This window comes from Macaca nemestrina, chromosome 8, assembly GCF_043159975.1.
Source record: "Macaca nemestrina isolate mMacNem1 chromosome 8, mMacNem.hap1, whole genome shotgun sequence".
NCBI classification, from domain to species: Eukaryota; Metazoa; Chordata; class Mammalia; order Primates; family Cercopithecidae; genus Macaca; species Macaca nemestrina.
The window spans coordinates 34173912-34462269 of NC_092132.1; the positions used below are offsets into that span (position 1 = coordinate 34173912).

A 288358-nucleotide genomic window follows, 5' to 3' on the forward strand; every position below is an offset into this window, starting at 1 on the left:
TATATATAACATGTTATTGAGCTGAAAGAGTTAATATTGCTAGCTATTAATTATCCTGAATTTAGTTTAGTTTCAATGGAATTGATATAAAAATTGCAACAGAGTTTTCCTTTGTAATGATTGAATAGTATTACGTAAAATTTATATGAAGGCTAGACATGGTGGCTGATGCCTGTAATTTCAGCACTTTGGGAGGCTAAGACAGGAGTATCACCTGAGTCCAGGAGTTCCAAACTAGCTTGGGCGACATAGTGAGACCTCATCTCTACAAACAAACAAACAAACAAACAAACAAATAAGTTAGCTGAGTGTGATGGTGTGTGACTGTAGTCTCAGCTACTCAGAAGGCTGAGGTGAGAGGATTACTTGAGTCTGGGAGGCTGAGATTGCAGTGAGCCGAGATCTCGCCACTAAACTTCAGCCTGAGTGAGAGTGAGATCCTGTCTCAAAAAATATTATTAATGATAATAATATGCAAAGTTAGATCTATATAACAACCAAAATAATCTCAAAATAGAAGTATGAAATAAAAAGGCATATACTAGCAAGTCCAAGACTTACTCTAGATGTAATTTTATATGTTACATATTTATTTTTTGAAAAATCTGATTTTAGTTAGCCCAATTGAAAAATGCTAACGACATAAGAATTTTATAAAAGGTTCATTGATTATTTGATCTAATATTTCAAACTTAGTTCTAAGAAATGTTGTCTCTATACTGTCAATTCTTCTTGTTGGAAAATGAAGTGACTTCTGTAGATTTCTATTGCTATATAACAAAACCGTTATAACGTTTTTCTTTTTTTTTTTTTTTTTTTTTTTTTTGAGACGGAGTCTCGCTCTGTAGCCCAGGCTGGAGTGCAGTGGCCGCATCTCAGCTCACTGCAAGCTCCGCCTCCCGGGTTCACGCCATTCTCCGGCCTCAGCCTCCCGAGTAGCTGGGACTACAGGCGCCTGCCACCTCGCCCGGCTAGTTTTTTGTATTTCTTAGTAGAGACGGGGTTTCACCGTGTTAGCCAGGATGGTCTCGATCTCCTGACCTCGTGATCCGCCCGTCTCGGCCTCCCAAAGTGCTGGGACGTTTTTCTTTAAAACATCTACAAAAACCATATATGGTACTGTCAAGAAAATGTAGGGTTTTAAAAACGACTAGTTAGGCTACTTTAAAGTTTTAAGAAAATGTTCACAACCCATTAGTTGAAGATATGCAAACTGAATTGCAAAGTGCATGAAGAGTTGTCTCCATCCTTGGCTGCATTCTCTAACTAAGCTCAAAGGATGTGGGTATTTCTGCTGGGTGGTTCTGCTGACCCGAGCTAGACTTGGTTGATCCCGATGATATTTTTCAAGCATTTGCAATCATAATTTGGGATAATTTTGGCAGATAAAATTGTGATGCTAGCTTGTATAGTATGTCCTCGACATAGATAACTCTACTTTCAGCAGACTAGCCCACTAGGTTCTCATGGCAGAAGCTGGAATTAAGAAAAAGAGGTTAAGGGTACAATGTCTTTGAAGTTTTTATTCAGTGCAGCACATTATTTCTTCTGATTAAGTCCATTGCATAAAACAAGAAACACTGAAAAGGTCTTAGGCACAGAGAGGGGCTAAGAATTAAGGCCACTTTTTCAATCAATATTCAACAAAATTTTATTATAATTTATATTGATGGCTGATAAAAACAGAGATTGGACCATCAACTGCATATACAGTATAATTACCACTAACGAAAAATCAGACGCTTCTTTTTGAAAAACTTAATAAGTTCCAGCTTGTTTATTGAAGCTCACATTTTTGCTTTCACACTAATGTGCTGCAATGATAATAACAAATGAATTTATTACATCCTCACATTGCTTTATAACCATTGTCCAAAATTGTTTTCTTGATAATTTATGTTCTTCATGACTTCTCTCCGTAAGAATTGATTAGGGGTCACTTTTAACATCTTTCTGTCCTTTGGTTATCTTTTCAGTCATAATAATAAAAAAGCTCTAGATGAGGTCTTGTTTGTCGTTATGGTAAAAAACATACCTAGTACAATAAGTCCTCTAAAATCTTACATTTTCACAATGCTACTAAGAATCTCCGTCCAGATGGCCTTGCAATGACATTTCAACTAGGTTCCAAACTTTTATTTATTCATTAATGAACTACTAATTACCCTTTTTCCTATATTCCCAAATATATTAGATTCTGGAGAAATAAAAATTACTGATACATTGGACTTGTCCTTAAGTAATTTTCCATATCTTGGAGAGATTTGTTTATGAATTGGTAAGTACCATTTAGCCCTATGATAGAAATGCACACACTGCACAAGGGAATAAGTGAAAAAAATCTACCACTAGTATTTCTGTTTAACTCACGGTATTGATTCAACAACTCTATAATTAAGAATTAGCACAAATAAGATCCGGCCACTGCACTCCAGCCTGGGCGACAGAGCAAGACTCCGTCTCAAAAAAAAAAAAAAAGAAAAGAATTAGCATAAATGTATAATTATAACTATTGATACAGTAATTTCAAGTGACTTTTTAAATAATTATAGACAAAATTATTAAGACTTAAATCTATTTATTTTGTGTTGGTCCCTAAGTCCGTACTTTTCCTTCACGTTATTTCCTATTGCACTTTGCTACAAGTTGTTCTGTGAAGGCCAAAAAGCACATAGTAAAGATTACAAATTTCAGATGATAAAAGGGCTAGGAATATCATCAAAATAAAGTCACACTTTTTAATAACAGGCTAAAATGCCCTAAACCTATTATCAATAGCTATTATGTGTGAGACTGTATTTGAAAATTGTATGTGTTTTATGTGTCTACAACTTTATAAAGTTATAATACATAATATGACAGAATTTTATTAAAAGATATGAAACTCTCTTAGTTGGCAATGTAGAAAATCACATTCTATCTGCATGAATTATCCAGATAATTGCAGTTGCAAAGATAGTTACTCAGGTGTAGATGCTATCCAAAACTTTGCAGTTCACTCCACTTGATTTCCATTAGGAAGTAATAGTGTTACTAAAACGTATCCTATGACTTTTTACTATGAAATTCTCAAGCAACTACCTTATTCTGTAAAGATAAAGTTATTCAAGCTCAAATTATTAACTTACCAAAATAAAAAGGTATTTTCTTTTTAAATTTAACCTTAATTTTGGAATTTGAACAGAAATCAGTTTGTGAATTTTGATGCTTTTTTACATGTATGAAAATTATGAACTTTTTGTAATGTTTTCACCAAATAACTTGATATCTAGGAATAAATTTTAAGAAATCATTTATGCATTTAACAATTTCTATTCATAGATATTCATTATGGTGCTACTTATAGTAAATAATGAAAAGACATAAATAACAAATATTAGGAGACTGATTAAATCACTTATGCAAAAGATGAATATTATGCAGTCTTTATAGTTATTTTACTGTCATGGGACAAAAAATATTTTCAACATATGTTGCTGTTGCTATATTAAAGAGCAAGTAAAGACCATATGCATTATGAATCCAAATATTTTAAAAAGAAAAAGGAGAAAGAGAGGTAGAGAGAAAGGTATGGGGCATGGAGAAAAACTGTTGACCAGGTTGGTCTCAAACTCCTGGCCTCAAGCATTCTTCCCACCTCAGGCTCCCAAAGCGTTGGAATTTTAGGTGTGATACATTGCATCTGGCCGCTGTATGGTTTTAAATTAGTATTTGTGTACTGAGTTTGAACAAGAAACATGTAGGATACATTCAACTCCTTCATTACACTTCCAGTATCCCTGAATTCTACAGTATATAAAATGTCATCATTAGTATACATGGTTTTAAAAATAAAACTTTAAGAATTAAATTGATAAACCATAACTTTTGACCAAAAGAAGTTATGATTCCTAATCACGTGCAGACACTAATAGAATTGAAACTATATTAAAATTCTAAGAAATGTTCAATGATCTTATTGTAAAGCATCAACTGATATTGAAATGTTGATTATAAAAAATGTTAATAATGTGTCTTAAATTATCCAGGAAACAATTTACAGAGAAAACAAATTTTAAAAAATTACATATATGCAGATAACTTGGATATAATGGTTACAATATGAGAGGAAAGGATATTTTAAAAGAAAGAGGGAGTCAACATATTTAAACACAAAAAGTAAAGTAAGATTACAATTGACACTGGTTACTGATAATTTAACAAAAGTAACATCAATAAGGTGATAAGCAAAAAGTAATTTTTAAAGGGAACTGAAGAGACACTTAAAGAAGAAAAATAGGCAATTTGAGAATAAATGGCTCATTGTGGTACTTTCCTGTGTAAAGATGCTCAATTATAGTGAGAAGACAGAATTTGGCCCAAATTGAGCAGAAAAATAGAGGCTTGGAATTCAAACTAAGAGACTCTTATTTTATTTTCTAGATATTGTTGATAACTATTATAGATAGGATTTTAATTTTAATATTAAATTTTGGCAAAACAAAAACTTAAAAGTAATTTTGGGGCACAAAATAAGGGATGTTGAAATATCTATGGTCCTTAGAAGCTATATTTATTGTCATTTCCATATAAATGAAGTCGATTTTATTAATCAGATTATAGATATCATATAAAATGTGAATCTTTACTGATTTTTTACCAAAACATAATTTTTGTATTAAACAGCCATTCTGGATATGTTTCCTATTCCAACATTTATTTTTGTAAATTTAGGCTTTCTGTATTTAAAAGTTATGTTATTAAGTTTTTCTGCATTTATAATTATTAAACTTTCTAGAAGTTTAATGCTAGATATTATTCCTGATACCTATGTATTTATACCCTGTACCTAAACCCTCTTTATTCCTCCTCCTAGCTCATGTTGTAGCATGTATCAATAATTCATATTTTTTTGTTTGAAAAATGTTCCATTGTATAGCTATACTACATTTGCTTATCATATTTTAATATCTGTTCATCAGTTGATAGACATTTTCTACTTCCTTGTATTATGTGTAATGCTGCTATAAACACTTATGTATACATTTTTGTGTGAACATATATTTCCAGTAAGCTTGAGTGGAATTGCTGGATCATAATGACACCTCAATGCTTAACATTTTGAGACACTGTCAAACTCTTCTCCATAGTAGCAGTGCCATTTTACATTCCTACTAGCAATCTATGGGTATTCCAAATTCATATCCTCTCTAACTTTTGTTTTTATTCATCTTTTTTATTACAGCTATCTTAGTGGGTGTGAAGTTTGTGGTTTAGATTTGCATTTCCCTAATGATTAATGATGGCAAGAATTCCTTTATGCATTTATTGGCCAATTGCATATGATCTTTTGAAAAATATCTATTCAAATCATTCGTGCATTGATAATTGAGTTATTTGTTTTTATATTAGTGAATTGTAAGAGTATTGAGTTTAGTTTTTAATATGGAATCATGTGTCTATATATATATACTCTTCTATATGTATACTCTTCTACATGTATACTCTTCTGTACAGTAAATCCTTATCAGATATACAATTTACAAATATTTTCTCAAATTTTGAAGATTGTCTTTTATTTTATTGATACGATATTTTAATGCACAAGTTTTAATTTTAGTAAAGCACAATATATGTATTTTTTTCTTTGGTTGCTTGTGCTTTTGGTGTCATATCTAAGCAACAGCTGCTTAATGCAAAATCTTGAATATTTGCACCTAAGCTTTCATCTTAGAGTTGTATGGTTTTAGTTCTATGTTGCATGAACTAAGATCTTAGTTTAATTGTATGTTTTTTGATCCTTTTAGTTGATTTTTGTATCTATGTAGAGTCCAAAATTATTTTATTGCATATGGATATCCAGTTGTTCCAGCAAAGTTATTTAGTTAATGCTTTCTTGTATCTATGTCAAAAATTAATTGAACTTAGCTGTATAACTTTATTTTTGAAAGCTCAATTCTATTTTATTTGTCTATGTGTCTATTCTTGTGCCAGCACTACACTTGCTTGTTTATCCTAGTGATATGGACAGGAGGCAGGGAAATCCTAGGTAGAAGAGGGTGATTCCCCAGCAAAGTCCCCACCCTCAAGTCTGGAAACTCGTGGCCCTAAATGGAAACCATCATTCCTGTTTGTGTGTCCAAATATTGCCTTTTCCAAGACCACTCTGTCCTGCCATGCCCCTAGCCTGTGACCATATAAACCTCAAGCTCCACAAGCAGACAAACAGAAGAGTGGCAGAGCAACAGAGTGGCAGACGAGAGAAGAGAAGGAACATGTGAACGTTGAAACGGTTCAGCTGGGGATGGTCAGAGAGGAGATGGGCCATGGGGCAGCCAAACTCCAGAGGAAGACCAGAGGAAGATCATCTTCCCACTGTACCCCCTTTTCAGCTCCCCATCCAACCTGCTGATAGCCACCTCCATTACTGAATAAAATTCAGGCACTCACCATCCTTCTAGTCTGTGTGACCTGATTCTTCTAGAATGCCAAACAAGGACATAGGTGCCAAGAGGGCTGAGTGTAAAAGGCTGTCACCCTAACTCTCCACTAAGCTGGTTTAACACTTAGCCATCTGCGGATAGCAACTGCTAAAAGATCATTAATTGTAACACAACCCTAGGCATTGCCATGACTCTGGACCCCAAAAGCACTCACCCTGGCTCCTGCACCTGTCTGTCTGCCTGCTCTCCCTCCCATAAGGGGTTTGAGTGTATGGTGGCCAAGTAAACAAGCCACACCCCTCTCACAAGTCCCACAAGGAAGTCAGGGAACTATCTTGTTTCAGTGGTTTTTAGTAAGCTTTGAAATTGGGAATTGCAAGTGATCCACCTTTGATCTTTTTAAATATCTCTTGGCTATTCTACATATTTACATTTCCACATGAATTTTAGGATTAGTTTATCCATTTCGATGGAAATGCAGTTGAAATTTTGATAGGGATTGCATTAAATTTGTAGATTAGGAGGTATTACCATCTGAAAAAACCAAATGTTTGAATCCACAAATATAAATATCTTTCAATTTATAAATCTTCTTCATTTCAGAAATTGTTTTACACTTTTCTGATTTGAAGATTTTTACTACTTAGTCAAATAAATTTCTAACTTTTATTCTTTTGCTGCTATTATAAATGGAATTGGTTCTTTAATTTCAATTTTGGATTGTTTATTACTAGTATATAGGAACAAAACCAATTTTCATAGATCCTCATGTATTTTAATTGCCTTGATTGGTAACACAAACTTCACATATAGTTCAAAGACAAACTTAAAACAATCCCTCAATTGATACATTCTCTTACAACTCATTTTTACTGATATTTCCCATCATTAAATGCTCAAGAATATCCATCTTTATAACTATGATCTATTAATTGAATCTGTGATGTCATCTATATTCTATATGTTATTCACATTGACTTTGTAACCTCAAGAAACCTTTCAACTCTCTTCGCGTATTTTTACTCATAGCAATATTATTCACAATAGCCAAGAGGTAGAAACAATGCAATGTACATCCATGAATGAATGAAAAAAGAAATTATGGTATATACAGTTGATTCTTGAAAACATGGGTTTAAACTGTGCAGGTACAAATACACTTAAATTTTTTCCAATGAAAATATTGGAGAATTTCGGGGATGTTTGAGAAAAATCACCAATGAACCAAGCGGCCTAGAAATATAAAAAACAATTTAAGAAAAAGGCATTTCATGTATGTATAAAATATATGTAGATATTCCTTGTCTATTTTATCATTTACTACCCTAAAAATATACAAATCTACTATAAGAAGTTAAAATTTATCAAAACTTACATGAACACAGACCAGATATGGTGTCATTCACACTGGAGAGACATGTAAACAGATGTAATGATGCAATATTAAATCGATACTGCATTAAATTTGCTGTAGTACATACTGGATGACTGTAATAATTTTGTAGCCACCTCCTGTTGCTATTGCAGTGAGCTTAAGTGTTGCAAGTATCCACTTAAGATGCCAAATGTATTTCACTAAAAATATAAAATGCTAATTATTTTCACATGAGCAGTTTGTCTCTCCAGTAAATGGTGTATCACAGTAAAAAGTGATCTCTTTTCACTTTTTTTTCTTTTTGTGAGACTGTCTCGTTTTGTCACCAAGGCTGGAGTTCAGTGGCATGATTGCAGTCACTGCAACCTCCACCTACTGAACTCAGGTGATTCTCCCATCTCAGCCTCTTGAGTAGCTAAAACTACAGGTATGCTCCACTATGCAGAGCTAATTTTTGTAATTTTTGTGGAAACAGGGTTTCACCATGTTGTAAAGTCTGGTCTCAAACCCCTGGGCTTACATAATCCACCCACTTTGGCCTCCTGAACTGCTGGGATTACAGGCACGAGCCACCATGACTGGCTTCTTGTGTATTTTTAATCACTGTAAAGGTTTTCATTACTATAAACAAATAACACCAAGGGACCTATATGAAGCACCCCTAGTGATGCTGAAAGTGCTTCCAAAAAGCAGAAAAAAAAGTCATGTCATTATAATAAAAGCTGAATTATTTAATAAGTACCTTAGATTGACTCTGCAGCTGTGGATGCCCACCATATCAAGATAAATAAATATAGCATAAGGACCGATGTGAAAAAAAAAACAAACAGAAACACTTGTGACGCCATCACTGCAGCGTGTGAAAACCTTGCGCATTTTATGAAATAACGTTTTACTTCATATTAAAAATGCAGCTTTTATTTGGGCACAGAGTTTCTATTAATATAAGGCATATTTATAGACATGAACATGATTTGAAATACAGCAAAGTCATTACATGGCAATGTAAAGCAATAGAAGCTGAAGTATTTAATGCCAGGAAATTATGGCTTGATGATTTCAGAAAAAGATTTTGCTTATAAAATACCATGGTAACAGGAGAAGCAATTTTTGCACACCAAAAGGTAGCAGATGAGTTCCCGGGTGCCACTAAGAAAAATAATTGAGAACAAAAAATATCTACAATGAAGGTGCTCTATTTTGAAGAGAAAACAATGCCACGAAGAAGATTTAATAGTAAGGAAGGTAAGCAAGGGCCAGGATTCAGGGCAGAAATAAATAAGCTCGTTCTACAGTTTTGTGCAGGTATAGTGGGGTTTATGAGTGAACTTCTTTTAATTACAAAGCTGTTAACCCATGGGACATGAAGGGAAAAGATAAACATCAGCTGCCAGTCTTTTGATTGTACAACAAGGAAACCTAGACAATGAGAGCACTTTTTCTGGATTGGTTCCATAGATGGGTTGTCCACCATGTCAGGAAATACCTTGCCAGTAAGGGACAATCTTTTAAAATCCTTTTGATATTGGAAAATGCCCCTGGCCCTCATAACTAGTATAAAAAATCCCTTCATAGAAATTCATATGCCATTTTACATGACAAGTGTATGTATTTTTAAAACATCAGTAATTTGATTTCACAATGTAAGCAATTTCACAATATAAACAAATGCAGTGTATTTTTAACACATCTGTAATTTGATTTCACAATATAAGAAAATTTGCCGTACATCACTGTATATTACAGTGCATTATGTAGCAAAGTTTTGTTTATAATTGTAGATGCTTATGTTTGCATGTATGTATATATGTACCTATGTATGTATATTTATCCATGGTATAAAATTGAGGTATTGTTGGCCAGATTATCAGACAGAAGCATACAAAGCCCTCCGAAGATGGTACACATGTGGCCTTTTTTTTTTTTTTTTTTTTTTGAGACGGAGTTTCGCTCTGTTGCCCGGGCTGGAGTGCAGTGGTGCGATCTCTGCTCACTGCAAGCTCCGCCTCCCGGGTTCACGCCATTCTCCTGCCTCAGCCTCCAGAGTAGCTGGGACTACAGGCGCCCGCCACCACGCCGGGCTAGTTTTTTGTATTTTTTTAGTGGAGACGGGGTTTCACCATGTTAGCCAGGATGGTCTCGATCTCCTGACCTCGTGATCCGCCCGTCTCAGCCTCCCAAAGTGCTGGAATTACAGGGGTGAGCCACCACGCCTGGCCTGTGTTAAACTTAAAACAAATCCCTATTATTTTATGGACATTATCCAAGTCATTGAGATTCAATAGCCATTTGAAAAACTGAGACAAAGATTCATATAGAATCCCCAAAACAGGAAATAATTATACCCTTCTGAGTGTGAGGGGAGACCAAAAAACTCGCGCATGTCTTAGCTCCAGCTGCGTTAATAAAATATCATAAATTGGGTGGCTCAAACAAGAGACGTTGTACACCGTTCTGTAAGTTGAAAGTCCTAGATAAGCATGCCAGTGTCCGAGATCTCTGATGCATCTTCTTCTAAGAACACAAATCATATTAGAGTCCTATTCTCCGACCTCATTTACCCTTACTTATTTCTTTATATGTCCTATCTCCAAATAAGATCACATTGAAGATTAGGCTTCAACATAATAATTTTAGGGGGAAACAACTTAGTCCAGAGTAGTACAGATGCTTCTAAACTTGTCAAATAGATTCTCAAAGACATATTTTTAGACCTGCATATTTCCAGCCTTCATTGTCTGTTTTTAGCAATGCTTGAATATTAATTAATGAAAATGTTTATTTATTGTTAATTTAAAATTCTAATTTTATAACTTCATTGTCAAAAAAAAAAAAAAAAAAAAAGACTCTGGCAACACTTACCCCACATAGTTGCATAGCAATGATCAGACAAAACTGAGTCATCTATTCATTTTTGGAAGGATATTGACTCTACTCTAGGACTCACTATTCTCTAGATCTGAGGGTAAGTTTGAATTAGCTTTTATCATTTGTTAGCACTGTGTTACTTTTAGTTGGAATTAACAAATAAAAAAATGTTCATTTAAATAAAACAATGCCTGATAGAAACAATCTAATATTTACTTAAAATAGCTTATTATATGCTGGGCGTGTGGCTCACACCTGGAGATCACTTGAGGTCAGGAGTTCAAGACCAGCCTGGCCAACATGGCGAAACCCTGTCTCTACTAAAAATATAAAAATTAGCCGGGTGTGGTGTCGCGTCTGTAATCCCACCTACTCGGGAGACTGAGGCAGGAGGAGTGTACGAACCCAGGAAGCGAGTTTGCAGTGAGCTGAGATCGCACCGCTGCACTCCAGCCTGGGCCACAGAGGAAGACTCCATCTCAAAAAAAAAAAGAAAAAAAAAAAGGCGTATTATATATCAAGACTTCCCAAATGTAGAGCAATGTACTCCTTGAACAATGAGAAAAATCTTTGCTCATATTTTTTGTTGTTTACATATTTATTTGGCATCCTTGAATATATTTTTCTTTTATGATTATAAAGGAAATAAAATCTTCAATAATAATGCATAATTCATTGATTTCATAGAGAGTACATAAATATATATCTTATACAAACTAGTATAAAAGACAATTACTATTGCTGTATTTAGATTTATCTCATAAAACCAGACTTTCCACATGTATCTTCAAAATTCGTTTGTTCATTATCAATTAAGCCAACTTGTCCAAATTATTTCATTTTTATGACTACTCACTTGAGGTATAATAAGATTTAACTCTATAATAATACAGCTTGAACTGTAATCCTTTGCCAATTACTTATTTGTGTTTGATAATCTCTGCAAAGTAAATAGTTACCATATTATATTTTCAAGAAATGAATGTAGCTGTATATCAAAACCAAGTTTTCTCAGTACAAGTTGTATTATGTTTTCCCTACAAAATAATTTACTTTTCTTTTATTTTGAGACGGAGTCTCGCTCTGTCGCCCAGGTTGGAGTGCAGTGGCGTGATCTCGGCTCACTGCAAGCTCTGCCTCCCGGGTTCACGCCATTCTCCTGCCTCAGCCTCCGAGTAGCTGGGACTACAGGCGCCCGCCACCACGCCCGGCTAGTTTTTTGTATTTTTAGTAGAGACGGGGTTTCACCATGTTAGCCAGGGATGGTCTCAATCTCCTGACTTCGTGATCCACCCGCCTCAGCCTCCCAAAGTGCTGGGATTACAGGCTTGAGCCACCGCGCCCGGCCAATAATTTACTTTTCTTATTTTTTAATGTGTAAACTTTTAATTGTGTCATTTATAATGTAATAGTGCAAGCATCCTAGAACCCGGATTCGAGGTCATTTGAAAAGTAACGTATTTACATATGTGCGTAGAAAATCCCTGGCTAAGGCAGGATCAATTCATAATTCATCATTGCTCTCTTTCTGTTTTCCTCTGATGATTCCTATCACTTCCAAATGTTGGCTTTATCATTAGTTTGGTATCTAGATGATTGGAGATATGCCCACATCAAATACAATGTGCAAAAATGGAAAAAAATGATCAAGTTATTCAGTAAAGTGAAGAAGTTTTACCCCATATTACGCCCAGGTGATATTTTCCCCTGTCTGATTAGCTGACTTAGGTTACAATCACATTCTTCAACCATTCAGCATTATGGACTTTGAGAGCTCAATAATGCGTTTGACTAATCAGAATTTGTAATTAGAGCTGAGAGTGGGATCAATGTCCCTCACGTCATTGAAATGATATACAGATCACTTAGAAAGGAAGAAGCAGGGAATTTATATTTTAAAGAAAACCAGTAAAAGTGTCTTTCACATTTGACTTCTGGTGTGAGAAAATGGTTACAGGATTAAATTGACTAGATCGCCAAATGAGATGGAGACATATATTCTTAATAAAACATCTATAAACACTTGTGTTTGGTCTGTGTATGTATGGGTTTGTTAAAATCTGTGGGTAACATACTCCAAAAAGTAGAAATCTGAGTAAGATATAAATTGCTACTTATTGAAAAATAAACGTAAATTAGAACAAATTACATACACACACCTAGACACACATTTGTTTTTAATTTCTTTATGATGAAAAAGGAGAGAATGTTTTTATGTTTTAATATAGCTGTGAACACAAGGAATTTACTTGATAATTTGAGGGGAATTTTATTATTAAACTGCTGGGGAAGGCAGGAAATTTCAGGCATTTTACTATTGTTTATATTGTTTACTTAGGCTATGTAATCATCTTGTACTTTGGTGACATTCCTTGGGAACAAAAGAATAAGTCAAAATGAGGAGTAATACTCTGTGTCCTTTTAGCACAGTGCAATTAGTATCAAAGTAAAATACCAACATCATTGTTTGTTTTTGAGATAAACTTAAGTGAGAAAAGTTCATAGTGGATGACAGTAAAATTAGTCTATTTGAGTCAAGCTATGTGGTAGTAACCAATAAATTCTGAAATCAGTGTTTACGGACCAGAAAGGTTAATTTATAAATCACAGAAAATCTGCTGTAGTTCAGAGGAGTCAATCTTCAATACAGTGACAATACAGAGTTTTCCATGTTCTACTCTTCTTATGCTGCTGTCAGCTCTACATGTGAAATACGAAAGGCAGAGAGAAGAGGCAAAATAACAGCCTCCGCTGGACACATATCACCTCAATCCAACCCAAATGCATAAAAGACTGTGATATATAAGATAATGTATGTATAGGCAATGTGTACTAACTACTCTGCAACAGGAGCTTTGGCTGAGTGTGTGTGGAGTCAGTGTTAGAGGGTAAAAGAAGAAGGGAAGAACAACAAAGAGGCAGTGATAGATTTTATAACTGTACCCCAATATCCATGTCTCATCTCTTGAGTAATTATTCTTTCATGCTTGGCTACACATCACTTTGACCCATAGAATGATATTAGAAGAGATGTTTTCTTGTTGAACAAGAGACTCAAGAGCCCTGCAATATTTCATTCCTGCCAATATGAGTGGATATGCTCCAGATAGCGTCTGCTTAATCAACACTACAGGGGACAAGAAAGGTCAATGGAGTGACCCATTGGACTTTCTTTTTATGGCCTCAGGTTTTTCAAGATTGTCTCAGCAACCTCACAGACACTCACTTTCTTCATTGCTCAAGTAAATGCTAGCTTTCTCATATGAAATTCCAGAGGTGATACCTGAAATGTACTAGGTTTATGGTCAAAGATCTGATGAAGGGAATCGAAACTAAGTGAAGCTGTAATAGACTCCATTTTGTTCCATCTCCCACTGAGGCTGAAGGACCAAGAGATTACAGCAGGATTCTAGCCAAGGTCTATGCTAAAATCCACTTGATTCACCTATGTACTTTCTGTTTGAGGTTAAGCTGTTAATTTTACATCTTTGTGGTGGTTTTCTCAGGTACCAAATTGGAAACATAATATCATCTAATTCAAGGATTTTCTTTTTGTTAGCTTATTTATGAATAATGCTATTTAAATTGATGCCTTAACAAAGTTGAATATTCTTGACATAGAACTGACTACATACACTGTCAAAAAATAATCATTTGATGAATTTAAAATGTAAAATATAGGATGATTAGAAATATCACATGTATTTACAGGAACAATATTTTCATATCTTTATAAGATAATAATTACAAAGGTGGCCTAATTTTTCATAACTGGAGGACACTTGTCCTATTATATAGGTCCTTTTTCTCAGTCTTACATTTGTTTCCCTTTTAATATAATAATTTTTACCTTCAAAACAGCAATGTGGGAAGAAGAAAAAAGTGTAAACATCAAAAATTTCCAATTAGGAGCATCTGGTTGCCAGCACATGTATACCTAAGAGTTTGGTGCTTTAATGTCTCAGTGGTTTTTAGATGCCCATTTCCATTCACATGTACCAATTCCAATGACTTGACCAAGTTTAAAAGTCTCTTCAAAACATATAATGTTAGTGGCTTAATGTAAAAAGGAAAAACTAATATAATCCCAGTTGTGCCTTGAAAGCTCATTTATACATAGAGAGCAGTTTTGAGATTTATTGCTTCTTTAGACTCAGTGTAAAGGAATCACAAAATACATTTTCACAAGGACAACTAAACAAGTTGGTTTATGGCATAATAAAATAAGGGAAATTACTGAGTGTTTTGGGGGCAACAAATGACAGTGATCTCACTCTGTTACCTCAGAGGTTTAAAATGGTAGAGGAATCTTGGTGTGCAGGCTATAATTGTTAATGGCAAAATGCTCAATGGAGACATGAAAGAGCAAAAATGATGCTCTGAGGACCAACAATGATTCAGAAGACACTCTAGGTAGCAGGCTCAGGGTAGTAATTCGATTTGAATTATGTTTCTCATACCAATCAGAAAGAAAACATGAATTATTTGGAAAGCTAACCAAAAACATACTTGTTATTAAGTAATCTTCATCAGTATTGCTGCTCTAAAAAGTATTTACTTAAAAAAATAAAAAGTTCTGTTCAATATTTTTACAATATCAATTTAATTTGAAATTCCATTAATGGTGCATTAAAAACTGAGTCAAATTGGATTGTTTGTAACCCATAGGATACATGCTTAAAGGAATGGATACTTTATTCTCCATGATGTGCTTATTTTACATTTTATGCGTGTATCAAAACATCATACATACTCCATAAATATATGTATTTATTATACACCCACAAAACTTTTTTAAATAATGAAAAATGTTAAAAAATGAGTCAATTTCAAAAGTAGATTACTCTCATTCTGTTTTCTTAAAAAAAAAACTTTGAATAGTTTTGAAATATATTCATTTTAAACTTAAAAAAATTAGTTTTATATAAGCATATTATTTAATGTTAACCAGATACATACAACATGAGGGTAATGAATATCTTAGAAATACAGAGTGACATCTCAGAAATCCGAAATTATTCTAAAATTGTTCTCAATTTTTCAACTTGCAAATCATTTTTGCACTTTGTTGCTCAGTTAAATGTATATATTTTTGCTAGCTAAGTAATACGGATTCAAATACTCAGTGAAATTTGTGTTTTATAGACAATAATTCTGAATCTTTAATTGAGTCAGAGCTGATGATTAATGACTATATCGCACAATGGATCCATTGAAATCTTTTCAGTGTACTTAAAAATTGTTCATGTATTTGAGCGACTATTTGCATAAACAGACTGGACAACTCAGATATTTAACAAACTCATGAAAGTCGCTTCTGATTAAAAACAAATAAATAAAAACCTTAGATATTTGTAAGTAGGTTTGCCAAACTTTTTTTTTTTTTACAGACAATAGAGGATACAGCCACATCATTAGAGGCACAATTTCTTTCTAAAGTAGTAATATTTATTTGTTGATTATTAATGACTATATAAACTAAAAATTTAAAATTTCTTTGGAAGTGACAGCAAATCAGATTAGTATGTGTTCATATGAGAGAAAATAGTAAATTCCGTCAAAAAACACTTTAAAAAGTTACCACAAATATATAGAAAATATTCCTATAATATTAATGTAATATCTTCCTATACTATAGAGGCAAGAACAACAGTTTCAGAGTACAGAAAATTTTATCATAGACATAATGTACCTAAAGAAAATTCAATTTCTCAGTAGATAGCTTTTGTGTTTTTTCTATTCATCAAGTAAGCATTGAAGTCTTTATCTTTTAAAGACAGTATTTGAATGAAGACTTCTGAACTCAAGAATTACTTACAGCATTTCTAATTTATTGTCCAACCTTTTTCCAGCCACAGTCCACATGTTTTAATGCCACGGTGTTTTATATCATAGAACAGTGAATATGGTGCATAAAACAGAATAAAATATCTTAATATCTTAGGTTTTTTATAACAAATTATCTTCTGTTTTGTTTGATAATGATAAATCATTCACTTTAGAAATGTCAGCCGTCAATAGTTGATTAAATTATTAACAAAAATAAGTAATAATAATATTTACACGTTAGACTTTCTATTTAATTTTCTTAAAAAGGCATATTTGTAGTTTTTTCTTAGTTACACAAGAGTCACTGCATGTGTTCTGCAGTTAAATAAACAAATCAACTAACTAACATCTTTGTATTTACATGTTGACCTATTTGCCCCAGAAAATGTCATTACCCACATAATATCACTAAGATACACTGCTGAGCTGCATTATTGAGAAATTAGACCATAAAATAAAAACATTAATTAAAATTAAAAGCCCTATAAACAAAATATACTTAGCAAAATGAAGGGAAGTAACTGAAAAATACAAAGAAAAGGATACTGCTAAAAAACATGGATATTTTATATGCTCACAAATTTTGAAATAACAAACCTGTCTCCTTCTTCAGCCTAGCTGAATAGTGCTGACAGAATATCCCAGGAAGCCTTGTAGTCGGGAGTCACAGGCAGTCGTAGACAGATTGGGGATTTAGAGGGCAAAGGAGATGCTCTAAGTGAAAGCACCAATTTATCAACCTCTGACAATACTGAATCTGAGAGAAATAGCAGGAAAGTGGGCAAATAGCAAATGACAATGAAAGAAGAAGTAGAAAACACGTTTATCTTTTGTTTCAACCAAGTTAACTGATAAAGAGGGAAGATTCTTAAGATATTTTTAAACTTTGAGTGAATTGTATACTATACTATTGGATTTCACTCAAATGTATTTATGGCTATGAAACAAACTCAATAAATCTCATATATAACTCCATGTAATTTTTCCTTAATGCAATGCATTTTATTTTTAAATCATTCAATAATGATTATATTATTGACTTTAATGTCAAATAGTCTTATAAAATATTACTAAGACTCTTAAATACCTATTAAATTGAAAAATGTGCATCAAATTTATGTAAGTATAAAAGGTAAACATTTGTATCTGTTTAACATTATAGAAACAAAGCAACAAACAGACATTATTTTACACTGATCAGTCATATTTTATTTTATTTTATTTATTTATTTATTCATTTATTTATTTATTAACTTTGAGACAAATTCTCGCTCTGTTGCCCCGGCTGGAATCCAGTAGCACAATCTCGGCTCACTGCAACATCTACCTCCCAGGTTCAAGCGATCCTCCTGCCTCAGTCTCCCGAGTAGTTGGGATTACAGGCCTGCAGCACCACACCTGGCTAACTTTTGTATTTTTAGTAGAGACAGGATTTAGCCATGTTGGCCAGGCTGGTCTCGAAATGCTGATCTTAAATGACCTGCCAGACCCGGCGTCCCAAAGTGCTGGGATTACAGGAGTGAGCCACCTCTCCTGGCCTATATTTTAATCAAGTAATTTCAAAGTCACGCTACAAACTTATGCCAAATAGATGAAGCTTTACTGTGAAAATATTAGTTGTTGGCATATACGTGTTAAATACTAGTTGATTTTAGAGATGTCACATAATTTACAGGCCAAGTTTTTTCCATACAATTACACTAAAGGTTCTTTCAAGTTCTAAGCATATTTTGTTCATAGATATTGTGTGGTAAAGATCCAGAAATATCCAGGAATTTTCCCAGGAATTTATTTATCTCTTCTAGGTTTTCTAGTTTATGTGTGTAAAGATGTTCCTAGTATCCTTGAATGATCTTTTGAATTTTAGTTTAATGTCAGTTGTAGTATCTCTTGTTTTGTTTCTCAATAAGGTTATTTGAATTTTCTCTCTTCTTGGTTAATGTTGCTAACAGTCTATCAGTGTTATTTATCTTTGCAAGAAAACAACTTTTTGGTTCATTTATCTTTTGTACTATTTTTTGTTGTTGTTGTTTCAATTTCATTTATTTCAGCTCTGATCTTGGTTACTTCCTTTCTTTTGCTGAGTTTGGGTTTGGTTTGTTCTTGTTTCTCTATTTCCTTGAGGTGTGACATTAGATTATCTGTTTGTGTTCTTTTAGATATTTTGATTTAGGCTTTTAGGGCTATGAACTTTGCTCTTAGCACCACCTTAGCTGTATCCCAGAGGTTTTGATAGGTTGAGTCATTATCATCATTCAGTTCAAAGAATTTTTTAATTTCCATCTTGATTTTGTTTTTGATCCAATGTTCATTCAAGAGCAGGTTATTTAATATCCATGTATTTTCATGGTTTTGAGTGTTCCTTTTGAAGTTGGTTTCCAACTTTATTCCACTGTGGTCTGAGAGAGTGCTTGATATAATTTCAATTTTCTTAAATTTATTGAGGATCTTTTTATGGCCTAACATACGGTCTATCTTGGAGAAAGTTCCATGTGCTTTTGAAAAGAATGTGTACTCTGCGATTGTTGGATGAAATGTTCTGTATATATCTGTAAAGTCCATTTGTTCCGAGGCATAGTTTAAATCTATTGTTTCTTTGCTGGCTTTCTGTCTTGATGGCCTGTCTAGTGCTGTCAGTGGAGTATTGAAGTATCCTACTATTATTGTGTTGAATATTGCCAAAATTAATCTACAAATTCAAGGTAATTCCTGTCAAAATATTGGAATTAGAAAAAAAGTTTTAAAATTAATATAGAAGCAAAAAAAGAGCCTGCATAGCCAAAGCAAGAATAAGCAGAAAGAACAAATCTGGAGTCATCACACTACCTGATTTCAAACTATACTCTAAAGCCATAGTCACCAAAACAGCGTAGTACTGGTGTAAAAAAATAGTCACATAGACCAATGGAACAGAATAGAGAAGTCTCTGCCCCCACCAGATTCAGGCAAGGGTCCCCATCCTCTTTGATTTCTCTCTTTTCCACTAAAAGAATATAGTGGAGACCATAATTAAGCAGGACAATGACTCAAATTATGGGCTTAAGTGAGAGATTAGAAAAAAGTCATATTTTATCTGTATCAAGTGTAAATATACTTCTTCTTCTTCTTCTTTCTTTTTTTAGGAGACCAGGTTTTACTCCATCATCCAGGCTGGAGTGCAGTGATGCAATCACAGCTCATTGCAGCCCAGGTTCCTCTTGAACTCCTGGGCTCAAGTGATCCACTCACCTCACCCTCTCAAAGTGCTGGGATTATATGTGTTGGCCACCACACTAGGTCTAAATTTACTTTTTAATGCATAAAAGCAAACTGCACGCTTCCTGCCAAACTGGCCTATTATGGCCAGTTTGGGAGGAAGTCAAGGTTTAAGCTGTGTTAAAATTTTCCCTTTCAATACTGTGATGATCATCCATGTAATGCATCTATTTGCTCACAGATGGTCTTCACCTTAAAGTCCAGAAGCTTGAAGTTTCATAAACTCAATTCCTTCATCTAAAGTACATTTACTAGTTTTATTGTCTAATATCAAAATACCCTGAAGAGGAGTTATATCCCCCTGGTAGTAGAATGTAAACTCTACAAGTATAGGATTTTTTGGTCTGCTTTGCTCTTTTTCTTTAGTGAATGGTCTATATTTCACCATTATGTATTCATGAAAGTCCATCATATACTTGTTGATTTGTATTTTTTTTAATTTGAAAAGCAAAGATTTGTAAAGTATTTTGCAAATATGTTCAAAGTTAGCACTTTGTATATGACTATTTTTCATTTTGAATTTCTATGTTCACAGATACTTTCTGGTTTCTCCCTTTTCTCCCTTAGATGTCATGTTTAGGTTATTATCCTAATCATATAACCACATAAAAAATACTTTGTTATTTTTGTAATTTATAATCAGAGTATTTGATGTTTTTTGAATTTATGATTATATGTAAGATGAACCACAGACCTACCTTTTTTTCCAAATGATCAGCTAGGATTTCTATCATATTTTATTGGTTCTCCTCTAAATTAAAATGCCATTTTACAGAATAAGTATATTTTATTGGATCGCCACTATTATGAAATGTCATTTTATAAAATAGATTATGATTTCTATAGAAAATCATAATCTTTTCCATTCTTTCTGTCTATTCTTTTTTATTATTATTATACTTTAAGTTCTAGGGTACATGTGCACAACATGCAGATTTGTTACATATGTGTACATGTGCCATGTTGGTGTGCTGCACCCATTAACCCGTCATTTACATTAAGTACATCTCCTAATGCTATCCCTCCCCCCTCCCCCGACCACAAGACAGGCCCAGGTGTGTGATGTTCCCCACCCTGTGTCCTAGTGTTCTCATTGTTCAATTCCCACCTATGAGTGAGAACATGCGTTGTTTGGTTTTCTGTCCTTGTGATAGTTTGCTCAGAATGATGGTTTCTAGCTTCATCCATGTCTCTACAAAGGACATGAACTCATCCTTTTTATGGCTGTGTAGTATTCCATGGTGTATATGTGCCACATTTTCTTAATCCAGTCTATCATTGATGGACATTTGGGTTGGTTCCAAGGCTTTGCTATTGTGAATAGTGTTATTCTTAACCAATGTTGCATTATTTCATGTATTGTAAGCCATTCCCACCCAACCTAAAATGAGTGTTAAAATGTCAATCACATCTGTGTTTGTTACAATAGTATTTAATGAGGGTGGTGGAGAGGTTAAAATTCATTGTTTCCATATCCAGCACTTTAATGCTTATGTACATTTTGTTAATTAAAAAAAAAAAAACCCTGATAACACATTTCTCATATTAAGTTTGTACAAGACTTCTTGTAAACTTGAGAGAAGATAGTGACCTTGTCCCTCAAGAGATTAAGTAGAATTATAGTAGACCCAGAATAAATGAGATATATGATTTCCCTGGTCTAGGCAAAAACAATGCTCTGTCTTCATACTACTTCCAGATTAGCTATCTATTAAAAGGACATGTCAAAAATACAATTAAAGTGAATGTATTTTATCGAAGGGCTTTTTCTTTCTATGTCTTTGATTATACATAATGGTTGATGGAGTGTTTCTAAGAGGTCAGATGTGGCCTCACAATAAGGAAAAAAAAAAATTACCATGATTCCCTTTAATGAATGAAGCATTGAGTTTTAAGAGTAGATGTCTAGCTCACATTAAATTTGTTTTATTAACTTAATGCCATGCAATGGCCTTGAACTGTGGTTTATGAAGCAGGCTCTGAAAGCTCCTTGCAGTACAATGCACTGGAGAACTTGTTAAAATGTTGGAATTCTGAGTATCTCTTCAGATCACTGCAATCATAAGGCTCAAGAAAACTGCATTATTAAAAAGTTTTTCAAATGAATCCTATGGATATTAATATTTAGTGTAGGCTAATCTAGCAAATATGCAATTCCACTATTTTCTAAAGTAAGTCTATTATATTCTTAATTTTAAACCACCTCTCTGAGGAAAAAAATACAAACACTAAATTAGTTACACATTTAATTCATTTGTTAAAATAAATATAAGGATCATTTTAGATAATTTGAAATCCACTGTGCAAAGGAATTAAAATACAACCTGATGATGAGAGAAGGTATGTTATTAAGATAAACATTTGCCTATGGAGCACACTAAAAGGTTAATACTGACAAGTAAATTATGTCTCACTTTTTTTGTCTACATTCCAACTCTTGCCATATTTTCTGTTTTCCCATACTGACTTATAGCAAGAGATGATAGCAGCTGCATTCCTCTTGCCTCAGGATTTAAAACATATCAAGCTTTCCAACTGATGTAATCAATTCTAACTCCTTGTAGGAACTTTGAGCTTTATAAACAATCCTTCCTGAAGGGGGAATTGACAGACCAAGTAATTTTCAATAAACTGTCTACCATGAAAGGCCTTCCACATATTTCATGCTACTGCTTTAAACAAGTGGACATAAAAATTACTGTTCTTGCTTCACAATCCATCTGCCTTAGCTGAATTGGCAAGTCCTTACTTCAGAACACATTCCGAAAACAAAACCAAGCATGCCTTATTTCATTTCCGTGAGAGAATATATTTCCTAGGGCCCTAGTACATAAACTTACCTCTTCATTCCCGCTCCCTGCCATCTCCATGCCTCTCCTCTGGAAGAACAGCATGTCCAAGCTGAGAAGTAATAGAATGAAAGAGCTCATGCTCTCCCTATTTTGGCCTGAATGACCATAATTGTAAATTCCACTGTATTTCAGATGAAAACTATTAGTCGTCTTCAAATTAGAATAGTTTCTCTACTTTCATTTGTCATTAATGACTTGACATTTTTACAGAATTCCGTTTTTTTCATTTTGTAGAACCACATCTATTTGGGTTTGTCTTATGCCTCTGTTCCAATAGTATTTCCTTAGATTTGAATAAAGCGACATTATGAAATGTTACTTCTAAGATGAGGTTACAGAAAAATAGTGGTTTCTAACTTAGGTCCTTCTCTAATTTCCTAACTTGCTTTCTATGCAGACAGCTAGTTGACACGCTATCATCTAAACTATGGAAAGTCCCATATGGCAAGGAACTCACATTTCCAGGCAATGGCCAATGAGAACCTGAGGGATGTCAACAACTATTTGAGTGGACTGGAAGCTGATTTTGCCCACGTTGAGCTTTGATCTAACAAAAGCTTGGGCCAACATCTTGAATGAAACCTTTCAAGACACCCTGAGTCAGTGACACCCAGATAAGTTATACTCAGATTCCTAACTCTCAGAAAATCTGGAGACTAAAAAATATTTGTTGTATTATGCCTCTAAGTCTTGGGGTAGTTTGCTACATAGCATTGCATAACTACTTCAAATGCCTTCTCTTTATTTTCCCATATGTAAGACCTTGATTTTGAGGACCTGCTGACCAGAAAATGATAGTCTGGGCCTCAGAGAACTTAGAGTTATCACTTTATCCTATATTATAGATATTAGGATAATGTTATACTTTTCTTCATTCATCCAAGTAGCCTAAGAGGGTGGTTATCAAACTACAGTACAGAGTTTAGCAGTATTAGATAACTAAGTGTCACTACAGATTTTATGAAGTTCTGGTCAATTGTATCTAAGCTATAATACAATAATTTAAATCTAGGTATTTTTAAATATCCTACAATGTTTCTGTATATAGACAGGTTGGAAGTGCAATACTGTATACTTTATATTATTAATGTAATAAATATACTAATGAAAACATTACAATGTACTCTTCCTGGAACATAACTATTATAAAGTCAAATGCATTATATGATAGTGTCTTAATATAACTTTTCATTTAAAACAAAGGCCATAAAAAGTAAACTCAGCCTCAATGTAATGCCTAAGTTTGTAGAAAATATTGCCAGTCTACCAATCAATAAAGTAATATAAACTGTGCACCTGTCAGGTTCTTCATTTGATCCCATAAAATCCCTCTCTCCCCCCAAAAAATCATCGTGTTAGATATTTTATATTAAATTGGGATTTGGAGAAATAAATTTCATCCCAGGTTCTAAACAGAAAATTGCAAAAGTAGGATTTGCACCAGGGCACATCCAACCCCAAATGTACTACCTCTTGTGAACTAGAAAGTGCTGTGCTCAGTTGGATTAGGTATATGGTGACATTGTACACATATCACTGAGTGAAGGAACTCAGATTTCTATTTTGTTGATTGTGTTTGGGGCAGAACATCCTGAGCATATTCATTATGAATCTACTTTTTGTGTACTTGGGGAGCTACTGAACTTTCCCTTTTCAGGAAGTCATATTACCTCTTAGCCTAACGTCATCTATTATTTCAAAATAAGAAAGAGAAGGCAAAGAAAAAATGTAATGTTCAAATAAGAACTTAAAATATTCTCAACAATTACCATTTGTTCATTTATCTACATATTTGAGGAGCTTATATTTTATGACGACAATGAAATGATATGGCAACAATCATAATGTCCAACTCAGATTTCCTGCTGTTAGGAGCAATATTGACAAAAAGCCTCCATTACTGTGTGATGAATCTACCATCATGTCAACGCTGAGGTACACTCCCCACAGACTCCTTGAAACTGGTAACTGAGAGCAGGATGCACTAATACAGACCCATACGTACAAACGCGAGATAGCTTTGATGGGAGATTTGGCAACATGACACTTGTTCAGCCTGGCTGAGTGTTTCTTAGATCCCTGCTAAAATCTGAGGGCCTTTCTACTGGATTTCCCAATCTTCACAGAATTAAGATACACACTATTGTATGAAGGCTCTTTTAATCTCTTCTGACATGCTCCTTTTATTTCTGTTAGAAGAAATTTTCTCACTAAATCTTTTGTTGGTCCAGTTCAGAAGCTTCTCAGAAAGCAGTGATGAAAAAAAAAAAAAAAAAAAAAAAAAGTCCTGGTGAAGAGTGCCACTGAAGTATAGCGATTCAGGCATTAGAAAGATAATATTGGGAAATACACCAACACAGATGGTGATCACAGGCATCACAGGGTTCACATGTAGGTAAGGGCTCAATGTGAGCCCCAGAGGGGCTCTTTTGAGGTTTACCAAGAGGCATTTTTCCTCTTATAGATGCAACTAGTCAGCAGACAGGAGACTTGATGTGAAAGATTGGCAGAAGTTCAGAGATAATGCTTAGTTAAGGTAAGTCTGTTACAGAAAAATCATGACCTGAGTGTGAAAAATCTGGATTCTCTAAGCATGCGATGGAGGGCGATTGGATGGACGCCCCTAAAGATGTTGGTTCAGAGCTTCTAGAGGTGTCCTTCCCTTCCCCAATATGATATAGCACTTTTGCAACAGCCACATTCAGTAATTGCTCCTATCTCTTCTCTTGACTGCCAGGACAAGAAGTAGGGTTAAATTCCAACATGCAGAGGGCCTGCCAAGAGAGGAAAAAGTCTAGATGCTGAAGGTATGACACTAATTAGATAGCAAATTCTGGAGGGACCAGATCAATGTCCTTGAGATTATATTAATAGCTTTAGAATGCTTAATCAAGGGGACCAGAATGTAAGAGTGGATAATCAAAAATCTATTGATTTGGCATTTTCTTGGGATATTGGATTTAACACCCTTTCAAAGACTCTAAGCAGTGGACAAACATGCTGCCAGCATGGCTTTTTGAGGCCTAAAATGTAAATGACCACTGCCTAGTGAAGTGAAGATGGCTGTGTTACTCCAAAAGTTAAGGAGAAATAAAAAGTCTGAGGAAAGAGGTCATGTGGAAATGCAAATTATAGGAGACATTAGAAAACTCACGAGAGGATTATGTGCCACAGAGGGCCCGGACGACACACCAGTCACCAAAGGCATCAGGAAACTGTGAATGAGAATGGCACCAGCATAACTGACAGCAGAAAAGACTGCCACAGAGATGGCATCATTATTACCCAAGAGAATGTTGGGCCCTCAAAGAAGAGGGCAAAGGATAGCACTTAGCTGGCAGAAGCCAAGAGATAGCAATGATCATAACAAGGGCGTGGAGACTCTCGGGATGAACATGAAGTCAGGAGGAATTACAATGGCAGGCAGCAACAAAAAAACAGTTGATTTATGCAAATTGAAATGGACTCCCACCCAAACAGAGATAATACATAAAAAACAGTATTGCATACCAGGCAGCAACATAAAAACTGTTGATTTATGCAAATTGAAATGGACTCCCACCCAAACGGAGATAATACATAAAAAACAGTATTGCATACCAGGCAGCATGATAGATTAGTATCACTAGAAGAGATATAAATGTCTAAAGAATGTAGAGGCTATTGTCCTTGGTATATCTATAATTAATTAGTGTGGTCCTTTCAGGAGATAGATAATACCTGGATAATAATTATAGATGACCACAACCTTGACTAAGTGGTATCCTGATCACAGCCACAGGGCTGGACGTCATCTATGCGACAACAGATAAATAAGACCCCATATACAACATATGCAGCCATTGATATGGTGAATGTATTCTCTTCCATTCAAAGAGAAAATAACATAAGGAACAGTTTGTAGTCATGTGAGACAGCTGCCAATATTCATTTACAATTTTGCCTCAAAGCTATGCTAACATTCTCACCCTCTGCATTATATACTCCAAGATACAGCGCAGACAGTCCTGTTACCCACTGCAGTTGCCAGTGTGTCTCTTCTTCAGCTCACATAGTTAGGGTAGGAGTAGGGGAACCATATAAACAGCTGGAGGAGGAAGAAATTCCCTGAGCTTGGATTATGTTTGACTTAGCCAGAGATTGGCTACAAACTAAAAAATCACCAGTGATTTCATAATAGCCACTTTCAAACTTTCACTTGAAAGACAGGGGAGAGGGTAACTATTTTGAATGAGAGGAACTATGAGTAGTCAAACTGGTATTCCCATTAATTAAGATGAAAGTGGTCAAGGGAATAATATGTATGTTTCTTAGTACTGATTAATGTCCTAGACTTTTGATCAGGATCTTGAAAGGAAAAAGACTTGAATATCTGAGTAAAGGAGATCTTGATGGAAAGAAGCACAGGGACAGATATATAGCAATGGCAATGAAGAGTTAAGATTATTGTATCACACATCAACACCCACCAAGAAGCATTCATCAATAAGAAAGCAGTGAATAATCAAGTATGCACATAAGTTGGCCAGTTGATATTAGTTACTTTATTATCAGCTACTCTGAAATGTGCTCTATGGACACATAAAGTGAGCGTCCACAACGGCAGTGACAGAGGCTGTGTATAGGTCCAGTAGCATGAATTTGCATTTTCAAAGACCAGTTTTACTACTATTGCCTATGAATGTCCAACTTCACAGCAGATGTAGTGAGAGAATGAGCCTATGACCTTGGGATCTATTATTAGTACCACATACCTCACCTTTCAGAAATAGACAGCTTCATAGAATGCTACCATTTCTTTCTAGAAACACAACTGAGGTTTCATCTCAGAGGCAATCCTCTCCAAACACAGTGTGCTATTTTTCCAGACGCAATATCTATTAAATCAGAGCTTCATATGTGAGTATGGGAAGTCACAATGTTACTTCTTACTATCACTGCAAATGAACCACTGGAATTGTGGAGAGTGGTGTCCCTGCAACTCAGGGGTCTGTGGATTTGGAAGTTTTATTCCCCATAGGGGATGCTCACTTGCCAGGAGATTAGCAAGGCTCTCACTGAATTTCAAACTGTAACTGCTGTTGAGTCACTTGGGAACCCTTATATATACAGACTAGCAGATAAGGAGTCACCATACTGATGGGTATGAATGACCCTTGTGAGATATGGCAAGGTTTCTCTTCAAACAGCCTGCTCAGCTTCTTATTCTCCAATTCCAAGTAACCTCCACTTTCTTCTCCTTTTTCTTCTTTCTAATTTTAATACATACCTAGAATACCACAGCCCAAGTCCACATCCCTTTCCTTATTTGAAAATAGACTGACTCTCTAGTCCTCTGTAGATAACCCTTTCCCCATCTCCCCTCTCTTCCACCACTCACCCACCTTATCTAAAAAAGTTTAAATGTTTAGCCAATCGAGTCTAATTTAAATTGTGTGGTCCAACCCCAGCCAATGGGAAAAGGATACAGGGAGAAAACACAAGGTGAAAATAAGCTTCTACTCTCCTTTGTTCAGTGTGTCCTCGTGACAACCAGCCCTACAAAAAAACACCCTTCTGCAGAAAAGTAAATTTACTTTACTAAAAAATCCTTTGTTTAAATACTCATCTTTATTTACAACTCCAGACTTAATTTCCAACAACCCTGATCAGCAGAAGGGAGATTTGGTTTTAAACAGCAGAGTAGAAATACATGTAATATCCAGGTGAACTACCCTGGTATCTGCTGGTATTCATCTCCCCAATTAAAACTTAGTGGATACTTGCACCAATCCCAGATTAAAAAGAGAATAATGAGCAGGGTTTGAATTCTTTAGGAATGAAGTTATGAGTCATGCCATTTGTTAGGTCACCAAGATTGCAGAATTGACAATGAAAGGTGAAGAGAATTTAAAATTTAAAATAGAGCAGGAAGAGGATGAGTATTACTTGTGACACTGAAATCAAGTGGAATGGCAGGTAACTCTGTAGTTCCCCCCACTCACCTCTCACTTATGAGTTTTGTCTCAGGGAGGGAGGCTAACAGAGATCATAGAGGAACTGCTTTCCAAACCTGTGAGGAGAAAGAGGCCTGTGCAATACGAGGTATGAACTGTGATAAACATAAAATACACTACTCAACCTCCTCCTCAGGAAACCTAATTGACCGTTGGTGTCAGCTGCTGCTCTCTGAAACTAGCCGTCCATTTGCACAAGACCAGGTGTCCCATGGGATGCTCCCAGCTAATAACTAAATGCAGCAAGGATACAGTTGCCAGTTTCTTTCTGCAAGACGAAGAACTCTTCTGTCCAAGGACTTTGGCTCAAAGACTCCTCACTGGCCTGACTGAATCTTTCCTAGAACCACATACTGCGGTCTGAGACTCTTTCTACCCACACACTGTGCTTCCTCTGATACCTGCACACTGGTCAAGTCTGTATCACAATCTGAAATATTTTCCAGCCTCCTCTGCCCAATCCCACTTTCTTTCACAGGTATTTCTCCCAGTAAATCTCTTCCATGTCTAATCTTGTCTTGGCATCTGCTTCCCCAAACTACACAGATGAAAGTCTTACTCTAATGATATCATATATACTGTCATAATTTCAATTTTAGCCACTATCTATGATACATATATAATAGCAGTTTTTGAGGGGATTTTAATTTACCAACAATTAGGAAATACCTTTGGGACTTTTTTTCTGTGTGCTTGTTTGCACTACTGTAAACCGATATTTTGTTAAGAATAGATGCATAATGATAAAAAACATATTTTTATATTCTTATTTCTTGATTGTATTTCTCAAAGTGCTTTTAATATATTGTTCTTTGTTGTTTAGTTCATCTGAGTTCCATTAATTTTCATCATTTAATTTTACATATTGAATTAAACATTGTGTTCATTTATTAACCTCAATGTCAAAAGTCTATGATATTTTATTTCAGCATAACTTGTTTTACATGATCCAAATATTGTTAGAGAAAAAAATATTATTACCTCAGAAGATGAGAAAAAAATGATGTGTTTGTTGTATGTGGATGAATGTGTTTTAGATTTTAGTATTGTTCTCCAAACTTGGCCCTTTAAAATCTGTCTTTTCAATGTCTCATGTCTCTGCATTATTCATTGCTCTTTGTATTGCTGGTGGTATTATGATTACTTAAATCAGTTTAGATAAAATTGACAGAATTTAAAAAACCTGCCAAATCAACAGTTAGAATGTTTAGTAATGGAATTTGACTCAGTAATATTTATAATTATAGGCTCAAATACTTCTAGGCATTTCTCTATCACTTTTCTTTTTACTTTTCTGAATGTTTTATTTTTTTCCTCATTGAGCACTGCCTTTAATCCCATGCTGACAAAATATTGAAGTGCATGTTTTAATATTTTTTCCAATTAAGATTTCTGAAGAATCAAGTTTTTAAAATTGCAGAAATATGCTCTGATTTTTTTTTTTTCTTATGTCAAGTATTCTCTCTTAGATCAGGAACCTGCAGCTAGTGGGACCATAATGTAACATAAAAGATTTTTCTGGAACCACAGAGTAAAAGTGGAAAGAGGACCTAGTAGAAGGGACTATTTCATGAGGAAAAGAAAAAGATGTTTGCCAAAAAAACAAAACTAAAAGGAAAAAAATATCCACTCTATTCTAAAATTGATGCCATTATTACAGACTTTATGATATAACAGAGAGATGTTCAAACATGAGTTTTAGTATCAGTGTGAATCTAAATTAGAAAAATTGAGTTAAAATTAACTGTTAAATATGAGAGCAAATTCCGAGATGGTTTGATCAGGAAAGTTTGTACTCAATAGCAATACGTAAAACCTTTAGATGATAGCAATATGTATAAACCTTTATTTTGTTTGAAAGAAGAGCAGAATAATAGCATTATTATGAGTCAAGCCCATCAGTCATTCTGATTATTATGTCAGAAATCATTCTGAGCTCCAAAATATTCCTCAAATACAGTTTGCAGTATTTGATTGGTACCTAAAATTGATTAGTATCTAAAAATAGAAAGTTCATATGCAATGTAACAACTTTTAATAGTCAGTCTATCACATTAATCCTGCTTTTCTCTGTTATTTTTATACCTTGTCTTTGTCATGTCACTCATCATATAGTCTTGTACTTACTTGTTTAATATCTGCCACTATCACTTGACAGTGAGTTTCTTAAAGTTAGAGACTTTATATTTATATCCTTCATAGTCTATAAAATGCCTAGTGTAGTGTATGTTCTGGAAAAAGTCTTTTTTAGCAAAAAAAAAAAAAAAGAAAGAAAGAAAAAAAAGGACTATCCAAAACAGGAAATTTGTTACCACACATCCAGGATTTATCATTATAAAAAGACTATAATTTGAAAATAAGGAAAACAATCTATCTGAAGTTATGTTAGGTCCAAAACAGAATAATTTTACAAAAGAAGCATCTTTTACAAATAAAAAAATCAGACCTACTCATTGTTGGATCATTGAACTATTGACCACAACTAAGGTCATGTGTCATTTAAGGACTAGAGAACAGATAAGCATTTAGATGAAATTCAGGAGGTTGCAACTTCAATGCTTTTAGATATACAAGATCAGACTATTTCACGGTTTTTTTAAATAACAAATGCAAATCCTTTGTACCATAACAAAACCAGATTACACATTGTGATACTGAAATAGTTAAATTTGTCTCTCTAAACTATATAAGGCATAGTATTTCAGTTGTAAGTATGTTTTAAATATAAAATAAGGAAAGCTTAGAGTAACAGCAGGTAAAGATACAAAATAGATAGGATAGTTCAGGTTTTTTTAAATACCTGATTTTTAAAAATACAAACGAAATCAGATAACAGGTAAGACAAAAAATGGGAAGACTTCAGATGGTTTTCATTTTGTCTATACTTGTTACTAATGGAGATAACCAGATAGGAAAATGTGTTTAACAATTTAAGCTAAAACTTTACTATAAAAAAAAAAAAGTGAAATACAGAATAGTGTAAAAGAACAGTGATATTTTTGCAAAAATTATAAAAGTAAAATGCAAGAAGAAATAATGGGACTAATATACAAAGTATGAGCTGTCTTTCAATATCTCACTTTTATAATAGTAGCCATAATTTCATGATAAATGGTCATGATAAAATGTACTGTAGAGTTAAAATGTTTACCCCCACAAGATATGGAAGTCTTAAGGTATCAGGTGATAGTAAATTACTTCTTTCTAGTCACTGTGTTCAGTAATAATCTATTTAGTGTGTCATGTGTTTAGAACACACAAGCTAATGTCAAATCATAAAATAAGTATCACATAGTTTTATTAATAATTGTAATATATTTATGCTATATTTCCTAATCAGCAAGACTGGTCCAATAAGTTGCTCACTAAGAATAAGTTAAATACTTTGGAAACTAACTCTCTCAGGCTGCTAAGCACCATTTATCATGTTAAAATTGTGATTTACTAAATGGCAGAAGTTAACCTAAATGAAACAAATGCAGTTCTGCCATTTTTTGTTTTGTTTTGTTTTGTTTTGTTTTGTTTTGAGGCGGTCTCACTCTGTCGCCCAGGCTGGAGTGTGACCGGATCTCGGCTCACTGCAAGCTGCATCTCCCAGGTTCACGCCATTCTCCTGCCTCAGTCTCACAAGTAGCTGGGACTACAGGCGCCCGCCACCACGCTTGGTACTAATTTTTTGTGTTTTTTAGTAGAAATGGGGTTTCACCATGTTAGCCAGGATGGTCTCGATCTCCTGACCTTGTGATCCCCCTGCCTGGGCCTCCCAAAGCGCAATTTTTGATTAATGTATTTTGTTGTGGCCTCTGCAGTTTACACTCTATATTATGCCTGATCTGAGTAATGCTCTTACAAAAGTTTAAGTAGAATACACTTCTTTGGATTGTTTCACCTAATATTATACTATTATGGCCAAGACCATAGGCTGTTGACCTCTGGGTGTTGGGTGCTTCCATTGGGTGGCTTCTAAAGACACATCAAGGGAAGTAATTAGAACTATGTGCATGAAAAAATTAATAGATGAGAAATGTCTGAGTGCCAATACATGTTTATTCTAAGAAGCCTTTCATGCAATTGGTGGGGATCAAGTCCACATCACATTTTTACAAATTTTACAATTACAAATTGCAATTATAATTACAAACTTCACATCAGAGTATACAACACGTATAATTAGAAGTCATGCTTATTTTGTCTTTTTCCTTAGTCATCACCATCAAGACACAATCATGTTCATTTCTTGTGACTCATGACTGTGCCGAGGAGATAATTAGAAAAAAAAAAAAAAAAATCCAAAGGAAAGTAACTATATGAGATTTTTCAAATATTGGTTATGATTTGAAGATATCTATACTGTTCTTGAGTTTTCCTAAGGGAATGCTGATGTTCCTAGTATTATTCCCAACAAAGTAAAAAGAAATAAAAATAGATTTGCATATGCCCTTATTTTTAATAAAATATAGATTTTTATTCCATCCGGAAACACTTTTTAGTTATTTACTTGGTGAAGAAATATGAAAGCAAAGACGTGTGCCAAAAATAGATAAAATTCATTACGGCAATTTTATTCTATGACTTCTTATGCCTTTGCAGAACTGAGACCTATCTTTCAATATTTCTGAAAGTTGAAATAAATGATCACAGATTCTTATGTGTCATAATACCAACAGTGGACATTTTGATTGGTTGCTTAAAATTATTTGTTATGAAAATAAATAGCAAGTAGCAACAGTGAAAATGTCATAATCATAATATAAGATGTTAATTTGTAAGACTGAAATTATTTAAATTTCAATAAATGTTTTGAACAACTTACAAATATAGTTAATATGACAGACCATAGTTTGGAAAATGAGTAAAAAACAATATTTTGAGGCAGTAATATAAATAAATGTGTAAAGTATTGATTCTGAGAAATCTGAAATATGCTTTAGAAAGGTTTTGAAATCTTCTTACCATCAACATTTCTGTATCTTTTGAAATAACAGTTCTGTCTCTCTGCCATAAATAATTTACTTAGTTCTTTCTCCTAAATTTCTAAATTCTAATAACAAAATTCTTAATTATGTCTAAAACCAAAACTATCTCTTTGCATTACTGAAATGTCATGACCAACGGTCATTTGGGAATAAAAGAATTAACAGCTGGTCTGTAACTTTTTTTCTTCATTGAAGTACCTGGGAATAAATAGTGTAATCAAATTGCCTTCAAAAGATACTAATTGAATCTCTTGATAGCATTTATTACCAGAATGTTTTCCTATTTATGGAATGTTTTTAGCAAAATATACCTGGTCTGTCTAGGTTACTTATGACCAACACACCTGAAATTTATGGATGTTTGTGGTATGACACTCTGGAAAATGTTTGAGTTAGAGATGGAATTGTCAGATGAACAAATATTGGTATTTCACGGTTGTGCTGATTATAAATTTATTGCCTCTCAACCACAAATTAATCTTTTTAGACTGCTCTGGGAACACAGATTTGGATCCTTTTAAATATTTATTTTTCCTGTACCAGCTGGCAGAACATTTTGTCAGCAGAGGGCACTGTAAGAGAAAAAGAGCTTTGTTCTGTACTTTGGATATATTGGCTTTGTAGGTTCTGGTAGCGTTCATAGCTTCTGTAGCGCCTTACTCTCTCAGCTTAAGTCAGGCAGCAATACCTTGATAGCCAGCAGATTCCTTGACACATCCCATCTCCAGAGCAGTTTTGAAGAAGAGTGGCATTTTCCCAGTGTCCACCTCCTGCAGTGTGTGGCAATCAAGTGGCACTTCACAGCACCTCTCAAACCACAGGCATTTCCACAGTATCTGGACCCTGCCATACACATTGGACAGCAGAACCATGTAGTAAACAGTCCAGTATCCCAGATGGTGGATTTCTGGCAAGTTCCAGAGACCATATTTCCAGCAAGTTCTGCTGGCATGACACCTCACAACTTCTCTGTCATCCAGTGAGCAACAGCTGTGCCATCTTCTACGAAGTTGAGAACTCAACAACTGCGTGATTTTCTCTCTTCATTGAACCCAGAATGATACGATAATCTAACTAGCTCCGTTTCTAAAAGTGATGCCCTTATTATATCATGTAGAAGCATAAATGTTAAATTTGGATGAGTGTCTTATAAAAAAGATCTGTGGGATGGGCTGGCAGTCTCAGGCTCTTCCACGCCGTGTCTGTGTCTTTCAATTACCTATAACCTTTTAGTTTGATTCTGAGCAAAGTATATGATTTTTGTGTCTAATTTCACAACTCACTCTCTTGTATTATCTCTGTATACGTGAAAAGAAAACACAAATCATCACAAAAATTACATTGCTGACTCTCAAAAATAAGACAAAGGGACAAACATTCACCATAAATCTGTATTACAAAAGCACTGTTGGAAAAGTACTAGTATGTTCTAAATAAAATATATTAAATGGCTTCATTAAAGAAAAAAGATAAAGTTGCCAAATGTAGATTTTTTGGAATATAAGTGTCCTATATCTTCATTTAGTTCTATAGAATCCTTTAGATTTGGCTATCATTAAAAAAATTATTCTCAACTCTGGGTACCGTGCTAACATCTATTCTCCATTTTCCATAACACAAGTATCTTTCAAAAATACACTATTTTATTATAAACTCTATATTTTTAGCACTCTTAAGGCAATGAAAGTGAGAGTAGATAACCTAAGGATTGGGTGAAAACAGATTTAGTAATAAAATAGTTTGACTGACAACATGGTTTGGGCCATGTAATACCCACATGTCATGGGAGGGACCCAATGGGAAGCAACTGAATCATGGAGGTGGATCCCCCCGACCCCTTGCTGTTCTTGTGATAGTGAATGAGTTCTCTTGAGATTGATGGTTTTATAAGGAGCTTCCCCCTTCACTTGGCTCTCATTCCATCTCCTGCCTTCCTGTGAAAAAGTGCCTTCCGCCATGAATGTAAGTTTCCTGAGGCCGCCCCAGCCATGCTGAACTGTGAGTCAATTAAACCTCTTCTCTTAATAAATTGCCCAGTCTTGGGTATTTCTTCATAGCAGCATAAGAATGGACTACTACACTTGTTTATGTATTTAATAAAAATTAAGAAATAAGACATATGCTCAAAATCAAGGATTGTGTATTTTTAAATATTTCTTCTTTTTTTTCACAAATAAGACACAAAAAACTACTAATTGTGTTGCTGTGAAGATTCAATGAAATAATGAATGTGAACATTATCTTTTATTATTATTATTATTCAGGCTATGACAACGAATCTACAAAACAACCATTTCTAAAATTATGATGACTTATTACAGGAAGGTTTAGTTATTGTTCACAATACATGACTATAACTAGGCAACTCTATCACTTTTCCTTACCCCAGGACTCAGACAGAATGAGCAGCCACCAGACTAAATGTTAGCGTTCTGCTGGTAGAGTGAGAGAGATCTCTGGATAATCTTACATTGACAATTAAATGCTTCAATTTGGAACTGGAACTTGTTCTAACAACTCATTGGGTAGGACTTACTATATATCCACCCCGCTAAAAGAGAGCCAGAAAATTACATCAGGGTTCTGAATATACAAAAAAAGGAGAACTACTTATAAAGTTAGAGTAACTGTTGGCAAAAGAATTTGAGAATTTGAGAAAACTTTGGCTCCATTTTGAATTCAAAACACAATAAACCTTTTCACTGAAAGACACCTCAAGTCCAAAATCATATATGATATACAATAGGTCCTATAACAGTTAGACCTGATCCAGACATTTATACAGTGAAAAAAAGTATCTGTCCCTTAAATACTTGATACATACACCACATTAAATGCTACCATTTGACAAGAAAGAGAGAGAGTAGAAAACATAGATCTCACTGGCTTATAGCTAAACAGAAATTCTGCTGTGCAGTTATTATGGGGACCCTTCACTGTGGATGGGGAATGTTTCTTGATTAGGACAGGTTATTTTCCTAAAGAGTGAGGGATTCCAAAATGATATTCCTGCATGAACTTTGTCTCTGCCTCCTAAGATTTTTTTCCATGCTTCATTGTTGCTTGGTCAAATTTCAAGTGGGCATTAGAGGATGTATTTGCTTATGGGGCAGTTTTCTTTTGCCAACAGTTACTTATACCCACAGGTTTTTGTTTTTTTGTTTGTTTTGTTTTTTGAGAACATTTTGGTTATTAGATTTGCTATATTTTTTTTGACGTTTTTGCTTGTATGATGGTCTCTTGTATTTTGCCTTTTTGTTGTTAATTTTTGTTTTAATTTCCATTTTAATTTTAGACTCCAGTGGTACATATGCAGGTTTGTTACAAGAGCACATTGTGTGATGCTAAGGTTTGGCTTTTATTGACCCTGTCAGCCAGCTAGTGAACATAATACCCAATGGGAGGTTTTTCAATCCTTACCCCTCTTCCTCCCTGCCCCTGTACTTCCCTCTCTCCCTATTTTTGAAGTCCTCAGCGTCTATTGTTCCCCCTTTATGTGCATGTGAACCCAATGTTTAGAGCCCACTTGTAATTGAAAATATGCCATATTTTGTTTTTGTTCCCACATTAATTCACTTAGAATAACAGCCTCCAGCAGCATTCATGTTTCTGCAAAGCACTTCCTTCTCTTTATTGTTATGTAGTATTCCATGTGTTTATGTACCATACTTCCTTTATCCATTCTACCACCGATGGCACATAAGTTAATCCCATGTCTTTTCTATTGTGAATAGTGCTGCAGTGAACATCGAGTGCATGTATCCTTTTGGTAGAATTATTTATTTTCCTTTGTGTATGGGATTTCTGGATCTATTTGTAGCTCTATTTTTAGTTATTTGGAAAATCTTCAGACTGCTTTGGAGATTTGCATTCCATCAACAGTGTATAAGCATTACCTTTTCTCCATAGTCTGCAAACATCTGTAATTTTTTGACTTTTTAATCATAGCCATTCTGATTGGTTTGAGATTGTATCTCATTGTCGTTTTGATTTCTATCTCTCTGAGGATTAGTGATGTTGAGCATTTTTTAATGTTTTTGACCACTTGCATGTCTTGGTTTTGAGAAGTGTCTGTTCATGTTTTTATCCACTTTTCAATGGGGCTGTTTGTTTCTTGTTGATTCATCTAAGTTCCTTATAGATACTGTATATTAGTCCTTTGTTGGATGCATAGTTTAAAAATATTTTTTCATTCTTTGGGTAGTATATTATTTTGATAGTTTCCTTTGCTGTGCATTAGTTCTTTAGTTTAATTGAGTCCCATTTATCTATTTTTTATTTTGGTCATCTCACCAGAAGTTTATTAAAAGACTTGAGAAAAGATTGTGAGCAGTGTCAACCATGGATATTATGTCTGCTCTTATTCTTTATCTCAGTGCTTTATTCTTCCTAATTATAAATCCTCACCCAGAATATTATTTCTCACATTTTATTGCAGATTTTATAAAACCTATAGACAATAATTAATCAGGTCTGTGATGTACATTTAAACCCAGTCCACATGGATATTGATCCCTCCTGTAAATCCTTAATATTTCATAGTACATGCAGTTGTTCATCAGACATAGCACATTTTAGTCAAGACATCCCCTCATCAACATAAATATCCCCTACCAGGTTTTGGTCTCTTAATCTACCAAACTCTGAGAAATCATCATCCCATGCTGGAGTGCTACCCTCCTCGCTCCGGGCCCATGATACTTGGGGGTGACTATACTGAAACTATACCTGGCATCCAGTTCTTACTTCAGGGCCATAAAACTAAGATCGCCCACACATTCCCCTTAAATAAGACATCTTGATGGGCTAATGACTACCACCATATTAGCCAGTCATTTGAGCACTGTCATGCATTTGGTATTTTTAACTTTTGGGAGTAATATCACTCAGCATCGCAGAAGACCTGGTCCCTGCCGAATCCACTGTAGACAGACTCGGATGAAGTCCATAGTTTACATCTCGACTGATATGAGCAACTAAAGAGAAGGCAGTCGAGGTGTAACTACAGCTGAATGGTTCTCTGTTTTCATGCTAAGCGTGCTTCAATATTTTTTATCTGCTTCTTCTTACACATTGGCCAAGGTTTATACTATGGATCATTTACATTTCTAGAAACCTGAAATATCGGCATTATTCTCCTGCTCACAGACTATGGCAACAGCATTCATAGGCTAGTGCTCCCAGGAGGCCAGATATCACTCTGAGGCACTACAGTAATTACAAATCTACTATCAGCCATTCCGTATATTGGAACTGACCTTTTGCAATGATGATGTGATAAAAATCCATCATCAACATAATGCAAAGTAACTGAAAACCTTGAGACACTTTTTGACAAAACATATGTTAACTTCTCGTTGGCAATTAGTGGTGATTCATACATAATTGAGTGAAAATTAAATAAATGTGCCATTTTTAAGTGTAAAATAATTGCTGTCACTTAAAGCATGTATGCAAAACTCATAATTTTCTAATATATGTTGACATAGGTTCTAAGGCTTTAATAAAGGTTTTTATCAGGGAAAATACGTACTGGAAAATTATCTGTCTCTGAGAAAAATATGCAGTTATGCAACAAAACTAATATTCTACTCACAGGTAGCAAAAGTCAATATTGCTAAGGCCTTGCTCTGGGTAAACATTAGACAGGGTGAAAAGTAACATGAGCTTAATCTTGTTATAGATCAGCATGGACTGAATGCTTATGACCTCACAAATTCAAGTGTTGAAATTCTAACCCTAAAGATGATGGAATTAAGAAGGGGCCTTTAGCATATAGGATTAGTGCCCTTATGGAAGAGACTCCATAGAGATCTCTTACCCGTTCCATCAAGTGAAGTTATAGCAAAAAGATGGTTACCCAGGAAGAGGGCCATCGTAAAACACTGCTTCTGCCAGCACCTTGACATTGGACCTCCTAGCCTCCAAAACTGTGAGGAATAATTTTTTGATTGTTTGTATTCTACTGAAGCTATGAAATTTTGCTGTTGTAGTCCAAACAGTCTAGCACAAGGTCCCAAAGAATATGAGTATAAACATATATATGCATATATGACATATGTATGTGAGTATACACACACAGATTTCTGAAAAATTCACTCTTTAATATATAATTCTACATTTCTATTTTATTGTGTATGCTAAGATAGAATGAACCACATGAGTTGCTTCATTTAAATTCTTGTTCATTTTCCAGTTTGCACTTATACCATGTCCTTTTTTTGATTTCTAATATATATCTCTTCTCAAGACTGGAGAAGTACACCCAAATCCATCTTTCTACAGAAGTTTCCTGGAGAAATAATCTAAATAAATTGTAGTCATTCCTTCATATGTTTGGGCTCAACGTCAATGGATTTAACCACAATAGATCAAAAATATTTTTAAAAGTTGTATCCGCACTGGCTCTGTAGACTTTTATTTCTTGTCATTATTCCCTAAAGAATACAGTGTAATAAGTATTTGCATGAAATTTACATTACATTAGGTATTATAAGTAATCTAGAGATGATTTAAAGTCTGTGGGAAGATATGTGTAGGTTATATGTAAATACTACAACATTTAATGTAAGGGACTTGAGCATCACTGAATTTTGGTATCCATAGTGGAGTTAGTCCTAGAGCCAATCACCAACAGATACCAAGGGATGACTGTACTTCAGTGAAAGGGAATAAGTAACAAAAATAATCATTTAAAGAGACTACTCCATTAAAGAGACCACTCTTTTATTTGTTCTCTCCAAAAAATTGTTCCAAGATAAATCATATGTAAATTATTGTCATTTCTAGTCTTTATAAATAATAGAGTGAAATGAGGGGAAAAATAATTTATATTACCTACATTAATAATGCTTTGTTTGGGGTTTATGCAACTTGGGGATGGTTGAGCCAAAAGAAAAATAATAATAATGACAATGATAATAATAAACAAGTAGAAGAAAAGGAGAAAAATAACTGATTTGCTTAGTTCCAGATTACACTGAAAGTTTTAATTTTGAAAAATATGTTTTATGATGAAGAAAAACAAGAAGAAAAATGATAAAAAGAGACAAGAGAAAAATAATTGGATTGCTTAGTTCTAGATTACATTGAACATTTTTCTTTTTGAAAAATATATTTTATATCTAGTTATAATATTACTATACTGTTGAACTAAAAAGAAAATAGAACATTCTTGGTAAGCTCTTGTTGAGTTATAGTTTTAGGAATATTCAAGTATTCACCTGCCTACTTGTCTTTTTTTTTTGGATGTCTTACAGGAAAAACACAGTATGACCCAACTAAAACTCTTTATACTATTTCCCAATACCTGCTCTTAGTCAAATAAATACATCAATACTTCCTGTATTTGTAAATGTTACCAATTTATATGCTATTATAAGGCCAAAACTTAGGAGTCACAGTTAAAACTTCATCTCATTCTCTTGAAATGTTAACATAGAACAGGTGAGGTAAAAGTAGAAGGCTAGACACTCTTGCACTGACCCCTCCCTTTTTACATCAGTGTAGATTCTTAGTAAATTGTAGGGAATTAAAATTCCCCAAAGGGTACATTTCTTCTGTACAATATTTATTCAGGCTATATAATTGAAGTAGAATTCCTTTATACCAGAGTGTGAAGACAAATTGCATGCGAACCAGAAGAAAAACCCCAAATACCCTGTAGAAAAGGAAGTTACCTACTAAATTTCATTTCATTCAGATTTTTCTGAGTGAAATTAAGTGTCTATCTTAGGTCCATACTTGTCCCCAGAAGGACCACCCATACAAAGCTACAGCCATAACAAAAAAAAAAAAAAAAAAAAAAAAAAGAAAAAAAAAAGAAAAAAGAAAAGAAAGAAAGAAGAAGAAAGAACATTATACAGTATAATAGATGGAGGGTTGTGTAAATAAACAGATAAAAAATGTTAAAAATCATCAAAAGGATCTTTAACTTGTTTAACTGGACAAAAAGAACTGGATAGTGCAAAGATCTCTGCAGGTCATATGTCTGAAAGGGCTTACCAGAATTTGCAGGACGTACTCATGTAGGCCTATTATTCAGGCAAAGAAAAGGGACAGCACAAGATTGACTGTCCTGCATGTCCCTCTTTTAACCCAGTAAGGTCAGTGCAAAAAATGCATGTCAGATTTGCAAGTCAAATTTGTTAAACCCGTTGGGCCAGTTGCAAACCACTGTTAAATATACTGACCCTGAGGGTCCTTCATCAAGTTTCAGACTTAAAGGGCACATTGTAAATCCACTGTTCTCATACTGGCCCAGGTTTAAAGAAAGTATTTTATTTTATTTATTTATTTATTTATTTTATTTTTTATTTTTTTTTTTTGAGACGGAGTCTCGCTCTGTCACCCACGCTGGAGTGCAGTGGCCGGATCTCAGCTCACTGCAAGCTCCGCCTCCCGGGTTCACGCCATTCTCCTGCCTCAGCCTCCCGAGTAGCTGGGACTACAGGCGCCCGCCACCTCGCCCGGCTAGTTTTTCGTATTTTTTAGTAGAGACAGGGTTTCACCGTGTTAACCAGGATGGTCTCGATCTCCCGACCTCGTGATCCGCCCGTCTCGGCCTCCCAAAGTGCTGGGATTACAGGCTTGAGCCACCGCGCCCGGCCTAAAGAAAGTATTTTAAGTCCATCTGTAAATCAACTCTATCTCCTGAAACAGCTTAGTAAATTTCTTAATATTAAGTGACTGCATATTTATATCAAACATTATTTTTACTGAACATAAATGAATTACTTTGTTTTAACATGTGTCTATAGTGGGGTTTTTATTTGCTTGTTTTTTTAGCAGCCTGGAAATCGTCCAGTAAAGATGTACAAATTATAACTTCAATAATTTATGCAATATTAATTGGGTTAACACTGATACACAGGGATTCCAGATTTTCAAAAAAAAAAAAAAAAAAAAAAGCTTAGATTCAATAGTTTTATTTTGTATTAAATGGTGATACATATCTGTATATACACATATATATATGTATGTAGCTACATCTATATATAATTGCAAGAAATAAGGTTAATTGTTCTTTTTATTTTTATTTTTTAACTGGGAAATTTATTTTAGGTGTATGTGGATGTGATTGTGTGTGTGTGTTCATCTAGTAGTGAGTTACTTTTCATTATAATTTTCTTTTTATTTTATTTTTTAATTTATTTAGATTTTGTTAGAACAGGTTGGAGCTCAGGTCAAAATTGAGCAGAAAATAAAGAGTGCTCATCTATCCTCTACTGCCATGCATGCACAGCTTACCCCACTATCGACATAGCCCAGAATGGTATATTTGTTACAATTGATGACCCAACATTGACTGGACATTGTCACCCAAAGTCCACAATTTACATTAAGGGTCATTCTTGGTGTGCATACTATGAGTTTTGACCAATGTATTATATTTTTATATTATTATAATATCATCCAGAAAAGTTTGACTGCCCTAAAAATCTTCTGTGATTCGTATATTTATCCCTTTCTTTCCTCTAATTCTGGGCAAAAATTAATCTTTTTACTATCTTCAAAGTTTTGCCATTTTCAGAATGTCATATACTACTAGAGCTGAATCATATGGTACATACCATTTCCAACTGGCTTCTGACACTTAGTAATATGCATGTGTTTCCTCCATGCCCTTTCATGGTTGATAGGTCATCTCTTTTTAGCAGTGACTAATATTTCATTGTCTGGATATACTAGTTTATTTTACTCAGTCACTATTGAAGAACATCTTTATTATTTCCAAATATTGGCAACTATGAATATGCTGCTATAAATAGCTTTGTGCATGTTTTCATGTAGGCCTCCGCTTTCAATTCATTTGGCTAAATACCAAGGAGCATGATTGCTGGATTATATGCTAAGAGTTTGTTTAGTTTTTTTAGAAAGAGTCAAACTGTCTTCCAAAGTAGCTGTACAATTTTGCTTTACACCAACAATAAATGAAAGCCATTATGGTATGCTTCTCCTTGAGTTAGAGCTGGTGCTGTTAGGAACATCAGTGACAACATTCCCATAATCACAGCTTAAAATATACCCCAATTGCCTGGAAATCATTTCTTTTCTTTTCTTTCTTTTTAATTTTTTTTTCTTGGCTGATAAAAGATAATGGAGGTTATAATTTGAGCATCCAAGAAAACTCATATGGAATTAAAAATGTAGACGGGAGAATATTATATTTTGATCTACTTCCTAGATCATTCAGATGCTGGTATTCTAAACCATGTGAGTAATTTTCTTCTCAAATTGTAGAAAAATTGGTATCTTAAATCGACTTCATAGATTAATATTCTCTGTTAAAACCGCTTTTAACAGAGACAGAGTTAATGTGGGAGAAATTCCTAGAGAAATGACTAATGAGAAAGATTTTGAGTAGCCAATTTTTTGCACTGTTTATGATGCATTACATAGTTTGGACAGAGACAAATTTCCTGCTTACTATTTTTTTCTTTAGGAAACTAGTTTCTTAAATCCATAAAAATTCTAGTAGAGATTAATGCAATTTAAAATGAGATTGATTGAATAGCAGAAAGAGTTAAACTCCAAGAATCTACTATATCCAGGTCAAAAGCTTCGACAGACTATCAATTTAGACAGTAAAAATTTCTGGGAAAGAAGCCAAGTGAGATAGCACCAAGATAAAGAGTCGTAAATCTGAAGAATGAAGTTCTGTCTGCTTCTAAAGGACCACCTTATTTATCCTGCTCTTTTTAAATTTAAAGATATTTGCCTTACAAAATCTGAGGCAGATGGTGGGGACTTATCAAGAGTTAAAGGCAACAAGCATTCATTTTTGCCTCCAAGTTCATTAAGACATCAGAAATATTTAGAAGCTAATGCCAGAGTTCAGCTGTATGCCAGAGTTCAGGTATTTAGGATGCTGTATGCCAGAGTTCAGGTATTTAGGATGAGATAAAGTTTGTTTTCATTCTTTTTTCATAGTGGGATTACCTTAAAAGAAAATACTATTATAATTTCGGAGGAAATAAATAAACATAAATCTGAGTTTGCAAAGTTGAAGTAACTGGAAATGTCATCATGGTTCCCTGGGTATGTTTTTAGAATTAGTTTATTCTGCTCCTGCAAAAATACCATTCTTGACTAAATAGAGCAAAGGAATACAGGCTACTGATTACTGGGCATTTACAATGAGACAGCTCAGAGATGTTAACCTTCACCAAAATTCTAGCATTCGAGATACAACATTGGTAGTAGGGTTAGTGAGTGAAACTAAAACAATGATACAGATTTTGAGGAAGGAGTGATCTAATCCCCTATTTCTAATATAATTATTTATCTGATGCCTGTGAATTACCTCTGGGCATCAAAAAATAAATCATGTTGTATCTTCTGTTGATATAAGGACACCTGATATAATTTTATTTTGAAATATCTCTCTGCATTTCAATTTGTTTGGTAGAAAGTCAATGATCTGGGGGATGCATCAACTTCAAAACAAGTTCATGTTGACTGCCAGTATAGATTCTTTCACATTACCTTGAAAAAGCAAATAAAAGTCATATTTCCTTTTTGGTTACCAGAATATATAACTTTATCAACATTTCCATAATCTGAAAAAATAGACTATAAACAAATGAACTTTGAAGTTGGGCTTCTTTGGGAAGTGGAATCGGAGACAGAGATTTATATACAAGAGATTAAACAGGAATTGCTCTTTTGATAAACATTGTTGAAGACTGAAGAAAGCAGAATTGGCAGAACAATAATTTGAACTAAGATTCAGTTACTACAGAGGTCTTGGCTGGTCAAACTCAGAGCTCTGGCACGGGGATAACCCTACAGACTTGTCTTGTATTGAAGCCAGGAAACTTACCTTTACATTCGTTCCCTTGGCCAGACATTGAACACTGGCTTCTTGGGTAAGAGAATATAAGTTTAGGCAAGAAAACTTTTTTAGATGAGAGCCATTCTTAAGGAGGGGCTCAGGAGATAGATGTGAGCTGCCAACACTGCAAAAACCTGAAAGAAGTGAATGATTTATTCTGGTAGCAGGGGACTTCTAGGAAGCCCTAAGAGCGTAGACCACTCTTGCGTGCCTTAGAGCTGCTTGTTCATATAATGTGATAAGAAAACACATTTTCAGTAATTTTAGCCAGCAACTCTTCCTGGAATAATTATAAACTGATATTTATGGGTATGCCTAAAAGTTCCCATTGCTATACCTTGTTGATATTATATTCCTGCAGTTATATGCTCATAATAAACCTGATACTTATGTTATCTCTAATATACTACCAAGTCTAGATTTGTCTTGTGTTTGATTTATGATTCTTGTGGTTTCAGGGATTTACCTTACAGCTTGACTAAGAATTTTATCTCTGAGTGGTCTTAACTCCTGATCAATAAGCACTTCTCAGATGACATTAGTGAACTTTACCACTTACTTTCATTATTTGGCAAAGAATAGATGCACAAGTGAGTCACTTGGGTGCCTGAATATGTAATATTAGTTGTACTATCTCTTGATCATTTAAGTTCACTGTCTCTAAAAGGAAAGTGACTTGTTTCCTTGTCAGTGGTTCTCCTGCAATGAGGAGCATGAAGTGAATGAGTGACAGCCATAGATTCAAGTTGAATTGGACTCTTGTTATTTCCCCAATAGAAGCATTTTCCTTCTGAGAACCAAGGCTCCAAAACAGAACCTACAGTTGTGTAGACAGGAAAGGCAAAATCTCCAGATGGGTTTCTGGAGAATGCTAAAAAGTGACACTACTACTTATGTACCTTGGATTGCATTTTACTTATTAAGGACACAGGGCTTCATAATTATCACTGATGTAGAGTGTATACTTTATCTTGGCACGTAGTGTCCATCAGCACAAGGCATCATATCCAAATGGCACTTCAACTTCACCTTGGACAGGCCATTTCTTTGCCCTATCAAGCCAGCACGTTCTGTGTACTGAATGGTGCAGTAATATGATTGGACTCTTGAATCTTAGATCATGAGTTGCAAAATTCTTGATATAAAATTGGTATCTTAATCCAATTCGGTATTATTCAGAATCCTGTGTTGGTGAATGAAACACTCTGTAACCCTTAAATATTGTGTGGCCAAGACATTATGTGCAGGAATGTCAATACCATACTTTATATGTGTTGATTCTAGACAAGATAAATTGCCACACCTTTTGGTATTGTAGGATCTAATGCAATGTCTCTTTGTCACAACAAAGTGGCTAGTTAATCCCCTTAAACTACAGTGACATGTCAAGAGTTCATAATTCGTCCCTGTGGGTTGCAGTTACAGTAGCTAAATTGCCCTTCACACTTTATGTTCACCACAACAGTTCTTTTTACATGTCTCCTACTCATGGTCTCCTAGTCTGTCATTTCAGACCTAGATCAACCAGCCCAGTCAAGCCATTCATATTGGGGTGTGTGTGTGTGTGTGTGTGTGTGTGTGTGTGTCATACTTTTCTCAGGCTTACTCTCTTTTCTCACAGAGTGAAGGTCCAGAGTTAATGTGAAAACTAACCATCAGGAAGATTTTCCCTCTCCGCCTTTCAAGGGCACATAAAGGAGGTCTCTAGTATATTCCAAATGCATTTTCAGCTTGCCCTGACATACGAAGTGAAATCACATACCATATCAAGACAATCTATCTGTAAAAACAAGCATGGTCTTTCTACTCTATCTGCTGGTTATATTGGAACCACCCTAAAGGGACACAGTGTGAGCTCATGGAGAGGCATGGTAGAAGCATGGTAGGAAATACAGGGGCTGACTACCTGCTCAAATAATTTACTTCCATCCTCCAATATTGCTTGTGAACTGAGTTTACCACATTTACTTCACCATGAAATCCTGCCTACTCAGCCAGTTTTATGAATTAGTGAGTGCAACGGAACTTACCTCATGGTTGGCATTTCTGGCTACCAGGCAACTTGGTGTTTTATGGACAGGCACTTCATCTCTACCTGGATTCACTATCATGCCAGGAACGGCTTTTCAAATGGTATTTTCCTCTGTGGATGGCATAATTTTATCAATGATCTATCAGGCTGCCTTATGATTCTCCCATGGGGGCTTGCTATAAATTCTACACAGTGTCTTTCTGTAATACTAACAAGTCTGGAACCATAGGGTCTGCCAAATCCTACAGTACGAAAATAGGATGGACTTGCATTACATTTCAGACCTTCTTCATCATCCTTTTCTGCTCTGATACTCACCAAGAGCTGTTAGTCTTTTGTGTCACATATTATATGAGTTAAAACATCATTACCAATTGTGAAACATGGTAATTCCATAAACCTAAGGGCCTACCAAATATTCTGTGTGTTTGTTTTTCTCTCTTATTGTGGAAAGTGTAAGTTACAATAATTTCCCTATTACCTTAAAGGAGCCATTCCAGTATATCCATACCCTAAACCAATGGAAGCCTAATATTTCCTACTAATGATGAATGCCCCTGAATGTACGTAAGCTTTATTTCAACCCTCTGTAATGCATGTATCTTACCAAAACTTTTAACCTACTGGCCAATTCTTGCAAATTGGGAGAATTAATGTAATACAGTTGATACAGAAGATCAATGTCATAGTCTCTGTTTTTCTTCAGACCATATTATGGCAGAGAAAAGAAGAGTTGGGCAAGACTAGAAATGTATGTTGTTCAGGATCCCATCTATATGCAAATTGTTTGGTTTTAGTTGTTGTTATTTAAGGTCTTCTGAGAAGCACATACAAAGATGTAATTAGACAATAAAGAGATTTAATGGGCAGGAGAAGGTAGGCAGAACATTCTAACCTTGCAATAGGATTTATAACTATAAAAACAACAGGAAATAAAGAAGAATTGATTTGGGAGAGTCGCAGACTGCAGTGAAGCTCTGAGAAGTTCTTGACCAAGTAAACAAGAAGCCGCAGAGGAAAAAATGCCCATTAGTGGAGTACTACATTGGGCTAGAAACAACCCAACTTGATTCCCTAGTCATGCTCTTCTTTGTCTATGAGAAATCTGAAGAGAATGCAGCCTTGTCATGAGACTGCTGGAAATCCAAATGTGTGGCAGATGGAGGATTGTTACCATCTACACTGCTCACAATAGGTTCTCTCAAAAGTACATCTGAGTAGCACAACTCCATGGCTGTCAAAACCTGACTCTGATCAGGTTTTAACACCTATATTTATAATTTTCTTCTGAAAGAAAGCATCTCTTTTCTAGATCAGGCATTAGAATTAATTATAGCAATAACAACATCACTTTCCCTTATCCCAATCTCTCGGAGGCAATGAAATTAGGGCAGTTGTCAACTGCACTTTCGGGTTTGTGCCACAGAAGAGGAGCCCTCAAGTGACAAATCTAGGATCTTATAAGGAGCTGCTGTACAGCTGCCACCCTCCCCTCCTGAGGAAAGAAGAGAAACCTTATTTTCCTAATGTAAACAAATCTCAAATAAAAGTCCCTAGGTTTTTGCCTTCCTTCATGGCTTGAGGTTTTATTCCTCTTCAAAGTGTAAACACATAGATAAATTTATACATCTCTAAGAAGTATTTTATTCTTGAATTTCTGTTCAACAATCCATTATCCTAGATTGCCTGTATTTTTTGCTCTGAAAGTCATGAACATTCAGAAGGATAAAAACATTTTTTGTTACAATTTCATACTTCTTGTACAGCACAAATACACTTAACATATGCACAGGCAGGAAGCAGCTCCTCTCTGGCTCCTACGGGCCTCTCTTTCTCAGTTCAAATTTAGAAGAGGGAGGTTAGTGACATGCAGGCCCAGCTACGTAGTTGTTTTCAAAGCCAAGCTTGGCTCCCATCACCTTCTTCCTCTATTATTTATTCTAAATTCTCATGCTCAGCTATCATCTTTGCAGGTTTTGGTTTCTTATGTGGTAACTCAAATTCTCATTCCTGAGTGATGTGAGTTCTTCGCAACTATCCTCTTCTGAGGCCAGAACTGCTGCATAAATACATTTATGGTTAGAATTAGAAAATAAAACACTATGGTTTACTAAAGTGAATCATGTGGGTTACACACCTATTCCTTCCTTCCCTAATTGTGTAAAATCATCTGTTTCCTGCTGATCAGAAGAAATCACCCTTGTCAAGATCATGAGTTCTTTACTTATCTTCTGGTCCCTATACACAAAATATCTAAAGTACTTATATGGCAAGCACCTAAAAAGCTAAAATGTGTAGTTTAATGTGATGCTTGCTGTATCATGAGAAAGTGCTCTTATGTAGTCTAAAATTCTCCTTAATTCATTATTACATCCCACCACCCTTGATTCAGCACCTTCAGAATCCAATCACACACATACCATCCCGTCTCCTTCTAGTAATTGTTGGCCAAGATCTGCAATTCATTTATGATGCCTTCTGTAACATTAATAAAAATGTCTATTCTTTTCCATACCAGATAATATTGTGAATTAATGCTTATAGTAGGCTAAATAATGGCCACCCCAAAATATTAAGTCCTAATCCTTGAGACATAAAAATGCTAAGTCCTAATGCTTGTGACAAAAAAATGTTATGAGGTAAAAGGGTCGTTCAGATGTGTTAAGAATCTTGAGAAGGGAAGATTATCCTGAATTACTAGGGTGAGCCCCAAATACAATTTCATGCACCCCTGTAAGAGGGAGGGAGAGGGAGTTTTAACATGACAGAAGAGGGGAAGGCAAAGTAAAGATAGAGGCAGAAATTGGAATGATAAAACCACAAGCCAAGAAATGCCAGTAATGACCAGAAATCCTGACAGCACTTTGATTTGGGATCACTGATACTGACTTCAGACTTTTAGCCTCCATAACTATAAGATAATACATTTCTGTTTCTTTAAGTCACCAATTGTGCTAACTAGTTAAAGCAACCACTGGAAACTAATACAATGCTAATCATTAAGACTGCACTCAGGAAGAGATGTAAGGTTAGATGATGAGGGGAGCACATTTTTTCAACAAGGAAGATAACTATGCATTTTTTCAATAGCTGAGTTTTCTGCTTTAGCACAGAGGACTGGGACATTATGCAGGTACAGAGGTGCCATGAGAGTCTGAGATTTGTTGACTTCTGAATACATTGACAAAGACAACTCTATATGAAGTCTCAGAGCCCCAATCCTTTCTATGAGGTCTCTGACCTCAGTGTCACATATTGCTAGCATTGAGAATACAGCCTTCTCTGTAACTAAGACTTAGCCATGATCCTGAGCTTTTCCTATGTTCCAGCTGTAGGAAATGAGTCTCTTTACATGCTGCCAAGGAGGCCATCTGGCTTTCACACTTGGGTTTTAATTGGAGATTAATCATCCCTAGACGTTCTAAAGCATTGAAGAAACTCAGCAGCACCTGCTGGATTTTATAGAGTTAGTATTACTAATTCATATGAAACTCTCAAAATCCTGAGCCATTGGACTTGCTAGTATATTCCTTTGCATTGGTATTTCTTCTCAGTTAAATGTCAATGGAAGGTTAATAATTATACCACTACCACAAGCCATACTAATGGGCTATTAGTCATCCAACTACCACTAACGACAGGTTCTTCACAGCCAACCAACTAGCAAGCCATCCAACCCCAAACTCCCATTTTAGAGTTGGCTACTTTGGTTGACTCCTGGCTTCAAATGTTTAGGGTCAGGTTTCCTAGGAAAACAACTCTGACACACAGATTTACATAAAAACTCTTTTTTGCTTATTTTTTGGTCTTTGTTTTGTTTGGCCGGGAAAGAAGGGGTTTTCTTTGTCATCCTGGTCCTTAATAGTTTAGCCAAGGCTCCTCTCAGCTGCTCTCCTGCCCTGCCCTGTCCTCTACAGCCCTCTCTTGGAAGGACTCCCCTGCCCACCAGTGGAGGATGCCAATGTGACATGAAGGCTGCTGGGAAATGTAGTCCATGGTCCTAAAGGGCCCACTCTGAGTCCCAGGAACCCCTCTTCTAGCTGCAGGATGGGCTCAAACCTTTTAAGCCTAGAATTTACAACAGTTTGGGGGCCTTTCTCTCTTGGTTCTGCAATTAGCCCTATCCAGAACACTTTGCAAAGCTTAAGAAGAGCCCAGGGCTATTCACAACTTCCCCTTCCTCTAAGGCCTCCATCACAGTGAGGTAACAGAATTGTGATTTTGACATCATAGACAATTCAGTTCCTTGCACTGGGGGAAAGGGAGAGTATCATGATTACAGTTGGATCACCTAAGGCAGAGAGGGAAGGAACCAACAGGTATATGAAGAAGACTGTATTTCCTCCTCAGGAAGAAAAAAATCACTTATAAGTAAGTCTCCACCACTGTCTCTCACTTCAACCAATGTTTCAAGTCCTTTTTAAAAGCCCTGAATTTAGACGTTAGAAGGTGAAGAGATTGGGGAACAACTAGACGGTTACTGGTTGTTACGTAAATTTGAATCTCAGCTAGCATTAAAGATGGTTCAAAGAAATTGGCAAAATAATGGAAAAAGAAGAGATTTTAAATAATGCCTTCATGCTGTGATTTCTTTGTAGGGCAGAATTTTAGATTTTTAATGTATTGGAAAGTAGTATTAATGCAATTAATTGTCATGGTTATATTTAGTAACAAAGTTCCCCAGAAACATCTGTTTTCTCTACATATTTTGTATTCTGCTTAAGCCTAGATAGATATTTTGAACCCAGAAAATTTGAGACAGGTTTCAGTTAATTTATAAAGTTTATTTTGCCAAGTTTGAGGATGCACACCCATGACACAGCCTCAGGAGGTTCTAATGACATGCGCCCAAGGTGGTCAGAGCACAGCTTGGTTTTACACATTTTAGGCAGACATAAAACATCAATCAATATATGTAAAATGAACATTGGTTCAGTCCAGATGAAAGGGGCTGGACACATTCCTCAGCCCCGGGCTCAAAACTCCCTGAGCCTAGCACAAACACATCCCATCCTCCCATCCCACCACCATATATCTCTCAAACTCCCTGAGCCCAGTACAAACACCACCTGGAAAGTCTCTGATAAGGAGACAGCCGTTCAAGGTTACTGAAAGCGCAGGAGCCAAAAGAATTTCTTTGTTCCCCTACAACTTTCGGGCTATAAAAAGCAAATGCTCACATTGTTCGGGGCCCTCTTGTATACTGTGTAAAGGAGGGACCAGGTTCGAACTTGTAGTAAAGATCCTTGCCGCTTGGCTTTGACTCTGGACTCTGGTGGTCTTCTTTGGGGAACAAACAGTCTGGGCATAACATCTGGGGGCCCGTCCGGGATTCCCCAAGCCCACCAGACCCCTGGTCAACGGATCTGCTGAGATCGATCTACTGATAGGTGAGCTGGCTCGTCTCCGTTTGTCTGTCTGTGTCTGTGTGTCTGTTCTGAATCTGAATCTGTGACTCACGAGGTCTGAAACTGAGGCTGGCACAGTCCTGGCGGACGCGCTATAGGACGGCCAGTGGAGACCGGTGGGAGACGTCCCCTGGCTCTCTTCTGATTTAAATTGCGATCTGAGTTGCTGGGAGCGTGTTCGCAATCCGGGCAACAGCTGAATCTGACCCCGGTCCCCGGGTGCGCGCTTGCAGTCTGAATCTGACCCCGGTCCCCGGGTGCGCGCTTGCAGTCTGAATCTGACCCCGGTCCCCGGGTGCGCGCTTGCAGTCTGAATCTGACCCCGGTCCCCGGGTGCGCGCTTGCAGTCTGAATCTGACCCCGGTCCCCGGGCTCCCGGCTTCCGGCGCCGCGCTCCCGGCCCGGTCCCCGGGCTCCCGGGCTTCCGGCGCCGCGCTCCCGGCCCGGTCCCCGGGCTCCCGGCTTCCGGCGCCGCGCTCCCGGCTAGCTATCAGTAATAAGTCAGATCAGATTTCCTCTATTGGGATTCTAACCCACATTCCTTTACAGGAAAAGACTACAAATCGTTACAGGATGGGCAATACCCAGAGTACTCCTCTATCTCTCCTTACAAATAATTTCAAAGAAGTTAGAGCAAGGGGCCATGATCTTGGTATGGAAATCAGGAAAGGAAAGCTAATTACTCTGTGTCGCTCCGAGTGGCCTGCCTTTGATGTGGGGTGGCCACCCGAAGGGACCTTCCGACTTGCTGTCATCACTAGGGTAAAATCCAAGATTTTCCTACCTGGACATGCGGGCTACTTAGATCAAATCCCATACATCCTCATATGGCAGGACCTTGTTGAAAACCCGCCTCCTTGGCTGTCCCCTTTCCAATTAGCCTCTGAACCCTCTAAGGCACTGGTTGCTCGACCACTAAAAACCAAGCAACCAACTGCCCCCTCCCATCCTGTTCTACCTGATAGCGGGGACCCACTGTTCACAGAACCCCCTCCATACCCCTCCGGGCCCCAGGTCCCAGCCCCTCGGGCTGAGTCGCGGGAGAGAGCAGGCGGAGAGGAGGCGGCCGCCACTCACGGGCCTGCTGAAAGGGAAAGTAACTTTGAGGGGCCGGCGGGGCGGACGCGAGGGCGCACTTCGCGGACTAGCCCCCCCAAGCCGCCTGACTCCACGGTGGCTTTACCCCTCCGGGAAATAGGACCCCCAGATGACACAGGAATCCCCAGGCTCCAGTACTGGCCATTCTCCACCAGTGATCTGTATAACTGGAAGACTCAGAGTGCTCGGTTTTCAGACAAACCCAAAGATTTATTGTCTTTACTGGATAGTGTCATGTTCACCCACCAGCCCACTTGGGACGATTGTCAGCAGCTCCTCCGAATCTTGTTTACCACGGAAGAGCGAGAGATAGTACAGGTAGAAGCTAGGAAGCTAGTCCCGGGGGACGACGGTCAACCGACTGCCAACCCCGACCTCATAAACACGACTTTTCCTCTGACCAGGCCGGCGTGGGACTACAACACGGCAGAAGGTAGGGGACGGCTACGCCTTTATCGCCAGACTCTAATGGCAGGTCTCCGGGCAGCTGCTCGCAAGCCCACTAATTTGGCTAAAGTATATTCTATTCTGCAAGAAAAGACAGAGAGCCCAGCCACCTACTTAGAAAGATTAATGGAAGCTTTTAGACAGTACACCCCCATAGATCCAGAGGCTCCAGGAAGTCAGGCAGCTATTGTAATGTCATTCGTAAATCAGGCAGCCCCAGATATTAAAAGAAAACTCCAGAAATTAGAAGACTTGGAAGGAAAGCGGATTCAGGACCTCCTTCAGATAGCCCAGCGGGTTTACAATAACAGAGATACTCCAGAAGAAAGGCAATTTAAGGCCACTGAAAAAATGACCAAGGTCCTGGCAGCAGTAGTACAGAAAGAGCATCTACAGCCAGAGTACACCCAACCCAGGCGGCCCCCCAGGCATGATAATCTGAAAAAAGACCAATGTGCCTACTGCAAGGAGGCTGGCCACTGGGTAAGAGACTGCCCCAAAAAGAAACAACGAGGACAGGGACCCCCTAGGTCTACACCCGTACTAGTCACTCAAGATGAAGACTAGGGAAGACGGGGTTCGGATCCCCTCCCCGAACCTAGGGTAACTTTGCAAGTGGAGGGGTCCCCAGTCCAGTTCTTGGTCGATACGGGAGCACAGCACTCAGTCTTAGTTAAAACTAATGGAAAATTATCCTCCAAGTCCTCGTGGGTACAAGGGGCCACAGGAGTTAAGAAATACCCATGGACAACACAAAGAACAGTAAACCTCGGAGCCAAGAATGTAACCCATTCTTTCCTGGTTATCCCTGAGAGCCCCTGTCCCCTATTAGGGAGAGACCTGCTAACTAAAATGGGAGCACAGATCCATTTCCTCCCTGAGGGGCCCATCGTGACCAACTCCCACAATCAACCCGTGTCCGTCCTAACTATAACCCTAGAAGATGAGTACCGGCTCCACCAGGAGCAACCGGCCCCTGACCAGGACATAGCAACCTGGCTCCAGCAATATCCAGAAGCTTGGGCGGAAACGGGGGGCTTAGGACTAGCAAAACACCGTCCTGCTTTATTTGTTGAACTTAAACCTGGGGCAGACCCCGTGCGGGTACGCCAATACCCGATGCCCCTAGAGGCCAAGAAAGGAATTGCCCCGCATATCCGCCAGCTCCTTGACCAAGGAATCCTCTGCTCATGTCACTCACCCTGGAATACACCATTGTTGCCGGTACGAAAACCTAATAGTGGAGAATACAGACCTGTACAAGACTTAAGAGAAATCAATAAGAGGGTTGTAGACATATATCCAACTGTGCCTAACCCATATACCCTCCTAAGCACTCTAAACCCTAAACATCAATGGTACACTGTTTTAGATTTAAAAGATGCTTTCTTCAGTTTGCCTTTAGCCCCTCAGAGCCAAAAGCTCTTCGCCTTCGAGTGGAATGACCCTGATAGAGGCATAAGTGGCCAACTGACATGGACCAGACTGCCTCAAGGATTCAAAAACTCTCCTACCCTGTTCGATGAGGCCCTCCATGAAGACCTGGGTGAGTACCGACGCAAACACCCTGAAATAACCTTACTACAGTATGTTGATGACCTCCTGATTGCTGCTGAGACCCAAGAAGCTTGCATCCAAGGGACCAAAGGTCTCTTACAAGCTCTGGGAAATCTAGGATACCGAGCCTCAGCAAAGAAAGCTCAAATCTGTAAATCAGAGGTAACATACCTAGGATACCTGCTTAAAGAAGGGCAGCGCTGGTTAACAGATGCCCGAAAACAAACTGTTCTGCAGATCCCCAGGCCGCAATCCACCCGACAAGTGAGGGAATTCCTGGGGTCAGCGGGGTTTTGCAGACTATGGATACTTGGGTTCGCAGAACTGGCTAAACCCTTATATCAGGCAACACGGGGGCAGCAGCCATTTAAGTGGACAGACGAAGCCGAGTCGGCTTTCCAACAGATTAAAACTGCCCTACTCTCCGCGCCTGCACTGGGACTACCTGATGTTACCAAGCCCTTCCACTTATACGTAGATGAAAATAAAGGTATCGCCAAGGCAGTAATAACTCAAAACTTAGGCCCCTGGCGGAGGCCAGTTGCCTACCTGTCAAAGAAGTTAGACCCAGTGGCTGCCGGGTGGCCCCCTTGTCTCCGAATAATTGCAGCCACGGCTCTGATGATGCAGGATGCTGATAAGCTTGTCATGGGGCAAGAATTGCGGGTCGTTACCCCACATGCCATCGAAGGTGTACTCAAACAGCCACCTAATCGATGGATGAGTATCGCCCGACTCACCCACTGCCAAGGACTACTACTAAATCCTCTCAGGATAACTTTCCTGCCCCCAACGACCTTAAACCCTGCCTCGCTGCTGCCCAACCCGGACCTGGATGCCCCACTCCACGACTGCACCGAGATACTAGCTCAGGTGCACGGAGTTCGAGAAGACCTGCAGGATCGCCCACTTCCTGACGCCGACCTCGTCTGGTTCACTGATGGGAGCAGCTTCATGCATCAGGGCCAGAGGTACGCTGGAGCGGCAGTGACTTCAGAGACTAAGGTAATCTGGGCGGAACCCCTGCCCCCGGGGACATCGGCCCAGAAGGCCGAATTGATAGCGCTCACCCAAGCTCTTACCTTAGGGGCAGGGAAAAAGCTGACGGTATATACAGACAGCCGATATGCTTTTGCAACAGCGCATATACATGGGGCCATTTACAGGGAGCGGGGGTTACTGACGGCTGAAGGAAAAGAAATAAAAAACAAGCAAGAAATCCTAGCCCTGCTAACAGCCCTATGGAGGCCAGAAAAGTTAGCCATTGTGCATTGCCCAGGGCATCAGAAACTAACTACTCCAACTGCTCAAGGCAACTTTCTGGCGGACCAAACTGAAAGAAAGATGGCGAAGGCTCCCAGCCAACTCCTTGCACTCCAGCTCCCTGACCCGGGCCCCCGGGACTTGCCATATTTCCCTGATTATTCAGAACAAGATCTCCAGTGGATTGACAAGCTTCCCCTGAAACAGATCCAGAATGGGTGGTGGACTGATACTAATGACCAAACTATCCTACCAAAAAAATTAGGACAACAAGTGTTAGAACACATCCACCGAACCACCCACCTGGGTGCTCGGCGGATGATAGACCTGAGCAGATGCTCTAAGCTCAAATTCAGACATACAGCCGAGATGGCCAGCAACATCGTGACAAGTTGCAAAGTCTGCCAGCTTAACAACGCCTACCCCCAATCCCAGGCTGCAACGGGAACAAGGCTCAGGGGAACCAGGCCCGGTATCTACTGGGAAGTAGATTTTACTGAGATAAAGCCAGGAAAATACGGGTATCGGTACTTACTTGTCTTTGTAGATACTTTTTCAGGGTGGACTGAAGCATTCCCCACCAAGAAAGAGACTGCTCAGGTTGTAGCAAAGAAAATCCTGGAAGATATCCTCCCCAGGTATGGCTTCCCCGTCCAGATAGGGTCAGATAATGGGCCGGCCTTCGTCGCTAAGGTAAGTCAGGATTTGGCTTCCATCCTTGGGGCAAATTGGAAACTACATTGCGCTTACAGGCCCCAGAGTTCAGGACAGGTAGAGAGAATGAATCGGACCTTAAAAGAGACCTTAACTAAATTGACTATGGAGACTGGCGCTAATTAGGTGGTCCTTCTCCCCTACGCTCTGTTCCGGGCCCGTAACACCCCTTACAGACTGGGCCTTACTCCTTATGAAATTATGTATGGCAGACCCCCACCCTTAGTTCCCGGCCTAAAAGATGATCTGCTCAAGTCCGAAACAGAAAATGTCTCTGAACTCTTGTTTTCCCTACAAGCCTTGCAGAAAATTCATCAAGAAATCTGGCCCAAGCTGAAGGAACTATATGAGACCGGTCCCCCGCCGACACCCCATCCGTACCAGCCGGGAGACTGGGTCCTGGTCAAGCGACACCGACAAGAGACCCTAGAACCCAGGTGGAAAGGACCACTCCAGGTACTCCTAACCACACCCACCGCCCTGAAGGTAGAAGGCATCGCATCGTGGATCCACTACACCCACATCAAGCCAGTGGACCCAACCTCCGATCTTCTGGGACCAATCACGGCGGCGGCTGAAGCACCGGACACGTGGACTGTGGACAGAGCTAGGAACAACCCCTTAAAACTCACCCTGCGCCGGCAGCATAGCTCACTGCAAACATGCAGTTAGGTAGTCTAACCCTAACGTTAGTCGCCCTAGTGGCCGCTGGAGAAATCACAAAACCAGCTCATAATCCCTTTGTCTGGAAATTCTGGCTTTATGAAAACCGAACCCACCCTGGGCAACCTCATAAGCCCGGAAAATTATTGGCCAGTGCTGATTGCCCTTCCTCAGGGTGCAACAGCCCAATTCTACTAAATTTTACTGGTTTTCAAATAGCCAAACCTATGACACCAATAATATGCTTTGAGTTTGATCAGACTAAATACAATTGTAAACACTATTGGTGGCACCAAAATGCTGGCTGTCCTTATAACTATTGTAACATCCACAGACCCCGTTATTGGGGAGAGAAAAAACAGTTAGACCCTAAATGGCCCTTCTATCGTAAACGGGATAGAGACTTTCCATATACATGGATAGTTAGAGACCCCTGGAACTCCCGCTGGACCACACCTCAACATGGGGCTGTATACTACTCCCCCTCCTCCACATGGCCTAGCAGTCACCTCTATCTGTGGCGAGGCCTAGTGCAAGTACTGCCCCTGGTCCACGGGAATATCCAACGACAGGAAAACAGACTAACACAAGACTTACGTCCTTTCTCCTGGTTAAAGTTATTACAAGAAGGACTAGAACTTGCTAACCTTACAGGACTTCATAGCCTGTCTGGCTGCTTCCTGTGCGCCACTCTAGGGCGTCCACCGCTAACAGCTGTCTCTCTGCCATGGGGACCCTCTACCTTTGCCCAAGCTAACAACCTCCGAAACCACTCGTATGCTCCTATCCTGAACGTGCCCCTATACCTAAACCCCAGTCAGGAGAAGTTTCCCTACTGTTTCTCAGGAACCAATTCCAGCCTCTGCAGCATCACTGCAACGCGCCCTAATATCACCTTAAGGGCTCCATTAGGCATATTCTTCTGGTGTAATGGAACCTTATCTAAGAACCTACCTAGTCCTTCTGTTAATAACCTACTGTGTCTCCCTGTCACATTAGTTCCCCGGTTGACTCTACTAACTGCTGGCGAGTTCCTAGGGTATACCGGTAACTGGACTAGTGCTGTTATTCCCCAGACCCTAGACCAAGACCTGCACGAGCCATATTTCTCCCCCTCATTGCAGGAATCTCCCTCACCGCATCCTTCATTGCGGCCGGACTGGCGGGGGGAGCCCTAGGTCACACCCTCATAGAAAGTAACAAGTTATACCAACAATTTGCCGTTGCTATGGAGGAGTCGGCTGAGTCCCTTGCCTCCCTTCAGCGGCAGCTCACGTCCCTAGCTCAGGTAACCTTGCAAAACCGGAGGGCCCTAGACCTACTCACTGCAGAAAAAGGTGGTACATGTATATTTCTAAAAGAAGACTGTTGTTTCTACATAAATGAATCAGGACTTGTAGAGGACCGGGTCCAACAGTTATGCAAGTTAAGCACTGAAGTAAAAACACGGCAGTTTGCTTCAGCTGCAGACCAATGGTGGAATTCCTCTATGTTTTCTCTGTTAGCCCCCTTCCTTGAACCCCTGCTAAGTCTACTATTTCTGCTTACCGTAGGACCTTGTGTTGTTAACAGAATTTTACAATTTGTTAGGGAGAGATTTGACACCATACAACTCATGGTCCTCAGAGCCCAATACCAACCTGTAAATGCTGAAACAGAATCAGACTTATAAGACCCAAGATTGGCTCTAAAGATACCTGAAAAGAAGGGGGGAATGAAAGGAGCTGGACACATTCCTCAGCCCCGGGCTCAAAACTCCCTGAGCCTAGCACAAACACATCCCATCCTCCCATCCCACCACCATATATCTCTCAAACTCCCTGAGCCCAGTACAAACACCACCTGGAAAGTCTCCGATAAGGAGACAGCCGTTCAAGGTTACTGAAAGCGCAGGAGCCAAAAGAATTTCTTTGTTCCCCTACAACTTTCGGGCTATAAAAAGCAAATGCTCACATTGTTCGGGGCCCTCTTGTATACTGTGTAAAGGAGGGACCAGGTTCGAACTTGTAGTAAAGATCCTTGCCGCTTGGCTTTGACTCTGGACTCTGGTGGTCTTCTTTGGGGAACAAACAGTCTGGGCATAACACAGAAAGGTGGGAAAACTCAAAGCAGGGAGGGGATTTCCAGGTCACAGGTAGGTGAGAGACAAACAGTTGCATTTTTCTGAGTTTCTGATTAGTCTTTCTAAAGGAGGCAATCAGATAGGCATTTATCTCAGGGAGCAGAGGGATGACTTTGAAAAGAATGGGAGGCAGGTTTGCCCCAAGTAGTTCCCAGCTTGAATTTTCTTTCTGGCTTAATGATTTTGTGGTCCAAGAAAATTTCAATGGTCAATTGAGACAAACAGATCTGAGATATTTCCACTGATTACGACAGGGTGGCAGGTTTACGGATAACATTCATTAGGTTTCTGAACTTTCTGAGCAGACTTGGTGACACTGCCAGCTCTAGCAGCCTTCTTGTTCACACTTTGATGATGTTACTGAACCCTGATTTGAATGCTTGCTGTTCAAAAGAGAGATATGTGAGGCTGAGGCAGGAGAATCGCTTGAACCCGGGCGGAAGAGGTTGCAGTGAGCCGAGATACCGCCACTGCACTCTAGCCTAGCCTGAGCGGCAGCGGCAGAGACTCCATCTCAAAAAAACAGAAAACAGAAAACAAAAAACCCTTAGTCTGTAATAAAGTGTGCCTCTGACCTAACTCTGCCAGAAGCCCTCTTCAAGGGCGACCTTTCGTGATTCTTTCCTCTTTAATTCTTACATTTACCATGAGATTAAAATATATATATATATATATATTTTGGAATATCTTTAACTTATGAAGTGACAGAGCACTACACTGAAAACGACCAAACTTTGATGAGACGCAATATCGTTATGATGTTAGTTCTCCCTGAAATGACTGGTAGTTCCAATGCTTCGTTATATAATCCAAGAAGGCTTGTAATAAAAATTAACAAGCAGTTCTAAAGTTCATATAAGAATATAATAACTTAAAAAAATCAAATCAGGTTGAAAATGAATAATAAGTTGCAAGATACTTTAAAAAACTATACAGTCTTAAAGGAATTTTCTTTGTAATCATTGGTAGGAAATTTTCTTAGGGAGACTGAAGGAGCAACCATAAAATAAAGAAATTGATAAGTTGAAATTAATCAAAATTTGAAACATTTGCCCATCAAAACACCCCATAAAATAAAAAATCAATTACATATGGTAGATATACTGCTTGAGAATTTTAGATTAAACAATTAAATAGTAGATTCTTAAATTACATTTTTAGCTACAAAATAAAACCATGCTCAGCTTTTGTTTTAAAACATATTCTAATTTATATTCAATCGATAAAATAATTATTTCCATGTAAGATTAATACTGATGTGACATTAAGGGTTAACTGTAAATGAAGGTTAAGTGATCTCTAAGTAATTTTGAGAATGAAAACTTGTGGGGAAAAGAAAGAGAGATACACTCCATTTTGTTCTATATTTGAGATGCTGTTAATCTGTGACCCTACCCCCAACCTTGTCCTTGCAAGAGACATGTGCTGTGGTGACTCAAGGTTTAAAGGATTTTGGGCTGTGCAGGGTGCGCTTTGTTAAACAAGTGCCTGAAGGCAGTATGCTTGTGAAAAGTCGTCACCATTCTCTTAATCTCAAGTACCCAGGGACAAATACACTGCCAAAGTTCACAGGGACCTCTGCCTAGGAAAGCTAGGTATTGTCCAAGGTTTCTCCCCATGTGGTAGTCTGAAATATGGCCTCGTGGGAAGGGAAAGACCTGATCGTCCCCCAGCCTGACACCCGTGAAGGGTCTGTGCTGAGGAGGACTAGTAAAAGAGGCAAGAAGTCCTCTTGGCAGTTGAGATAGAGAAAAGCATCTGTCTCCTGCCCGTCCCTGGGCAATGGAACATCTCGGTGTAAAACCCAATTGTATGTTCCATTTACTAAGATGGGAGAAAACCGCCTTAGGGCTGAAGGTGGGACTTGCTAGCTCAATGCTGCTCTTTGTGCACTAAAAAGGTTTATGGAGATGTTTGTTTATGAATATGAAGGCACAGCACTTTTCCTTAAACTCATTCATGTCACAGAGATCTTTATTCATATGTCTTACTGCTGACCTTCTCCCTACCATGCTCCTATTATCCTGCCACTTCCCTTTTTCTGAGATGGTAAAGATAATGATCAATAAATACTGAGGGAACTCAGAGACTGGTGCTGGAGCGGGTCCTCTGTATGCTGAGCGCCGGTCCCCAGGGCCCACTTTTTCTTTACACTTTGTGTCTCATTTCTTTTCCCAAGTTTCTCCTTCCACCTAACGAGAAACGCCCACAGGTGTGGAGGGGCAGGCCACCCCTTCAAAAACTCTTTGAGGCTGAGATCTAGTCTATTATTAAAATAAAATGTGAGAAATTAAGAGATACAATTGTTTATAATAATAATATTACAATTTATTTAAAGTTAGCCTGATCCCTTTTTCCCAATATATGTAATTGGTAACTAAATATTATGAAGCACTATGCACCCTTTATCCTTAAGTCATTTTTATTCTTTAATCACAGAACACTGAAAATGATGACAATTCATATATTCATAGAATAGCTTCAGGTTACAATAAAAGTATTAGATGTACTTTCACCATTTCCACATTATTTTCTAAAATTATTTTAGTATTATCTGAGGAAATTGCCTTAATAATTTCTAAAAAGAAGAAAACATATACATCTCAAAACTCACTTATTATTCAAGGGCTTCTAATAAAAGCTGTAGAAGCCTTGCTTTCAAAGGCAATTTTTACTCTCACAACAATTTTCAATTTATACTTCAAAATGGGTCAAAAATAAATGAGCTATTAAAGACTACTGGGTTAAGCATCACTGCTCTTATCATTTGCAAATTGATGTATCTTTATATCAATCAAAATAAAGTGATTCAACAATAATATTCATCTAATGTTTAGCTGTTGTTAGAAAGTACATTATTCTGTACAAATACTCAAGGATAGAATCCCATGGTAAATGTAAGAATTAAAGAAAGAGGAAAGAATCACGAAAGGTGGCCCTTGAAGAGGGCATCTGGCAGAATTAGATCAGAGGCACACTTAGTTACAGACTAAGAGTTTTTTTTTCTTTTTTTTTTTGAGATGGAGTCTCTGTCGCCCAGGCTAGGCTAGAGTGCAGTGGCGGTATCTCGGCTCACTGCAACCTCTGCCTCCCCGGTTCAAGCGACTCTCCTGCCTCAGCCTCCAGAGTAGCTGGGGTTACAGGCACACACCACCATGTCCAGCTAATTTTTTTTTTTTTTTTTTTTTTTTTGGATTTTTAGTAGAGATAGGGTTTCACCATGTTGGTCAGGCTCGTCTCAAACTCCTGACCTCGTGATCCTCCTGCCTCGGCCTCCCAAAGTGCTGGGATTACAGGCGTGAGCCACCGCGCCCGGCCTCAGACTAAGAGTTTGTAAGTATTCAAGGTGATAATGTTTATCAGAGGCTTGGACTGCTTCTATGTCTTTTTGTTGTGCTTTTCTGGGAGGGAGAGTTGTGTGTCTGTTCCCATACATCTTTCTGCAGCTGCAGACATACACCCTGAGTCTGCTTTTAGATTTCCTATCTTAGTGCACCTGAAGGGAAAGGAATGTGCTTATTAAGGCCCACTGTTTTACTGGGGCTCATTGTATGAGAGTGGAGTTTGGCAGTTACCCAAAAGACTTTTCCCCCACCTCCCTCTGTGCCTGAGCTGTCTTGTCTGTATTTTATTGTCTGCTCTTTGTGGCTGCTTGTAGTTAGAAGAGAAGCTTCTACATGATTTCCTGGAAATGCGTGAGACTAGAAAGGGAGCTGGAACTTAAAGTGGCGGTGTTTGTCCAAGATGATGGTGCTCCTCCTCTGTTATAAGGACCACTTTTATAATTTTTCAGTTTTTATTGCTAGGTTATAAAAAGAAATTTATTATTATATACTAGATTTTACTAAAAAACATTTATTAGAATCCTTAGCATTTTCTTAACACAGACATATTATACACACATAAAAGAGTTTTTGCTTATTTCTCTATCTGTATCCTTTCTAGCTCTTAGATTATGCCACCATTTGTTCTTTCTAGCGCAATACTGAATATAAATATTAAGATGGGCCAGGCGCAGGGCCTCACACCTGTAATCTCAGCACTTTGGGAGGTTGAGGCAGGAAGATCACTTGACCCCAGGAGTTCAATAACAGAATGGGCAACATAGTGAGACCCTGTCTCCACACACAAAATGAAAGTAGCTGAGGTAAGAAGATTACTTAAGCCTGGAAGGTAGAGGCTGCTGTGAGCCATGATTGAGCTATGACACTCCAGCCTGGGTCAGAGACCCTGAAAAAAAAAAAAAGAGAGAGAGAGAGAGAAAAGAAAAGAAAAGAAAAGAGAAAAGGGAAAGGAGAGAGGGATGGAGGGAGGAAGGAAAGTGAAAGAAAGAAAGAAGGAAAGAAACAGAAAAGTAAAAAGAAACGAAATGAAACAGAAAGAAAAGAAAAGGAAAAGAAAGGAAGGAAGGGAAGGAGGGAAAAGTTAAAAGTTAAGATAACATACTCTTAATCTCCAAATTAAAAGGAGCCATCTAATATTTTAACAATAATAATCTTAGTTGTAGATTATACACAATCTATTCTAACCTTAGAGTTAATTTCTATTCCTATTTTATGAAATTTTTTTTTTAAATTATAAATTGGTTTTGGATTTTGTCAATACATTTCCTGAATATGTTGAGATAATTCTTAAAATTTTTTTGTTGATAATGTGCAAGACTACTTTGTTTGATTTAAAATATTAAAACAAACTTCCATAATTGGGATAAACCCGTGCCTTAGTGTGTTAAAATTTTTATATGCTTTTACAATTTGATTAAGAAATTCATATTTTATTTTTGAGTGACTTAAATGAGATAAATAAAATACAATTCACCTTTATTTCCTGAAAGAAGTTTATAAAATTACTATGTTTTCATTATTAAAAGTTTGACAAAATATACCAATGAAGCCACCAGGTCCTTGAGACTTTTTGCAAAATGTTTTAAAAGTATAATTCTTCTAAAGTGATGTAGGGCCCTTTAGTGTTTTAAATTCCTTTTGTATCATGTTTGCTAAACTGAGTTTTCAAGAAATTTGTTCATGTCATGTAAATAATTTATTAATGTAAACAGTTTTCTTCATATTGTTCGCTAGTTTAAAGTCTTTACAATGTCTAATGGTACCTCCATCATTTCTAATGATTATTTATTTTTTCATTTTTTATCTTGATCAACTCTGTTAGGAATTTATCAAAATAACTAATATGTTCTATCTGTAAGCTTAAATTTATGTTTCCAACTTTGTTAATGTCTACCTTCATTTTTAGTATTCCCTTTGTTCTACTTTCAATTTGTGTGGATTGGCTTTCTAACTTCTCAATATGGTATATTACATAATCAATATACAATTGTTTGTCAGTATTATGATTTTTAGTTATAGAATTTTCATTTTAATAGATTCTATTTCTATAGAGTCTTGTTCAACCAACAGGATGACACTGTTCTTCATGTCTGTATTTATATTTATAATGGTAGCATCAAAGTCCTTGTCCTCTATTTCCAACATACGGGTCAACCCTTGATGTGTTCCTACTTATTGCAGTTTTTCCCATATACTACGTGTATACACACACACACACACACATACAAATGTATGTATACACACATACATACACACACACACAATCTCCTTGAACAGATTCAGGAGTATCCACCAGTAATTTAGTTGCCTGACAAAATTGCCTTCATAAGTTTCAATTAAATAATCTAATTGCTTCATGAGAGTTCTTCGCTCTGGCAGAGCTTTAGCTTCAGAAATGCGTAACCTTTGATTCTCTATGCATCAACAATGACTTGCTGCTAGGCTTCCCAGAGGCCTCAATGAATGGTCTTCCCAGAGGCCAAGCTTTTGGCCAAGGACTTTAGGAGAATCCCTTCACAGTTTTCTGGGTGGGGGTTCTCCTCTGTATAATTTTACCATTCCCAAAACCTGCCTAACAAATTTGCGAACTGAGAAGCTCTGATCTTCCCATGTATGCACCTCGGCTCAGCTTGGGATCTGCTTTCCTGATTAGGAATACATTCAAAGGTAAAACCTTGGGTGAATGTGGAGCTCACTTATGGATCCAGCCTCTTTGACTTTGCTGTTTGTTATCCAGCACCAGAAAACAGTTTACTTATAAATGTGTACAGTTTTGCAGTTGTTTAAAATGAGAAGTTCACCTTAGCTATGGGTTGAGGAACCCATATTTTTAACACAACATGACACAATAGAAAAGCAAATATTGTGAATTCAGAAAAGCTACTGAATCAAGCTTCTGCCTAAAACATACAGAAACTAATTTCACACACACACACAGATACACAAACACGTGCATTCATAGAAAATTATGAAGGTCTAATTTTAACCAAAATTATCTTGAGAACAAGAGGATTAGGAATGCTACTAACACTGTATAGTCACACCAAAAATCTGCTAAAAATATCATAACCTTAACTTGTTATTCAAAATGATTAAGAAACATTAAGATATTTATAGGACATATGAAAATACAATATGTGAAAGCTACAAATATCTGAAATGGGTGGCAGGAATGCAGAAATAATTAGTTTTTTTAAGTATTTAGAAATTAAGATTAAACAAATAAGAACTCAGGAGTGAATTACAAAAATAATAATGCATTAAGAAGCATAAAAGTTAAAAAGAAAAGAAAAAGCAAAATATAAAAGCAATATAAGTTTTTCACCACAAAGTAATGAATATTAAATGTAGACAATAAAACTCTGAGTTAATAGAAATTTCTGAAGCAGTAAATCAGGCAAGGGAGCAGAACATATACTAAAATGTATTGTTCAGAAAAATTTTATTGAATTAAAAAAAGAAAACTACATAATGTTCCAGAATGATCAATATGTATTCCAGTAAAACTGCTAGACTTCAAGAAAAAGAATCAGTTCTTTGAGAATCTAGACAAAAACAAAAAAAAAAAAAAAAAAAAAAAAGCATGAGGTATTTATATAGCGTAAATTTATGGCAAAAATATATATCAGAAATAACATATTTTAAATTCTCAAAGAAAGACAATGGGGCCCTAAACTTTAGCCATTACTGAGAAATGGAATATTTAAGTTCCAAGAGTTCATAACTATTCCTTCAGTAAGAAAAAGAACAACTGAGTCTAATGTTGCCTTTCACTTGTGATAAACATTCTTTGGATGTAAATAACATTATGAAGAATAAGCTTCTTCTCTGAAGTAGTCAGAGAGCACAGATTGCTCATGATTATAGGCCAGATACAAGGACAAGAAAGTTGTAATATTCAAACTTCATCTTTAATTAACTATTTTATTTATTTATTTATTTATTTGGAGACAGAGTCTCGCTCTTGCCCAGGTTGGAGTTCAGTGGCATGACCTCAGCTCACTGCAACCTCTACCTCCTGGGTTCAAGTGATTCTCCTGCCTCAGCCTCCCAAGCAGCTGTGATTACAGGCACGAGCCACCACGTTCAGCTGATTTTTCAATTTTTAGTAGAGACGAGGTTTCACCATGTTGGCCAGGCTGGTCCCGAACTCCTGATCTCAAGTGATCCCCCGCCTCGGCCTCCCAAAGTGCTGCCATTACAGGTTTGAACCAATGTGCCCAGACTAAGTAACATTTTAATCAAAAGGTTGTATGAGCATCCCACAAATGAACAAGTCGTTGAATTAGAACCCTAAACTACAGATTAGCCATGGCCCATGACAATCACTGAAGGTTAACTGCATCAGGAGAAACAATGTTTAGAAGCAAAGAGAATACCATTTGTGGATCAAGGATGGAAGCCTGGAAGTGTATGGAGTTGTTTTCTGTTCTTTCTCCCTGGTCCACTTAAGGTTATCACAAGAATAGAGAAACTGAAGAATCATACACATGCATCCTACTCTTTGACTAAAATAAATTCCAGAAATCAATCAGGTAATTTTTTTTTTTTTTTTCCCCACCAGAAAAATGGTTTTGCCTTGAACTTACTTCCAGGGGACATGGAGAAGTTGTTGGACTATTTGGAAGACCCGTGATAGTCACGTAAATAAATATTATTATTTCCATTATAAAGATAAGGAAATTGAAGTCCAAAGTAAAGGAGCCATTAGTTAAGATCACACAAATATTAAGTGATGAAGAAATAATCCACCTTATGCAGTCTGACCCAATGAATTATATACAAAAACACCATACTATACTACCTCTCTTTGCACTACACAGAATATACTATTGAATTTATGTTGTTATATTTATAGATACTATCTTGATTTTATGCAACATACTCTTGCCTACTTTCTAGTTGAAGTATTTCTTCAAGAAAACCTTACATTATGTACATTCCAAATGTAGAAGCACATCTGGCAGCGCTTACACCACTGTCCTATTCTTAGGTTCACACAAAAACTGCAGTGAACTTCTCAGATCATTCAGTTTAGAACTGATGCTAAATGAGTGATGAAAGCCTCATGGATGCTTTGATTGCCTAAATTCCTTGGCTATTCACTGGGAAATAGTAAGAATTACATATTAACGTTCAACATGAGGGAACCAATTACTTTATGTTGTAATATGGCTTAATATGTACTTACAAAAAGATGCATTGACTCAAATAGCAATCTCATCAGCTGACCAGGTTACTCATGTAATAGACACAGGTGAGTTATATTGACAATACGGAAGTAACTCCATTTGTAACACTGGTAATTCTAAGAAACATCACTGCTAGCTGTAGAAAATGTGACTCTGTGTATTTAATTAGCAATATTAGAATTACCTGACATTACACTGTGTCAATTCTAAACTCTTCAGTGAGAAGAAAGACTAAGAGGGTAAAGTAGAACAATTTGTTCATAACTTTACCTTGTGGCGTTACATAGTCTATACGTTTGTAATGTATGCATGTAGTGTTAACAAGATGTGTTTGTGTGCAAGCAAGGGCAAGTGATGTTGACTTCTCACCTCTGTAAGCCAAACAATATAGGGAAAAAACTTTAAAGATACCAGTTAAAATTAAATATCAGAGGCCGGGCGCGGTGGCTCAAGCCTGTAATCCCAGCACTTTGGGAGGCCGAGACGGGCGGATCACGAGGTCAGGAGATCGAGACCATCCTGGCTAACACGGTGAAACCCCGTCTCTATTAAGAAATACAAAAAAACTAGCCGGGCGAGGTGGCGGGCGCCTGTAGTCCCAGCTACTCGGGAGGCTGAGGCCGGAGAATGGCGTAAACCCGGGAGGCGGAGCTTGCAGTGAGCTGAGATCCGGCCACTGCACTCCAGCCTGGGTGACAGAGCGAGACTCCGTCTCAAAAAAAAAAAAAAAAAAAAAAAAAAAATTAAATATCAGGTCTCACATGCTGAGGAAGAAAATATTTTGTACATATTATAAATGAGACTTTCAGAGTTAAAAAGCATGAATACTTTTTTTCTTACCACACAGTTATAAGTGACTGAGTAAATATCTGAGTCCAACTTATTTCTAAAGCCCACATGCTTAATACTGTGTAGTTTTACATTTTTTCAGAAGACAATAATAATACATCAGCTGAGTGAGTATAAGCCAATATATGTACTTCTTAAATAAAAGTCAATATTTACTGTAGTATTTTCTTAAGGCTGCCATAAGAAAGTATCAAAAATGGATGGCTTAATGTAACGCATGTATTTTTTCACAGTTCTGGAATCTAAAAGTCTGAAATCAAGGTGTTGGCAGGGTGAGTTCTTTATGAGGACTTTGAGGGAGAATCTGTTCATTGCCTGTCTCCTAGTTTCTAGTGTGTGCCTGCAATCCTTGATTTTCCTTGACTTGCAGGTGCATCACTCCAGTCTCTGCCTTTGTCTTCATGCGGTGCCCTTCCTATCTCTGTCTTCTTCTTATAAGGATGCAAGTCATACTGGATTAAGGTCCCAGCCTTCTTTAGCAGGACCAAATCTTAAATTAACTAATTTCATCTGTAATTATATTATTTCCAAATAAGATCACATTTTGGGGTACTGGGTCATGACTGCAACAAATCTTTTGGAGGGACACGATTTAACCCAGAATATCTACTACATGCTGAGATGCTCTATGTAAATTAACATATTCAGAATGTGTTATTCATGACCCAAGGAGAAACCATATACGTTTTGAATCTTTCTTCCAATTGAGAGCTAAACAGCAACCTTGACTTCATAAGCAAGTGTAAGATTATTTTTACAAAATAACTCAAAATGCAAGAGTTGTAAAAATATTATGCAACAGAACAGTATAACAACTATACCGACTGGAGAGTGAAAAGCAAAAAGTACAAATAGCAATATAAATAAATACTTCATATCTTCTGAAAGACAGAAGATATGAAAAAAATTTCAGATATCTCTGAAACATAAGTCCAGTGATGTGCAATAATTAATAGACTTGTGAACTCAATTAATTATGTGTTTCTAGAGGAAGAACAAGAAAGTGCATTTTAGCAAGAATTCAGATAGATTCCAAGGATATCAGTAAAAGCAGAGGGGTATGCAGAAATTTGTTGTGGAGGTTATAAATTAAAGGGCAGTGATTATGCAGTTGTAGGCTCAATGTTTGATATTCATTATTTTTATCATTAATAATTAATTTCAAAAATTAATGTTATTTTGCCAAAAAATAGCATATTATAATTATATGTCAGCCCACATTGTTGAAGATTACATTCATTATTGTATTAGCAAAAATGCTTTATAGCATTGAATTAATCAAAACATTAAATTTAAAACTTCATATAAAAGAAATTCATACTTCATATAAAAGAAGTATGGAGCTAAGTATTCCAGGGTTGAGCATCTATGGAGCTCTCTATACCATACTTCACTATTCTTGTTTATGGTTTTTAAGTCGATTGTTTTATTTTGACTTCTGGAACTCCAGCTATGACAATGTTAGGCTAGTATAAAAAACAAAGGGAGGCCCCAGCTGTACGTAGCTGCCTGGGTTATCTTGCGCCTTGGTAATTATGACACTGCTGAGTCAACAGCAGCCAATAGCTGTTAGACATTCTGAGCCTCATTTACGCCAGCTCTGCATTGACTATACCAGGATGCCAGAATAGTGGAAAGGAGAAAGAAAGGGAAGAGGGCAAGCCCTTCCCTAAAGATTCAGCCACATTGAAATGGCACTGTCAGTCTCACCCAACACTTGCTCTTATCATTCACTACCAAGAACTTCTACCTAATGGGACAAAAAAGAGGTTGCAAGTAAACATATTACTCACCCAAACTTTGTAAGGAATATTGTGCCCAGATTGAAAAAGAGCTTGTGTTTCTTAGGAGTAAAGGTAAGATGGATATTGTATTCTCTATTGGAGAACCCAAATATGAAACAGCTTGCTAGTGTCAGAAGTATTGAACTCAATCTTCAGATTTTCAATTATGTAGACAGGGTGAATTAAGTTCAAAAAGGTTATTTTGCAGAGGTCATCCCAATACTTAATGCAACTATAAGAATGTAAATCCAGGTCTCCTGGACACCAATTCATGCTTGATTTGAATATAATATGCCCCTTTGAATGTAATTTTTTCTAGACAAGGACAAAAATTATATTTACAGCTTAAATACAAAAGAATTACTTCCAAATGTTTAGTTTTTCCAGTCATCTTTAAAAATGAAATGTAAAACATGGATATAAGTGTTCAAATCATAAATGCTAAATTTCAATAAATTATTTAAAAATTAACAATTTAATAATCACACACCAGTTTTAAAAATTACTGATACTGGTATTGCTCCTGTCCTGCCACCTCTGAGTCAGTAATTTCTTCACTCAAAGGCAAGTAACAGCTTGATTTTTAACCCCATAAAAGTTTGCCTAGCTTTGTATTCTAGATTTATAAAATCATATATTTGTATGCATTATGTTTCTAAAATTTAACTTAATATGTCAACATAACTAGTTTATTTTTTTTAATACAGTATCCTTTTGTGCAGACTTTTAATATTCTATTGATGATATATTTGAGTCACTTCTGTGTTCTGAATACTGCCTCTATTCTAAATACTGCCTCTATGAATATTCTTGCACATGGGCTTGAAGCATATATACAGTAAGTCCTTAACATTGTTGATAGGTTCTTGGAAATGGTGACTGTAAGCAAAATGATGTATAACTAAATCAATTTTACTGTAGGCTAAGTGACAAAAACAAGAGTTAATTTCCCATATCATAGTTCTGATCACAAAAACATTACCCAACTTCCAAATAAAGACCTGAAAGACTTCTATCATTGAACATTAAAATAAATATGAGCTATATATACACTTAAGAAAGATTAATAAAAACAGGTAAGATAATAACTCACAATTTTTAGTGAATCAGTGAGTGATGGTGGTCATCGTGGTGAGTTAAATCAAGGAATAAGTGGTTGCAAAGCAAAAATTGTAAGGAGCACCTTCTACAGCCATGCAGGTCAAAAGCAATCACAAATATGGCAGGCTTGCTGAGAGCTTTCCTCCCACATCATTTATTGCTGTGCATTTGTCTAATCATCATATACTTTACAGATGTTTATTTTAGGACAATTTGTGTTTGGCATCCACTCACTTTCTAATCTTATTCCCCAGTGCAGGGGCACAGGTGACCACAGCCTATCCTGGCAGCTCAGGGCCCAAGGGAAGAACCCACCTTACGCAGGACGGTATTTCATTGCAAGACACACTCACACACACTCCCACCCTCATTCAGACTGCAACCATATAGACATGCCGAGGAACCTAACATGCACATCTTTAGGGTGCGGGAGTAAACAAGGAGACCTGGAGAAAACCCAGGCAGACATGGGGAGAACTTGCAAACACCGCAGGCAGTGGCTCCAGACAGGAATCATTTTTTTTTTTTTCTCATCAACATTATATGAAAATAACAAAATGATGTTGAATTAAATGACATTATTCAAGGAACTGTGCATTTCCATTTGCTAAGAGAGAAATTGCTGGGTTATATTTTGTGTATTTAACTTCACTGAACTCTCCAAAGAGTTTGCAATCATTTTACTTCCATCATCAGCTATTGGGAATCCTATTTGTTCCATATTTTTTTACCATTACACAATGTTGTGATTGTTTAGATAGATAAGAGAGAGAGAGAGAGATGATTGATAGATAGATAGATAGATAGATAGATAGATAGATAGATAGATGATAGATAGTAGATAGATGATAGATAAGATAGATAGATGATAGATAAGACAGATGGATAATTGATTATAGAGATAGATAGATAGATAGATAGATAGATAGATAGATAGATAGATAGATAGATAGATAGATATTACTCACGTAATAGACACAGGTGAGTTATATCTGAGCAAAGGCTTTTCCTCAGTGAGGAGCAAATTTCATTCTTATGGTTTCATTTAGAATTTCTTTGACTCCCTGTCTCTATGATGCATAAAATATTCAGGAAGTTGGAGTATTCTTTCTGAGAACAGCAGCCATTACGTGTGCAGTCCAGCGCTGGACGCTGGCACGGCTCCATCTGAGACAATGGAAGATTTGGTATCTTGTGCACTCTGCTCTTTCTCCACTTGTAAGTTCTCCTCTACACCTCCCCAAAAGAAAACGACTGTGTTTTACAATTCTCGTATTAGTGCTATACGGCACTAATAACCTGTGTGTCCCCGACTATTTGCAAATAATTATAATAAAACAAGTGAATAGTGCACAAATATAACCTTTTTAAGTAAGTAGTTTAAAATATATTCAAAGAGAGAAAAAATCTAGACACTTTGAGGGATTTTTTTTTTTTTAATGATTTCTCCAAGAAGCAATTTTCAATCACTGAAAGACACGTCTTTTTGAAAAAGCAATAGCATATAAAATAAAATGTAGGGACAACCTGAGGTAATCTCTCTGAAGCCCCATAACAGTTTTAAGAAACTCTTCAGGCACAAACAAAAAAATCTCATTAATATCACTAGCTTATTTGGAAAGAAGACAAAAAGACTCAAAAATGGAATGGCTACAATTCTTCAGAAGCATCCATCTAGAAAAACTCTCATATTCATACATTCATGCTAATGTAATTCTTTTGTAAGCACAATATGGTGTCTGTGTATGTGTGTGTGTGTGTGTGTGTATACATGTTTATATCTTAGAATACCCTTTTAATAATGTAGAATAGAAAATAGGAGTGCTTTTTAATTTAAAAAGTTTAAATCTGATTCAGAATTTAAACTCACTATAATTTTTAGACAAAATATAATTTGACTGCGCTATATATAATATATCTCTGGAACTAAAATTGTAATTTTTATAATTTCTATTTATAAATGTTTCCTGTGTAGTTTTCAGTTTAACCTCAGAAGGAAAAGAAGAGGAATCATTATTTTTTGGAAATAAACTTCTCATATTTGTAATTTATACTAATAATAATTGAGATTGTGCCTTAAACTCCAACTTAGTTTGCTGAGCATAATAATTGCATCACTGTAGTGAATTGAAAAGTAAACAAATAAACCAGTTTCCGATTTTCTGCCTGGATTTCAAACCTCCTCTGCAGATAGTAAATAAAAACAGTATCATTGAGCCCTTGCTACTCCAAGTATACTCCATGCACAGCGGTCACCAGCATCAGCTGTGGGTATTTTTCAGAAGGGAAGAATTTCAGAAGCCTGCCTGGTACCGCTCAGCCTTGACTGTAACAAAACCCCCAGTTGATCAATTTCTAATTGAAGTTTGAGAACTCTTGCTGCAGACCTATAATTGTTGAACTTGGCTGCATTTTAAAATCACCTGAGAGAATAATAAAAATGCTGATGCCTGGATTTCATACCCAGGTATTCTAATTTAATTAATACGACTGTGGCTTGGACTTTGGGTTTTTGAAGGTACATTATATATTCCAATGTAGTGCTACTCTTCTAGGCTCTTCACAGAATGGTTAATCTCATGTAATTCTAAACGCAATCTGCAATGAAGACATTATTGCTTCCACTTTGTATTTGAAAAGTGAGGGCACAAAAAAACCTTAACATTTTGAAGTTTAAAGATCATAAGGCTGGGCACGGTGGCTCATGCCTGTAATCCCTGCACTTTGGTAGGCCAAGGAGGGTGGATCGCTTGAGGTCAGGAGTTCGATACCACCCTGACCAACATGGTGAAACCCTGTCTCCACTAAAATACAAAAATTAGCTGGGTGTGATGGTGGGCACCTGTAATCTTATATACTCGGGAGGCTGAGGCAGGAGAATTGCTTGAACCTAGGAGATTAGGAGGTTGCAGTGAGCCAAGATCACATCACTGCACCCCAGAGTGGGTGACAGAGAGAGACTCTGTCTCAAAATAAATAAATAAATAAATATGAAAATAAAGATCATAATGCAGAGCTGGTATTCAAATTATACCCTCATTTTTTCTGTAAAAGTCATATTGTCTTCGGCACATGATCATAGGTGTGAAATTTCGGGAGCATATACACTGAACGACACTAAATATATATATGTATAAATATATTTTATATATACATATAACATCTAAAATGAAAAGTTCTGACCTAGTCTTTTCATCATGGAATTATTAAGACTGAGAAGTTTACTAGCCAATTTCAATTAAAATCTGGCTTTATTCTTTAAACTTTTTTTGCTATAAAATATCACAAAGACTACCACCAATGTTGACGTAGGGGAAGTAGTGATTTAACTAATCGCTACATGTCTAAGTGTATAGTATTTGTTTGTTTAGTTTTATGTTTATGTAAAAAATGGCTTATTCCAAAAGATACATGCAAATTAGAATGGATGCATGCAAATTAGTAAAATTCAAATTCTCAAATTGGATACCCATATTGAAATAACAAAGGGAGATTTGGTTAGGAATAAAACATACTTTAAAGTCATATTAATTGCTTGCTTAAGTATACATGCTCATTGTTACATTCGAGCAGCAATTATAAAAATTGAAATTTAAAGAGTTTCAGGAGCCATACTTTTCATTAGGCAAAAGAAAATAATTTTCATTAGGAAAAAATAGATAATTCAAAAATTTCAAAGAAAAAATAGATAATTAAAAATGAGAGATTTTATTCAAAACGCTTTTGCATAAAGAAAATGAACAAATTTAACATACGAAAAACACTAGCTGGATGTTTTCGTTGTTTAAATTTTTTAAAGCTTTTTAAACAACCGAATGTAAAGTAAAGGTGAGGAAATCTTACTCTAGAATTTTAAATTATGTTTTAGCAGCAGACTATTTTTATGAAAATATCACATGTAGTTGTAAAATAATTGAAAAAGACAATAGCTATCATTTGATTAAGCAAATATATGGCACATAATTTCTAAGTTTTATTTTTCATATAGTTTGTAATAATTTCATTAGATATTATTGTCATTATATTTTATAGTTGAGGAAGGTATAGAGGAGATTGAGTTTAACTGAAAACTTGTTAAAAGTACAGCTATTAGACTGAGCAGCCAGAAGTGTAATCTTGACCTACTCATTTTTCCTCATTTTTATCAATAAACACTTTCATTAAATCTTAGACCTTACAAACCTGCTTCAGAATATGGTATGTAGATCAGGGGTCAGTCAACAAAATGGGCCAAACCCAGCTTGCCGCATGTTCTTATAAATAAAGTTCTACTGGGCCAGAGTCATACTCCTTTGTTTCTGATGTCTGCGGCTGCTTTCACACTACAATTGTTGACTTTAGTAGTGGTAACAGAAATGATAGACATAGCAAAAGACCTTCTCTTTCATAGAAACAAAAATGTTTACTATATGGCCATTTACTAAAAAAGTGTGCCCACCTATGGCGTGAAACAATATTTTCTGAAATGTAAGTTTGGAATATTAAAATTATAATCAATATGCATTGGAAAAAGTTTCTTATTGTCTAATATTTTTGGGAAAATGATAGATAAAATAAACTAAATTATTTTTCTTGTATGATTCCTCAGCATTTTAAATATATTAATATGCTTTTGATACTTAAATTGAGATTATATAGTATAGCTTTAATACAATTTTTTTTGTTGTTGTTGTTTGTTTTTTGTTTTTTGAGACGGAGTCTCGCTCTGTCGCCCAGGCTGGAGTGAAGTGGCGCGATCTCGGCTCACTGCAAGCTCCGCCTCCTGGGTTTACGCCATTCTCCTGCCTCAGCCTCCTGAGTAGCTGGGACTACAGGCGCCCGCCACCGCGCCCGGCTAATTTTTTGTATTTTTTTTTAGTAGAGACGGGGTTTCACCGTGGTCTCGATCTCCTGACCTTGTGATCCGCCCGCCTCGGCCTCCCAAAGTGCTGGGATTACAGGCGTGAGCCACCGCGCCCGGCCTTAATACAATTTTTAAAACTCTAGGATGTATATACATTCTTTTAGAACTACTTTGTGAGTGGTAGGAGTACAGCAGAGAACCATCTGGTAAGCACTGCAGTATGAAATTATAGTTTAATTTCTCCTTTCAATTAATATACCTTCTAATTATACATTTTACTTTAAGAATAAAATTAGATATAATTATTCCATGTTTGTATAATAATTATTTCCAAACATTTTTTAAAAATCAAATAAATAATAATTAGCTGAAAAGTTAGGAAATTATTGCTTTTTATATTTATTTCAAAATGATTGACTGTCTCAATCTATTTCTTTTACCTAATTACTTTTGAACACATCAACACTTTTCATAAAATCTTTTTAGAAAATACAAAAATGGTTTCATTGAGTATTTTCTTATTTTGTTGCTGCAAAAGCACAAACAAGTTAAAGGAATAATACAGAGAATGTCATTAAAATTCCATTGTCGTTCTCAGCCCCTCTGGTAGCTACAGTCAGTTTAGGAGTTTATTTCATAGTAATGAAAAGTAGAGTTGGAGGACATAATTTTAGTGTAATACTCCAAGAAACATTTGTTTCTCTGTTTAGATGCTGATAGCTTTTGGTAGCAGCAGGTTTGAGGTTACACTCTCTGGAAAAATATCATAAAAGGATTGCTATTGTAGTCTCTCATATAAATTCAAACATGTGTGCTTTGACAGCGTCCAGATCATTGGTATAATCAACATCAAAGAAGCCGGTAAGGATGGTGGGTTATTATAGAATTCCACACACACTGCCTTGGTAGCATTTCCAATGGCAAAGTTTACTTGAGAAAAAATATTTTAAAATATTGATTGCAAAGTTAAATTGGTCATTTGTGTCCACATACCATTTAATCATGTTGACTATACGAAGAGTTTAGCAATGAAAACAATTAAAAGGTCTGTATTTTAAAATCAATATATTTGAACCAAATAAATATGAAAAAGGGAATAAAAATATTTAAAAACTAATAGTAGTTAAAATATAAATAGCCATCTACTTGAAAGTTTATCCCAAGCCATATTTCTTCAACATTTTGTAACATTTATTTAGATTTTAAGTATATTGGTAAAAATGTTAGTGCCTTTAATATATTTGTTTATGTACTATGTACTATGGCCCATCATATGTGAGATCTCTTTAAATAGGGTTAATGATATTTAGTACTACTTTTAGGAATTTGATAGAAAATATTTAAGGCAGCAGTTATTATATATATACATCAAGAAATCTGCCTTTCTCATAGCAGAAAAACTACCATTGAGTACTATCCTCATTACCTGGGTGGCAGGATCTATATCCAAACCTCAGCATCATGCAATATACTCATGTAACAAACCTGCACATGTACATCCTGTATCTAAAATAAAAGTTGAAATTACAAAATAATAATAAAAGCTAAAAATGTTACAAACTCTTATCACAATATCTATAAAGGGTCAAAATAATTTTTAAAACTTTAACCAAAATTTGTTTTATTAAATATATTGTTGTTTTATACTCCTGAGAGAGAAATGAGAATCCTACTATCAACCTTTTGTAGTAAATAAGAATAGGAACTTTTAAAAAATTCAGATTAAAACCTCAACTAATTTAGTTTGTGTGATTAATTGGACTCCTTTCTTTTCTGACTTTGGTGTAATACCAGGACATGTTTGATTTAAAAAAAAGATAAAAATGAAATCATATGGGATAAGAAAAATGCACGGGCAAGTATATTCTGCTGTGCAATATGACAAAGTGAAAGAAACTGACCCACCCCGGGTAGCCTATGTGAGTCAGAAGTAATTGAATGGAGTTGGCATTAACAAATAAAAGTAAAACAAATAAGTGTCAGTTATTCAATGTTCCAACTCCTCAGAAATGCCTTTGCTATTGACTTCTGTATCCAGGCCACATCTGTCCTCAGGAGCATTGCAATAACCAGTTTGGTTGTAACGACAACTTTTCGTTAGTCAAAACATTCCACAGTAGCCAGGGTATTTTCACTCTGGATTTGAAGCAAGGAAAGAAGTAGCTTGAAAAGAGACACACTGATTTAGACATTTTGCAGTGATAGCAATATGCTGTCTCAAAAACAATAAGGGGAAAATAATAAATAGATTTTATTGATTATAAAAGTCACTGTACTCACAATTTTCTACTGTAAATCGTGAATGAATATTAAAAGGAACTCAAATTTGACAGTCTCAAAAGATACATCAAGCAAATTATATCTGATTGTCTTAAGAGTAAATCCTTGAAAGTCAAGATATCTGGCCTTTTAATATAAGAATGCTCATTTTTATTCTCCTAAATTCTGTGGATTCAAGCACCATAAGGCCTGTTAGCTGATTTTGATCAAAAACCTAAAAGACAACATGGATAAAGTTTTACATATCTCTTGTCTAAAGAGGGAAAATGGGAAGTATATCATATACAGAAAGTCTGTTTAGTGATGGTCAATGTGTTCAATATAGACAAACACAATACTTTGCCCTATCTTATGGAAATCTGATTTTTTACCCTTGTGAACGTTTTATCAAGTGTACATTCTAATTATTGATTTTATAGTCATTGCTTAACTAAAAAATATTATTTGTTTCATATTTATAATTAGCACTGTTAAAAAATAAAAAGAGTGATTTAGAGTGTGTCTGTACAAAACTGAGTTGTGTGACATTGACAGGACTACAGTCCGAATTAACTTAATATACGTTTGTGTATATTTGTTTGCATTTTTTCTCATTTATTGTTCTTCTGTTGCATATTAAGTGATTTTTAATATAATTTGTACAACAGAGGAGTGGAAGTATTTAGTCATTTTGGAGTAAAGCATATAAAATATTCAAGGCTTTATAATCCTAAACGATTACACATGTTTGAAAAAAACATATGCTTCACTGGTTATCTAATTTCATTTCACTATTAAAAGGAAAAACACACTATCAGCATTTTAAATTTAAGATTATTACACATATTCAAAAAATCATTTATTGAAGATGGATGTGCATGTGAAATAGTTAAGCACAAGAGAAAAAAACAAAATTACAGATAGCCTTATGTTGTCAAAAACTGTTGAGAACAAATTTTATTAAAATAACTACAAAACTAATGTAACAAAAGATAAAAAAAAGATGATTTAATATAAATGTATGGTAACAAAATAACTGTCTAACCTTCCCTGGTTAAGGTAGAGAGGTATTTACAGAGCAGGAAATAGTGGAAAGGAAATAATTATTATTGTTCTTTCTTATAATTATAATGCTGCCATTTAGTAATAGGAAACAAGACCATTTGGGGAGTCTAAGGATAAAACATGTGCCAAACTACAGTTTAAGAAAGAGCACTGGGGCTGGGCGTGGTGACTCATGCCTGTAATCCCAGCACTTTGGGAGGCTGACGCAGGTGGATCAGGAGGTCAGGAGTTTGAGACCAGCCTGACCAACATGATGAAACCCCATTATGAAGTCTTTGCCCATTATAAGTCATGCTGCTATAAAGACACATGCACATGTATGTTTATTGAGGCACTATTCACAATAGCAAAGACTTGGAATCAACCCAAATGTCCATCAGTGACAGATTGGATTAAGAAAATGTGGCACATATACACCATGGAATACTATGCAGCCATAAAAAAGGATGAGTTCGTGTCCTTTGTAGGGACATGGATGTAGCTGGAAACCATCATTCTCAGCAAACTATTGCAAGAACAGAAAACCAAATACTGCATGTTCTCACTCATAGGTGGGAATTGAACAATGAGATCACTGGCTAACCCCAGTCCAGCATCACACACTGGGGAGCATCACACACTGTGGGGAGGGGGTGGGGGGAGGGATAGCATTTGGAGATATACCTAATGTAAATGACGAGTTAATGGGTGCAGCACACCAACATGGCACATGCATACATATGTAACAAATTTTCACATTATGCACATGTACCCTAGAACTTAAAGTATAATTTAAAAAAAAAAATAGTAAACTGGGGCCAGGCACAGTGGCTCACGCCTGTAATCCCAGCACTTTGGGAGGCTGAGGTAGGCAGATCATGAGGTCAAGAGATCAAGACTATCCTGGCCAACATGGTGAAACCCCATCTCTACTAAAACTACAAAAATTAGGTGGGTGTGGTGGCAGGCCCCCATAATCCCAGCTACTTGGGAGGCTGAGGCAGGAGAATCGCTTGAACCCGGGAGGTGGAGGCTGCAGTGAGCCGAGACTGTGCCACTGCACTCCAGCCTGGCAACAGAGCAAGATTCTGTCTCAAAAAAAAAAAAAAAAAAAATAGTAAACAGAAGGTGAAAAAATTAGTAAAAATAATGCTTTGAAAACACATGCAACTAGTAGTTTGTTCTTCTGAATAATATCTAAAGATATCAAAGTAAATGGATCACTTAGAGATCACGAAAACGACTTTATCTCATGTAAGATGGAAGATATCTAATCAAGCTCAATAAAATAAAGTTGCTCTGGTCTTATGTCTTAGTATTTTTATGAGGGTATTATTATTAAAAAATATAAATGTGAAAGAAATAAAATATATTTGACTTCATTGTCTTCCAAAGCCTGGGAATCTTTATTATCACTCATTCCACTTCTTAAAAGAAAATGAGTATCACTTACAGCCACTTTTAATTTATTAATTCACTGATGTATTCATTGACTTATCCATTCATTATTTTTAATGAAAGCTTTATGAGAGCAGAAGTTTTTGAAGGTCTCTACATCTGTTTATCTTATCTAACATCTATCAACGTATCTTAATATTTTTTTAACTGCTGATTATTAGTATATTGAACAATACATAAAACATTGTTAAATTAATGAAAAAATAAACAAGTGTCTTAGAAACCAAAAGGTTACGGACAATTAGAAACTGATTGAGAATCCAGAAAAATCTGAAAAACTAATTAGTCAAAGAGTTAAGATAAAGTAAAAGCCAATAAGTAGAATGATTTGTTTGATAAGAGTTCCAAAAGTTACTGGCTACAGAAGCACAATGTACCCCAAAAGCCAGAGCTGCCAAGTGAGGATTTGCATCTCTTTCAAACAGGGATTGGTTGAAAGATCTTTGGGGAGTTGTAAAACATTTAGATTCCCTTTTATGCACCATATACCATGTAACTGACCCACTTGTTCCATGGCAGAAGATGGGAGTTGAAACAGGGAGAGAGTGCTTTTCGCTGTGTGGAGATGTTTGTACACCCAAGAGAGGAAAAAAAAATGGAAATATAAAAATAAAAGAAAAGAAATCCTGAATCCCTAGCAATTATTACCTCAATTTACCTTCTCCTTTTATAGTTCCAGAATGCTGAAAGTCAATCTTGGAGACTCTAAGTAGAAGTCTGAACATATCTCACTAGGGAGTTGATCAAAATAAGAAAAAAAGAACTATCAATAAAAAGAATTTCAGTAACTCAGTGACTCCCAAAGAAAAGTGCTTTGCTGTTTTATCACCAAATTTGTGAGCATCACAAGTCAATACATATCAGCCATAGAGAGAGAGCTTCCCACCATTTTTTTTTTATTTTTTAAAATATTGTTTTAATTACGTGAGAAAAGAGGAATCAGCAGAAACAAAGCCTCCAGATGAAAGTGGAAAAACTTAAAGACATAAAAATTACCAAAAAAATTACACATGAAACAATAATTGGTACTTTCTAAAAATGCTAATACATAGTGAGATGTTTATAAAGATACATATATGTATTTATTTAATATAATATACATAATATAATATATGTATTATTCTATGTTTTATGTATAATAGCAGAAATAAAAAGTCATAAACAACATTGGAAGGTAAAGTTGATTAAATATCAAAGAAAGTAATAAATATCAAAGAAAGTAATAAACTCAATAAACAGAGAGCTGTATTATGATAAAAAGAGATAAAGTTAGTTAAACTATAGGACAATTTCTGAATGTAGAAGAGAAGACAGTAAAATAGACTAGAGGAATAAATAAAATATTTTAAATGAATAGTTCAATAAAATTTCCCAAGATTGAAAAGTAATAATGTTCATAATGGAAAGTCTCACCCAGCAAGATGAATTCCCAGCAAGATGAATAAAGATGCACACCAACATTTGTCATAATGAATTATCAGAGCACCAGATGTATACAAAGGGTCTAGAGAGAAATGAACTGAAAATCAACAAATAAGAAAAATAGTATCCTCTACACAGAAAAAGTAAAAATGGCATTGGGCATCTTGATAGTAATGTTAGAAGACAGAAGCAATGTGAGCAAAGTCTTCAAAATTATGAAAAAAGAATTATGTCCTGCCTAGAATTCCTACTTTCAGCCAAACTCTAAATATCTAAAACAAGAGTAGAATAAAAATATAATGAGATATACATCATTGTAATAAATTGTTTTTCCATCTATTTATGTGGCAAATCCACTGGGAGATGTGTTGCATACCCAACGTGCTGTAGTACACTAAGAAAAAAGACACAAATCTCAAGAAATAAACACTTCCGTTTTTTCCACACCCTTGTCAACACTTACGTGTTGTGTTTTTGAAAATTGCTATTGTAAGGGGAATGAGGTGATAGCATATAGTGGTTTTGATTTGCATTTCCCTGATAATTAGTGATGTCACGCACCTTTTCATCTTGTCACAGAGGGAAAGTTGGTAACTATATGAAATGATGGTTATGTTAATTTGTTTCAGTATTGTAAGAATTATCTTATCTGTATATAGATATATAGAAAGCCATAGATATATATGTATGTATACATATACATATATGGATATATATAAATGTGTGTATGTACGTATCTCATAACATCATGTTGTGTGCTTAAATATAAACAAATTTGTTTAAAAATTAATAATAGAAGCACTCATAATCTTAAAAAATAACCAAAATATCTGAGATCCAGGAAACATTTTCGAAAGAGGTTTAGAGAATTCTATGCATGAGGATTAAGGGAAGTGCCAGGATGCCTGTTGTGTGAAGCCACTGTGAGCAAGCACTCCAAACTGGGAAGGGAAAAAAACATTACTGTGGAGGGCAGAGGTCAGTGTGGTAGAGAAAGGACTACGGATGATGACGTCATAAGGTGCTCAATTCATGTGGAATGGAGATTCAGATCTACAGCAAGTAATTGCAAAGAATCTGTGAAAGGTTCATATAAAAATAAATCTAAGGAAAGCAAGTAGGCACATATTAACTCTAGAAAACCATAAAGCTAAGCAAAAGTTAGCCTAGATGTGTACAATTTAGTCTTATTTTCTTTTGTCTATATCTGGTAATTTTTATCTAATTTTTATTTTAAAAATAGCTGTTTCTTTTAGCTGTTCCTTTTGCCATATTCAGCATTTTAAATTTAAGGTATAATTATCAATTCATCTTATTACTTATTTGTTTCAAAATGCAGTTTAATGTTTCTTGAGATATTCTTTGTGCCTCCATATATCAAGTTTGGAAAACATTCTATAGATGATATATGCACATTATATTGTTAAGTTTATCAATTAAAATATAATGGACATAATGTTGACATATTTGAGATTTTTGTGTTTTTATATATGCATGCTATTATGATTGTATACTATTATAGATAATTAAAATAAAATGTCTTAGCCACCTATTAAATAAGCCTTATGTATTTTAATAATTTAGAATTTACATGTTTATATTGTGCCTACTGTATCTCTCAATGATAGTAGTAATAGAAGAAACACTAGTACTCATTTCAAGAAATAATTTAAAAATTTATGTTGGAAATTGATCTATGTAATAAGCTCATTTAATGCTCAAAACAATAAGCATTATAATTTTCCCCCTTTGATATAAAGATGAAGAAACAAACATAAAGTTTAAGTTACTTTATTAAAGTTTTACAGATAAGTGTCAGACAAGAATCCTAACCCAAGTAATCTCCTTCTACAGTTCATGTCTTTAAGCACATTTTATTTTTGCTTAAAAAGTACAGTTTAGCACTCTAGATTGACCAGTTTATTTGTACTTATGTTATGGAATTCACTTTCTACTGTATTATAAAAAATTACTAATTACAGTACAAGATTATCCCAAAAGTAGTACCACTAAATTGTTTTAATTTTATTAATATTGATTGTTTTTAAATTTAGAATATAATACTGTTAAGCAAAGTATATATTTTTGACCTTCACATACAAAAGCCTGTATAAATATAGCCTATATAAATATTATACGCAGATATAAAAACTGTGTTTATGTTTAATAGTACAGCTTTATTGAAATATAACTTACAAACAGTATATTCTCACTCAGTGTGGTTGACAGATTTTTAAATACTTGTCTTTAAGTAAAAGAAGACATAAAAAGAAACCAATCTGAGTATTTACCATAGGCTAACTGATGTAGGCAAGACTTAAATTCCTAAGGCATATTTCTGGTCACAAAGCATCATCATACTTCTAAATAAAGACCGAAACATTACTAATATCAAACATTGAAATATGAGCTACACATGTATTTAAGAAAGATTAATAAAAACAAGACAATTGCTGGGCGCTGTGGTTCATGCCTGTAATCCCAGCAATTTGGGAGGCCCAGGCGGGTGGATCACGAGGTCAGGAGATCAAGGCTATCCTGGCCAACATGGTGAAACCCCGTCTCTGCTAAAAATAAAAAAAATTAGCTGGGCATGGTGGTGGGCGCCTGTAGTCCCAGCTACTTGGGAGACTGATTCAGAGAATCACTTGAAACCCGAGAGGTGGAGGTTGCAATGAGCGAAGATTGTGCCACTGCACTCCAGCCCGGAGACAGAGTGAGACTCCGTCTCAAAAAAAAAAAAAAAGACAATTATGTACTCAATTATTCCAGTTCAGGGTCAAGCGTGGCCAGAGCCTACCTCTGCAGCTTAGGGTACAATGTGGGAACCCATTCTAACAGAATGCCATTCCACCTCAGGGTGCACACACACACACACACACACACACATACACACACTCACCATACTGGGACTATTTAGACTTGCCAATTAACCTAATGTGCACATCTTAAGATGTGGGAGGAAACTGGAGTTCTCAAAGAAAATCCACAAAAACACGGGAGAACGTGTAAAGTCCACACAGAGGCCCCACTGAAAATCAATTATGTTGTTAGAGGACCTGCGGTATATCTACTCATTCAAAATGCACAATTCAGTGTTTTTTAGTATATCCACGGATATGTGCAACTATCACCACAATCAATTCTGTGACATCTTCATTGTCTTACACAGAGACTCTGTGCGTATTAGCAGAGACATCCTTCTTCCCCAAACCCCTCTGGCCCTAGGCAACCACCATTCTATTTTCTGTCTCTATAAATTTGCATATTTTGCACATTTCATGTAAACGTAATCATACAGTAGGTGGTCTTTGTGACTGGCTTCTTTCACTTAGCATGATGTTTTCAATGTTCATCTAGGTAGCAGAATGTATCAGTTCTTTATTTCAATTGCTGAATAATTTTTCATTGTATGGATACACCACACTTTATTTATATATTCATCACTTAATGAATATTTGAGTTATTGCCACTTTTTCTTATTATAAATAATACTGCTATAAATATCCTTGAACGTGTTTTTGTGTGAACATATGCTTTCATTTCTCTTGTGTTGATACTAAGGAGTGGAATTGGTGGATCATAAGGTAATTCAATGTTTTAAATTGTGAGAAAATTTAAGACTCTTTTTCCAAAGTTCTGTACCATTTTGCATTCCTCACTGCACTTTATGAAGGTTCCAACATTTAAACATCTTTTAAAATGCTTATTTTCCATCTTTTAAAAGAATAATTATTCTTCTCTTTTGAGATAAGGTTCTACCCAAGGTAGTGTGTGCAGTGGTGTAATCCTAGCTCACTGCAACCTTAAACTTGAGGGCTCAAGCGAGTTTCCCACCTCAGCCTCCCAAGTAGCTAGGACTACAGGCAGGTGCATGCCATTATGCCAGGCTAATTTTTTTTGTGTTCAGTATAGTTCTTTTTTAGATACAAGATCTCACTATGTTGCTCAGGGAGGTCTCAGACTCGTGTTCTCAAGTGATCCTCCCACCTCAGCCTCCCAAAGTGCTGGGATTACAGGCATGAACAACTGCTCCTGGCCAATGACAATCATTCTATTGGCTGCAATAGATGCTGACACCATATTTGTATAGCATTCTGGACTATAAGCCAATTAAACCTCTCTGCATTATAAATTATCCAGCCTCATGTATTTCTTTATAGCAATGCAAGAATGGCCTAACACATCAGCAGTACTGTGGATCCTCACTGCTGTGTTTTAAACCTTTATATTCAAATACAATATCTTTAAATTGAAGCCTTACAAAATTTTCTAACTAGGTAACTACTAGTAGCTTGTATACATAAGGGTAAAGCTAAAGTTGTGTAAGTGTTTATTTGATAGTAATGATATTTCATATGTATGTATGTATGTATGTATGTATGCATTTATTTTATTTGTTTTTGAGATGGAGTCTTTCTCTGTTGCCCAGGCAGGAGCAGAGTGGTGTGATCTCGGCTCACTGCAACCTCCATCTCCCAGGTTCAAGTGATTCTCCTGCCTCAGCCTCCTGAGTAGCTGGGACTACAGGCGCATGCCACCAAGCCTGGCTAATTTTTGTATTTTTAATACAGACCAGTTTTCACCATGTTGGCCAGGCTGGTCTCGAGCTCCGGACCTCAAGTCATCCACTCGCCCTGGCCTCCTAAACTGCTCAGATAACAGGCATGAGCCGCCACGCACGGCCCACATTTATGTGATAGTATTTGTTTTTTAATATTTGGTGTCACTTTTCTTACAATTACTTAGTAAAAAAATAACTAGCTCAGTATTATAAATGTACCATATATAAATTTGAAAGCAGTAAAATAGAGGCTGAAAGGTCTTTGAATATAAATGGCAGTGTAAATATACGGAATACAATAATGAAGAGTAAAGAATGTGAAATGACATAATAATCAGATGGAGAGAAGAGTTTTATAGCTAGGCCATAACAGAGTTAATCTTCACTTTCTGATTTCACTGTTTCACAAGATATAACTATTATTTTCTTTTTAAAATATAGCCTAAAATCAATGGAAAACAATCAGTGAAAATAACACAGAATGATCGCTAACCAGTTCTATTAGACCCCCTTGATACAAATTATTTAAAGTCAAATTGAATACACATCAGATATGATTAACTCTTGCAGAAACAAAAAAATCAATCACCTCTGATTATTTTGTCATTGAACAGCCACCTATTTAAAGAAACATTTTTATGTTTACCCCATCTAAACAGTTTACTTCTTGAAATATGCATTATCTTAGTAGAGTATAGTAAGCACATAAAGCCACATAAAGCCGCTTATAGTAAGCACCCAATATGCATTAGTTCATTATGTGTTGAAGTTTGGAAAATACGAAACATTGGCAAATAAGTATACAATCATCCATTGATAGGCATGATTTTGGAGATATAGAAGGAAATGATATTCTATGGGGCAAGTAGTATTCCTCAGTGAGAATGAGAAATGGCCAGAAGGAAATGAAATAATCACCTGGCTTCATCATTACCTTTTCATCATTATCCAGCCCTATGCTTATTGAGGTGGCACACCTTAATAAGGTTAAGCATATAGTTAAGCATATAGTCTTCAGAATTACAGAATCTGAGATAAAATTTTCACTCTGCCAGCTTCTCACTTTATGATCTTAACCTACAAAAGCCTCTCTTTATTTCTCTGTTAAATGAGTATAAAAATACTAACAGGAGTGCTTACAAAATTAAACATTTATAATGTTTGACATAAGGAGATAGTGAAATATAAACATTATCATTTTTCTGTCTACATACCATGTTATACTTTTATACATGTTATTGTAGCATTAATATTAATTTGTATATTTCATAATTCATTTTCTCAGCATTTTCTAGATAGCTAAGTGCCTCATTACATAGCAACATCTCAAAACTAGACGAGTGGCATTTACATGTTAACATATATCCAAATTATTTTGAGGAACCATTAAAGCATAGATTTCTACTCTACTCTCAAGTTTATGATTCAGTAGGTCTGGGTGGGACCTGTATATTTTATTTTCAAAAATTTCTAGGTGATACTGATTCGGCTCATCCAGGACCCACACTTTGAGAATCACTGCTCTCAGTAATAGAATAAATTAATTGCTATATTTAACATATTAACTTCCTGAGTCTAAAGTTGAATAGTATCTCCTTTTATCATATGCATCTAGATTTGTGTCTATCCTCAAATGTGAAAAGCTGGTTCAGACTTCCTCTAGCTTTTTTCTTTACCCTGACTTTAGAACCATCTCTGGAAGTTTTGAAGGTCACTATCTCTATTTCATTACAGTATCTGTTTGAGATCATCCTCAACATATTATGTACCCTGCGAGTGAAAGTAGCCAACTTTTTTTTTGGTCACTTTGTCGTCAGGCTGGAGTGCAGTGGCACTATCTCGGCTCATTGCAACCTCTACTTCCTGGAGTCAACAATTCTCGTGCCTCAGCCTCCCAAGTAGCTGGGATTACAGGCGCCCACCTCCACACCCAGCTAATTTTATTATTATTATTATTATTATTATTATTTGTATTTTTAGTAGAGACAGGGTTTCACCATCTTGGCCAGGATCGTCTTCATTTCTTGACCTCGTGATCTGCCCGCCTCCACCTCCCAAAGTGCTGGGACTACAGGCGTGAGCCACAGCTACTGGCCAGCCTACAATTTTATAGTACTTACCATATGCCAAGAACTCTTCTGGACACTTTACATGAGTCACTAATGTAAGTCTCAAATGATCCAATGTGGTAAACACCAATATTGTCATTATTGTTTTGCATATGTGGTAACAGACAACATTTATTAGATTAATTGCCTAAGTTCACATAGTTCATAAAATGGCAAATAAATCTGAACTCAGCCAATCAATTTCCAGGGCACATTTTTTTTAGTTATATTATAAAATATGTCAATTTATAATGTTGATCTAAATTATTTTATGCCATCTACTCTTGCATATTTGGTTTACTTAGTTAAAACAACAATTGGATTAGGAAATGATACAAGGGCTAATCTATTTGAAACATACCTAGCAACTCTTTATAATATAGATTCCCTTTTTTTCAGCAACTTCTTTTTGAAGAGTTGCAATTTATTTGTTATATATGTGTGTAAATTTTTATGTTTGTATTTATTTGCCAGAACATTCCAAAGCCTAGCAGATTTAAAATATATTGTTAAAGGCTGAAAGAATACGGTGATATTTTTATTGTAATTATAATTAGTAAATTTTAAAAATTATTATGCCAAAAATATGTATTGCATATCTCAAAATGGCACCTAGTAAATATCCCCACTTTTATATCCAGAAAAATAGGAAAAAGCAAAGAGGGACAGATATTAACTTTATTTACTACTAAGCCTAATGTGGAGGTTACAAGTATGCTATCAACCAAATAATTCTACTAACTGAAGCTCTGAATTAAGCAGATTTAGTAATCATGATATTACTGAAAAAGGGCATTTCTCATCATATTCAAGCTCAGAGCTCACGCTTTGGACAAACTATGCCTAAGGAAAAGAAGGGCATTACAGTGTTAAGCATTGCTTTTTAATCATTTTCAAATTTTACTTTGTGAAATTAGTTAAAGGGGGTTGAAATTAGAAGAAAACATGGGGGAAAGGCTTTTTTTTTTTTTTTTTTTTTGAGACTGAGTCTCGCTCTGTCACCCAGGCTGGAGTATACCATGGTGCAATCACGGCTCATTGCAGCTTGAAGCTCCTGGGCCTAAGCAATACTCCTACCTCAGCCTCTCCAATACCTGGGACCACAGGCACAAGCCACCACACCTGACTATGCTTTATTTTTATTTTATTTTAGTTTTTAAACATTTTGTAGAGATGGGGTCTCCCTGTGTTGCCCAGGTTGATCACGAACTCCTGGGGTCAAGCAATCCTTTAGCCTCAGCCTCCTAAATTGTTGGGATTACACGCGTGAGCCACCTTGCCCAACTGTGAAAAACTTATGGACATTGGTCTGGGCAATGATTTATTAGATGTGACATCAAAAGGATAGGTCACGAAAGCAGAAATAAGTAGGACTACATCAACCTAAATAGCTGCTGCACAGGAAAGGAAACAACCAGCAAAGTGAAAAAGACAATCCAAGGAATCGGAAAGAATATCTGCAAACTATATGTCTAATAAGGGGTTAATTTCCAAAATAAAGAATCATACAATTAATTAATAACTTGATTAAAAATGGGCAAAAGACTTGAATGGACATTTCTTAAGAGAAGAGATACAAATAGCCAACAGGTATATGAAAAAATGCTCACCATAATTAACTATCGAGAAAATGCAAATTAAAACTAAAATGAGATTCACCTCACACCTAGAATGGCTATCAGAAAAAGAAAGGATTGTAAGTTTTGGTGAGGATGTGGAGAAGAGAATGCTTGCACACTGTTGGTGGGAATGTAAACCAGTGCAGTCATTATGGAAAACAGTGTGGAGGTTTCCCAAAAAATTAGAAATAAAATTACCATATGACCACACAATCCCACCACTGGTATATATTCAAAATAATCATTATGGGAGATAGATATCTGCACTCCCATATTTATTGCAGCATTATTGAGAGTAGCCAAGATATGAAATCAAACTAAGTGTTCATCAATGGATGAATAAAAAAAAGTGCATGCATACACGCACCCACACACACATTTTAGCCATAAAGAAAGAGAAATCCTATTATTTGTGACAACATGGATCAACCTAAAGGACATTATGTTAAATGAAATAAACCAGTCAGAGAAAGACAAATACTGCATGATCTCACTTAAATTGGATCTTAAAAATTTTGATTACAGAAGCAGAGAGTAGAATGGTGGTTACCAGAGACTGGGGTAGTTGGAGGAGGTTGAGTTGGGGAGACCTTGGTCAAAAGATACAAAATTTCAGTTAGACAGGAGGAAGAATTTCAAGAGATTTACTGTACAACATGGTGTCTATAGTAAATAACAATGTATTATTGTAGTATTATGATGTAACTCCCATAACCCTTGTTACAGTCTTTTGTTGTAATGTTGGGTGTGTTAGGCCTCAGGGATAGGCCTCAGGAAACAGGATCTCTCTGACCTTCTCCTGACCTTTCACTTTCTTGAAGGCAGGACTCCTGCCTTTTTATTCTGGGTCTTAAATATCTCCCCACAGAGGGTCCCAACCTATACCCTGGGGGAAGAATTGCTGACATTATGAAGCTTCCATAAAAATTCAGGAGGACTGGGTTCGAGGAGCTTCTGGATCTCTGAACACAGGGAAGTTCCTGGAGAGTGCTGCCCAGGGAGGCCATGGAAGCTCCATGCCCCTTCCCCTATACCTCTTCCTACACACCTCTTTGTATGTATCCTTTGCAATAGCCCTTATAGTAAGTCAGTAAATGTATAAATATTTCCCTGAATTATGTGAGCTGCTCCAGCAAATTAATGGAAACCAGAAAAGGGGTCATGGTGTTGGCAGTGGAAGAGATGGGAGTCACCCGCGGCATATCTGTGTGGGTCTGCGGCAATTTCAGCCTCTGCTTTTTCAGAAGAAAGAATTCGCTGAGGGGCATAAAGCAGAAAAGAGACCTAAGCAAATTCTAGAGGAGGAGTGGAAGTTTATTTAAAAGCTTTAGAACAGGAAAGAAAGGAAAGAATCCTTGGAAGAGATCCATGGGCACCTAAAGGTCAAAGAGAGAAAAGAAGGGCCTTTACCTTGGTCCTGGGACTTGGTAAGCTCACCTCTTTCTCATGAGTCGTCCATTAGGGCGGGCTTTCTGCATGTGCAGTGCCCTCCTTACCCTTGTGAATTGAGCACGAACGGTTTGTTTAGGAAGTTGTATGCATTTCCGTCTGAGGCTTTCTTCCTTTTTCCAGTGGAGTACACCTGGAAGATCATAGTTTGCCATTTTTTTCTCTTAAGGTGTATGCCGGCAAGTTGCTTCTCCCTGGGACTTGCCTTTAATTAACACTAATCTTAACAGGTGTGGACCATCAGGAACTGGCCTATTCCTCACACCAGCTGCCAATTTATCCCTTTTAGAGAGTCAGTGCAATAATTACCGAACCATCACCCAAGGTTCCTAGTGGGGTGGCAGGGAGCCCTCTCCCGCTCCATTCATGCCAGTCTCGCTACCTGTAATAATGGGAACCCCAGCTTGAAGCCAGTCAGTCAGATGTTGCAGAGGCCTGGGGTTGCAATTTGCTGTCTGAGGGTGTCGGGCAATTTTAGGGACGGAGCCCCCAACATGTGGGCTCTGTCACTCTCTCCAGGTAGACTGTGTCAGAACTGAATTGGAGGACACCCAGCTGGTCTCCACTGCTCGGTGCATGGGAAAACCCCACACATATTTGGCCACAGAAGTCTTCCTGTGTGTTGATGATTATTGTTGTGGTGACAAAGCAGAGGCAAACCATGGTTAGAAAGAGTTTTTCTCGATGTACTTATATTGTTGAAATGCAAAATAAGAGAATGTTAATTGTTCTCACCATAAAAATGAAACTATGTGAGGTAATGCATATATGAATTGGCTAGCTTTAGTCATTCCACAATATATATACTCTTCCAAACATGTTGAACATGATACATATAATTTTATTAGTCAATTTAAAAATAAAAATAAAAAATAAGCAATTACTTAGACATTTCTCTAAAGAAAATATACAAATGGCCAGCAGGTATATGAAAAGATGTTCAACATAATCAATTATCAGATAAATTCAATCAAAACTAAAATGAGATATCACCTCATACCTCTTAGAAAGGCAATTATAAAAAATAATGATAATAACCTCAAAGATTTCAAGTGTTAGCACAAAATGAAAAAATTGGAATCCACGGTGGGAAAGTGGAAATTCCCACTGCTGGTTGGATGTAAAATTTACAGCAAATATAAAAACAGAATGGAGATTCCTGAAAATTTTAAAATAGAACTGCCATATAATCCAGCAATGCCACTTCAAGGTGTATGTTCAAAATAATTGAAATCAGAATTTTGAAGTAATATATGCACTTCTATTTTTGTTGGCAGCAGTATTTATACTAGTCAAGACATGCAAACTTTCCAACTGTCCATCACAAACAAAAGAATCAAAAAATGTGATAACAATGGAATATTATTCAGTCTTAAAGATGGTGAAAATTCTTATATTTTCAACAACATGGGTGAACCTTCAGGGTATTATGTTAAGTGAAATGAACCAGTCACGGAAGGACATATACTACATTATTCTACTCATATGAGATATCCAAAATGGTCAAACTCATCAGAAAATAAAATAGTAGTTGCTAGTTCTTGGGGCTGGAGCAAATAGGGACTTGTTATTCATTAAGTATAAAGTTTTAGTTATGGTTAATGAATGATTTCTAGAGATCTGCTATACAAATATTGTCTGTAGCTAATAACAGCATTGTGCATTTCACAATTTGTGAAGATAGTGTATCTCATATTGAGAGAGATATACTTAACATGTATACCTCATGCATATGTTAATTAGCTAGCTTTAGTCACTCCACAATGTATATACACTTCCAAACATCATGTTGTACATGATACATGTAATTGTATAAATTGATTAATAACATGCACACACACCTGCATGCACACACACACATACACACAAAGACACAAGGAAATTTTGGGAGGCATTGTCTATTCCCTTGATTGTGGTGTCAGCATGCATCCACTCATCAAGTAGTACAGATTAACTATGTGCAGATCTTTTTCTGTCAATTACACTTCAATAACGCTGCTAAAAAAAAGATGAGAATGCTTACTACTTGGAAAGATCCATTAAGAAGACAGACTAAGTAATGTTTCTATGATTATTCTATAGCTGTTTTCTTCATAACCCATTGGGCTTAATTATTAGGACCATGATCTACCAAAAATTAGGTCATCCCCTTTGTTATAAGTGATTAAAAGTTTTTCACACAAGTTTTCCTGAGACAACTACTCTCAAACCAACCCCTTCTCCTTTGAGACCACTGGAAAATGGTTAATATTTTGTTGTCTGAGGCTCTGAAATAGATCTGAATAATATTCTAATTAACTTTTATGCCAAACCTACTTTGCTCCAAGGCTAACAATCTATTTTCTACTTAATTATCCATCCCAAATTAGGTTTGGGCAGATTATACAACATAGCCTATCAGGAGGTATTCTATGAGTTTAAATATTTCATTAAGAAATCTAATAATAAAATTCATAAAGGCATTTAATAAAAAAACAACATTATAGACATATTATAAATTTGAATATAAGCCCCCGAGTGGTATTAACTTTCCAGGGAAATATCAAAGTTCAAAGATTAAATCCTCCCACTCGTTAAATTTCAAAGGAATTCAAGTTTGAACTAAAAATATCCTGCCTTTGTGTGCTGAAAATCCAAAGGAATTAAAACCTGCCCCAATATTAAATTACTTTTTATTTTAGCCAAATGGTTCTCCAAGTGTAGGTGGTGTTAGAACTCTGTCAGTAGCTCAAGAATGAGGTTTCTTTCACTGGAATTACTGCAGTTTCTGAGACACAAAGGTTGAATTAGCTTAATGCCAAGTCTTCAGGTATCACATATTTTTATTTTACAGGGAAAAAATATTATGGAACTTACAAGCACCAAGGTTAAAAACACTGCAAGAGAATGAAAATCTAGGCAAAACTATTTTACCATGCTAAATTTATCAGTGATGCCCAAGATGATAGTAAAAATTTAGTGATATTTGAGTAAGTGCCAATGCAGATTTTAGATTTCAACTACATATGTTTATCAACCAGTTAACGACTATTGTCTAATACCAACAATGTACGAGTTTGAATTCAACTAGGAGTAATATCCTAGATAGACTTTTTGTTTATCTTTATGTGTTTTCTATATCTGGGCTGAAAATGTGCTTAAAACTTTAGGGTTCACGAGGACTGCCTCCTAGGAGTGGCTTTCAGTGAATGTTCACATGTTTTTAAGTTGCAAACAGCATTTAGGAGAAATCTGAACTGAAGCTGGTATTTATAAATCTGCATTTTAAGCCCTTATGACCTACAGAGGACCAGTAACTAGTTCTAATACCAGTATGTAGAACTAGTTTACTACTAATACTGCCTTCTCCTTAGGGTACTACCTTTCTTCTCTTTAGATTTTCACATTTTTATAGGTAAGCTTACATGTTTATGTATTTAAATGTTGGCAGCTTGAAATTAACCATTTTCCCCCTACACATGATCCCATAGACAAGTTATATGAACTTAAGGTTAATGCTTTAATATGTCCTTATCTATTTGTGTCTAAAAGAATTTAGAGAAGTAGATCTAATTTCATCTACCTAACCTCACACTAATAATTTTTTGACAGTGATCTGTAATTCACTCAGAACTCATCAGTTAAGTAGTTTAAAAGGCCAAAAGGGCTATATTATTGCAAAACTAAAATCTTTGCTTCAGCCATGCCTACTTAAAAATATGTGTACCTGTGTAGAGAGATCTAGCAGCTTGCATTTTGAAGTTGCATGTCTCTGCAAAAGGCTGTGCAGTCTAGTATTTTGGTGAAGTTTATGCAGCTAATATTTGCTACCTTGACACTCCTATAGCAGTCTACTGAATTTATCTACAAATTTTCCATGCCTGGTCATGCAGTCCTGCATTCTCAGTGACTCACCAGTGGATAATCCCACTACAAACAGGAGTCAAAATGCCATGTGGTTTCTTCTTTGGTCAGAGCAGTTTAAAATCATCTAACTGCTGAAACAACCTGTCCAGTCACACATTAGCCAGTACAAATGGACAAGTTTGAAATGCTTTCTCCATATATTAAAATCTTAGATCTCTGTACCCTGAATCATCACAAGACTTTTGGCATGTTATTTTGGTCTGAAATTATATTCCTGGCTTTACTTATTTCCATTTCTAATCAATGTCCAATTGTTGAGGACTTTGTAGCAACCCAAATACAATCCCCTCCTTAAGCAAGGTAAGAAAAAAGAAATACCTGATGATGGTATCAATATTGCTCTTATTGCGAATAATAGCTTAATCATTCATGTTGTTTTGCAGATCAAAACAGGTCCGCTAACAGAACTCAAGATTGAAAAGGGTTTATCCACCTAGACACACAGAGGCAATGTGGTGGAAAGTATGTCTTTATAGTAGAGAAGTGTCTGTTCTGTGGAGGACAAGGGAAAACCGTCTTTCAAAAGAGACACAGACATAGCTTAGCTCAAGATACCCAGTTTATTTTCTTGACTTTATACAAAAAGCAAACAATACCACCTTCTCTTAAACAGATTGAGTAAGGGAAAGCTTTCCCTTAGGATCAATAGGGGATTTAGGCGGCAGTACAGGTCAGGTGTGTTGCTTGTACTTTAGTAAAATGATGAAAATCATATCCTTCTAAAACCTTATAAACTAGAATGTGCTACAACTTTAGATTTCGATACTATTTAATGCAAAGGCAATTATTAACTACATCAATTTTCTACATTTTAAAAGAAAATTTCTTAAACCATAGGCTAATTTATTTCATTAACTATGTTTATAAATCAATGCAAGTATTTTAAAACAGTCAAGATTGTATATTTAGTTCTACAAGTGGATCCAAACATAGATACACTGATGAGTTTAATTTCTAGGATGTGGATGGGGGCTTGGAGAAATAATTATTATTGTTCACAACTTAAGTATAAATAATAAATAAACACAATTTGATGAAGAATGGCTAACTCCACCTTGGAAGAAATTCTTAGTTGTTTACCAGCATTTCAAAGCCTAAGTATTTTTTATTGATATTTATGAAATCTTAAAAATGAATAGAAACCATTTTTCTTTTTGTTTATGTTGGTAAAATAAATATATTATTCTGTTTTAAAGGTATAACTTAACTATGTGACAAAATGATATGTTAAGTCTGCCTAAATACTAGAAAAGTTCATTTGTGTGGTTGGCCATTGGAACCAAATGGAACTTCAGAAATCATCCAACCCAGTCTTCTGAACTGTCGTATGAGTTAAGTCTCACAGCAAAGTATGTGGCAATATTTCGATAATACTCTGTTCTTCTGACTTCTGTTTCACTATCTTTTGTCTGTATCAAATTGCCTCTCCCTTTTGAACTACTATTGCTGTATACAAGATAGTTTCAATTAGCTCTGGACAAATCACATTTAATGATTTGTTTGTGCATACTGATATTCTCAAATAGACTCAGTCTAGGAACAATCCTGGAGTCCTTATGAGTATTAGGAGTTTGGCTGACAGCAAACACTATCCCACAGTTCAGTTACAGAAAATGCATTGAGTCTTGTTTTCTCTAAATGATGCAGCTCAGGAAATAGTGATAGCCTGAGTTAATTAAGGATTGAGTATTAACGTTAGCTTCAGTGTAGATATACTTATTGCTTTCAGTGGAAAAAAATCTGCAATTAATTCATTTATTGACATAACATAATAGTTTAGGAAACAAGATGTCATACTGTTAGAATAATTCTCATTTAAGATAGTATATAAAATTGAAGGTTAATGATGTGGCAACAAATAAAGTAAGCCAGACAAGTCCCAGATTATCATACAAACATGCAGAAGAGTGTGTACCATAACAGCTCTGGTCTAGATAAGGTCAATATTCTTCTTTCTATTATTTCTATTTTCAGAATTAGAGGCTGATAACTCTCTGCTTCATTACTCTCAAAATTACAATATTAGGAAGGAAACCTGATTTCTAAGACACATTTTTATTAAATACATCTACAATAAAATATGAATTCTTTTTCACTGGAGTAATACATCAAAACTTCAAGAACCAAAATGTATAAACATGTGGCATTATGTAACTGCCACTTTGTTAATTTATTCAAGCAACAATTATTTACTGAGTAATGCATCTATCAATGTCCACAAACAAGACAAACAAGACAACAAGGAAACAAGAAACATTCTAGGTATTTTACACTGAAGTATTTTATACAGAGAATTGTATAGTTGACACAAGAGCTGAGACGACAAATAAGAGATGATGAAGTAACGTAAAGAACAGCAACTGGGAGGACAAGTATCACACAGAGTAGGGCAGATATAGGGAAAAATCCATTTGCGAAGGCACTAGAGAATTAAGAATACCATGATGATTAGTCTTCCAACAGTGCCTGCCTTGGTTGAAACCACATGGTAACCATTGAGTAGAAGAACCTAGGAGATACAGTTTTCAGAACAGCAAAGTATGAACTGGAATACAAATCATGCAAACAGGCACATGTGCCAACTATGTACCAAGCATTCTTCTGGGAGGCAGGAATTCAGAAATAAACAAAACTGACCCAAATCCTTGTTCTCAGGGAGGTTTATAGGTGGGTTTATAGGTAATACTTAATATCTACGTTGCTCATAATTTCTACAAATAATCCAATATAATTTAAATACACCAGTCCAGTAAGCCTCATAAAATATCTATAGGAGAGTATTATTATTGTTCTCATTTAGATAAGAAATAAAAAGGCCAAGAGGTTAAATACCTGAGATCCCAATGCTTGCAGTGCCATAGCCAAGATTTAAGCCAAACATTCTGGCTCAGAGTACATTCTCTTTAATCCTGTTCCATCCTACATTTTTATATCTTATACTTTCTATCTTTTCTTTATACCATAAATAATGATAATTACAATTATAACATTTAGAACTTTTTAAAGTTTTAAAATGTTTACATACAGATATCTAAAATTTTGAATAGCAAGTATAAATTTGTCCACTATTGCAAAAAATATAAACACATTTCCCTTGCTTCTTGAACACAATAAAAGCATACTAATATTTTTTGAGATGAAACTTTATAACTTCTAGGTAATATTTCCATACCTCAGTTTTTAAGGTTTTCAGTTGGTGAGACAGAGAATCAGAATCAGAAAACAATGTTGTAATTAAATTTCACATAGAGGTAGGGAACAGCATAAGGGCAGTGGGTACTTCTGAATATAACAAGAATTTAGCCTACTTTACAATCTTCTCATGGCCACACAAAATCACAGAAAGAGACTAAACATACTAGTACGGTTTTCTAAATAAATGAATATATTATCTCTAATACTTGCTACCAAGTAAGAGAAGAATTATTTCTGAGTCTAGTCTGTGGTTTCCTATATAAATGTGAAAGCATTTTTATGGGAAGTAGGTTTTACCTCTTTCCCCCTTATGTTTTCAGCAGATCGGAGGCAGCATTTGTAGAAATGTCGTTTATTGTACTTTACTTCATATAGAACAGTAAAACCCAAATGTCTCCTCATCAGGGCTGAGGCACTATGATCGTAGTTCTTGTCCTCCGTCCATAGTTCTTCTTATTTTTATATTTTCCCATTTTTATTTATTGTTTTTAAGAAAGCCAGAATAACTGTGCCATGCCTCAAGTAGGTGGGACATTTGGCTTAAAATTATATCGTTTCAGGTCATAATGACTATGTGGTCTTTGATTTTTTTTAACTTCAAAACAATTCACATAGCTTAAAACAATTGAAATGTGAACTGATGACTTTGGGGAATCCTTGCTGCCCTTTGTAAAAGATGGATGCAATAAACATTTCTGCCTAGTGCATAGAATACTGACGTCATATAATTATGGCCATGCTAGGCAACAGCCCTTTAGTCAGAACACTATTAGAAAAACCACACCCTGTTCTAGAAGGAATTGATTCTGCATGAATTATAGGATACAATGGGAGGCTTGGGTTTGCAATTTGAACTCTTTTCTTCCTATTTCTATTTCTTGGCTAACAGGTTTACCTTTAAATATTATACATATCCAAAATTATTTCTTGTTCTAATTTCACACTAAGTATAAAAATTAAATTTCTTAAAATATTGAATTCCTAATTATACACCTACAGATTGTTACATAAAAGCCATTTTTTAAAGTTTATTCATCTGTTAGTGAAACTCTTCTTTTGTTAATATTAGGAGAAAGCTGAAGAGTAAAAAAGGAGAAAGAGGATATGTCATGATCGTCTTAAGCAACTAAATGAAAACGTAGTTGTATACAAAGCAGTATATAACTACAAAAGCCTTTTAGTTCAAGAGCTAGTTTAACTTTATAGTAACTATTCCATTGAAAATCTCTGGTCTGTGGTTTCTGTCTCCTGATTGGATCTTGACAGATCCAAACATAAATGCTGAAACCAATAAAATAATTTGGTCTAATGTTATATGTTTTACTAATGTTTTCACATGTTAAACAGGCTAATACATTTTGAAAACAATCTTAATTCCATTATATTAAGAACATAACTATAACAAGAATTAGTTTATCAGAAAAAAAATTAAAAAATTAAACAATATTGTAATGTGATACTCTAATAGCTACTATTGAAATAGTAAATTTTATTGAAGGTAATGTTTAATATTTAACAGTGCAGCTATTAACTATCTTCTCAGTCTATCAGGCCATTGATAATATCAAATAGAATCTGATTCAGGTCATTTTATATATTGTCATCACAGGAAGTTAATATTATGTTAGTGATGAATGTAGCTATTATAGGTGACTAATGGCATTTGTGATTATAAGATCAGATATCAATTATGTTAACTTGAGGTATCATAAGTGGATGATAATTATGATAGTGAATAAAAGAGTTATGAGTTATTGGTAGTTATGAGTTATTGGGTAAATTATAACTATAATGAGTTTTAAATATTGGGTTTGAAATTTCATTTATGTCATTAGATCAATGAGAAATAATATTAGAGACTCTGTAATTGAATAAGGTCATAAGACTTCTCCAACCAAAGCATTTCAACAGAACAGCATACGACTTTAAAGGAGATTTTCACAGCCAGGTACAGGAGCCTGAGGTGGGAAGACTGCTTGAGGTCAGAGTTCAAGGCTTCAGTGTGCTGTAAATAGGCCCTGCACTCAAACATGGGCAACACAACAAGACCCTTTCTCTAATATTTATATATATACACACACATACACACACACACACACACACACATATATATATATATATATATATAAAATGAAAAATACTTTCTTCCACAGACAGACCTAAGCAGGTTTTAATATAATCTTTGGGATCAGGTAATCCTAAAATCATGAAGACAGAGAAAAGATGTTCCCCCAAACCATGTAATTCATATAATATCAGGACATTCTCTAAAGGCAGAATTTTAGTATGTCAAACTGGATAGCAGACTATCACATCTGAAATGAGTGTTTGAATATGCAAAAATGGAGAAAAGATGACTCCTTGAACTTTATTCTCATAAGTCTTTAATAATCAGTCCTCAATCTGGGGGTCGGGGAACAGTTGTACTAACCCCTTGTAAGAACAAGAGTATAACCTTACTTTTTTTTTTCTTTTCCTTTTAGTGAAATTTCCCTAATATCCCCTGGCAAAATAATTGAAATGTTTCCTCTTGCTATGATCTTAACCTGTATATATTAGGATCTAATTTATACTCTTGTTCAAATATGTTATATTGCTTGAAATAAGTTTCTATGACTATTTTCTTTGCAACAACCTAAAACTACGAACACAAATTTTTCTACAATAAGAATGATATTAAATTTCTGAAGAACAAGGGAGGCGGGTAGTTAGGAATAGCTGGTAAAAGAGAGAAAAAACAATTTCCATCTGCAAAATAAAATAACATTGCTGAAAAATATGTGCACATGGATAAGTAATTGGACCAAACACATAGTGGACATAAAAGCTATTAAAACATTGTTTAATTATCTGTATAACTATTTGACTGAAAATCCTGCACCTGAGAGAAAACATCACAATCAATCATGTATTTTTGTGAAAGTCATTTAACTGACATTTATATGGTACCTACTCTCTGCTAGTTATTAAATATTTAAGTGCCTGAATCTTCACAACATTATTATTCAACAATTATTGCTACCACTTTACAGATGGAAAACTCAACAAATATATGATAAATAATAGTATAACACATATCATATACACACATATGTATATATTCATTGTATACATTTGTAATTACTTAGTTTTTTCTAAATACACATTTGATTGCAAACTTTTTGCAATGAAAATAGTAAATCCAGTTGAATAGAAAAGGGAATTTTCAACAATCTTAGATTAACTTGCATAGCAAGCCAATAAAAACCTATTTGCTTGAGGTTAATGTTAAAGGGAAAGAAGAATCCTGAGCATCAGGGAAAGGAAGAATTATATTTTTCATGTCTATTGAAAAATATGCAAACTTATTTAAATAAGACAGAAAACGGGCATTTTACAGCAAGCACCCATTATTTGTGTCCACCATGGTAGGCATCCTGTCTATGATTTAGAATTTTTCCACATTATGAGACAGGCTTTTCTAAGGTGAAAATTTAAGAATTAACATTTTCAGATTCTTTTGCTGCTAATATGCATATATGTTACCTAAGTGCTTCCAGTTTGAAACAAACCCATTAGGGGTTGAATTAAAGCATGAGGCTTTAATTCACAAATGGGCAACATGAGGATGTAGTTGCATGTTCTAGCAACGGTTTGCTATCTTTTTTTGGTGGCAGATGTGGTATAACATATTAATCATTTCACTATAGTGTGAAATATAAGTTGTTCCTCAAAGTTTGACATATGTATATATAAATGTTTTGGCATATAATTTGGTTAATAATTTTAAATCTTTCATAAGATAGATTCTCAGTGATTAATAACTATGGATATTGGCTCTTTAAATATTTTCATAAATATCTTATTAACTGATGCAACTCTAACCAGCTCTGAATCTATCTTGAACATTAACCTTCAAAGGCACTGAATATTATATTTTAAAATGTCAATTTGATGGGTGAAAATGTTGCTATATTAAATGTTATTTATTTCTGCATTTGTCTTTCATTGACTATATATTCATAGTTTATAATCCATGTGTCTTTTATGTTTTCTGATGATGTTCTTTAAGTAGTTTGTTAATGATGATCTTTTTGGTCTTTTAGATTTGTAAGTTATAAATATATCATGCTAAATATATATATTTACTGTATTTTAAAAATGTGTAAGTGTACAATAAATTACTATTGACACTAGGTACAATGTGGTGGAACAGACATCTAGAACCTATTCGTAAGTGAAACTTCATACCTGTTGATTAGTATCTCCATTTTCCTCTTTTCTTAGCCCTGGACATCCACCATTCCACTCTTTGATCCCATGGTTTTTATTAGTTTAAAAGAATTAAGTAATTTATATAAGTGAAATCATGCAGCATTTATCTTTCTGTAACTGGCTGATTTCTGTTAGCATAATGTTCTTAAGATTTATCCAAGCTGTTGCATACTACAGAATATTCTTCTTTTTTAAGGCCAAATAGGATTCCATTCTATGTATATTCCAATTGTATTCCATTGCATGTATATTTTCTTCATTCATTTACCTGTGGATGAATGTACCGTATTTTCTTTACCTGTTTATCTGTGAATAGACATTTAGGTTGTTTCCACATCTTGGCTGTTGTGCATAGTGCTACAATAAATATAGGGGTACAGATATCTCTTCAAGATACTGATGTTATTTCCTTCAGAAATATGCCCAGAAGTGAGATTGCTGGATCATATGATAATTATATATATTTTAATTTGTTTGCAGAACCTTCATCCTGTTTTCCATAATAGCTGTAACAACTTAACATTCTTGCCAATAGTGTGTAAGCGTTACCTTTTCTCCATATCCTTGCCAATACTTCATTTTTTTTTTTTTTTTTTTTTTGAGACAAGTCTCTCTCTATCGCCCAGGCTGCAGTGCAGTGGCGCAATCTCAGTTCACTGCAAGCTCTGCCTCCCAGGTTCACGTGATTCTCCTGCCTCAGCCTCCTGAGCATCTGGAACTACATGCGCCAGCAACCACGCCCGGCTAATTTTTTTTTTTTTTTTTTTTTTTTTTTGGTATTTTTAGTAGAGACGGGGTTTCACCGTGTTAGCCAGGATCGTCACGATTTCCTGACCTCATGATCCACCCGCCTAGGCCTCCCAAAGTTCTGGGATTACAGGCGTGAGCCACCGCACCCGGCCACCAATACTTCCTGTCTTTTATTTTCTCGATAATAGCCATCCTGACAGGCGTAAAGGGAGATTTCATTGTGATTTTGATTTGCATTCCCATAATATAATGACATTGAACATTTTTTCACATACCTATTGTCCATTTGTACGTTTCTTTAGAGAAATGTCTACTCAAGTCCTTAGCCAATTTTTAAATTAGTGTATTTGATTTTTTGCTGTTGAGTTGTTAAGAGTTCCTTTTAAAAGTTAGTAGAATCAGTGAACCTTATTTTTGTTTTAAAAACCGAGGCGACTTATTAGATGTCTTGGTTTTAACCTTCAAATTTCACCAGTTAGAATGCTTAAACAAAAACTCGCCAAGATTGCTACTTCCAACAAGACACAAATTTGCCAGAAAAGTGGAGTGCAGCAGAACTTTATGGTTCGTAAGCCTTTTAAATATAGGCCAAAGAATAGTATGTCAGTGTGCATTTTCTCTTTGTCAGAGTTATAAATGCCCAATTCTTTGCCCTTCTTTTTTCCTGTGACAAACAGGAAAGCCCATTTTCTGAGTCTGCTCATGTAAAGACAATACTGAGCATAAATGTTACAGTGTCTGGAGAGTAAATGATTGAAAGCATTTTGCACATTTTCAGAAAACTTCTAGGTTTGTATGGTGATTCTGCTTAGAACACTTAAAGTCGATGTATGAATACAATCTCTTCTATGCGCGAGAGAATGTAGGGAATACAGGGAAAGGATCATCTAAATTTTGCATGACAATCAGGAAAGAGCCAATGTGAAACTGATGGTATAGGGACAAAACGATGTAAACAAATAAGCAGCAATATTGAATAAACATGGCATATTATATGATTGATTATTTATAAGAAGTGAATGAAATGGCCTTGTTGCTAAGTATCTAAAAGAACAGATATTCAAGCAAAGATTCCGTATACTCTATTTATTTATTTATGTTTTGAGACGGAGTCTCGCTCTGTTGCCCAGGCAGCAGTGCAGTGGCGCGATCTCAGCTCACTGCAAGCTCCGCCTCCCGGGTTCACGCCATTCTCCTGCCTCAGCCTCCCGAGTAGCTGGGACTACAGGCGCCCGCCACCACGCCCGGCTAATGTTTCTTTGTATTTTTAGTAGAGATGGGGTTTCACCGTGTTAGCCAGGATGGTCTCCATCTCCTGACTTTGTGATCCACCCGCCTCGGCCTCCCAAAGTGCTGGGATTACAGGCGTGAGTCACCTCACCCGGCCAGATTCCATGTAAAGACTTGTGAATTGAGTCTTATTTACTTGTCTGCTGAGATAACATGATCTGTAGAAAGATAAAATAGAGCTAATAATTGTAATTTTGAAAGTCACTCACAATAGAGATTTTAAAATGTCTTATATATTCCCTCTTAGAACCAAACATCCAAAAGTGTATTTTAATTGAAAAATATTTATATTATATATCTACATTTGTCTATCTATATCTTCATATATTTAGTTTTTCTATGAAACCAAAAAATTGAAAACCTAACAATATAACAGATTACTGATTTCACTTCTTCTGAATTTTTATTTCTACACCAAAGATATATACAAAAGATCAATAAATCTTTTTTTTTTTTGAGACAGAGTCTCACCCAGTCATCCAGACTGGAGTGCAATGGCACGATCTCGGCTGACTGCAACCTCCACTTCCCAGGTTCAAGAGATTCTCCTGACTCAGCCTCCCGAGTAGCTGGGATTACAGGTCACACCCGGCTAATTTTTTGGATGGGGTTTCACCATGTTGGCCAGGCTGGTCTGGAACTCCTGACCTCCTGATCCGCCCACCTCAGCCTCCCAAAGTGCTAGGATTACAGGTGTGAGCCACCACGCCTGGCCAATAAATATATTTTTTAAAAGTTTAACAATAAATATACTTCTTCTAAATTATTAGTCATAACATTCACTTGACATCTAATTAATATTTTACCTTATTTTTTGTCAATTGGAAAATATTCTGAGTAGATGCTCTATGAAAATTACCATGTGAATATAGATAAAAGTTATTTCCTATTTTACTTCTTCTTTACGTGCATCTTATCTCTTAAGAAGATTACTTTCTCCATCAACATATGTGCTGTGTTTTCATTTTCCCCATAAAGCCAAAAGCAACTACTATAATCACAATATGTACTTAATAGTTTAATTAATTACTATTATCAGTGTTTATTAGTATTAAGTAATTGTATCATTATAGACAAAGAAGTTGCAGAGTTTGATATACAAACATTGGTATGTATGAGATTGAAGCATCTTCTTGTGAGGTAACAGGATTTCAGCAAGGCAAAATGGAACAGATGCATTTTTTTAAACTCTTCATTACTCTATAATTTACTGGTGGTAATTTTATTGCAATTTGGAATTTATAGGCTAGCAATCTAATTGATCAACTAGAAGACGCTTAAAGTATAATAAAACTTGCAACGCTGTTATTTATTTCCATAATGAGTGAATTAGTGGTTATTTAGTTTTTAACATACTTTCATATTTTGTTTTATTGTCTGAGAAATCAGGTTAGAAAATTTAACCTCCCAGAATTTGTTTTGAAACTGTAATAAAATTATACCATAGTATCGAATAGTCTATAAAGTTTTCAATATGCTGTTAAATTTCAGTTTTATGATTAAAATATGTTTATAAATTGTTTTGGTCACGTGTTCCTACTTAATCAGCATAAAAGTTAGTGGCTGAAAACAAGCATCAACAAAGAATTTCCCATTGCCTGTGACCTCTTTTGTATGACCTGCTAACTATTGATGTTTTCCACATTTTTAAAAGGTTGTAAAAACAGGTGCCATATATGAATCACAACTTCTAAAATATTTAGTCTGTAACTTTTTCTTAAAAATGGTTGCTAACATCTGGCTTAAACCAAACCACCAGTTCATTATAGGGTTTACCTGGCTGTTTTCTGATCTTTTATCTGATCTCTTATGCGATTGGACTCAGGTGGTAGTTGGGCCTATGGCTAGAGGTGGTTGTTTGTAACCTTATACTTTTCATGTGGCTTTTTTCTCTGTTTGGTAGTTTCCTGAAGGACTCCAAGAGTAAAAAAGAGGGAGTTGCCTTAATGCTTTATTTATACGTGGACTAGAAATTTAGAATGGTACTTCCTCTGCAGTCCATTTATTTGTCAAATGTATCACGACTCTGCTGGAGGGATTTAAGTTCCATATTTTGATGGAGAAAAGTAATTATTTACAAACTAGGAAGGGCAGAAGTTTGGGGGACATCCAACTCTCTGGCCACAATAGTTTATTTCTTTCCTTGTGTCAATTATAGCCATTCCATTTTTAGACACCGTCCTGCCAAAGTATCATTCTTTTACATTATCAGCTTGAATTCTAGAATTGCCTTATCTTTTGTGAATAAAGTTTCTTTGGTGTGGAATCTCTAGTTCATCTACTTAGATATTGTCCCTTTTGATCTGAGAACCTTTAAAAACAGACAAATTTTCAGTACCCCATTCACTAAATATATAATAGTGAACAAGGACAAAGAATGTGTAGTTGGCTCACATTCAAATAGAGTTAAAGTGGTAGGAAGAGAGTAATAAGCAGCTCATAACATTTTTTTCACACATTTTTAAATTATACTTTAAGTTCTAGGATACATGTGCAGAATGTGCAGGTTTGTTACATAGGTATACACGTGCCATGGTGGTTTGCTGCACCCATCAATCCATCATCTTCATTAGGTATTTCTCCTAATGCTATCCCTCCCCTAGTCCCCCGTCCCCCAACAGGCCCCCGTTTGTATGTGATGTTCCCCTTTCTGTGTCCATGTGTTCTCATTGTTTGACTCCCACTTATGAGTGAGAACATGCGGTGTTTGGTTTTCTGCTCCTGTGTTAGTTTGCTGAGAATGATGGTTTCCAGCTTCATCCATGCCTTTGCAAAGGACATGAACTCATCATTTTTGTGGCTGCATGGTATTCCATGTTGTATATGTGCTACATTTTCTTTACCGAGTCTATCACTGATGGGCATTTGAGTTGGTTCCAAGTTTTTCTATTGTGAATTGTGCTGCAATAAACATACGTTTGCATGTGTCTTTATAGTAGAATAATTTACAATCCTTTGGGTATACACCCAGTAATGGGATTGCTGAGTCAAATGATATTTCTGTTTCTAGATCATTGAGGAATTGCCACACTGTCTTCTACAATGGTTGAACTAATTTACACTCCCACCAACAGTATAAAAGTGTTTCTATTTCTCCATATCCTCTCCAGCATCTGTTGTTTCCTGACTTTTTAATGATTGCCATTCTAACTGGTGTGAAATGGTATCTCATTATAGTTTTGATTTACATTTCTCTAATGACAAGTGATGATAAGCTTTTTCTCATATGTTTGTTGGCTGCATAACTGTCCTCTTTTGAGAAGTGTCTGTTCCTATCCTTTGCACACTTTTTGATGGTGTGGTTTGTTTTTTTCTTTTAAATTTGTTTAAGTTCCTTGTAGATTCTGGATATTAGCCCTTTGTCAGATGGATAGATTCCAAAATTTTTCTTCCATCCTGTAGGTTGCCTGTTCACTCTGATGGTAGTTTCTTTTGCTGTGCAGAAGCTCTTTAGTTTCACTAGACCCCATCTGTCAATTTTGGCTTTTGTTACCATTGCTTTTGGTGTTTTAGTCATGAAGTCTGCCCATGCCTATGTCCTGAATGGTATTGCCTAGGTTTTCTTCTAGGATTTTTATGGTTTTAGATTTTACACTTAAGTCTTTAGCCCATCTTGAGTTAATTTTTGTGTAAGATGTAAGGAAGGGGTCCAGTTTTGGTTTTCTACATATGGCTAGCCAGTTTTCCCAACACCATTTATTAAGTGTTTATTTTTTTGTCAGGTTTGTCAAAGATTAAATAGTTGTAGATGTGTGGCATTATTTCTGAGGCCTCTGTTCTGTTCCATTGGTCTATATATCTGTTTTGGTGCCAGTACCATCCTGTTTTGGTTACTGTAGACTTGTAATAGTTTGACGTCTGGTGGTGTTATGCCTCCAGCTTTGTTCTTTTGGCTTAGAATTGTCTTGGCTATATGGGCTCTTTTTTGATTTCATATGAAATTTAATTTTAACATAGTTTTTTCTAATTCTGTGAAGAAAGTCAATGGTGACTTGATGGGAATAGCATTTAATCTATAAATTACTTTGGGCAGTATGGCCATTTTCATGATAGTGATTCTTCCTATTAATGAGAATGAAATATTTTTCCATTTGTTTGTGTCCTCTCTTATCTCCTTGAGCAGAGGTTTGGAGTTCTCCTTGAAGAGGTCCCTCACATGCCTTGTAAGTTGGATTACTAGGTATTTTATTCTCTTTGTAGTAATTGTGAATGGGAATTTACCCATGATTTGGCTCTCTGATTGTCTGTTATTGGTGTATAGGAATGCTTGTGATGTTTTGCCCATTGATTTTGTATCCTGAGACTGCTGAATTTGCTTATCAGCTTAAGGAGATTTGGGGCTGAGACAATCATGTCATCTGCAAACAGAAACAATTTGACTTCTCTTCCTATTTGAATACGCTTTATTTCTTTCTCTTGCCTGATTGCCCTGGCCAGAAATTCCAATACTATGTTGAGTAGGAGTGGTGAGAGAGGACCACCTTGTCCTGTGCCAGTTTTCAAAGGGAATGCCTCCAGTTTTTGTCCATTCAGTATGATATTGGCTGTGGGTTTGTCATAAATAGCTCTTATTATTTTGAGATATGTTCCAGTTTAGAGAAGAACATAAAGGACCTGATAAAACAACAGTTTTTAAAATATCCAACTGGGTACCTACATGTGGTTCCTGGATTAGACCTTCTAGTTTCAATGAAGTGGCTCCCCATAGATCTTGGCTCCATCCTCAGGAATTTTCATTTGCCCTCTGACTTAACCTCAGTTTTCTATAAGAAATGGCTCATGCTTTTAAAATTTTGAAGTCCCATGTGATCTCTTTTCATTATAAACTGTCTCCTTTTGTTTCAGTTCAATATGCTATAATTCCTTCAATAAGCTTTGTAGGTTTTTAAAATTTATCATATTATAATAAAACTCATTAGACAAGAAAACACATAAAAACAAAAAATAGCACTCGCATTCCCTTCAGAAGTAAGAGCTTCTGTACCTTAGACCTCACATCCAAGGCTACTGAGGTAAAATTTTTCTTAAAATTTTCAGAAATTCTATTGTTTGACCTGGCGTTCTTTTTGTCTAGCTGAAAATTTCTAAAGGTGACAAATTGAAGTTTTTTGAGCCTTAACAAAGGCATGTACAGCTGATCCCTGATCTGAAATTTACACAGAGATCAGTTTATACTGGCAATGGACAAGATTTGACCTTTGCTCTGAGGCTATTTCCTGCTTTGAAAGCTTTTTTTGTGTTCCACAGAGACTGAGAATAAGGCAAAGTTTTATTTTTGAAGACAGAAAAGTATTGCATTTTTGTATTTTCTCTAATTTATCTTGAAAAATTGAGCACTTACTTTTTAGCCCTTCTGGCTACTCTTGTACTTTATCATCAACTGATATACAAATTTGATATTTATATTTTAAAAAGTTCATACTCTCAAAACTTTTTCTGGTACTATCTTTAGACAGATCAACAAGTTGGGGTAACCTTTTCAATTTTTCATAATCCTTTTATTGATTATTTTATTAATTATATTGCTTTTATAGAACTTGTATCTCTTTCTTTCCAGCTCAAATAATAACTTCCAAAGTTCCATTCATGCCTAACAATCTTCTCAAGGCATTTCCAGCTTCCATCTCCCATGATGTCCCAAAGTGTATAATATGTATGTGAAGCTTTTTTCAAAAGCAACATTCCACTTAACATTAAAAAATCTATTTCACTTCAATATTTTTGAATAAAAGATAACTTCCAAATTTGGTGATTTACACAATAGGCATTTTATTCTGTAAGCTGGCAGAAGCAGAGTGGTTAGGTTGCTTAATAGATTTAGCTTGAAGTCTCTTAAGTGAGTCAAGTCACATGACTGTTGGGCCTACCAGCTGGGTCTGGATATCTGGTGCCTGTGTATTTCTCCATGTGGCCTCTCTGTATGTTGTGTCTCAGCTTTCAAGACCTTAACAAGTGGTTTCTCTCTCTAGCGGAATAACTTACACTCTTACTTGGAATCATAGTTTTCCATGACAGGGAGAGTAGACTGCCAAATCTTAACGACAGTGCTCAGTAGCCCAAGACTGCACTCTGTCCACATTCCACTGATCAAAGCAGTCACAGGCTCAGCTCAGATTCAAAGAGCATCTCCACTCTTGACTGTAGGTAGTGCATGCCACATAGAGAGTAGTAGATAGGTTTCACACTATCTTTGGAAACTAATGTGTGTGTGTGTGTGTGTGGGTGTATTCTTTTATCATTTAAACTAAAGTTGTTCAAAACCAGGCTTGTAAACGTTTTCTTATTTTTCTTTCCATTTTAAGGAAGAAAGCATGCAGGTTTACCCATTCCCTGCCGCCCCAAAAATGAAATGGCTACTAGAGATGAAGCAAGATGCTGTATAAACTAGAATGTTGTTTGTCAGTTTGCAAAGTTTATCACTTTCAGGAAATCACTTTTATTAATCTAGTTGGAACACCAAATTGGCATTTTATGATTGTGACAACACTGGAGTTTGTAGCAGAATTTGGAATATATTTTATCTCTGATTTACGAGAGGGGCATGGACTGGATGAAATGACAGAATAAGATTGCCTTGAAGAGATGAAACTCAATCTCTGGAAAAGAAGCCAGATCACTCACTATTACTAGTAATATAAAAATTGCAGAGCTGGCATTTGGAGGATGTAGAGTCTCAGAATAATCCACATCTTTCTATGTGTAGCCTAAGACCCTGATCCCTCACCTTGACAGTCACACACATTTGACATTGAATGTGTCCAGTATATGGTCATGTGCTGCCTAACAATGTTTCAGTCAATGAAGGACCACATATACAATGGTGGAACCATAAGGTTATACTATAGTATCTTTTTATTTTCTATGTTTAGGTAAGTTTAGAGATACAAATACTTGTATTACATTGTATTACAACTGTTTGCCGTATTCAGTACAATAACATGATGTACAGGCTTGTAGCCTAAGAGCAACAGGCCATACTATACAGCTTAAGTGTGTGGTAGGCTATTCCATCTAGGCTTGAAAGTACACTCTGATGTAGACTGTGTAAATACACTCTGATATTTGTACAACGATGAAATCACCTAATGACACATTTCTCAGACAATATCGCCATTGTTGAGAAACACATGCCCCTATTACTAAATTTTTAATGTTGAATAAATGGAGCAATATGTAATCATAATTAATTATAAATGATAACTAAGATTGTTATAAATTGGTAAACTGTTCAATTTAGAAAAAAAATCTAGCAGTAAAATTTAACGTTCACTTACTCTTTCTTACTGATATTAAATACTATTTTGTTGCTCTTTAAAAAGTTATATTTGCATTATTTTGTGAAAGCTTTGAAAAAGAGTAAACAAACTGTTGAAAGAGCTCTTATTTCTTTTCTATGCCTCTTAAAAGAAAGAAGTTCAAGTTTTCCTAAGGTATTGTTATGGCTAACACATTTTTAGCCATGATAACATCTCACATACAAATGTTACTCGCATAATATTGTCATATTATGTATTATTACTCAAATGCTGGTTTCAATAGAAAGCGTATTACATGTTCTCAGAATTTGAGTTGATTCCCAGAATTAGAAATTCAATGCAACCACATATGAAAATTATGCATGATAACTGCCAACTTCAGTTTATTGTAACATCTTTTGAAACTTGCTGAATTATTGAGTCAAATACTCTCTTCAGCATCTCCTCTCTATGGTGAAAATGCCTGTATAATAATTTTATATGTAGGCAATATTTCATATATATTACTATTTTTAAGCTAAAAATATGTGAATTTTAGAAATTTAGCAAAATATGTATTTTAATGTAATTTCCACTTGGGTAATTATCTTGTAAATAGTTTGCATGCTTTTCAGTTCTTCTCCTTTACCATGGCTGCATATCTGTATGGGTCCTAGTAGAGATGGAAACTCACTCATTAGAATTCCTGCAATCTGTTAGTGTTATTCTTATTGTGCGAAATTTACAGTCTTTGCGTGGAGTTGATCCCTGAATAAGTGAAATCTCTTTAGATCAGGCCAGATACACTTTAGAAAAGTAATTATTCTGTACTTTCCAAGTAACTACATCAGATTGAATAGATATATTGAGCTTTAGAGACATATTTTTCTGAACTCTAATGTGCAATAGTGCAGCCTAATAGTAAATCTTGGAATATCATACCAGAAAATAGGCTTCTGAGCAACTAAAAGGCAAATGGCAACTTTTGCACTCAAAGAAGATGAACAGATTGTGAATAATTTAAGGAAAGACTTAAAATATTCCAAACCTACTATTCCGGAATAGTAGGAATAAGTCACAACACATCGTGAATTGATGGTGGGAAGTGGGGCTGGTGTGAACGTGTACACCAAAGTTCAAAGAGTTTTATAGTTAACAAAGCAAATTTAACCCAGATAGCTGCCTAAATCATTAAAATTATGGAATGAATTACATAACTCCTTAGTCTTATGGAAGGTCATAATACATAAATGTATTAGCCGTAATAATGGAAGGTCAGTGTATTTCCCAATATGATAACAAATACCCATAGCTTATGATTTCATGTTTCTTTCTGGTTTCAAATCCTATTGCTGCTAAATGTTCTCTTTTACCTGCTGCTGCCATGTCATGTTTCCCTGCCCAGCATTAACTCAAGTATGGAACACAGAAATGTTCCTTTGGTGTGCCTGATAAACCAATTAAACAATATGGTTGTATTTAGATAGCAGAAGATGCTCAAGATTTATGGAGAACACGGCTAACATTGCAATACAAATGGCAGATAAGGTAGAGCTAAATGTTTGACATTTTAGTTTCCTTTGTTTAGATAACTTGAATAATCCTACTATATTCCACTATGATGTTTTACACCAATTATGATATGCTTCATATCTATCCCTTTTATATCTTCTCCAAACACAGGATATTTCTAAACAATTTAGATAGATTAAACGGAGAGAGAGAGCCTCAGAAATGGGTAAAAGCCTGAGAACTCCCTTACTCGCAGGGGGATGGGCATCCCTGGGGAAAGAGTTGTGGTTGCATTCTTTGTTGAAATAAAGATCAATTGCTTTTACCTTTCTAACATGTTAAAATGTTGAATATAATTGAATTGAGAACATATATGTAAAATGATGCTAAAAATTTACCATGATCCAACAACTGATATTTAACAACTGTTTTTAGCGTATTTCCTCTTAATCATTTGATATTTAATGTATGACTACACATCCAGAGGTAATCTCATCAGACATTACGCCATGTTTCTGTGTAGTGATTTTCATGTGCAGATTTGACACTGTTGAGGGCAAGGTTTATATATTAATGTAGAAAGTATTCATTAATAGTATTTATTGGATCTAAATGCAAGATAATTTAAAAGGGAAGATGAAACATGTTTGCTCACAATGGATGTTTTATTAGTATTCATACTTATCAAATAAAATCCAATAATTCAGGTGATTAATTACCAGGTTTAGAATTAATGAATAATCAATGATATTTCATGGTATTAAATAGCACTTATATTGTACATTTTGTTGATTTAAAAGTAGGTTTTTAATATTGATGCTCCCTAAATGCAACTATATTAATTATTTTTGTCTGGTGTTATAGTAAAAACATATTTGTTGTTTGTTTTTCAAGTGATCAGATGCATGAAAATATGTCATCTGCACTGTATGAATAAGAAAATGGCTCAAGAAAGACATGCCTTTTTGCAGGGAAAATAGGTCAACAAACTCTCGACAAAGAACAGAAGGGAACTCCTTCAACTGAAAAACATCTATAAAGAGCTACAACCAGTATCATATTCAATGATGAATATCTACATGATTTTTCCTTACAATCAGGAATATGGCAAGAATCTCTCTGTTACTCAACGTAGTACATGAAATTCTAGCCAGTGCAATTGAGCAAACCAGCAAGATAAAGAGGTAAAGGACCTCTGGTTTAAAAATGTTTTATTCACAGGTAGTATGAACCTGTATCTGGAATATCTTAAGGATTTCATGAAACAATTTATGAAAACTAATAAGCTCATCAATGACTCTGAGTAAAGATCAATATATAAAAATCAAATGTATTTCTACATACTAGAAATAATCAAAACATGAAATTAACAAAGCAAGCATATATGTATAGCACTAAAAAAAAAACCTGCTTACAAATACATTTACTGAAAAAAATGCAAAAGTATATACAGAAAACTACAAAACTTTCCTGGGGGAAATCTGAACAGATTTAATTAATGGAGAACATTATGTTCATGCATTTGAAAGAGCATTATTTTTAAGATGGCAATTCCTGATCTGTTGATTTAATGCATTCTCTATTGAAGTCTGAATAGAATTTTTTCACAAAATGACAAACCAGTTGTAAAATATATATGAAAAAATAAGACACAGAAAAGTACAAAGTCTTTGTTAAAAAGTTAGAGAACTTACATTACCTGATTTCAACAGTTAATATATAAAGGAATAGTATCAGCAGAAAACTCAGAGTAAGTAGCTCCTGAGGCCCATCTCTCTACAAAAAACTACTAATAAAAGAAAATACAAGCAGAGAGTGTCAGAATCAACTCATTGGCACTCTGGAAAACAGTCAGAGCTTCACAGGAACCAACTAAATGTTAACCACAGAAAAACCACCTTAAAAATGTGCAGAACTTGGTAGTATTGTTACCTGTTCTTGTGCCACCTCAATTCCCTGCCTACCAGCGGTCTTGAAGGTGGCAGCTCATGTTCTCACTGAGACCCTGGTCCCTGGCTCCAGAGGGAACAAAGCAGACCTTCTATGTCAAGAATTGTGTTTGTCTCTTTTAACCTGTCTGAAGACATCCTGAGGAATGGAGACAAGGTGTTTGCTTTGTTTCAACTAAACTGAAACTCTCTCAGGAAGAAAAGGAGTTATGCAGAGGGCAGGCCTTCAAAACCATGAAAGGTAAATGGACAGTCCCTCTACCATCTGGGACAGACAATTACAGTGAGGCAAACAACATGTGGAAACCTGAAAGGAGGCTCAAGTTACCCTCTTGGCCCTCTTCCAAGTGTCCTTTAGTTACATCTTGCTCTAAAAGTTGTCCTAAATTTCACTCCTGCTCTACAACTGGCCTCAGTGTCTTACCCTGCCTTACGCTCCTTGGCTGAAGTCTTTCTTTCAATGAGGCAAAAATCAAGTTGGTGCAGACCTGTATGAATTCATCACTGCTAACATTGCCTTCACATTTCTAAGAGGCTCGGTAATAATTAAGCTTCATTTTGTGTGTGGCAGCAGGGACCAGATACAACAAACTTGTTCTTTGCCTTGAACAGGATAACTTCACATGCTCATGCCACTGTAACCTTTGAAATTTCTCTGGGATGAGAGGCCACTGAATCTTTCTGGGATTTATTTCCCACCTTTTGACACACAAATGTCTGTTCAAATGTGTAGTTTTCTACTTCCTGATCACTAACAATTAGCATATCATCGATTTAATGAACCAGTGTGATGTCTCATGGAAGGGAAAGGGGATCAAGGTCCCCGCTGACTAAATTATAACATAGCTTATCTAAGAAGCTAAGATACTTCTGAAATGATAGTGAAGGTATTTTGCTCTCCTTGCCAGCTGAAAGTAAACTGCTTTGGTGGTCTTCATTAACAGGTACAGAACAAACAGCTGTCAACCTGAAAGAATCCAAAGGGTCAGAATCCAGTTTTGAATAGTTTATTCAAAGGAAAATCTAGGAATAGCCATCCAGAGAACAGACTCCAAAGAAATGGAATCAATTCTCAGACATTTAAAGTTATAGTCTTGCTTATATCGGCAGGAAATCAAGTTTAGTAGGATTATAACATTTTATTCAAGGCTGGTTTATGAGTTACAATGATTTAATTAGTTATAGTTTGCTTTCTTTTTCATACAGCTTGTTTTTATTTCCATTTCAATTTAAAAGAGTATATTTAACATTCCATCTTAATATATGGCAATAGTCATGAATTGTTTTTTGTGTGAAAGGTAAGAGGGAAATTAATCCATAATGAAGATCGACAGTGAAGAGAGACATAGTCTTCCTTTGTGATCTTTAGTCATTTACAACATTTTATAAAACAATGTAGGTAAAGAAGAATCTAATCTATAAAGAGAAACATAGGTTATAGATAGCTGTCTAGGTTACAACTGCCTGATATGAGTCTCCCCTAATCACATTTCCCCAAGGCTGAAAACATTTTAAAGTTTCAACAGCTTAAATTTTGAATTACTGATTTCCACACAGCATTTGCCAGATCAATAGCAGCATACAAGGTTACAGGAGAGGTGTTAATTTGCTCAAGTAACGAAAACACATCTGCAACAGCAACTGCAATTTGACATTTACAATAATCCACTGTCCCCTTCTCCAAGATCCATTTGTTTTCTGCGTATGCCAAATACATGACTCGAATAAGGCTCTATGGAAATCGCCATGCCTGCATCTTTCAAGTCTGTGATGGTGGCACTAATCTTTGCCATACCTCCAGAAATGCATTATTGCTTTCAGTTTATTATATGTTGGGGTAGAGGCAATTATATTGGCTTACACTTAAAGTTTTCTACCACAATAACTCTCAATATGCAGGTCAGGGAACCAATGTGTGGATTCTGCCAGTTGCCAAGTATGTCTAATCCAATTTTACATTCTAGAACTGGAAAAATAAAGTAGAATGGGTTCATGGATACATTGGTCCACTGTGAAATTGAGTTGAGCAAAAATTCCATAATCATCATAATTTCTCAACTCTGGTATACTACAGTAACATTCTGGGTATTCAGGAAAGAGTGTGTCATTTCATTTCCAGTCTCCAGTAATCTCCAAAATGTTTGATTATTTCCCCTTTTCCATTGCATCATTACCTGCAAACATCCATAGGTCCATTTGGAAAAGGATGGTAAAAATAAATAAATAAATAAATAAATAAATAAAAACAAGCAGTACACATTTTCGTGGTGTAGAAGTGTCCTGAAAATTGGTTCATATTTTAGAATTGATTGATGGGTCATGAATATCTTTTTTGGTAGATATTAGACCTCTATTCACTAAACCTGTAACTTTCCCTTTTACACAGATCAAATAAGACTTTAATAGACTGTCCATCTATTAATTTTCTAATTACACTAAGTACACTGTGATTAACTAGCCCATACCATAAGTCACTGCAAGTCAAAGTTTTCTGATTAATCCTCAGTTTCTGCTGTCCATTAACCATGCCCACCTTGTCTTTGGCAATTAACTGCAGTCATGAGACCACTGCTGCCCTGGACTATCATTATTTCCATTGCATCTTGAGGTCACAGTTTGACAACAGAAGTATCTACTCTAATTTCTGACCTACAAATAAGAACATTCAAGACTTCCCTTACAAATTTATTTCCCATGGTCAAGGTGAAAGGTGTGTCATAGGGGTGTTCCAGGGTAATTGAGCAAATCAGTATGATAAATCCATTATAAAATTGCAATATCTCTACTCTCTCCCTTCTTGTACATTATACCAAAGTACTTTTAGCATTTTAATTTCCTTTAGTGTGGAACATGTTTGCTCTTTCAACCCCTCAAGGTAAAACATCAAATCTAGAATCTCTACTTAGGGTCTCATGTCAATAAATTCAGCCTGACTTAATTTTACACTCTTTCCTCCTTTAATCGACATTCTTAAGATTCATTCCCAAACATATTTCTCAGATCTTATTCTGTATATATTTTTAAAAATATTTAGTTATTTGGCTGGGTAGTGTATTTCCTCATGGATTCACTTTGCATCTTACTCTTTGGGGCCTGCCGAGACTTGAATTAGCTTTACATCTAAAATCACAGAGAGGTGGTAGAAACAGGTACTGAGAAGGATCAGCAGTGGCTGATAAGGCAACTACCTCGTGGGATGGGCTAACCCACTCAAGCAAGGAAAGAATGGCTGCTTTTACTGGCAAAAACACTTAGCAGAGTTCATGGGTCCTTCATCAGGATCTTCCTACATCTCCTATTTCAATTTTCATAATCCCATTTCTTCTCAATCAATGCCTCACTTTAACAGAATCTACCCTGTGGGGTTAGGATAGGAATTCAATTTCCGTTGTAATTCAGCTATTCACCAAATGAAACTATTAATTTTGTTTTCAGAAATGTCTATGGTACAGGCACATGAGATAAAGGCTCTTGTTGCATTTACTTTCTCTGGAAGCCTCTACTGCCCCCACTGAAGCACTTTGGGTGATAGCCAGCTGCCAGAGCTGGTGAATTCACCAGGGAGTCTGCCACCACATTACAGTAGGTTTCCCACATGCAGCACCCATGCCATAGCTGCCAGAGACTGTTGCTGAGAGTTTCTTGCTACTGCACATCACCATTGCCCCTCTGGAGTACATTTGCCTATAGAGCCATCACCATCCCCACTGGAGCACTTCTTGCCCACAGTGCTGCTGCGGAATGCTTTCCTCCCATGGCCTCTGCTGCCCACGACAGAGCATTGTTACCAACAGTCTGAGAGTACCATGGCCCCTCTAACCCAGCTAGTGCTCAACCTCAAGGGACCAGAGAACAAAGATAAAGGCCCAGTCCCTGCCACTCAGAGCACAAAGCTCAAGTGTGGAGCTGAGCCTTGGCCCTCTAAAATAATCTAGAGGCTGATTCATTTAACTGTACCCAATGTGTACCATAATCAAACCCTCAAGGGCAATCAAGAACCCTACACAAAAGCCCAATCCAAAGGATAGCAATTCCAAAAGATAAAGGAACGTCTTCCCTCACAGATGAGAAAGAACCAGTATAAGGACCTCTGGCAATTCTGAAAGCCAGAGTGTCTTCTTACCTGCAAACTATCACACTAGCCTCCAAGCAATGGGGCCTACATATTGCAGATATTAAATAATTAAATAATGCATACTTATATTTAAAAATTTTAAAAGGTAGTTCACAGAAAAAATTGTTTTATAATTCATAGAAATAAATAAGTAGTTCTCACATTTTAATGATTGTTATAATATGTAAATTACATTTAAACTGTGCATTTTGATAAAATTTGATGTATAGGCACTCCTGTGATACCATTACCACCAATTAATCAAGATAATTTAAAGGCATATTGGCAAAGATGTAGAGCAACTGGAACTCTTATGCACTAAAGCTTGGAATTTAAAATAAGCGATCACTTTCAAAAACAATTTGGAGATTCTTAAAATATTAAACATACACAAAACCGTATGACTCAGCCATTCTGCACTTAGATATTTACCTAAGATAAATGAAAGTCTATGTCATTAAAGAAAATTTGCATATAATTTGTACATAATAACCCCAAAATTGAAATAAATTACATGTCAATCAATGGGTAAATGAATAGATAAATGATGTTATATTCATAAAATGGAAAACCATTCTACAATAAAAAGGTGTAAACTCTTGATACAAGTAGCCACGTGGCTATATCACAAAATAACTGAAGTAAAAACATTAAATAAAAGAGTCCATACTGCATTAACCAAATTATAGCAAACATACAAAGAAGAGCTAGTATCAATACTACCAAAATTATTCCAAAAAATTGAGGAAGAGAGACTCCTTGCTACTCCATTCTACGAATCCAGCATTATTTTAATGCCAAAACCTGGCAGAGACACAACAAAAAGAGAAAACTGAAGTTTTCTCTTTGTCTCCAATGTCTCCTATGAACATAAACGTAAAATTCCTGAACACAATTCTAGCAAACCAAATTCAGCAACACATCAAAAAGTTAATCATAATCAAGTGGGCTTTCGTCCTAAGATGCAACGGTGGTTGTGCATACCCAAATCAATAAATGGGATTCATAAAATATAAAAAATAAACATGATCATCTTCACAGAGGCAGAAAAGACTTTTGATAACATTCAGTATCCTTTCATGTTAAAAACACTAAACAAAATAGTTCTCAAATAAAAATACCTCAAAATAATAAGTACCATCTATAACAAACCCACAGCCAACATCATAGTGGATAGGCTAAAGCTGGAATCATTTCCATTGCGAACTGGAACAAGACAAGGATGCCCACTTTCACCACTTCCATTCAAGATAGTACTGGAATTCCTAGCCAGAGCAATCAGGTAAGAGAAAGAAAGAGAAGGCATTTAAAAAGGAAGCGAGGAAGTCAAAATATCTCTGTTCATGGATGATGATTCTATACCTAGAAAACCTAATAGACTCTGCCAGAACACTCTTAGATCTGATAAACAAGTTTAGTAAAGTTTCAGAATAAAAAGTCAATTTACAGAAATCAGTTGCATTTCTATACACCAATAAAATGCAAGCTGAGAGCCAAATCAAGAAAGCAAACCCATTTACAATTGCCACAAAAATAATAAAACAGCTAGGAATACAGCTTTCTAAGGAAGTGAAAGATTTCTGACCAGAATCACGAACAACTAAAGAAAGAAATCAGAGATGACATAAACAAATAGAAAAACATTCCATGCTCATGGATAGGAAGAATCAATATTTAGAAAATGACTGTGCTGCCCAAAGCAATTTACAGATTCAATACTATTTCTATCAAGCAACCAATGTCATTTTTCACATAATTAAAAAAAAAAAAATATACTGAAATTCATATGAAACCAAAAAGGAACCCAAATTGCCAAAGCAATCCAAAGCAATAAGAACGAAGCCAGAGACATCACACTATTCAATTTCAGTCTATATAACAAAGCTATAGAAACAAAACAGCATGGTGTTGGTATAGAAATAAACACATAGACCAATGGAACATAATAGAGAACCTAGAAATAAAGCTACAAATCTAAAACCACCTGATCTTCAATAAAGTTAACAATTACAAACAGTAGGAAAAGGACTCCATTTTCAATAAATGGTTCTGGGAAAACTGGCTAGCCACATGCAAAAAATCTGAATCTGAGACCATTTCTTTCACCATATACAAAAATTAACTCAATATGGATTTAAGGCTTAAATTTAAGATCTAAAACAATAAAAGCTCTAGAAGAAAACCTAGCAAATATCATTTTGGAATTGGCCCTGGGAAATAATTTTTGACTACCCAAAAGCAATTGGAATAGAAACAAAAATTGACAAGTGGGAACTAATTAAACAGCTTCTGCATGGCAAAAGAGCTAACAACAGAGTAAACATACAACTTACAGAATGGGAGAAAATATTCACTGTCTATGTATCTGATAAAGATCTAATATCCATAAGAAACTTAAACAATTATATAACCTAAAAGCAAATAACCTCATTAAAACATGGGGAAAATACATGAGCAGACACTTCTCAATGAAAGAAATACATGTGGCCAACAAATATGTGAAAACATACCCATTATCGCTAATCATTAGAGAAATGCAAATCAAAACCACAATAAGATACTATCTTTGGTCAGAATGTAAATTAGTTCAGCCATTGTGTAAAATATTTGGGAAATTTCTCAAATAAGCTAATTAGAACTACCATTTAATCCAGCAATCCTGTTACTGGGTATACCCAAGGAAAAATAGATTATTATGCCAAAAAGACACATGTACACATATGTTCAACCTGGCACTATTCACAAGAACAAAGACATGGGATAAACCAATTTGCCAATCAATAGTAGACTGGACAAATAAGATCTGATACGTGTACATCATGGAATACTACACAGCCATAAAAAAGAACAAAATCATGTCCTTTGCAGCACATGGAAGCAGCTGGAGGCCATTATCCTAAGCAAACTAATGCAGGAACAGAAAATTAAATGTTGTATGTGATCAGTAAAACATGAGACCTAAACACTGAATACACATGGTTACAAAATGGGAACAACAGACACTGGGGACTGTCTCCTTGAGAGGAGAGGGTAATGGGGGTATGGGTTGGAAGGCTACCTATCTGTTACTGTGTTCTCTACCTGAGTGATGGGATCATTCATACTCTAAGCTTCAGTGACATTCAATTTACCCATGTAACAAACCTGCCCATCTATCCCCAGAATCTAAAAGTAGAAATAGAACAAAAACTATATATATACACATATATATGTATATGTCATATATATCATATATATAATATGTATGTATATATCATATATGTCTCATATATATGTATATATGTTATATATGTCATATATATGTCATATATATGTCATACATCATATATATATGTAAAAACAGTTGAAGCAGAAGCAGTGATGAAGAAACACCATGGGGTGGGAGTGGATCCATGACCATGAGGTCCACTGATGTAGCATATATTATACCATCCAGAAGACTGCAGCATTTACCCAGAGGTTAATACTGTTGTCATGGTTCAGCCAGGGAAACGTTAACATGGAAAACAGCATGCATAGGTCAAATAGAAAATCCAGTATCCATTGTATTAGTCTGTGAACCTGATATTTAAAATTTAGTAATAAAAGTAAGGATTATAAGGCAAAATTGTCAAGCTGAAAGAAAAAACTTTTTTTCCATTAGCTATCCCAACCATATTTACATTGATTGTTTCTTTGATTCATATTATTTCAACTCAGCTTCAATATATGCTTTATACTGTTAATTTATGTTAATGAATTACCAGTTACAGTGATTGCTGAGGGGCAGTTTAATGGGATGATGTGTAACTTTAAATTTTACACTTTATATATATATATATATATTACTTTCACAGAATGTTTCCACAACTATGCATAGATAAAATAATTTTCTCTGTTTGGAAATTCTAATAACATCACTACTTTCATGGAGGTGCATGTTGGGCTAAAAGTATTTGATGAACTTAAAAAAGTATACACAAGAAGTGGTTGCCTTTAAGCTTCACCATCCAGCAATGGTCAGGCTAAGCACATGTTGAATTATAAAATAGTCCTTAAACTAAATGAAGTATATTCTAATACTTAGAGAAATTTTACTGTTACAATGAAGAGATTTATTCTGAGAAAATTGTATTTACTGTTATGTGATTAAAAACAATGCTATGTTCTTAGAATGCATACAGATGCTGACAATAAAGAATATTAATTTATAAAACTGGAAAGTATGTTATAAAAACTGTTTTGGCTTGGCACAGTGGCTCACGCCTGTAATCCCAGCACTTTGGGATGCCGAGGTGGGAGGATCACGAGGTCAGGAGTTCAAGACCAGGCTGGCCAAGATGGTGAAACCCTGTCTCTACTAAAAATACAAAAAAAGTTTGCCGGGCGTGGTGGTAGGCGTCTGTAATCCCAGCAACTCTGGAAGCTGAGACAGAGAATTGCTTGAACCTGGGAGGCAGAGGTTGCATCTTATATTAAATAACAAAAATTTGAAAATATTATTGAAATATTTATTGATTATAACTTGATAATATACAATGTCAAATCCTTCTAGACCATAAGTATATAAGATTTACTCACATAAAGTATCATAGGAAATCTGTTTAAACTAAAATAGTATGTACCAAATGCCAAAGTTTAGAGACATGGATGACAAAATTTAGTTAAATAAAAAAATTAGATATGCGTCAAATAAATAAGGCCCAAATGTATACAGCCCTAGATCACTAAGCTTATTTGGTTGCTTTATTTAATGTTTATAAATAAATCAACTGTTTTATTACTTTTCTTGATTTTTGAATGTTAAAAAATGAAATAAAATTTGTAATGAAATATTTTTACATGAAAACAGCATAACTCTAATCTGTCAATGAAGAAAAACTGTTGAAGCTTATACTACTGTACTGTTAAAGGTCAACTCTAAATCCCAGTTCAATTGACTACAGTTTAGAGATCCAACTCTGCATGAGTGAGTGAGCTGAGAAATCTACACCAGAGGGAATCATCTTTCTAGAAGTGAAATCAAGGAATATTTGACAGAGCAGAATAAAATATTTTTTATTCTTTATTTAAGGAAAAAACAAAAACTGTTCTAATAGACATTTTCATAGGAAAATACAATATGTTGTAAAATATTTTCAGTTTGTGTCTCATACAACATTTTAAAATGAAATAGTAATAATGCATAAACAATCATTTTAAAATCATGACCTTTAATTGTATATGAACTTTTTAATTTGTTTCCAGTTTTTATTTTGTAAATTTCACACTAATATTTTTAACATATTCTAGTTATAAACAAAAGAAATGTTGAAAAATAATATATGAATTCTTAGTGAATTTTGAATATAATATAAATGTCTACTTCGTGTTAAAGAAATACATATTACATCTAATTCATGTTAAAGAAGTAGAGAGACATTTATAAAGAAATCTATATAAACTCACCAAAGCAATTATTTTAAAGTTAGAAAAATACAGTATATTGGAATATGTTATTATGCATACTTCAAAACAGATATACATTATGAATGTTTAAAATTAGCCATTAACAGCTTGTGAAATTTTGGAGTTCACTTTGAAAAAAAATCCACAGCTGTGCTTTGTGTTTATCTTATATTAAATAATGAAAATTTGAAAATATTATTGAAATATTTATTAGTTATAACTTGGTAATATACAATGTCAAGTCCTTCTAGACCATTAATAAGAATATAAGATTTGCTCACATAAAGTATCATAGGAAATTTGTTCAAATATTCACCAATTAGAAATTTGGTTACATGCTGTGAGACAGATTTTTATTAAAGATTTAGCTTGGACAGCTTTATGTAAACCCCACAGATGACACATGGCTCATAAGTCCTCAGACACTGTTATTGACTTTGTCTGTTCCCTGTGACTGACATGTCAACTTTTATTTCTGAATCTGAAAATCCCTGATGCATCTATGTTTTCTGTGATTCCTGACACCCTCGCTCAAAGATGAAACAGAATTTTGGACAAGTTTTGACTTACTGAAATTTGAAGTTGGAAGGGATCAGTAAACTTTCCTATTTATAAATCTATAGATAGGAAATAAGAAGTTCAGAACTTTTAAGTGGCTAAATTTTTCTAAGGTCAAACTGACTTAAAAAACTAGGATGTATCTAACTGCTAGTTTCTACTTTCACATTACCTTTTTATTTTTTTCCTGAGAGTAAGAAAAGAAGTTATGTGAACAGTAGTGTATATTTTTAAATACTACCACTCATATCTTTCTCTATTCACTGGCATCGCTGCACTGCTAGTAGTTAGTTCAGCATCAAGAGTGAGGCCAAAAATAGTCTGAATATAGAACTAGAGCTTTGTTCTCCTCTGTGTCAGGAAAGTCACTTCAGCAAAGCTGAGAAATCAGTTATTATGTGCTAAGTGTTCACAGCTGGCAAGTGAAGTATGCGAGATAAACAAAAAAGTATAAAGAGGCAACATCATAGGCTTTGAAGAATTTATGTTTGGACTATAAAAATAAAAGGTAACAACTGAAATATAAATAGACAAAGATATGTGAGTGTGTGTCCAGAAACTAAAAAGGTGCCTGAGGAAAGATGCAGGCATGTTAAAACAAGATACAAGCCAACTTGTGTAGGATGTACTTACAAAATATGGGACAATTTGAATATCAACACATGTAATAGTAATAGCAGACTATAACTTAATAAATAAAGTAGAATTCATGAGGTTAAACTGATATAAATAAATATATGAGTAAATGTGAGAGAAAAAATAGTTCTTCCTTAATGCGGAATGCCAGGTGGTAAATGTGTAAGAACTGATGAAATTAAAGAGTCACCATTTGGCAACAATCACAGTTACAATTGACCAGAGAAAAATCATCAATTGATGTTATAATTATTGGGTGAAAAAGTAATGAGAAATCGGACTTTAGTATCAAAGAATCTTTCCACAAAAGACTTATTAATTAGATACATTAGTTAGATACATTGATTCAAAAATAGCAACAGAAGAAATTTGGCAGATGCTACTTTAACCATAAGACAAAAATTAACATCACCAGTAATGAAATAAATCAAAATCTTGTAGCACCTGGTAAGACATAATGAGAATATAGTATCACTTCTGTGATATTTTTGTCCTTAATGTTTAACTACAATCTAAGCAGGGTAGGAAGAAGAGAAGTATCAGATAACCATAAAAATACTCAACAAAATGGAAGCTTAAAGTTTTTAAAAATACTATGATCATCAGAGATAAGACTGAGGAATCGTTGTAGATTGAAGGTGACTAAGAAGATATGACGAATAAATATTAGGTGTGGTTTTGGATGTTTTAGCTGAGTTCTTTATTGGAATAGTGGGTAAAATGTGAATAAGTTTACGGATTAGATGGGTAGTATTATTATGAATATTAATTTCCTAAATTTTATGGTTATATTATACTTTTGGAAGTATTCTGGCTAACTATTGATCTTTTTGAAGAAACAAAGAAGGAAAAAAGAGACACATGAAGAAAAAAAAAGAGGAAAGTAAAATTGTGACTCTAAACAAGTGTAGGTGGAGACTAGAGAGGCGTTGTAGGGTAGAGAGCTGATCTTCCCAGCAGAGACGTAGAGAAACTTAGGGAAAGAGGGAATCATGACTGCAGGACCTCAACTTACATTTAATTGATCCAGAAAAAATATGTTATGTCTGCTTATTCTTCTACTCATTTATCAATCATCCTTAGAGAGGAAAAATATGATAAAGCAAATGTGGTAAAATGTTAGCAATAGGAAAGAAGGGATTTAGAATATTCTAGTGTTTTCTGTCTTAATCTTGCAAATTTTCTTCTAAGTTTTATGTTATTTCAAATTAAAAAGGTAAGACAATAATGCAAATGATATGTTTGATGTTATAAAATGTTTATGACTAGCAAATATTAGTTTAATCTGATCTATTAACACAATTTATTTCATATAAATGTTTCCTAATATTGCACCATATTTCCATTACTTACTAATATGGCATGATGTTTGGCTTTAATATTTGATTTCGGATTTTTGAGACTTGGTTTTCAACTGATATTGTATAAATTGGTGGGGTGGGGAGAGGGCACTACAAGGAGAACCTATACCCACCTGGTTTACTATAAAAATCACAATGACTTACAGACTTGGGAGAGGAACTTACACCCATTTTATGAATCTCACTGGAAAGAGGTCCTTTTATTTGGATTGATATGTCAGGTGAGTAAATGCAAAAGGAGTCTGATGGAAATCCATAACTCCATAAGTAAGTACATATTATTTTAAACTAATTAATTACAAGATAAAAAGTATGCTGTCCAAGAGAAGAATACGTACAAAATAACATACAACACCTAACTAAATTTGGTAAGGCTGAGCATTTCAACTTCATTCAATGCTGTTTGAACATTCCTCATAAGGGAAGTTCATTTATTGACAGTCATTGTTTATTTATTTGTGGACTTTAGAGTCAACTCTTAATTGCTTCCAGTTTGTTTGAAGATGAATTTATGTTTTAACTGGGAATAGAGATTACATTAAGCCACTCTAAATATTTATAACAGTGAGTGAGTAGTCCATATATCTCATGGATAGTTTATTAATATGACATTTTCTCACTCTTCTTTCCTAGTTACTGTAAATTTAGAGCCCTAAGGTTTCCAGATCTCCTGTGGGAAGATCAGCTCTCCACCCTACAGCAGCTCTCTACTCTGTACATACATCTGTTTAGAATCACAATTTTATTTTCTTCTTTTTTTCTTTATATCTCCTTTTTACTTCTTTCTTTCTTCTTTTATTCCTATAAACAGATTCCAATTATTTTATATTTTCCAGAAATCCCTCAAAATCATCATCTGTAGGAAACATTTCTAATAATTATTTGTATCTGTATCTGTATTATACTAAGTCTATATTTACATTTATCTATCTATATGTCTTTTCAAAGTCAATTGGAAGTCAGGGAGATGAAGTAAGATGGCTGAATGAAATCTCCCCGATCATCTCCCTCAAAGAAATACCAAATTGAACAAGTATCCACACAAGAAAACACTTTTACAAGAACCAAAAATTAAGTGGGTAATCACAGTATCTGGTTTTATTAGGTTGGTGCAAAAGTAATTGTGGTTTCAGACTAGGAATTTTAAATCATTATAACTAGGTTCAAACACATCTTTATTAATCAAAACAGGAACTATTACAATCAGCACATGTTGCTAACAGAAAATAAAGTTTGTTTATTCCCAAAGCATAAAAATCTGTGCTTTGGGATTCAATGAACTCTTGGAAACCATTTTCTGCATCCTGCTGACTGTGGAAGCATTTTCCCTGCAAAAAGTTGTCTACATGCTTGAAGAAGTGGTAGTGATTGGCAAGAAATCAGGTGAATATGGGAGATGAAGCAAAACTTTGTAGCCCAATTTGTTCAACTTTTGAAGTATTGGTTCTGCAACACATGGTTGGGTGTTGCTGTGGAGAAGCATTGGGCCCTTTCTGTTGACCAATGCTGGCATCAGGCATTGCAGTTGTCAGTTCATCTCAGATATAATGGTTTCCCGGGGATTCAGAAAACTGCAGTGGATCAGACCGGTAGCAGACCACCAAACAATGACCATGACTTTTTTGTGGTATAAGTTTGACTTTGGGAAGTGCTTTGGAACTTCTTCTCAGTTCAACCACTGAGCAGGTCACTGCCAGTTGTTGTATAAACCCACTTTTTGTCGCACGTCAAAATCAGATAGATAAATTGCTTGTTGTTTCATAAAATAAGAGAAGAAAACACTTCAAAATAATGATTTTTACAATTTTCGCTCAGCTCATGAGGCATCCACTTATTGAGTTTTTTCACCTTTCCAATTTACTTCAAATGCCAAGCAACCATAGAATGGTCAACGTTGAGTTCTCTGGTAACTACTCATGTAGTCGTAAGAGGATCAGCTTCAATGATTGCTCTCAACTGGTCGTTGTCAACTTCCAATGGCTGGTCACTACACTTCTCATCTTCAAGGCTCTTGTCTCCTTTGCGAAACTTCTTGAACCATCACTGCACTGTATGTTCATTAGCTGTTCCTGGGCCAAATGTGGTGTTGATGTTGAGAGTAGACTCTGCTGCTTTATGACCCATTCAGAACTCAAATAAGAAAATAGCCTGACTTTGCTTTTTGTTTCACATCATTTACATGGTTTACAATAAACAATAAACAGCAAATAATAAGTCATTAGCAAATAAATAAATAAAGCAAGAAGTGCCAATTAAGATGATGTATAACATAAACACATTTACTTACATATGTATTCCAACATCAAATTCCAACAATACAAAAAGTTCAATACTTTTGCACTCACCTTATAGCATCATCTCAAGGAAAAAGGCAGTGAAGAGCACAGAAAAGACAATTTCAGATGTTCTACAACCACCTCTCTCCCATTCTCCAAAAGTTCCACACAGCAGGGGAAGAGAATCAGTGTGCTTGAGAAGAGAGAGTGAAGTGATTATGGGACTTTGCATTGGAACTCAGTACTGCTCAGTCACAAAAGAAAGCAACACAGGGTAGGATTCAGCCACTGGTCATAGAGGGAGCATTTAAACTAACCCTAACCAGAGAGGTATCATCCATCCTAGAGGTTGGAACCTGAGTTCCAGCTAGCCTCACCACAGTAGGCTCAAGTACACTGGTTTTTAAAATTTAGATGTAGGAGTTTCTTACATATTTTGGAGTTTTTACCCTTTTGAGATTATAACTCTTTTCTCCAATTCTATACACAGTCTTTCACTCTGCTTATTATTATTTTACTCTGCAGAACTTTTTAGTGTGATGTAGTCCCACTTCTTTGTTTTTGCTTTTGTTGCCTATGCTTTTGACATCTAGCCAAGAAATGATTGTCAAGTTCAATGTCATGGTTCTTTCTTCTCATGTTTTCTTTTAGAAATTTTAGAGTTTTAGGTCTTATGTTAAAGTTTTTATGGAGTTGATTTTTGTGTGTGATAAGATAAAAGTCCAATTTTATTCTTTAGAATATGGATATACAGTCTTCACAATAGTATTTGAAGAAACTGTCCTATATTTATTATTATTTTTACCATTGTTAAAAAATCAATTAACTGTATATGTATGAACTTATTTCTAGTCTCTCTATTCTGTTACATTACTCTGTCTTTATGCCAGTACCATACTAATTCAATTACTGTAGTTATGTAATATGTTTTCGAATCAGGAAGTATGAGGAGAATCTGGGGCTTGATAATTTTCCTGATCCTGTTATGCTGAGTTGGCAGTATGAGCAATGGCTGATGAGTGCATACTGGTAAATCATCACCTTGGCTCTCAGCAGTTCCCAATATGGGCCCTTTTCTGTTAGCTCTCAGATTCAGGCAAGACAGAAACCAGTCCCTTGATCAGTCTCCCGAGAGTCAAAATATTGAACTTACTGTCCAGTTATCTCCTTCCCTCCCCAAGAAGACTCTGAGAGCCAGGAGTTTTCACCCAATTGTTTGGCAATGTACTGAGGGGAAAGTTATAGTGAGATAATTTTACAAATTTTCCTACCAGTTTTGGTGGTTGGTTTCACACTTGCTCATAGAGCATGAGCCTCTTAATTGGTCTCTGAATTTCTAATACATAGAATATTCTGTATATTACTAAACTGGTGTGCCTGCGGGATAAGGAAACCCAGGGCTTCCTAATTCTCCATGTTGGTGGTGATATCACTGACAAATTTTACTAGTGAGGAAAATGAATTTCAGAGCAACCAATGTACTTTACCAATGCCACATAGGCATAAAATATCCAAGATTTAATGGAAGCAAAAGGTTTTTCCCTCTTTTTTCTCTACATCTTTGGGGTGTTGAGTTGCTTCTATCTCTACTCATATGCCTTGTCTATGACACTATAAAATGAAAAACCTGTGTTCACAGTTCATCCTTTAGTCACATGAAAATAACAACTTTAATTGAGCAAGGTGCATATTTAGCCCATAATCTGTAATTATCTTCATTTACTGATTTATAATTTGAAAGTTCTTAGAACTTAGAAAATTAGACCAACTCCTCTTAAGAATTGTTCTGCCATTCCTGAAAGATATAATGAAGATGAAGAAAAACGTTTTCATCCTTTGATCAATAATCGTAATTTTAAAATTATATTTATTTAAACTGTACCCTGACTCCTACAGAATTCCTAAGAAGATTGCTAATCTAGCAATTAAAAATCAATGACTTTTTTCAAATTTCATGTTCATAACTTCATGATTACAAGTCCCTATTTTTCACTGTTTGATTTCTTAATAGCATATATTTAATTCAACTTTATTTTTGGTTCAAATATTTTGCATTTACTCTGTGACTTCTTTGCACTGCATCTTCAAGTACTTGTGGTCATAAGTGCCCAGTGATGGCATTCAGAATCAAGTCAATGCATTTAGGCATGTAACCAGTAAGGAAAAGTGCCTCTTCACTTAAAAACAGACCTTTCTTCATAGTCTGATGAATGTTTATAAATTTTATGGAGGCAATTGTGTCTATTTAGTTTGATAGATGATTATTCAAATGAGGCATGAAGAAATAAAAAAATGTAGATGAAATTCACAAGGTCATAGACTTGTGAAATATGATGACCTTGATTAAAGGTGACAGGCTTCTTAAAGAATGTATGCATGAATCATGTATCATTTCTAATAATTTACAAAAAGGCTGCAAATTCATGTGGAGCTTCATTAATTATGACAGATAAAATATAGCTACAAATGCAAAATGGGAGATCTGTGAATGTGTTACAAAATACAAGGGTTGTATAAGTTGCCACTATGTTAACTAAATAATAAAGTTTTAGCATCCCTAAATCACTGTTGAGCACTAACATGACCACCCCAAGAGGAAAATTCAACACGTAAGTACCACAAATTTCATGCACAAAATTACTTAAAATGTTATATAAAATTACCTTCAGGGTATGTATATAAGTTGTTTATAAAATATAAATGAATTTTATGTTTAGATTTGGGTCTTATTATGTACAGGCAAATATTGCAAACATTTTTGAAATTCAAAGCACTTTTGGTTCTAAGCATTTTGAATAAGGGACACAACGCACACACCTTTGTGCTCATTAAACAACAGTAAACAAACCGTCCTATTATCCAAAAATACACGAGGACAGAAGTTCAAGTCCAGTCTGCCCAAGGCAGTGAAACCCTGTCTCTGTTAAAAATACAAAAATTAGCTGGGCGCAGCGGCAGGCGCCTGTAATCCCAGCTACTCAGGAGAATCGCTTGAACCTGGGGGACGGAGGTTGCAGGGAGCTGAGATTATGCCACTGCCTTCCAGCCTGGGCAGCAGAGTAAGGCTCTGTCTCAAAAAAAAAAATGTTTTTGGTTGTTGCTTTTGTTTGGCAGATTAAAATTTGTTGTTGTTTTGAGGAGCTATTATAAAAGCAGTATCACAATTTTTTTTTTGTTTTTTGTTTTTTGGTTTTCTGATGCTACAGAAATGTTTCTACGCTCTGAGAACCCTTTGTGCGTGGATGTTAGGCTTTTTTACTCAAGAACACTGATGTCAATGGGCAAGTACAGCTATTCTTCTAGGGCATTTATAGATCTCATTGATTCTTCTTGGGGGCAAATAAAAACTCAGTTATCTTCCAAATCTTGAGGGTATTTTGTCCTTTACAAATTTATTTATTTTAATAATTCCATCAGTATTTGTTTTTTAAACAGCTTTATTAAGGTATAATTGATATATAAAGAACTACACATTTTATTGTGTATAATTTGATGGGTTTGGATATATACAAATATCTTTGATACCATTACCAAAATCAAGGTAATTGCGTCCACAAAAAAAAAAAAAAAAATGCACTCAAAATATGTATGTTACGGTTCCTCCTATGTTGTTCTTCCTTGACTTAGTTTATTGCACTAAATAAAAATGTATGCACCCTGTGTGTCTCATCTACAAATTGACATGACTAGAAGTAAAACCACAAAGTTAATCCCCAAGTATCTTACTATCTTTTTTTAACGTTAGTATATGTCATTACAATTTACCAATTAGTAGTTCTGCCAGAAATTTGGAAGAAATGGGTACATCTGATTCCTCATCTATTGCTTTCGTTGATACATTCTATGTGTGGTAGAAAAGACAGAGCAGAAATGGTATCATCTGTCTCTCTCCACTGTATTCTGTTTTCTAATTTTTAAAAAAAGCTCTTTCAGAGAATGAATATCCTGTATCTTCAGCTTTTATGAAGGGATAGGAGTTTGCCAATAATGATTACAATAAAATATTGTCTTACATTTCTGTTTCCCTCAGTAAACTAAACAGCACGAAGGCAAGGTTGATGCACATTTTGTTCAAAATTTAAAACCTGGAGTTGAATATTACTTTTCACATTTTAATTTACCTTTTGGATATCCTATTTAAAATGTTTCTATTAACATAGCTTTTGGTTATGTTTCTTTTTCATACGTCATGGATATTAAACTCTGCATATTAATTGCCAATATATTCACTAGTGTATTATTTATTATTTAACTTTATTTATAAGAACTTTTGTTCTTCCAAAAGTTGTTTCTAATTAGGAAGATCTTCGTAACCTCAGTGTTGTATATTTGTTTACATTTTTTTGTATTTAAGAATTTAAGAAATTCTGCTTTACACTAATTTGTTGGATAGCCACTGACGCTGCTCCACCATACATTTGCTGCCTTGAAAGAACAGAATAATTTTCTTAAATAAAAAAGGAAACACCAGGGAGCCCAGGAACTGAAAGCAATTACTGAAAGATAAAAGTGGGAACACTAGGTATGTTCTACTATAAGCACAAGAAGATGGGCCGGGAGTAATGCCAATGTTTGTCAGAGTATTACCGTGAGTACCGCCAACCAGTGATCTCCTGCCTAAGTCTATCTCTGCCCACCATTCACACAGAAAACTGGAATAGACATCAGAGACTGAGGTGGCTACCTCTAGAAGAGCACACTGAATATGGCATACTGTATTATTAAGAAATAACTCTTCCCTGGAAGTCCAGTTTCAGTACGAATGAGGAGTGAATACCCTCAAAAGCTAGCAGACTAAGGTGCACCCCATAAAGGCATTTTTCTATGCTTTATAAGCTCATAAGAAACCTGGCAGAAGGAAAACCCCAATGGTGAATTGTGGAAACAACAGTAGAAGACAATTGATGACAAAATGGAACTACAAAGAGATTACACAGAGGTCATTATTAAAGAAATCAATATACTTTGGAGAGAAAAATAATGATAAAAATTAAAAAGCAACATCAACATTTTAAAGAAAAACCATAAAAATAGTTGCTAAAACATTAAAATGAATACAATTAATATAATCAGAGAAATAAGGTGACATCTTAATCCTAAAACAAAAAGGATAATTGTTTCTTAAAAAAAAACTCTGGGAATTTTTCTAGTAAAGCTGCTTAAATCTTTGCACTTTGATTCAGTGGGAGGCTTTACAACTCATGCTTCAGGCATATTTGGGTGACTTTTATGATTACTTTTTTTTTTGTCTTGCTCATTTCTTTTCCCTCTCATTTCTTCTGGACTTGTAACAAAAGCATTTAGCTCCAGACTCTGCTGGCTGCCATTCTAAAACCACCAGGGAAAGCAAGCTTAAAATCATACAAAACAAGAGTAAAAGAAAGCAAAACAAAGCAGAAACAAATGATCAAAAATCAAACAAATAAACAATATGACAAAAAAAGAAGTGAACATTTGGAGGGATCATTGAGCCAGTTTCTCTTTTTCAGAGCTGAAAATATCTTAACTGATAACAGAAACAATGCTTGTTATGACAAATCTAGATAGAATGAATACAAGTGAAAAGTAAGCTGCTGACCCAGAAGGTAGAACATAGGCTAGCCGACTAAGGTGCACACACTAATAATATGTAGTAAAAAGTATATCCGCATAGTAAGAAAAAAGGTATTAAAATATACTATATGCTATGGAATAGTATATAAAGATGTAATAAAAGTTTACATATGTAATATTGAAAATGTCAGGATGTAAAATTTGTATAAAATATTTTGTTATTTTAGTGAGAATTAGAGAAGGGAGAATATTTTAGTGGATATACTGTCATGCTATGTAGAATAACCTTGGTCTTACATTAAAGTATATTTTGTAAGCAAAGATGATGTTTTGGAAGTATGATTTGATGAGATTGAATATATACAAATATCTTTATTACCATTACTAAAAACTACCATAAGAATTCAAAGTCATAAAAATAGTTTATTACACCCACCTGGACAACATGGTGAAACCTCGTCTCTACTAAAAATACAAAACTAGCCAGGTGTGGTGGCAGGTACCTGCTATCCCACCTACTCAGGAGGCTGATGCAGGAGAATCACTTGAGCCCAGGAGACGGAGGCTGCAGTGAGCTGAGATAGCGCCACTGTACTCCAGTCTGGGCAGCAGAGCAAGACTCCATCTCAAAAAAAAAAAAGCAATTTTTTATCATTTCCTTCAAGGATTTCTATCACTTCATTTTATGCAAGATGTTGAACTGGTTTTTTCTATTTTATTTTCTGAGAAAAAAATAGAGTTCTTTGAGTTCTGAATTTAATTATTATAGATTTGAGTAAATATTCGTATCTTCTTGGTATAGAATTACATAACATTTAATTCTTAATAGCATGTACTTGAACATTGTGTTTTCTTTTATTTTTTTAAATTATACTTTATGTTACAGGGTACATGTGTACAACGTGCAGGTTTGTTACATATGCATACATGTGCCATGTTGGTGTGCTGCACCCATTAACTATCCCTCCCCCTCCCCCCACCCCACAACAGGCCCCGGTGTGTGATGTTCCCCTTCCTGTGTCCAAGCGATTTCATTGTTCAATTCCCACCTCTGAGTGAGAACATGCAGTGTTTGGTTTTCTGTTCTTGCATTAGTTTGCTGAGAATGATGGTTTCCAGCTGCATCCATGTCCCTACAAAGGACACGAACTCATCCTTTTTTATGGCTGCATAGTATTCCATGATGTATATGTGCCATATTTTCTTAATCCAGTGTGTCATTGATGGACATTTGGGTTGGTTAAAACTCTTTGCTATTGTGAATAGTGCCTCAATAAACATACATGTGCATGTGTCTTTATAGCAGCATGATTTATAATCCTTTGGGTATATACCCAGTAATGGGATGGCTGGGTCAAATGGTATTTCTAGTTCTAGATCCTTGAGGAATTGCCATACTGTCTTCCACAATGATTGAACTAGTTTACAGTCCCACCAACAGTGTAAAAGTGTTCCTGTTTCTCCACATCCTCTCCAGCACCTGTTGTTTCCTGACTTTTTAATGATTACCATTCTAACTGGTGTGAGATGGTATCTCATTGTGGTTTTGATTTGCATTTCTCTGATGGCTAATGATGATGAGCATTTTTTCATGTGTCTGTAGGCTGCATAAATGTCTTCTTTTGAGAAATGTTTGTGCACATACTTTGCCCACTTTTTGATGGGGTTGTTTGTTTTCTTCTTGCAAATTTGTTTGAGTTCTTTGTAGGTTCTGGATATTAGCCCTTTGTCAGATGAGTAGATTGCAAAAATTTTCTTCCATTCTGTAGCTTGCCTGTTCACTCTGATGGTAGTTTCTTTTGCTGTGCAGAAGCTCTTTACTTTAGTTAGATCCCATTTGTCAATTTTGGCTTTTGTTGCCATTGCTTTTGGTGTTTTAGACATGAAGTCCTTGCCCATGCCTATGTCCTGAATTGAAGGGGTGGCCTGCATCTCCACACCTGTGGGTGTTTCTCGTTAGGTGGAACGAGAGACTTGAGAAAAGAAATGAGACACAGAGACAAAGTATAGAGAAAGAAAAAGTGGGCCCAGGTGACCGGTGCTCAGCATACAGAGGACCCACCCTGGCACTGGTCTCTGAGTTCCCTCAGTATTTACTGATCATTATCTTTACCATCTTAGAAAAAGGGAAGTGGCAGGATTATAGGATCATTGTAGGGAGAAGGCCAGCAGTAAGACATATGAATAAAGATCTCTGTGACATAAGTTTAAGGAAAAGTCCTGTGCCTTGATATGCATATGTAAACATCTCCATAAACCTTTTTAGTGCATAAAGAGCAACATTGCACTAGCAAGTCCCACCTTTCACCCTATGGCAGTTTTCTCCTTTCTCAGTAAACAGAACATACAATCGGGTTTTACACCGAGATGCTCCATTGCCCAGGGACAGGCAGGAGACAGATGCTTTTCTCTATCTTCGCTGCCAAGAGGCCTTCTTTCCTCTTATACTAGTCCTCTTCAGTACAGACCCTTCACGGGTGTCAGGCTGGGGGACAATTAGGTCTTTCCCTTCCCACAAGGCCATATTTCAGACTACCACATGGGGAGAAACCTTGTACAATACCTAGCTTTCCTAGGCAGAGGTCCCTGTGACCTTTGGCAGTGTACTGTCCCTGGGTACTTGAGATTAAGAGAATGGTGATGACTTTTCACAAGCATACTACCTTCAGGCACTTGTTTAACAAAGCACACCCTGCACAGCCCAAAATCCTTTAAACCTGGAATCACCACAGCACATGTCTCTTGCAAAGACAAGGTTGGGGGTAGGGTCACAGATTAACAGCATCTCAAATACAGAACAAAATGGAGTCTTTCATGTCTACTTCTTTCTATATAGATACAGTAACAGTCTGATCTTTCTTTTCCCCACACTGAATGGTATTGCCTAGGTTTTCTTCTAGGGTTTTTATGGTTTTAGGTCTAACATGTAAATCTCTAACCCATCTTGAATTAATTTTTGTATAAGGAGTAAGGAAGGGATCCAGTTTCAGCTTTCTACTTATGGCTAGCCAGTTTTCCCAGCACCATTTATTAAATAGGGAATCCTTTTCCCATTTCTTGTTTTTGTCAGGTTTGTCAAAGATCAGATGGTCGTAGATGTGTGGTATTATTTCTGAGGGCTCTGTTCTGTTCCATTGGTCTATATCTCTGTTTTGGTACCAGTACCATGCTGTTTTGGTTACTGTAGCCTTGTAGTATAGTTTGAAGTCAGGTAGTGTGATGCCTCCACTTTTGTTCTTTTGACTTAGGATTGTCTTGGCAATGCGGGCTCTTTTTTGGTTCCATATGATCTTTAAAGTAGTTTTTTTTTTCCCAATTCTGTGAAGAAAGTCATTGGTAGTTTAATGGGGATGGTATTGAATCTATAAATTACTGTGGGCAGTATGACCATTTTCACGATATTGATTCTTCCTATCCATGAGCATGGAATGTTTTTCCATTTGTTTGTGTCCTCTTTTACTTCATTGAGTAGTGGTTTGTAGTTCTCCTTGAAGAGGTCCTTCACATCCCTTGTAAGTTGGATTCCTAGGTATTTCATTCTCTTTGAAGAAATGGTGAATGGGAGTTCATTAATGATTTGGCTCTCTGTTTGTCTGTTATTGGTGTATAAGAATGCTTGTAATTTTGCACATTGATTTTGTATCCTGAGACTTTGCTAAAGTTGCTTATCAGCTTGAGGAGATTTTGGGCTGAGATGATGGAGCTGGTACCATTCCTTCTAAAAATATTTCAATCAATAGAAAAAGAGGGAATCCTCCCTAACTCATTTTATGAGGCTAACATCATCCTGATACCAAAGCCTGGCAGAGACACAATAAAAAAAGATAATTTTAGATCAATATTCCTGATGAACACTGATGTAAAAATCCTCAATAAAATACTGGCAAACCAAATCCAGCAGCTAATCAAAAAGCTTATCCACCATGATCAAGTGGGCGTCATCCCTGGGATGCAAGGCTGGTTCAACATATGCAAATCAATAAATGTAATCCAGCATATAAACAGAACCAAAGACAAAAGCCATGTGATTATCTCAATAGATGCAGAGAAAGCCTTTGACAAAATTCAACAGCCTTTCATGCTAAAAACTCTCAATAAATTCAGTATTGATGGAATGTATCTCAAAATAATAAGAGCTATTTATGAGAAACCCACAGCAAATATCATACTGAATGGGCAAAAACTGGAAGCATTCCCCTTAAAAACTGGCACAAGACAGGGATGCCCTCTCTCACCACTCCTGCTCAACTTAGTGAGTAGGACTTCTGGCTAGGGCAATCAGGCAAGAGAAAGAAATAAAGGTATTCAATTAGGAAAATAAGAAGTCAAATTGTCCCTGTTTGCAGATGACATGATTGTCTAGAGAACATTGTGTTTTCTATTTTACTTTAAAGTAAATCAAATGGATCTGTTTGATTTTTTTTTCAGAATAAGATACTTAAAATCTCTATTATTTACTAATTTATTGTTTCTATTTTGAGTTTCAGTTTTCCATCTGATATTTTGTAGGTTTGTTTCACTGTTTTTTGGTTGTTGTTGCTGTTGATGATCAGCTTTCCTAACTTTTATCTTGCTCTTTCTGTTTATGTGTGTGTGTGTGTGTTTGTAGATAGGTAGATATAGATATAGATATAGTTTAGTTATTAAATCTGATTAGTGTTGACTTTTATAATTTCATACTTGTATATTGTTTTTCTTCATCATATATATATCAATAAAAGCATTCCAACCAAAGATTAATAAACGTTTTGGTAGATTTATTCAAAAGAATTTAAAACTATATTTTCTTTGATAGACTTCTGGTTATTTGCAAATAAATGTTCTCTATAAATGTCTATGTTTCACTTATTCATTAAGCACAAAGTTTGCTAAATGTTTGTATCTATGTTTAAACTAAGCCGAATAAAAATGTGTTTTCTTGGGCATTTACTAGTAGATGGTACAATCTTTATTTGAACAGTATAATTTATACTAGTTTACATTTCATCTGCAACTGTTGAATGTATAGAAATATACTACAGGTGTTATGCATATGCACACATGCATGCACACTTGTACAGTTATATACACCAGCATACTGATGTAGACTAGCAAATTTGCTAATGGTCTGATTGAATAAATAATTGATTGAATAAATTAATAAAGAAAAAATTGAATGAGTAATTAAAATCAACTTATGTATTTTATTTATTGAAATCTGAATTATAGAATGATTTGATCAATAACATTTTGTTTAACATTACACAATTCAAACTCTATCTCTTTCCTAAAAGTAATTAATGTATGGAAATCTCCAAGTGGTGCTTTTCTTATAAACTTTATTATTATTAACCTATTAAATATTTTGCCAAACATTACTTCCATAAATCTATTTGGGAGACCAGGAGCAAAATCCTATTTTTGCCTGACTCAATCATACAGCTGATGTTTAATTAAAAACAAAAAACCGATTATAAGCTAATGATTCAGAACATCCCCCTAGGGGATCAGAGAGGAAAAGCTGACATAATGTGACAGACGCTTTCTTTCAGCTGCTAGTCACAGGAAGCACTTCCAAATGTAAAAAGTCAATTTATTTTCAGAAAACATATTATTGTACATAGTAAAAAGAAAAACAAATAGGCTTTGAAATAAGTAGATATCAGGGTTACAAATAGCAAATCTCCAATATTTGACTTGGAAATAATAAAATAATAATATGTTTCTTCAACTGTACTTTTCTCTATGACAGTGAATTACAACAGGAGAAAAATCAGACATCCATGCCGTGGATGCTAGTGTATTTTTAGAAGCTGAAAGGTAAGTAGCAGCCCCAGCTAGTAGAGCTTTTTACTGATTTCAATCCATGGAATGTACCTTAGTTAAGTATAGATACTTATGACATAGTGATATAATTTAAAAGAAAGAAATGCCATTTATATCTCACAACAAAATTTTTCTATAATATTAGTTACACTGAATTTACATGTAAGCCATAAATGTGAAAGATGAAGAAATCCAAGAAAATAAAGATATATCATCAAATGATTTTGATTTAGGATAAATTGTTTTAATAATAATTATACAGTAAAAATTATATCTTCATAGTAATAAAAGATATTAAAATCTATTCTTCATTTTGACATGCAAAGAAAAATAGGTAATCAAATGAAAAGGGAGCTGATGGAGACCAATGAAAATAAAACAAATTGTATGATACATAGTAATACATTTTGTAAGGTCTATGTTTTTGATTATAAACTAGATACAAATTTACACACCTTGTAGAAATATAGTGTGTCAGACACTGTTAGGCCCTAATCCAATCTATTTTTAAGTTCTTTCTTTTAAGCTTCCAGCAAGAGATGACCAAGTAGCTAGACTCTGGCTGATAGGATTTCTGATACACTCATACTGGGATGTTTTTAAATTTTTCTTATATAGTCAAACACCTTTCTCCTCTTCTTTCTCCATGATGAAATGCAGACATTGCAACAAAGATATAGGTTCTATATTGAGACCATATGATAATAAGACTAAGAAAAGAAAAATACAGTCATGAAAACACAGTGGAGCAACAGAGTTGATCTAGTTGCTCCACTGAACTGACAGTCCTAACAATGCTTGTCATCATATTCCAGAGCCTTGGATGTTAGCTGCATTCCAGAATCTTTAGACTAAGCCCTACAAGAAACCAATACAAAGTACATTTCTGCTTGTGCCTCAGTTCCACTAGTTATAAGTAGATAGTACAATTGCAGAATTGTTTATAGGTTAATTGATAGTTTAAGGGCAAATTACAATCTAAGGAGATACTGTAAGAAGATAGTGCAAGGAGATCTTGTTTAATTTATTTTAGGCTGAGAAGATAGAATTAAAAATCTTGCCATACTCTAGTCCTTATATTGACTTCAGCTAACCTGTAATTTATTCAGGCTACCTGAAAATGATTTTATCATGCTTTCCATCTAGTTTAAGGTTCTTGGACCACTGTATCTTCAATTCTTTTCATATATCTTTTGTCTGATTTGTGTCATGCATCTTATATTTATATTTTTATAAACACAAAATTGTTTTTTATGATTTTCCATAGATAATTATCTTCTAAAATTAGTAAAAATATAGCTTTAAGAAATAAAAAGAACATATTTTATATTGCCTTTATTTAATTCATTACTAGCATGCTCTGTTTCTTTGTGTTGATCCAGGTGTTGTGCCAATGAATGTCTTTATTCATTTTTAAACGTTAAAGTCTATATTTCCTTTTAACATTTGAAGATATTTTAACTGGATATAGAATTCAGGGTTGACAGGTTTTGTTTTGTTTTTCTTTTCAGCACTTTACAGATGTCAATGTATTGTCTTCTAGACAACATGATTTCTGACATCTGGGGTCATTCTCACTTTTTAAAAATATATTATCTTATATTCCTCTGGTTACCTTCAAGATTTATATATGTTCTTTGATATTATTTATTTGAAAATGATATTCCTCTATGTTTTATACTCCTTGATGCTCTCTGAAGGTATTGATTCTTCAGTTTGTTGTCTGTCGGTAATTTTGAAAAACATTTTGGTTATTATTTCTTGAAATATTTCTTCCACCCTATTCTTTTTAACAATCAAATAGGCATCATGTTGCTAGGTCGCAGGAACATAGTCTTTACTAGTGCTTCTGTACCTCCCCTGACATTCTCCCATAGCTCTTGGATGCCCTATTTTGCCCCATATCCCTATTATCTCTGGACCTGTTTCGGTTTGACTAACTTCTGTTAACCTAGAGTCACTTATTCTTTGTTCACATGTGTTGAGTATATTAATGAGCCCTGCATCAGTGAGAGAAATATAATCAGTCGGAGTTAAAGAGGGAAGAGGGGGGAGAGTAGAGAATGAGTGGAAGGTTTTACAGCAAAGTCTATCTGTGGGGCAAGCCATTAAACTATATACTATCATGCAAGAGCTGAGGCTACAGTCTTCCACAGTGAAACTTATTTGCTCTCATGGTTTTTAACTGATTAGATGATACCCATCCAAATTATTAGGGATAATTTATTTTACTTAAAGTGGAATGATTGTTGATTGTAACTACATCTATAAAATACTCAAGAACAACACCTAGATTAGTGTTTAATTGAATAACTGGATACTATAGCCTAGCCAATTCAACACATGAAACTATCACAAGCCAGTGCAACACATTTACTGTCTGTGTTGCTGTGTTTTCACTTCTATAATTTTTGTTTAATTATTTGTTATAATTTTCATATCGCTGCTGACATTACCCATATGATCCTGCATGTTCTGTACCTTCCCTGAAACACTTCAACATATTTATCATAGAGAGGGAGATCCTGCATTGGTGTTGTATCTGAATATGACTTTGGATCTTGGATGTGTATTGCTTTCCTTAGACTTACGTATGCCTCATATATTTCTTTTTTATGACATAAGTTGAACTGAACTACAGTAAATAAAATAACAGCTTTTATGCCTACAAGTGACTACACCTTCTCTTTTTCAATTGCTACTTAATGTAAGAATTTGAGCTATTATGATTAGGAAATGGACCAGTTCTCAAGTCTTGCCTTTTTTACATTTGTTCTTAGCACTTCCGGATGTCAAATTCTTATAGAAATAATTTGTGTTTGAAATGGGAGGAGCTACTCTGATGAAATATTTATTTTTACTCAATGTCTGCTCTACCCTTAGCTTTAGGTCTTACCTATGTTTAGCATCTCAGAGATGGCCGTCTTACAAGATCTTTCCTTCTCTACCTCTCAACAGTGTTTTACTATCATTGTTACTGGATTTTTGTTAGCCTAGTGGGAATGGGAGTGGCTGGGGACAGGCAGACATTCTTTGTTGTTTAAATGTAGCCTCAGTGGATCTCACCAATGTGGTCTTTTCTAATGCTTCTGAGCTTCCACTGGCTTTAGTGCGTAGCCCAGCATATATACCTGCTCCTTAATAAGGTATAGGTTTATTTAGATTTTGGTCCTTTTCTCAAGATGAAAAGGGCTTTCCCTAGTTCCCTGACAGTGCTTGTGCCCTTACCTCAATAAACTGAACATTTTTTTATTAGGAAGTAAAGGAATAAAATTCTGGGTAGAACTTCTTGTCTCTCATGCAGCAACTTCCCTTCTCCCAGGTCTGCATCACAAGGGACACATCCTTAAAATTTTTCCAGTCTATTCTGTGAGTGCTCAGTAGGGTTCATAAAGAAAAAATCTATAGAGGATACACATGTCCCCATTTGTTAAAATCCCTAGGGGATTCACACTCCTCAGTCCACACTTGGCCTCCTCCAATTAGGGAACAATCCTGGCTACACTCTTCTTTCCTGTGTCCTGTTGCCTCTAGCCTAGCTAAAGCTGTCCCACGTTCATGCCTCCTTACAGGCATTCACCCCTCCTTAAATAGAGCTCTCTGATGCATTCAAAATAAGTCATAAACTTGAAGCCTACCTTGAACTTTTCGTTGTAAGAGTGGGTGTGATGTCCTTTCTAGCTCTCTATATCCTCTACTGAAATCACAAGTCCCTCCCTCCCTTCTGTCTCCAAACCCCATCAGTCTGTGTTTGGTCCCTGCATTAATTATTTGTCACTGCATAACAAATTACCACAAACTGGGTGGCAAAGGAACCCATGTTTATCATCACATAGTTTTTGAGGGTCATACATCAGGATATGTCATGGATGGATCTTCTGCTTCAGGTTCCTTCACAAGATTGTGATCAATGTGTCAGCCAGGCCTGTGTTTCATCTGAAGGCTCAACTAAGGAGAGATTGACTTCCATGGAAAAGTATTCACAGGAGGTTTGACTGAGGACCTCTTTTTCTTGCTTTGATTGTAATTACCTATAGTTTCTTGCCATTTGGGCCTCTCTAACATACAGTTTGTTTTACTGAACCCAGCAAAGGGAATAGTCAGAACAGAAGTTACACGCTTATGCAGCCTAATCATGAGAATAGCCTTTCCATCCATCCATCCACTTTGCTTTATTCTATTGGTTAGAAGTAACATACTAGGCTAACTTATACTCAAGGGGAGACACTATTATACAAGGGCGTGAATAAGAGGCAGTAGATATTATTGAGGACCTTTGTAGTACATGCCTGCTGCAATACTCAAAGTACATATAGTTACTGAACTTTGCTGATCCTTCCATATCTCCAGGATCCATGACTATAACTGCTACCAACCTCTGGGCTGCAGCAGTGTATTGTCCATAACCCAAATAAGGTAATGTAGGAGATTTTACTTCCAAACATGTTATTCCCCTAGTCATTTAATAATAAGTTAATATTTTCTGTATATTTGGGGTGCTAATACCCTATATGGTTATAATCTCTTGCCCTGTCAATCCAGAAACAAATGCGCTATCCAAATTATCCGGGAAGAAAAATAATTTATGGCTAATTTGTAATTAAATGTAATGTTGAGATAAATTGAACATATCTATATTGTGGCTGAATTACTGCTGTGGCCCTTCCATTTATATCAAAAGTAGTTTACCAGTATCTAGTGCTCTGGAAATTTTATTAGTCTCTTTGTTTTTAAATTTCTAATTTTAAAAAAGTATATATTCTTTACTTCTTGCTCACACCAGCATCTTGAGATGAGAGTGGTAAGGGAGATGTAAATTTAAGGTGATTTTTTCCTCTTCTCCTTTTAAAATCACAATTCTAGTAATATTTGACTATAAAATTACTCTCTTGGCTACTGGCAACATTCCTGAAATGTTTACTTATGAGAACAGTGTGATTGATTAGGATACTGTATTGGATACTCTTTCTCCATTTCCAATACTGAATATGACAAATACACACACCCACACCCCACAACAACAATAACAAAACACAGCAAAGATCAAATATGGAGTAGCCAACAATATTATGTCATTCAGGTGCCCAAGAGAAATGAACCTGATTTAGGGATATGGTGGGGGCTAACCTCATCAGTATACGTTGCAGTTACCACTACAAAAGCGGTTTCTTCCTCAGTTAGTGGAAGATTTCACCTGCAGAAACAGAATTTTACTTAAGATAACCAATTGGTTATATTTAATTGGCTTATTGCCTGGCTGTGTGAGAAAAATACAGTTGCAAATGTCACAAAAGGAATGAATAACTGTCCTGTAAGATACTCAAGTCATTCACTTTAATTTCAACCTGCTGAAAAGACTTTTTTTTCTATTTCTCTACATAGCTTTTGATCCCACAAAAGGAATCTGGAAATAAATCATGGGGCAGATGTTTTGACCTTCACATCAGTGGATATTTTTCTAGGTATTTTGCTTTTCAGGAAAGCAGAGTCTTGATGATATATCTAGTGACTCAACTTATAAACAGGAAACCAAAGGTACTGTGACCTTAGATAGATGTGGTCATTTGTAAGTGTCCTATTGCTTGTGAAATCACATCATTAATTCAATTATATATCTTATTAAACCTAGTGCTACGAACCTGTGTCCTCATAAAATGTATATGTTGAATCCTTAACCCCAAGTATCTCAGAATGTGACTGAACTTTGTTATAGGGCTTTGGGAAAGTAATTGAGGTGAAATGAGGTCATACAGTAGGCCCTAATGCAATGCAACTGCTGTCCTTATAAGGACAGGGGGTTAGGACAAAGACTCACAAACAATAATGACCATGAGAAGATGCTGGAGGAAGACAATTATTACAAGCCAAGGAGAGAAGCTTCCGTAGAGACAGCCCTGCCTACACTTAGATCTTGCACTCCTAGCCTCTATGAGAAAATAAATTTCTGTTGTTAAAGCCGCCTTGTCCGTGGCATTTTATTTTAACAGTTCTAACAAATGATATACCTAGGGACGACATTTCTTGGCTGAATTCTAGATTTCTTCAGGTTAATATTTTGATGATGATCTATCTTCAGCACCTGTAGTACATTATCTTTAGCTCGCAGCCTGATGTTATTATTGAGTCTTTGGTCCTCCGGGAGTTACAGCTAGGGTCTGGGTTGGCCAGAGTCTCTCTGGATGAGTTATTTTTGGATAACTATAATATTCCCATAATTATGTAAGTTTGCTATACAAAAAAGTATTGTTTTCTATATATGACTTGAAGGGAAAAAGTGAGGACTTATGATATCATTTTTCTGCAAAGTAGTTTCCCTCAATTCTCCCCAAACCAACCTAACAAGGCTTGCTCCAGCTGCTCGCTAGAATTCTGACTGATTGTGACTGAAGGCATTGTAAACAGAAGGGAGTTTTTTGTTGTTATTGTTGTTATACTTGCTGTCTTCCCGCAGAATACCATTACTCTCTTTTGACTTTTCTTCTCCCCGCCATTTCTATCAGAAGCCTTTAGTAATGAGTCACTAGGCACACACAGCCACCACAGGAAGGTTAATCCTTTTGAGTCGAACAGCAAATATGTCAGGACAGCAGTAGGCAGGACAGGCTAAGCTGGGGCTAGAGTGTTCAGTGGAACTGATTTTTCAAGTTCTCTGGTGCTGGTAGGCTGACGTAAGAGCGTGGGATCTCTGATAGCTGCTGCCAGGCGGGTTGGCTGCTAACTCATTGTTCTTTCACAGTTGAGGCGCCACTGGGCCTGCGTGGTACAGCGGTCCAGGTGTACTTGGCATCGACAGTTAAAGACTAGTCACCCGTGGTGGTAGTGATAGTAATGGCAACATCATAGGCTACAGTAGTAAAGGAATTTTGCTTGTAGAGGAAAAGAGGAAAGGTAGCGTGGCAGAGGCCACTGAACCCCCACATTGGAAGACAAAAAGAAGCAGCAGCTTCCATTCCAGATGGGAAGACACAAACAGGATTTTTGTAACCCTTAAATTCCTTTCACAACCAGATTTTAATTTCCATTTATCCACCAAGACTTCTTTCTGGGAAGTGTGAGGATTTACTTCATGAATGGCACTTGCTGTTTCCCTGAAAGCTGAATAATGAATTTCTTTAATGTTTACCTGTGTATTACAAATTGACTGTGTTTGTCCCAGAACACGTGTGGGTTTCCTGGCATAGCTTTTTTGATCTATTTCTTATTCTTCTTAGTCCTTTCCCCAGTGTCTCCAATGCAAGGTAATTCTGTTGATCAAAAAAGTAGCTTCTCTGGGTCATCCAACGAACATTCCTGGTCTCACTACTAGAATAGTCTCAATTAGGTCCTCAGTCTCTGAGCAACATTATGTCTTATACTAATGATCTTCTGCACTAAATCATGGGAAATATTATGTTCATTTTTATCTTTCCTCCACTTAAGCAAGGTGCCTAAACCCCATTTTGAGGGCTACAGAGAGGACTACATTGAGACTTGGCAAAGTCCTATAGAAGTTTTGGTTTCTTATGGTAAACTGTAAGTATATAGTTTATTAATGATGCATCAGACAGATAAACATTTGATGAGCAAAGCTTCCTTAGGTTTCCCAGCTCCTCACAGGGAGTAGGCTTGAACTGATGATCATTTAGGCTATTTTTCAATTGTCTCCCAACCTCTTTCCTCTCAGCACCATCTCTGACCTGCCTCGTAGCCCAGGATTCTAGTTCTGTGGACAGAATCACACAGGGGTGTGTGTGTGTGTGTGTGTGTGTGTGTGTGTGTGTGTGTGTGTGTGTGTCTCCTGTATGTCTTTAAACTGGTATCTATCCAAAGCATTCACAGGAGTTCATAAAATAGGAGAAAAGAGAAATACAGATATTTTCTCACTGAACAACCTTCTAATTCATGGATTGCATCCACACATTTATTTCAATGATTATTTAATATGCTTCCATTGCTTATGAGAAAAAAATCCATACCTTGTAACATGAAATTTAAAGACATCAAGCAATCTGCTACATCATGGCTTTCTGACTACTTCTCTGACCTCTGCTATACCTTCAGGTATAAAGATTTTTTATATTTTAGTGCCATTTTAATATAGCGCTTTTGTTTAAGCTACCCTCTTTCTCCACCTTGATTATCACCCTGCACTTGCCTAATTATTACACAGTTCAGCTAATTATCTCCAACTTAAACACCATAAATCTCCAACAAAACACCATATGTCAGGTGTCATAATTTCAGGGAGCTCTTTAACATGCTACTTTTTAAACTTTTAAATGTGTCTCTACTGTGCTATCAATAAATTTTGTACAAATGTACAAAAACAGTAGAATAAATACATAAATCTTGGTATATTTATACCACGAAGCATAGTACAACACTAAGAATGGATAATTCTTGTAATCATAATGTTAAAGTAAAGATTCCAGGTACGAGAGAGTACCTGTTGTATGACTCCACTTTTATAAATTTCAGAAACAGGCTACAGTGTTAGAAGTCAGGAAAGTGGATACCTTGGTAGTGAGTAGCGGAGAAACGCAGATGGGAATGCTGTGGGACTGAGAAATTGTAAACATTGCTTAGTGGAGTGAGGAAGATGTAAACAAGTGGAAAGATAGACCACATGCACTGTTGCTAAAATGCAATACTGTTATCAATTCTCTATAAATTGACCTATAGATTCAACAAGATATCAACAAGACTTTCTATGCCAGCTGTTATAAAAGCACTAACATAGATTATATAATTTACCTTTAATTGAAAGGGACTTGGAATAGTCAAAACAAATAGAAAAAGAAGAATACAATTGAATATCTCAAAGTTCCTGGTTATAAGACTTAGTATAAACTACAATAATCAAAATAATGTAGTAAAATATTGGCATGTGGATATACAAAAATATAATCATACTAGATAACCAAGAAATATACCTACATATAATTCAGTTAATTGACTTTGCTTAAGTTGAGTGAAGTAATGATTAATATGTGCTTTTTTAAAAAAATTAGGCCTGCAAAGACTGTAGACACACTAAAAGAAAAGAATACTAATCACTACTTCACATTATGGACAAATATTAAAGTGACATGTATCTATATTTATATATTTCCTTTTAATAAAGATAAAATATTTATAACCATTAGGTAGAATAATATTGTAAACAGCAGAGAAAACAGTGAAAATAACACTTTAAAATATCAGAAAATTAGGCATTATTAAAATCAATAATATTTGTCATTAAAAGACACTATTAAGAAAATGGATAATTCACAGACACAGAGAAAATATATTCAATGCGTATACCTAATAAAATATTGAAAACTAGAGTATATTTTATTTGCATGAATTCAATAACAAAAAGAAATTAACATACATAGTGACAATGAGGAATGATATAGGACCCAGAGTTCACCAAAAAATAAATGATTGTTCAATAAGGCCTTGAAAAAGTGTTCAGCTATATCAATTTTAGGGAAAATGGCTGAAATTTAAAAGATTATACTTAAAAGACTATAATGGCCAAAATTAAAAGAAAGAGAAGCATAAATATGTAGAAGAATGTGGAGCTCCTGAGACTTTCATATATTCATGGTGCAGGTACCAAAAAGAACCAGCTAAGAAAGTGTGTCTTTGTTTGTTTTCTGCTGCATATAGAATATATCTGAAACTGAGTAATTTTTTTTAATGAATGTATTTCTTATAGTCATGGAGGCTGAGAAGTCCAAGGTCAAAGGGTCACACCTGCTGAGGGACTTTTTTCTAGTAGGACTCTGCAGACTCCCAAAGCAGTGCAGAGCATCACATGGTGAGGAGGATGAGTGTTCTAGTTCAGGCATCTATACCTCTTCTTATAAAGAAAGCCACATCCCACTCTCATGTCAGCTTATTAATCCACTAACCCATTAACCAACAAATCCATGAATGGATTAATCCATCTATGCAGACAGAATGCTTGTGACGTAATCACCTCTTAGAGACTCTAACCCTTCAATACTGCCACATTGAAAATCAAACTCCAGCATGAGTTTTGAAGAGGACAAATACTCAAACCATAGCCTCTTGTTTCTCTTGGATAATCTGGAATTTTTAGACTGCAGTCAAACAGAGGAAAAAAGTGGTTCTGAGCTTCTGTAACTTATAATTAACTCATTTCCCTGCATTTGGAGTGCAGGGGATAAAAGTTGAACATCACAATGAAAAATGGTATACATAAGAAGTTCAAATGTAAAACAGAAGCCTATAGAGAAGAAACGGTAAGCTCACTTGCTTGTGTTGATCAGTATATTATGTGGCACATTTAGACATAGAGAAGGAATCCAGAGAGTAAAAATAGTTTTAACCAATACATCCTTGCATTCCCCTTATGTTGAGCAAAGAAAGCTGATGTGGTGGACTCTTACAGTTCTTTAAATAAAATAGCAAGTTGTTACTTTAGCAATTTATCATGCCATTTATTAAAGTACTTTATATTTTGCGACAAATTTGGCTGGATGGGTAGAAATGAGCTTTTCTTACTTAGATGTTCACTTTTGGGACAACTTTAAAATACACTTTTATTACTTTTTGTTTCCTCAAGTTCGTGCTCTGTGGGAGGCGATCTATTATAAGGTAGATTTGTTCAATAGGTCCTGCAGGGCTTGACAAATACATGTCTCTAGGGATGTTATTTTGGTGGTATAAAATACAAAGAAAACTACTAAATAAATGTAGGAAATAGATATAAAATATACAAAAAACAACGAATATGTTTTTATTTTAGATATTTAGAAATATGAAGATTAACGTCAAAGAAAGCTCATCCATTGCTTTTCCAAAATGTAGAATTAGCTTGATAAAATATAATTCCTAAAAGGCATATATTTTTGCATTTTAGCTGTCTCTCTAATAACTTCCTCAATGAAAACCAATTTTCCAAAATTATTGACATTATTATTATTATTATTATTATTTTATAGAGTCTCACTCTGTCACCCAGGCTGGAGTGCAGTGGCGCAATCTTGGCTTACTGCAAGCTCCGCCTCCCGGGTTGATGCCATTCTCCTGCCTCAGCCTCCCGAGTAGCTGGGACTACAGGCGCCCGCCACCACGCCTGGCTAATTTTTTGTATTTTTAGTAGAGACGGGGTTTCACTGTGTTAGCCAGGATGGTGTCGATCCCCTGACCTCATGATCCGCCCGCCTCAGCCTCCCAAAGTGCTGGGATTACAGGCGTGAGCCACCGTGCTCGGCCAAGTTTTATTATTTTTAATACAAATTGTCACACTATATCTAGAGAAGAATACAATTTTAGCATTTCTAGACCATATTCTTAAGATATGTATTTCTAAATAAATCTCAATATCTTTTCAGCCATTATTCAACAGATAAACTTTGTGGGTTACCAGAAAATAGTCTTAGGTATGAAGTCAAATAAACAACAAAATTATCAGCATATTGTTAGCAGCCATTTGAACTTCAAACCTTATATCTTTAAATGTATGGCTTCTTTCCAGTTTAATCAACAACATTAAAAATATTATTATCATTATTATTTCATCCAAAGAGTAGCAATATAATTTCCTAGTTATATGGAAACTCTGAAGTCAAAATGCCTCGATTCAAATCCTGACCTTGGCACTTACTAACAATGATACTAGGCGAGTTACTTTGTCTTTTTGCACCACAATTTAGTTTTGCCACATACAGAATTAGTCTAATACTATCCACATTACACATTTTGTGCGAATTCAATTTGTTTATCCATGTAATGAGCTTTGAACAGTGTATGGTGCACACCATGCAGTTTATAAGTGATTATTATTAATATAATTTTCATTCTCTTTGAGAAAACAAAATGTTATCATGACAAAGCTACTTCGGTTCAAGTTTTTTCCAGCCATTAATACAGCCCATCAAACACAGTTAGTTGTCTCTTTCATTAACTTCTGTCTAGCTAACTACCTTCGTTACATTTCTAAAACCTGCTTTCTGCTTCGTTGAGAATATTGATTCCAATTTTAAGTAGATGTCCTTCAGTTTTACATGATGGAAGTCATTTACCTATACTTTGAATAACAGTTCCACCTCCTCTTTCCGGACTTCGTTCCTCAGTCATTTACCCAGTTTATTTATGTTGTTTTTCTCATTCTTTCTATATCCTTAACTAACGCACATATACAAGTATCGTCACTCCTTTATCTCTTGATACTTTACCAAGTATCATCCCTCCCCACTTTACACCTAAAGAACACACCCTAAATGCACTCTCCACTGCCTCACTTCCAGTTTTTGTATGTATCTCTGTTATGTCTCTGGAACAATTCCCATTAATAGCAGCTGCAACTTTAATGGTGCTATATGAAATCAGCAAGTATAGCTTTTGTTTTTAAACGTACATCACTGCCAAATTTCAAAATGTTACTCATTTGTTTTTGCAGCTCTACTCCCTCAATTCCATGACTCAACATGCTCCTTGTTCTTACACCTTTGTGCGTAAGAATTTTGCAGCATCTCCTTTGTGGGCTATTAAACTTTGCCTGTCACTTAAACGCTGGTCTTTTGAAGGGTTCTGCACAAACACTGTTCTCTTAATCTTTTTTTTTTTTTTTTTTTTTTTTTTTGAGACGGAGTCTCGCTCTGTTGCCCAGCCTGGAGTGCAGTGGCCGGATCTCGGCTCACTGCAAGCTCCGCCTCCCGGGTTTACGCCATTCTCCTGCCTCAGCCTCCCGAGTAGCTGGGACTACAGACGCTCGCCACCTCGCCCGGCTATTTTTTTGTATTTTTTTACTAGAGACGGGGTTTCACCGGGTTAGCCAGGATGGTCTCGATCTCCTGACCTCGTGATCCGCCCGTCTCGGCCTCCCAAAGTGCTGGGATTACAGGCTTGAGCCACTGCGCCCGGCCTGTTCTCTTAATCTTTAAGCCTCCTTCCTTTCTTGGAATTTTTTCTACCAATTCCATATATTAACATTTTTCCAGTCCATGTAACACTTCCATACAGTAAAATGCACATATCTAATGTACAGAGTTGAATAATCTTTGACAATGTCATCCTAATCAAAGTATAAAATATTTTATTTATCTCAGAATGTTACACTATGTTCCTCTAAAATGTGCTATGTATTAAAATATTCAATTTAACTTAAATAAAAATCTTCAATTGTTTTATAATTTAAAAATGCACATATAGATCATATGTCATTCCGTTTTTAGTGTTTTGGGTACAGTTCATAACATTTTCCATAGTGGCTGCACCATACTTTATCTTCATCAACAATGTATAGTGATTCCAATTTCCTTACATCCTCATCAACAATTGTTATCTCTGTCTCTCACTCTATATATATACACACACACATATATATGTATGTGTGTATATGTATACATATGTATCTAGGTATATATGTAATATATAAAATATATGTTATATATAGGTTTAATATATATTATAGATATTATATATTACATGTATCTTATAATATGTAACAATACCTCCTTGTGTGTGTACCATATATTACTTCCTGGTATGCATTCCAAAAAAATTGAAATCAAGATTTTGAATAGATACCTGCATTTCCATGTTAATTGCAGCATTATTCACAGTAGTCAAGATATGAAAACAATCCAAATGTTTACCAACAGATAAATGGCTTAAAAAATATTGTATATACTGCCGGGAATGGTGGTTCATGCATGTAATCCTAGCACTTTGGGAATTCGAAGTGGAATGATTACTTGAGCCCAGGAGTTTGAAACCAGCCTGGGCAACATAGTGAGAGTCCATTTCTACAAAAAATTAAAAAATATATATTAGGTGGGTATGGTGGTGCGTGCCTGTAGTCCCAGCTACTTGGGAGTCTGAGGCAGAAGAATTGCTTGAGCCTGGTAAGTTGAGGCTGCAGCAAATTACTATTGTTTCACTCTATTCCAACCTCACAGCAAGACCTTGTATTGAAATAATAATAATAATAATGAATATAGCATATACATACAATGGAATATTATTCAGCCTTTTTTAAAAAAGGAAATATTGTAGTCCCAGCTAGTCGGAAGGCTGAGGCAGGAGAATGGCGTGAACCCGGGAGGCAGAGCTCCTAATGAGCCGAGATCGTGCCATTGCACTCTAGCCTGGGTGACAGAGCAAGACTTCGTCTCAAAAATAAACAAATAAATAAATAAATAATTTTTTTTAAAAAAAGGAAATATTGTCTTTCATTACAACATGAATTCATGTAACTGGTAGGACATTATGCTAAGTGAAATAGACCAGTTACATAAAAACAAAGACCACATAATTCTGTTCATATAAGATGTCTAAAATAAACTCACAGAGCAAAGAATAGAAAGATGGTGGCCAGGAGCCAAGGACAAGGAAAATGGGAAATTGTTACTCAATGGGTATAAAGTATCATTATGTGAGAAATACAAGTTCTACAAATCTGCTGTACAGCATACTACCTATACTTAATACAGTATTTTGCACTTTAAAATGTTAAGGGGATAGGTCTATTTTAAGGGTTCATGCCACAAAACACATGCATACCCACATAAGGAAATTTTTAGAGGTGGTATATATGTTTAGTACTTTGATATCTTTAGTAATATTATCATGGTGTATACATATATCCAAATTCATCAAAATATATACATAAAACATGCAATATTGTATATATTAATTATATCTCAGTTTATTTGGCTCAGAAAACAAAAAATCAAACTTTATGAAATTAGATATATTCATATATAAAGAAATATTTATATAATTAAATGCTTATTTTGGAAAAAAAGAACAATCTCAAATCAAAATCCTAGTATTTTTTTTTACAAAAAACAAACAGTAAAGTAAACCCAAAGCAAGCAAGGAAGACAATAATAAACATAATAGAAATCAATGAAATTAAAAGCATAAAATAATAAAAATCAATTAAACCAAATATTGCTACTTTGAACATAAAAATAAAATTGATAAAACTTTAGCAATGCTAATGAGATGGATGGGAGAGACAGACAGAGAGAAAGAGAGAGAGAGAGAAAGAGAGAGAGAGAGAGAACAAGGGAGAAATTATCAATATTAAGAATGAAAAACAGAACACCACTCTAGATTCTCTAGATATCAAGAGGATTATAAAGGAATATTACACATGACTTCATGCCAATAAGTTTACTGAGGTAAAATAAATGAATTCCTTGAAAGACACAAACTACCAAAGTTACTCAAGAAAATATACAAAAGGAATAGCTCTGTAAATAGTAAGAACACTGAAAAATTTAATTAAAACATCTTCACATAAACATATGTGCACACAGATGCATATTCACAAGCAGACCCTCAAATCATCATGCCCAAATGGTTTCACTGGTAAAATCTTAAAAATATTTAAAGAAGAAATAAAAATTTCTACATAAAACATTCCAGATAATAAAAGAGAAGGAATTATTAACATTAACCAACTCGCTTTCCATAGTATTACTCTTTTTCTTTCAATTCTTCAGATTTTAAAATTTCTATATATATTCAAGTTCACTCTTTTTTTTGATAATTCTAATGTAATGCTGAAACTTTTTATCTGATTTTTATTTTAGTTAATAAATTTTAATTTCTAGGATTTTCTTTTTTAAATTTCTGTTGAGTTTCTTCACCAATAGTATATTATCTCTCAGTTATTGAAAGTATTTTCTTTTAATACTTGAGAATATTTATGCTAGCTGATTTGAATTCATCATCTGCTTAATCCAACATTTAAGCCACTGTGAGTCAATTCTATTGACTGATTCTTCTGAGTTTGCATATCACTTTCCTGTGTCATTGTGTGTTTAGCAATATTTAGTTGGAAACTGAGTATTTTATACAATACGTTGTAGCAACTTTATATTCTGTCACATTTTTCTGTTAATTTTTAATTCTAGTAGATTAATAACTAGCATGGCTTCTCTCTGAAACTGTGTCTCCCTGTGGTATGTAGCAGCTGATTATCTCTAGTATGATGACTTCGAACAGTGGAATTTTTTAGCTTGGTCTTCATATATTTCCCTTGGTCTTCAAATAATTGGTGCTCAGCTAAAGATCTAAGCGGAGACGGAAAGTAAGCCTTCTTTTGGCTTCCATGCTTCTGAGGTTGTTCCTTTATTTTCAGAGTATATCTTTCATTCATTCCCTTATAATCTGTACTCTGACATTTCAAAGCTACTCAGCATCACATTTTTGCTAACTGAGCTGTGACTGGTTGAGAATGTAGTCAGTTAAATGAAGCAACAAACTGACACACAAGCTTCCTGAAGCTCTCACTTCCATGAGTGAACTCTCTTTTGGTATCTACTTGCTTTTTTTATTTTTTAACTACTAAGACAGAGATCTCCTTTTTTGCATTCATAATTTAGCTTTGAGTCTCATATTTTGGGGAGACTGCACTGATTGGGTTCTCACAGTTTCTGTGGTTCTTGCACAGACCCTTTCATGCTTCTTTTCAAGCCCTGAATTCTGATTTTATTGCCTTTAGCAAGTAGTGCTATGACTTTTCCTACCCCTGGTTTATCTTGGTTTTGGAAATTGAGTTGTGCCCTCAAACTAATAAACAAAAACTGTCAATAAATATCACATTCAGTTGCATTTTCATACTTAAATTATTCTACAACTTCTGTTGCATATTGGATACTTTCCAATGTCTTTTACTTTTTACTAGTTTTTATATTTGTTTTTGCACACTGATCACATTGCTATTTATCTCCTTTGGCATTACCAAAAGTCCTGTCTCTTTTTTTTTTTTCTTACAGACCATGTTTTCATACCTTCATTAAGGTATATTTCTGTCTAAGTCCATTTGTGCTACTCTAACAAAATACCACAGACTGGGTAACTTATAAAAAAACAGAAAATGATTTCTCACAATTCTCAAGGATGAGAAGTCCAAGATCAAGGTGCTGACAGGTTCAATCATCTGGTGAGGATTCCATTTCTGCTCTCAACATGGCACCGTGAACTCCGAATTCTCCTCAGGGGATAAAAACACTGTGTCCTCAAATGGCGAAAGGCAGAAGGCAAGCTGGCAAATTCGTGTGAAGCCCCTTTTATGAAAGCCCTAATCCTACTCACAAGAGGAGGAGTCCTCATGATCTAATCACCTCCTAAATGTGCCATCTCTTGGTACCATCACATTGGCATTAAGTTTCAGTGCCTGAGTTTTGGAGGAAAAATATTACTATAAAACTTATAGCAACTGATATAAAAATTCACATACAGTATTTTAGGAATACATCTTGAGTTGTGACATATGCATGCATCCATAAAACTATCACTACAATCAAGCTAATAAACATTTAAAAACCTCAAAGTTGTGTCCCTTCTATATTTCTTTCCCTCATTCCTTGCCCTCCTATTCCAGGCAATTACTGTTCTGATTTCCATGACTACAGATTAATTTATATTTTCCAGAGTTTTACAGAAATTTAATAATGCAGTATGGACTATTTTATTTAATGTTTTTACCTCACTTATTTTGTGATACAGCCACATGGATACTTTTATCATGAGTTTACACCTTTTTATTGTAGAATGGTTTTCCATTTTATGAACATAACATTATTTATCTATTCATTTACCTGTTGATTGGCATTTAATTTATTTCAATTTTGGGGTTACTATGAACAAATTATAAGCAAATTTTCTTTAATGACATAGACTTTCATTTATCTTAGGTAAATATCTAAGTGCAGAATGGCTGAGTCATATGGTTTTGTGTATGTTTAATATTTTAAGAATCTCCATATTGTTTTTGAAAGTAATTGTTTTAAATTCCAAGCTTTAGTGTATAAGTGTTCCAGTTGCTCTACATCTTTGCCAATACTCCTTTAAATTATCTTGATTAATTAGTGGTAATGGTATCACAGGAGTATCTATATATCAAATTTTATCAAAATGCACACTTTAAATGTAATTTACGTACTATAACAATCATTAAAAATGTGAAGACTACTTATTTCTATGAATTATAAAACCATTTTTTCTGTGAACTACATCTTTAAGTTTTTAAATAGAAGTATGCATTTATTTAATTTCTGCAATGTGTATGTGCTTTTCCCCCACACAGTAATTCACTGTTCGGTATAGGCTATACCAGATGAAAGAAAAATGTTTTCCTTACGTGGCATGCTCTGCATTTGCTTTTTTGTTTGTGTGTTTGTTTTGGACTACAATAAAATTGTGTATGTAATGAGAATAAGAGTCAGAAAATAATTTCCGAACTTCGCAAGCCTCTGATCCCTAACTCAAATCTCCTGCTGGGTTATGCCACGTTGTTGATCAACAAATCTTTTACAGGTTTGGTGTTAGATTTTGATACATGGAGAGGGTGAGGAGCATCTAAATACAATCTGCTGCCCCTGGATAGGTTACCTCCAGCCTTAGGCAGCATTTTACAGCTACTCAGTGAGTTACAAACAGCAAAGCTTAAGGGCACATTTTGCTATCCCCACAGGCAGCCAGAGAGCAAGAAAGATGAGCAACATCTGATGCTCACTACTTGGTTTTTCAATGCAAAATGTACTTGAATATCTATTGTAACAACCAGGAGGAGGGTGTGTTCCTGCCGATAGTTGACAAGGATTCTGTTGCACTGCTGGAGGAATTCTTATTCTAAGTGTCCAAGAAACAGTACACTGCCCAAGATGTTGGATTTGAAAGTAGGGAGCTTATGCTAGACATCTGGTAGGTGAATCTGCATGCAACAGTTTAGAAACTCTGCCATCAATAACACAGGCTATTTCATTCCATTTGGAACTCTTGTACTTTTAGAGTCATTCAAGCTGCAACATGATACCCTAACCAATGCATATGTACTCTGCAAATTAGAGCTTCACCATTATTTTCAAATATTTTATGTGATAGCTCTTAGAATTATTAGAAAAAATAACAGTATCACAATTGCAGTGAAAGAAAAAAATAAATTTGGGGATTCTTTAAATGTAAATTGTGTGACATACAGAATGGCTGTAAAAATGGCTTTAAACCTGTTACCATCTATTATGAAAAAATGTTTTCTCAGTGGCAATTCTCAAAATGTTTGCAAGACTATTAACAAAAAGTTTATTAAAACAATTGTGTAAACCCAGTTCAAGTAAAATAACATATAAAATTGTGTTAATGGCAGCAAATGTATTTAATATAATTTTGAAAAATCTTTATCTGGATATTTCAAACAACTTTTATTTTGATAGCTATCTTAACACTTTACATTGATCACAGTAGTATAGAATCAGGAAAATTAATTGATTTAATTACATTTATTTGTCCCACATAGACATGCTCCATATAGATAATCACACGTTCTCTATAATTTGTTACAGTTTGCCATCCATTTTCTATGGATGTAATCTGAAATTTGAGAAATACTATCCAAGCAAATGTAATACCAAATAATATCTCTTGAGATTATTCTTGTTACTTCCAGTCACCTGTGTGAAGATGATAATCTTCTGAATGTTCTCTTTAACTGACATTGCTCATCTTAAAAATGCAGGACCTCTTTGACAGAAAGGTTGTATTCGTTTCTCATTTAGAAATTACAAGATGACCCATCTAGAAAAGTAAGGAGGTGATCTGAAATATTGAGTTACTTTCCTCAAGTTTGAAATTGTTGGACATTCAATTAAATCATGTTTTTTTCCTAAATAATGTAATATAGTTTGAATGTTTGTCACCTCCGAATCTCATGTTGAGATGTAATTCGTAATCTCGGATGTGGGGCCTGGTGAGAGATGATTGGATAATGGGGCAGATTCCTAATGAATGGCTTAGCACCAACCTCTTGGTGATAAGTGAGTTCTTGGCCAGTCAGTTCACATGAGATCTGGTTGTCTAAAAGAGTCTGGGACTGCCCCCTTCTCTCTCTTGCTCCTGTTTTAGCCATATAATGCACTGGCAGCTCCTTCACCTTCACCGTGATTGTAAGCCTCCCGAGGTACACGCAAGAAGCAGATGTCCCCACCGTGCTTCCTGTACAGCTTTCAGAGCCATGAGTAAAAACAAAACCCCCTTTCTTTAGAAATTACTCAGCCCCAGATATTTCTTTGTAGCAATACAAGAACAGACTAGCACACAATGGAAACATAGAGCCAAATATTAAAATGGATTTCTGAAATAGTAATAAGGGATAATTTTTTGATATTAATATTTTCCTCCCTAAAAGTGTGTGCAGCTTGCTTCTTAAAAAAAAAAAAAAAAAAAAAAAAAAAGCACAGTTACACATATCTTGGTAAACTTCTCAGTTCCTTATCTTTGGTTCCATCTTCCTTCCCTATTTCTGTAAGGGTAATTCCATTCCTCCAGTTACTTAACTCAAGCTACTTAGTATCATATTGACTCGTCTATTTCCCTTATATTTATCAGAAAATACAATTGATCAGAAAATACCAATAGCTCTACATTTGGAGCTATCTTGCCTGCTGCATTGCTAATATTCAGCACTCAGGTGTGATTATTTAGCTCTTGAATTACTGCAATAATCTCCCAACAGATTATCCTATGTCTTTTCTTATTCCTTACAGTCTATTCTCAACAACAACTAAAAAGCTAAGATCATAATGTGTAAATTTGTCATATCATTTTATTCTTTGTTCAAAATCCCACACTGTCTTCCATGTTACTAAGAGTAAAAACAAATTCCAAACTCCTAATAATGATTTATTTTAGGCCAAGGAATGATATATCTTATTTTTTTAACCTTATGACATCTTTACTAATACACAAATTAGGTCACAATGTTTCAACTATTTGGAACTGTTAAAATTTCCAGCAAATACAAATAATACCCACATTAGGGGATTTGATTTATTATTCCCTTTGCCTAGAATATTCTATTCCCAGATATCCACTTATATTAGAACCTCTCCTCTTATAAATCTTGGTTCAGATGTCACCTTTTCACTGACTCTTATCAAGTTCTCAGCATTTCTGTTACTTTTATGGCTATTAATACTTGTATAATAGAAACATAATTTATAAAAATATGATTTATTTTTATATGTATTTACTGTTTAATGTCTGTTACATTAAGAGGGAGACACTATGAAGAAAAATAAATTATTTGATTATTTTACTCATTGGTGGATTCCCTGCACATAGAAACATCTCTTACCTAGACAACCTACTGCATACGTTTCTTCTGAATAGATGAATAAATGCAGAGATGAATGATGCATTTTAGAAGGAAATGTGTCTTTCTAGCTCATTTAGTGATTTAACCAATGATCTACTCAATTAGATTTCATTTAAGAGTCAGAAGAGGAATATGGAGGTAGCATTTCTTAAGTATATCTCTGGAATAGCCGAGTGAATTTTTCTTGTAATAATTAACTTTTCTCTGAAGAAATCTCTGAAGAAAAATGACTAGAACTAGAAATTTATACATATTTGGTCTTATACACAAAACTTAAACACAAAAAGAGTAGAGTTTAGAGGAAAACGGATAATACAGAGTTCTGACTTAGCACATGATTTGACTAAACCCCATGGCGTCAATCACAAGGATGTGGAACTATGAGAAAAATAAATAAATAAATAAATTTAAAAAACCTAAAATCACAATTTAATTTAATATCTCTCCACTCAATGAAAGATAAGAAGAACTTTGCTGGAATAAGTAATTTATACTTCAAAAATATTTATTTTCTATAAGGCAGTAAATGTTAGACAGAGGAAGATTTTTAAGTTCTAAATCTTATTTTACAAGAAGAAAATGTAATCAGGTGAGTTATTAGGATAAGCATTTACATTCAAGGAGACTACTCAATAACTGCTTATATTCCACATTTTGCCATGATACTATTACTACTTCTCTAAGAATGCTAGTTCCCTCGGAAACTGATGCCCTCACAATGGGCTTTTCAGAGAAATTTCTTTCAGCTGCTGTTTCTAGAAACAATTTTAGTCACTTCCTTCCTATAATTCTTTAGTCACAAATAGTTGAAGATTCTTAGAAACTTGATGTCTTTGCATTCATAAGAGGCAAAAAATAGCAACCTCTCAGTTCCTTTCTCCCCTCCAAACTGTGATGTAGTCACATCTAATTTGACCACTAGGAAAGTGACAACCTGAACAAACAGGTCACAGAGAATTAAGACTTTTTCTCTAACGGTACTAAGTGAGAATTGATGAAAATCTTCTATATTTAATTATTTAAAACTTATGCCTACCTAGAGGCACATACTATTATTCATTATTCAGTGATAAGGATATCTAGAGAGATTCTATAAATTAATGAAGTTTATATAATTAGAAGATTGGACAGTCAATATTCAGGCCCACGTTTCCCTGAGCCAGACAAAATGACTCTTCCCCTCCTGACTGCATTATCTGCAATATTTGGATATAAATGAATATGTGGTCCTACCAGGCTATCATGTCTACCTTGTTTTTCCACATGAAGCTTAGGCTATCAGTGTGCCCAATCACAAGTCAGGTTCATAGAAAAAAATTAAAACTTCATCTTTAATAGCTGTATAACTGAAAGACCATTAATTAGCTCTAGGAATTTTAATAAATTTGAGAGAGATTTTTCTTGAGAGCAGGTTAAATATTTTAAATTGTAGGCAAAGTAATTTATGTAGCAGTGTCGAAACTTCTGAATTAAAGACCCAATTAAAAATCTAGACAAAATAAAACATTCCTATAGATAATCGCTAATTAATATGTCATGAAAATTGTTACTTTATATGATTAACTGAAATACTAGGCAATTAAATAAAATTTTGAAATCGATAGACTCCAGGTAGTAGTGGTGAGGGGGGCTGCCACAAAAAGTACCCATCTCAGCAAGCAGTCTCTGTCCAACACAGCCACAGCAGATACAGCCAGCACATGTTCAGCCTTGGAAGCCTCTTCATCCTTATAGCTCTGAGATTCCCTTGCCCACTGAGAGATACCCTGTGGGATATAACCCACTCTGACCCCTAAGGCAGGACAAATAGGACCAATTGGGACCGACTAGTGAGAGCCACAGTCAGAACCACTTAAACCAAGCAGACAAAAATAGTACTGCAAATGTTTGGAACTTAAATTGTCATTGAAAACAGTTCAAATAAGCAGGATAAACATGCATGCTAACCTAAATAGGATACCTGTCCAATATAATAAAAGATTTATATAGTGCCAAATACTTCCTAATATAATAGGTAAGTACCCAGGATATACTTGAAAATTCTTCATCATACCAAGAACCAAGAAAATCTCAACTGAATTAAGACAGGACAATTAACTGTCATGAACACAGAAATTAAACAGCTGTTGAAATTTTCTGACAAGGATTTTTAAGAAGTTATTATAAAAATGCTTCAACAATTGATTTTTGTAATTGATTTTCTTGAAACAAAAAAAATCAGAAATTCAGAAATTCTGAGTAAATATTTTGAAGTTATAAAAATAGCTAAATAAAAATTATAAAACTAAAAACTAAATACCAGATACAATTTTCTAGATGAACTCAAGATGAGAGTAGAGTTGACAGAGAATAGAATCAGGGAACTTGAGGACAGATCAACAGCATCCATCCATCTGACCAACCAAAAAACAGATAGGAAAAAAAAAAAGACAGGAACATGTGAAAAACAACAACCAAGATTCAACATTTATATTATTTAACTTTCAGAATAGAGAAATACTGTAATGGTTAAATATTTTCTTATTTTATTTTATTTTTATTTTTTTAGACAGAGTCTCACTCTGTTGCCCAGGTTGGAGTGCAGTGGCAGGATCTCGGCTCACTGCAATTTTTGCCACTGGGTTTCAAGCTATTCTCCTGCCTTGGCTTCTCGAGTAATTGGGCCTATAGTTGCACATCACCATTCCCAGCTAAGATTTTGTATTTGTTTTTTTTTGTAGAAACGGGGTTTTGCCATGTTGGCCAGGCTGGTCTTGAACTCTTGAGCTCAAGGGATTCACCTGCCTCAGCCTCCCAAATGCTGGGATTACAGGCGTGAGCCATTGCGCCTGGTCTGGTTAAGCATTTTCTAATTTGATGAAAAACACAAACCTACAGAGTTAAAAATCTGAACGTACCCCACACAGTTAACCCCCAAATAATGCCAAGAGATGTTTAATTGTATTTTTAATACAATTTTTGAGACAAAAAAAAGAAAGAAAAAATCTGAATTCTGTGAGAGATAAATGATGTGTTACCTGTAAGACAGTACCAATTCTAGTAAGAGTAGTTTCTTCATCTGAAGCCGTAGAGGCCAGAAGAAAGCAGTGCAACATTTTTCAAGTGTTAAAATAACTTTTCAGCTGTGAATTCTATAACTATCAAAACTATCTTTCAGAAATAAAAAGTAAATAAAAACATTCTCAGACAAAGGAAAATTAGATTGCTTTGTCAGTAGCATATACCTAAAAGAAAGTTTTCAAAACAGAAATGCAATAATAATATAAATAATTTTGAAGCATCTGGAAGAAAAAAAGAGCAACAGAGCAGAAATATGTCTGCATAAAAGTAGTCACCTCTTCTCAGGAGTTCTATAAATTGTGTTTGATAATAATTAGATTATAACACTAGATGATACCCATCACAATAATACTTAAAAGTGGGGTCAGTAATTGAACTTAAATGGAAGTGACACTTTATTGAAAGTGGCAAAACATCAAAACCATCAAACTGTAATTAATCATATATGTAAATCATACCCAGGGCGACCAGTAAAAAGAAAACATACAAAAAAATATAATGAGAAACACAAAAAAACCTGTTAAGTAACTCACAGGAAGGCGAGAAAGAAGAAACAGTGGAAAAAGAATCAGAAGAAGCGAAAAGCAAATAATGAGAGACAAACTTAAGAGAAAAAAAAAATTCTGGTACAAAATTTGAAATCTAAAACTGAAATATTAGAAAATAAAACAATCTTTAGCCAAAACAATCTAAGAAAGAAAAACTTAGAGTTTTTAAAGGGTAAACAAAATAGAAGAAGGAAATATGCTACATTATTAAGGAAATACATTTTAATGGAAGACTTTTAAAAGTAAATCCAGGTAATGTATTTTGTATGTGGCTATAAATATTTGAATGAATACTGTATTTTCCCATTAGGAACTTTTTAAGCCTATTTAGAGTTGTAATATCATCCCTATATTCTAATTCTAGAACATTTTCAACACTCCCCCCAAAAAAAACCAAAAAATCTACATACTCATTAGCAGTAACTCCTTATCATTGCCCTTTCCTCTCCACATACAACTACTTGTATGGTCATAGACAACCATTGCCTATAATAATCAATGGACTAATCAATTGCCTGGCATCATAGTCAATCATTAATCTACTTTCTCTATACATATATAGATTTGCTTATTCTGGAGATTTTATATAAATCAAATCATACATTATACAATCTTTTATGACTGGCTTATTTTATTTAGAATAATGTTTTCAGGGTTCATCCATGATGCATCTTGTATTAATACTCTATTCTTCTTCTTTTGGAATAATATTCCATTTATGAATATATGACATTTGGCAAATCCATTTATCAGTTGATGGATATTCGGGTGGCTTCTATTTTTGGCTACTATGAATAACATATGAACATCCATGTAAAAGTGTGTCTGTTTGTTTGTTTTTGGTGCATATATGCTTTTCTGTCTCTTGAATATACACCTAGGAAGAGATTCTGTGTTTAACATGTTGATAACTGGCAAATTCTTTTCCCAAATGGCTGGAACATTTTATAATCCTACCATCAGCGCATGAGGCTTCCAATTACTCCACATTGTCTCCACAGCTTGTCTCCTTTTTAAATTATACACATCCTTGTAGAGTCCAGCCCTACTGGTTCCATGGGTTTTTTCTCTTCACGTACAGAGATGAAAGATCGTAGAAATAAAGACACAAGACAAAGAGATAAAAGAAAAGACAGCTGGACCTGGGGGACCACTACCACCAAGACACGGAGATCAGTAGTGGCCCTGAATGCCTGACCGGGCTGCTATTTATTGTAAACAAGGCAAAAGGGGCAGGGTAATGAGTGTGAGTCATCTCCAATGATTGATAAGGTCATGTGAGTCATGTGTCCACCGGACACGGGGCCTTTCCCTTTTGGGTAGTCGAGGCGGAGAGAGAGAGGGCAGCTTACGTCATTATTTCTCCTATGCTCTTGTCAGAAAGATCAAAGACTTTAACACTTTCACTAATTCTGCCACTGCTATCTAGAAGGCGGAGCCAGGTGTACAGAGCGGAACGTGAAAGTGGACCAGGAACGTGACCACCAAAGCGCAGCCTCACAGGGAGACCGTTTAGACCTCTGGATGGTGGGGGTGGGCTTCACTGATGTCAGGCCTTCCACAAGAGGTGGTGGAGCACAGTCTTCTCTAACTCCCAGGGGGAAAGGTCCCAGTCTGCTAAGTAACGGGTACCTTCCCAGGCACTGGTGCCACCGCTAGAACAAGGAGCTCTCTCGTGGCCCTGTCCGGGCATGACAGAGAGCTCACACTTGCCTTCTGGTCACTTCTCACCATGTCCCTTCAGCTCCTATCTCTGTATGGCTTGGTTTTTCCTAGGTTATAATTGTAGAACAGAGATTATTATAATATTGAAATAAAGAGTAATGCTACAAACTAATGATAAATAATATTCATATATAATCATATCTATATTCTATTTCTAGTATAACTATTCTTATTCTATGAATTTTCTTTATTATACTGGAACAGCTTGTGCCCTGGGTCTCTTGCCTTGGCACGTGGGTGGCTTGTCGCCCACACATCCTAGTGATTATGATGTATTGCTGTCATTTTCATTTTCATATTGACTATTTTTGTATTGCTTAAATGTACTTGACATAGGAGTGACATTTTGAAATAGAAGACTTTTTAAAACATGTTTATTAAAACAAGAGAGAAGGACTAGAAAGAATGATGCCAAAGGGAGAGAGCTGTATGGTTAATACTAAATTAGTACTCTTTTCAGGCTTAGGAAAATCCAATTACCCATCTTACTAAAGATACCATTTGCTTTCTTTTAGCCCATTCTTTTAGCCCATGTCAAGGGAATAAAACATTATTTTCATATATTTTCTCATAAAATGAACTCAAGTATATTAAATTATGAGATACATTATTTACACATAATAAACTAAAAGTCTAAAATAATACTACTGTATTTATTTTACAATTTTAGATTTCACTGGAAAACTTCATCTGAAGCAGATTTTCTCTATATTGTAATGTATTTCCAGAAGAGCTGAACACATATCCATCTCTATTAAATATAACTATTTAAAAAATTTTTCTGAACCCCCTAAAGAAACACTTAAGAAAGATGTTCTGCAAAAATCATCCGCGAAGTTCTCCAATTGAGGTGGCAATGGGGTCCACTCCTTCCAGGCCTTTGATCCTAGAACATGTATTGTATCTCCTTCAATTTTCAATTATCATCTATTTCTTGAGGTCGTTTTATGACACCCTACGTGCCATTTAAAATAATTAATCTTTCGTAAGCCTTCTAGATGTCATACGATATTGTAATATTTCTGGATACAGCTAACTCTTCAATACTCATTTGCATGACTAAGATAACCCAGCAAGCTTGTAGCCTGTTGAGGCCTTTAAGGAACTGTAGAGTTTTGGGAGATATATTGCATACTCAGAGCATGTGAATGCAGCACAGACACAGAAGGAACCTGAGCTTTAGTAAATTAGAGAAGAAAGATAAAAACTGGAAAATGCTGTTGAAAATTGCTAAATGATGTAAAGTAAGACCATAAAAATAGATATGAATTGCAACAGTGAAATTCCTATCTACATTTCTAACTGGACATTTATCAGGACTGATTTAAATTAGAATAATCTCTTCTCAAACTAAATATTGAATAGCCTTGTCTTGTTCATTTTCCAAAGTTAGCATTTTACTTGGCAAACATGATTATGTTACTCCACTGCTAAAACCATCAATTAGCTTCTACTTCCTCTAATCTACCTATCAAGCATATTTATTTGTTATGCCAGGCATTCATTTTGTGAATTGTGAAAAATGCAGTGTTTCAAAATGTGTGTACATCAAAGATCCTGCATGACCTTGCCGGTGTTTACTTCTCCATTTTAAGACTATTTTTCTTTCAAACATTCCAAACTTCAGATCTTACATTGCAACTCTATCAAGAAATTGCATGGGGACTGGAGTCAAAGGGCCAGTTCTCCTTCTTCCATCCTTAATGCACAAGTAGTTTTTCTTGATCTTCACTTTACTCATTTCAATAAGAAAATTTTACTAGTCTTGTAGGCAATGACCTGTACCAACATAATTATTTAAAGTAATTTGAAGCATATGTCCAAGTAAAGAGTTGCAATTTAAATAAGGCTATTTTCAAAGGGGAGTTTGCTTTTCCTTTCCCTACATTTCAGGTATTAGTAAATCTTTTATTTTTCATATACTGATATAATATGCTTCATGTGCGCCTATATATTTGCATGTATACTGATAATCTATTAATCGCTGCACATTTTATATAGCTAAATATTTTTATTTTCAAAATTCTTTTGAAGCATTCCAGAAAATTGTGGAGCTCTATGAAGAAGATCAAGTATTTTCTTATTTTTGAAGACACTGCAGAAATAAATGAAACAGCATCTAGATAAGTGCAAAAGGTTGATTACTATTAATATAAAAGCACAGCTTTCTGAATGATTTCCTGTTATGAGAAAAGAACACTTAGGAAAGTAATTGACAATTACTTATATGTTCATTTATTTAAAATATGTTTGAAGACCTAGTAAACTATTAACATATTAATATACTCTGATGATCTATTTCACTAATTAATACTCTTAGATTTATATACATGATAATATATAATAATAAGTTTCTCTTTAGTTGTTTTGTCCATTTTGAGAGTTTTCTATTCTCAACTATACTCCCCAGGCTAGAGGGGAGATGGTATTATTGGTAAATGGAAACTTTCAGAACCCTTTAAATCACACTAAGCAAGTAAGTGTCTACTCCAATCTCTTCCCATTTCAAAGTTGCATAGGAGAAAAGAACACCCTTCTGTTAGGTCAAAAGGCTCATGTTAGGAGCTCTGTACTATAAAGCAAACAATTACTGAATCTTTGTAGCTTTAAATGCCAAAGATAAAAGGATGTACTAGACCTCTGAAATTCTGAAATGTTCCAAATATTTCATCACTAAAGAGGACAGAGCACTGGTGATATTACCATTCTAAATACCTCTTCCCCCCCCCCCCCGAGATGGAGTCTCGCTCTGTAGCCCAGGCTGGAAGTACAGTGGTGGGATTTTGGCTCAAGCAACTTCGGCCTCCTGGGTTCAAGCAATTCTCCTGCCTGAGCCTCCCAAGTAGCTGGGACTACAGGAGCCCACCACCACACCGGCTAATTTTTGTATTTTTGGTAGACACAGGGTTTCATCATGTTGACCAAGCTGGTCTCGAACTCCTGACCTCAGGTGATCCACCTGCCTCCGCTTCCTATAAATACCTAATTCTAAATAAAATCAGAAGTTTTGAAAATAAAGCAGGCAACTTACTTATTAGACACAAATGTGGACCTTTACATAGTGAGAAAACAAACAACAGATATTCCAAATAATTCAAAAGGTTTAGAAGCACTGTATGATACATGAAATTTATGTTAGTAATGTGCTTTAGCTTAATTGATACATACTTTTAGCATTACATCTTAATGATCAGCTTTTAAGTATAACCTTGGAATAAAGGTGATTGATAAGTTAACTGATAAAAGTTTTAAACATTGCCTTTCTTAAATTATGGTTAACAATATTGCACCTAGCATGTCATTGTCACATAATCGATTTTGATGGACACAGGATTTATAATTCTATAATAAAATATAATAAGATATTTTTAAAAAAGATGCTTCTATCAACCTACATTTGAATGACTTTCAAGTGCTTTACTCATAACACTAAATTAATGACATTAGTGTCATTTTCTTAGCAAGAAATCATCAAAGAAAGGCTTAAATGTAGGGGAAAAAAGGCTTTTATTCAAGCACACAACTTCAATAATGCAAGGGGAGTGTACCCAATTACCAGTAGGCAAATTGGTTTTTGTAGACATGTTCTATCATAGTCAAACTTTCTCCAGTGTGAATTTTCCGGCCAAAGATATCAAATATAGATATACACACATAGTGCCATTGTCTAATGAATTTCATAGGATTTGGTGACAGATGAAAAACACTTCTGTTACATGAAAGCAAGAGCTACATTCCTATCCATCATGAGTTTAAATATGTCATTGAATTTTTAGTTATGTTATATTTTATATAGGTTCCTGAGACTTGCAGAATTCAGTGAGAGGCAACATTAAACCTATAAATTACCATTGAATTGCATTAATATTAAAATATTATGTGTGTCTGTGTGTATGTAAGCCACGCAGAATTTATGTTTGAAAAGATGCAAAATAACTGAAAGAATAGGCTAAAAATAAGATTTTGTAAAGATAAAGTAAAAGGAGGGAAATTATCTATATCTGTATCCTAGGATCTCAATTTCTATCTAGATAAATGTATTTGTAGGCAGATGTAGACAGATACAGATATAGAATAGTGTTTTATTACTTGGAAATATGTATGTTACCCCTCTGTTTTTAAAATTACCAATTTTATAATTAATTGCATTAAAGAAATCATGTCCCATTAGTGAGAGTTATCAAAGAAATGATGAAGATTAGTCCACAGTTTTGGTCTTACAATCCTATTTATTTTTTGGTAAAACTACAAACATTCTCATTCTAAAATCGATTTTAGTACTCATTCTGCTTCAGATTAAGTGTAATAATGGTTCTGACTTTATGTTTTTAGGTATATTTACCTGTAATCATTTAAGTTTCACATCTTCTTCTTCTGGATCTGCCTCACCTCAAGGCAAAAGCCTGGGTGCTCACTCCTTTGCCACTGGTGGGAAGGTTAACCACATAAGCACCTAACTTCACACAGCTCCACAGAAACCATAACCCAGTCATCCAATCATTTTTTCCCAGTCTCTTCCACAAGGTGCACTTTTGTACCAGCTTGGGAAACCTGCATTATTCTCTCCACAAAGCTTCAAAATGTTGGTCATTAAACTTCTTAACTCTCTTGGTGGGGGTGTGTGTGTTTGTGTGTGTGTGTGTGTGTGTGTGTATAGCATCAGTCTCAATATCTAAACCAAATTTTGGCTAGGAATCCATCCTGACTCTGAAAAGTTGCTCTAATAGTGAGAACCTTACATTCTCACATATTTTGTTAAATATAACAATTATTAACATATATATTATCATAATTTGATTTAATACTAATTTTGATGCAATTTAAATAATATAACTAAAACAGAGCTATAATTAAAAATAGAAAACATACCAAAGTATGGACTTAATGTATGCGTAAACTTAAAGCATTTCTTAAAAAGCTACAGTTGCAATAAAATAACACATTGCCATAACATAAAGCTAATTCCATTATATTGAAAAAAATGCCTGAAATGAATATTCAATTTTAATATTTTATGACTAAAATAAACCCATATTTATAGCTATATAAATACTGAAATCACCAAGATGGCATAATGAATTAATAAATTGCATATTGTAGCAAACATTCATTGGTGCAAAAAGGTTAGATATGAACAAATTGGGTCAATATAAATAATGTTGACCCAATAATACTAGAACAACTCATTTTTTATGAGTTGTTCTATTTCAACTCATTTCTATTAGTGATTACATTGATTTTGTCTTGTAAAACTTAATTTAAAAATAAATAACATAAAAATCTAGCATTTCTTAATTCAGGCTAAAAATCCTTTTATCTGTTTAAAAATAATCATTGCACATAGAAATTAATATTGAAATTATCATAATTGTAAATTTTATAATTTTACTGCAGTCATATGTTTACAATATTAATAGTTATGTAATGAAACACATTAACCTCGTAGATTGTGATGCAGACTGCTTATACAAATTATAAATTCTGCCATGTCATATTGTGGAAATCAGTAATTATAGTGCATATTCCTAATGTGCTTATTTTACCATTTTGCCAAATAAATAAAAATTAAATACCCAAATGTTCCTCTCTGATCATTAGATTCATACCCAACTACCTATTTCAACATTACTTAGGTGTCCACTAAACTTTTTAAACTTAGTGTGTCCAAAATTTAACTTCTAATGCAAGTTTCTATTTCTCTGCAATTGAAACTCTTTCTGTAGTGTGTAAACCTAAGTAGTTGTAATCATTCTTGTTAAATTTTCACCTCTGCTGTGGCTTGAATATGTTCTATTTAAAATTCAGATGTTGTGATTTTGATAGTGTTAAAACATAGGGCCTTTAAAAGGTGATTGGGCTGTGAGGATTCCTCCCTTGTGAACTAAGGCCCTTGTAAGAGGGATTTCACACATTATTTGGCTAGCTTGCCCTTCTGCCTTCTGCCATGTGAGGACACAGCAAGAAGGTCCTTACCAGATTAAATGTAGGCACCTTGATCATGCACTTTCCATATTCCGTAACTGTGAGAAATAAATTTATATTATTTATAAATTACCTGGTCTCAGGTATTTTGTTGTAGCAAGACAAATGGACTAAGACAACATTATATGTCCATTAGTCTGCCATCTACTATTTACACCTCTATTCCCAAACTAGGTCCAAAATCTGACCAGTTCTCAAACCTTTGAATTTTGCCACATTATGAGCTAAGCCAACATCACCGCTTAAAATGATCCTTGAAGATCCACCTTGGTGGCCTCTTTTTTTCATTACTACTATGCATATCTCAGCTCTTCAGCAAAATTGGTTGCTTTATATGCCATGTCACATAGCACTTAATGCGTCTTTACTACTGTATTCGTTTCCTCTAGCTGCTTTAACAAATTACCAAAAACTTGATGGCTTAAAAACAAAAGGAAGGTATTCTTTTACATTTCTGGAGTCTCACATTCCCTCCACAGGCCCTAGGGAAGAGTGCTTTCACACTGTGCCTACATTCTCAGGGTTTCTAGTGTCCCAGACTCTGCTTCCATCTTCACGTAACCTCCCCCTCCTTTACTTGTGTGTGTCTTTTCTGCGTGTCTCATATAACAACACTTGTCATTGGATTTAGATCTGATGCAGCTAATCCATGGTGACCTCATCTCATGATCCTCAATTAATTATGTCTTCGAAGACTCTTTTTCCAAATAAGGTCATATTTACAGAATATAGGATGATTCGGATGTATCTTTTAAGGGCCATGATTGAACCCACTGTAACAACTGTTTATGTATTTATTTCATCTGAACTTTTTTCTTTCTCTTTTCTCCCTTTCTCTCTTCCTCCTTCATTTCCTTTCTTCCTTGGACTAATGTGACATGAATGAGCCAATTGCATCACAAAATCAAAGGGAATAGACACACATACAGCTAATATTCAGAATAAGTAACATTATAAGATATGTTTTAAAAACAATGAACCAAATACCAATATTTTTAATAAAGACAAGATCAGAATTACTAATTTTTTTTCAAGCGCTCTGAGATAGTTCTTTTTTATATATGTCAGTTTCAGGTTTCTCTAATTATCTCTCTCATACGCAAAACAATGTCAAATTCCTCACTACAGTCTTAACTTTTGTTAAAGGTCAATAATTATCTTTGTCTATTTCACCACATAATACAACATATAGCATTGATACAAAGGATGCACTAAAGGATGTACACAAATGAAGGAATTGGGACATGAGTTTCTTCTTAAGGAAATTATTCTTCATTCTTTGAGAAGTCAATTGAATAGGATGAAGAAACTGCTTCATATTATCAAGTTTTAAATTTTGTATTTACTTATTTACTTTTGTTGTTACTTAAATCAACTTTAAAATAAAATACAATTTATATTTGAGTACAAAATGGTGCACAATTCTTACAAAAATAAAACAAAAAAATAGTCCCTGGTGTGATTCCGTCCTGCGCGGCTGTTCTCTGGAGCAGCGTTCGTTTATCTCCGTCTGCCTTCTCTCTCACTTAAGTGCGTGCCGCCACCTGATGGAAGATTCGATGGACATGGACATGAGCCCCCTGAGGCCCCAGAACTATCTTTTCGGTTGTGAACTAAAGGCCGACAAAGATTATCACTTTAAGGTGGATAATGATGAAAATGAGCACCAGTTATCTTTAAGAATGGTCAGTTTAGGGGCTGGTGCAAAGGATGAATTGCACATTGTTGAAGCAGAGGCAATGAATTACGAAGGCAGTCCAATTAAAGTAACACTGGCAACTTTGAAAATGTCTGTACAGCCAACGGTTTCCCTTGGGGGCTTTGAAATAACACCACCAGTGGTCGTAAGGTTGAAGTGTGGTTCAGGGCCAGTGCATATTAGTGGACAGCACTTAGTAGCTGTGGAGGAAGATGCAGAGTCAGAAGATGAAGAGGAGGAGGATGTGAAAGTCTTAAGTATATCTGGAAAGCGGTCTGCCCCTGGAGGTGGTAGCAAGGTTCCACAGAAAAAAGTAAAACTTGCTGCTGATGAAGATGATGATGATGATGATGAAGATGATGAAGATGATGATGATGATGATTTTGATGATGAGGAAGCTGAAGAAAAAGCACCAGTGAAGAAATCTATACGAGATACTCCAGCCAAAAATGCACAAAAGTCAAATCAGAATGGAAAAGACTCAAAACCATCATCAACACCAAGATCAAAAGGACAAGAATCCTTCAAAAAACAGGAAAAAACTCCTAAAACACCAAAAGGACCTAGTTCTGTAGAAGACATTAAAGCAAAAATGCAAGCAAGTATAGAAAAAGGTGGTTCTCTTCCCAAAGTGGAAGCCAAGTTCATCAATTATGTGAAGAATTGCTTCCGGATGACTGACCAAGAGGCTATTCAAGATCTCTGGCAGTGGAGGAAGTCTCTTTAAGAAAATAGTTTAAACAATTTGTTAAAAATTTTCCGTCTCATTTCATTTCTGTAACAGTTGATATCTGGCTGTCCTTTTTATAATGCAGAGTGAGAACTTTCCTTACCGTGTTTGATAAATGTTGTCCAGGTTCCATTGCCAAGAATGTGTTGTCCAAAATGCCTGTTTAGTTTTTAAAGATGGAACTCCACCCTTTGCTTGGTTTTAAGTATGTATGGAATGTTATGATAGGACATAGTAGTAGCGGTGGTCAGACATGGAAATGGTGGGGAGACAAAAATATACATGTGAAATAAAACTCAGTATTTTAATAAAGTAAAAAAAAAAAAATAAAATAAAGCCTGCCTAAAAAAGGAGGGAGGAGAGTTTTACAAGAAAAAAAGAAGTACAATTCAGAGAAATTCATCAGGAGAAGAGATTCTTCCAATGATATTTTCATATAATACATCTCCATTTAGAAAAGATTTGCCAAAATTTTTGAGCACCAAGGATATATCAGGCCTTAAATAGCATTACATTTGAATCCATAAAGCATAGCATCTCTGAAATTATTGGGTTTTTTTCCTGCATTTATGGGGTCAAAGGCAAAAACTTTGTTTATTTACTTTCTTACAGCTCGGGAGGCTCACATTCCCTCCAGAAACCCCACAAGTAATGTTTGGTGAACTAGGAATGTTTAGAAAGGCAGTGTAGACTATCTAATAATTATTTAAATATACCTATTCTGTTTCTTTTCTCCTTTTACCTGCATACACACACACACACACACACACACACACACACATTTTTTTCCATATATTACAGGAGTGACTCTTTTAAAGCCATTTAAAACTTCAGACAGATTGACTGTGGATATAGAAGCAAAAGGGCAAAATTCCCCCATTCTCAGAGCCTTAATATCAATATATTTCTGGTATTTTTATTCTCATTAATCAATACATCACGCAATACTTATTGTACCAATGTACAGATGTACCGCATACTGTGCTAATTGATAGGGTGCAACAGAGAACATGACAGACGGTGTCCTTGTTCTGCTTAAGCACATGCTATAGTGAGGAAAAAAGGAAAACAATTATTTAAAGTATTTAAATACACTATTTAAATAAATAAAAATCACCATTAGTTTTATGAAATAAATAAATTGGGTTCTTTGATGAAGACCATCAAAAGACTAATCCCTTAAGTGTCTCTAAGAAAACAGAAAGTCTTCTTGTAAAAGGCATATTTATGCAGTGTATGTAGAAACCAGAAAGGGGAGAACAAGCCAGGAGTAAGAAGATTGAGGGGTGATAAACACACATGCACACTCATACACACACACACACACAGACACGCACATGCATGTATATTAAATAGTTGTAAAATGCAGGCAAGTTGTTTTAATTGGGACAACCTAAGATCTATATTTCTTTTTTATCAAATCACATACCTATAAATAACGTAACGATGAGAAAAAACTATGAAATTGTTACAAGTTTTAGAGATATTAAAAATTGTGTTCAAAGGAAAAACTCATTTGTAAGGAAGCAAAATATATATGACTAATTTTTACATTTTATGGAAATATAGATGAGACTAAAAATCATGACAACAAAGAAATATATGGCATAAAATCATGTAAGGTCTTTAAAAATCTTGTATTAATAAACAAGTAAAAAATTAAACATCAATGTATTCCTGCCAAGAAGATGTTTACTCTTTGAAATATAAAACAACTTAGTACATTAGATATCTAGCTTTTTTTTTTTTTTTTTTTTTTTTTTTTTTTTAAGATGGAGTTTCACTCTTGTGGCCCAGACTGGAGTACACTGGTGTGATCTTGGCTCACCGCAAACCTCTGCTTCCCAGATTCAAGTGATTCTCCTGCCTCAGCATCCTGAGTAGCTGGGACTATAGGCATGTGCCACCACACCTGGCTAATTTTGTATTTTTATTAGAGATGAGGTTTCTCCACGTTAGTCGGGCTGGTCTCAAACTCCCGACCTCAGGTGTTCCACCGGCCTCAGCCTCCCAAAGTGCTGGGATTACAGGTGTGAGCCACCGTACCTGGCATATCAGTTTTTAAATAGTGAAGGTACAACCATGCAAATATATCATAGATATCAAGTCAGTGACAATGTTATATAATTAGAGAATAGTTGGGACACTTCTCAGGGTGTTTTTCCAGCTTTACTGAGGTACAATCGACCAATGAAAATTGTATATATTTGAAATGTAAAACATGATGTTTTTATATACATTGTAAAATAATTACCACAATCAAGTTAATTAACACATCCATCATCTCACATAGTTGTCCTATGTTGTTGCTGTTGTGAACCCTTAAGACTTACTCTCTGGAGGCTGGTTAATGGTACAAACATACAGTTAGGTAGAATAAATAAGTTTCATTGGTAGCAGAATAGGGTGACCATCAGTAAAAACAATGTATTGTATATTTCAAAACAGCTAGCAGATAGGGCTTGAAATGTTCCCAACACATAAAAATGCCAAATACTCAAAGTGATGTAAATATTCTGACTTAATCATTACACATTTTATGCATGTAACAAAATATTATAAATATGTAAATAGTACATATCAATTAAAAAATGTATTCAACAAACTGTATGTAGATACTTTAAAACAATAGTAAATTGAGGAAACACATATAGCTTTAGAGAGTAAGAAACATATTAGTCAATTACAGTGTATGGCACTTATGTGAACAACAATCTATATTAAAAATCACATTTCAACAACAGGGAAATTTTGAATACTGACTACATAGTTTTCTAGATTAAAGAGTGCTATATTGTAATTCTTTAAAGAGTTTTTATCTTTTAGAGATACATACTGAACAGTTTGCTAATGAAATGTATGGGATTTTGTTAAAAATGAGCACAAAATAAATAAAATAAATAAAACAATGTTAGCCTTGGAAAAACAAATTATCTTAACAAATTTGAAGTAAATATTATTATCTACAGTGACTATACTACATGTTAGAATTCCAGAACTTATTAACCATATAACTGAAAGTTTATATTCTGTAAACACAACTTATACACAATTATTGCAATATGAGAATATTCTGAAATTGACTATAGGTTTGCCTCTACTAGTGAGTTTTATACTTTCATGTGTTTTCATGTTGTTACTTAGTATAATTTAGTTTCAATCTGAAGAACTCTGTTTAGCATTTCTTGTAAGGCAGGACTAGTGGTGATGAACTCCCTAGAAGTCACCAAAAAAAAGGAGGGCTTTTATTTGTCTAAAAATGTCTTTACCTCTCCTTTATTTCTGAGAACAGCTTTGCCAGATATAGTTTTCTTGGTTGACAGGCTTTTGTTTGTTTGTTTTGTTTTTTTTGTTAGCACTTTAGATAATCCTACCCCTTCCTGGCCTAATCTATCCTCCGGTTTCCTGATTATTCTGATTATTCTGCTTGATTGATTCTGCTGCTGAAGATCTGCACTGATTCTTTTTTTTTTTTTTTTTTTTTTTTTTTTCGGTTATGCCATTATTTTCTTCAACTCTAGGATTTCTGTTTGGTTCTTTTTCATGGTTCCTATTTCTTTTCATTAAACTTCTAATTTTGTTCATGCGTTGTTTTCCTGAACATTGTTTAGTCATCTAGCTACGTACTTTTGGATCACATTAGACTTCTTAAAGATGAATATTTTGAATTATTTGTCAGGCAATCTGTAGAGCTCCATTTCTTTGGTGTTGATTACTACTTGGGCTTTATTAGTTTCCTTTAGTAGTTTCATGTTTGTCTGATTTATCATGATTCATTTAGCCTTACATTGATGTCTATGCCTTGGAAGGAGCAAACACCTCTTCCAGTGTTTACAAACTTGTTTCAGCAGGAGAATGACTTCTCCTTTCAGGTTCCTGAGCTGATACAATTGCCTCTGTAATCATAATAAACTGTGGTCAAAGCTGGTCGATGCAACTTTTGGTGGTTCTGCAGTTAGTTCTTTGCTTGGCAAACCTGTTACCAGGGACTAGGGCAGCTGTGGATCCTGTCTGGACCTTGGCAGGCTGGCTGCCTCCAGGACCTTGTTCAGCAGGGCTAATACTGGGACAAGGGCCTGCTTTAAGGTCTGCAGTTGGTCAACAGGTAGGGGGGTCTGACACCAGGGCATGGATAGGTGTGGCTCTCACCAGACCCTTTGGCAGGTCTGTGGTTGGTCAAGACTGGCCAAGGACTGTAGCTAAAAGGTAGTGGGACCAAGTTACAAGGGTTCTTTAGGGTGTACAGTCTGCAGGCCTATCTCCAAGGGCATATGGGCATGCTTCCTGCTGGCTTCCTAGGGTATTTGTCATAAATGGTGTTTCAGTGATTTTTAAACATATTCTATTGAATTGTTCTGTGGTATAGTTAATTATTTATAGGAACAATCAATGCCTTTGTAGTAGTTAAAATATCCAAACTCTGAAATAATAATCTTCTCATATTTTTTGTAAGTACAAAACCAATGTAATTATTATCTCTGCCTACCAATAACTTAGTTTATTGGAGAAAAAATGTAAAGAAACAACTATCATATAAAGTGATAAATTTTACCATGGTTGTAAAGCAGTTTTTGGGAATATAGGGTTATGGTTAACCTGGTTTAGATAAGACAGTAGTTTTCTGAAAGATGTCAGATACATAGAGATTTATAAAGGGGATAATAAGTCAGGACACAATTCTATATAAGCAGATTTCAGGTGTCTGTATACACACACACACACATACATGCAAATATCAACAAGTTATCAGGTATTAACGAATTAAACAAACTCTACAATAGCAAAAAAGGGACATAGAAGACACATTCCCAAAAGCAACCCCATCTAAAACATTGGTTTCTTTTACTGTTATAGTTTCTTTCATACTAATAATCATTATTTCACATTAAGTTGCTTACATATTTGTGTACCTTTTGTCTAATTTTTACAAGGTCAACTAGTTTTCTGAGGAGACACACACACACACACACACACACACAAATGATTATTTAAACATTTTAAAATAAGAGTAATTGCTATTATAAGGTATAATACAGATGGAGAAAATACGAATTATAAGAGAAAAAATAGGAGCATAAATTAAAATAATAATTAGAAGAAGCATTTATGAAGAAGTAATATTTTGGTGCAGACAAAATCAGATTCACATTAGAGTTTGATGAAACTTTTCCAAGTATCTTTTATTCCAGGGAAATATTAAGATAAATGTGCTATTAGCATTTTGTCCTTTCAATATCAAACTACTTCAAAGAGCTTTGTTTGTCAGGCATAGTGATTTATTTAGCTAGCTCAAATAAAGGAGTAGAGAAATAGTGTAAAAACATGAAAGAAAACCTATTAAGATTGCAAGCCAATGTTTATCTATGCTTCAGATGAAGAGAACCTAGAAAATTGTAGTTGTTGAGGTCAGTTTTTCCTTTCTCAGAATATGCATGCTTTCTTTGTTCCTGCTTTGTCTCGTAGTCCTTATGATTTCTTTCATTTGTTTTCCTTTCTTCACAGACTGTTCTCCTGGAAGATTATTTTGTTTGCATGTAGCCCAACACAGACACTGAGCTAAGTAAATACCAACATACATTCCAGTGGCCACCACCAAGAGATTATACTCATAACATCTACCAATAGACAATTGTAAGAAAAAAAAAATACATTAGGTGGTTTGTTTATGTTTGTTCAACCTTGTTAAAATAAGTTGTTGCTCAGAAAATCATGTATATTTTATTATTTAATTTTTAGAACAACATTGGTGTGATGGTTAATTTTGGTGTCAACTGACTGGATTAAAGAATATTTAGCTGGTATTCTCGGTGTGTCTATGAGGATGTTTCCAGAGAAGATTGGTCTCTGCCCTTAATGTGTGTGGACACCATCCTCTGCCCTTAATGTGTGTGGACACCATCCAATTGGCAGGGAGCCTGGAGAAAACAAAAAAGAAGGAAAAATAATTTTCTCTCTCACACACACTCTCACCTACTCTTGCCCCTCTGCCTTCCACCATGGGATTACAAAGCAAGAAGATCCTTGCTGGATGTGGACCCCTTGACCTTGGACTTCCCAGTCTCTGGAACTGTAAGAAATAAATCTCTGTTCTTTATAAATTACCCAGTCTCAGGTATTCTGCATTAGCTGTACATCTGGGATAAGAATATTGATTCGATTGTTACTTAGAAAATATTTCCTATTTGAGTGGTCTAAAGTACACTTGCATTTTCCTAGAACTTTTTCTACTGTAAACGGCTGATGGTGCTTCATATATGGATTTTCACTACAACTAAAATACACAAATTGATTTAATCAGCAATTAAGATAGACCATGACACCTTCTCTAAGTAAGAAAACAATCAAATTTTGTCACTCAATAGTTCACAACTGTGATGGACAGACCCGAAAATGACTCAAAAATGATTCCTGACTTCAGGTGTTCATGTCTTTTTATAAACTCTTCCTCTTGTGTGTGGACAGAAGCTGTGACTTTTGTCTAAATAATAGAATTTGGCAAACATTAGGAAAGATTGCTCCTGTGATGTCTTACTTTATAAGATTCCATTTTGCTAGTGGAAATGGGCCTTATTATCCCCCCAGCTTTAAAGAATAAAGCTGCCATTTAGTAAGAGTCTATGGAGAGAACCACATGCCAATAAACTGCTGGAGATTTCTAGGAGCTGATAGCAGGCCCCAGACAACAGCCAGCAATAACTCGGGCCCTCAGCCCTTCAACTGTAAGGAGAGTTCTGCAAACATCCTGAGGGCGCTTACAGAAGGATTTACCTCCAGTTGAGCTTCCAGATGAGAACCCTGCCCTAGCCAGTCAACATGTTGAATATACCTTTTCAGAGGAGCAAGGTAAGTTGTGCCCAGACTTCTGACCCACAAAGACCGTGAGATAATAGCTAATCTTAGACACCGTTGTATGTAACACTCCAGGGAAGTAACTTTTGACAAAATGTTGTAAATGTGTTTCTATACAATATTTAAAGCAACAAACTTGTATTTACATTTACTTGCTAATTATATTTTGATTATATCATATATGATACTTTTTCTGAATAATTACATAAAATACAAACATACATTTACTATAAATAATTCATATGATCTCGTAACTGTTGCATACTTGTGATGACTTTCTGCTGAGAATAATTTTGTCATGTTAATACAATGTCCCAAAATGTTAGATTGCCAGTAAATTATAAATAATTCTATACTTTCCTCAGGATCATCTTCCAAATAATTTACAAACTTCAGTAATTGCTTGTGGAGGTGCGTTTTGCCCCTGCATGATCAGAGATGCAACACATTGATATCCATCTAATGCTCTTGCCATTCTTTACTCAAGTGGTCCTACTGCCCACCTGTCTTTGCTTGTACAATATGCAGGTCCTAAAGTTAAGGCTTATCTAAATGCTAGAATACTCCCTCACTTATATGACTTTATTTCATTATCTGTATTTTTCTTCCATAAGTTATGACCCCATTTATTTACCTTAGTCCCTTAGATAAATCTGTCCCTATCTGAATCCCATGTGTGGCCTGTGTTTAAGTTCTCTTCCAGTAGATTCTTGGCCACCTGCAAATAGAGTGGTATGCCAGGGCTTCCAATTACACTTATGCAAATCCCTGCTAATTAAAAAATCTCCCCAGGTTTACAGCACTTGGCAGTTGGCTTTCCCCAATCATCCAGAACTTGTCTAGGACATATAATAACATCAAATAACAGCTTAACAAGTACATATTTATTACTAACCATAATATAAGTTTTTTTTATTATTATAAACTCAGACCAGGCCCGGGGGATCATGCCTGTAATCCCAGCACTTTGGGAGGCTGAGGGGTGAGGATCACGAGGTCAGGCATTCAAGACCAGCATGGTGAAACCCTGTCTCTACTAAAAATACAAACATTAGCCAGACGTGGTGGTGGGTGCCTGTAATCCCAGCTACTCAGGAGGCTGAAGCAGGAGAATGGCTTGAACCCAGGAGGGACCGCAGGGAGCCGAGATCGTGCCACCTCACTCCAGCCTGGACAACAGAGCGAGACTCTGTCTCAAAAAAACAAAACAGAACAAACAAACAAAAAACTCAATATAAAATAAAAAATTAAAAACAAGTATAGAAAATTAAAGAAAATACAAAACTCCAGCATTCATATACACCATTATATTTCTTTACTTAAGGCAAGCATTCTAAATTATATAATTTTTTTATAATACAAATCTATATGCTTTCTATTTTCAAAATTATTTTGAATTATAAATTTTAGTTTAAAATACAGAGGTGCTATGGATTTAAAGGTAACATCCAAAACCTCACGCTGAAATGCAATCCCCAATGTGGCAGTATTGAATGGCAGTGCTTGGAAGAGGTGAGTAGGTCATAAGGGCTCAATCATGGAATAATAGATTAAAGAGTTAGTAGATTAAAGGGTTATCATGGAGGTGGGAGTGGTGTCTTTGTAAAATGAGGAGTAGAGACCTAACCTAGCATGTAGCCTATTTGCCATACGATGACCTGTCCAGATTTGAGACTTTGCAGAGTCGCCAACAGCCAGAATGCTCTCACCAGATGTGGCTCCCCAACCTTAGATTTCTCTGCCTCTATAAATGCAAGAAATAAATTCTTTTCTATGTGCATCACAGGTATTCTCTTATAAGAAAGAGAAAATTGACTAAGATAAGAGCTATATAGTATAGGTGTTTTGAAACATTACCTGGTACAAACACATCTTTAAATAATTTGTGTAAATTTTAATATATTTCACAAATATATACGAATACACACACACACTGAAATATGATTATTATAGGTGGTTTTATAATGTCCAAAATGATAAAATTCAGTTTACCTTGAACTTGTCAATATATCATATAATTCTCAAAATATTTGTGAGGTAGGCAACAGAGATAAGTTTACCTTCATGATACAGTAAAAGTAGGGGCTCCAAAAACCTAACACAGTATTTTTCACAGAATTTCAGTATCCTTAAAAATGCTGGAATCAGAAATCAGTTAGAATGCTCCAAGGTAATGTTAAATGCGTCTGCCAAATTTTCTGGAAGCTGAAACTTAGTAAAATTAAAAATATGCCTAAAATAACCAGCAATTCAGAAACTTTATTTGCTTGGTTTGTTAGCAGCATGGGGAGTTAACCTCTTGTCAATGAAATTTTGCAATCATAATCCCAGAAAACCTCAGTTCTCTGAAAGGCAATTTTCAGATTACCCTGATATTTATTGATTGATTGAAATACAAACAATGTTTCTATCATCATTCATTCCTTCAGCGAGTACTTCTTGGCTACCTATCTGGCACAATACACAATGTTAGGCTAGGTACTCTATCTTTTTATTTGAAATATATAGAGACATTATCTTTATATTTTCTTGCTGATTATTTTACAGATCTGAATCCCCAAATCTTGGAAAACTAAAGGAAGTGGACTGAACTTGGTCTGTTGAAACATATCATCTCTTCAATGTAGTTATTTGTTTATTTTCCCAAACAATATATTTGATGCCATTTAATATAGCCCTGTGTGATCTGTACAGAGTGGCTCCTTTCTGAGTGATTGATTTTGACTTATTTAATAATATCAATATATTGAAAGAATGTCTGATAATGCTGATTATTAGACATTATAGTATATTAGACATTTTAAAAATATATCATTAGACATTATATATTATACATATATTATGACATTATGTTGTAATGTCTAATAATCAGACATCATAACATGTCTAATAATCAGAATTTTTAGACAATATATTGAAAGCCTTTCTAATAATGCTGATTATTAGACATTATAGTATAACAAATATTTTTCATCTATGCTGTGAATAGCTGATATATTTATGGTTTTAATATACCACTTGCTTATATTAACGTATGTCATTAATAGCTAATGACAAAAGCAGCTTTCAAAAAAGAAGTCTCCTCTTCTCAGATTATATGTATGTATAGACACACACGAACACTGTAACTGTCAATGAATTAATTACTAAAACAAACTCAAACCCAGTATGTGGAGAACTTAATATTTTTAAAATTATTCTATCATAGTGAATAAAACACAATATCAAAACAATCATTTATGATTGGAAAATAATGATCTAAGTATACTTTCATATTATTCCAGTAATATTCTTAAAAGGTAAAACACTTTTAGATCACAAGTTACAGAAATGATTCATACTCAATTATTTTTAATGAATATTCATTTATTAGTACATGAGAGAGACTCTGCTGGGCACTAGGGATCTTAAAAAACACAATTAGAACCTGGTACCATGGCTCGCACCTGTAATCCCAGCACTTTGGGAGGCCAAGGCAGGCAGATCATGAGGTCAGGAGTTTGAGACCATCCTGGCCAATATGGTGAAATCCCGTCTCTCCTAAAAATACAAAAAGTAGCTGGGCATGGTGGCGCTCGCCTGTAGTCCCAGCGACTCGGGGGGCTGAAGCAGAAGAATTGCCTGAAACTGGGAGGCAGAAGTTGCAGTGAGCTGATATCATGCCACTTCACTCCAGCCTGGGCAACAGAGCCAGACTCCACCTCAAAATAGATAAATAAATAAAAAAATAAAAATAAAAAACAAAAATCAAAAACAAAAACAAAGAAACAAAAACACCACACAATTAGAAAATAAACTTGCTGGAAATAAACTTAGAAAAACAGGGAAAAGATATAAAAATTAACTATAAAACGATAACAGTTTTATTATAATAAAGTAATAGTGATTGGAAAACAATGAATAATTATTTTTTGATTTCATTAAAGATAGAATTTTTGTATTGGGCATGGCTGATGATTGGTGATTTTCCAGATAAACTGGTAGATCATTCCTCAGGCACATTGGGTTATTAAAAAAAATGAATACTGTGAATGAGCAGTGTGGAAGGTAAAGAAGAGAGAGGAAGCAGAAGTGGATCAGGGCAGAGGAGGGCTGGGTCGTATATATGTAATTTGGCAGAGTGACCTGGAAAAACACACAGTGGTAGGAGATTAAATGATTGGTGATCACATTTGTAAAAGACAATGAGTAGAATATAAAACATATAAGATCATTTGAAGAGGAGACAAAAATAAGAAGAAGATGATCGGCTGGCTATTTCAAATGGCAATAATGAGAAACATGTTGACCATACAAATGAAAAGAAAAAGTATATAAAAATATTGAATCCATAGGATATAGTAGGGAATTATAAATCACAGAACTCTAGTTTGGAAGTTATTGCCAACTAAAATACAGAACATGGGAAGAAAAACAATATGCTGATAAGGTAATTATTGATTTTTTATTTATTATTAAATTACATTAACATGTATATGTGTTAGGAAATTCTACTTCTTGAATCCTAGATGAGAAATGCAATTATATTAAGCAAAGTCACTTAAATTGTTTAAGAATGCCAGAATTTCAATTTTAGCACTTTCTGTGAAAACACATAAGAAGGTGAGGAGTTTTGGATAGACTGACATGAATTGTGGACATACAAAAACAACTAGAGCTGAAAGTTTTACTAATTGGAAAATGGATGACCTGAGTGAATTAATGCAAATTTACTTGTGAGAAAGAGGAGCAAGATGACAGCATAGAAATTTCCACTGGCTGTCCGCCTGCAAGAACACAAATTTAACAACTATCTACACATACAAAAAAGCACCTTTGTAAGAACCAAAGATTGGGTGAGAACTCACAGCAAAATGTTTTAATTCATGTCATTGAAGGAGGCACTGAAGAGCTAGAAAAAGTGTTGAATTGCTGATGCCACCCCTCATGCCCTGGCAACAGCAGTATGGTGTGCCCTAGAGAGAAGGAAAGCCAGCAATTGTGAGGCATTGAACTCAGTGCTGTCTTTGTTACAGAAGAAAGCAAAATGGGACCAAACTCGGCTGACACCTGCCCACGGAGGGTGCATTTAAACCAGTCCTACCCAGAGGGGAATCATTAACACCAGCAATGGAAACTTGAGTTCCCCTAAGCCTTGCCACCATGGGCTAATGGAATCCCCAAATAAATTTGAAAAGCCTACACCTAGATGAGTCCCAGGGCTGAGCTGAGCCCAGAGACAGTGGGTGGGGTGGTGGGGGATTAGGGCTGCAGGGCTGGGGGCACATGACCTATTGAGACACCAGCCAGGGTGAATAAGGGAATGTGGGCATCCCCCCTCCCCTAAACCTAGGCTGCTCAGCTTGTAGCTCCAATAAAGGCCACTGTCTTGCACCTGAGGAGAGGAGACAAAAGAGTGGGGAGGCCTATGTCTTACATCTTGAATACCAGTTTAGCCACAGTAGGAAAAGACACGATATGAAAATGAGTAGCTATCATTATATAATTTCTAAACTTTCCTTAAGGTATCCTTACATGTTTTTATATTTTCTCCTAATCACAAATGATAAAGAAATCAAATAGTCTTATTCACATTTTTTCCTGATAAAACTTAGTTTCTAAGAAACTATATAAATTGCTTATTTTCATAATTATATGTTATAGCCAATATTTCCAGGTACAGATTGAATCCCTTCCCTCCTTCCTAACCTCCTCCCAAAATACTAAGACATCTCTTTAGCAAAGATAGGTTGCATTAACTTAAAATACATCTGGTCCCAGAATCCCCATTAGAAAATTAGGCTCATAATCCATTCCTGCATTCCCCAGCTTTTCATAATCCAACATCTAGCTTAATTTCTTAACATTTAAAAAAATTATTTGGATATTAATTTAGATTTTTTTCACTTACCATAATTTTTTGAGTTTAATTTATGTTGGTAAGTTTAGGAATATTTTATTACTTTTTATTGCTGTATAGTATTCCATTGTTTAGGCATACTACAGTTTTATAACTAACGATGGTTATTTGGGTTATTTTGGCTATTATGAATAATAACCTTATAGAAATTTGTGTACAAGTCTATGTGAAAATGTTTTTATTGCTCTTGGTTAGATATCTAGAGGAGGAATTACTGGAATTTAAGACAGATTAATGTTTAAGTTTTCACAAAACATCAATAAGTTTTCCACAGGATTCTGCAGTACTTACATTCTCATAAACAATATATAAGTGTACCAGTTTCTTTACATCCTTGTCAACACTAAATATACTTGCTAATTTGATTATAGCCATTCTAATGGATGAGATTAAACTATAGTTTTAATTGATATTTCCCTAAGGACCAATGATGTTGCACATGTTTTGATGTGCTTATTGACAATTATATTCTTAGATAAAATGTCTATTCAAATATTTTGCCCTTTATTAAATTGTCTTTTTATTAATAAATTGTACATGTTCTTTTTAAATTTTGAAGACAAGAGTTTTCACAGATATAGGATTCATTAATATATTTCTCCATTTTGTGGATTATCTTTTCATTTATTTTAATGGTGCCTGTTGTAGTGTAGATATTTTTAAATTTGATGAAGTCTAATTTACTTTTTTTTGTTCATGGATTGTGCTGTTGATGTTCTATGTAGGAAATATTTGCCTAAGCTAGTCCACGAAGATTTTCTATTACATTATCTTTAAAAGTTTAATCGTTTTTGTTTTTACATTTATGTTTATGATTTATTTGAAGATGACTGCTTTGCATGATATGTGGTACAGGTCTTAATGCACCCTTCATATATGAACATGCAATTTTATAATTACTATTTGTTGTAAAAGCTATGCTTTCTCCATTAAATTGCTATGCCACCTTTGTCAAAAATCAATTGTCTATAAATGTAAGAGTTTATTTCTAAATTATTAATTCAGTTCCATTAATTTACATGTGTATCCTTATGTCAGTACCACACTTGATTACTTAGCACCGTAGTAAATTTTGAGATCAGGAAGAATGAGTCTATAAACTTTGTATTCTTTTTGGAAGATTTCTTTTCTACACCGTGTTCTTTGCATTTACTATAAATTTTTAGCAAGGACTTGACAATTTACCTAAAAACATATGGTGTTATTTTGATAGGGATTACCTTGACTGTAGATTGCCATTTGAATATAATTGCTATTTTTTATATGACTGAGTATTCAAATGAAGAAGGAATGTCATTTCATTTAATTCGATCTTATTTTTTTCCAGCATTGCTGTGCAATAGTGTACAAGGTTTATACTTCTTTCATTAAATTTATTTCAGGCCAGGCCACACTATGATCCTACCTACTTGGGAGTCCGAGGTGGGAGCACAGCTTGAAATCAGGAGTTGAAGACTAGCCTGGGCAACTAGTAAGACCCCCCAATCGCTAGAAAAATAAAAATAAATTACCTGGATGTGGTGGCACACACCTGAAATCCCAGCTACTCAGAAGACTAAGGTAGGAGGATCCCTTGAGCCCAGGAGTATGAGGCTGCACTGAGCTATGATCATGTTACTGCACTGTGGCCTAGCCAACAGAGCAAGACTCTATCTCTGAAAAAAAAAAAAAATCCAAAGGATGTTTTCCTTTTCAATATTATTGTAAATGAAATTAGTTTCTTAATTTTAATTTTTGGATTATTATTGTTAATATATAGAAATATTATTTTTATACTTTTCATATTTTATAATGATTTAATAGTTAAACAGTGTTTGTGAATACTTCATACTTTCTAGATAAACCCCCTGTTTTTGACAGAAATGAACAATGGAATATGAGTTTGTTTGAATTTTGACAGATAGCCTAGGCAGTTTGTTATGGACTGGCTTCTCTGGAATGATACACTGAGATATAGTTGGGATAAAGTTTTTTTTTTTTTTTTTTTTTTTTTTTTTTTAAGAATTTTTACCAGTGAAAAGGAGGGAGGAACAGGACTGGGATGAAATAAGGTGGACAGCAGTGCATGACATAGAAACGCTGACCATTCCAATAGAAGTCTCTGAAGTGAATATAGCCCATTCAAACATTCTGTGTTGTCAGGCTGAAATTATCAGGCCTTCATTCATTCACTTTACTCAGTCATAGGCTGTGGGCTACCCAGGAAGGACATCACTTAACTTCTTGGAGCTGAAAAGTCAGTCATTCATTGAAAGTGAAAATGGGCAGCACACCTTTCATGTCTATCCATATAATTTTGCATAATTATTCGCTGAAAGTTTGGAAAATTATGAAGTTACTCTCTGCCTGAAAATAGAAGCAATGTTTATAATACTGTCCTTGAGTGAAATACTTTTTACTATCAACCCATGTAATAAATTATTGCTTCGTTAGAATCAGAGCTAGTAATGTGCACGTAGTTTCATAAAGATAATCCAGAATTAGTTGTGGCAGTTTTCCAGGGTCTTTCAGTATTTTTAGTGTAGCCCTAGCCTCTGTAAGCCATAATTGTATCTAAAGGTTAGAAAAAATAATCCATTCAATTACTATTGGAGTTTTTTGGTTTGTTTGTTCAACAAAAGCTTAATTCATTGACCACTTTGTGTCTTAAATGCTTTAACTTTACCAAGGAAACATTCTAAAAGGTAAAAACATTATTACATATGTTAGGAAATTCCCATTGGATAAACTGCTTTCTGAAACTGAGAAAATTATTTTTAGAAGTTTCTTTTTATCCTTTAGTCTTACCTTAATACTTTGTTGCACTCAGGAAATAGTTTTCTCAGTGGAGAGAATAAGCTCACACAAGTCCCACAAAGTGCTAAATAAGCCCCTGCCTATATATTATTTATAAAGAAAATCTGGCCCTATGTGCTTTTTTCTTCAATGTTTTCATTCTATTTCAACCCTAACTTGCTTAAGATATCTTTTTTATTCCTATCTTTTATAAATGTTGTTAAAATTCAATGAAATACGAAAAGAGTACAGTAAAATTATTTAAATTTTTGTACTGTCATCAATCTTTAGAAATTTTATGACAAGTAAATCTATAACTATAGATATTAAACCAAGCATATATAAGATGTAAGCTACTTTTGAAATCATGTGAAAAGAACAATATTTTGATCTGGATTTTCATAGTATAAATTTTCCACACATGATTGAAAATCAACTCATTTATTATTTATTTATTTATTTATTTATTTATTTATGCCCCATCAGGAAGTGATTCAAGAAAATGGCAACCAAGTACCAGCTCACAAATAAGATGAACTATATTTTAAAATTCCTATAAATATCTGTTATAGAATTTTATTAATATTAAACCTCAGGAAAGAGATTGCTTTTGTGTCCAATTTAAGTTTAACCTTTAGTTCATATACCTATAAAATTTGCATTTTCAAATGAATAAATTGAGCCAAAGTCATTTAGGAAATGTATACATCATATTCGTGTATTTGTTCTTCTTATAGCATAATAAAAATATGAACTACAGGAATGAAATCATGAGTAAATCATACTGTTAAATCTAAAGATTTCTTGGGCAAGCAAAATTTGAAATAGACATTTTGTTGTTGTTTAACTAGTGAGTTCTAAACAATTTCTGTCATTTTAAGAAAATGAATTTTAAAATGCTATCATAAACAATTATGGTAGTCCCAAATTAATCCACCTCACATTAAAATTCACTTTCCCATTACATTTCATTAATTTATTATCAAAATACGGAAAGAGATTATGATTTTCAGTAAAGTACCAAGCTCAAAATTCTAAATAAATGTATGGTGAGAGTGTCTACTAAAGGTAATTTTGAAAGCTTCTAGCCATCTTAAACAACACGATTTATATTTTTCTGCAAATAATAATTTGAAACTAGAAAGAAGATATGTGTTATGAGGTCAACTTTCCTCCTGTTTTACTCATAATTTTTGTATTATTGCGGCAAATGAAGACTGATAGATGTTAATCAGTATTTGTAGAACAGCTTGTTTATGACAAGAAAACATTCACATGAATAATTTATTGTAAGGTTTTCATTTATTATTATGTGTGTGTATTCCAGAACAAATTACCTTATGCAATTGGGACACTATAATATCATACAAAAACATAGTGAAACCAAGACTCTCACTGAAGTCCAGGATGAACCATAGGCATAGATTCCCCGAATAAGACCTAGATCAGACTCCAGGAGAGGCTTTAGGATCCAGGAAACAATAGCAAACAAAGTATTGTTCTTCATAGTTAATTGTTCCTACTCAATTCTGACAAAATAAAATTATCTAAATTTGCCTATCTTTACTTATGTCACCATAAAAAATAGAAATTTTTGCATACCCACAAATACTCATATACTTTGTTAAAATATACATATATAAAAAATCCCCCCTCTATAAGCTCCCTCCTCTATGGATCTTCACAAATCAGCACATCTTTGGAATCAGCACCCAGGTCAAGAAACAGACCATTTATCTTCATGTATTTTGGTATTATGATTACTTAAACTAAAGAGCATTTTTTTTTTGTTTTCATTAACAGCTTTATTGAGATATAATTGATATATAGAACACAGTATAAGGCTTAATGTATACAATTAGATGAGTTTGAACATATATGCATTCACCTGTTAAACCATCACCACAATTAAGGCAGTAAATATATCCCTAACCTTTGAATGTGTCCACATGCCCTTTTGTGGTTTTACTTTTTTGTGATAAGAACATTTAACATAAAATCAACACTCTTTAAATTTTTTAATTGCACAATGCAATTCTTGTCTGCCTAAGAATTCTGTTACCAATTGTAAGTTCATAAGGTTTCCAAAAACACCCTCAAGTTTGATAATTTGCTAAAACAGACATACTGAACTCTTAGAAGCTTACTATAGTCAGATTTATGTTTATTATAGAGAAATTATGCATTAAAAGCAGTCAAGAAAAAAAAAATAACCATATAGGGAAGAGTCTGGGAGGGTACTGAATGGGAATTTTCCACATCCTCAGAACATGTTACCCTTCTGGCATTACATCTGACAATGCACTAGAGGTATTGCCAACCTGCAACTCTCACCAAAGCTTTAAGTGTCTAGAGTTTTATTGAGGCTTCCCTATATAAACACAATTGATTGATTCATTGTCAGTGTGATTGAAATCTCCAGGTCCCTCTCTCCAGAGGTGAGGCAATGTCATGTGACCCAAAGTTTCAACCTCTTAATCACATGGTTGGTCTTTCTATTGTGGCCATATTCTATCCCAAGACTACTGGGTGTGCCTGCCCAGCCCCACCAGAACCACCAAGTTAGCACAAACTATCAGATGTGGTCCCAGGGGGCCACTATAAACAAAAAAGATACTCTTGTCACTCAGGAAATTCAGAGAGTTTACAAGTTGCCTTCCAGGAGCTTGAATAGTCAGGCCTCTTTTTGATGTGGCCACCTTATTATACTGAAGGTGAAGCAAAGAGAATTGTCTTTATTATTTTGGGATATCTCCAAATTTTTCCCAAAACATACACCATCTCCAGCTTCCAAGTCACATTTATTATTTGAAATTCAAATTCAGAAAGCCTAGAACATGCAGGTACACAATAAATCCATGGGAATTGCCTCCCAACATCTTGGTTGATCCCTTCTTTCAACACTTGGAATTAGTTAACAATATATCATCCAATCTGTTTATTTTAAACTGTATTCAATGTGACATGTTTTCAAAGAGTGATGTTTTTATTTAAAGAAAAAGTGAACATCAAATTTTCTGAACTAGATTTTCATCATTAAAGAAAACGCAATGTCTGCTATTTTAATGTAACGTCTGCTTGTTTGTAAGAAAGTATAAGTTTAAGTTCATCTGCAAAGTCTAATATATAAAAGTAAAACATATAAAAACTATTTTAATTTTTGATATGCAATTTATTTAATAAGTATAAAGCCTCATTTAAAACAAAATATTCGTTTTATATAAAAATTATACACATGGTAAGTAGTTATAAGTGTTGAGTGTGTTTTAGAAAATAGATTTTAGAACATGGTTTTATTTAGCTTAGTGGTTTTGGTAAAACATTTTAAAATCAATTACTTTTTGTAAATCTAAACAAAATAGTTTTATGTGGGCATCAATCATATAAGTTAGTATATCGAAGTCTTGAAGTTACTTTATATTAAAGAATATATAACACATTTTATATTAATTTGTTAACGTATTACATATCTATAATGATAGCTCAAATTTAAAGGTTTTTATTATTCAAATTGTACATGAAAACTGTGTTATGAAAAACTATACATTGAACCAAGTAGGTATTCAATATTATAAAAATATTGAATTAATATTACAAATATTAATTACAACTAACATTACAAAATGCAATTTAATTCAAACTAAAATAAGTTAGATCTTGAAATTTCATAAGATCAAACATAAAGCTATGGGTTTTGTACTACATTTTGAGGTTTTTAAGGCTAGTGGCTTTTGTTTTTCATAGTTTTCATCTCCAATAACATTGCTATATTAGAAATATTAAGGAATACTATGCAGCCATGATATTTTAATGTAGTAGTGTTACTGGAATACTATGTAGCCATGATAATAGTTTGGGACATGGATGAAGCTGGAAGCCATTATCCTCAGCAAACCAACACAGAAACAGAAAAACAACCAATGTATGTTCTAACTTATCAGTGGGAGCCGAACAATGAGAGCACGTGGACACAGGGTGGGGAAAGACACACACCGGTGACTGTTGTGGGAGGGCAGGTCAGGGGAGAACATCAGGAAAAATACCTAATGCATGCCAGGCTTAATACCTAGGTGATGGGTTGGTAGGTGAAGCAAACCACTATGGCACACGTTTACCTATACCTAACCTACACATCCTGCACATGTACCCTGGAGCTTAAGATAAAAAAGAAATTAGAAACAATATATAACACATATTAAAATTATCACATCTGCTTACTTGGACTGTTAGGTCTAATTAAAAATAATTATTTCATTGTCAAGCTTTAAATAAAATATCAGCTAAACACATACTTGAAATAAAAAAAGTGAAAAAATATTTGAAGTAAATATGAATTGGACTCTGAATACTTTTAATAGTGTATCCTTCTTACTAATGCCAACTAAAATTAATAGTTGAATCTATGCATGAACAAGTTGAAAGTGGAGTGTGACTAGATCAGAAGCTCAGTAAGACGGGTAATACTGCGTGTGAAATGCCAAGGTGTGGAGGGAGTCAAGAAATAGGCTGTTCCCTTTTTTCAATAGAGGGCTACATTAATTTTTTTTTTAATTGTGTGTATATGAGCCAGGGGTTTAGTGGAGAATCAGACGCAAGCAAAAAATACTTACAGTAAATTACAAATTCAGAATAGAACAAGGATTTTTCTGAGAAAACTATTTAAATGCACATAAAATTTAATGCTAAAATGTCAATTCTCTATGAAAAAAATGTTCTGTATTTCATAGACAATGATTATAATTGACAGAGTTTTCACTGTTTTTTTGGCCTTTCACTTCGTTCAAATAAGCATTTTTCAAATTTCTAAATATGTGCAAGACTGCTAGTCGCTGAAGGGTTTACAAAGGTGAATAAGATATTTAAACAATTGAGTATTTTGCAAGGCAGATTGAATTTAGTACTAAGTAAAAGAAAAATGTGCTATTTTACAGAGGGAAAACTTATATTGTTCTTATATAAAAGAGCAATTTACATTCTAAACAACAAAATTACAGCCGATAGAAAAGCATATACTTTTATCAAATAACCATATTCACCACTTATATAATGTGAAACAAAATTTTCTTACAATACATTTAAAATAAAATAGATTGAATGTTTTCAAAGTGTTTTTGAAGCACACATTCTTATCACTCTTCTTTACTAGTTCATAGGACTTTCTGGAAAGATAGCAGCAAATAATTGGTGGCCTGAAAATATGCTTCTCTAAAATGCAATGGTATTTACCTTTATGAGCAAGTGAAGAAAAAAAGAAGTAAAAATGAAAATAAAATCAAATGGTAAACCAATAGAAAGTTTAAAAAGCCAAGCAGAAGAGAACCTATAAAAGTACACTGAAAATATGTATACAAAACAATCGTTTTCTAAATATGCTTTATTATTTTTCTCAGATAAATTTTTCTAACCCAGTGGTAGCTACCTGTATAAATAAACATACGGAAAAGACATTACTTTGTCTAGTAATGTGCAACCACTGTGATGTAAATGTCCAAAATGAACTCAGAGATGCTCAGGGCTAACTTTTTTTGTAGTGTATCTACACATTCAGTGGAGTACATTTTGTTTTACTGACCTAAGATTTTTATTATTTTATTATAAATCCACCTGATTTTATCATCTCCTCTCTATATACATTGTCTTCTACATTAAGTGGACCAAAATGGTCACGCTCTTTGCTGAAATTAATTAAAGAACTTTTCAAAATTATTTATATTTTTGTTATATATATAAATGATGATACAGTGAGCAATATTTTCCTGCAGTATTTCATCCATAATATTATCCTTTGGTCTTTTGATGAAGCCTCTTAACTGTCAGCTGAACTGTGCCTTTGTCATGGTTGAGAGGACTTTGGTTCACAACTGGCCTTCTCAAAAGAGTTGTCTATTTGTGCACCCCTCAGTTACTCATGTTGCATGTCATTGATGTTCCCAAATCCAAAGAAAAATCTGATTTATCAGCTCTACAAATTTATTCTCATCCTTTACACTTTTTCTTAAAAAAACAAAAAAAAAAAACAAAAAAACCCCAAAAAATCCTTACCTTTTGAAATATTTTCTCTCAGATTCCATAATATTATCAGCATTTTTTCATTAATTCACCTATTGTTTAGTCAACAAAAATTAATTTTAGGATTAGTAAATATTTCCTTCTCTCACGTGGAATGTACAGGAATAAATGTGTTATAAATCAGCATCATTACTCCCTTGATAGAGATAAGTATCCCATACAAATAGAACAGTGAGTCAGACACAATATAGTTGGTGACTGGAGTAATGGTTATTGGTGTAAGTACAGATTTCCTAAGGAGGACTATACATGAAGCATTAAAAGTGAGTTGGCATGAGCTGAATGAAGTGAAGATAAATGAAAAAGCCATGTAAGGTAGAAAGGATAATCTTATCAAAAGAATAGCAATAAAATATATAGTCCAGTATCTTACTGTTATTGGAAATCACAAGGATATTTGCTGGAGCATAAATGTGAAATAAAAAGTTAAAGAAAGAAGTTCTCAACAATTTTTTTCAGAAGGAAATATTTCTCATTAGTTATTTCCTGAATGTTTAATTTTTTATAATGTCAATATCCATGTGTGCCATCCAGTCTTAAAAGTCCATGAATGAAGGTACACGTGGAGCCTGTGATGTGAGTTAAAATATTGATATATCCATATTATATGTTACCACATTCTGCCAATGTATTTCTTTTTCAAAGAGTCTACATAGTGCAATGCGATTTTTAAGAAACAATATATACTCTATTATGGTCAACGGTGTGAAAGAAAGTAAAAGAATATATGCTCTAACAATCGGAATCTAAAATAGCCTTACTATATTGAGTTGCCATAAGTATGTTGAGTATTTATTTTTACCTGTCTCTAATAAAAATAAATATAATTGAAAAAATACATTTCTTCACCTCAAATCTATTATAAAATTGATTTCTTTCCAAAAATGGAAGCCTAGTTCACTTAGACCAACTAGCTGGCAGAAAACAATGGGGATGTTTAATTAAATCTTTAAAACATCTTACTGAAATCATCAGAAATCTAACAACTCTTTGAAAAACAAGGACGAAACACTAGATTCAAATGTATATATTTTGCTTAAAAATAAATTAAGGCCATAATTTGGGGAAACTTTACTCTTAGAAAAATCTGTAATAGTTGATGGGTGCAACAAACCACCATGGCAGGTATATACCTATGTAACAAACCTGCACATTATGCACACATTCCCCGGAACGTAAAGTATAATAAAACAAAAAACCATCAACACAAAATAATCTAATGAACTATACACCTATGTATATTTGCCAACACTTAATACAAATGTAAAATAGAAGAAAAAGAAAGAATATTAAAATCTGCAATAGTAAAGTGGTGGCTGAGAATCTTGGCAGCTCTTTTAACTCTCCTTTTGGTTGAGGGAGATACATTTTTTAATTTCATAGTTCACCAAATATGTTGAAACGAATGCTTCCCTTTATATATTTTTAAATGGAACCCAAAAGGATACAACCATGGAATGAAGTGGAGATTGCCTGGTTTTAAGGAAACTAAACTCAAGCTTCAATTATTTTAATCTCCACAATAAACTAGAATCATCTGGTGGTGTTATTGAACTTAGACTCCAGAAAACATGAATTATCTCTGTATGAAGCTATTATCCAACATCTTCAATAATCTCTACTCTTTCCTCATACAATATCCAAAACTCAGTTTAAGATAGCGAGGCTTTCTAAGATATAAGTAAACAAAGAAAAGAACTAAAATGCAAATAGTTACCGAGAGGTTCTTGATAATGGAAATATGAAAAAAAAATAATATTAAAACAACTATGCTTAATATGTTTCAATAGACTATAACCAAGAAAAATCATTTCTCAGGGAACTCTAAAAAAGAACAAGCCAAATAAAACAAAACATACAAAAAATTCAGAATTCAAGACTTAATTGATTTAATTATTTAGTGATTTAATCTAATAGTAGATTTAACACAAATAAGGAAAATCTTGTGAAATCTTACGAAAAAAGAGAATAAAGCATAGAGGGACTGAATGATGTAAAATGCATATAAATAGGGGTTGGCAGGTTTGGTTTCTCCTGAGGCCTCTCCTGCTGAATTGCTACTTTCACCCTTATGATCTCATTAAGCCTTAATTACCTTTAAAGGCACTGTCTCCAAATACGGTCACATTGGATTTAGGGCTTAACATACCAATTAGAGAGAGGGAAATAAAACTCAGTCCAAAACATATGAAAAGGTCAAGCATACACATAATTGGAATTCTAGGAAAAGAAAAGAGACAAAATACCGGAAAATAAAAATGTTTGAAGGAATAAAGGCCAACGTTTTACCCAAACTGATTAAAAAAAAAAAAAAGATATCAAGTAGCCACTAAAAGAAGCAGCAAATCAAAGAAAGTAACTCCTCAAAATATAGAAAAATATCTGAAAATCAAATCAAATACAAAATTTTAAAAGAAGCCACAGGGCAAAAATACACATTACATTCACATGACTAGAAAATATACTGACACCATTCTTCTCGATAGAAAAAGTAGATGCCAAAAAAAAAAAAAAAGAAAGAAAGAAAGAAATGGCAATTTTAATGTGCTAAAAGAAAATAAGTACGATGTATCCAATAAAAAGACCCTGGATGAATTAAATGCAACCCATAAATTTTTTTTGCCAATCAAAAATCAGAGGAAACACATTGCATGCAGACTGGACCAGATGGAAATGCAGAAATTCATATAGGGTAAATACGTTGTCATGAAAGTATTGACTGGATTAAAAATAACATCTTACTGGTTTTAAATAATACAGAGAGTAAAAACACAGGCAGCATATGAGATGTGGAAAGTTGCATGGACTGAAAGTGTCCAAAAGTCCTTGCATTATCTAGAAAGTTGTAAAAGTAACAATACATATTAGACTTTAAAAATCAATCGTAATCACTCAAAAAAGTAATAAATAAATATACCTAAAATGTTATAGAATGGATGAAGAGTGATTTAAAAAATCAATTAACAGTTAAAATTAGCCAGGTTAATTTTCTAAATATAAACATGTGAGACAATTTAAACTTAAAGGAAGGCAATAATAAGATGTAATATTTAAACACAATCTATCAGGTTTTGCAGTTAATGAGAATGAACTAAATATTCAAACTAAAGAACAAAATGTTGTAGGTTTTAATTCCTATACATCATCTTTTATGGAAATATAAATCTAAATATAATGAAAGTTTTTGAGAAAGTAAAAATTAAAAATACTATATAAATGCAAAAGCAGTTTTTGGAAATGCAAAGACATCTGTCACAGAATTAGGATAAATCTCAGGTATTGCGGTACTTTCATATCTATTTTTTTTAAATATATTTTTGTATAACAGAGTTTTCAGAAACTGCTAAGAGGACAGACAGGGTAGGTGTCAAATTAACCTTTGGACTCAGCAGTAAGAAATTTGTTAGCAAGTTGAGAAATAGCAGTTTTAATGGAGTATTGATTTGGGATTCAAATTGATGAGATATATGCAGTAAGTAGGATGGAAGTAGGAGTGTGAGTGAAAGGGAGTTGTATGGATTGCTTAACATCCATGTGTGACCTTAAAGAGGCTATCCCTAGGGTAAATGGAAGGGTAGGGATTAGGTGAATTTGATTATTTGTTTGTAGGAAAATGAGAGTATTCCTGTGGTATGTTTTCAATTTACTCTGAGAAAGATATTAGCATAGTGAGATTCTGTATCGAGGTGTTAATGTCATCCAAATGAGAAGTACATCAACAAAATGTTAAATTTAATATATATTTTAACTAACTGTATATAACTTTTTGAAGTATTTATTGTCAAATTGTACCTTTTTATATAATTTTGTGTATTGCATAGATTTTTTTTCACAGCCTTTATATCTCTACAGGAGTATCTAGAGGCAAAATAATATATGCCACCTACTGCCTTGATGTTAGTGGCACAGAACTGGCTTCCCGCTGGGCCCCAAAAAGGATCTCGATCTTACCAGAGGTCAATGTAAAAGAGGTTATATGTGACAAACAGACCCAGGCTAAAAATCAAGAATGGGTTTCAGAAAGAAAACAAAAGTCAACTAATCTTTATTGAGAGAAAATATAGCAAAATAAGAGATTCAAGGAAAACATATGTATTATTTCAAATATTATTTTGAGAAGACGAAATCTTACATGACTATGGCTATTATTAATGAACATGTCTAACCTCTTCATAGTCATTGTAGCCTAATTAGCTAGGGTGGTCTTATATTTGATGCATATTATTCTGTCTTTGAATTGTCTCATAGGACCAAACATGCATAGGGCCACACAGGCTGCAAATTTGGGCTGACTGTTACATTTAAAATGCACATGCATATCTTGGTATGCTTTGTTTGAAGGACATAAAAAGTATTTTAAGAAATTTCAGGCTGGGCGTGCTGGCTCATGCCTGTAATCCCAGCACTTTGGGAGGCTGAGGAGGGCAGATCACGAGGTCAGGAGATCGAGACCATCCTGGCTAACACTGTGAAATCCCATCTCTACTAAAAATACAAAAAAAAAAAAAAAGAAAGAAAGAAAGCTGGTTGTGGTGGCGGGCGCCTCTAGTCCCAGCTACTCGGGAGGCTGAGGCAGGAGAATGGCGTGAACCCGAGAGGCAGAGCTTGCAGTGAGCTGAGATCATGCCACTGCACTCCAGCCTGGGCGACAGAGCAAGACTCTGTCTAAAAAACAAACAAACAAAACAAAACAAAACAAATTTTGAGAAAATGATGTATTAATAATGATATATCTGTGAGTGCAATATGTACACATACACATACATATTCATAGAGTAACCAAAATGTATGTACATGTTTATATCATATGTGCCTACATATATTATAAGCATATATACATTATATATATGTGTATGGATATGTGTGTATGGATATGTGTGTGAGTGTATCTCCTGAAAGACTCAGAGAACTTTCACAGGAGATTAAAAACAATATAAAAATATACTCCCTGCCAAAAGTATATTTTGAAAATTATCATGCTAGGATAATTAATCTAAATATTTTGATTAGATAATTATCTGCTATTTCTTCCATCTTTTGAGTGTGAATGAAAGTATAAATACAGATCATTTAGCACATAGCTAATAGCACAGAATGTGATCATTTCTATTCAATAGTACCTGCAGTTTTGTACAAAAAGCTCTTGATTTCGCATTGATTAATTGTTCTTATCTTCCACCATTGGGTTCTTAATCCACTTTTTGTTGATTTTGGCTTTAAATTATTACTTGGTAGAGTTTACCACCTATCCAAACTCCCTGTGAGTTTGGATTTTATGACTCTTCTATAGTTAGCTAATTTTTAAAATTTAGATCTCTTTCAAATTTGTTTATATGCATGCAGCAAAATATGATTGATCATCTTGACAGTTTATTGTGTTGTACTTGTGAAAAAGTTATTTCCTAAGTATTCCATCTTATAGTTGTACTTCTATTTTATGACTTGATTAACAGCATCTCTCTTTGACCCATGGCTAAAACATACTTTTTCCACTAGTTCTAAGTTGAGTTTTTAGTATATCAATTATTGGTTTCAAGAGTTTATGAGTTTATGTTTCTCTAATCACATAATTTAACGTGAGAGCTTACATTAAAATACTTTTTTAAGAAAATTATCCCAAAGAACATGATTAGGAGATTTGGAAAAGGGAAACTAAATTAAAAAAAGCAAATCCTAATTGTATTGTTAATCTAGGGACAATTGGGCCGGGCACGGTGGCTCAAGCCTGTAATCCCAGCACTTTGGGAGGCCGAGATGGGCGGATCATGACATCAGGAGATCGAGACCATCCTGGCTAACACGGTGAAACCCCGTCTCTACTAAAAAAAACAAAAACAAACAAACAAAAAAAAAAACTAGCCGTGCGAGGTGGTGGGCGCCTGTAGTCCCAGCTACTCGGGAGGCTGAGGCAGGAGAATGGCGTAAACCCGGGAGGCAGAGCTTGCAGTGAGCTGAGATCTGGCCACTGCACTCCAGCCTGGGCGACAGAGCGAGACTCCATCTCAAAAAAAAAAAAAAAAAAAAAATCTAGGGACAATTGGAATTCAACATCTTTTAGGACTATCTGAGGAACCAAAAATGGATCTCAGAACTGTCTACCTGACACATAGAAAAGAGTATTTGTCACTGACTCTTTTTCCCATTAATCAATAGTTATTCCCAGGGTTTCACATCCTTGCATTTTTAGGTTTGACAAAGGTTCCCATGGAGACTAATGCAAAAAGTTTTACTTACTGGGAAGACACCTTTAAGACAGAAAGCTACAGATATCTGTTGCAGTTGAGGGAAGGTGCTGTTTCCAGACTATACTGAATTGAAACCTATTGCCAAAGCAATGGCTGGAAAAAAATGAAGGCTAAGAAAATATGAGATATTTATTAATTTTCTACAGCCTAGTTTTCTTCTTTCATCCTTTAGATATACTCGTTTCCCATATAAAATCCAATTTATTAATATATATGTATATATCTACATCTGTAATATATACATGCATATATACACACATGTATATGTTCACATATATATACACATATGTGCATATATATACACACATATATGTGCAACTTTAGAAATGTAAGAGAGAAGCATTTTTAAGTGTGGAATATACTGCTTCCAGTATGCGAGGAAGCCAACTATGCAATGTATCCATTTTTAGTAGTTATAATGTAAGAGGTTCAAAGGCTTGTCCTTTACTACAGAAAATACATCCTAGTACCCCCAGCTCACTGAACCCACAATATTTCATGTGTGTGTATATATATGCACATACGACAACAGTGCTGTTCTCACCTCCTCACCTTTTGTCCATTGTAGTACCTCTTTGCTATAAATTTGTTCCTTATTTCTGAGGACTATTATATAAAATCTTATACCAGTAATTAGACATTCCTTATAATTGCAATAGGGATGATGGCAGTGGTACTTTGTACAAATAAGACAAGTAATTTCTGGAATTTATAATAATTCCCAGAAGTATGAATCTCTGTCTTTTACAGGATGGATATGTTCTATTATAATTAACCTGAGATTGAATGTTGGCTTGTTTCATTAAGGAGTGGCACCATATTGAGTGGACTGAGTTGTTTAACTGCTGACAGTTTGGACAACCAGCAGTGGCAGTAGCATGACCAGCATTTGTGAGAAGGTCAGCATCCAGTAAAGTCTGCGTATAACTTCTATCACTGTATCAACTCTGTTTATAAGACTATTACACAACCATTGGGTTGTGTAATAATAATAAAAAAAAAAAACCGACTAGTTCATAACCACTGGCCTAGTTACATGTACTAAGTATCTACAATTATTTTTTGTAGGGATTTCCATAGATTTCACAGATCTCTCTGCCCACCTGGTCGTTGAGTGATTCTTCTGCATACAGTATGAGATGTGTTTGCTTTCTGTCAATTAAATAGAGCCCTCTGTATATCTCTTTCCCATACATTCTTGCCCTGATATCAAATTTTTACCCTTTCAACTCCGAACAAGCCAGTCAATCCATTTACTATTTCCCTTGAGTCCATCTCCCTCTGAATTTCAGGGAAATTCTCTCTCCATACAAACTAATTTGCTAAGAGCAGTACTTGCAGACCTATGGGAGATGTTCCCTTCCTTTCTATCCTTCAGGTTAAAGCTGAGTGTCCTTGCTGTGTGGGATAGTCCATTTTTAGCAGCACAAGCCTATGGAACCAACAAATTTATGCACCAGGTCCAAGATTCTTCTTCCTATGTTGGTTGTTCATATGAAACTTGCCAAGAGTAAGTAGATGTGAGCTGATGTTGGAGCAATAGAGATCGGTGACTTGGGAGTCTGGAGTATCTGTTAATACAACTTACACATTAGCCTCTGAACATTCTCAGGATCAGCACTAGATACACCAACTCCGTTATATAATTTCTGTAAAGTTTACCTGACCTTGTGAGTGTGTGCTTCTGATAATACTTAGATCCTGATTGACAACTTTGAGCACATAATTACTTAACATCGAATAAATCTAATTGGTACCTCTCTGGGCCTTGCAACAAGCTGAGAAGTTCATTCTTAATAGTGAGTGATTCTCTACTATAAAGGACTCTTACCTCAGACGTGTACCAAGTACCTAAAATTATTTTCCGTAGGAATTTTCATACATTTCACAGATTTTCCTTCATAACCTAGATGTAGGGTCCAGCCCTACAGGGCTTAGCGGTGTTCTCCCCGTGTGCAGAGACGCAGAGACGAGAGATTGTAATAAATAAAGACACAAGACAAAGAGATAAAGTGAAAATAGCTGGGCTCAGGGGACCACTACCATCAAGATAGGGAGACCAGCAGTGACCCCAAACGGTGTCATAATTACTGTCAATAAATATCAATGGGTGCACTGATATTTATTGCATAAAAGACAAGGAGGCAGGGTAAGGAGAATAAATCTTCTACGTGATTGACAAGGTGAAGCATGTCACCTGATCACAGGACAGGGGGCCCTTCCCTCTTAGGTAGGTGAAGCACAGAGACAGAAGGCAGCATATGTCAACATTTTCTTCTATGCACTTATAAGATCAAATACTTTAAGATTTTCACTATTCCTTCTACCACTATCTACTACGAACTTCAAAGAGGAACCAGGAGTACCGGAGGAACATGAAAGTAGACGAAGAGCATTACCATTGAAGCACAGCACCACAGGGAGGGGTTTAGACTTCTGGATAACGGTGGGCAGGCCTGGATAATATCCAGCCTTCCACAGGAAGCTGGTGGAGCCGAGCGTTCCCTGACTCCTCCAAGGAAAGGAGACTCCCTTCCGCGGTCTGCTAAATAACTGACTAGTTATTTGTCTTCCCAAACACTGGCTTTACCGCTTGACCAAGGAGCCCTCCAGCGACCCTTATGCGAGTGTGGCAGAAGGCTCACCTCTTGCCTTCTAGGTCACTTCTCACAATGTCCCTTCAGCACCTGACTCTATACCCACCGGTTAGTCCCAGGTTATATTAGTAATTCAACAAAGAGTAAAATTAACTGCTAATGATTAATGTTTATAGTAATGATTGATAATTGTCCATGATCATCTCTATATCTAATTTGTATTATAACTATTCTTATTCTAACTATTTTCTTTATTATACTGAAACAGTTTGTGACTTCAGTCTCTTGCCTCGGCACCTAGGTAATCCTCCGCCTACGCATAGAGATACTCATAGCACTATTAGATCTACTTTATGAGATGGTCCAAGTGGAAGGGCTGCTTGTACCACAGCTTGAACTTACTAGAAAGTCTTCTATTTTTCTGAACCCTATTCAAAACTGGCAGCTTTAGAAATGTGGTAGTGAAGCATTTTCAATTGTGGAATATACTGCTTCCAGTACGCAAAAAAGCCAACCACGCAACGTATCTATTTTTTAGTAGTTATAAGATAAGAGGTTCAAAAGCTTGTTGTTACTACAAACAATACAGCTTAGTACTCTCAGCTCAGTGAACCCATAAAATTTCATCAAAGTGTTATTATCTGTCTATGTGGATCTTAAGCATCCAGCGAAGATGCAACTTTCTGCTCACTGGGTGTGCTTGCTTAATGTCAACAGTGTACCAGAATCATGTTCTGCAGAATTCTGAAATAACCAAGTTCTCTTTGGATAATGTGAAGGAGAATTAATACGGCCTAAGAGCAAAACAGTTAATATTCTCTTCTAGGAAACACAAACTGGTTTAGATTTTCTTTGTGGATAAGGATTGAGAACACATTGACTTGATAAATACTATTTTTTATCAAGTCCCAGAGACAAAACTTATCTGTCCAAGTAAAAATGCCATAAAAGAAACATATAATTCAAGTCTGAATAGAATTTAGTGAAGACTATGGTAGTCTAAAATAATCCACCATGACCTATCTTATTATTGAAGGATATATAACTGGATTGAATAATTACATAATAGCGAACCATCTTTTTATATTTTGTTCGTTGAATATGTCACTACTTTCATACATTATACAAGGGATAAAATATTTCTTCTATTTTAATACGATGGCTGGAAGGTGGGTGGATTAATTTTCACTTGAATGCTTCCATTGAAATTATTCTTACTTTACAGATCAGGCATAATGTGAGGAGTCTGACAGGTGCCAAGTTTAAATATCCAATTTTGAATCTGGTGATTTGAATGTAACTACCGAATCAAAGATTGAAACACATTGGACCTGCTGTGAAACAGACTTCGGTCAAGATTATTTCAATAATTTTAGTCACAATGGTATTTCAGCCTCTCTGATTTATTTGTTCTTGATCATATCTTGTATTCCAATGCCTTCTAGAGTTTAGGTATCTCTCTTTTATAGCCTAAATGTTATACATGTCTGTAAGTTATTTTTTGGTATAGTTTTGGATAAATGCTTATTTTTTAATCTTTATGTTTGGTATTAATTCTCAAGGAAATTCAGCTTCTACTTTAAGCAGTAACCTTTGGATCTGATAGTTATCCTAGAAATAAGTGAGGAATTTCAATTCTTTATTTGAGATCTGACACAGTTTTATTCTTCACATTATCTCATTATGGTTTATGGTTTTATCTATATATGTGAGATATATATATATAAAAAATCTGTTATATAATATGAATAGATATTATATATAATATCTATCTATATCTATAGAGAAAGAGAGATAGAGAGAGAGATGTGGTGGTTAAACATGTCAGGTTAACCTCTAGTCAACTGCATATTCATCCATCCCCTAGAAACACTATGTTCTATTAATCATTGCTCTGCTAATCAAAGTGTGATATGTCAGCAGCAGTAGCATCATATGAGAACTTATTAGAACTTCAGAATCTCAGGTCCCAAACCAGATATCTTGAATTATAATCTATATTTTTAAAAATATTCTTATATAATTTATATGATTTTTAAAGTTTTAGAATCACTATAATAGCAAATATCACAAATTTCTGTAGTTGAAAGCACCTGGGCTTCTATTTCAATCTTGCTGTCCATTAGAATAACTTCAACCATTTGTCTCAAATAATGAGTTCTGCTACTTAGAGTCTACTAATATGGATTTTATAATTCTTAGATTCATGATTACTAAGAAGCTTAGTTCCATGGTACCATGCTCTATTATCAACTTTGGCCTAAAGAGGAGAGCTACTCATGAGCTTTTTAAGAAAATTGTTTCAGTGTGTCATTATAAATTCATTCTATTATTTTCACCTCTGTGTGTCTTTTGATTGCTTTCTCATCACTTAGGCAAGAAAATTCTAGCATTTACTGCAGGACATTTCCATGTGTTACATTTTAAGTAATTATTCCTAGAGTGTATTGCAATGAATTCCATGTTATTTAGTCAGAATTTTAAGTCCTGATTCACAAAAAAATATCTCACATATCAACAAATACTCTCCCATGTCCTTAGCATTGAACTGGAGATTCTAGCCAGTGCAGTAAGGGTAAGAAATCAAAGAGGATTCAGACTTGTTTTAAAAAAAAATAAAGCTGTTTTTATTTGCAGACAACATGATTATCATTTTAAAAACCAAGTATGATTGTTAAAGTGCTACTAGAACTAACACATAATTTTAAAAAATATTAAGTGTAAAAGAACAATAAAATTGATTTTGCTTCAAAATATTAGCAACATTTACTGGGGGTCATATTTTAAAACAACACTATTGATAATAAGACCAAAAATAATACATGAAAATAAATCTGAAAAAAAAAAAAAAGTGCAAGGCCTGCATGTTCGAATCTATAAAACATTATGGGTGTAACTAAAGACTATCTAATTAAATAAAATATATACCATTAGGGTTTATATACCTTAAAAGTAAATGAACTAAACTTTTAAATTTAAAGGCAGAGGCTGGCAGATAAATTTTGAAAATATGTGAAACCAATACATATTGTCTACAGAAGACTCACTTTAGATCCAATTAAACAGATAGTTTGAGAGTAAAAGAATGAGAAAATATATTCAGTGCAAATGGTAACCATTTAAGAGCTAGGATGGCTAAACTAATATCAGAACAAAATAGACCTTAAGTTAATTTTATTTAATGGGGACAAGTTATATAATAATAAAATTCAAATCCATCTTGAAGATATAACAACTATGAACATATATACTCCAAAAAATAGAGTCTCAATGCGTATGAAACGTACATTGAGAGAGTTGATGGGATAAATTGTTCTGTGATAATTGGAAACTTTAATACCCCACTTTTGATAATGAATAGGACTAAAGAGAAAAATTAATAAGGAATAGAGGATTTGAGCAACAGTAAAAAACAAGTAGACTGAAAAGACATATGCATGGAACCATGCAAAAACAGAATACATTTTTTTAATTGCACATGGAATATCTTCCAACATAGATTACATATTAGGACACAAAACATTACTCCATAAATTAAAAAGTTTGAAATCTTACAAAATATCTTCTTTAGCTCAAATGGGATAAAAACAGATATCAATAAAATAAAGAAAACTAGAAAATTCACAGATAGGTAGATTTTAAACTACACACTTTTAAACAACCAATAATTCAAATAATAAATCACTGGGAAGTTAAAAAAAATACTTTGAAATGAATAAAAATGAGAATACAACCTACCAAAATTTATATGATGCAGTTGAAGCAGTGATAAGAAGGACATGCATAGCTATAAAGGCTTATATTAACAAATAAAAAAGAATTTTAAATCAATACTTACCTTTACAATTTAAATAACTAGAAAAATTACAAACTAAATACAAAACTATTTGAAGAACTAAAGTAATAAAGATTAGTTCAGAGTTAAATGAGGTAAAGAAAAGAAAAACCATTGAGAGAATCAACAAAATCTAAAATTAATTATTTGAAAAGATCATTAAAATGACAAAACGAGGTAGGCTAATGAAGGAGAGAAGAAAATTATTAAAATTATGTATGAAAATGAGGTTATAACTGACTTTTTAAAAATAAATGACAGAAAATAATGCTATAAACAATTCTACAGCAATAAGTTAGATAATATACATGAAATGGATGAATCTTTAAAATATACAAAAGTTCTAAATGAACTCTAGAGAAAATTAAAAACCTGAACATACCTACAACAAGTAAACAGATTGAACAATCATCTGTTTATCTTTCAACAGATAAAAGCAGAGGAACATACATTTTCACTCATAAATTTTACCATTGTTTTAAAAAAATTTACCAATGTTTATAATTAACACAAATTCTTCTCCAACTTTCCAAAAAGAAGATAAGGGAATGTTTACTATCTAATTCTATAAGGCTAGCATTACTTTGATACAAAAGACAAAGACATTTCAAAAAGAAAACTGCAGAGCAATATTGCTTATGAGTACAGACTCAAAAATCCTCAACAAAATATTAACAAACCAAATGCATTAACATATTAAAATCATTAAACACCATAACCAAGTGGGATTTATTCCAAATATGCAAGATTTTTTTTTAATGTTGAGGCCTCCAACTTTAGTGCTTGTTCTTTTGATATTATATCTAGGAATTCATTGCAAAATCACAAAAGCACAAGCAATAAAGTTGCAGGGCTCAACATACAAAATTAATCAATGTGATATACCACAATAATGGAATAATATAAACCACATGGTCATCTCAGTTGATGCAGAAAAATCATTTGAGAAAACCAGCATTCTATCATTATTAGAAAACAATAACAACAACAGCAAAACCTGACAAACTAAGAATAGGAGTTAACTTTCCAAACCAAATAATGGGATTTAGGAAAAATCCATGGCTAACATCATACTCAATGGTCTAAAAACTAAAAGTCTTTCTTTTAAATCAGGAACAACACAATGATGCCTGATTTTACTACTTCTATTCAACTTTGTGTTGGTAGTTATAACCAGAGAAATTAGACAAGAACAAAAGTAAAAACACATATTGGGAAATAGAAGAAAAGATGAATAGCTAACTTATTCACGAATATATCTATTCCAAAAAATTCCAAACATTCCAAAGAATTCACAAAACTTGGAGCTAAGAAAACAAATTCAGCAGAGTTACGTGATACAAAATCAACTCACACAGATAAGTTGTGTTTTTATAAACCAGCATAAATAATCCAAAAATGTTAAATTCATTTACAATAGCATCCAAAGAAATAAAAGCTCAGAATCAATTTAACCAAGAAGGTAAAAGACTTACATAGCATAAACTACATTATATTACTGAAAACAATGTTAAAAATTTGAATAGAAAAATATCTCATGTACATGCATTAGAAAATTAATATTATTAAAAAGGAAACACTACCAAAAGTGATTTACAGATTCAATATCATCCTATCCAAATCCAAATGACATTTTTTTCATAAATGGAAAATGAATCCTAAAATTCATATGAAAAGGGACCCCAGAAAATTAAAGACATATTGAAAAAGACAAAGTTGGTAGGCTCACACTTCTTAATTTTCAATCTCACAACAAAGCTACAATTATTAAAATGTTGTGGTATTGGCATCAAAATAGGCCTTTAAAATAGTGGAATAGAATTGAAATTCCTGTAGAAATCTCATTCCTTTATGACAAATGATATTTCACAAGGGTGCCACTACCATTTAAAGAGAAAATAATAGTCTCTTCAACAAATGTTGTTAGAACAATTAGATATCCATATTCAAAAGAATGAAGTTGTGTCCTTACTTGATACCATATATAAACATCAACTTAAAATGAATTTATAAAAATAAATTTTAAGAGCTAAAACTATTAAACTTTTAGAATAAAACATATTAGTGAATATTTATGACCTTGAATTCAATAATATATTCACAGATAGTATATAATAAAAGCACAAGAAACAACCACAATAAATAAATTTGGTTTCATTAACATTAAAAACTTTTGTGTATCAGAAGGCATTATCTAAAAAGTGAAAGGGCAATTTCTGAAGTGGAAAAAAATGATATGCGTATTTCTCATAAAGGTGTAGAATTCAGATTATATGAATAATTTATGCATTTCAACAGCAGATATAAAAACTAAATTAAAATTTGGCAATGTAATTTCACAGACATTTATTCAAAGAAGATTTCAAGTGATCAGAAAATGCATAAACATGCTCAACATTATTAGTTACAAGAAAATGCAATGCAATCACACAATGAGATACCACTTCAAACCCACTAGGGACATTATAAGTAAAATAAAATGGAATGTAAGTGTTGAAATGGAACACTTGTACTTTTTTGGTGGAAATGTAAAATGGTACAGCCACTGTGAAAAACATTTTGGCAATTCCTCAAAAAGTTAAACCTAGATTTACCATATAATCCAACAATTTTATTTTTAGTTTTACACCCTAAATAATTAAAAATAGGTACTCAGACAAACATTTGAACACTGATGTTTCTAGCTGCTGCATTTTTTTTTTTTTTTTTTTTTTTTGAGACATAGTCTCGCTCTGTCACCCAGGCTGGAGTGCAGTGGCGTGATCTTGGCTCACTGCAAGCTCCGCCTCCTGGGTTCACGCCATTCTCCTGACTCATTCTGTAGAGTAGCTGTAAACAACATATTTCTAAATAACACATTTATCAAAAAAAAAAAAAGAAGACATTTCCAGATAATTCTAAAATATTTTGAACTAATAAAATATAATTAAAATTTATCACAATTTGTTGAATGTAGCATAAGGCATGCTTAGACGAAAATGTGTAAATTGAATGCTTATATTTGAAGAGAAGTAAGGCCAATAGCCTAAGATTTCACCTTAGGGAACTAGATAAATGAAAGCAATTTAAGAAACAGAAAATGGTAAAAATAGAGCAGAAATCAATACATTAACAGCAGGAAACAAATGTCTTACTCTACAAACATCTACAGACATTGAAAGGAAAATAAGGCAATATTATAAACAACTTTACTACTCCAAATTTTACAACTTAAATAGATCAATTCCTTGAAAGTCACAAACTAACAAAATCATGAAAGAAGTAAAAATAGCCCTAGATCTATTTTTAATTGAATCAATAATTTGCAACCTAACAAAAAGGAAATCATAAAATTCTAGGTGGATTTATTGCTGAAGTATACCAAACATTTAATGGATAAATCATACCTATTTTTTGTACAATCTCTTCCAGAAAACGGAAGCAGAGGGAACATTTTGTAATTCACTTAATTAGGTCAGCAGTACCCTAATATCTAAATCAGATAAAGATATTACAAGAATGAAACACATAGACCAATATCTTATGCACATAGGCACAAAAGTCCTTAACAAAATACTATCAAATTGAATACCAAATTTATAAGATTATTTATTTAACTTGATTATTTGGGATTTTTTCAGACATAAAAGGCTGGTAACTCAACAGTTACAAATGAATGAATGTAATATCTACTTTATCATTAAGCTAAAGAAGATAAGTCATTTAATCCTATGAACAGAAGCAGAAAAGCATTTGATAAAATCCAACACCCATTTTTTATAAAAGCCATAGCAAACTAAGAATAGAAAGGACTTTCTCAACTTGATAAACAATATCTATAAAAATTTTGGAACGAATGTTATACATTATAGTGAGAACCTGATATGTTTTCTCTAAGATTGAGGACAAAGCAAGAATGTCCTCTCACAGCACTCTCATTCAACAATGTACAGTACTCCTGTTTTATTTCCAAGTTCTGAAAAAAAATTAAATGTTCATATTTTGGTCAATTCTTTGGGATTTTCACATAGAAAATCATACCATCTGCAAGTATAAGCAGCTTTAGTTTTTCTTTTCTTTTCCAATCAGAATGCTTTTTATTTCATTCCTTCTTTTCCTTATCATTTTATGTAGGATTTCTAGTACAGTATTCAAGAACTAAAAGACTCAATATGTTTAAGATATTGACTTTTATTATCTTGATCTATAGATTCAGTGCATTCCCACCCAAAATCCCATCGAGCTAATGTGTTAATATTGACAAACTTATTTCAAAGATTATGTGGAAAAGCAAAACTCGTAGAATAACCAAAACAATAATAAAGAACAAAGTTGGAGGACTCGCTATACTCCACTTGAAGACTTAATGTAAAGCTACGGTAATCACATAAATTAATTGAATAGGATAAAGAGCAAAAAGGGAGGATCTCCAAAATGCATAATCAATTGATTGTTAACAAAGGTTCAAAGGCAATACGATGGTGAAAGAATAGTCTTTTCAACAAAGTGTGCTGAAAAAATTGTTGACAAGTATGTAAAATCTGTCTCACACATAGACACAGAATTTACGTATTTTACAAATATTAACTAAAAATGATTTAAAGACCCAAATATAAAAATAAAAATAATAAACCACTTCTGGGAGAAAATATTGTAGAAGATCTGTATTTTAGTTTTTTGATAAGTTTCTAGATACAACACCAAAAGCACTATCAATGAGGGAAAAATTAAGTTGGACTTGATTCAATTTAAAAAGTTTTGCTTTACAAAAGACAATGTTAAAAAAAAGTGAAACACCAAGAAATAGTAGAAAATATTTTCAAGATACATATTTGATAAAAAGTTTGTATCTGAAATACACAAACAACTTTCACAGAGAAAAATAAGAAAAAAAGAAACAACTTAAAAATGGGCAAAGGATCTGAATAAGCACAACCACAAAGAATATATACAGATGATATCTAGACATGTAAATAGATTACAATATCATTTGCCATCTTAGAATTGCACATTAAAACAACAATTTAATCCTAGTATACATACCTATTAGGATGGCTAAAATTTGAAAAACTGACAACACTGAATGTTGGCAAGGATGCTGAACAACAGGAACTCCCATTCACTCCTGCTAGGAATACAATATTGTACAGCTCCTTTGGAGAAGGGATTGAGAGTTTCTTATGAAACTACAAAATCTTACCGTATGATCAGACAACTGAACTCCTAAATATTTATATAACTAATTTTAAAACATATATTCACACAAAAACCTGCATGTGAATGTTTGTAGAATCTTTATTAAAAATTGTCAAAACTAGAAGGATCAAATATGTTCTTTAATAGGTTAGTGGATAGACAAGTATGGTGAATTCATACAATAGAATATTATCCACTAATAAAAATAATAAGCTATTAAATCATTCAAAGACATGGATAGGCCTTAAATATATATTGGTAAGGTGAAAGAAGCAAGTCTGAAAGACTGCTATGTGCATTCAACAAATTATGAGACATTCTAGAAAAGGTGACATAATGATTACATTTAATGCTGTATCCTGGATGGAATCCTGGAACAGACAAAGAACATAAGTGAAAACTAAGAAAATCATAATAAGAAGATGTGGATCTTAGTAAATAATAATGTATCAGTATTTGTTGATTAGTTGTAATAAATGTACTATACTTGCTGAAGAGGTTTAACAGGGGAAACTAGGTATGTGGCATATGAGAATGTTCTTTCTTATCTTTGCGAATTTGCTTTAAATATAAAATACAAAAGGTTATTTAAATAACCCACATATTATAAATAAATATGAATTAAATTATTATGCCTTAAGCTGCTGTAAAGGATTCTTTTTCCCATGGATTTCCCATCAGTGTATTTAATATTCATAGAAACACCCAGGATTATCCAAGTTCTCTGCAGTGGGAGGCAAATGTCAGTGAATAGTAACTAAATTACTAAAATGATAAAATTTCCATCTTAATGTGTGACTATGATAATAATAAGTATTATTATTGCAACTATTTTGAGTTTACTGTATGCTTTATCATTCTAATTAATTTATACTATAATATTATCACTGATTCACTAGAACAGCTGTATGAGTTACGGTATTGATATCTTCATTAAAACAATTTTTTAAATATATAAAATTTGTACATTTTTATGGGGTACATGTGATATTTTGGTGCATGCATAGAATATGTAATGATCAAGTCAGGGTTCTTAGGGTATTCCTCACCCAGAATATTTATCATTTCTATGTGTTGGGAATGTTTCAAGTCCTCTCTTCTAGCTATTTTGAAATATATATTATGCTGTTATTATAGTCACTCTACTCTGCTATTGAATATTGGAACTTATTCCTCCTATTTAACTATATTTGTACCCATTAACAAAACCCTCTTCATCACACTTCCTCCCAACACACACACACACACACACACACACACACACCCTTCCCAGTTTCTGATTATTATTCTATTCTCTACCTTGATGAGATCAACCTTTTTAGCTCCCACATATGAGTGAGAATATGCAATATTTGTCTTTTTGTGCCTGGCTTATTTCACTTAACATAATAAACTCCAGTTTCAACCATGTCACTGCAATTGACAGGATTTTATTCGTTATTATGGCCAAGAAGTATTTAATTGTGTATGTATACCATATTTTATTTATCCATTCATCCATTGATGGACACTTACGATAATTCCATAGCTTTGCTGTTGTGAATAGTGCTGCAACAAACAGAGGGGTGCAGGAATACCTTTGATACACTGTTTTTCTTTCCTTTTAATAAATACCCAGTAGTGGGATTGCTGAATCATAGGGTAGTTCTATTTTTAGTTTCTTAGGATATCTCCATACTGTTTTTCATAACGTCTATACTAATTTACATTCCCCAAAAAAGTGTATGAGAGTTCCCTTTTCTCTGCCTCTTCACTAGCATGTTGTTTTTAATGTTTTTAAAATAATAATCATTTTAACTGGGGTAAGATTACATCTTATTTTGGTTTGGACAGGTATTTATCTGATGATTAGTGATGTTGAGAATTTTCTAATATATTTGTTTACCATTTATATTTCTTCTTTTGAGAAATATCGATTCATGTCCTTTGCCTACTTTTTAATGACATTGTTAGTTATTTGCTATTGAATTCCTTACATATTTTGAATTAGTCCCTTGTCAGAAGACTAGTTTGCAATTTTTTTCCATTCGACAGATTGTCACTTCACTCCATTGTTTCCTTTGCTGTGCAGAAGCTTTTTACTTTAATATAGACCAATAGAGCAGAATAAAGAACCCAAAAGTAAATCCACCTTTTTATATATAATTGTTCTTTTTTAAGATGCTGAGAACATCCACTGACAAACAAACACCCTTTTTAATAAATGTTACTGGGAAAACTGGATATCCATATGCAGATGTATATCTTGCATTTTATATAATGTATTATATATAATATAAAAATCAACTCAAAGTGGATTTAAAACCTAAATATAAGATACAAAACTATAAAGCTACTAGAAGAAAACATAGAGGACATACTACAGGATATTGGTCTATGCAAAGATTTTATGACTAGGACTTCAAAAAGATTTTATGGCTAGGACTTCAAAAGCATAGGCAACAAAAACAAAATAGGCAAATGATACCCTCATTTCACAGAAAATTGAAGGGAGCCACTGGGAACTTAAACATTATGTACCTATCAAGTAGCAAGTCATGTAAGATGTGTTAGCATCAGACTACTATGAAAAATTTCTTTAGAAAACTCCTTTGATAAAAATATTACAACTAAAAGACTGTCTGGCCAGAATCAGTGGCTCTCTGTTTATAGAAATAACTTTTTCAGTAACTTGAGGAGTGGCTTAGGTTTCAGGCATGTACACTTTTTGAAACATGACCTCAAGTCTACTATAGAATTCATGAAAAATTGTTCTTTTGAGTATGTGTTCATGTGAGAGTTTGTTCAGTCGTGGCAGGATGACTATTAAAGGTTATGATACAAATCAGAAATATTGATTAGGTAATGGACATACAGAACATAGGTATGCGGTCAGGACGGAAAAAGTGTTTTGAAACTTTTCTACCTGTAACTGAACACATGCAAGTAAAACATATTTTCCAAAAGAGGAAAATAAAAAAATAAAAAAAAAAAAGTAGAGAGCCACTCTCAGCATCTTAGTTGAGAACAACACTAAGAGTAGAAGGAAGGCATATATGAATACAACGGCAAAAAAGTGGGTGATGGCTAAAAAATTTAGAATAAGAAGCAATGGAGAAACTGACTTTCAGGGTGGAATAAAAGTGTCCCTATTTCTAATACTTCAAAGACGATAAGAAAAGAAAATTACTGCTATAGTTGGCTTTTGTCATGCTCATTTGGGCTAAGGTAAGGAAAGGATGAGGTAACAGGCTCTGAAAAGGTGGGAATAATGTAAGCCATTCTTTTGAGAATCCAGAGCATGAAAAGATTGTTAAAATTCAGTAGCAGAAAGGAGGCATAGATTAGAGCAACTTCAGCTCATTTAAGTTATAACTAAAGATTGTGATTGTTGTTATGTAACTCATCCTTAAGTATCTTGACTTCATTTACATAAACACTATTGACCTGGGGAGAGAAAACTTTATATTCAGTACAATGCTAGCAATATGAAAAGACTACACATTTGTCACAGTTGAATTTTAAAAGAATTTTTAACTCAGCTATCCTTTGAGAAACAAGTGAGTCCTAACCTCCCTTGCATCCCTGTCAAATTGAAGTCTGGAGCTTTTATGATATTTATAAGGGTGTCTTCCACCAGAAACAATAATGTTGTTGGAATTACTGAATCTATTAAATGTTATCCTAACATTTTCTTATGTAGGCACATCAAAGGAAAGCATTAAAAATTACATTATAAAACTGCACAATTATAATATTTGTAGAACCATAAAAGAAAAAGAAAAGTTTATGTTACAAATTGGTTCTGTCTTTTTGAGTCTTAAGAACTGGCCTAAAGGGACTTATGCACAATTACTTCAAATTTGTATTCTTAAACTTCTAATAATTCAGTGGCTAGAAACAGCATTCCATTTAGATTCTGGTGTTGGTGGTAATGTTACATTTTGTACTTTCAAAATATATCAGCATGAATTATCTCTGCTTGCACCTTGACAAAATCATTTAAAACTTATGTCTGGAAGGTAATGTTAACCATGTCTGTGCACAACTAGATACTGATCACAATAAAGGGTCCCAGAGTTAAACATTTTATTTTGTTCTCTGTTAAGGAAATCCAAAATAGAAAGTCTCAAAAAACGTAATTGAAATATTTCAAAGCCAATTTCCATTTCCAATGGATTATCTTTTTATCATATCCAAATCAATGTCAATTGCCTAAGAAAATCATTTGTATCCATTTCTCCAACAGAATCATAAACTTGCACTGTTTTACTATAACTTACATATCACCTTCTTTTAAATTAATAAGATGATTAGTTTATTCCCCTCCACTTCACAGAAACATTTAATTAACTCATCTTACCCAAATTCTCTTGAGAAGTTTCTAGGTGAAGTGTTTCTACTATCCTCATTTTCTATCATATTCTACATTCAGCACTTTTATATGTTTATGCACACAATCAATGCTTCATTAATCTTGATAATAAGAGAGAAAAAATCAAATGCCATTTTTTTATGATACATTCTTTTGTTCAAATGTTAGGGTTCTTAGAAATTTTGTCATTAAAGTATGTTGTTTTTGTACTATTAATTGTACAAATACATATTCCATGTAATTTTTATGGTTTGCAAAACATCCAAATATATTTTTCCTCCATTACTAACAAAATATAAATATATATATTAAGTATAATTACGTTACTATGGCCAAATTTATATGGCTTTAATTTATATATTAAAACTCAGACTGATCTTTGACCTTTTTCATTCTTCTCTATTCACTATATCCACATATTAACACATCTTATTGGAACTTCATTCAAAATATGTTAAAAATTATTTCCTATCTTGTCGACACATCTGTTGTTTACCCTGACCTAGGCCACCATTAATTCTCAGTGAATTACCGCAATAGTCTCATTACAAGAATAAAACAACAGATTTTAGCCATTAATGAGACAAGAAAAATAAACTAAAACTATAAAGATGAAAAAAATCAAAAAGTAAAATAGATTTCATTTAAGATGACATGCTTATGTTATATTAATCTTTAGAAATATACCAAATCTCTTTCTTCCCAAAACACAGCATAACAAAAGACTAGAGCTCATAAGCAAGGTCTAGGGTGACAGGTTCCCCACTGGGTTACTTAAGGGTGTAGGCCCGCTGCTTGAACCTTAAAGGCCAGTCAGTGAGTCAAGGCCATGGGTTCTCAGGGACACCAGCCACTGGATTCTTAGGGATGCCAGGCAAGAAGCAATTGTCCATGAAAACCGAAACATCCCAGTGAGTAGCTGAGAGCCTACCAAGGAAAACAGTCCCATCTCACACACACACAGTAGGCAAAAAGCTAGTAAATTAGCTTGAAAGCAGCTTAAAGATTAAAAGCGGCAGGACTCTTTAAAGCTGCCCGGCTGCTGCCCAGAAGTCTCCCATATGTAAATACTAATCAACTCACCAAACTAGACTTGTCTGAGTCATCTTTTAGTCTCCTTCCAATTTGGGACAGGGGAATGTTACAATCCCAAGTTTTTCTCATAACACAAGGTTGGTAGAGCTACAGAATACAATATTAATGTGCATAATCAATTGAATTTCTATGTCCTCACAAGAAACAACCCATAACTTAATAAAGTAACTCAATTAAAAACATCAATAATGATAAAACAGTTTTAAACAGTTTTTTTCTTTAAATGGAGACCTGCAACATTGCAAATTACAACACATTGCCTAGATATATTAAACAAGAGGCAAATACATGGAGAAAAATACAGTGTTCATTGGTTGAAAGTCTTAATAATTTTAAGATGGCAGCTCTCTAAACTGACGAAGAGATTTAATGAAATTCCTATAAAAATCCCAATAGCACTTTTTTATGGAAATTGACAAACTGATTAAAAACTATACATAAAAATGCAAATGATTTAGACCAACCTGAAAAGAAAAATTATTGAAAAACAAGAACTTACACTTTCAGGTTTCAAAAATTCTAGGAAACCTAAATAATCAAGATGTTGTGATACTGACATTAGGACAGACATATAAAACAAGGGAACAGACTAGACATTGCAGAAATAAATGTGACATAAACCCATTAAAAGATGCTCACCATCATTGGTCATCAGGTACATGCAAACATACATATACAAACACACACACATGTAATTAGACACATCTACACACTACAATGGTTATTAAAACTAACGACAAAAATCAAATATTACAGTTGTGTAGAAACTAGAGCCCTCATACATTGCTGGCAGGAACATAAAATAGTACAAACATTATAGCAAACAGGGTGGCAAATTATATATCCCATGACAAGGAAAAAATTAAAAATCACTTATATGAGAAAAGATAGTAGGACAGCAATGCGCAGTTACTCTCTTGCCCAAGGGATACGCTAACTTTTCAACTGTTTCATATTATGTTCTGTGGGAATATTTAACATACTGATACTCCACAGAACATCACACAGGTGATATATCAATGATAACATATTAATCGGAATGAGTTAACTACAAGTTAACATCCAATTACAATGAATGTTACAGTAAGACCCATGTTCACATGGAGGGGATAGAGTCTGAAAAAAGTGGTTTCCCCCATTTGCAAAGATTTCAGGAGTTCAAAGATCTGAATCATATTGCAAAACCCCTTCTAAAATTAAAACAAATAAAGTATTGTACTGTATATCCCTTTGTCTCCAAGAAAGACAGCTAGTGCTATTTTTCTTTTCCAGTTAAGGTATCACTATTCACATATCCTGTCCCCTTAGGTCAGGTCTACCTGACATTTAATGGTGATACATTTCTTCTCTCAACTACTGTTCATTTTCTTACTAAAAATAATAGTTCAGATAAAGTAAAGTTTTAAAATTTTTCTTCTTTATAAGATCACAGAAATCTGGAGAAAAATCTACAAATTATAATCCTTACTCTCCAAATTTTGCAATCTCAGAAAGGTTACTTTAAAACAATATTTAACTAATGTCTAACCCAATAGCTGACTCCTTACTATATATAACAATTACAATAGCTAACATTATAATAAACCCCTTCCTAGATTTCTACACTTCACCAAATTTCATCTCTATCATGAACCCAATCATTTGAGTTACATCACTTTATTAACATAGGTATAATGTGTAGTTTCAAAATATACAACTTTCTAAAAAACGATAGTCTGGGCTGAGCATGGTGGCTCATGCCTATAATCCCAGTATTTTGGGAGACCAAGTCTGGTGGATTGCTTGAGCTCAGGAGTTAGAGACCATCCTGGACAACATGGTGAAAACCTGTCTCTACAAAAATTAGCCAGATGTGTTGGTGCACACCTGTAGTCTTAACTACTCAAGAGGCTGAGGTGGGAGAATAGATCATTTGAGGCTGGAAAATCAAGGCTTCAGTCAGCTGTGATTGCACCACTGTACTCCAGCCTAGGAAAAATAGTGAGACCCTTTCTCAAAAGAAAGAGTATTCTTATTTTCCTCTTTTTAAAAGACATCTTTGAATCATTGCAAAAAGTAGGATTTTTAAGAAGATCTCTCATGAACTTTCCATCTTTTTCCATTATCCACTACGGCCCTTTCTTAGAAAAGATTGGCCTTTCAGATTCAATGTGCATTTGGATTTATGCATTTTGAAAATGTGTGCCCCTAGAACAGATAACTACACGCCCCCTTTTCCAGGAGTATAAATTTTCCTGAAAATTTAGGAAAATATGTTCCTATGTAATTATTCAGATATATTATTTAAGGTAATTACATTAATGTTAAAGTCAGACTTCAAATACATGTTACATTTATTAATATTACTGGGAGCTACAGCCTCTGACACCAGGGAAACAAACACACTATTCTCATTGCACATCTAAAATCAAAGTTCCTGAAGTAAATTTTACATACCTGTCTGTAGTATGAACGAAAATCCAGTACTTTATATTAGTTTCTCCTTTTGGGGGGAAAGGTATTACAGTGTGATTCCAAGAGCTTATGATATGTGTTCATTACCTGGATATCCATACCATATCCAACTGTAATAAGTACATTTCCATCAAGTTATATATAGATGTATACTAATTATTACATAATAAACATTGGAGAGTCTTTGTGCTACTAGCACAGGCTGTAAAAAGTAATGTGAAAGTCTGTATAAAATGTGACGCATTTTATACAAAGACAGGCCAGAATACATGGGCTTCTATTTTCAAAATTTGTCTTCTGGCAATGTTGATACATTTGTACTATTACATCTCTAAGGTAATTTTCAAGCATTTGCCTTTCTTTGTTATATAAATCTTCTCTTTCTAAAGGGATCAACTGGGATTAGATTTTTATCCTACTGCTAAAACATAAAGCAAAAAGGCCAAAAGTGATCTCATCTTTTCAGAGCAACGCACTTTAATAGCAGCAGCAGGTGCCTCTCTTTTCTGAGCTTTCCTTCACCTGAATGTGGTTCTGGTACTTAAAGGTACAGTATTTATTTTTTACATAACATAGCCCTAATGTAAACCAATTGCCTACCATGTGCTGTTACAAAGAAGTATTGATCCATTTTCCTGTTGAAGGAAAAGTTCCTATTTTGGGACTTATTGAGAGATGATATGTGGATTTCCAGTTTGATGCCTTCCTAAGGGATTTAAAGGTGATTTTTGCTTTAAAAGAGCAGAACAATGCATTATTTTTTTTCCAAATGAAACCTTTACTTGCTGGCTAAATCATAGATATTTTATTACTTAGCAATATTGTCTGTTTTTCTATTTATTATAAAGACTCCTACATATATAATTATCTTGTTTGCTCAGAGGTATAATAATAAAGCAAGGCCGGGCGCGGTGGCTCAAGCCTGTAATCCCAGCACTTTGGGAGGCCGAGACGGGCGGATCACCAGGTCAGGAGATCGAGACCATCCTGGCTAACACGGTGAAACCCCGTCTCTATTAAGAAATACAAAAAACTAGCCGGGCGAGGTGGCAGGCGCCTGTAGTCCCAGCTACTCGGGAGGCTGAGGCCGGAGAATGGCGTGAACCCGGGAGGCGGAGCTTGCAGTGAGCTGAGATCCGGCCACTGCACTCCAGCCTGGGCGACAGAGCGAGACTCCATCTCAAAATAAATAAATAAATAAATAAATAAATAAATAAATAAATAAATAAAGCAAAAAAGTATGTGTTAAACTAATACTCAATGGTTTGAGAAGAAATTTCCTGACACAGTAGTTGAACAAAAGTCTTAGATTGTTCCATCTGAGCTTTCATAGATTACATGTTATTCTTATTATGAGCTTGTCATAAATGAACCTTGTAGTACTAGGGTGCTTTAGTTTACAGAGTCTAATGAGTTTGTAACACAATAAGAATGGAAATCCTCTTTTAAAAGTAGTTTATGTTTTAAAAGCACATCCTATCCTTTTATAATGTCAAAAAGTTTAACAAAAATTTTATTAAAATTCACAAGGTTAAAATATGTTTATTTATTTAACAGTCTACTTTGATTCTGATAAGAGAAACTAAAAATTGTGACAATCCTAGGCAAAATGTACAGTAAGCTAAGTCAAATTTTAATGTAACCCCATGTAGCCTAATTTTCTTAGAATCCAAGAGTTAGCATAATATATTACTAGCATAAAAATTACAGGATTATTCTAGAAGTGCTGTTGTTTCTGGACCATGTTGGGGATTTTATTTCGAGTATTCCTACCATCAATTTTTACATTCATTCTGAATCTGTTTGGGTGACTGTGATTGTTAGTGCCAGTAGGTGTGTGCTAACTAGTAATATTGGAAGATGCTTTATCTTAAAGTAATGTAACTCTGTTATAGAAGAATAGTCTGTCCTCCAAATAATTAGTGTATTTTTATTAATAACTTTAAAATATTAAAGACATTCTCTTCTCCCCAAATGTCAGTATCAAACATTGTTTACTTCCTTACAACTTAGTTTCACATGCATTATCTCTAATTTTATAGCAAGTTTGAATTAGGCAGAGTCATTAATATCCTATCATTATAAATGATCACAGAGAGCTTTATTAACTTGCTAAGGTTTACACATCTAGTAAGAAAACAGTCGAGAATTAACATGGATTTTCTGATTTCTTGCCCAATGTGCCTTTCACAGTACCATGCAATATTTCAAATGAAGAATCACTATGTTGTTGATTAAATATGAATGAGAAATAAAAATAAGCATAGAGGATGAAGGTGATAGTTTAAAAGTAAGTAAAATATTTTTATCTCTAAAAAACTAATGAAGGAATACTATAAAAGTAACATTAGTAATTATTATATCATAATATTATATAATATATCTTCTGTATGTATTTAGTATAAGTAAAATTTGTAAATTTACTTGGAACAAAATTTGAAGTTTAGAGTTTAGATTTAACAGAAAATTTGTATGTTTTATATATTGCTGTTGAAGACACTTAATTTTTACACAAAACCTTTCCCAATCCTTTTTCTCGCTTTTGCCTGCCAAGCAAACTGAAAAACCAAAAGTCCACTTTCTCAGTTTGCTTTACTTTCATGGAAACCAATCGATGAGAAGTGAACAGAAGTTGGCTAATTAAAATTAAATTTTAAAAATAATATTATTATAAAAAGAGACAAAGGTTACCAAAGCAACCTTTCTCAGTTCTTCCATGATCCTTTCTTTAAAGTGAACAGATGACTACAGCCACAATAGTTTTGAGGAATATTAACAGAAGAATCATAGACATAAACTTAAAGGTGGTTGAACCATGAAACCAACATAAGCAACATCTACTGTCAGACTTATTATATCAGGAAAATAAAATCCTATATCTATAATATAATTAAGTTAGGTTTTCCCTTACTTACCAGAGAATGAATGCCTAACCATTTCAATTGTTCTTAAAATTTACACTTGAAAAACAGTAGATGGAAGTTACGTTCTTTAAAATGAAAGTAAATATCTCCGGGCGCGGTGACTCACGCCTGTAATCCCAGCACTTTGGGAGGCCGTGGCGGGTGGATCACGAGGTGAGGAGATAGAGACCATCCTGGCTAACACGGTGAAACTCCGTCTCTACTAAAAATACAAAAAAACTAGCCAGTCGTGGTGGCGGGCGCCTGTAGTCCCAGCTACTCGGGAGGCTGAGGCAGGAGAATGGCGGGAACCCGGGAGGCGGAGCTTGCAGTGAGCCCAGATCGCGCCACTGCACTGCTGCCTCAGTGACAGGGCGAGACTCCGTCTCAAAATAAATAAACAAATAAATAAATAAAAAGGAAACTAAATATCATCTGTGAGCTTTTATGACATTATCAAAGGTGAAGATGAATATAAAACCAAAGTCAATATTTTGATAAGTGCTTTGTTTTAAATTTGAAAGGGGCCGTAAGTGTCAGTCTAATTCTCCCTCTCCTTTTAAGTTTAGTGACTGAAGAGCCAAAGAGCTGGCAAATGTATTTTGATATAAGCAAACATTACCACCCAAACATTATTTAAGTGGTAAATCAAAGAAATTATTTTCTCATTGATTGCTCTTTCAGAAAACAGAGGCATTGAAAAACTGCAAGCTTCTGTATTGCAATTAAAATGGTGAACATACAGCAATTATGTAGTAGTTAAGAGTATTAACAGCAAAGCCTTATTAAATTACATATAGGAAATTATTCTTAGAAGAAGCAAATTATGACAAAAATGATGTATTTCCTGAAGTTTTGTCTACTTTTCAAAAAAGTACTATTTTCCTGGATGATATCTGATACTCTTATTACTTAGTTTCAACTACTCACTTTATGTTGGATATTCAAATTACATATTTGTAATTTGATCAGCAGTTCTAAATCGTCTTCCTAAAAACTTAGTACATATCTTCCAACTCATGTTAACTTCTCTCAAATGCCTTTTGATTATCACGTACCATCAAAGTGTTTGTTCTCCTGTATTTTCTACCATATTTTAAGGTACTTTTACCTCCACAGCAGTCAATATTTAATCCAGATCCAGTCTTTTCATTATATTTCATTGTATTTCCAGTGTCTCTCAACATCCTGACCTCTTATTCATTTTTACTGTCATTTTAGTTCTTCATTATCTTACATGAACTACTATAATAGCAGTAGAAGAGCTGATTTCCCTACTTGCAATCATTCCATTTTCTATACAGCCTCTTTCCTCAATATGTGTCTATTTTTGTAAAAACTCTTCAGTAGCTTCACAGTGGCAAGCAAACTCATTACAGCAAATAAGGCCATTCACAATCTGGCTCTATCTATATACAGCCTTACGTCCTGTTCTTTCCATAACCAAAGCTATGCTTTGCACAGAGAAAACCACATGCGAGCCGATGAACACACAATTATTTTTCCTGCTTCTTTTATTTTGTTCATATTTAAGTGCCCTTTCACCTGCTTCCACTTGTTGAAGCCCTATTCATCATATAAGACATAGGCCAAAGTGTGATATCTACTGATGCAACTCCCTGATTTGATGAAACAACAAATTGCCTGGTAAAACTCTGCCATAATGTCATCAGAAGAATTGTCTGAATCAGCTTGCTATAAAGAAGAGGAGCCAACAAGGATTCTCTTCTATTTGAATGCATTTTACTGGGAGATTTCATGGTAGTGATTTCCTTTGCCCTTATAAAATCTGAACTTATTTGTAACTTCACATATTGTATTTTAATTAATGTCAATTATGTTTATCACCTCTGAGAGCCTGTGAAGAGACAGTTTCATATACTTTTTTATTTAAATACTTGCTCTACACAGTGTCTGACAAAATGTAGATCCACAGTCAATGTGTTCAAATACTATAAAAAGTCAATGAGACTAAAATTGAGATAGTATGGTTGACACTATGATTAATTCACTGAACAGTTCTTGTTTTAACTTTACTATGATGAAGCTTGTTGGGTATAAACACGTAGGATAAAAATTTTAATGGATTATTTATGATTTTTTGAAGTTTGCCCATTATGTGTCTTTTCTCCCAACACTTACTCAATTGATTGTAATAAACATTATTTTTTGAACATAAAAAACAAAAAACATATATGTACACACTGATTACTACCTGGCATTAAAGTGTGCAATGTGGGTTATATGGCAATAGAAAAGCTACATCCCCTGACATCATTTGTAATTCTACACATACACACCTAATAGAGCTTTAGTGGGTATATTTTTCTTAAATTTATTTTTTTCTACAAGTTCTAATACATTGTATTTGAAAAATATAAAAACCTAAATTTGGGAAAAGATGGTTTTGACCAGAGAAATGTGGAAAGAAGTGATATATGCTTTCTGATGCCTGAAAAATTAGAATTGGAACGTTTGCCTAGTCCTGGAAATGAAAAGCATATCCTGAGCCTGACAGAACGCTCTATTGCTAGATTTAAACAATTTTGGCCAAAATATTTTTCCCAGGTTTTCATCTCGGGTTTTTATGGTTTGAGGTCTTACATTTAATCCATCTTGAATTAATTTTTGTATATGGTGGAAAGTGAGAATCTAGTTTCAACCTTCTGTATTATGCCTAGCCAGCTATCCCAGCACCATTTATGTATGTATGTATGTATGTATGTATGTATGTATGTATGTATGTATGTATTTATTGAGACAGAGTCTCGCTCTGTCGCCCAGGCTGGAGTGCAGTGGCGCGATCTCGGATGACTGCAAGCTCCGCCTCCCAGATTCTCGCCATTCTCCTGCCTTAGCCTCCCGAGTAGCTGGGACTACAGGTGCCCGCCACTGCGCCCGGCTAACTTCTTGCATTTTTAGTAGGGACGGGGTTTGACTGCCTAGCACCATTTATTGCACAGGGATTCCTTTTCCATTTGCTTGTTTTTGTCAACCTTGTTGAAGATCAGATGGTTGTAGGTGTGTGGCTCTATTTCTGAGTTCTCTATTACGTTCCATTGGTCTGTGTGTCTGTTTTTGTACCAGTACCATGCCCTTTTATTATTGTAGCCTCATAGCATAATTTGAGTTGGATGGTATGATGCCTCCAGCTTTGTTCTTTTTTGCTAAGGTTTACTTTGAATATTTGGGCTCTTTGTTTCTTCCACATGAATTTTAGAATTGTTTCTTTTCTGATTCTGTAAAAAATGACATTGGTAGCTTGAGATAGTACTGTATCTGTAGGTTGCTAAAATGACAGTATGACCCTTTTAATGATATTGATTCTTCCAATCCATGAGCATGAGAGGTTTGTCCATTTCTTTTTGTCATCTCTGATATTTTCAGCAGTGTTTTGTAGTTCTCCTTGTAGAGATCTTTTACCTCCTTGGTTAGCTATATTCCTAGTTATTTCATTTTCCTTGTGGCTATTGTAAATGGGTTTGTGCTCTTGATTTGATGCTCAGCTTGGACATTATTGGTGTGTATAAATGCTATTAACTTTTGTACATTGATTTTGTATTCTGAAATCTTGCTAAAATTGTTTAGCATTTGTCGTGTCTCTTCTGGAGTTTGGTATTGGGCTGATTGATTTTTTTTTTTGGAAAAGTTTTAGTAAAGTTGGACCTTGGCAAAAAAATTATAGTCAAGTCCCTAAAACCAATTATGAGAAAAAAAATGAAAACCAGGACCTAATTAAACTAAGGAACTTCTGCATAGAAAAAGAAACCATCAACAGAGTAAACCTACAACCTTACAGAATAGTGGAATATATTTTCAATCTATGCATCTGACAAAGGTCTAATATCCAGACTCTTCAAGGAATATCCAGACTCTTCAAGGAACTTAGCAAGAGACAACCAAATAACACTATTAAAAAGTGGGCAAAAGACATAAACAGATACTTCTCAAAAGAAGACATAAAACATAACATTATGAAATGTTCAGCATCACTAATCACTGGAGAAACACAAATCAAAACCAAAATGAAACATCATCTCACACCAGTCAGAATAGATATTTTTAAAAAGTCAAAAAACAACATATGCTGGCAATGCTGCAGAGAAAAGGGAATGCTGATACACTGCTGGTGGGGAATGTAAATTAGTTCAGCCACTGTGGAAAGCAATTTGGAAATTTCACAAATAAATTTAAACAGGGTTACCATTAGACTTAGCAATCCCATTACTGGGTACTTAGCCAAAGAAATATAGATCATTACACCAAAAAGACACACACATGCATATGTTCATCACCATGCTATTCCCAATAGTAACAACACGGAATCAAATTAGGTGCCCATCAATGGTGGATTAAAGAAAAAGTTGTATGTGTACACCATGGAATGCAACACAACCATAAAAAGCATAAAATCACGTCCTTTGAAGCAACATGGATGAAGCTGGAGGCCATCATCCTAAGTGAATTAACACAGGAATGGAAAATGAAATACCTCATGTTCTCATTTATAAGCAGAAACTAAACATTGAGCACATATGAGCATAAACATGGGAATGATAATCACTGCAGACTACTAGGAAGGGAGGGAGGGCGCTTGGTTTCAAAAACTACTTATTAGGTACAATGTTTACCACTTGGGTCCAATATACCCATGTAACAATCCTACATATGTACTCCCTGTATCTAATATAAAAGCTGACATTTTTTTTCCCTAAAGCTGTAAATATGGATTGCTCTCTTGTCTTCTAAATGTAATGGTACACAAAATAATTCTGGATGTAGCATAAGTTTAGTTTCTTCACAGGTACTTTGCATTTTATTTACTTTTCTGTTTATTGATTGCTGTTTATTGATTGTTGTTGATTGTTCCTAGGCCTGTTAGCTGGCAAAGCAAAAATTTATACAGGTGTGTATATCAACCTCTATTTGGATACAGATCTATTCGTTTTCCTGCATGTAACCACTGTATCATTATTGAGCTAATTCATTACCACATACATCATCCCAGTCTCCTCTTACTGCTTATCTGTAATCCAACATTCAAACTGTAAGAAATCCGGTTTCAGGCCGGGCGCGGTGGCTCAAGCCTGTAATCCCAGCACTTTGGGAGGCCGAGACGGGCGGATCACGAGGTCAGGAGATCGAGACCATCCTGGCTGACACGGTGAAACCCCGTCTCTACTAAAAAATACAAAAAACTAGCCGGGCGAGGTGGCGGGCGCCTGTAGTCCCAGCTACTCGGGAGGCTGAGGCAGAAGAATGGCGTGAACCCGGGAGGCGGAGCTTGCAGTGAGCTGAGATCCGGCCACTGCACTCCAGCCTGGGCGACAGAGCGAGACTCCGTCTCAAAAAAAAAAAAAAAAAAAAAAAAAAAGAAATCCGGTTTCTGCCATCTGCGATCCATTTACTTAACTGTTCACTTTTTGTATTCTTGTATATTGGCTCCAGAATTGTTAACTCATTCCCCTGTAAGACACAACTTTATAGAATAGAGTATAGTGCTTATGAATAGTTCCTTTCACCTGTAATTTTTCATATGCCACTCATCAAAGTTGCTCAGGTTAACATCTCCCCATACCACGCTTCAGTGAAGTTGTTTGCTAAATTTGTAAAACAGTTAAATTATTTTGTCACATTTTACATTTCACCCTGGGAAGTTCCAACTTCCTAACTTTTAAAAAAAATCTTCATATGTTAGGTTTTACTGTTTGTATTGTAATTCACTATTTTGTCATAAATTTCAATTGGTGTTAATAAATGTATAGTGTCATTTTCTGCTATTGCAGCATCACAAGAAATAGTTGCACAATGCTATGACATTCCCTGTGTTTTATGTATTCAAATTCCCTCTTCTCAAACTCTAGTAGCCATTGACTTCTTACTGTCTCTGTAGTTTTTCTTTTCCAGAATGTCATATAAATGGCATATTATAGTATCAGCCTTTTCAGAGTTTCTGTCACCTACATATATACACTTAGGATTCACCTCTGTCTTTGTATGGATTGACAGCACATTCCTTTCTATCCTTGGAAAGTACCCTATTGTACGAATGAACCAGTGTTTGTACATGCATTCACTTATTGACAGACTTATTGGAGATACTACTTGCCTTCAGTTTGGGTTAGATTTTAAATAAAATCTATAAATAGTCATGTGCATGATTTTGTATGCACGTATGGTTTTAAAAGTTGGGTAAATACTTAAGAGCACAGTTGCTGGATCTTATGGTAAGATGACATTCAGCTGTGTAAGAAACCGATAAATTATTTTCCAAAGTGGCTGTACCACATAGGAGAATTCCCTGTGCCTCTTTATTCTTGTCAGTTTGCTATGGCATCTTGGCACATCTATGGCATCTTGGCATATCATCTATGGCATAATCTTGCTAGTTTGCAAGATTTTGGTCATTGAAATAATTGTGTACTGATACCCCATTCACGTTTTAATATGCATTTCCCTCATGACAACAGAGTTTGAGCATCCTTTTGTATGTTTATTTGCCATATGTAAAGCTTCTTTGGTGAGGTATTTGGCCAGATGATAGTCCATTTTTTAAGTTAGTTTGTTGTTTTATTGATGAGTTTAAAGAGTTTTTTTTTTTTTTGTATACTTTGGATAAAAATTCTTTATCAAATATGTATTTTGCAAATATTTTCTCCCCATTTCTGACTTTTTTCATTCTCTTTACAGTGCTTTTCATTGAGCACAAGTATAATTTTAATGAATTCTAACTTATCTTTTTTTTCCACAAATTATGCTTTGGGTGTTGTAATTCAAATTTATTACCACACCCAAGGTATATAAATATTCTTCTATGTTAGGTCCTAGAAGTTTACAGTTTTACTGTTTATGTTTAGATTTATGTTCCATTTTGAGCTAATTTCCTGCAAATGGTAAAGTCTATGTAGTACTCCCATTTTGCATAGGGCTGTCTAATTATTTCAGCACCGTTTTTGAATATGCTATTATTTCTCCACTGAATTGTCTTTTTGCATTTTTATAAAACAGTTGACTTATTTGTGTATGTCTATTTCTGATTTCTTTATTATACTTTTTATATACAACTTAGTTTATATGTCTATTCTTTTTTTTATTATTTTTACACATTTTTTTTTTTAGACAGGGTCTCAATATTTTGCCCAGGATGGCGTCAAACTCTTGGAATTGTTGTATTTTGTATTGGTTTTGTTTTTGTTTGGTTTGGTTTTGTTTTCAGACAGTGATATAGTTTGGATATTTGCCTCCTCCAAATCTTATGTGAAAATTCATTGCTAATATTACAGGTGGGACTTAGTGGGAGGTATTTGGGTTTGAAGCTGGATCCTTCAAGAATGGCTTGGTGCCTTTCTCTTCTTCCTGGTAACAAGTGAGTTTCCATTCTGTCAATTTCTGTGAGAACTGATTGTTATAAAGAGGCTGGCACTTCCTTTCCCTCCCTCTTTCTTCCTCTCTTGCCATATAATGCCTGCTCTCTTTCTTCTTCCATAATGAGTAGAAACTTCCTGAACTCCTCACCAGAAATAGTTGCTTGTATAATGATTATTGTATAACTTGCAGGACCATGAGCCAAATAAACATTTTTTTAATATAAATTACCCAGCCTGAGTTATTTCTTTATAGCAACACCAATGAACTAAAACAGACTGTGTCTATAGTAAGTATTGAAATCAGGTAGTGAAAGATCTACAATGTTGCTTTTTAAATTTTTTTTTTTTTTTTTTTTTTTTTTTTTGAGACGGAGTCTCGCTCTGTCACCCAGGCTGGAGTGCAGTGGCCGGATCTCAGCTCACTGCAAGCTCCGCCTCCCGGGTTCACGCCATTCTCCTGCCTCAGCCTCCCGAGTAGCTGGGACTACAGGCGCCCGCCACCACGCCCGGCTAATTTTTTGTATTTTTAGTAGAGACGGGGTTTCACTGTGTTACCCAGGATGGTCTCGATCTCCTGACCTCGTGATCCGCCCGTCTCGGCCTCCCAAAGTGCTGGGATTACAGGCTTGAGCCACCGCGCCCGGCCGCTTTTTAAATTTTTATGAAAAAAAAATGAAGAAAACAAATGACTAACTTACAAGGTAGTTTGCCAAAAAATATGCCATTTAATTTTGAGGAAATAGTCATAAAAGGCATAAAATGTTAAGTAAAACATTTTCAGGAAAATTACTAGTAAATTAATTTCCTCTGATGACAATTGGCACAGGTATGGAGATAGATTTGTGGTCAATTCTTGGTTCTGTCACATTAGGTGTATGACTGTGTTTCAATGTTATGTGGAAAACACTAATAATAAAGACTACTTCAAGAATATACATAAGGATTAAGGTAAAGTATGCATTCAACTGAAATTGATGTTAATGTTATTTTTAACATGATAATCATAATAAATGACTGCCTGGAAAAGCATTTGGAAAAAAGTTAAACATAAGTAACTGAAGTGGTTTCATGATTGTAACATTTGATGTAACCTTAAAAATCATAATTAGGTAGAATTGCATTAAGCAGCAATTGACACTCAAAAAGCAAATATCCAATATGTTATTATGTCAATATTTCTTTGTTGGTGTCCCTTTGCTTTAAAATTTTCCTTTTTATATTGTGCCTTTGTAATGGTTACTTTATTAGGTAGAAATTTCTTGAAATCTTTTTTGTAACTTAGAGAACTGAATAGTCTCCTTTTGTACTTGAAGTATAATTAGATAGAGCTAGGATACTTAGGACTATAATTTGAAGACTAGCTGAATCAAACAGATGACACGTAACACCAAAGACTCAGAGCATTTTCAGTTCAGATCACAGCTTTTAAGAACTAAGATGAGTGGTGTAAATCTCAAAACAGATGATATACTATTTTCAATAGTTGTTTAGTAGTCCTGTTTTTTAATTAGAGGCAAATCATCATTATTTCTAAGTTTAAGATAGAAACACAAAACTCAAAAAAAGTTTTAATATTTAAAAATGATATAATATTTTCTAAAATTTTCTATTATTAATGTGGAGCTATTTTATAAAGATGATTACACATATTTTCTCAAGGTTTCTTATGTAAACTTCTGTGAGTACATCAAATTGGCTTTTTCATAGAGTCAATATTGCTAAAATGGCTATGAGGATTTTTGTCTAAACTACCTCTTTCTTTTGTGTAATATTATTTAAAGAATTGCATTTTATTAGCTCCTATAAATCAAAAAGATGGAACAAACATGAATGGCATCATTAAAGAGAATATTATCTACAAGCAGATAAAGACCTATACATAAAACAAAACCACAAGCGGTGGCATGTGCCTGTAGTCCCAGCTCCCTCAGAGGCTGAGGCAGGAGAATCACTTGAGCCCAGGAGTTGGAGACTGCAATGCTCTGTTAATGCACCTGTGAACAGCCATTGTACTCTAGCCTGGGCAACATAATATGACCCTAACTCAAAAAAAAAAAAAAAAAAAAAATCAAAGTCTAAAGTATTATTTGAGTTTTTAGGACAGAAGGGTAAATTGCAGTTTGAAAAGATTAGAAAAATCTACTTTTTTGTTTTTAAATAACCTACATTTTAGTGTAAACTAATGAACATTAGCTTTATATATTTTCAAGATGATTAACAGAAGAAATAGGAATATAAAATCACTAAACATCTCAGCACAATGGCAAAATATATTTTATAGATTGATAAAATACATTTTTTAAATATACACATAGCTATGTATATACACACATACACACATGCTTATATTTATTGGAAATATATATCCAATGTCAATTTTGCATACATATAGGCATATACATATGCATACACATACACAGACACATTCATACAGACACATATGTGCATGTATGCCTACATACATATATATGTAACTTTACCTAAGTGACATACTATACACACATGCATGCATGCAAACACATTGTATGTGGTGTTTTCCTGTTAATATTTTATAAGCAATTATATTGGGACAATTCTCCCTACAAAGATTTCTCTCCTAGCAAAATGGCAGACTAGGTACCCTGAAATAAATAAGTCTCTTATCTAAATTAAATACATAAATACTAAACTAAAAAATTCTAGATACATATTCCAAAATCTTATATTTTAAAATAGAAGACTGTGCTTGAAAGAAAACGAAGTAAATCATTTGCTCTCAGTGAAAGACATAAGCTTTGAAGTAACTAGCTGTCCTGCGATCATTACCAATACAAGCAGATTGAGAGTTTTGGTTTTCAAGACAGCTTGGCAAATGATGTGAGATGGGAGTGGATAGGGGGACTTGGACCCATGCAGATCTGAAAAATCACTGCATAAATGTCAAAAATAATACGTCTATATGCTCAAAATGTATAAACTGGATATGAAATTCTGGCCCACACAGACAAATGTCAAGGAAATTTTTCCCATCACATTATTGTTTATTGAAAGAAAAAACATCTCTGCTGAGAATTTGAGGCCACTGGCTAGTCTCATTTTGGTTTAGGCTTGAATTGAAACATTTTCATGGCCAATCCAGGCCTAATATGTTAATAGCAATTTAAAATATCCCAGATTTTTTATATGAATAAATATAAAATTTCTGTGGGGTTGGGGGAGAGGGAAAGACTTTCAAACTAAACCACAAAGAACCTTTTAAAGGAGAATGCAAACAAATAGGAGCTTGTAGACTCAGTAAAATTTCTCTATAAACTGAATGTCGGCTCTGAAATGTGCTTTCACATCAATAACGGCATCCAGCGTGAAAGCTCTAATATAATAGTTTAATTCTTCCCTTTCCAATCTTCCCTACAGTCCCCTCTAAAGCAATTATTCTGTTCAAAAGAGGATTTGTTTTTGATATTCCTTTAAGGATCTTAATTTATTCCCCCAACAGTTTCTTTTTCTGCATCCACTGCACTGTTAAGTGCTTCACCACATTGTTCTCATTTCTATTATTTCTGAAAAAAATCTTCAGGATTCTGCTTGTGGGAGTGGATGACATTCTTGCAGTGTTTACAGGTAAGGTTTTTTGTTTTTTTTTTTTGTTTTTTTTTTTTTTGGTCTACGTATTAGTTATTATAAGGAATTTACTGAGTATTTGAAACATTAAATCCAAGCTCAAACTCAATTAAATATTGAGAAATTTGTTTTCTCACATACTGGAGATTTAAAAGTAACGCAACTTCAAACATAATATAATGAGCAGTTTTGCAGCTTATAAAGCTACTAAGAACCTAGGTTCTTTTCTTCCTTCGAAAATGCAAACCCGCTAATAAATAGGTTTTGCTTTCAGAAAGCTAAATTTTGTTGCTTTTGCCAGATTGGGTCACATACCTACCTTTAAGCCCATGATCAATAAGGGTCATAGTTCCACTAAGACAAACAAATCACGAATTTCATATAAGCTCAGGATATGGTCATCTATATGTAAGTCACATAGAGGCAGAGTGATGTCTAACTAAATAAAATCAACGTATTTTGCTAGCAAGAATATGGTTGGGTAACTAAACTTCTAAAGCAGACACAGTTAAAAGAATGAACTTAATTGTTATTTTAGGTAAAATGAAACTTAAATGTGCTTCCATTGACTTTAAAAGAGTTAAGAATGTGGATATGCCATAATTTACAGAAAAAAATATAATACTGTTGTTATTGTTCTAATTTTCGTCAATTTTTTGCTATTACCTAAATAATGTTGTAATGAGAAACTTTGTACTTAATACTTTCCTTGCATTCTGATTATTTCCTGTTACCTATTCATAGAAGACAAATTAATGTTTTAAATCACATTTAAATAATCCACCTTAGATATTGTGTAAAATTATTTTTTCAGAAACATTGAATTTATTTCTTCATCAACAACATAAATTATTTAAAATCTTTTAACTCAAGTCAGAAAGGAATATTTTTGGTTACTTCAACTTACTGGCCAATTCAACTTAATTGATTTTAAAATAAAATATTCTTATTATTTAATTTACTTGATTTTAAATATTACAAAGCTTGATTATATATAATATGTATACTATATATAAAATGAACTCAGTAGCCTACATACATATGCATGCACACATATTCTGCAAATTACTTATATACTTTATTTTTCTTTTGTTGACTTTTTCTCTTATGAATATTGGAAACCTATACACATTAAAAATGAACTTTTTGTAATATGTACTGTAAATATTTCCCACTTTAGTTTTTGTTATTTGCTTTTATGACATTTAATTTTTACAGTTTAATATTATCTGTATACAAATGTATATACTTTTCTTGTTTTCCAATTACAGAATATGTTCCACAATGATCCAACATAATCTGTATTTTTCCACTTATTATCTCTCTGAGCTAAGCAAGTTTCTTCTGTCAATCTTCATTTCTTAATATGTAAAAGAGAGTGAAAAATTTATTTACTCCACTGAATACCAGTGAGAATTACTTAGACAAAACCAGGCTTAACTTAAAAATCAAAAATAGTTATTAACTCACTATCATCCTGCTAGTTGGGTAAAATAGTGAAAAATCAATTTATTTGTTTATGTTAAACATTTTAATTGTTTATGTTAATTGTTTTAGGTTGCTTATATTTTTTCTAATTTTTTAATGTTTAGTTTGAAAATCTAAACAAAATGAATATGCTTCAGAGCATAAAATTAGTGTCTAATGAAAGCATCTTTGTGAACACAATGCTGGATTATTTTATTTGTTTATGTTAAATTATGTCATTTATCAATGTGTTGTTAGATGGCTTATGCTTATTCAAATCACGTAGCTTCTAGGTATAAAATTAACATTAGATTCCCTATGCCAAAAAGCCTAATTAAACTTTCTAGCTTCAGGAAAAAAAATAAATATAACTTTTCAATTCAATCTATTTCTTTTCTATAACTTCAAGTGATGTTTAAAATTCAGTGCATTACAAAATTATTTAAAAATGTGCTTTGAAACTTTGAGGCTGACTCCTTAGTTATTATTCAGATTGCATGTTCCCTCTTATAAGTTTACTAACCTCTTCTATCATTAGGAAATTGTCAATGATGTTAGGCATTTCTCTTCTACCCCTCTGCTATTATTTCACCCAGAATAGACTGAGTAGGGCATGTGCAGCCACTCCAGCTTCCACCCATTTTTTATCAACTATTTTCCTAACTAAAAACAGATTTTATATGCCAGTTTTTTACAACTCTTGTTATCCTATTCAGATTTTCTACCACTTATTTATTACCTTGTTTTATTTTGAATATTGCCCCTCCTTCATCATTTTTTCTATTATGGGATATATATATATGTATACATATATATACTTGTGATGCTTCCTCTACATTCTTGCATAGGTGGAGAGAATGCTCAATAACTATTTGTTAACAATAAATTTGCCTATACTTTGAATTTTTTTTTTTTTTTAGAGGGAGTTTCACTCTTGTTGCCCAGGCTGGAGTGCGATGGCATGATCTCGGCTCACTGAAACCTCCGCCTCCTGGGTTCAAGCGATTCTCCTGCCTCAGCCTCCCAAGTAGCTACGATTACAGGCATGTGCAAACACACCCAGCTAATTTTGTATTTTTAGTAGAGATGGGGTTTCTGCATATTGGTCAGGCTGGTCTTGAACTCCTGACCTCCGGTGGTCTCAAACTCCTGACCTCAGGTGATCCACCAGCCTCGGCCTCCCAAAGAGCTGGGATTACAGACGTGAGCCACTGCGCCTGGCCTACTTTGAATATCTTTATAAGATGACTTTGTTTGGCTAAAACTAAGGTTATGTTCCACAAAATTCGAATCAAACTTACATGTAGATAGACTTAATGTCCAGCAAAAATAGAGGGGATTCATCATTACATATTAATTCCTACCTTTGACTTTTTAATTCATCACAGGGAGCTTAAATGTTAGTTGGGTCAAACTATGTCATGAATTAGAAAGTCTAATTGTCATGAATAATTCCATAAATTTCGGATAGTCTTCCAATATGACATATGAAAGAATACTATTTTTCTTAAAATTAACACTGAGGTGAAGCCCATCTTTTTGCAATGATAAAATTCCATTGTAAGTATGCAAATTCAACCCATCCAAAATATCTACTTAAAATTTTTATATCCTCTCTTCACATTCTCGAAATATTAATAGTAAGTATCTGTTATGATTTACTATTAGTTAATTTTGCAACACTTTGAGGTCAGTTTAGAGATGGTAACTTAGGCCAATATTTAATACAACTCCATACATACTCATCATAACTTAAATAATTGTCAAGTTATCAAGTTTATAGCATAGGAATTTGATTTCTTTTATTCAAAAAAGAAAACATCAATAAAATATGAATAGATTGTCTATGAATTGTATAATCAGTTAATGTGTTTAGCCAATAGTTGCTGAATCCTGTATTATATTCAAGTGCTATGTAATCAGATAGAAAGAAAATATATGATCATTAAGAAATGCATATTCTAGAGAAGATAACATTAATTATAAAGAAAAAATATTTTCTGAATAGAGCTGCAATGAGAGATAAAGAAAGATAGGGAAGATAGCTTAAGAATTAATAATATGAGTCAAGAATTAAAGAATGAATTGTAGTTTTCTTAGGCCCAAGAAAGAAAAAAAATATTTGAGAAAAATTCACTGGTATACGCAAATCAATAAAGACTTAGCATATGCCAAGAAATAAAATAGTTAGGAAACTGTACGCATCCAGAACCTCGTTATTTGTTCATTTTGTGTTTTCGGGAGGAAGGCTGTTGTATAATATGGGAAAATGTTGGGAATTTAAACTAAAGAGAAAGATACAAGTCTTTAATGTGATGCAAAATAATTTAGAATGTATCCAGTAAAACATGCTTAGTTTCTGAAAATATCCAAGTCAGATGTCCATATCTGTTTGCTATAAAGATCACTCTAGTTGGGAGCATTGATGATTAACTTGAAAGTAGCTAGCCTAAAAGCACCAACTTCCTGGTAGTCTATTTATAGGTCTTGGAACTGTTAATCCAATCTTGGAAAGGGATGATGAAAGTTTGCATTATGCCAGTGTGAATGCTATTGAAGAAAAAGGCATATATAGAAGTTGATTAGATGGTAGAAGAAATAGAATGAGTGACCAGATGTTTATCCAATTGGCCATTATATTCCAGTGTTGGAAGTGAATCTGCAGGAAGATTTCCGGGTAATTATCAAATATCTGTTAAGCCCTTAGGTTTTAAGAGTTAATGTAATCTCTGATAAACAATGTTCACAGAAAGTGGGGAAGAAGGGTCCAAATTACAGTTTATTTACCCTCTCAAACCACCTGAACAACTCCTTTCAGAAAATTGTATAAATCAGAGTAAGTAAAAATAACACATATTTCTGAATACCTTTTCCCACATACAAATATTTTCAAATGTTAGCCTTTCCATAAACCTGAGATATAAGTATTCCTCTCATGTTATAGTTGAGATGTGTCTGTCTTTTAGCTATTGGGTATTAAGAAATATCCCCAAACTCATACTAATATTGCAAAAATAATACAATACTGTATAATTATATCTCATGTGTCACTGGCTGAAATTCACTGATCTCAGTGGAGCTTAGCTTATCAAAGCTGTCCAGCTGAGATAAATGGGACATCTGGGCTCAGTGTCTGTCACATGTCTCTCATCCTCCTGTTGGAGTAAGCAGATTGGACTGGACATGATCTTCTCTTCAAGAGGGCAGAAGCACAAGGCCCAATGTACAATTGCTGTTCATAACTCTACTCATGTCATGTTTGTTACCTGGGTCCCTACACGGGCCAAGGCAGAACACATGGTCAAGCTGAGGTGCAGAGAATTACCCCTTGACTACACAAGAGTATAAATACAAGGAGGAGTGAAACTCCAGGGCCATTACTATTACCAATGCAACACAAATAGGACACTCCATTTTTTAAGATTGTAAGCTCTACAGGGAAAATGCCTGAGTCAACATCCTGGCCGTATCATGGGCTCTGTGACCTTGGAAAAATCACTAAGCCTGGTTTCTTATTTTAGTAAAGTAAGACAGCAAAACTATTTACCTCATATCATTAATGAGTGCACATTTGTGAGCCCTATATCTAACACAAAATATGTACCAAAAATATTATTATTAATTGTATTATTCCATATGTATAGACATTGAGGTTCACAGGAGTTGACATATTTAAAAATAAAATTTAACATTAATAATATGTATTGAAATTAGTGCTTGAATGTAGAAATTCAGATTCCCTGACGTTGGATTTCAGATTTGTTACAGAACATCCTGCTGTCACTATGTAAAAACATTGAAGTATAATCACCATAGAAAAAGGAAATATAATTAATCCATTATTACATTCTTTTTTCCTTTCTTTATTTCTTTTTGGAGACAGGGTCTCACTCTGTTGCCCAGGCTGGAGGGGGCACCACCTCGCCTCACTGCAACCTCTGCCTCCTGGGTTCAAGTGATTCTCCCGCCTCAGCCTCCCGAGTAGCTGGGACTACAGGCACCTGCCATCATGCCTGGCTAATTTTTGTATTTTTTGGTAAAGAGAGGGTTTCACCATGTTGGCCAGACTGGTCTTGAACTCCTTACTTCAGGTGATCTGCCCACCTCGGCCTCCCAAAATGAAGGGATTACAGGGGTGAGCCACTGGCCTGGCCTACATTATTAAACTCTTAAGCTGCTGTTACACAGGCATCATTATAGAAATTTCAGGGTAGAGAATGAGTTGATAACTACTTTAAAATATTTAAAGTATAAAATACATACTTTGTTCTATTTATAAAACATGACATGAAATAAATGACACATTAGCTGTATTAAGTCAAATAAATTGTCAAAGATAAATCAGATGTATTACATGTAGACTGATATGGATTACTGAACAAATGTAATAATCACATTTTTAAACTCAAGCTCTCTAATACAGAGTGTAAAACTAGGACACTTGCGAAGGTAGCACTGTAGTTAACATTTTATCTTAATGATATTATGCTACTTTAATACAAGAATTACTATGTAATAGCACAAAATCAACACTTTTAAGATGCCCGCGTATGTACTGGAAATTGATCATCATATTCGATTTTTTCTATAGATATTGAATATTATTTTAAGGAATGCATGCAGACAATTAGCTCTTTCTCCCACAAAAGCATTTTTGTAGACACATTGCAGTTTCATTTTTCTTTAATGACTGACACTGCTCCATATGTTCAGAGCTCATACTTCCGAAAGAAATTTGACAAATTGTTTGCTGTGCATAGATTTTTTTTTTCTGGCTTTTGAATAAAACTTCCTTATCTATGGTACATTTTAGAAAACAATTTCTGCACATGCAACAGGTGGGTGACTTAGTAGACAAATTGTCAGGATTCTGGCCTGTGCTGCTTGAGCTATTTATCCTCTAGGGACAAATAAAGTGTCCCTCTTCCATGGACACTTATGCTCTTAACATTTTCTACTAAAGTGAAAAGAGCAATACATCCATTTTACTTCCACTGGTCATGAAAATATCCCCATCATCATCATACACAGAATAAATATCATTGCTTTATTTTGGCTTTTCTATCTGAAGGTGCCTGAATTTAAACTGCAACCTTTATGTATCATGGCATTTGCTAAACTCTCCTCATCATGTCATCATGTTCAAATTATTTAAAACCAGGGTTGGTTCTGGAGTACTCGCAAATAAGTTCATTTAATTTTTACACAGAAATATTATTGAATAGCGGATCTAGGAAATCACCCACCTAATCTTACTTGCTCCAGTGTGAATGAAAGGGAAGAGAGGGACAGAGGCAGAGAAGGAAAAATAGAATGAGAGGGAGCAAGGTCAAGGTAATATTTACCACTTAGGCAGTACTGAATATGGGTAGGCGCTATTCTAAATCAGTTTAGACTTAGACTTATCCGATGAGGTGGAGATCAGCATTATCTATATTTGCCTGACAAGAAAACTAATTACATGAGTTTACTTGATCAAGTTCACACAGGTAGCTAAAGTCAAAGTCAATCAATCTGTCTCCAAAGGCTGGCTCACTACAGTGCTGCGTTCAATGTTCTAAGACAGGCTCAGAGGAGATGAAGAGCACAGCATAGCAGCTCACAAACAAAACACAATTGATGTCTCAGTCATTTAACATGCAAAACCACACTATTAAGTCTCCATCTTCTCTTATATTAGCCTCTCTGATTCCTGACAATAAACTGATTCACTTACTGCAAACAAATTCATGGGAATTCACCATACAACATGGCTACTTAGAAACAATGATAGAATAAAACAGACTTATGTCAGCAACATGGCTCCTGTTTGCTATGCCATATAGATATAGGTAGTTAGGTAGATAGACAGACAGACAGACAGATAGAGATGTATCATATAAATATATTAGAGATATATATAATGTATGATTATATTAGAAATAATGTATGATTTTTATTCTTATATAGTTATTTTCTGGTTATGATTCCCTCTTTCCAGTGGCATTCAAACATGACAAGCTTAACCTCATAACTGAGAAAATAATAAGACATTAGCTAATAGATGATATCACATAAAATGTTTATTTAATATGTGTAAGAGAATAGATTGAAATTGAAACAAAACAGAACTATAAAGAGGTAGCAAGAAGGACTTAAGACAAAGATAGGAATATGTTAATGAATTTGATTGTAAAATAAGATGAAATAGTAAAAAGAGAACAAATGGACAAGTGAAAAAATAAGCAGAATGAAAAATAATTAAATACAAATATTTGGAAGTGTGGATACTTTTCAACATATTTGTACCCATTTTTAATGAGACTTCTAACAAAGAGGCACGGTATCTTCAGGAGAATTTCCGGAAATTATGTAACATTTCGTATTAGTGTGTCATTGAGCACACTAACAAAATATACATTTTATAAGATGTTCACACAATGAAAAATTGCTATTTCTTTTTTTTCTTATTGAGGTTGGTTCTACACTTCCTTCTAGGTCATCCTTCCTATAATTTCTTCAAATCATCTAGTTACCTCAGTTTTTCTTTACTGGTAGTAGTGACACCCTTTCCAAAACTCTGTAAGGTCCATATGAAGGTGTGAGCCTACCTTACCAGAACAAGCTTAAAAAGTTAATTTATTTGTAGTTCATATTAAGAAGATTCAGGATTAAAGTTTATAATACAAATATATAAGATTTTTAAAAGTTAAATTCAGTTCTTAGATTCTAAATTAAGATACTTAGAATTAATTTTGCTCACACTCCACCAAGAATTCTTGTTGTGCCTGATATTTCCGCACCTCTTCCTGTAATTTGTTTTTACTGTGTGGTTTCTTTCAATACTTCTCCTCTCCCAGTCCATTCAAATTTCCTCTAGAAATTCTTTTGTTTCACAATAGTCACTTCTGCATTTCAAGCTCTTCACCAGTGCTTGCTTTATATTGCTAACCACGTTTTTCTACTTGTGAAATTTTTCATTTAGTTACAGATGAAATTCAACCCTAATCCTTAAACTTGGTAATAGTGCTGCTGTATGCCAAATGATACCATCTCTGTTTCTTGGTTTCTGATTCCTTTCAATCATTTCTGTTTATGGGTTGTTGTAATTCAAAACAAGTGCTCTCCATTTTTTTTTTTTTTTTATATTTGGTGACTTCAAATGGGACACTGCCTTATATTTTCACGAACTCACTCTAATTATTTAGACCCGCATGGGAAGAATGCCTCTGTTTAAAATACAGGGAAATGAAAGGAATTTATGTTGAAAGACATTCCCTTAAAATGATTTTTGCATTGCAATGCAAAAAAAAAAAGGAACTTAATTCTAAAATATTAGGTATTCCTGGCCTTAAATTCTCAGTTTCTTGGCCATCTCCAATCCCTGAGGTTTGTTATTATGTGACTTTTTTCAGTCTTTCAACATTCAATATTTAGTGAGCATGCAGAATTTCTGTTAATTTCATATGAACAAACATATATTTTAATGTCCAGATCTGAAGTCACATATAAAGCACACTAAACAAAATAAGCTCCCACTCTCAGAGAAACTCTGCTATCAAATATTTAGAATTTTTCAAATCTTTTTATTTTCTTACACTTTGCTCTTATTTATATATTAGTCACCTAAGCACTAAGCAACTGCAATACTCCTGTGTAAGCACAGTATGTTCAATTGGTACTCTATCATTCTTAAGTTATACTTTTTATAGTACTTATCTTTTAAAAGCACACACACTTTACTTACATAAATCATTAAAATCAGTTGTATAAATCACTTCAAATTCATTTAGGGAAATTGATATAATTTATGTTGTAATTCAAATGTCTAGGAACATGATAGCTAAGTTTGAGATTGATATCTGAGACTTATATGATATTTTTATTATTAATCTCTAACAGAATGACAATTATTGTATCTTCAAACTCATATTATACCATTAGGGAATACAAAATGTATTACCATAAGTACATCGACTAATTATTGGAATGAATGTAACTAAAACATATCTGTCTCCTCCTCTACCTCTCTGGTAGTACAATTTAGCAACCAGATTAACCATCACAAAAATTTTTAATGAGAATCTGAAGATCCTCATTTACATTTAAGAATATGAGTTCTAAATAGGACCAAAAGAAATGCACATGTAGGTATTTAATGTTTTTGGCATCAAGGAAATTATGAAGACCTCTGTACCTTAGAAAAAGCTATAGGGTAAGTCTAACCAATCTCTTGATTTTGTGAGCAGATCAATATGACACCCCTAGCTGTAAGTGTAGGAAGATTGAGACATTTATACTACTTCTTTTAGCATGATAGAGGATTAATTTTAACTTGCCAATAATCTTTTACATATTATACTTGAAAAAAGATGGATCTTTCATCATAGGCTACCCCTAAAAAGAAAGGAGCACTATTTGTTCATCTAGTCAACATCAGGCCACTGGGGAAAATATTCAGATATTACTTTTTATTGTCTGTTTCATCCGAAAAGCCAAAACAAATGTTGAAAGAGACTACACACAATGGCTGAAGTATCACGATTGAAATAATAAAAAGAAGAAAGAAGACCAATATAAACACATAAGTAGATTGCCATATTGTTTAGTTTTCTCTTTTGCTTTCACTAAAAGTTTTCTCTTTTGCTTTCTCTTAGTGAAAGCAAAAGAGAAAACTAAACAAGGAAAAGGATTCTAGAAAAACATTAAGTTACACAAAAGAAACTTAGAAATTATAAAATAAATTTAGATTTAAAGAAATAACCTCTTTCAGAAAGATATAGAAAATAACTTTATATTTTGAAATGCAAAACAAATAAAATATGGCATGCACCCTGGACCAAAATTTGAATGATTTGAAAAACACAGAGATAAGGTTAAAAGACATGACAAAGTATTATAGGAGAGCAAATATTTAAATAATAGAAGTTCCAATATAAGTAAACATCAACAGATGGAGGAGAAATAACAAGAACAGGAATGAATGAAGAAAGCTTTCTACACCATTCATGGAATTGTGTTTCAGTTGAAAAGGTTTACACGAAACTTAAGGAGTAACACTGAAAAAGTAACAAATAACATATGCTGGCGAAGTTTCTGAAATGAAAAAAGAAAAGGAGAAAAGAAATTTCAAATACATTTTAGGTAGAATAAATAAAAAAGTAAAGTGATATGATAGTTTACATTTATATCACCTAAAATTGGAAATATGATATTTTTAAATTAATAGGTAAAAGAATGCATCTTAGAAATATTTGTAGCATCAGTTGAAGCTTAAAATTATCCTACCTATAAATAAATATAAGGAATGATACACACCAAGTTACTAATTTTGATTTCTCCAGAGAACACAATATGAAAAAGGGTGCAAAATATAATTAGAAGAGGAAGAGGAATTCTGTTTCTGGCTATGTTGGAGTAATTTGTAATAGAATCACTTGACTGCTGCAGTTTAAAAAAGTGGTAAAGTATATATATTAGTCCGTTTTCAGGCTGATGATAAAAACACACCTAAGACTGGGCAATTCACAAAAGAAAGGTTTAACTGGACTTACAGTTCCACATGGCTGTGGAAGTCTCACAATCACGGTGGAAAGCAAGGAAGAGCAAGTCATAATCTTACGTGGATTGTGGCAGGCAAAGAAAACTTGCTCAGGGAAACTCCTCCTGATAAAACCATCAATTCTTGTGAGATTTATTCACCATTACAAGAACAAACATGGGAAAACGCTTGCCCCCATGATTCAATTACCTCCCACTGGCTCCCTACCAAAACACGTGGGAATTCAAGATGAGATTTGGATAAGAACACAGGCATACCATATCATCCTGTCCCTGGCTCCTCTCAAATTTCATGTCCTCACATTTCAAAACCAGTCATGCCTTCCCAAGAGTCCCCCAACGTCTTAACTCATTTCAGCATTGACTCCAAAGTCCAGTTCAAAGTCTTATCCAAGACAATGCAAGTTCCTTCTGCCTATAAGCCTTTAAAATCACAAGCAAGTTAGTTACTTCCTAGATACAGTGGGGGTACAGGCATTGGGTAAACATAGACATTCCAAGTGGCAAAAATTGGGGGGAAAAAAGGCAGACTACAGGCCCCATGAAAGTCCGAAATCCAGTAGGGCAGTCAAATCTTAAAGCTCCAAAATTATTGCCTTTTACTCCATGTCTCGCATCCAGGTCACACTGATGCAAGAGGCAGGCTCCCATGGACCTGAGCAGCGTTGCCTCTGTTGCTTTGCAGGGCATAGCCTCCCTCCTAGCTTCTTTCATGGGCTGGAATTGAGTGTCTATGACTTTTCCAGGTGCACAATACAAGCTATCGGTGGATTTATCATTCTGGGGTCTCCAGGACGACAGCCCTCTTCTCACAGCTCCACTACGTAGTACCCAAGTAGGGACTCTGTGTGGGGACTCTGACCCCACACATTTCCCTTCTGCAACGCCCTAGCAGAGGTTCTCTATGAGGGTCCTGCCCCTGAAGAAAACTTCTGCCTGGGCATCCAAGCCTTTCCATACATCTTCTGAAGTCTAGGTGAAGGTTCCCAAACCCCAAATTTGACTTCTGTGCACAGGCACACTCAACACCATGTAGAAGCTGCCAAGGGTTATACTTATAATTAATTACAACCCATATTATTAGTTATTCTAGGTGGAAAAATAACCCATGTGGAGTTTCTAGTAGTTCCCAGAATATTCTGGCATAAATATATACCACTTGCAACAGAAAATTATACATATTACCTTAAGCAGTTCTAATCATCCTAAGCAGCATAATGATGAAATATCTGATCATGACATATCAAGCAGAACTGCCTATCATGAACTGTTTTTTTCTTACCCTAAAACTTATAAGGTTCAGTGAAAACAAATTGGTTCATTTAGAATTAAGTGAGATCAGGGCCAGAGAACTTAAGTGAACTGCATGAACCACGACCCAGATTCCCAAATGATCCATCACACTGCAGCTCTTTGCAAGCCCATATCTGTGGCCAAATGAAGGGTTTCTTGTAATCAATGGATGGAGGAGAAAATGCCAAATTTGGTTCTGTAATGGGTCAGCTGAGTATATGGATATATGTTGAAAATGAAACAGTGCTCCACTAAAGCCTCATTCAAGTAAGAACTTGGAAAACAGTCATCAGGGGAAAACACCCTGAATAAGAAAAACTTCAAAGAGTGCATATGGTCATGTGGTTGTCTAATTTCTGGAGAAATATATGAAGCCTGAGATAAGAACATTTGCAGATTTACAAGTATTTGTGAATGGCTTAGTTCATTGTTCAAGGCACATGGAATGGAATGATTGGAAAATTGAGGGGTAGTGCTCTACAAAGGTCCTGCTTTCAAGACGAAGGAGGTTATTCCTAAACTTCCACAAGTGTGGGCTGCCTATGAGAATCACATCCTCTAGACTAAACGGAGCTGCCTTGTGAAAGTTTGTCTCCCTCCACAGGGAGGATGCTGGATGACAAAGGCATGATCTCCTTTCTTCAACATGGGACATTTGTGAAAGGCCATTTTATCTCTAGAGCTGCCTATAAATTTGGCTTGAGGTGTCACCCTCAATAAGCTATGCTTGCTCTGTTAAAGGCTTTATTATCTAGAGCATATTTTGTTTAAACATCTGCATGTAGTCAGTTTTCCTAAAATCCTGACCAAAGAGTAGGTGTTTTAAGAAAATGGCATGAATTTATTAATTTTAAAAATAATAATATGTAATAAAAAGAAACAAAATACAGCCACTACAAGCTTGCAAGGCAATTAAGACTTTTTAAATGAATTCCCTTTATTGCGCCAAGCATAGTATTAGATGTTGAAAATACCAAGGTGTGGAGTCGTAGTATTCCTTCCCATGAAAAGTACTTTCATTTTACTTTTATTTGCCTGATTTTGCAAAGTTATAAACTGTGCTTCAATAACTTCCTTATTATTCCATGTATTTAAACAATTTTAATTGTTAATAGGAGAATTGAAGGAGTCATATGTAGCACCCTTTCAGAACAGAAGTCTATCATCATGTAGATGAGTGCTGTGAGATTTTCTTTCTTGGAGAATTTAATACTTAGTGACAGATTTTATTCTTTAGAAATTTGGCTATAGCGGTTATTTCTTTACACATCCTGTCTAATTAAAATTGGAACAGCTCATGTAGAAAATGTCAATAAAGATTCTGAAGTGTTTTAAAATAATTATTTGAAGGTTTTATTGTTTTTATTTCAAACAGTTCATTTTTTCCTGTTGATTATTTTTCTTTCTGATTGATTTGTCATCACAGAAAACAGTTATATTCATGCTAATGTAATAATTTTCTTTAACTGTTTAGTATTTAACTTTCCAATGTTTCTAATTTTGTTAAATTATCTTGTTATAAAGCTGTACTTTGCTTTATAATTACTCAGTTGTATTTGGTAACAGGAAAAATTGAGAGATCTATGAAAATAAGCAGGAGCAAATTAAAAAGGATAATTAGAAACTGGAAAACAGTGAGCCCAGAAGTACTATATGTATTGTAGGTATCAGGGTTTTTTTGTTTTTTTGTTTGCTTTTTAAGCTTCCTATCAGTTTGTCTCTGAGGAACAAAATAATGGAGAAAATACATTCAGAGGAAAACAGATTGGCTATTATCACATAGTAGAAGGTAAAAATAAACAATACTTTTGATTATACCATCTTAGCAAAGTATATATGTTACATTTATTGACTTAAGTATAATTTATAGTTATTTAATTACAGAAATTATAAAACATTATAAGAACTTATAATGGTGTACTAAATGATACATATGTCTGAAAAAAACCCACAAGATGAACTTAAAATATTTTAACTCTGGATCTAATTGAACCAGCATGAGAGATTTGCATTCTAAAATATCATGGCAATTGCTTTTTAAAAATGTACTGACCCCAGTAAATTAAATGTAGGATATACTTGATGATGTCTATATTTCTGAGCTATTAAATTGACATCTTGATTCATTTATGCATATGGTTTATTTTGCACACAGTCTACATTTATGGTTGACTTCAATTATTTTTTCTTTTATATTAGAGGAGAAGATATGGGTAGCATAATATTTTGGAGTAAATATGAAATGAAACTTTTTCTTGTGAAAGATATAGTGTATATTAGTTTTATTTCTGAGTAACCTATGGATAACTATAATCAAACATGTATCAAACAGTACCACTGAAGAAGTATTTGAGTATACTCGGAACGCTTATGACTTAGCCTATTACCCTGGCACAATTATTAATAAAGACCTTTTTGTCCTTCTTAGAAGTGAGCCATTTGGAGTAACACCTTACAATGTCACACTATGTTTAGGTAATTAATTTGTTCTTCTGAATAACCTATCAACTCGTTTCTTACATCCAATTTACACAAATTTAGTTTTAATCACTGCTTTAAGAGCTCTCTGAAACCAGTAACTCATTTCTGAGGCATAGTAAATCCTGAGACCACCACACTCACACGGTGCTATCATGTACTATATGAAATATATTGTAAAATAGAGCTAAATCTTATTTTATAAATTAAGATAATTCAGTGATTACCTTGGTCCATGTCATTCACCTAGTAAGTGGTAGTGTCTGCATTATTTAACTATTTTATTCATTCATTTGTGAAATGTTGGGTACCAATTACACTCATGTACTGCAATCGCAAAGATGAATAATGTAACCAAGCACTCAAAAAATGTAGCATCACTGTGTGGGCGATCATATGATTTGAATTAAAGCTTCTGTTTCCTTATCTAGCATTCTTATCACCATACACATCACTTCTTTAACTTCTTTCAAATTAACACAACAAATACTAAGAATTTTATTAGCTGTGGTTTACATCCTAGGTTTATGAAGCAAAAAACACTGTTTCTTTTCTCCCATAGTGTATTACTTTTTTCATATCAGAATGCATGTCCCTGTAGTATTTTTGAATCACATTTACTAAAACTATATGGTACTATATTTAATGTATATGCTTTTACCATATTTATAAGCTATCTCTTTCTACACAATTTTAACATGTGCTCTCACACACATGTACACATCTTCATTTTATCTTCCATAAGTAGTGATTGTATATGAATAATAATATACAAAAGTCATCATAATTACCACATAAATGAGCAGTATTAGAATTTATAATAAAAAATTTGGAATTTTTTGTTCATAAATAGGTATGGTACTGATAGTCACACCTGTGTCTTATTATCTTTAAACAAAAACCTCTTAGAATTCATGAGATACAATATTTTCAAATTTTATGTTTTCAAGAGAGATATTGCCTCCAAAATTCACTCTTACATTGTTGCGGTTTCAATTTTATCAAGATAACCAGTTGAATTTAATGCATACGTGGTGCCATTTCTTTCAGAGAAAATTGTTAACATTGCTTTAAAAATATTAGAAATTTGAGGCCAGGCACGGTGGCTCACGCCTGTAATCCCAGCACTTTGGGAGGCCAAGGCGGGCAGATCACTTGAGGCTACGAGTTCAAGAGCAGCCTGGCCAACATGGTGAAACCTCATCTCTACTAAAAATACAAAAATTAGCCAAGTGTAATGGGACATGCTTGTAATCTCAGCTACTTGGAATGCTGAGCCAGCAGAATCTCTTGCGCCCAGGAGGTGGAGGTTGCAGTGAGCCAAGCTCCAGCTTGGGTGACAGAGCAAGACTTCATCTCAGAAAAAAAAAAGAGATTAGAAATCTGAAATGATGCCAGAGTCAATGTAAGATGCAGTTTTTTGCCTTACATTGCATTTGATGAAAAATAAAATTGACAGCTCTTTGCAAAGCTAGTCATACAACTATATTTGGGCAAAGCTAGAATTTCAAAAGCAAATAATTCATTATTCATAATTAAATGTTATACCGAAACATCTTATTCAAGTTGAAATATTATGTATCTTAGAGTGACCAGCAAGCAGAAATACGTTCTGTTTTTACTTTTTACATATGAAATAAGGTTATATTTTAAATTCACCTAGAAAATTTTAGATTACAATAAATACCTTCTACCTTATTTTGCAATAATTGTTTTTGTGTTTGAGAAGAGTACTTAAAATTCAGAATAGCATGAAGCAAACACTTCAATTTTCAGATATGAATTTCACAACATCATATCTTTTGGAAGAGAAACATCAACAGTACATTCATTATAAAAATAAATAATGTGGCCGGGCATGGTGACTCTCACCTGTAATCCCAGCACTTTGGGAGGCCAAGGCGGGCAGATCGCTTGAGGTCAGGAGTTCAAGACCAGCCTGGCCAACATGATAAAAATCCCTGTCTATTAAAAATACAAAAAATTTTTTTTATTTGTATGGTGGCGAGGCATGGTGGCATCTACCTGTAATCCCAGCAACTTGGGAGGCTGAGGCAGGAAAATCTCTTGAACCAAGGAGGCGAAGGTTGCAGTGAGCCAAGATCATGTCACTGCACACCAGCCTGAGTGACAGAGCGAGAGTCGATCTCAAAAAAACAAAAACAATAAAAATAACCAATCAATATGTAAAGTGTACATATTAAACTTTAATATGCATGTTACCTATGATACAGCAAAACCATTAATTTAAACAGCATATATGTGTTTAAGTACTCATCATAATTTAGCTACTGGGAGCAGTTAATTAAAAATACACTGGAATTCCATTAATAGGATAACAAATAAAATATATGTTGGATGTATAATATACAATACTACTAAATAGTTAAAAGCAAAATGAATATATATTCAGCAATGTGATTTAATTTAAAAATCATACATATAGAAATGTAATAAAAAGAAAAATCTAAAACAATATAATTGGAGCTAATTAAGATAATCTATACATACAAAAACAATGTTTTATATATATTACTGGAAGATATATCTCAATAATACATTAAATGGGTATTCACCTGAGAGAGAAGGAAATAACATAGAAGGAGGAATTTTTAGTGTAATTTAATTACATTAAACAAGACAGATCCATCTAAAATGAATGATCATAATATGTCTTCAATTGAGGAGTATAATTATCTACATTATCTACATCGGAGTTTTACAAATTCTTCCAAAATGACAATTGTATATGTGTATAAATATAAAATAAATATGCACCTGATTTATTAAATCAGATGTCAATATATATTCGCATCTGTTATATGTTTGGAGTGCTGTGTTCTAGGTGCCAGAATAGGAGTTTTAAACAAAATTAATTTTTTCTTTCATGGATCTGACATTCTACCTCTAGGAAGCAGACAACAAGCACATAAGCAGATAAATCAATAACATGTAAAGGTAAAATGTAAAAAAAACCCATCACGATAGTCTTTTATCAACTAATATTTGGACAGAGAACTGTATGACATTAAAGAAAAATATGCGTGTTTATGCAAAAAGAGATTCTAAAAGCAGACAGTGAGTACCCCTCTAAAATGAAAGTTGATGCTTAGTGTTTAGATGGTAGAAGTAGCACAGGTAAAGCTCTCTATATAACATGAATATTTCAAGTTTATATTCATTTTTTCTCGAGGTCAAAATTGACTTATTTTAGACATACACTTTTAATCAAGAATATTTCATTTGGTGACATGACAGAAACCCAACTCGATCTGTAATAGGACAAAAGGAAAATCCCTTGATTCATGCTACCTAAGTGTAGAAATAAAGAAAAAAAAATGACTGCAATCATTGGAATTCAAATATGCTGTTAGGAATTTGTGTCTGTATTATTTAAAGTTTTCAGTCATCAGCATTAGAAACCAAGTTTTGCCAATTCAAGCAGTAAATAAATGGTTGGAGAGAATATTTTGTAGCTCACAAAATTTGCAAGAATTTTCAAGAATCAGACTCAAAAAAGTAGGCAGGTGACAACAAATTTTGTCAGCAAGGCCAAACATTTCTCACTAGGGAATGCCTTTGGGACCCTTTGAAATGTATCGGTCCATTTGTGGTTTGAGGATTTGCTATTAACATTTAATATGTGGGACCAGAGATTTTGAATATGCTGCAATGCACTGGGTAGGTCCTAGACCAAGAAAAATGTAGTGACAAAATCAGAACAACACAGAATATTTACTGCTATGTGCCTGGACTCTGAAGTCACTGTTCTAAATAACTTTTATTCCTCTATTTTTACATTATTCTTTCATTATAAGCTTCCCAAATTGGGACATTATTTGGTCATGTATACTTCACATCTTACAGTCTTGCTTTTGTGAATAGTGAAGAGAAAACATCCACTTTATTTCTCTTCCACACTGAGATTCACTTGTAAAGAAAATGTTTTCAAATGTTTGATGACTAAAAATTTCGAATCCCTACCACAATATCTCATGATGACTTCTGCTTAGTTTTATTTTTATAGTCACAAAATGAACAACATGTCTGTGGCAACACTCAGGCCATTGATGCCTTCCCTCCTATGTATCAAATCACACATTTGGACTTTGAACTCTCGCATTTCAGATGCTCAATCTTGAGGTAAACACCGTTGCCCTGTGAACAGCTGCCCACAGTCTGTGGCTAAGAGTCAATCTCTACCCTATTTGAACTTTATGGATGAGTTTCTTACAAGACATAGAAGTTTTATTTACAGAATAAGTGAAATGATGCTTGAGAATAAAGACAATAGACATCCAGTCCTGTCGGTATGTAGAAATGTATTTTTTGTGTGTCCACAACTCTAAATTGAGTTACTCACCAATATAGTTTTTATAAAGTTTGGATTTTTAAAGTATTTTTCTGATGAAAAATACCTTAGGATATACATATAAAAATTATCTTCAATGTGAAAAGAGGAATGTATAAACAGTTCTTTAAAAAATAAACTCTATTGCTTGTTTTTAAGGCCAAATAAAGTTATATTTTATTGTTGATACACATAACTACATCTTTTCTACTGTGTTTGGCTAAAATTGTATCTTTGAATTTTAAGTGAACTAGGCAAAAAAAAAAAAGTGTATTCCTCATTTCTATTATTAATGAAATAAAGACTGAATGTAGGGGAGCTAGATTTAAGACCATTCCCTGAAATGTTGATTAATATCAATGGACCATGGAATGTGGAAAGTTGTAAAAAAGCTTGCTTTGAAATCTACCAACAAAATATTATTTACAAAAATCATCCCTAAGTCACTCTATAAGATTTTACATTAGCTTCCAGCATAAATAGAAATGCCACATATTGTCCCTCCTAAAATACTCTCATTTTGTATCGCTCACAGGTATAGTAAAAGGGAGCATGAACTTGAGAAAATGCACTTTCAACACAAAGCAGTAATAATATAAGGTCAAATCAGATTCTGCCTTGGAGATAGAAAACTCTGAAGCAAGGTAGAGCTGTTTTGTCGGTATCCTACGTGTCAGTAGCTCTGTGACTTTGTGTATTATTTAAATTCTCTAAGCATTTTGTTTTTCAACAAATATTTTAATAAGTATTAATTAGTATGCCTAATGCTATAAAAATAAGAAGTAATAAATGTGATTTGTGAAATCTTTCCTCAGGATTCTTGAATATCATAGGCACAATACAGAGTAGTAAAATGCCAGTAGACTGTAAGATACTAATGGGAGCAAATACAGGAGTACTTACTACAGTGTAAGAAGTCAAAAAAACTTTCTGTGGAAACTAATGTTGGAAAGGCAGTGGTTTAAGCAGATAAAGAGGATGATGAAAAGTGCTTCAATAGAAACTATAGTATTTGTAAAGCCTTAGAAATGAGAGAGAGCCTAGGCATTTGAAAGAAAAAAAAACAGTACAGAATGGTCATAGCACAGAACGTGTGGGAGTGGTTTAAAATGAGGTTGGAACATTAAAATGAAACCAGTTTCTGACATTCCTTATAAGGTATTTTAAGGTTTTTGGCTAAGTAGAAAGAGCAAATAAAGAGTGAGAAGTGAGGAATAGATGAGGGAGGTGACTTCAAATCCAGATATTCTAACTTCAATTTCCAAATATTTTACATTATTACATAGATAATACATTTACCTCCACATTTACTGACCCTTAGCTTTACTTTGTTCTGACAATCATATTTCTCTCTTCTGGTTTCTTGCCTTTGGGCATACATATTTAATGGGCTCTCGTGCTTAAACAAAAGTCTTTCCTTTGATAATAACATACATGTTATTTAAGAATTAATGGTAGGTTTAGTTTCAAAGCAAACTTGAGAAGGTACAGAGATTTTCCTATATACCCTCTACCCAACATGTGCATTCCTTTCCCCATTATCAACATCCCCCAATTAGAGTGGTGCATTCATTACAGTTGATGAATCAACGTTGACACAAAATCACCAAAAGTTTATCATTTACATGAGGGTTTGTTGTTGATGCACATTCTGTGAGTTTGGACAATTTATCCTGACATGTATCCACCACTATAGTATTATACAAAGTACTTCCATTGACCTTAAAATACTCTGTGTACCACCTATTCACCATCTCCCCTCCTCCCTATCCACTGACAACTCCTAGTAGTCACTCATCTTTTTGCTCTTTCCATAGTTTTGTTTATTCCAGAATGTCATATAGTTGGTATAAGGTAAGTACTCTCTTCAGATTGGCTTCTTTCATTTAGTAATATGTATTTAAAGTCCTTCAATGGCTTGAGAATTCATTTCTTTTTAGCACTGAATAGTAATAGTTCATATTCTAGGAGTACCATATTTTACGTATCCATTCATCTCCTAAGTGTATCTTTGTTGCCTTCATGTTAGGGCAATTATGAATAAAACTACTATAAATATCCATGTGCAGGTTCTGTGTCAACATAAGTTTGCAACTCCTTTGAGTAGATACCATAGAGCACAATTAGTAGACTGAATGCTAAAAGTATGTTTATTTTTATAAGAAACTACCAAACTCCGGCCGGGCGCGGTGGCTCAAGCCTGTAATCCCAGCACTTTGGGAGGCCGAGGCGGGTGGATCACGAGGTCAGGAGATCGAGACCATCCTGGCTAACATGGTGAAACCCCGTCTCTACTAAAAATACAAAAAACTAGCCGGGCGTGGTGGCGGGCGCCTGTAGTCCCAGCTACTCAGGAGGCTGAGGCAGGAGAATGGCGTGAACCTGGGAGGCGGAGCTTGCAGTGAGCCGAGATCGCGCCACTGCACTCCAGCCCGGGCGACACAGCTCGAGACTCCGTCTCAAAAAAAAAAAAAAAAAAAAAAAAAAAAAAAAAAGAAACTACCAAACTCTTTGAAAGTGGCTTAGCCATTTTACATTGCCACCATCAATAAGTTAGTGATGCTTTTGTTCTACATCCTTGCTAGAATTCTGTGGTGTCTGTGTGTTCGAGATTTTGGTTGTTCTAATAGGCATGAAGCAACATCTCATAGTTGTTTTAACTTTTATTTCCCTTTATTATGATATAATGTGGGAATCATTTCATATGTTTATTTGTTACCTTTATGTATTTTCAATAATATGTCTATCAAGGCCCATTTTTTAATCTAGTGTTTTTGTTTTCTTATTGTTGAGTTTTGAAAGCTCTTGGTGTCTTTTAGATAACAGTCCTCTATCATATATGTCTTTTGCAACTACTTTTTCCCAGTCTATAATGTGTCTTCTTGTTCTCTTGGCATTGCCTTTTGCAGAGCAGACATGTTTAATTTTAATGAAATCAACTTTATGAATTATTTTTTCGTGAATCATGCTTTTGATGTAGTATCTAAAAAGTTATTACCATATCTAAGGTCATCTAAGGTTTTCTGCTATGCTATCTTCTAAGAGTCTTAGAGTTTTGTGTTTTACATTTAAGTCTATGATCTATGTTGAACTTGTTTTGGCAAATGGCATAAGATCTGATTAATTTTTTGCATGTGGACAGCCAATAATTACAGCATGAGGTCCTGATCTTTTAAAACATATTCACATGGCTTATACTATTTTTAAACCAAAAATATTTAGCAGATACAATTTAACCCCACTGTATAAATAAATTGAAAAAGTCAGCACAAACTATTTTCCTTCTTTTTTCTGTTTTCTCTCTGCTTCTAATGCTGTACTTGAATTGCTTTGCTACTCAACATCTCTTAACTTATCACTAATCAATTCCAATGAAGAAGCTCATTATGGTCAGGTTTTAGTCAGAACTTGATGCCCTTATCTGCCAACTGTAACTTGAAGTCTTATAGTCACATCTCTCCTTTATATATAAACTATCATCTAGAGAAAACATCACTCTATATGTCAATTTATGTGTCTATCTAGTTAATTCAAAATAAATTAGAAATATATGCATACATTTTATGGATCAAACATACAGTTTATCAAATCAATACACATTTAACCAAATGACTGTTAGTCAGATTATTCATAACATATAAATTACCAGAACAAAAGAACCATGTCTTGTAAATTTCTGACAGCAACTTCGCAATACATAGCATCTAGCAAACTTGAGGTCTCTTGAAAACATTTAGCAACGCTTGTTAAACAATTATCAAAGAATTAACTAATTTAGAATGCATGGGGGGTGGAAGCAAATACTGAAATACAAACTGAGTAAAAGGAATAAAAAGTTCTAAAAAGTACTAAAGAAGTATTGTTCAATAGAGCCATGATAATGGAAATGTTCTAGTGGCTAATGGCATTTGCATAGAATAGTGCAAATCAAAGATTCATAAACTAAAATTGATTATCATGTCACTAATAAGACTACAGGGCAATTTTAACATTTAAACTCATTATAACTGTTTGAATTTGCTTCCTGATTGAAATATTTAGCATAGTGTTCATAACCAGGTAACTAATCATTAAAAAGAACAGAAAAATCATATTATGAAACTACAGGTGGCTGGGAGTGGTGGCTCACACCTGTAGTCCCAGCACTTTGGGAGGTCAAGGCGGGTGGATCACCTGAGGTCAGGAGTATAAGAGCAGCCTGACCAACATGGTGAAACCCCGTCTCTACTAAAAAAAAAAAAAAAAAAAAAAAAAACTGTATATATATATATATATATATATATATATATGTAACTAGCCGGGCGTGGTGGTGAGCGCCTGTATTCCCAGTTACTCGGGAGGCTGGGACAGGAGAATTGCTTGAACTCAGAAGACGGAGGTTGTAGTGAGCCGACATGGTGCCGCTGCACTCCAGCCTCAGCAACAGAGTGAGACTCCGTCAAAAAAAAAAAAAAAAAGAAAGAAAGAAACAACTACAGCAATAAAGATTGAATTGTATTTTTTGTAACAGATTAAAACAATCAGTTTTTTAGACTCAGCAATTAATATCACTGTGATCCTTCTTTAGAAATTGAGTATAAATAACATTGCAGAAATTCAAGATAGTATTTATCATTCTCAATCATAGATATACAAATAATAAGTCTTTCCAATTCTTTTTTTTTTTTTTTTTTTTTTTTTGAGACGGAGTCTGGCTCTGTCTTCCAGGCTGTAGATTCAGAGGTGAGATCTTGGCTCACTGCAAGCTCTGCCTCCCGGGTTCACGCCATTCTCCTGCCCCAGCCTCCCGAGCAGCTGGGACTACAGCCGCCCGCCACCACGCTCGGCTAATTTTTTTGTATTTTTAGTAGAGACGGGGTTTCATCGTATTAGTCAGAATGGTCTGGATCTCTTAACCTCGTAATCCGCCCGCCTTGGCCTCCCAAAGTGCTAGGATTACAGGCGTGAGCCATGGGGCCTGGCCAAGTCTTTCCAATTCTATGAGTATAACTAAGTGGTTATGAAAATGTACTCTGGTGACAGATTTTCTTTTAACCCCTATATTCATCTATAGTTTCTAGTTGAAGCTATATTTTAAAATATACCGTCTGCACATTTTAACAAAATAACATAATTTTTTTATAAATTGCATTACTTAATGTGCTTTGTCATTTAAATGACATGAAAAGGTTAACTGTTTTTACATAGAAAATATCCTCCATGTGAGTTTTACAAGAAATTGTTCCCTTTGCCCATCCAAGGACTACCTAGAGCAGAGTGCCTCTTGTGCATGATAATTTGTAAAGTTTATGAGATACACTCCAGAGAAACAGTTCCTAAGTTGTGACATACACATCCTAGAGTGTATTCATTGGTATAACAAACAGAAATTTGGGGAATTCGGTTTTTTTTTTTTTTTTTAATCTCATGTTCTTCATTACTATATTTTTGTTTTAAATGCAAATAATAAATGTGTTTAATGCATACTAGGTAATTTACAAACAAGTAATCAAATACATGTATATTGGGATACAAACCCCCAAAATTTAGCTTGTGAAATGTGACATTTTGAAGTCATTGACTGATATCACTCCACTGAAATAGCACAGGCATTCTATTTATTAATGCTTTGCTTTGGTAACAGGAAACATTTGTTTTTCTTCCAAGTTCACCAAGCAACATTTACACCCAAAAGTCTCTTGAACTTTTATTATTTGATTTGGGTATTTTTCTGTCTTTTTCTTTCCATAGTTTGTGTTTCAGTGTTTTACACCTGAAAAATAAAATAGAAGATACTAAAAAACTAAGCATGGAAGCCTACATGCCAGAGAACAGACTATAAGCTAATAGTAGAATTTCTAAGGTAGCATATTCTCTGACCTGTCACTCTAAGTTTCCACTGCAAATGGACACATGTAATCTGAAACACAATTTTGTATATTCCTAAAGAGCTTCCCCAAATTTAGCTCTTTATTTATGTAATGGTCCCTACCACTTATTTACCTCGTATGCGCAAATTTTATTAGTTCTTCAAGGATGGATTCACATTCTTTTCCAGAAAAAGTTACTTTAGTGCTTCCTAACATAGGCCATAATATGAAATATTTTTGACTAATCATCAAAACAAGATACCTTGTTTTCCAGCAAGGCATAATAGTGTGAAAAAAAATTTTTGGAAGAAAAACACCAAATATTACTTTCACTTCTGCCACATACTCTGATATTTGGCAATTCAGCTAATTCGAGTCTCATAATTCTAGTTGTTAATATGTTTTTTAGTTATTACATACTAGGATTCTTTTGTTTCACCACATTTTCAAAGTAACAATAAAATAACAACATTATTCACGTGTGTAATCAGTCTTTGCAATATATCAGCAATGCAGATCCAATTATAATCAACCACTGAAGGTCATGTGACAAGTATAACTTTGAAATATGTTTTATGTTTACTGCTGAAAAAGATTAATCTGGACTAAGAATTCTGACTTCATAGCTGCAGTCTCCTGAGAGGCTCTGTCAGAAACAGACTAATTTAGTTTACTGCAATCAAAAACAAATTATGTCATCTCTAAATTTGTCTTCCAAATGACCATGAGGAGAAGCAGCATTGTTTCTAAAAACACTAGGGACTGAAACTCCAAACAAGAGAAAGTTGGTATGCTGCAGAAAGAAGAATGTTTAGTTTCAACAGTATAATTAACACCCAAACTTTAGACAATTATGTAGGAAAATAAATATGACTATATGCAAATATAAATATGACTATAACTTTATAGCTAAACACTAGAAATATCCAAAGAAAATAAAACGGCTAACCAGTTCAATTAATCAAGGCTCTATAACCAATTTTAACAATGTTTGCAAATAAACATTCCCCCTTTGGTGTATCATTGCAATAAAAATATTTTATATAAAAACAAAATTAGGCTTTCACAGGTATTATTTTCACATAGCTTGTATTTTTCATAAAATCCAAAATATTTTCATATTTCTTATCAAGCCATTACTCATAATTTTTATACTTCTACAAAAAGCACAAATTATTATTATGTTATAGAAATACATTTTTTTAAATGTGATGCCTCATGATAGGAAAAGTAAATAACTTATGAAAGGCCACCACTAAGTTAGGAGTGAAGCAAAATTTCATATCTAAGTTCTTGGGATCCAGGCTATATCCTAGAAATATAAAATATTGAAATGAAGATGTGAATTCAAACAAAAGAAAAAAATAAACGTCTAGCAGTTTTGGAAAATGTATAACTGATTCCTGTAAAATGTAATGCATTTTCTAAGAGAAGTGGTAACCTATCAGAAACATAGAACATATTTATTTATTAAGTACGGAAAACATGTGAATACATGTGAATAATGATGCAAGAACATGGGAAAGCAGATATTGCTTTGACACACTGATTTCATTTCCTTTGGATAAGTTCCCAGTACTGGGATTTCTGGGTCATATGGTAGTCTACTTTTAATTTTGAGGGGAAACATTATACTATATTTTTCATAATGATTGTACTAATTTACATTCTGACTAACAGTTTTGTATATTGATTCTCTTTTCTTTACATCCTCTTCTAACTTGTTATTTTTGTCTTTTTGACAATAGCCATTCTAACAGGTATGAAGTGATATCTCATTGTGGTTTTAATTAGGATTTTCCTGATAATTACTTATGTTGTGAAATTTTTTTAGATACCTTTTGGCCTTTTGTCTGTGTTCTTTGGATAAATGTGTACTCATGTCCAAATCAGATTGTTTTCTTGGCATTGAATTGAGTTCCTTATATATTTTGGATAAGAACTAATTACCAGATGTGTAGTTTGCAAATATTTCCCCCCAGCAGACTTAGTTGTTAAGTAGAGGAAATATCTAGATGTTTTCTAAACCACCTACTGTCGGATACTATATTAATATAATTAATTTTTGAACTTTTTATAAAACTTATCTTACTGTTTTTCAAGGTAATTGTAGCCTCTTGTTTTTAGAATGAGTCATTAAACACACACACACAAAAGTTAAAAACAATCATATATTTTTATACAATTAATTAAGTGTCTTTGAAACAGATCTAAAAATAAATGATAGAAATATAAAGGGACAGATTATGTGACAGCAAGTATGGCTGTAGAAAATCTAAAATAGTGTGATCACAAAGTATAAACAGTATGCAACAAACAAAGCTAAAAATAGAAATCTAATTTTAAACATTGGGGGAAAAGTCATATTATTAGTTTCCAAAACATATTTGAGAGTCACAGTAAATAAAACTGAATGATTATAACACAATAATACACAAATAGAAAAGGAAAGTGAGTTTTGTGTTCTTTTAAATCCATGGGGAATCAATATATTGCTTAGATGTTGTAATAAATTAAATCGAGACTATTTCTTATATGTTCAGAAACTTATTCGAAATCTTATTAAAATCAGGTAGTATAATGTCTCCCAATTTGTTCTTTTTGTTTAGTCTTGCTTTGGCTATGCAGGCTCTTTTTTGGTTCCATTTGAAATTTAGAATTGTTTTTTTCTAACTTTGTGAGGAATGGTGATAGTTTGATGGAGATTGCATTGAATTTGTAGATTGCTTTTGGCAGTATGGTCATTTTCACAGTATTGATTCTACTCTTCAATGGGTATGGGATGTGTTTCCATTTGTTTGTGTCCATGTATTACATCTTTTAGCAGTGTTTTGTGGTTTTCCTTGTAGAAGTCTTTTGACTCCTTTGTTAGGTATATGCCTAAGTATTTTATTTATTTTTATTTTTTTTGGCAGCTATTGTAAAAGAGGTTTAGTTCTTCGCTTGATTCTCTGGTCACTGTTGATGTAGTAGAAGAGCTACTGATTTGTGTACATTATTCTTGTATCTGGAAACTTTCCAGAAATTTTTTATCAGTTCTAGGAGCTTTCTGGAGGAGTTCTTAGTGTTTTCAAGGTAAATGATCATACTGTCAGCAAACAGGGACAGTTTGACTTCCTTTTTACTGATTTGGATGCCCTTTATCTCATTCTTTTGTCAGATTACTCTGGCTAAGACCTCCAGTACTATGTTGAAGATCTCATTTCAAACTATACAGTAAGGCCATAGTCACTAAAATAGCATGGTACTGGTATAAAAATAGGCATATAGACCAATGGAACAGAATAGAGAGCCGAGAAATAAACCCAAATACTTACAGCCAGCTGATCTTTGACGAAGCAAGCAAAAACATAACGTGGAGAAAGGACTCCCTTTTCTCAAAATGGTGCTGGGATAATTGGCTAGCCACAGGTAGGAGAATGAAACTGGATCCTCATCTCTCACATTATACAAAAATCAACTCAAAATTAATTAAGGACTTAAACCTAAGAACCTAAACTATAAAAATTATAGAATATAACATTGGAAAAACCCTTCTAAACATTGGCTTAGGCAAGGATTTCATAACCAAAATCCCAAAAGCAATTGCAATAAAAACAAAGATAAATGAGTAAGACCTAGTTAAACTAAAGAGCTTTGGCATGGCAAAAGCAACAGTCAGCAGAGTAAACAGACAACCCACAGAGTGGGAGAAAATATTCACAATCTATACATATGACAAAGGACTAATATCCTGAATCTACAAACAAACTCAAACAAATCAGTAAGAAAAAAATCAATCAGTCCCATCAAAAGGTGAGCTAAGGACATGAATAGACAACTCTCAAAAGAAGATATGCAAATGCCCAACAAACATGTGAAAAAATGCTCAACATTTCTAATGATCAGGGAAATGCAAATCAAAACCACAATGTGATACCACCTTACTCCTGTAAGAATGACCATAATCAAAGGATGATAAAACAATAGATACTGGCGTGGGTGCGGCGAACAGGGAACACTTCTACAATCCTGGTGTGTATGTAAACTAGTACAGCTGCTGTGGAAAACAGTATGGAAATTCCTTAAAGAACTAAAAGTAGAACTACCATTTGATTCAGTAATCCCACTACTGGGTATCTACCCAGAGGAAAATAACTCATTATATGAAAAAGATATTTGCACATGCATGTTTATAGTAGCACAATTCACAATAGCAAAATTGTGGAACTAAATCAAATGTCCATCAATCAATGATGGATAAAGAAACTGTGATATATATATGATCTCTCTCTCTATATATATATATATACACACACACATACATACACACACACACAGACACATGTCATGTATATATCACAGTTAGGAATACTGGCCATAAAAATGAATGAATTAACAGTATTTGCAATGACCTGGGTGAGCTTAGAGATTATTATTCTAAGTGAAGTAAATCAGGAATGGAAAACTAATCATTGTATGTTCTCACTGATATGTGGGAGCTAAGCTATGAGGACACAAAGACATAAGAATGATGCAATGGACTTTGGGGTCTTGGGGAAAAGAGTGGGAGGGGGCTAGGGATAAAAGGCAACAAATATGGTGCAGTGTATACTGCTCGGGTGATGGGTGAACCAGGTTCTCACAAATCTCCACTAAAGAACTTACTCATGTAACAAAATACCACCTGTGCCCCAATAACTTATGGAAAAGTAAAACAAAAAAAAAACTGACTAAATATTGAGCACTAGAAGGATGCTTAAAATATCTATGGCCGATTTAGATAATTTGGAGTTATAGAAAAGATTAAAATAACAAAATATGCCTTTGTGCTTCAACCTAGAATATCTTCAAAACATAATATTAACTGAATAAAAGAAAAAGTAGAACACAATGAAACAAAATTTCATTCTGAACAAATAATAAATCAAAACTATTTTATTTGTATGTTTGCATGCATGTAAAAATATTGAAGTACTTCTAATAAATAACCATCAAATTTTGAGTGAGAGTGAAAAAGGTGGTTGAAGGATGATTTAAAATTTACTCCATAGATTTTTTAAATTGTTCACATTTTAAAACAATAGTATATTTAACAAAAGAGATTTTAAGTGCTGTGGTGAGCTACTGGAAAAATACTGGAGGACATTAGGGCGGAGTTTGGTCAAAGTGATCAGGTCATCTGTATTGTATAATTGCTGGTTGTTTATATAAGACTTCTACACTCCCTTGCATCATGGGTGACAGGGGCTCTTTCCTTCTTTCTTAGAGCTTTGTTGAGCTATAATAGATTTACAAAAATAAAAAAGTAAAACAATAACTCCACACATTTAATGACTACAATTTGATAATTTGAACATATGTATATAACTGTGAAACCATTACTGCAATTAAGGTTATAATCATATCCATAACCTCCAAGAGCTTCTCGATGCTCTTTCTTGTGTGTTTTTTCTTTTTGTTTTTGCATGCATGTGTGTATATGCTGTGTGTGTGTGTTACAAACACTTAACCCAAGATCTTCCCTCTTGACAAAGTTTTTAAGTGTACAATATAGTGTTGTTAACTATAATCACCAGGCTGTACAGTAGATGTCTAGAGCTTATCTTATGTAACTGGAACTTTATACCCATTAAACACCTTTTACTTTCCTTCTCCCTCAAGTCCCCAGCAACCACCATTCTACTCCCTTCTATGAGTTTGACTATTTTATGTATCTTATATAAAGAAAATGTAGCATATGCATACAGCAAAATACTATTCAACCTTAGAAAGAAGGAAATTCTTCCAGATCTGACGACATGGATGAACCTGGAGATCATTAAGCTAAGTGCAATAAGCCAGTCACAAATGACAAGTATAGCAGTATCTTCCTTGAGAAAGAGGTTTCTGGGTTGTAGAACTGGCCAGAGGCTAGAATAATCTTTAATACACCTTAATACATCTTTAATATGTCTTAAAGGGGAAAAGAAAGTGTTTATAATTGCAAGTTTTCTGAAAGTAGATGTTTAGGAGTTCGGGAAGTCAGGAAGAAACAGTCAGGAAGAAATCTGTCTAAAGTTTAGCCAAACTGAGAGAAACGACGTTAAGGCCTTCTTGATCAATACTATTTATGTAAACACACCAACATGGCACAAGTATACATATGTAACAAACCTGCACGTTATGCACATGTACCCTAGAACTTAAAGTATAATAATAATAAAAAATAAATAAATATTCAAAAAATTAAAAAAAAAAAAAGAAAATAAGCAAACTTTCCCATGAGGACCTTACACAGTATTTTTCTCCCTCTATTCTTTTCTCTATCTCTCTGTAATAGAGAAAAACTTTGGGAAATTAATCTACTATCAATTGACAGAAAGCCAATTCTTAAATATAAGCTATAAAAATAATGAAACATAATATTGTTTAAATTTACCCAGGTTAAGAAACATCTCCACCTAAGTTATTTGATCAGCAGTTTTCAAGCTTGAGCCCATTATTACATTAAATTGCAGAGTTAATTGTTGCGAGCTTTTCTAAGTGCTTTTACCTATTACCTACTGTAAGGAATCTGTTATTTGTATTAAAATATAAAAAGTGAACATTGATTTAATTGTTACATCTACGTAACTTTGAAATGATATGCTATACAGATAATTTGTATGTAAGAGTATCCCGGCATATATACCTTCCTCAATAGTATGCAGGTCATGGACAACGCCTTTTATTTCTATACCCCAATGAATTAAGTCAATGCCTCGCAGGTAGTGAAAACTCCATAAGAAGTGGCTGAATTCACAAATGAGTGAATGATAAACTGGATATTTGGTCTGATATTAGTTGTAGGAAGATTATTAACTCTCATAGTATTTGTTAAAAGCCTTGTTATTTTATGAAAAATTATATCTCTTGATTTAACAATTTAAAGGGCTGGAAAATCCTCTTTAGTGTTAGTTTAAAAAGGTCCTTTGTACAAACATGGACTTGACCTTTAATAGTGTAGGAGTCAATTTTATGAGAAGAAAATAAGTGATTAGATTAGCATATTCTTTTACTTCTAAATTACAGCCTCTTCCTCTATTATTATGTTCGATATTATTTAAATTCCTCTTTGGATTAATAGGTGACCATTTGCAATAGAAAATCTTTTGACAGATTGAAAGAGCTTTCGATTTTCTTTTGGTAACAATTTTGAAAGAACTTGTTTTTAGAAAAGAATGCATATAGTCCCCCAGTCCTATTGCAACAAACTTTGCTAAACATATTATGAGTAACAATCATGTGGTTGTAAGAATACAGCACATATGTTTATTTCATATGTAATATCTGATATGTTAACAAACATAGCAGTTCCTGAGAGATACCTTATTATATGTTATCACATTCCATTATCACAATTAACATTATCTGCATATTAATGAAAGGGAAACCTAGTTCAAAGATGTCATTTTACTGTATCCAGGTTACAAAGCTATTATGTTTCGGAGCTAAGATTTGAATGCAAAGCAGTTTGTTCCAAGACTGTGCCATTCCTTAAATTACCTGTCTCTACTCTTGCTTTTGTTCATTAAATTATTGTGAGAAAATAGTGCAGATACTCAGATTTCTCTTCTGTTTGTAATCATTAAGAAATAAGTGGTTATCAAAGTCTGTATGTTTCCCAAGCACTTTGGAGAAGAGAATTTGTATGAAATCTCTCTGATCTCTAGCTTCAAGAAGTTTATAATGGCCAGAGAAATAAGGCAAAAACAAAGGTAAGAGGCCCATCGATATTTTAAAACTAACGCCTGTAGTGGTTACCTTCACAGGCTCAAATAACAATAATTAAAATCAAGTTGGAGAAGAGGATCCAAAATGAAAAACACACAAAAGCAAATGAACCTAACACAGTACAAATGAATATCATACTTGCACACAAAAGAGCATGGAGGTAGTGAAGAAAACAACTAACTTAAGTAACTTTGGAAAACGGTATTTTCTCTATATCTGATAAAACCGAAAGAAAGAACTATAAGCTACTGTGTTGTTGCACTAAGTAGCTTGCTTTGAATAGGGGTACAGATTAGCAATTCCACAACTATTTAATAAATATTCTAGAATTAAACAAACAAAATGTGGATAATAAGCAGCAGATTTTTCCCTGTCAGATAAAGCAGATAAAAAATTAAAAAATGAAGGCTAAAATAAACCCTGTGAACTAGGTGTCAGTGTGAACTCAGGTGGGGGGAGGGGGAGAGAGAGAGAAAGAGAGAGAGAGGGGTGTGTGTGTGTGCGCGCACGCATGTGTGTATACCTGTGTGATGCATTTAGCTCTATCCTGAGAAGACTTGATAGGTAGTGACAACTCAATAACACTGAGTATATCTAAGACCTGAATATTATTTTGTGAATTTCCATCTCCAGAATTAGAAACCAGACTCATCGGAGAAATGGATAATTGCAGGACTAGCATACAAATGTTCAAAATGGAACTAGAACGAATATGAGAATGGTCCCAAAATGTATGAAAGTATTCAAAGCATGATGAAGATGTGTAATAGAATAATCAATTTAAGAAGTTCACAATGTCCAACCAAACATGAGATAATATGAACCACAAAAGATAATGGTCCATACTGGAGTATTACACAAAAAATAAAATCAGAATTCATGAATCTACACTAATGTGCATGAGCAATGTAATGCATACATTTTTAAAAAAAAGGAAATTTCTTTATTATAGTAGTATTACAACTAATGTAAAATATAGTATAAATAAAAAACACAATTTTACAAACATTATGGTGATAGGTGTAACGTGAATTTTATCAGTGGATGGTAAAAATAATTGAAAATTATGGTAAGAAAAAAATTTCAAACAATCTCAGCAAAATGTATTTTTAGTTAAAGTAGAAATGTTGTTAACAGTGGAGAAACTTAGTGGACAACCCCATAAGCAAATAACAAAATTAACACAACTAACAATGACACATCTAATGCCTTGTACCTGTTGATATGATGCCCTGAGAAATAATAATAAATATCACACAAGTTCATATTCTACAAAATAAGTGGCCAATATTTTCAAAAATGTAAACATCATAATTTTTTTAAAGGACTGGGAAAACAAAAAGTAAAGGAGAATGAAAAAGCATGACAACTAGATTTAATCTTAGACAACAAAAAGTACACTTGTAAAACAATTGTTAAAAGTAAATTAAGTCTAGAGATTATAGTGTTGTATCTATGTTATGTTTCCGGCTTTCATATTTGTACTGTGGTTTTGTAATACGTTAGTTTTTAAAAATATGATATACAAGTAACTAGAACTGTTTCTTTTTGTTTTGCTTTGTTATTTTCTTTCAACTTTTATTTTAAATTCCAGGATACATATGAAGGAGCAGAATTTTTTTAATTGATTTTGCCAAATTTTTGATCATCATCTGAAAATCTTTCAAGATATAAAACTTTAGAACAAAAGACCTAAAATAATTCGTTAATACATGCTGAGTCACATTTTATCTGCTTCATGTTAAGAAGAGAGAGATAAATACATAGGAACAATTTTGAAAGGCTTTCATAAAAGAGGTAGGACTAATGGGTGCCTAAAATAGAGAAAACATAGTATATATATGGAATCATATAATGGATGCAGAAATAGATATAGAATATTAGTTTTGATGTGAAGTTGGTGAAGATACAAATGGTATCCAAAGAATATATTGGTGAGCATAAAGATAGCAATAACCAATTGACCACCCGTAACATTTTTAACTTAATTTGATAGACTGTTTACTATATATACATATACATATATATGTATACATATATATGTGTGTACGCGCGCGCGCGAGCGTGTGTGTGTGTGTGTGTGTGTGTATATATATATATTTTTTTGAGGCAGCGTCTTGCACTGTTTCCCTGGCTGGAGTGCAATGAATGGCGCAATGTCACCTCACTGAAACCTCTGCTCCCCAGGTTCACGCGATTGTCCTACCTCAGCCTCCTGAGTAGCTGGGATTACAGGCACACACTGCCACACACGGCTAATTTTGCTTTTATTGATTTATTTTTAGTAGAGATGGGATTTCACTACGTTCGCCAGGCTACTCTCAAACTCCTGATCTGCCTGCCTCAGCCTCCCAAAGTGCTAGGATTACAGGCGTGAGTCACTGCGCCCAGCCTCCTTACAATATTTTTTATGGTCAAAAGTGAATGTGTATATGTTGTTATAAAGAACGTTTTCATAAATGGTTAATATTTCACACACTCAAAAAAATAAATAACTAAAATACACAAGGAAGAGATGGAAATCAAACAGGGAAATCAAGTGAGTCTAATGAACTGATGGAAAAGGAATGGACAGGATGAGTCTAAGTAACTTTTGATCTTGTTTTAATTTTGAGTTATTTTATAAAAAATAAATAAAATTTTTCACCATCTCTACGGAAGACCCAGTTAGACATATAGTAATAGGTTTGGCAGTAAACTTAGGAGGCCATGTAGTAATGAACATAATCCTGACTTGCTGGTTTGAAGAACAGAATTGATGCTCCTCATTTGCCATCCAGGGTATGACACCGGCCAATATTTTGATGGATTTGAGTCTCCGTTTTTTTTTTTTTCTCTAAAATGAAAGTAGTGTAACAAAGTAATAATAACACTGAATTTGGAAATAAAAGCAACATGCAAATATATGTATTTGCGTGTTTCTTACAAGTTATTGTAAACTTATACTTTCACTCTCAGAATCTGAGTGACTGTGTTTGTAAATGGGAATGCTTATTATGAACCACAGGAAATTTTTTTAGAGTCAAATAGGTTAAATGTGAGATTACTTCATAATGTATGAAACAATATGCAAACATATATTTACAGCACTGGTGACTATCCAGAAATAAGTTCCCTGACTGCAGAAGAAAAGCATCTTACATTTTTTCCTAACTCCATTACTGGTCACAGTGCCTACATTGTAGCACGCATTCAAGTATCACTGAACTGCCTTACATATTAAAGCATGGAATTAGATATTTCAAAATATAGAAATAATGTAATACCTCATAAGATACATATACTTTTTGGCTTTAGTGAATAGATTATGCTTCAAAAAGTATTATCAATATTTTATAGACTTTTTGTTAACCAGAAAACTCTTATATTCTTACCCATAGCAATAAGGCATTGTCTACTTAAATCAGTAAATGTTGGTACATCATAACTCCACAATAAGATGGTTTTATTAAATGGTTCCATCATACTCTGTTGAACGTAGTGCTTTTTATGCCATTACCCTATTTTTAATTGTTTCATTCACTTGGATCTTCAGAGACAATGTAGATAGGAATTTTTAAAAAGCAGTTAAGTGAATATTCTTGTAACTTATATTTAGTATGTGCAAGTATCCAATTAAGCTTCCATTTAAACGTCTTTTTTGGGCAGTTCTCAAAGGAAATAGAGTGTGACACATGTAAGCTAGACACAAACTGCATTTGTTTTAGAAGAAAAGTATAATATTAATTTACATGATTCATTTTGCTTATAAAATATTTATACAAACTGTGGACATATATAATGCTCTAGAGATAAGAAATAGCTTATAAGTATGTTTTCAGAAATTTGAATGTGATTTCATTTAACCTAGACTATTTTCTGCGCTGGCCCATACTGAGCAAAGCATATATGAATTATTTAATGACATATTTTCGATACTGCTTTTATTACAACAGTTGATAAACAAATTTTACTTCTCGCAACAAATAACTTGTTCAATATGCTTTTGTAGAATTTAGATACAGTTCCAAACAAAAATTTCCAACTTATTTTTGAATAGTCAAATATTGCTAATACAAATTATGTATCTGAAAGAGTAAATTTATTTAATATAATTGATATTATTTACTAATTATTCTTAATTTTCCCCAATCTAGTAACATCTGAAAAAGTGAAATGGTAGTTGCTGGGTATAAATAATACATTAATTCAACAGGCTATTAAATATGTCTTAAAATAAAAATGTCATCATTTGATCTGAACAGTTGCTTTAGCGTTATTTTTAATTAATGGCAAGTAATTTTTTATTAAATGTATAACTCAAAAACATTAACTATATATGCAAACTTAGAATTTTCTGGATATCTTGATATGATTCTGACCATTTATTTTAAATGATCTAAATTTAATACCTCCAGATTCACAAAGTAAGTAAGACAATTATCTCTAGTACTTCCGAAAAATTTCTTGGTTAGTACTGATACACACTATTTCAGAAAGTCTACACATTCTGATGTTCTTGAATTTAATTCATCAGAAATATTCTTTATAAGACTTGTTGACTGAAAAATAACAGGTTCTAAATCAGCTTGCCTTATATTCAGAAGAAAATAAGAATGTGAACCTTAGTGCATGATATATGAAAAAAATCCTGCATTTCAGTCTTATAGAAAATGACTAAATTTGCTTTCAATTTTTTTGTAAAAAATCTACATATACATTATTAAACTAACCAAATGATAATTTCTTTTTTATTCTCATTTGCTTTCTCAGGTTGAACCAAATGATAATTTCAAAAGCAGATAAGAATAATGAGAGAAGAATAGTATAAGCCGATTTTACTTGTGTTTATTAAAAGTCTTAAATAAAATATTAACTACTTGAAAGCAATAGGATATGAAAAATTATGGCACCATACTTGTATTATTGGAGGTACAGTGACTAAAGTGTTAGAAGACAGACTAAATTGCAGAGGGTTATCAAAGACAGATACTATTTTTCTCATGCATGCTAGTAAAAAATAAGTGTCCAACTGATGCTATGGTTCTATCATTCTTGGCAATGTGGATTGTCAAGGTGCTCCAGTTATGAGTGTGAATTACGTCTACAATAAGTAACTTCCAGGCAATTACCCAGATATTTGCTCACATCACTTTCACTCTCATACTTCGGGCATGAACTAAACCATATGGCTAAAATGAGCTGCAAAGGAAGTTAAGAAATGCAGACTTCTGATAAGCAGCTGCGGGCCCTCCAAGCACACACACACCCCCTAAACAAACAAGAATGCGGGAGGAGAGAGACATACACACAAACAGAAAGAGAGAGATAGAAAGGGAGAGAAAGAAAGAATAGATACTGGTGCATAGTTCAGTAATTGCTGTGATGACCTCTGCTACCTAAGGTCTGGATCTGAGTGTACGCCTTATACCCTTCCTCCCACACAAAGAACACACTAATCATTCTTAAGGAAGAAAATTAACAACACCGCGAGTTATAACACCTGGCTGAAAGTGAAGGATCTCTGGGTAATTAAAAATCCTCTCTGCCCTGATGTTTTATAAATTGGGAAAAAAAAAAAAAAAGTTGTTTTTTCATCTCCATTCCCTAGCATCATGTGGAAATGAAACAAGAAAACTGCATTTTAATCTTCCACTCAAAACACAGAAGGATGAAACAAACAAACAAACAAACAAATAGTCCGTTGTCCCAGTCTACCACAAGCAAAGGTTGGCAGTCTCTTTGCTTTGGTAATGGAATAAATTCCTTGATTAGCCTATAGAATATCCCATTGTTCTGCTCTCTTAGTGGAATGGTTAGTAGTTGCTTTGTCATTTTTTTCCCATGGTCCTACCATGAGTGTTGGGAGGTTTCTTCTTTGTTTTTCCGAGAAAGAGGAAAAAGTTGTTATATTTTCATAAAAACTTAAATTTCATCCAAAATACTTGATTTTCATGAAGGAAGGAAGTATCTTTGCCCCTAGTATATGTATGTGGAAACTTTCAGAACCCTGAAGATGAATACATTTCAAACAAGTGAGTTTGAAAATATCAACAGCAAAATAGGACGTAAATAATTAGAGATGTAAGAACTAGACGACTTAGCATTCAAATAATAATATATACCCTTTTTTAAGAGTAAAATCTTGATTAAAAGACAGATGAAAACTCCATAGGATTTCAGAACTCATGGTAAACTCTATCTTTGTAATTCTTTATAAAGCAAACATATATATATATGTTTTATATATTATAGATACATATTATATGTATATGTATTTGAGACAGAGTTTCACTCTTGTTGCCCAAGCTGGAATGCAATGGCGAGATCTTGGCTAACGGCAAACTCTATCTCCTGGGTTCAAGCAATTCTCCTGCCACAGCCCTGTGAGTGGTTGGGAATACAGGCATGTGCTACCATGCCCGGCTAATTCTGTATTTTGAGTAGAGACGGGGTTTCTCCATGTTGGTCAGGGTGGTCTCGAACTCCCGACCTCAGGTGATCCACTCACCTCGGCCTCTCAAAATGCTGGGATTAGAGGTGTGAGCCACCGCGCCGAGCTGCAAACATATTTCTTGTATTTTCCAATACCACAAAATTATGCTGAGATATGATTGTACTAAAAGCTGATAAAGACTGTGTTGTTATATTTAATGGTACTCTGAATTTTATTGTCATTTCTAAAATTGTATTCAGAGAAAATTATGCCCGTGTTTCTATAGAGAGAATTTTAAATAATACATAAGCATACAAATTTGAGCAACGTTGATTAAGGTTCTGTAAAACTGAAGCAGGAAATAGTATAGAATATAGTTTTATTCATTTTATTACAATAAGTCTCTCACAAGTATGCTTCAGTTAAGCTCAAAGGGTAGAAAAATTAACCTGGAAGGGGGCATTCAGATATAAGTAAGTTTATTTTGGAGACATTTCTATGTCACCTGAGATTATTTTCTATAAAAACAGAAGAAAGATGAATATCACTAATGATAGCGCAAACCACTAATTAGAAGGCAGTATGTAGAATTTTTCTGGAAGAATAAAATTATAAATGACAAATTAATTTTATCAGGAATTGTAAGAAAATGCAATGAGGGTAATAAGAATGTTATCTTTCAATACAATGGACAGCAAATTGTAAACTGAATGTATTCACTAACACAAAAGAGAAAATTATTTTTAATGATTGCCTATTGTTTCTCTCTACATAAAGTTTGAGTTTCATGTCTGACGACCTTATGACTTTTTAAATAGACACTTAGGGTGACATCATTACATTACTTTATACAGTATTACTACATTTCCATAGTAAAATTTAAGCAAGAGATTAATTTTGAAAGACTTTCAGAGAAAGACTTGTAAATAATAGACCTGAGACATAAATCAGATGTGGACCTTCGCTTTTTTTTTTTTTTTTTAGTTTTTGTTTAATAATAAAAAATTGGGGTTTGTAAAAGTTTAGAATAATCACAGGAACGTTGTCTGGCAACATTTTGGCTATATTAGTAACACTACGTGCAATAACAGCAATACATTTTCTTCCATGAAAAATTAATTTTCCATTTCTATTGCAAGGGGAGAGAAAAAAGTAAGTGCTGCGTATATCCCCCAAATTATAATTCATTATTTCATACTTAAGTGTTCTGTGTTACCACAGCATAAAGGGTTGTCACAGTGCAATGGTGGCACCTATTGGCATATGGGATATATGACATTAAACTGTCTGAATTTCCCCAATTTTCTCTTTTCAGTGCATATACGGTCTAGAATTGAAGAAGGCATGGCTAAAATCACCACTTTCAATTTTAAATGAACAAGTTTAAAAGCCAGGACTAAATGCAATGTGTAAGGTGGCATTAGTCATGGAGGTTCTCTGACCATGGGATATTAACAAGAATGAGAAGAGGCCGGGCGCGGTGGCTTACGCCTGTAATCCCAACACTTTGGGAGGCCGAGGCGGGCGGATCACGAGGTTAGGAGATCGAAACCATCCTGGTTAACACGTTGAAACCCCGTCTCTACTAAAAATACAAAAAAAAAAAAAAAAAAAAAAAAAAAAATTAGCCGGGCTTTGTGGCCGTCGCCTGTAGTCCCAGCTATTCGGGAGGCTGAGGCAGGAGAATGGCGTGAACCCGGGAGGCAGAGCTTGCAGTGAGCCGAGATCGCGCCATTTCACTGCAGCCTGGGTGACAGAGCGAGACTCCGTCTCACAAAATAAATAAATACATAAATATATAATAAATAAATATATCCCTGTTCTTTCGTTTTTAAAAGCTGCTCTGAGGGGAAGAGGGCATAATATCTTGAATAGCTATTATGTAACTCAAAAAAATTTGAAAATGTTCATCAAAATTATGGCAGCTCCTTGAAGACACAGAGAGTGCACAAACAATTCAGAATCTGGTTGACACAATTAACCAAGCATTTCAAGCCCAGGAAATCTTACTGTGCCCACTGTTCATTTTAATGTTTGGAAACTACATTGCATTACATTTGAAGCTAAGAGGAATTAGAAATATTTTAGGTGAGGAAGTTTATCTTAAGGATTAATAAGGATCTTAGAACGTTTGATGACTGGAAGGGTGTCACTAACCAATTCTCAACAAGAGCCCTAAGAAACAACCTTTTCATTTCTTGCTTCTGTTTTCATTTTCTTCATATCAACATGCTATTTAGCATTTATTAAGTTTTTGCTAATAAGATAACTGAAAATGATTTACTATATTCTGAACATTATAAAACATACATTTTAATATTTATAATGTAACTAACAGAAAATGATGAGGTTTTTCTTTATAAGGATAAATGATTTTAAATCTATGAGCATGAGCACATCATTAGACTTTAATGGTAGAAATTAAACTAATCATGTCTAATAATTATGTACAAATAGAAAAGTGAATCATATACAATATTTATAGACTCACCATAATGGATCAGTTTTCTCTATACAACACCCAAGCATAAAACTTGGAGAAATCAGCTAGCGAAGAGTTCAGTCAAATCTACAAAACAATGATATTGATTCCTTCTATATAGTTTTTCTTCTTAGGCCTGGATATATTGTGCATAACACAATATTTATTATGTACTATATATGATATAATACATAATGTGTAATATATAATGTAAAATCATAAGATTAATTTTGGAACATGCTCTTACATTATTGAAACACAGATTAATTTATATATTACACATTACTCATAGTAATATATTATTATTGTACATATTAATTATACTTTCAGTCACATGAAGACAGCTTATAAATATTAATGTATGACAAACTAAAATGAATGAGTATTCCCCACAAAACATACATTCATCACCCAATGAATATTTATTTATGTTATGTTGCCCATCACAGAGTAGGAATTATTGGATATAAACGCACTGTTCTCCTGGAGCTTACAGTGTTAATGCATTCTAATATTTCCCTTATTATAAGGGAAATATATATTAAAATAATGATAATGACAAAGATAATAATAATGAAATAAATAAAAAAGAGGTGATCAAGAACAAGGGTTAGAATGACAAAAAGAGAAAAATAAAATGCTATTAAATTATATGAAGACAAAGTAAGGAAGAGGAGTTGGTAGATGGGGGTGCACAATGTTAAATATGTGATTCATGTAGTCTTCAGTGATATGACATTCAAGCCAAACTTCCATTATGTTAATCAATGCTGAATCCATTTTTTCTAATGTGGAATAAATAATGATAGCACAATTTCTAGAGAAAAATGTAGATTTGGGGTAGAAATTTAGAAGTCATCAAAATGTTTATTTTATTTATGCACAAAAGACTGGAAGAAATTACTAAAAGAGGGTAAATGTTTACAGAGAAGAGAAGAGTTCCAAGGGTTCAGCACTGAAGTACTCCAGCATTCGTGAGACTGAGTAAAACAGAAAGAACTAGAATGAGTGACTTAAAAGGAGAGAATGTGGTTGTTGGAGAAAACACAGAAGAATGTGGTATCTTCCCCAAGAAGAAAGAATAAATAAGAATTTGTGCTAATCGTTGCTGATAGACCTAATACGAGGAAAATTGAGTGATTACTATTGAGTTATCAATATATGTACACCACTGGTGACCTAGTAAAGTTTGGTGAGTGCTAGAGGTAAACTCCAGATTGAGCAGATTCAAGAGGAAATGGAAAGAACTGCATAGAAGAAGTGAACAGAGCTATAAGAGTACAGACAACTGTATGTATGATCTCTGCTCTAAAGAAGAACAAGGAGATTGGGAGGTCGAGGCGGGAGGATCACGAAGTCAGAAGATCGAGACCATCCTGACTAACACGGTGAAACACCATCTCTACTAAAAATACAAAAAAAAAAATTTGCCGGGCGTGGCGGCGGGTGCCTGTAGTCCCAGCTACTCGGAGGCTGAGGCAGGAGAATGACGTGAACCCGGGACCCGGGAGGCGGAGCTTGCGGTGAGCCGAGATAATGCCACTGCCCTCCAGCCTGGGTGACAGAGCGAGACTCCGTCTAAAAATTCACAAAACATCTGTGTTTTTTTATAGTCAGTTATACAAGTGTGTACAGACTCAGCAACACTCTGTCTGTTAGCAGAGTGTATGAAGTACAATATAGTAAGTGGACTAGATTAAGAGGCAGACATCATAATTACAGCTATGCTAAGTGGGCAGTCAGCATACAATAAGCACTTTTCTAAGTGCTTTACATACATTGTCATAATTAATCCCCACCAAAAAACATAGAATATCATTATCTCATTTCTATAGAAAGAAACCAAGCCATAGACAAGTAAGGGAGTCTATGGCCATACCACCCTGACTGTGCCTGATCTCTTCAGACAAGTAAGGGGCTCTCCAGTTTTCAAAGGTACGTAATTAGAGAATGAAAGCCCAAATAATACATTCTTCTTTCCAAAATGAATACCTTTTCTACCATGCAAAACTCTTTCTTTGCGAGTAGAAGGAAAACGATCATCTGCTTGAGCAGATGATCTAGAACATAGAATAGCTTGCAAAGAGCTTGTAAAGAGGTTGTGGGAGGTTTTAAAGCTCATGAGTGCGACTGTGGCTTAGAGTCATTTTTATTTCAAGAATGAAAATGAAATTAGTTTGGGTAAAAAATGATGGGACTGTCTTAGAACATAGAATATAATATGGATAAATATTGAATATATGAGAATGGAACACAGGAGAGGAATTCTAGTGGTAAATGCAGCTTTGGATGTCATCTGCATAGCATTGATATCCTTCAGTTAATTAATTCTATAATATTTGATCACCTATTCTCTGAGTACTGAGCTATGTGTTACAAGTATAGGAGTGAAATAGACTTCTGCTGTCAGCAATTTTACTGAAAAATAGACAATACTGATAAAGAAAAATAATTAAAATACATTGTGATTGCTTAAACATCAACATATTAGCATATATAAATATCTCTAATCTATATTTGGAGGATGAGTGAGTGTTAGAGAAGGCTTTCAGAGTAGATGAAATTGTTATTATTATTTTTTTTAAAGAGAAAACATGAGAAGAAAAAACCAACCCAGATCTTTGGAAAATATCTGAAAATAAGACCAAGAGAGTCAAAGAATGAACAATTTTCTAATAGAAGATGAAAAAACCTATAGACTTTTCTACAAAGCAATGTGAAATACTGATTGTAAAAGGAAACATTTAACAAATACCACCTAAAGCTTTTTTTTTGATATAAAATTAGAAAAGTACATATGACTTGCTACTGAGTAGTTTCCTCTCAGACAGAGGGGAAGGCAGCTCTCTGAACATGTTAAATTAAAGAATAAGTGTCTGGTTAGGAAGCACAGGCAGGAAATAAGGGCTAAAGCTTTCAAAAAGAAGAAAGGTAAGTACAATAGTGAGGGAAAAATGTAAAGGTATTGCCATGAAGGCAGAGAAATCACTTACACAGATCAGAATCCAAGAACAGACCAACATAAAGTCAGTCTCTAGACCCTGAGCACTGAGTGCCCCCGAGTGAACAAAAAGAAGGCTTCATAAGCAGCAAGCATCAAACATTAGAAGGAATTTCAAATGTGTGTGATCTCTTTATCCTAATGGCTCTTCAATTACATAATTTTCCATTAGATTGGACAAAGATTATCGACCTCCCTCTGGTGGACAGAAGTCACCTAAATAAATGATCTGTGGTACATATACTGCCCTGCCACCTTCTCCCTTTCCGCATACCCATATACACAGCTTCTGAGACTAAAACAAATGCTGATTTATGCTGTCAACCATCTTCCCATAGTCATAGACCTTACTTCGAGAACAACATACTCTCAAGTAGACAGAATGAAAAGATTGATCAATCTATAAGAGATCTCAAGTCTACTTTCAAATGTCATTTTGCTTATGATTGGAAGGTTTTAAGGTATTCTCATTGAACTTATCATTATTTTATGCTGGACAGCTCTCTACAGTCTATACCATCCTAGTACACTACAGAATGACACCTTATTCAAAGATGGATGCTAAAGTTAGCAGAAAAGACAGATGTCACATAATTGAAATCACAGTTGGGAAGACTTTAGGAAGACATCACATACATATTCAGTGAGCAACTAATATAGTTTTTATTTGCTAATTTTTATTTTATTTTTATTTGAAAAAAATAAGAGTACAGTGTGATTACTGATATATGCATACATTATGCATTGATTAAATTAGGCTTATTAACAAACCCATCACCTGACATACTTATTTTTTTGTTTGCTGAGAGCATCTAAAATCTACTCTGTTAGTAATTGTGAAATATGCATTACATTACTATTAACTATATCACTTATTTAGCCTTTTTTTCTTTTCCATAAAACATAAGCTCCATGAGGACAAAAATTTTTGTCTGTTTTGTTCATTGTTATATCCTCAGTTCCTTAAGAATGTTAGAGGTATCACAGGTATTCCATAAGTATTTATTGAATTAATGTTATATATTTTTTTGAACTTTAAAATTAGGCTCTACACATTAACATGCTTACACTATAAGTAGTATAAATGGAATTGTGGTTCAAAATTGCCTGTACTATTTTTACTGTTTTTTCCTGTCCTGTCCTCTCTTCTCCTGTTGTGTACCCTTGTTCTTTCTCTCTCTCTCTCTTCCTCAATGAATTAACATCTCATAATCTTTAGTTTTATTCCCTCCACAGTCAAAAGATTCAGTCTGAATTTGCCTGTTTAGGATTTTTTCCTCATCCTCACCTCCTTGTAATATTTTCCTTTTCAATAGCTGCTCTTATGGACTGTTGTGATGTAAGATTAGAAGAAAAACATATAGGAAAATGGGAGGGGGTGGATTAATACCATGAGCAATATGTTCTTTTAATTATTTTGTTTCTGTTGATCAGTTTTATTTTATCTTCATGTGAGAATTTCAAGGCATAGATTAATCATTCTTGTGATGATATTTTTACAATTACAGAGATAAGCCTGTAGTTATAAGAATATCATCATAAGAATGAAAAATTACACATTTAAGAGTATATCAAAGTATATTTTATTTAGCATAGTCATAAAACACTTGGTATAATAATCAATAACTATATCTAAAATGTGAACATTATATATTCACAGATTATATTCTGATAAAATATTCATAATTCATTATATATAAAATTTAATAAATATATTTTCCATATTAATTAATATTTTCCCTTAGAAAACATAGCTCAAAATTTTATACTAATGGTATCTAGGAATATAATATTCCTACTTTAATAAATGGAAGATTAATTTTTAATATTTTATATAAATTGTTTCTCATCCTATGTTACATTTATAAAGGTATGTTTTTTGTGTAAAAATAGAAAACAATTATTTGATTGATATAGCCAATTTGTTTACCTGGAAGATCCAAACACTGTGTATATGGATATCTCTGTGCTTCCTTGCCATCAACTTTCATACTTATATTTTTAAATGTTAAAGAGACACAAATTCTCCCGGAAGTTACCCACATCTGCCTTCATTTCCCTTTTGGTAAACCATTCACAGATTTTGTGAGAGCAGATGAGCAATACAATATTATGAGAATTTCACTTTCATAAGACATATGGTCTATGAGAAAAAAATGTGGCATACCTATAAATGTGTATCTTCTTCTGGCATATAGGAATCTATGTCATTTAGCATATGTATCTATGAATGAGGACAGGTCATTACATTAGGTTATTTCATTCATGTTAATTCTTGTTCTCATAATATTAAAATTTCATATTTTGTTATTCTCACGAGTAATGTTAAGATAAACACATAGTACACAACAATATAGCATTGCCCTTTCAAGGAAACATAAAATTTATACTTAGTTTGGGTAAATGATATGCCAAATTAAATATCTCAAGAGAGATGGATGAGTATACACGTATACATGTTTCTCTGTGTGGGTGTGAATTCAGACATCATATTCCAACCTACAAAATTGTATATTATCAGATATTAAGAAAAAAATAAACAAAATGCTTTGTCAAAACTTATTGAGATGGGATTAGTATCATAAAATAATATATTTTTTCATAAACACAGTAAAATTTAGCCATGAATATTGGCAATAATTAATTAGTATTAAATTTAATAATAATTTGTTCAACTTTTTAAAAAATCTTGCAGTAATTTTATTTTACTATGATGTATAGCAAAAAACACATTGAGTACATTTGCTAAAATGCACATCTGATTATAATAAACAGTTGGTATATTTAGAAATTGTCCAAAATTGTCTTTGAACAATTTCTAAATATATAAACTTCAGCAATTACACGTGGACATTCAATCAATCATCATCTTGGTTTAAGTAGGGTTTTTTATTTTCTAGTCATATAGATTTGTGCTATTATATTACTCATATTATACAGAAAAAAACTTAATGTACCATTTCCTGACATTTAAAAATTTCTTCACAACCACAGGGGAAAATTAATGGAAAAAAGCCTCTAGAGATCTGCTTGTTACTAATGTTACAGATATATGACTAGATGTCACATCAGTTAACCCCCTTCCTATATTTGAAACCCTATGTGATTTGGGAGGGAATACAGATATTAATTTTTCAAATCTTTAACCTACCTAATTTGTAGAGGTATTATAAAGGATTATCTTAAATATATGTTACTTATCAGAAAATTATAAATCCTAGAAGAAAGAGGGTAAAATTTTCTGCTCTATGAAAAAAAGATAAATAATATGTGAGTTATATTTTACTCCTCTAAGGTGTTATGGTATAATAAGGACTGAGGCATTTTAATATATAAGCAGATGAGTGTTAAATAAGTCAGATAAAGATCTCTATGTTTTATCAATACAAAATCTAAAAATAAAATTTATTGCATGAGGCATCATGAAACCTGAACATTATAGACTTGACAAATGCTAAAAAAATTTACCCTCTAATATATATTAGTTTTACCTGCATATTGTCTGATTCGTTTAATTACTTTAAGCCTGATAATTGTTTATCCATAATATATAGACATTAACCTTGATCTTCATGTTGGTCCATGATATTTCAATTTCAAGGCCAAAACCCCAATCCAAAATATGTCAAGTGATAAAAGATGTCCATTTTTGTAAAGGGGAAGTGCAAACAGAGAAGCTCATTTTATGGATAGCAGTTCCTCTGTTCAAGATTACCAGCTCTCTCTTTCTTCTGTTGACCAGTGTTATTTTTATTCTTAAGTAGGCTTTCTCCATGCAGCATCAAGTATTGACCCTAGGAATTACAAGCTTATTTATCTTTAACAGTAATTGCTTATATATACTGAAATGAGAGAGAGGCAGAAAAACAAAATGAAAGAAGGATGTCCCTCCAGTGTTATACAATGGTTGTCTGGTTACATGTCAAATTAATGTATATATCTTGAGTAAGATCACAATATACTGAGTGGGAAATCTATGTGAGTACTACAGGCATAATATATAGGGGTAATAGAGAAACTAAACAAGAAAATACATATAAAATGTGTATGTATTTTCCTTTTTGCATAAGAATAATATCTACTTAAAAAAAAATCCAGTGTCTTTTTA

At 34.4% G+C, this 288358-nt stretch overlaps 1 long non-coding RNA gene and 1 pseudogene across 7 annotated transcripts; both read left to right on the forward strand.

The window, feature by feature from the left end:
- The first annotated feature begins 51702 nt into the window (after nt 1-51702).
- Nucleotides 51703-184524, forward strand: LOC105475962 (uncharacterized). 7 transcript variants are annotated; one of them, XR_011606818.1, is made up of 8 exons: nt 51703-51812; nt 68622-68700; nt 143497-143564; nt 147921-147986; nt 148953-149105; nt 150990-151082; nt 183926-184054; nt 184160-184524. It is a non-coding gene; the product is annotated as an uncharacterized lncRNA (long non-coding RNA). The 7 variants fall into 7 exon arrangements; XR_983747.2 differs by lacking the exons at nt 183926-184054; nt 184160-184524 and adding exons at nt 153256-153357; nt 160301-160976; XR_983746.2 differs by lacking the exons at nt 183926-184054; nt 184160-184524 and adding exons at nt 159493-159612; nt 160301-160976.
- LOC105476126 (nucleophosmin pseudogene) lies at nt 177515-178748 on the forward strand (annotated as a pseudogene).
- Nucleotides 184525-288358: the final 103834 nt, after the last annotated feature.